The sequence below is a fragment of the Natrix helvetica genome (genome assembly GCF_964273705.1).
Source record: "Natrix helvetica genome assembly, chromosome: 3".
Taxonomy (NCBI): Eukaryota; Metazoa; Chordata; class Lepidosauria; order Squamata; family Natricidae; genus Natrix; species Natrix helvetica.
The window spans coordinates 106,227,243-106,515,600 of NC_138549.1; the positions used below are offsets into that span (position 1 = coordinate 106,227,243).

Genomic DNA, 288,358 nt, shown 5'->3' on the forward strand with positions numbered 1-288,358 from the left:
TCAATACATAAATTATGCATCAATTGACAGGCACTGTCATGATGGTGATTATACTGTAATTATATTAGAATATATTAGAATATTTATTGATACTTTTAACTTCAAATGTGTCAGCTGAATATTTTCAAAAATGCGTATATACTGAAAATGTGTCATTCAGCTTGCTTAGTGGAAATGTTAATCCTTTCCCATAAGGTTAGCCTCTTCAAAAAATGAAGTATGCCATGATATTGAATTAAATGCTTTTATTTTTGTGTTTTTTTATCTTCATCCTACTGTGCAGTAAACTGATGGACATTACGAAAATTGCATATCAATCCACGCCAAATAGTCATTTCACATGTTTCTGGAAAAGATAGCTAGTTGGCTGGAGGGAAAGTTAATGCACATCAGAACTGCAGTTATTTTCCAGTTCTTTGTATAAAAACACATTAGAGAATTAGCAATGTACGTTTTATCTTTGCTAGATCACCAATAGCCATTGAGACTCCAAAGGAGGACTGAGAGAATATATGCTCTTTATTCAGCCCTGATTCAATGAAATAAATCTCATATTTTATGCTCATATTACTTACAACAGTATTAGTAGTAGATGGCAGTTCATTGGATCCAAACCACTATACTTTATTTATTCAAATAGCAATATGGTAAGTCAGTGGTTTCTAATATGATTCATAGTAACTTATGATTTATTATAATAACAGAGATTTTATATGAATTTTGGGGTCTCTGGCAAATAAACAGCTTTTATTCCCAATAAAGGTGAAAAACTTTTCACATTCATATCATGTGACAAGTTACTTTGAAATCAACTTCTGATCTCTGATTTTGTATGTATATCAAATATATGAGATGTACTATATAGATACAAACATTATTTTGCAATGTGATTGTTTCCTTTAAATGTGATATACTTCAACCTAAGAAGAGCGCTTAATGTTATTAATAATTTACTTTTAAATAAAGTCATAGAATTTTCATGGGGGAATTTACAGGTAATAGTCTATAATTTTATTTGGAAAAGAGTTCATCTGTTCCGAGAAAAGGTAAACCATATCAAGACAAAAGGAAGTAACCTGGGATCGGAGGCAAGCTTACCATTCACTGCCTGGTATATTGTGTAGTGCAGTGGTGGGATTCAAAATGTTTTACTACTGGTTCTGTGGGTGTGCCAGCAGAAGGATACTGTAAAATCTCTATTCCCTCCCCACTTCAGGAGGTTACTGCAAAATCCTCATTCCCTCCCGATCAGCTGGGACTTAGGAGGCAGAGAATAGATGGGGGCGGGGCTAGTCAGAGGTGGTATTTACCGGTTCTCCAGACTACTCAAAATTTCTGCTACCAGTTCTCCAGAACTAGTCAGAACTGCTGAATACCACCTCTGGTGTAGTGTACCTGGTTACATCTCTCTATAGTAAACATTTTGTGAATGGGCAAGCAGCGAGATTTGCAGAAGTCTATATGATATACTTTCAAATGTTCACATGTGTTTACTCGTTGTGTGGGTATATTATTCAGGGTGTACCAAAAGTTGGTCCCTGTAAGCCAATCACAGTATATTAATTTTATTAATAATTTATTTTTCAGATAAAATATTACTGTACTTAGGGATATTCAAAAGTCATGTGTCAATCAAGTCAGGAAAAGTTTAGAAAAAATGACAACCAACTTGAACAGTGGTTAGAGTGCAGTACTGCAGGCTATTTCTGTTGATTGCCGTCTGTCTGCAATTTGGCAGTTCAAATCTCACCAGGCTCAAATTTGACTCAGCCTTCCATCCTTCTGAAGTAGGTAAAATGAGGACCCGAATTGTTGGGGGCAATAGGCTGACTCTGTAAACCGCTTAGAGAGGGCGGTATATAAGTCTAAGTGCTCTTGCTATTAATGTATGTAATAAATTATGGGGCTTGATTTTTGGTATTCCATTTTTGTATACGTACACACATGCATATCCTATACACATGCACATGTATATACCATAGATATCGGTTCTGACAGTTTTACATAGAATGATAAAGTATCAGTTCTGCAGTAATCACATCTGTTCTGCCATAGTTTGTTGTAAACTCTAATCGAAAGAGAAGCCAAGACTCTATTCAAAGCTACAATTTTAGCAACTGTAAAGGCTGTGAGGAAAAAAGTGTCATTTTGCACCTCCTCCACTTTGCAAGGGCCAAAAGATAGTAAGAGGAAGTTGTGAAGGATGATATGGTGTGAACCTCCTTCATAAATTCTTTCGGCATTTGCAAAAAACTGGAAGAGGTTTTCCCACAGGTGCCCTTGCATCACCCCCCCCCCCCATGAATCTGTGCAAATATTTGAAGAGGCTACAGAGGGCCTATGAAGCACACTGGACCAAAGCAATACCCTTCATCCTTGGCAGCAAGGTGGTTGAAACCCATTGTGAACTTGTTTTGAGCTGCTGCTCTCAAAATTTCATTGAACCAAAGCATTTCCACAGATCTGTTCTCATCTGTTTCAATTTGTCTTGCTGACTTAAAATGTTAGATATGGATTGGTTTTTATTTTATTTGATAATGTAATAAAAAAGAACCAACCCATATCTAATCTTTTTAGCTTTGTTGGATATCTTTGACAGGATGGATTTTACCCCACCAGGATGCATTTTTTCCATACAACATGAATAACAGACTTTTGTTCTTGGTACAGAACTCTGAAACTTCCCAGGAGGAATGGGGGAGAGCAAAGCACTGTAATTGTTCACAATGCCTCAAGCAGTTTATAAAACTATGCTTTGTTCTATCCCAGCTAAGAAGCTCAAGGAAGCTAGCTAAAAACAGGGCTTTAGAATGGATAGACCAAACAGATCTAGTTTATAGCAGAAGTAATCACTCTCTGTCCCTTTGGAGAGCTTGGTGCAGGAAGCAACAGGTTGTGCAAACTCTGTTTAAAGAGTACATTTCGCACATGTCTATACTCAATTGAGATCAGGGGACGGTTGAAGATCAGGTTGATTTCTTAGCTCTATCTTTGCTTGCTGCTGACTCTAAAATCATTCTGAAGCTACATAGACCACCTGAAGGCAAGTAATAAACCCTTTTAATCCATCCTCGGAATAATCAGAAATAGGTAGCCAGATAGCAATAGCACTTAGACATATATACCACTTCACAGTGCTTTCCAGCCCTTTCTAAGTGGTTTACAGAGTCAGCATATTGTCCCCAACAATCTGGGACCTCGTTTTACCGATCTCAGAAAGATGGAAGGCTGAGTCAACCTTGAGCCTGGTGAGATTTGAACTGCCAAATTGCAGGCAGGCGGCAGTCAACAGAAGTAGCCTGCAGTACTGAATTGTAACCACTGCACCACCATGGCTCTTTGTTACTCTTTGGACTTAAAATCTACATTATAAGGTGCATTGATCCTATTTCAGCAATAATCTTTCCCTGTAAGTAGCCTGTCTGTATTTATATGTATTCTAACTCCCTTGGCAAGGAGAATGAACTATACCTCCACTTTATAATGATGCAATTATTTGGAGATCTAATATCCTCCTTTTGAAGCTCATTTGATACCACGTTTTCTTATTAAATTTGCAAATATGTCCTTAAAATAGACATATGGCGTTGTTTCTAATTTAATATCTCTTAAGATCTGGAATCTTTCGGGAAACACTAAATCATAGTTTTGTTTTTAATAAAAAATTTATTTTCAAACAAACACAAACACACAAAAGATATAACATAAAAACCTTTTCAACTGCATACAGTGTGCCGATTGGTTACAAGGTCTTTCTGTGTCCTTTCCATAGTCATGACTTGAGCTTTATAAAAATTCACATATTGTCAATCAAATATCTTTGTATACATTATTATTATTATACTTCATTTGTTTGATTATCACTATTGTTTCTCCATTTCAAACAAGGTATTCTAAATATGTATCCATTTATATTATGATTTATTATATCATCTTCAATATATCCAATAATAAAGAATTTTTATATGCTATTCTAAATCATTCTATTATTTTAGCATTGATAACATTCTCTAATAATTTTCAATTCCATGTTTTTTCCATTATTAGTATCATCAATCTAATATACATGTATACAAATTGTTATAATTGTTAAACATCCATTAAGCATAGCTATTATTACATCCTTTTTATATGAAACATATTAAATTTGAAGTAAATTTATATTATGGCATTTCATTACATCATCCTGAAATCATCCAATGATTAGTAGTTTTAATGATTTAATTCTTATAAATATGAGGAACAAATACTTCCACGAGTATTTGGAAATCCTACAAAACCTTGACATTAGTCAAACATGTTAATTATTAACTAAATTAAATGGTCCGCCTTAATAAACTATGGGCTGTGACCTTCTATCACAAAACTCTTCTGTCACCCTAACCTAGAGAGAAGAGCAAAAGATTTTTGGGGGGGAAAGTTGTCCCTAGGCATCTACTAAAGTGTAGTAATACATAATTCCTTGTGTGCCTCTTCTGGGACCAGGTAAGTTACTACGATGATGTGAATTTAAGTTAAAATATGTGTTTTTGTACTTTCTTTTGTATAAGGGGGGATTTTCATTTAACTATGAAACTAACTTTTTTGTTTTGTTTTGATATCAGAAAGTAAAGATGGAGCATTTTGTAAAAAATATTAATTTCAATTTTAGTTTAAGTACTGGAGGTCTTATTCATTCTCTGCTAAAATCTTCCCTGAAATTATACAGAAAAGGTGAACACAATTTAACTCTAACTTAGCTGAACTTTATGCAATTTTTAGTTATATCAGGGTGTTCTAAGCTGTATCCAAAGGGGAGCTGTTTCAGCTTATAGAAAGTAGGTTGATCCTTACTTATTGTGTACTGGCTTGAGAGATTTTGTACAGCATGAGTTACAATACAAAAAGCTGCAACAAGAAAAACCCAAATTGACTACTTCATAGATCTATTGACAGGCATTTAAAATCAGGATGTTCTTAGCAGTAGTGAAGTTGGGTACCTTGATCTGAGGACAGCAGATCTATGATTTGAGGTACTCCTGAATTTGGAGGTTCAATAGACCAGCAGTTGCAGGCGATGGCCAGAGAGCGTTTTGCCAAGATTGGTGATGCTAATTCTATGCCTTTTTGTAGTGAAAAACTGCTATGAGAATAACTCATGCCCTCTTCACTTTACAATTAGGTTACTGAGATTCATTATACATGGGGCTGCCTGTGAAGATAACTCAGAAGCTAAAGTTGGCTCAAATATAGCATAATAAGTTTAACAGTGTAATCCCAATATGTTCATTTATGTACTGGCCACTCATCTGCTCCCAGGTCCAATTCAACATGTTGGTCATGATCTATGAAGCCCACATGGCTCAACTCCCAGGAATTGTCAGGACCTCCTTTTTCAACCACTGTTGATCCCCTCCTGAGATTTGATTTCTTCTGTATAACAGAAACATGCACAACTAAATTATAACCATAATATAGAACTTGATTTTGTCATTTCTCCACCTGTCACCCAATAGTTATTCTCCTGTACTATTGTATGCCAGGAAGAAAGACATATACAATTTGACCTTCAGTTATTTCTGTTTTTCTTGTCTGGTCTCAGGATTCTTTAATCCTATGTAAGAACACATAGATGTACAATGTTCTTACAATATAAATCTTAATGTCAAGGCTTGCTCTTGTTATGATTGCATGCTGAATGGGGAGTGTTGGGTTTAAGTAAACAAACAAACAAACAAATCTGCACCACAATTTCTAATAACTGGTCTAGTAGGGTATTTTATATGCTTGGCATCTGAAAATTTCCTCTCTAGATCTCATTGAAGTAACAGAAAACAAGCCTGAATCTTAAATTCAAACTTTAAGCAGAGAATATATTTTTTAAAGTGTAACTTGTTTTGTTACTTTAATAGCCTCTAAGCCAGAAATCATGGCAAGTAGTATTAGCTCTATCTATGTACCGGTATGTACATGTGCGTGTGAGCACACACATGTGCACATAGATAACATATGAGTGCCAGTGTGGTGTAGCAGTGAAAAGCTAAAAGTCAGAAAACTGTGAGTTCTGGTTTTGCCTTAGGCACAAAGCCAGCTGGGTGACTGTGGGCCAGCCACCATATCTCAGCCCTAGAAAGGAAGCAATGGCAAATCACTTCCAAAAACCCTGTCAAGAAGACTGCAGGGACTAGTTTAAATAGTCATCAGAAGTGAAGATTGACTTAAAAGCATTTGTAGAGAGAGACAGGGTGGGTGAAGGTCAGCTTGCTAACTTAGTCTTTGAGGAGAGATGAAGAGATTTTTCAAGTAGCATGCAAATGCCTCAATGAATCATTAACTCTGTGTAATACCAATGTCTTTTTATAACTCATCTGGGATGCTGGACTTAGCGCAAAATAAACAGAGGGCAGCCCTGATGCTTTTTTTAAACCAGCAGTCATTTAAAACTACAAATGGGGTCTCGGGTCAAAGATAAGGAAGCAAGGTTTTTTTGACCCGCTCTGTCTGCTGATCGGGAACTGTAAATGTCCACAAACCTTGTGTTATGTTGCTTAAAAAGAACACTCCAGATTCTGCTTGGATTGCACAGTTAAAAGAGTGAACTGTCTCCAACAATATATCAGGTTAGTTAACCAATGATAGATTCTAACAAGTTATTCCTTCAGTATGGAAATAGTTCAAAATGAAAAAAAATGTTTCTAATATAATCACTTCTGATTAATATGAACTATTAAAAGAATACAAATCAAGATTGTGAACACATCTAGGTCCCCAGTTTTGCCTAATCCAAATTATAATAATTTATTATAATTTTAAAATGTTAATTTAAAATTTAAATAATGAAATGGGTGATGTCTAAATTTGATAAACAAATGATTTCAGTCAAAATGGGTTTTTTTAAATTTCAGAGAGAATGAAATTAGCTATATACTACTAAGTTCTAAAAAAATATATTTAGAAATATACTCTTGCTATCACCTAATAGCACATTTCTTTGTCTACTTGAGATACGTCCTATTGAGGATTGCAGGTGTATAAAAACGTGATATAAGCACTTCAAAGACTCTATTCCTCATATCCTTTACCAAAGTGCCACTAATTGTCATTTTTATAGTGGGGGGAAATCCTGCTATATTTATTATATACAGGGAATAATTATATTCCCTATATAGTCAGTTAACTAAATGTAAATGTAATGAATAAATTAATATATTTGCATGCATCGATTTTTTTAAAAATTCTGAAGCTGCCAACTTTTTGCTCTTAGGAAGTTTCCTTCCCACCAATATGGTTTTGGTGTAAAAATTATGTAAGAGAGTAAATTTCTGAAGATACATGATCACAGCCTGAGATATTTAAGTATTTATTTTGGCTGAAATTTATTTTAACCTCAGCAGTTGAGCAAATGTGATAACCTTGTGCATCACTGAACTGGTATAGGATTCTCCATAGATTTCAGAATATGGGAAAGCAGTAAGGATTCACAAGAACATATATGTAGAGTCTTCAATGCATTGGAGAGAATGGGATAATGCATTAGCCTAATTAGTTCTACCCATCTAATAACTGAAACAAAAGAAGTTTGAAGATGATCAAATGCTTAAAGTTATGCATTGAAGTTTCATAGATTGAAGATGATCAAATTACCAGTTAAACTTCAGCACCTGTGTTGAAAATGCCTAGAAAAATATGCATTCAACAATTGAAAAGATGTGTGCAAAATACAAATACCATTGCTTTGAAGAAAATTTATCCTTGGGAAGGAGGAGACAAGATGATTTTATGACTGTAGAATAAACTATGAAAGCATGGAAGTGCATGCTATTATATAAATATTCATTGTGCTTATTTTATTTGAACTGCATATCTATCTAACCAAATCTGTCTATCTTATCAAAATTATATCAAGTATTACTTATTTTATAGAGTTCTCAACTTAAAGACAAGAAATGAGTTCTTTGGAAAAGAATTGTGTTCCTTCATCCTCCGGAATAGTAAGTTTACAATATCTTTTAAACTACATAATACAAAATCCAAAAGATATGTGCAAAAATCGTAGGTATCAGGAAAGTTTTCAAACTTCTGATTATTTATCCTCCGGAAGAATTGAATATCCCTGAACCCAGAATTTTGTGGCAGCTTAATTAGAAACACATGGTTCCTGTTTTGGTAAGAGATGAAACTTCAAAAACAAGAAGCAGGATTAGTTTTCCAAACAGAGGCTTGAAATATGATATGCTGAATTTATAAAAACAGAATGACTCCATTAATCAAGTTTTCATGTATTAAAGGGATTGCCTTTAATACACTGCTCTGCTTCTTTCCCATCCTACTGCTTTTTTTAAAAAAATTGGTGCTTACATAAGCATTTTCAAAGGACACCCACAGTCATATATCAACTACTATGGCAAATTCAGAAATATGTAAAACTAGTAAACACTCTATTAAGTATTGTACTCCTTTTTCATAGTTTTCTAGGGTCAATGGCACAATTATTAAAGCTGCTAAAGCATTTCTGGAATTAACTGGAATATCTTTAAACATAGCATTTCCCCCCTCTTTTAGGAACATCTTCAGCAGTGGCAGCAGTGCTACCCCAGTGATTTGAGCTGTCCTATCTGTCTCCAAACTGCTAATTTCCCCGTAGAAACCAACTGTGGACATTTCTTTTGTGGCAAGTTAATTGGGCTACTACTGTTTTGCTCATATATTTTATTTGCAAGACTACAGTAACATTAATATTACATGAAATTATAGAATTAAACAGTAGAGAGCATATACATTTTGCTAAACAAATGCCCATTTGTGGATGAAATGCTTGTGCAAAAGGCAGCTGATAGGGGCCAAAGTTTCCATGAAATAAATCATTATGTAACAGTTGTTGGTGATCTTGATTATCTATTGTAAAAATGCATTATACCCATCACTATTTTTATTATGAAAATAAATAAATGAAGCAGCACTTTTACTTCAGCTATTGTATAGTACCACAGACACTTTATAAAGTTTTGCAATGCTCAGGAAGTCTTGGGGACAATTAAACAGGAAATTTATACTTTTGAGACCAAGATACTGTACTTACTTAACATTTCCATTTGAGTCTTTGAGCTGGCAAAAGGCCAACAGAAACAGCTATATCAAACAGGACAAAAACAATTGGCAGTCAAAGCTTTAAGCTAATTTAATAGCAAGAATATGAATATATTGTTGCCTCAGGGTTAAGTAAATTAAAAGAAAACTACCTCCAGCCATCTGAAAAAGGCAAAAAAATAAATAAATTGGAAGTATTCCAAATCTCCTAATTTTTTTTTTATTAAAAACACTCTAGAATTTATCCACACTTCAATGTCTGCTCTGCAGGATACCACATCATGCAATTCTACAGTGTTCAAAAGATGTTCTTTTTTTCTTTAGTTAAGCAAAATTTTCCGCAAAGTTTTCCATCTTGTAGAGAGATATTTGTGGGTTTATGCTTAGTAATATTTTGAGAAATTGCATGAACATTTTTGCCAACTGAAGTCAATGTATATATGAAAAAAAAAAGAGTTGTGGTGTCTGGCAACATTAAAACATAACAGTAGCAAATTACCAAATAACTTGTAATTTTATTCTAGCAGAGTGGTGGATTTGCATCTATTTTGATACAGAAAGTAAAGTAAATATATAAAGGTTTATAAAGATTAATTTATAAAATGTGTATGGCTACTGACAAACAAATATTCTCTGCATGGCTTATAGTTCTAAGACAATTAAAATAAAATGTTTTAAAGCATTTTTAAAGCAGTTATTAAAAACAGTGAACACGCTGCATAAAAATCCCACTTGTGTTCAAGGACAGCATAGAACAGCCAGCAAAGCTTTTAAAAATTTATCCCCAAAGAGCAGTGTAGAATATAGGATTGGTGTCAAGATTTTTCATGGCAGAAATTGCTCCCCAAAAGTTTATATCAAGGTGTTAATTCTGTTTTCAAATGTGTAAATGGATTCCATTTAATTACTGGCTCACATGGAATTAAAATTTCAGTGTATTGAGCACCTCACCTACTTCTCTTGAGTTTTTATTGCCTTCTTGGATTACTCCTTGCTAGGTCATGTAATATAGAAATCACCTTTTGGTGTGAACAGCTACAAAGTTGGCTATGGTGTTTTCCCACTAAGTAACGTTTGGCTTACAAAGACATGTCTTCCTTTCCTAGGTTACTGTCTAATTGAATACTGGAAACATGGGTCCTGGCTGAGTGCAATCAACTGTCCTCTTTGCAGGCAAAAAGTAAGAATTTTCATCTTTTCTTTGAAGTTACAAAAGGGGGTAGAAAAACGCCAAGAATAACTGTCTCATATTTCAGGTTTTCATTCCTCAATATAGATATCAGCATTTCTAATTTCATGCTTGTCAGATCAAACAACTATCAATGATTAAACAGTGTACCTGCAATAGATTTTTTGATTTTTTAAAAACATGGTTGATTGCCTTCAAAGAGCCATTTTAGAGTAATGGTTAAAGTGCTGGCCTAGAATCCAGGAGACTGTGAGTTCTAGTTCCACCTTAGGTAGGAAACCCAGCTGGGTGACTTTGGGCCAGTCTCTCTCTCAGTCCAGCTCACGTCACAGGGTTGTTATTGTGAGGAAGGAGTATTTTGTAAGTTCAGTTATTGGGTTATTTGTAAAAAATAATAAAGGCAGGATAAAAATCTAATAAATAAATAAGTTTGTACTTTCTTCTTATACTCCAGGGGTCCCCAACCCCTGGCTATTGCCCAGTACCAGGCCGCAGCCTGTTGGGAATGGGCTGTACAAGCAGCGGGCAAACGGGTGAGCACACAAAACTCACTTTGTGCAAGATGTGGGCTGGCGCACTTGCCTACAAAGCTCCGTTGCACTGAACCATCCTTTCCCCCCCTCTCGCTACTGCCACCGCCGGTCTGCAAAACCGGAAAGTCTGACCACTGTTATACTCTACTGAGCTTCACCTGCTGACTGTGGAGTAAAATGCACAACAGTCTCAGCGTAAAGAAGCAAGCTTGCTAGGGAAGACCTAGACCTCAAAGGGTAAAGCATATGACACAGAAGCTCAAAATAGCAATCATGAAATGGCCTGCTCTGGGGTCCTGTTGGGATGTTGGCAGGTGGGGACCAGGATGGCCTTTTCTGCTGAGCTGCCCAGCCTTCAGAATATCATTTCCTCAGGTTAGACTAGCTTCAATCAACCCTGCTGGATTCTCATATGGCCGTGAAATCCTGATTTTGTACCCAAGTCTGGAGCATAGTCTTGGGGATGTGTGATAGAGCCAATGGTGGGATCCTCCCAGTTTAGCAACCAATTTAGTGATTGTGTGATTTGTTGCGCGCGCGCAGATAGTTTGAAGAAATCTTAACTTTCGGGTTTCTTCGGAGAAGTAACACAGCTGATTCGCATGGCAATCTGCTCTGCCGCGTGAATCAGCTGAGAAGATAACGGTAGGAAAATAGCACGGGTGGGCCCATCTGATCATCAGGGCGAACTGGTTCGCTCCCAGCTGATCGTCAGAGCTACCAGTTCGCCTGAACCGGTCCGAACCAGTAGAATTCCACCTCTGGATAGAGCCCATATCCAGGCTATGTTGATAGTTGTTTTATAATGCTTAATGGTTGCATGTTTTCATTTTTATATAATATCCATTTATCTATTTTATTATAAACCATGTAGAGTCATGTAGTGTGAAATGGGTGGCTATGTAAATCCATATAATTAATTAATTGGGTCTTTCTATCTAGCAGAAGACAAACCTACACTTTGGTTCTCAACGTGTTTTTTTCCCCCAAGGTTGTTTTTTTGTACACCTGTTCTGAAAACAAGCCTGACAAGAAAAACAAGCGAACTTTCTATGACATCAGAACTTACAACAAACGCTTCTCTGGACAACCACAGTCTGTAAGTGATAACATTTTCCACATCAAGAAAATTGATCCCATTGACTTACATTGATGAGATTCCATGAGTGAAGTTGTGGTGGCTAGTCTCCCAAGGAGAAGTTAGATTACACAAATTGTGATTATTATTATTATTATTATTATTATTATTATTATTATTATTATTATTATTATTATTATTATTATTATTATTATTATTATTATTATTATTATTATTTAAATTTGTTAGCCGCTCCCTCTCCACAAAGGGACTCAGGGCGGCGTACAATAAATAAAAACACATATTATAAAATTACACATTGTACGCATTGTACGGGGGAGGTATAAAACACAATACAATCATTATAATTTCTTTTAATGGGGCATTAAGTAGGCGATACGATGGCTGTCATGCCAAAGGAAAACAATCTTTTGGGGTGACCCCAAGTAAGAAGGGTGAAAGAGTGTTGCCTAATTAATTATTCTGCTTTGTTCCGTTTTAATCCATGGAGTTCAGCAATGGGCAAGTCCCCAGCTATAAAATTCCTTCGCCTAAAATCAGAATAATTCAAATTAATAGTAGATGCCTAACTTACCCGATCTCTGTGCTTAGTTTATAGATCATCTTTATGACATGCCACTTCTTCTCCCTGTTATGCTAAGAGGAGTCTTCACGCTAGCTGCCCTCATGTGGATCTTTCTCTTCAGAGTTGTCATCTGTTTTTTTGGAACGATCATGTGCACAACCTGCCCACTTGAAGGGATGCTTGAACCTCTCTGTAGAATCTTGCACACCGCTGATAACTTTGCTGTCATTATCTTACTTTTGATTAGCTTTATAAACATTTGCCCTCAAATGGAATCTGAAGGTGCAAACAGGACAATCTCTAGGGAACAAAACATTACCTTGGCATCGTAAGGGAGGGAACTGCATTGTCTCCGAAAAGTCAAAATTAACCAGCCATGATACATTTTAATGGATTGATAGTGGACTTAGTTTGAAAAAGTGATTAAGGGCTAATGTGCTGCATTGAATTGTAAGCAAATAATAGAGAATATATTGGCAGGATGCTCTCATGCTAATAAAGGACTTAAAACCAGTGAGGTCTCCGAGTCTTTAAACAGGCATTGCTGCTGTTTTAAGAATGCATTTTAGAGTAGAGAAGACCGGATAGTTGATATATCCCTGATTAGGATATTGACGCTGATAGTTAGGAACAGGCACAGAAATGAGGAAGCAGAAGGTACTGAGAAAATAAGGCAGTGACAATATGGGATAAAGTTTATATCTAAGACTAGATGTTAGTAGAGTAGAGTAGAGTAGAGTAGAGTAGAGTAGAGTAGAGTAGAACAGAACAGAACAGAACAAAACAATAGAATAGAGTTGAAGGGACCTTGGAGGTCTTCTAGTCCAACCCCCTGCTCAGGCAGAAAATCCTATACTGTTTCAGACAAATGATTGTCCAATCTCTTCTTAAAAACTTCCAGGGTTGGAGCATTCACAACTTCTGGAGACCAGCTGTTCCACTGATTAATTGTTCTAACTGTCAGGAAAGTTCTCCTTAGTTTTCATAAGAATCGTAGGATTGTGTGAATGCAGTATGAATAAAATAAAGAGATAGTTAATGAAAAACACTCTAAGTACACTTAACATGTAAGCAGCAGAAATATTTTATGTTAAGACTGTTGTAGAAACATTTCATAACACAAGCTTTTATACATTAGTTATGCATAAAACTATATCTAAATACAATAGGTATACATCTATGCATGTATTTATTCTTTACAATGGTCTGAGAGTTGCATTATTTCTTTTTATATCCATACTTATATCAAGATTTTTGTAAAAATTATCTCAAAAAATTACATTCAGGTAGTCTTCGACCTATGACCACAATTGAGCCCAAAATTTTGGTTGCTAAGTGAGACATTTGCTAACTGAGCTTTGCCCCCATTTATGACTTTTCTTGCTACAGTTGTTAAGTGAATCACTGCAGTTGTTAAGTTAGTAACATGATTGTTAAGTGAATCTGGCTTCCCCATTGACTTTACTTGTCAGAAGGTTACCGTAGGTCAGGGGTGTCAAACTGGCAGCCTGCTGGCCGGATGCATCATGGGCAGGCCATGGCAACCTCAGCTCCGTGCAGGGAAGAAACATCGCAAAACATCACATGACAACAGCGCAACACCACGAATTTGACACCTGTGCCATAGGTGATCACATGACGCTTGGGCACTAAATATGAGTCAGTTCCCAAGCAGCTGGATTTTGATCATGTGACCATGGGGATCCTGCAATGGTTGTAAATGTGAAAGATGGTCATAAATCACTTGTTTCAATACCGTTGTAACTTTGAATGGTCACTAAATGAACTGTTGTAAGTTGAGGACTACCTGTACTGTTCTAGAAAACCCAAGTAAGAAAGGCTATCTAAGCAGTTTTACAGAGTCAGCATATTGCCCCCAACAATCTGGCTCCTCATTTTACTGACCTCGGAAGGATGGACGGCTAAGTCAACCTTGAGCCTGGTGAGATTTGAACTGCAATATTGCAGGCAGCCAGCAGGCAGCAGAAGTAGCCTGCAGTACTGCATTCTAAACACCGTGCCACCACGGCTCTTATCCAAATATTGAATTATTATTTTGTGGTAGGAGATTGAAAAAATAATAGGTTAACAGACCGTAAACAAAAAACACATTATCTAGTTAATAATGATGAGAAACCTAAGAGATTATGAGCTGGAACAGGGGAATTTATCTGATGTTCTTCTAAACTTTTATTTTTATCTCAAAGAGCTTTGAATAATTAAGCAGATTTCAGATTAAACTGATCAGTTAAAATAACTGTTGAGATACTAGAAAAAATGTAAATAATCTTTATTAATTTTGATAAGAACAATAACTTCAATACTACAGAGCCAAACCTTGAACAAACAATGCATTTATTAAACCCAGAAATCAAGGACATTAGGAAGAAACTTAAATTCTGCCTTAACTCCATGGATAAAAAAAAATGGATAGGAAAACACAACCAGATTTTTAACATTAGATCCTCCAACATTCTGTTTCCTGACTTAGTCTACATTGAAGGACTGACAAATGAGTTTTAAGACATATTTAGAATTACACTGATAATGAATTGAAAAAATATGGTGTAAAATTTTATCTAGCAATTCTCCTTTGCAACAATTTATTCTCCAAAGTTCATTAAGAGGTATTTCTTCTTAACTCTTGGTTCTCATAATGTCACATTATGACTCTTGATTTTATTACCAAAAACAACAATAAGCAACAAGAATGAAATTTTTCTCCATTTTAGTTTTTGACATTAAATAGAAAGCCTGACCAATGAAGGTACATTTACTGTATAAATTTGACATTCTCTTTCCCAAGCTTCAGTTTATTTTATTTTCACATAAATTTACAAATTTTAAAAAGTATGCATTTTGCCTAATACACATATTTTTGCAAGCTTAACAGATTATGTAATTCTGAAAAGTGTGAAGGCTGAATGATAGCTGCAGTTCTGGTGAAGACACTGATTCAGGAAATGTAGATTTGACAAGTTTGTTTCATGATATCATCTTAATAAAATACATCTCTGTTCATATTCAATAGGCTATAAAGTATTTTTTTAATTTTTACTACAATGTTTCTCATTAATGTAAATAGCTAATCAAGAAAGTCAAAAAAATCAGTCAGACCTCTAATATGAAAGATGATTCTTCTTTATGCTGTCTATGCATTCTGCATGATGGATTTATATTTTCTTTGATCTTCTGCAAGTTTTAGAAACACTTGGTATTTCTTGTCATAAAATCTATGGAAAAAGCATAAAGCCCAACAAATATTTGACAATATTTATAATCTAAACACTAAGAAGAACGCAATAGGCCCCTTCTATGTTAAACTCAGTGAAACAAACAAGATGTACAGATCAGTACAATATTGCTGTGATACTGCTCTGATTCAGTTACCGTATTTTAATGAAACACCAAAAAATACCATTGGATTTGCTTTAGAGGGGACCTTGGTAATATGTCCGTATTTTTCCGTTTTATTCCGTTTTATTTCCTACTTCAGATTATAAAAGGGGGAGAGAAGGATTTTAGCAGCTGTTGGACTGTAGAATTGCAAAGGAATATGAAACTTGTCAATTAATTGAGGCACTACAGCAAAATTCTGCCCCCCCCCCCGCATTCTTTCCTGAAACCGTATAAAATTCTATAGCTACACTAGATAAAGTAATGTAAAAGGAGGCCGCCAGGCATTTTGCAGTAGTTAAATGACCATCACAGATAAGTTGTTTCAACTGTCATTATATTTATTTAGCAGTTTGAAGGACAATGTCTGAAGTATACCCATTGTCATTCTATAGCAAGCAAATATTTGTTTTTATTGTTACAATGTCGTACAATGTCCCTTTGTCCTTTCAAGCCATTGAGTTTGGACCCCACCATGGTCAATGTAAACACAGAGATGGAATTTGGCTCCACAATTACAATGCTATCTTGACTTTTTAAACTCCACCCTCCACTGATTGCTGATGCCCCTGATTCAAAGTGTTTGATTGTAAACCAGCAAAAGGGTCACATTCCTCTAACAAATTATTAATGTATCCAGTCTTATGAAGCACAAACATAATATGTGGGATTCATTTCAATGATTCTAATTCGTAGGCTCTTACTACTAGAGTCATACATACAGTATTTCTGTTATGGGTGATAGACCGAAGAGAGCATTAGTCAATCAAGAGACTGAACTATAGTTGAGCTACTTCAAATCTAGGTCATGAATTCTACGGCTTTACAGATCAGGTAAATACATCATCTTGTATTTGCTGGCTATTCATGCAAAGCGATGATTTCACGATCTGCAGTTATTGGGGTTAACAACCCCAAAAATCACCAGGATTGCTTTCTTGCAGGTTATCATATTTCCAGAGAGTATCTGATGTGTTTTAATAATTCTTGCTTCAAAACAGCAGCTAGTATAGTTCATATCAAATATCCATTGCATTCAGTGGGAAACTTAATCCAAATGCATTAGAGAGGCTGTGCCACTTTCTAAAAATAGAAGCGTGTGCCGGGACCAACGTGTAAACAAGAAAAGAATCTTTGGTGATTTCAAAAGCAGAGAGTATTGGTTCAAATAATCTAATCTAGGCCCATCCCTTCGTGACCTTTTATTTCCTCGTGGCTAATGACCTAGCTCCTTTTGATTTTCCAACTACAAAAGAAAATTTGTCAGAGTGTCCTGACTGGTAGGAGATTTAAAGCAACTGGAATCTGAATGCATCACAGTAATGGAATCCCCCGTGTGTCGAAAAGATGTTTCACTGTCACTTTTTCTGAGTCATCTTAAATCTAGACGCATTTCGCCAGAGTTCATTTTGTGTCCACATTCTTACCTCGTAAACAGATTAAAGTCTTCACTGAAAATAGCGAGGTAAAAATAGGAGAATTCTATGTAGACTTTATATGTAAAACTTTCAGTAAACCTGCAGAGGGCACCAACGCTCTTCTTCAGTAAGTTTCCCTTCTGCTTAATATTTGAAGAGACTTTCTTTGAGCCCAAAATAAATTCACTTAAGAAACTTCATGAAAGGAACATTCTCTCAGTGTGTTCTGCCATCTTGTTGGAGGCTGGTAACCCGCTTCAGGTTCAATCCCCTGCTTCCCATGTAAGCTGAAAGCAAGAAATATTCTGCTCTCCAAGGGAGGGTCTCATATTTTGAACCACTCATCTTTCATCCTGCCACCGCTGAATGTATAAACGCAGAGGGCCCTCAGCTCAAAAATACTGTCTTCCAATCAAAGACCACAAAAGAGATGGCAAGGATTAAGTTCTTCATTTGAAAATATGTGATATTCTTGTTGGGAATTTATGGTGTTTAGGAGTCCTAATGGGAGTCCAAATTTGTTTCTTGGGATAGCTTTTCCCCCTAGGCAAAACCAAAGAGTTTGTTGAGCCTTGGCAGGAGGGAAGGAGTATCTAGTCCAGTCTTAGAAAAACAGTAGAATCTCTTGTACTCAGGAAATTAAGCACGTTAAATAAACAGTATACCAGCAGAATAATTAGAAAATTCATGGAAAGGAAAGTGTCAGGAATTCTCTCCAGAAGAATTCTTGGTTTATTAATTCCACAGGTTACAATGAGGACAGAAGCTCCAAGCAGTTTTGTAAACAGTCTTTTAGGCATTGCAGAAGTGGAGCGGAAGCCCAGATCCCTAAAAACTTTAAAAAAGTAGACATTTTCTATTCTCCCATCCCTCTGGAAGGAAAAATGCTAGTGAATGCCATCATCCTTGCAATCGTTTTCCTGTGTATGGTGGCAGGCTTGTGCCTTATCATCCACCTCACCGAGTACAGAAGATCTGGGCCCTCTCCTCATGCTCTGCTTAATAACCTTTGCATTCACTTTACAAGCACAACTGAGACAGCCAGGATTGCGGTGTTGAACAAAGCAGTCATGCAGTACCTCACTTAATGACCACTTTAGTGACCGAGTGAGATTCTAGTTATGATCGTAAGTGGAGGACTATCTGTATGTGAGTTGATCGATTCTTTTCTAGCATCAATAGCTATCAGAAAGGACAGTGATTTGAAAAGCAGGGCTTGGCCAGCCAGTACTAAATGAAAGTGAAGAAGAGACAAATAACAAAGTTGAGTCGTCTCCTGATCTTCCATTAACTCGTGTGGGCCCTCTCTATTCCATGTCAGGGCCAGGAGCAGAACAGAGAAAGAAGGAAGATTGGAAGGGGAAGGGTGATTTGTTCACAATAGGTAAAGGTAAAAGTTCCCCATGCATATATGTGCTAGTCACTCCCAATTCTAGGGGGCGGTGCTCATCTCCGTTTCAAAGCCAAAGAGCCAGTGCTGTCCGAAGACATCTCCATGGTGATGTGGCTGGCATGACTAAACGCTGAAGGCGCACGGAACGCTGTTACCTTCCTACCAAAGGTGGCTTCTATTTTTCTACTTGCATTTTTATGTGTTTTCGAACTGCTAGGTTGGCAGAAGCTGGGACAAGTAACAGGAGCGCACTCCATTACACGGCGCTAGAGTTCGAACCGCCGAACTGCCGACTTTTCTGATCGACAAGCTCAGCATCTTAGCCACTGAGCCACCGCATCCCTGTGTTCACAATAAGCACTTTAAAAAACATTACACAGTGAGCACCATTAATTCATATGGCCCCACATGAATACAGAAATCCCAGAAATATTTTCCAGTGAAAATCGAAAATAGAGAGAGATTTGCAGCAGAGAGGGGGAATTAACTTACTTAACTATTGTCAGTCTCGAAATTCGTCTACTTGCTGCAACATAGATATTGTTAAAAGCTGGTGAAATAACCAAAGTGCAACTATTGAGAAAGAGAATCAGCTCTACTCACTCCACAAAAAGCTCTATCACCACCCCAACAAGTTAGGATGGAGAAATACACATGGGTTTCCTAGCATGAGCTTATCACCTGATATATTATTCAGAATAGCATCTACCTTGGTTTTACTATATCTTTTAAAAAGCATTTTACACATCAGGTTGCAATCTTTTGGCCACATGTTACCACGTTATATCTTAAAAATGGATATTTAAGAACAAAGGGATAAAAATTCATTTCCCAGCATAAATAGCTTTATGCAATTTTATAACTCTCTAACAAACAAAACTCACTGAAAAATCCTATTACCTTTTATCCTTGTGGTCTGGCAGCACAATCCGGCCAATTTTCTCCATTTTCTCCATAGCATCCTGTTCAAAGATCAACAGAATACAAATTTGCCTGTTTCAGTTTAACATTCTTGGTAAAAAAAAAAAGCGATAGATGTTTCAGAAATTAAACAGACCACTGACGAGCTTAGACAAGAACATGTGAAATATGGTTTTTCCCACCCTACAATGGCAAACAGACTACTCAAGTAAGCCAAATATTCTGGAACCATGAAGTAATCTGATTTTTTTTTACACTTTTAAAATCAAACAAACAAACATAGGGACTAATTTAGAATTTGAATAAAATGTGTTGCGGAAATTAAAAAATAAAGCTTCCATCCATGTGACTTTGATAATTTGGAAAATTAATATTTTTGAAATATCTTGACTTCAACCAAATTAAAATACGTTTGGCCAAATTTCACTGAAAACAGATTTGGGTTAGTTTTGATTAATTCCTTCTGCTGATTTCAGTTCAAGACTTATGGGCTAGTTTGTGGCCTGCACACATGAAGCTCTTTGTTTTTCAAGAGTTGGACTGCTACTATCTTCTGTTAGTGCCATGAATCCTTTCTCTGCCAAGTGAATGAGGTAATAGTAGTTTTCAAATATATTCTGTTGTTTTAACAAATTAATATGCAGAAAGCATTGGGAATAAATGGACTATATCTCCATCTGCTCCAACCAACAGTGACTGTCATCAATGATTATAGAAAATACAGTCCAAAACTAATTATACGGCCAGCTTCTTCATGCCTATTGGACTGTCTACTCCCATAAAATCTACTTTAGGTTCACAGACCTTCAGTGGGGCACCTGCTAGTTATGCTTTGGATGAGTTTTACATTGATGGTCAATACTACTATTTTTCCACCAGAGCACTAATTTCTTGTGGAAACAATTACCAATGGAGTTGAGGCTTTCCCCATCCTAATTATAACTTAGATGTAAGCCCAAGACTTTTCTTTTTACTAAGGCCTTTAAGGGACATTTTAATAATGAACCCATCACTTTTTCTTATTTACATATTTTCAAGTCACCCAAGTGTCATTTGGGAAGGCATCAAGTATACATTTGTAAAATGAAACAAAAAGTTATAAAAGAGACCAAAACAAGAAAAATGGTCAAGCAAAGCCTGGAAAAATTTTTGCCTTTCTGAACTGGGCCACCATAGTGATGGATGAGTGCATTGCATGCGTAAAGCTGCATTTGTGAAAGCTGCATACACACACATGCAAAACCATTCCATCTCTCTGCCCTGACCAACTGCTGCTGATGCCGCATCCGATGGTCTGCCAAGATGAAACAGTTTGGGGAACGCTGATCTAGACAAGTCCCTGGTTCTGTGGGAGCCCCAGACTTGCTCTCATAAGTAAACCCTGAGAGATTTCCATAATATTAAAAGGGATGGAGCTAATCTAATTTTGGGAGGAAGTATGTTCCTGTTGTGGCCCGCCAGCAGAGCTGGCAGCAGATTCGCATAGTGAGGAGGCTTGGGAGGAACATGGGCAAGTCCTGGAGTCTGGGGAAGACTCTGGCGAGTGCTCTACGTCGGAGGCAGAGATGGGGCTAGAGTCGTCTGAAAGTTATCAGCTGCCGTCGGAGTCAGAGATCAGTGAGGCAGATGAACAGCTGCAGCCTGTTCCCAGTGTGCGCATGGACAGAGTTGCCATACAAAGGGGACAACTAAAGAACAAGGGTTGACTTGGGAGTAAGGCCACAGGTGGCCCCTCCCATAGGGAATAAAAGGAGTGAAAGGGGAGGGGTGTTTGCAGGAGACAATTAGTTCATTCCTGCATTCTTGCCAAGTATTGCGGAGTCTGAAAGATATCAGCCTGACCACTCTCCAAGACTGATATAGGTCAGTAATTGTGATCTATCTTGAAAGACTGTAGGAGAGGAAAGACTTTGCTGGAGAGGAATTTACTGTAAATTAAATAATGGGGGTTTATTGGGACGAGGACTCCGCTTCATGCTGTTAGGTCAGGACAGTTCCATAAGGCACCACCGCAGAGAAGACACATCTCCTGGGACCCACCAAATGTAGGCCCTTAGTCGATAAAAACAGCAGCGTGCATTCTCTTCCAGATGTAGTGGAATGAGCTGATTATAACCACGGAAGAACCTCTCCCTCAGATAGCCCAGTCCCATGCCATTCGGGGCTTTAAAGATCAAAACCAACACCTTGAATTGGACCTGTCAACAAACTGGCAGCCGATGCAGCTTGCAGAGCAAGATGTGACATGTATTGTTCAATGGCCATGCCATTGCGTTTTGTACCAGCTGAAGTTTCTGAATACTTTTCAAGGGCAGACGAGTGTGCCCCAGCTTGCGTTTTACCTGACTTCCGGTCTTTTATTAGAACTCAGTATGTTTTTCATTCTATATTATATATTGAAAAGCAAGCACCTCTGAAATGATTTTGGTTACATCCATGTGACATATATACTGCATATATGAAACGGTGAAGTGTCAGTGGCTTGTCTGATGGTGTGTTATGATGGTTTTAATTAGAATGTTAGTTGGTTTCATCTTAATAGAAAATCATATCTATGGCTATAATACCCATATGGAGTTCCTACAAGATGTGTTACTGTATCACATGTCCTGCACACAATAGACACTATCCCAGAACCTTAAACAATGAAGCCATCTCAACCATTCTCTGTTTCTCTGAGCTTTGCAAGCCTATTGACATAACCGCATTTTGAGGAACTTCTGGACGGCTACCAAGAATGGAACCAATCTTACTTGGGCTCTAATTAGCTGAAGTCTAATTAAGGATAATAAATTGTTTTGCAGATACTTGGAAATAGCAAAATACAAGAACATCAGGTTAGGGCCAACAAGCCTACTCATCCTCTTTCTTTAGCACATATAGAGGGAATGTATGAAAGAAACCAATATTACAATAATTCAATTTCTACTTAGATATTCACATTCTGCTTCTCTATGCCTAGGCTGTTTGTTGTATAATTGCTTTCACAATATTATAAAGAGTGCTCAATCTGGCACGAGTATATGAGAGAACTGACTTTGCAGAAATGTTCACAAACATTTTGCTTAAAGGAGCATACAGCCCACAATTAAGTACATTAAACCACACATTTTAATTTGCTTAAGGCTCAACACGTTGTCGTCATTATTCATTCTTAAAGCAGTTATATTTTACTTGTTTAGTATACTAATTCTCTTGCTACTTCCTCAAATTGTTTGTTTTATAGCCCATGCTTCCTTCAGGAGCGTCAGACAGTGCCTGTAACACTCCTTTCTCCAAATATCTCCCACTATGATTACTGTGTACTTTGAGCTAGTGAGCTTCTATGGCTGAGGCTAGATCAAAATCAGGATCTGCCCTTTACCACTCTAAGTTAACTGATGTATTTAAATAAGTCAGAAATGAAGAAGAATTAATCAGGCCACAGTGTGACCAGAAGATTTCATTAGCTACTGTCAGTCACAAATAATTATTTTAGGGTAAGACATTTGAGAGTGAGGAAAAATCAGGAAGCTAGTAGCACCTTTTCCAATCTACGCATTTTATTGAAAGGAATATGTTTTATTAAACTGCAGCTCACTTCATCAGATACAAAGAATGCCACCTGATGCTACCATAAAATAGCAGTGCTCCCCACTTACAACATGGGGTGGAGTGGGAGTTATCTGGGCAGTTGGGCCAAGAGAGACTTGTTGGCCCAAGGCTACCAGTTAGCTTCCATGTCTAAATGGACTGGATCTGGATCTCCCTGATAGCTTTCTATCACCTTAATAACTATAGTATGTTTCATTCATGACATGCTGTCATGTCAGGGTGACATGATAGCAGTGTTTCAATATCTCAGGAATTGCCAAAAGAGGGGGTCCACCTATTCTCAAAAACACCCAAAGGCAGGACAAGAAGCAATGGATGAAGGAGAGAAGCAACCTAGAACTAAAGATATTCCCTGACATTTAGAAGAATTAATCAATGGAACAACTGATTCCAACACTGGAAATGTTTAAGAAGAGATTGATCAACCATTTGTCTAAACTGGTATAGAGTTTGTTGGTCTATAAGGGGGTTGGTCTAGAAGACCTCCAAGGTCCCTTCGTTCCACCCACCCACTCACATGTATATATGATTTACACTTCTGCAATAAATGTTAAAGTTTATTAAGAACAGGGGATAGGACTATATGATTTCCAACATTCCCTCCAATCCTTCCATTATTCTTGCTCCAAAATGGGATTTTTGTGCTGGCTTCACAAACTGTTGAATACCGAAGAGCCTGGCCAGCAGAGGGCGTTTGAAGGAAGCCCTCTGATTGGCCAAGGCGCGCACTCCAGCCGGCGGGAGAATTCAAGGGTTCCTATTGGTTTACCGGCTGACAGCTGTAAGTATAAATAGCTGTCAGCCGGCTCGCGTTTTGTTCGTTCCTGTCAGCCTGTTCTGTTAATAAACCTGTTGAACTGACAGCTGCCTCAGTCTCCTCACTACAGATCTAACACTGGCGACGAGGACGGGCGACACGGACCCTTTCGTAGTGCCGCCAATGGCTACCAACGCCGCCTTTTCGCCTTTCAGGCCAGAGGCTGAGGCTTGGGAAGCGTTTCTCGAAAGATTCGACTGCTTCCTCATAGCCCATGACCTCGTCAGCCTCTCTCAGGAGAGGAAACCCAGGTACTCCCATGTGACACCACACCTGCGCGAGCTGCACTGGCTTCCTGTGGTCTATCGAGCGCGTTTCAAGGTTTTGATTACGATCTTTAAAGCGCTCCATGGCTCAGGACCTAGTTACCTGCGGGACCGTATTCTGCCCCATACATCCCTACGACCTATTCGCTCGCACAGAGAGGGACTTCTCCAGGTGCCGTCCACTAGACAATGCCATGGGGCGGCGCCTAGGAGTAGAGCCTTCTCTGTGGCGGGCCCAGCCCTGTGGAATGACCTCCCCCCGGATATTAGGACCACTACAGACCTCCGCTCCTTCCGTGTTAAGCTCAAGACCCACCTTTTTCAAATATCTGGCCTGGCCCAACCATAACTTCGTTACGCTCCTGAGGGGTTTTTAATTCAGCAATTTTATTTAGGGGATTTTAAACTGTGTTTTAACTGTGTTTTTAGCTGTGTTTATTGTCTTTCACTTGCAGGTCTACTCTCCTCCATGCACAAATGTAATTGTCCTTGTTTTTTCGTATGTATGTGTGTCCTATGTGTATTTTATCCTTGTGATTGTACGCCGCCCCGAGTCCTTCGGGAGAGGGTTGCGGCTAATCAAATAAAATTTGATTTGATTTGATTTTGATTTGAAACGCGGCATCTTCCTTAACTATTGCGGCGCGGAGATGTTCGCCACTGCTAGGGCTCTTGCTGCCCCAGAACCAGCAAACTCGCTGCCGTGGGACGACCTGATGACTCGCCTCAAACACCACTACGAGCCCGCGCCATCCCGTTTCGCCCGGCGACAGTACTTTTGTCGGTGCATCCAGAAAGAGGGCCAAACCATTGCTCAGTACGTCGCTGCTCTCCGAGCTGAGGCGAGCCTGTGCGAGTTCAGCGACCTAGAAGACGCGCTGCTGGAGCAGTTCATTTATGGGCTCCGCAACGTAAAACTGCATCGCCGCATTCTCGCACGACCAGAATTGACTTTAAAAATTGCGGTCGATGATGCTAGAGCCTATGAAAAGGCTGACCAATCCACCCCGGATTTCAGCCACCTCAGCCAGCACCCTCATGCTGCTTATGTGCCGCCTTCTCCCTACGCAGCTTCCTCCGCCTCCTACGCGCATTCTACAGCCTCTGCTTTCCGTACAGAAGTCGATCAGACCGTCGACCGCCTCCAGTCACTCTCCACCAGAGACGGACGTCAATGCCTGAGTTGTGGCGGCTGCCACCAACGCTCTCAATGCCGGTTCCGTCAAGCCCTTTGCCACAATTGCGGCCGAAAGGGCCACCTGGCCGCCGTGTGCCGTTCCGCGCCTCCTGACAGACGACCCGCGCAACAACCTCCTCTCCCTTCCCGTAATCCAGCCCATTTACCTGGCCGTCGCCAAAATTCCCTCACCGTTGGCGACCCGGCCACGGCTTTTCCTGAATGGCTGGTGGACTCGGCCTCTTCCTCTGCGGAGGGCCGAGGTAAGCTGCATCTCCCAATAACTTTAGAGGGAGTGCCAACCTCCATGGAGGTGGACACGGGATCGGCTAGATCCATCATGTCATGGGACACATTTCACACTTTGCTACCTAAAATCCGGCGCTCTAGCCTATTGCCCCCAGACTGTCGCCTCCGTGACTATCAAGGGAACCCCATTGACTTGCTTGGCTGTGGCAATTTTAACGTTACCTATGGTTCCCGCCACGCCAGGCTGCCGCTTCTCATCGTAAAAAACCCTCTGTCCTCTCTGCTAGGCCTAGATTGGTTTAGGGCACTAGAGCTCTCAATAGCGGGGGTGCATTCCCTACTTCCCTCTCCTCTGCCCTCTTCTACTTCTCTCTCTTCTCTCCTAACTGAGTTCGCTGACGTCTTCAGCCCCTCCCTGGGTTGCTATACAGGTTCCCCCATTTCCCTAAACCTCGACCCTTCCATAGCCCCCATCCGTTTGAAGGCTCGCCGCCTGCCGCTGGCTCTTAAAGCCAAGGTAGACGCGGAGCTAGATAAGCTTCTCCGCCAAGGCATACTGGAACCCGTAGACTTCTCCCCATGGGAAACGCCAATAGTGGTGCCCCTTAAGTCCGACGGATCCGTGAGGATCTGCGCGGACTTTAAATCTACATTAAATAAAGCCCTGCAAGCGCACCCCTATCCTGTGCCCGTGGTGCAGCATGTCCTGCACTCCCTAGGCAATGGGCGCATTTTCGCCAAGCTAGACCTCGCGCAGGCATATCAACAGCTGCCCGTGGACGAGCCCACCGCGCTTGCGCAGACGATAGTTACCCACCGCGGGGCATTCAAATGCCGCAGGCTACAATTCGGAGTCAGTGTGGCCCCGGGAATTTTTCAAGGATTAATGGAGCGCCTGCTCCCTGCCATTCCCGGGGTCACCCCGTACTTCGACGACGTCTTGATCGCAGCCCCCGACGCTGCGGGGCTCGTTCAGACGCTGCGTGTTGTCCTACAGCGCTTCCGCGCTGCGGGACTCCACTTGAAGGCCGAAAAATGCCAACTGGGGGTTTCTGCCGTAACCTTCCTCGGTTACCGCATCGATGCCGCGGGCATCCACCCCGACCCAGCTAAACTTGACGCCATCCTAGCTGCCCCCCCACCCCAATCTAAAGCGGAGCTACAAGCCTTCCTGGGGCTTCTAAATTTTTATGCCTCCTTCATTCCCCACAAAGCTTCCCTGGCCGAGCCCTTTAACTGTCAGGGGAAAAAACGCCCTGTTAGAGATCAATGGACCGTGGCTGATTCCCTTCCGCATATCTTTTGAGATATTGAGAAAAGAAATACTCTTTAAGAAAATATTCTAATTAATAAACAAACTTTAATAATAAAATAAAAAAATAAATGATACAGAAATAACTAAAGGTTACATTTTGATAATGAAAGCTCCTCAGCCAAAAGTTGGCTGCCGAACAAAGAAGAGAGGAATTTGGAATGTGTAACGCGTGCGCAATAAATCACTTTCAGATAAGAACCCTTTTTTTGTTTTATGACCTGCGCAATAAAGCTTTCTTAGTTTAACTCTTGAGTGTCAATTCAGGCAGTTCAGGCCTAGCAAACTTTTTAACATCGTGACACCCCTTCTTTTGCTAGTCTGGGCTGACGTCATCAAATCATCAATTAAGGCACATCTTCTTTCGCAGATACTCGTGTTGATTTGCGGCAAGTGGTTTGTTAAGCATGTCTGCGATCTGATCATGTGTAGAAACATATTGCAATTTAACAAAACCTTGCTTAACTAATTGCTTTGTGTTTTGATAACGAATGTCAATGTGTCTGGACCTAGAACCTGTAAAATGTGACTCAGAAATATAAACAACAGATACATTATCTTCCATCACGGTGATTGGTCGAATCGGACGTGTCCAGATATCTGTGATCAAAGCATCAAACCACGTTAGAGAATTACAAGCATCTGAAACACAAGCATATTCAGCTTCAGTAGATGAACATGAAACAAAACTCTGTTTTCTCACTTGCCAGTAAACAGGACAACCATTTAGGAACATCATGTAACCAGAAGTGCTTTTGCGTGACTTCTCGTCGCTCGCCCAGTCGGCGTCGGCAAAACAAATCAGCTTTGGTTGATCAGTGTGTGTTGGTTCTAGCAATAACTTCATGTGCTTAGTGTGTTTCAGGTATTTCAACAACTTCTTAATGCATGACCAATGAAATTGTGTTGCCTTACCTACGTGTCGTGATAAAAGATTAACACTAAGTGCGATGTCAGGTCTGGTCCAACTACTAATGTATAATAGTGAACCAATGACTGAACGATAAAGTGTTTGATCCTCGAACTCAGGACTTGGTTCATGTGTTAAGTTGTGAAAATCTGTTTGCATGGGTGTCTTTGTTGTGCTAGCATCTTTCATGTTGCAATGATGTAGAATGTGGTCAATTTTCTCCTCTTGTGAAAGACTAAACCCCTTCTGTGTCTTTTCAATTTGAACACCTAAATAAGTGCTAATGTGTCCTAAAGATTTTAGTGTGAAGTATCTCTGCAAACTTTTGGCAAAAATCTCACTCATTTTCTTATTTGGACCAATATAAACAATATCATCAACATAAACAAGAATTATCTCATATGCATTGTTAGATCTTTTTGTGAACACGCATTCATCAGTTTCGGACTTAATAAAGCCCATTGAATTTAGTTTGTCAGTAAGACATAAATACCACATTAAACCTGACTGTTTCAGACCATAAAGACTTTTGTTCAGGAACCAGGTATCCCCTTCTTGCTTTCGGAATCCTGGAGGGCTTCTCACGTAGATCTCTTCATCTAGGTCTGCATGTAGATAAGCTGTGTCCACATCAAATTGAAAAACTTCTAAACCAAGAATAGTTGCAGTGGTTAAAGCAATTTTTACACTTTCAGTTCTGACTGTTGGTGAGTAAGTGTTTGTGTAGTCCTCAGGATAACGTTGAGCGAAACCCTGAGCTACCAGTCTGGCTTTGTATAAAGACTCACCATTCGGTTTCTTCTTGATTCTGTAGACCCATCGGGTGCCAATGACTTTCTTGTTTGCTGGAGGTTTTTGCAGGTGTGAATACATTAAGTTTCTTTAAACTGTCCATTTCATCCTGCATTGCATCATACCATTTGTCTTGTTCTGAATCAGGAAGCTGTTTGATTTGTGTGAATGTCTCTGGAGGAAGAGTAACGTTGCAAATCAAAGGTAATGGTGATTTTGTCAGTTGCCATGAATAACGTTGTGGAGGGATTCCTTTTGTGGCCCTCTTGGAGCGTCTAGGAACATCAGTCCAGTCTTCTTCTTCTTCATCATCATCCTCGTCCTCACGTTCGTCGCTAGCATCAGCATCCGCGGCTTGAGAAGACGGAACATCAGGTTGTGAAGAACTGGTAGAAGGAACATCTGCCTGCGAATTATCATCAGGCTGCGTGGCATCTGGAACACCATCTCTAGGAAAATAAACTTCAGGATCATTGGAATGAATCCTGGACCAGTCAATGTCTTCCTCAAAATTAGCAGATTGTGAAATGACAATCACATGTTTAGTATCAATGAATTTATACCATTTTGAATTATCATCAATACCCATAAATCTTAGTCTCTTTGGTCCTTGAGTTATAGGAGTGTTCACCATAGCATATGAACCAAAAATGTGGAGGTTCTTGAGATCAGGCTTGTAGCCATACAGCATGTAGAAAGGAGTTTGATTGATTACACTGCTCCAAGTACGGTTGACAATGTAATTTGCATATTTGATTGCTTCACCCCAGTATGCGTTACTGAGATTGGCATCTTCTAGAAGACAACGCATCATGGTTTGTAGAACCCCTTGTCTTCTTTCTACGACTCCGTTATGAGCCGGTGTATATGGAGCAGATGTCTGATGAAGAATTCCATTCTTACGCATCCAGTCCTGGAAACGCTGAGACATGAATTCTGCACCACGGTCACTCTGGATTCTGGCGATGCGAACTTGGTATTGTGTAGAAACAAACGCTGCAAAGTCTTTAAAGATCTGAAAGGTCTCAGATTTCTCTCTCATAGGATATACAAATCCATATCTAGAATGATTATCTACAATTGTTAAAAAATACTTTCTGCCACCAAGTGTTGGTGGGAAAGGACCCACTATGTCAGTGTGTACCAAATCAAAAATGCGTGTTGACAGGCGTGTAGCGTGTTTGGGAATTGCAGCCGCCTTGGATTTAGCCTTTTTGCAAACCGCACAATCCAAAAACACCTTACACCCCTTTAGATCCAAACCTTTTGCGAACTCCGGCATCTTTCTAAGAACACGGAAACTGGCATGCCCCAATCTTCTGTGCCACTTGTGAATACACCTGGAATGCAAAGGTTTACCAGTTAGTGAATTCTCAACATTAACAGTTTCATGAGGACCCTCAGGCTTGCTTTGAGCAACCTGTTTCTGTTTTCTCTGTTTGTTGGCTTTAGGAGCCTTTGGCACAGTAACGCTTTCTCTCTCTGGGACAACTCTCTCTGGGTCTGCGTTGTGCCTTTTTGGAGTTTGCATACTTGCCTGTGCTTGCCCTTTAGGCTTTGGCTTTAAGTAATAAACACCACCAATCAGCATGGTTTCAGCAACAATATCACCATCTTTAACTAAGTAACTTGCTTTTTCGAGGTGGTGAACCTGGAACTTTAAATCTCTAGACAAGTGACTTTGACTAAGCAAATTACTGGTTGCTGAAGGTATGTAATAAACATCAGGGATGTATGTATCGAGCTCTTCAATGTAAACAGTTCCTTTTCCCATAACCTTGCAAGTGTGGTTGGTGAAGGAATACAGTTCTCGATACTCGGGCTCTGGTTCGCCCATCTCTGTGAAAAGTTCCCTTCTGTGGGTAACGTGCACAGCTGCTCCACTATCTAAAGTCCACAAAAGACGTCTGTCGAACTTTGGATCAGGTTGTGGAACGTTGGTTATGGCCAGTGTCGCAAGCGGAGCTTGTGGATCACGCCTTGGACCACGACGACCTTGTCTTCTGCCTCTACCTCTGCCTCTGGAATCTGTTCCTCTGGGCTGGTACGTGGCGGGAGCTGGAACTCGTTGGGGACAATCCCGGGTGTCATGTCCCACACGGTTGCAGGTGTAGCACTTTGGCATCCTTGGAGCGTAGCCTCTTCCTCGGAAGGGACGTCTGGCTGGAGCCTTTGGTGCTGGAGGCCGTTGCAGATGTGGGGTAGCTAACCTGATAGCTTCGTCTTCCACTAAAAGTCTGCAAACGTGGTTAACTGTGCGTTGAGCAATAGGCACGTAGTTAATCTTTGCAACAGCATCTTTCCATTCATAATTCAATGAGTTAATGATGATGCTAATCATTTGGATATCATCGATTACATGGCCATTTTGTCTCAATTCATTTCTCATTCTTTTCAGTTTGGTCAAATGTCCACCAATTCGTTCACCAGGTTTCAACTTCGAACCATGGAACTCAGACATGAGCAAACATGAGGATTCAATTGAAACGGGCCTGTAGCAATCTTCCAAAATAGCCCATATTTCTTGGGCAGTTGCATCAGGTGGAAAGATACCTTGGATCTCAATTTCCATTGACATGAGTAAAGTCGTGATAGCTCTGTTTTCGAGGTTTCTTATTGCAGGCGTCCACGGTGGAGGAGGAGGATTAAAAACCATGGAATATGTGCCTTCTCTTCGAAGCAAGAGCGCAATTTCACTGACCCAGGCTTTATAATTCTCTCCTGACTCCTTTAATTTGGACTCACCAGTCAAGGGGGTGACTGTGAATACCTGCTGAGGAACAATTTGTTGCTCTGGTTGCAAAGCTGGTTGTTGAACCAGGGGATGCTGGGGTTGCATCATTGGCCTTTGCGTGGCAACATCAAATTGGCTTCCTCGAATTCGCCTTTGGCTTTGCCTTTTTCCATCTAGGGAGAATTCCACACCGCCAGGGGGTGTTGAAGACTTAACCTTTGGAGACAAAGTTTTGGCTTCTAAAGGACTCATAGCTAATTCTTTAAAACTCATCACCTTTTGCTGTAATGATTTTTCTCCGCCAGCAGATGGCAGTGCAGCTTCACTTCTTGACTGCAGCCCTCTATACATATGCGGAAGTTCAATGGGCTCAAAGGGACCACGTGACCTCGGTGACGTGTACATGTCTCTTTGTTCTAATTGACCAGTGAACTCTGTGGGGTGTGTCTTAGGCTGTTGTTTTGAAGAAGACAAGATGGCGTCCTCAGACATTTTGGGAGTGGGGGAGCTTCTTCTACTTCGCCTTATCTCCTCAAAACACACTCTCGCCTCCCTAACATATTTTTCAAAACGTTCTAATCGATCAAGATAGCTTTGCATTTCTTGCTCACCATCTGGGGGAATTTCATAAACTTTGCTTTCTGCGTGGGAGGATTTTTCCTCTGCCGGCAGTTGCCGTTTAGACTTTTGCCGTTCATTAATTGTATCTTGATAATGAGGGACATTTACTGACCTCAGTCCGTAGATCTTGCCTTCTGTAACTCCTTCCCCCATTTCTGGCTCGGCACCTGAAGAATCTTGCTCCTCTGTGTCTGAGGGAATGGATTCTTTCGATGCCCGCTTTCCATGTCCGTGTTTTTTTTTTCTTTTCTTTCTCTTCGACATTGCTAATTAGGCTTAGTCGGTTATCTTTAGATAGCATGAAGAGAAAATACAGCCATAAATTGTAGCCATCTCAGCTTGTATCATCAAAAGCCAAAACTCTGCTACCAAGTTGTCAGGGGAAAAAACGCCCTGTTAGAGATCAATGGACCGTGGCTGATTCCCTTCCGCATATCTTTTGAGATATTGAGAAAAGAAATACTCTTTAAGAAAATATTCTAATTAATAAACAAACTTTAATAATAAAATAAAAAAATAAATGATACAGAAATAACTAAAGGTTACATTTTGATAATGAAAGCTCCTCAGCCAAAAGTTGGCTGCCGAACAAAGAAGAGAGGAATTTGGAATGTGTAACGCGTGCGCAATAAATCACTTTCAGATAAGAACCCTTTTTTTGTTTTATGACCTGCGCAATAAAGCTTTCTTAGTTTAACTCTTGAGTGTCAATTCAGGCAGTTCAGGCCTAGCAAACTTTTTAACATCGTGACATTAACCGCCTTTTGGACTCCAAGGCCCCTTGGAGCTGGAGCAGCCGCGAGGCGCAAGCGCTCGCGGCTGTCAAGCACTCCCTCACTTCTCCTCCAGTCCTCGCCCAGTACGACGAGTCCCTTCCACTAACCTTAGTTTGTGACGCCTCTCCCTTTGGGGTAGGCGCCGTCCTTAGCCATTCCTTCCCTGATGGCTCAGAACGTCCCATAGCGTTTTACTCCCGCACCTTATCAAGGCCTGAGCGCAATTACAGCCAGCTTGATAAGGAGGCGCTGGCTGCCGTTGCGGGGGTAAAGCGCTTCCACCATTACCTGTATGGACGTCCCTTCTCTCTTATTACAGACCACAAGCCGCTTCTAGGCATCATTGCCGGCGATCGCCCCACCCCTTCCATCCTGTCCCCTCGCATGTTGCGATGGGTTGAATTCCTTTCTGCCTATTCCTACACCCTTGCCTATCGCCCCGGCGGTCATATAGCCCACGCAGACGCTTTGAGCCGCTGCCCCTTGCCAGTTCCCATTCTCGACCCGGCTCCTACTGTTAAGGTCTGCCTCATTGACGACCTGTCTCTCCCTATGTCCGTCTCGGACATAGCTGCGGCGTCTGCGACCGACACTGTAGTCCTCCGCGCTATGGCCGCGGTAACTCGTGGATGGACAGCTTACTCTAAGGATCCCCTCCTTCTGCCTTTTTTTCGCCGCCGCTGCAAACTGTCAGTAGTGCAGGATTGCCTCCTCTGGGGCTCCCGCGTCGTTATTCCCTCTTCCCTGCGCGCCTCTGTACTGTCTCGCCTCCATGACGGCCACCCAGGCATCGTCCGAATGAAGGCCCTGGGCCGCGGATATGTCTGGTGGCCGTCTATGGATGCTGACATCTCCTCCTATGTGCAAGGTTGCTCCGCCTGCCAGCGGGTGCAGGCTGCCCCCCCCACCGCTCCTCCCCGCGAGTGGGAGCAACCTATGGGCCCTTGGAGTCGATTGCACATCGATTTCATGGGTCCCCTCGATGGCCACTCCTTCCTGGTCGTGGTGGATGGGTGGTCAAAATGGGTTGAGCTCTTCCCCATGACCACCACCTCCGCCGCCACAATCCGCGTTCTTAACTCCCTTTTCACAACACATGGGCTGCCCGATGTTATCGTTTCCGATAACGGGCCCCAATTCACCTCGTCTGAATTCCTTTCATTCCTCACCTCCCTGGGCATCCGCCATGCCCCAATTTCACCGTATCACCCGGCCAGCAATGGCCTGGCGGAATGTGCCGTACGCTCTGCAAAGGATGCCTTTGCCCGTATGGCAGCCCTTCCCTGGCCCGAACGCATCCACACCTACCTCCGTACCCAACACACCACCCCTTGTTCCTCCACAGGAAAAGCTCCCTCTAAGCTGTTAATGGGTCGCCGCCTCAGGTCTACTTTGGACCGCCTGCATCCCCTCTGCTCTTCCCCTCCTTTTCACCCCTCCACCCCCCCCGAGGTCCTTTCTAGTGGAGGAGGAAGTTTTCGCCCGTAATTTTGCAGGGGAGCCAAAATGGGTACCCGGAAAGATCTCAGATGTAACAGGACCCTGCTCTTACAGGGTCCTCCTCTACGATGGGAGATCTTGGAGGCGCCATGTAGACCTGTTGCGGCGACGACCGGCAGAGGTTCCAGCAATTGCAGCCAGTGGACAGAAACAGCCAGGCCCTATCAACGCTGCCTGCCGGCCCAACCAAACACAAAATCCTAGCTCCGAGTCGGCGCAGATTGTTCCCGGTGCGTTTGGTTCCTTACCTGTTCTGTTGCATCCACCTCCAAGGGTTGGGCCTGTTGCGGCCGCTCCTCCGGCGCCTCGTCACAAGGGCGGAGCCGACACTCCTTCTGCCTCGGACACCATACCAACTATGCCGAGGCGTTCCCAACGCGTGCGCAGACGGCCGAGTTACTTGGACGATTACGCATGCGCAATCCGGGGGAAAGGGGTGTTGAATACCGAAGAGCCTGGCCAGCAGAGGGCGTTTGAAGGAAGCCCTCTGATTGGCCAAGGCGCGCACTCCAGCCGGCGGGAGAATTCAAGGGTTCCTATTGGTTTACCGGCTGACAGCTGTAAGTATAAATAGCTGTCAGCCGGCTCGCGTTTTGTTCGTTCCTGTCAGCCTGTTCTGTTAATAAACCTGTTGAACTGACAGCTGCCTCAGTCTCCTCACTACAGATCTAACACAAACGTTTTGGACCATCCTGGGAAACACTCCAATGGAATTTAACTACTGTAGTGGTTTCAAAAAACACTGTGAAAATTGGCTGCCAGGTTAACTATATCATTGTTAATGGCAGCTTTCAGGTAAGCGTTCTCTTTGGACGTTGAATGTTGTTATTAACATCCATGATGTCGCAAGCATTTTTCATTAGTTCCCCACAGATCCAAAAAGTCTCCAAACCCGGCAGTTTAAATACAATGCCTTAATAGTGGAGGGAAGAATACTTTTCAGAGACATTGTATTTTGCTTTGTGTACTGAAAAAGATACGATATCCTCAAAACCCAGAAGAATCATTTCTTTGTAGAATCCCATAACATCTCATATCACGTCCCAAAGAAATAACTATGCATTTGTTGCACTGCAAAGCGATCATACAGAAAGGTGTTAAGTGATTAGAAAAGTAAGGAACGTAATGGGGAAAGACCAAAACAGCTAGCAAATCCCTTCTGCAATCCATTTGTTTCTGTTTAGATCAGAAGAATCATACAAACTGAAAAATATTCTACTTAACTTAGGTACTTGTTATTGTTTTTGAGACATCTAGTATTTTCACATAAATAAATGCTTGCAGATGATTTATTTCAAAGCAGCTACTTACTCACCTAACTTCTAAAGCTGTCCTTTCCTTATTTTTTCAAAAGAAGAAAACCATCACACAGTGGATAACAACCCGGAAAGAAGCCTTATTATATTTAATATGACTTGCTGCCAAGTATGTATCTAGGAGTGTAGTTAAATTTCTGTTTTTTAGAGAACAGAAAAAAAGAAAAGAAACCAGTATCATCCTTAGGGTTTCATTATGGATTTGACCCCTAAAAACAAGCAGAACCCTGGAAAGATGAGAGAAGGACAGATGGCGATATACAGTATTTGCAGGCACACCAAGAAGGATCTAGGCAGTATTGACTGTGTCAAGGTTCAAAGTAACACTCCCAACGAAAGAAGACCCTGAGGCTTGAAGTTCCTCAAAGTTCCATTTTATTGGAGATGTCATATTGGCACATCTGGGAAAACCCGAATCTGAGAGTTCCAGTTTTCCCCACCCAAAAGGAAGTCAAAGATCTATCCCCTGCCCCCATAAGTCCATCACATGGTCCAATCAATTCACCATCCCAACTGGAGACAACCCCCACTCACTCCCATCCAGGTGCAGGCCGGATGCCCTTGACTCCCAGAGAAAGGAATGTTGTTATGGCTAATCCTCCTCCACTCCGTGCAATCTCCCCCTCCCGTTTTCCCAGGCACTAAATGTGGCAGCCCTGAAGCTCCAATGGTAAAGATGGCTTCCAGAGCTGACAGACTATTGAAGGTTTGCTGTTTTCAGGAGAGCCTGGGCTGAAGCTCTTGAAATGATTGTGAACAGGGAGGAATCTAAAGACCCACTGATGGAAGAAGACCACCACATGAGACAAAGGCCATTCTTTGGAGAGATAAAAAAGCTACCTGGAGAGAAACTATGCCAGGGAGCATAATAACCTTTTAGAGCCTAAGAATTACAATCCTTGTATTTACCCAACACTATAAACTCCATAGATAATATAAGTTTCATTAGATATAGTACAGGAAGCCTTACTACAGCAATAGAGAAATGTTTCTCAATCATCCAGGTCATAGTTGTCCCAAATGTTTGTCCCAGTACTTCAGAACTGAATCAGTGCCTTGGAAGAGAAATGAAGTCCACTTACCTTTTGGAAAAAGTACCTTTGGGAGCACAATTGAGAAACCACCCATACATTTTAACTTACTTTAAAATGTATGGGTGATTGCTTCTAACTCATAGCTGATTCCATTATTCCTTCTATTATTTGTTCCAAGAAAGTAGAAGAGGAAGAATAAATAAATACTTTCTTAGAACTGAAACTAAAGACTTTTCTTGCTTTGTTTACTGAATAAAAGGAAGAAGCATCGCCAATGAGATCTGGTATGCTGTCTTAAATCAAATTCCCAAAGATTTGCAAAATTATATACCTCTTATAATTATAGCTACAATGAGCAATCTTAAACTGTCTGCTTCTTAAAAAGGATGAGATTTTTTCCAGACACTGTTAACTAATTCTAATGACAAGGCATAACATATATAAAATTACAGAAGGCAGTGACACCCCAGTGCACTGGAGTACAACTTCCCTATGTGAAAATTATGACAACCTTTGTTATCTAAAAAGAGTAACATGCTGGGTGCAAATGTGACAGCATCCTAGGGATCTGTGGCTGGTAGCAGATTGTCAGCAGGTGAAAAGGTCTTTCCCATCATTCTTTCATAACCCATAATTATCAGGGAGAGGAAAAGGGAGAGAGATAAGTAGCATGATTGCTTAACATTTACGCTTTCCTTGTTTTTGTTTTTTTTCTGGGAAAGGACTGCACCAGATTTCCCGGGACCTGACATTACATTTTATTCATATTGATATGGTTAATGAGGGTGGATTATTGCACAGACAATTCCAGATTCTACATGCCTGGAGTTATAACACTGGTTAAGATGAAAAAATGTGATTAAGCACGATCTCAAATGGACTAGGATTTTATATGCTTTTCCAAGTAATAATCTTATTGAGAATTTGCTCCTTAGCAGGTTGTCTTATAATCTGGTTGTCACAGATAGTTCTGTTCTGCCCTTTGCATTTCACTGGATCTTAAAACATTTTCAGTCCCTACTTGCTTACTCTTATTCAAAAATAAGCATTATATAACTGTCTTCTACTATATTGTTATTTTGGTTCCAAAGTAAAATACGTTTGTTGTACCTGAGCTTTTTTTCTCATTCCATGTACTTCTCCTACAAGGTTTTATGCCACCTTTAGATTTGCTTCTGGGTTTCCCCTTTCTGTTTAAAAAATATATTTATTATTGTATTTTTGTTCTCTCTCTCTCTCTCTCTCTCTCTCTCTCTCTGTGTGTGTGTGTGTGTGTGTGTGTGTAAGGCTATCCTTGGAACTGATGGAGATGCAGAGATGCAAAGAATGTTGGTCTTACCTGAACGTGTCTTTTAAGTAGAGTAGATGGAGGGGTCATGCGAGGGTTTAACACAGCCTGATTGGTCCATTAGACTGAGAGAAAACTTCTTAACCTTTTGTCTCTCTTAATTGTTCCCAGTTTCCTTGATGTCAAAAGTCTGCATCTGAAAGCCAAAAACAAGAGGGACAAGCCCCGGGGACCACCCGGTCCTCCCCCACCCAGTCCCTGTCTTAACTAACTAGGGAGGGATGTGACCCCTCCTTCTACTATATTTAAAAGACACGTTCAGGTAAGACCAACGTTCTTTTTCCAGTAGAGTAGAGGGAGGGGTCACGCGAGGGACATACCTAAGCTATGTCCCAGGGAGGGAAGACTGGGGCCCAGGGGGAGGATCGGCCGCCACCCGCTGAAGGACCCTCTGGCCAAAGGACGCCTCAGCCGAGGCGTAGACATCTAACCACTAATGGTGAATGAAAGGGGTCGGGGAAGCCCAAGTGGCTGCCCGACAGATGTCCTCAAACGGAGCTCTAGTAGCCCAAGCCACCGTGGTAGCAGCGCTACGCATGGAGTGGGCCATAATACCAGGAGGGGGAACCTGCCCAGAGGCCCCATAACCCTCGACTATGGCCTGTCGCAGCCACCTACCAAGTGGTGGATGAAACCTTAGTCCCAAGAGACCCCGGCTGGAAAGACACAAAGAGTGCCTCCGTCTTACGAGTACCCTCTGTCCACCTCAGATAAATGCGGAGAGCGCGGCGGACATCTAACCTATGCCATAAACGCTCACGCTCATGTGAAGGATTAGGACAAAAATTAGGGAGTATGATTTCTTGGGCCCTAGGGAAATGTGTGTTCACCTTCGGGAGGAATGACAGGTTGAGGTGAAGAACCATTCTGTCCTGATGGAAAAGACAGAGGTCGTCCCGGGATGAGAGCGCTCCCAACTCCGATATGCGTCTGGCCGAAGAGATGGCCACTAAGAAGGCCACATTAAGAGTGAGTAGACGCATATGAACCTTCCGAAGGGGTTCGAACGGAGACCCTGTTAGAGCCTTAAGGACTAGGGGAAGGTCCCAGGTCGGAAATCTATGGACCGGTGGAGGCCTTAAGTTCACCGCCTCTTTGAGGAAACGCTTCACCAGGGGTGAGTGAGGGAGTGTGTGGGAACCCTCCCCCCCTAGTACAGTGGCCAGGGCAGCCACTTGGTGTCGCAGGGTATTATGCGACAAGCTGTCCTCCAAACCTTTCTGAAGGAACTCTAGGACATTCGGCACCGTGGCCCTGGAGGGATTGAGGCCGCAAACACCGACGAGGTAGAGTTATAGATCCTGGTGGTAGGCCGTCTGGATGCCTCAATGGTTGCTATGACCCCTGGGGAAAGCTTCGCCTTCCTCAGTAAGCGCCGCTCAAGTGCCAGGCGGTTAACTGGAGCCACTGAGGCTCCGGGTGGCTCAGGACCCCCTGACACAAGGCGACTTCCCCCTGAGGAATCCTCCAAGCTTGGACACTGATAGTTGGACTATGTCTGCAAACCATGTCCTTCCGGGTCAGTACGGGGTGAGCATGATGACGAGGGCCCTTTCTGCCACTATCTTCCTGATGGTCCCTGGGATGAGGGGAAGGGGAGGAAAAGCGTAAAGGAGGCCTGGCAGCCAACGGCTCCTCAGGGCATCCATGCCCTCCGCCGTGGGAGTCTGGAACTGGGAGAAGAATCTCGGCAGTTGGGAGTTGACGGGAGAGGCAAAGAGATCCACTAGGGGAGTGCCAAATCTCCGACAGATCTTCCGGAACAGTTCTGGCGCCAATTGCCACTCGCCATTGTCCAGAGTCACCCGGCTCAGCCAGTCTGCCTGGTGATTGGACACACCCGAGATGTGCTCCGCTGTTATTGAGGCCAAATATATCTCCGCCCACAAGCTCAGTGTCTGTGCCTTCCGCCAGAGGGCACGGGAGTGCGTACCCCCTTGACGGTTCACGTGTGCTTTCGTGGCGACGTTGTCCATCAGAAGTAGGACATGTTGACCTTGTAGGTGCTGGCTGAAGTGTCGAAGGGCCAGTCTCGCAGCCTTTAGTTCCAGCCAGTTTATGTTGTGGCTGAGATCTGAGGCAGTCCACCGTCTTTGGGCCATGTTGGAGCCCATCATGGCCCCCCAGCCGAAGAGGCTTGCATCCGTCGTCACAGTCACCCTGTCCGGCTCCCAAAACGAGCCCCCCTGCTGCAAGGCCGGGGACAGCCACCACCGAAGGGACAACTTCACTTCTGCTGGAAGGCGAATTGACCGCAGGGAGTTGCTCTTCCTCTTCCTCTGGGACGGGATCAGGGCCCACTGGAGAGGGCGCAGGTGGAGACGGGCCCAGGGGACTATCCCTATGCAGGACACCATCTTGCCTAAGAGCTGGGACAAGGTCAGGATGGAAACAGACCTTCTTTTTCTGACAGAGGTGACTAGCTGGCAAAGGCTGGACAGTCGGTCTGGGGACAGCTGCATTAATCCTGTCTCCGAGTTTATGACCATCCCTAAGTGGAGGATCTACGTGGATGGGGACAGGTGGCTCTTGGGGAAGTTGACAGAAAACCCCAGGGACTGGAGCCATCGGATCGTGAGGCGGAGGTCTGATGTCGCCTTGGGCAGGGAGCCTGCCTGGACTAGGACGTCATCTAGGTAGCATTGGAGTCTCACCGGCACCGAGCGCAGGTGAGCCGCCAATGCTGCCAGGACCTTCGTAAATGTTCGTGGGGCTGAGGCCAGTCCGAAGGGAAGGGCCCGGTATTGATAGTGATTTTCCCCATGGGAAAATCGCAGGTATTTGCGATGGGCCTTGAGGATGGGAATGTGAAGGTAGGCCTCTGTTAGGTCCACCGAAGCCAAGTAATCCCCCCGCCTGATGCCCAGCAGGATGGACTTTAGGGAGGACATCTTGAACCTTCTGTAGACCAGGAACTGGTTCAGACGTTTGAGGTCCAGAATCGCCCTCCAACCCCCCAAGTTCTTTGGGACCATGAATAGATTTGAGTAGTGGCCCCACCCACGTTCCGAAGCCGGGACAGCCTCCACTGCCTGAATCTCCAGGAGATGCGCCACAGCGAGATCCATGAGGCGTTGTCGCTCCAGACTCCTGGAGGGGGGGGGGACTTTTGAAGAACCTCAGGGGTTTGGCAAGAAACTCCAACCTCAATTCGTACTGGACAGTGGCCCTGACCCAAGCGTCTGTGGTGACTTTGTCCCACTGGTCCGCATACAGTGCTAGACGGCCACCAATGGGAGGGCTCGGGTTCGAGTCACTTCCCTCTGCGGAAGGGGTGGCCGCCCCCTCCGTGAAAGGCAGTTTAGACTGGGGCTGGAACCAGGAGTGGCCTGATAGGATGACCACGGAAACTGTCTGTCTTGTCAGAACGACTGATACCGCTGCTGTTGGTCATGATCAGGGGCCCTAAAGGAGGGCCTGCGATATGGGTGGTTACGGGAATCGTTCTTCTTGGTGGTGGAAGGCATCATCTTCCTTTTATCCTTATTTTCCACCAATATGGGGTCTAGGGCCACCCCGAAGAGGTTGGGGCCCGAATAGGGGGCCGCAGCCAAATTCCACTTCACTTTGTTGTCCATTTGCCAACTGCGGAGCCACAGAAGGCGACGGGAGGTACAGATGTGGCTAAGGCGCTGGAAGCGAACTTCACCACATCCAGTGTCGCGTCAGCAGAATACTGTGAGGCAGCCAGAATCTTAGTGATGTCCTGATGGAGACGGTCGTCCTGGATCGGGATCCGATCCTGGAGCTGGCGGAGCCACATCACTGTGGTACGGTTAAAGTACGAAGCTGCGGCTGCTGCTCTGACCGCCCATGCAGAAGCGTTAAAGTTTTTCCGCAGGGTCAATTCTGCCCGCTTGTCCTCCGGCTTCTTCTTGTCTGCCACATCCCCAGAAACTACCGTGGAGGAGGAGACAAGGGCCGCTATCGGTGTATCGATAGTGGGAAGCTGGAGGGCCTGAGTAAAGTTCTGTTCCAAATTATAGGCGCGACGATCATTGCTGCCAGGAGCAGAGAAGTTGGAAGGGCGGACCCACTGGTTTTTGACCAGCTCCATAAATAAAGGAGGCGCCGGAATATCCTCCTTATTGGTAGCCATGTTGGAAAACATGGCCATGTCGGGATCCCTGGGAGGCGGGACTGTAGGGTCCCCTGTCCCAATTTTTGTGGTCTTCCTAGCCTTATGAAGCAAAGGCTTGAACATAGCTGGAGGGAGCAGGCTCGAAGAAGAGGGGTCTCTGGGGGAGCAGCGTCCTCATCTTCCGAAAACCCCATGTCATTTCGGTCGTCCTCCCCTCTGGAGGAAACTTCGCTAATCAAGGAAGGGGAAGAGGCCCTGGATCGAGACCTATGGTATGAATGGGCCCTGCTATGCTGAGGAGCCCTATCTCTTTGGGCAATGCCACGGGAGATGGCTGCTGAGATAAGTTGTTTTATACTTTCTGGTAGGTGATCTAGATCAGCCTCATCATCCTGGTATTGGTCTGGGCCCTGAGGGGGCGGGCCCCTGATAGGGTGGAAGCAACTGGAGGGACCTTCCAGGGGGTCTGCTGCCTCTGCCTCCACTGCCTCAGGAGAATCCGGGATGGAAGGCGACCCTGCCGCCTAGAACTTCGGTATGACCTGGGGTGGGGGACACCGAAGGGGAAGAAGGGCTAAAACCCCTACGAGGCGGGGAAGAAGGACTTGGATTGGGTTCCATGGGGGACCTGGACCTGGATCTGGGCCTGGATGACTGGGCCTGTCTCTCAGCCCTAGCAATGGTCTTTTTCCAAGGCCCTTGAGTGTCTCAGCTCGTCTTTCTCAGTGGCCCTGGAAGGCCTATGCGCAGCTGGCCTTGGGCTGGTCAGAAGGGCCCTCCCTGTCTTCCTGGGCCAGAACAGATGCGGCTTGAGTCGATTCAGCATGCGCCGCCATTGCCCCACTCACGTGTCTGCTGATTAGGCCTCTCTGAGTTCGACGGGACTGCAGTGATCCGAGCTCCGTATGCCATCTGGCAGGGCTAGGCAACTGGGCTCTGGCTGGGCCCGCGATGTGTTGCTGAGGCCTCGGGCTCCAAATTCGCCGGCTTGATCATTGGTGTAAAGTGCTCATTGGGGCTTGTAGGCCTGGAGCACGTGGCGGCTCTCAAAATGGCCACCAGAGCCTCTCGCCCGTTCATTCTTCAGGCGGCCGCTCGCCTTTACCCTTGTGGCCCGCCCCTGAGTTTCCCAGGCCGCAAAGATTGAGATTTTAAGGCGTGCGGCCGAGGAAGGGTGCTGGCGTGGAAGGGACAGCTGGACTAGGCAGCGGAGGGGGCGGCTGGTTTTCGCGTGCTTCTCCGTGCACCGCGGAGATCGACTTACTGAGACGATCTTCAGTCCCATCGAACGAGGCGCGTTGCAGGCAGCTGAGGAAGGCTCCTGAAGCTGCAGGGGTCGCCCGGCACACCCGTCAGCCCGGGAATCAGTCCAGGGCACCCGGCCCGCGGACAGGGAGAGGAGATTGCCCCATGGGGCTCTCCCTGCCTGCAGAGGACAGGAACGAGCTGTCCATCTGGGCACAGCCACAAACGTTGAATTTAGTTTAGCCAATAGTCAAATCACAAACTACACTATCTAAATATTTCAGCAATAATTAAACCAATATTTCCATCTAGGAACCAAAAACACACAGTGCTTGGATCAGACTGAGAGGAAACTGGGAACAAATAAGAGAGACAGAAGGTTAAGAAGTTTTCTCTCAGTCTAATGGACCAATCAGGCTGTGTTAAACCCTCACGTGACCCCTCCCTCTACTCTACTGGAAAATTACAAAATACATGTAAACTATGAAGGAAGTACACATCTCTGAAAACCTAAAGTGTCTATAGATCCTTTATGAAATCCCAAAGAATAATTATGTAGAATACCAGAAATAGAAAGCTTCATTTGCTAACTATCTATATAGAAGATATTATATCCTCACTTAGGGAGAAGTTAATAGTAAGTAGAAGAAATTCTCATTTCAGCTGGTGCTCAAATAAAAATATACTCAGTTTAATTTATTGGTTTCTAATACATCACCATAATTGCCATGGAATCTTGGAGGTTTTATTAACAATAATAAAACATTAACAAATAATTCAAAAGTGTTAATTCTAATAATCCCCAACAGTGCCAAATGGTGTCTGGAAGAATTCGGTTTTTATCAACTTCCAGGAGGTCATGAGAATGAAAGTTAACCAGAGTTTAGGAGGAAACTATTTAATAAACCAGAGACCATCAATTGAAAAATGTGGTTTTCAAGCTCTTCCCCCGAGTTTCTGAAAACAGGACTACTTACCTTATTTATCGGCGTATAACACGCACAGGCGTATAACACGCACCTTCATTTTAAGAGGGAAATTTCAGGAAAAAAAATTAAATTTCAAATAAAGAACTTTGAAGCATCTTTTCCCTGAAGACTCGTGTTTAGTACATTCAGATGCTTTCTTTCCTCTTTCCCTCTTACTTGTCTATGCTTCCTTCCACCCTCCCTTCCTCCTTCCCTTCCTTCCTGCCTCCCTTCCAGTTCCCTCCTTCCTCTTTCCTCCTGCCTGCCTGCCTTCTTTCCCTCCTGCTTATCTATGCTTCCTTCCTTCCTTGCACCTCCCTCCCTTCTGCCTGCCTGCCTTCTTTCCTCTTTCCCTATCCTCCTATCCTTCCTTTCTCCCTCCCTCCTTCCCTGCCTCCCTTCCAGTTCCATCCTTCCCTCCTTCCTTCTGCCTCCTTCCTGCCTGCTTGCCTTCTTTCCTCTTTCCCTCCAGCGTGTCTGCTTTTCTTTCCTTCCTTCCACCTCCCTTCTGCCCTCCTGCTTTCTTTCCTCTTTCTCTCTTGCTTGTCTATCCTTACTCCCTCCTCCCCTCCTTCCCTTCCTTCCTGCCTCCCTTCCAGTTCCATCCTTCCCTTTCTTCTGCCTTCCTGCCTTCTTTCTTCTCTCTCCTGCTTGTCTGTTTTTCCTGTGTGTGCGCGCGCGAAAAAGAGGTGGTGGGAGAGAAATTTGAAAGGTCTTCTGCTTTTGGAACTCGGAAATACCCCCCCCCACTCCCCTTTTCCTCCAGCGAGCACGGAGCTTGAAGGAGGAAAAGGGAAAGGAAAAGCGCGAAAAGGACGTGGTGGGAGAGAAATTTGAAAGGTCTTCTGCTTGCCGTGGGCGGGCCGCATTTACATAGAGCAGGGAGGGTGTTAAAAGGCCATATTAAACTGTAAAAACATGGCTTCTTAACATTATATCGGCGTATAACACACATACATCATTTGCCCCCTATTTTTCGGGGGGGAAAGTGCGTGTTATACGCCGATAAATACGGTATATATTAGATGTAAAATTACATATCGAATAGAACAATTCCACTTGGAAAAGGCAATCTTACAAACACCCATGAGCCAACCCATACAGACAGAACTTTTAAAACTAGAATATTATATTGGATTTGAGGTTAGCATATGAACAGTTAAAACAGACAGATAGGAAAAAGAGAAAGATGGTGATGCATGAATCAACATTTGTGTGCAATAGGAGTGGGTTGATGGGAAAATCAGAGCACTAATGTTTTTTATACATGCGCAAAATGGGGGGAACGGATGACACTTTTTAGATAATAAGTCAAGTATTTCTTGCAGACACTTACCCACACATACAAAACTGATTACAAAGTAAAATGTGAGGAAAAGGTTCTTCGAAGTTATTTCTGATAAACATTTACAGGATTAACGTAACTTAATAAAAGAAATCAACTTGTTTTCAAGCAGCAGAATAAGCACCAGCTCACAAAGGCTATAGAAACTAATCTTGTATATAGTTTGTCACATTCACATTGTGACTTTTATCTTGTTTGTAGGAATATTCCATAAATTGCGCAAATACAATAAATGCTTTCTTTCACTCACTGATTCACTCACTCACATATTCCAACATGGCTTTTAAAATTATCTCTATTCCCCTTTCCTGTAAAAGTTGTGCTAAAATTCAAATATAAACATTCATGTTTGACCATAATTTGATCATGATTTCTAAAGGCAAGGCAACATGCAAGTGAATGGATTTTTCAGACAAAAATAGAGGCTCTGTATAATAAATAAAAGGATGCATTCATAGTTTCAAGTCTTTGTTATAATGTCAAAGCTGAGAAAGATGCAAACCAGTAAACAGACTAGTCAGCAATGATGATTAAAACTGCAACAGTCACTTTTCTATATATACAGAAGAAAACTAGGCCTATCAACCATGATTTTTAGATTAAAAGGAGGAAAACACATGATTTTTTAAAAAAAAGAATGAACAGCGAATGAAAGGGATGTCTGTTTATGACTTATTAAAAGTGGTAAAATGGTACAATTTCTCTAAAAAGGGTTTTCTATTATAGGAGGAAAAGAAGGATATAATGCAGGTGGACTTCATTAATGAACATAAACATTAAAGCCTCTTCTGTGTTCAGAGCTCTATTCAATGACCTTAAATTGCTCACTGAAGCTGGATAAGGAACATCCCAAGAGAGTAGTTTAAAAATACTGAAGACACCGCATACAAGGAAGTGTTTGGGGTTTGGACTACACACTGTATATACTATGAAGTGTGATGAAGCATGATAATAATTGATAGCTCAACCATCTGTTTTAAATAGAAATTAATAAAGTCCTTGGAATTAATTGATCATTTAACAACTTATTGCTTTGTTGCTAATAAAAGGAAAGAAATAGCTTAATGCCTCAAAAGCATCCTTCTCAGCTTCTTCCTTACATGAAGTAAGTTGGGCTAAACAGGTCTATCCCCAGCAGCTGTTTATGCTTACTTACTTACATATGAATAAGATCCACTATAAGGGTGAAGAAACATGAAAATCTGAAGCTTGTTCAATTTTATTTTTTGTACCCTTAGCTATATTTATTAGGCAATCTAGTGATATTACAGTGGAAGGTTCTGATTATAAATTATGTTTATATGTTGGGGATAACTTAGCATTATTTTAAATAACTGCTGTCACCGCAAAATTTTATATGGATGATTCAACATTTTGCTAAGTATTCAAAACATAAAATTAATTGGGAGATTTTTATTATTTCCTTTAATTATGTCTCAAAACTATGGTATTTGGCTACTTTGGAGGAGTTATGTTTACATTGAGGTAAGAAATGATTTTGAAAAACTGAAAAATATTTCTGATATTAAGGATTAGATTACAGAGATGTGTGAAAAGGCATATTTTATCTACTAATAGAAAAAAATAACTCATACATTTTATGTAGGATACAAATTTATGATATTTATAATGTCAGACAACCATTAATTACTATTTTCCCTTTAAGGTAAGATTTGTAAATATGTTTGATGTTATTGCTGTGTAACATATATCAACAAGAGTTTCTCTCTTTTATGTTTTTTCTGTGTTTTGTATTTGTAGTTTTACAAGTATCTTTCCTTTTTAATTTTTTTTAAAAAAATATTCCTTTCTGTGAAACTTGCAAATACATTTCTATGCTGATATATACACACACACATACGTACGTACGTATGTACATACATACATACATACATATTCTTGCAGAGGGATGAGCAAGAATAATTGCCACCCATAGTCCACTAAAATTCAGCAGCTAATACATTTAAATAAATAAATATTGAGATCACATTTTCCTTCCTTTCAAGTAAATATGATACATTAAAAATAAATAATAAATAAAATATGCAAAGATATAACAAATGATAAGCAATTTCTATTGACCATCTATTTCTTTCCTTCCAATAGATCCTCCATTAATATAATCCTTCATTTAGCACTGCAAACCCTCCCAACTCATTCCATTTCATGTTTGACACGAACATTGCATTTTGTCCAATATAAAAGCATCTGTAAAGGTATCGCTAAAAAGTTGTTTACCCTTTCCCTGGTCTCATCCTATCCCTAAGCAATGAAAAGAGGGGAAAAGATGAAAAAAAGAGGTTTATTTATTATTACTATGGGCCAGTGAGGAAATAGGCACAAGAGGAGTAAGAAATTATTTATTAAGGATCAGCTACAGAACAAAGCAGCTTTTGGAAGGCATCAAATGTGTCAACAACCAATCCAGGGACTGTCCGTTGTGTAAACAGATCTATAGATAGATGGCAGCTGGGTGAAATCAAATGGAGAAAAGAGTCAGTGTAACTGGAGGAAGAGCTTTCTGGCATTCCAGCCATGATGTTACTCATTTATTAAAGAGGCTAAACTTAGAAGCAGAATGAGCCATACTGATTGTCATTCCATCAGTCCTCAGCTGTAAAGCCTGTCTTGTATCTGTTGCTAATATTAGACTACTGCTTGTTTCACTTGTTTTACTAGGGCCTCCCCCGCAATATCCCACAATGAACAAATAATTAAGTAATTGTATTTAGTGGGCAGCTAACACTTTTGCCCAAATTAAAATGGGTCGGATGCCAGTCTGACTGCCCGGCAGTGGGAGGCTCAGCTTACGTGGGCCATGAAAGAAGCCCAAGAGCTTAATTCTCTTTTCAGCTCCCAAGCTTTGTTGGCACAAGGCACAATGTTTCATGTGTGTTGATCTCTGACTCAGCGAAACCCAGCTTTGCACAGTGAAAGGGACAGGTGTCCTTGAACTGGACTGTGACTCAGAACTGGGAAGGGTTCAACAGCATATGGCAAGGGATTATATTAAAATGTGGGCATTTTAATCTGTGAAGAAGCAAGAATGGAAAACCACCATGGCACCGTTCTATCCATAGTCATGCACTGTTGTATAAAATTCCCATTGTATTATTTCATAGCTACTAGAATTCCATAAATATGTTCAATGCGGATAAATCTATTCAGAAAGGTTACTGATTGACCAACGATGGCAATGTGAAACTCACACTACCATTTACAAGATATAAAAGTATGTCAAATTTCTAGTTATGTTGTTATCTCCCCCCCAAAAAAAGAACCCCTGTAATAACCAACTGTGGTGGAAGGGAGAGAAGGGAGATCTACATATTTTCTAGTTGATCATTTTATTCAATTACAAGTGATGCATTTAATATTATAAATAGTTTGTTCCTACTATCAGAGCTGGCTGGGTAAGTGAAGAATTTAGGATTATAATGACATCTCCTTTGAGCTGAGTCCCATTCATTGTGAATTCATGGGAAGTTTTCTTGCAACAATACTAAGCAGGTTCAAGCTCCTTTAGTATTTTATTTAAGTACCGGTATTTTATTTTGTAAGTATTTTAGATAACCCAATAATGGCTAGGTGTTTTCAGTCTTTTTCTCCCCTTTTCCCTTGCTTATGGCTCCTTAATAAAATCAGGGAAGATTTCCATTAAGGAATTAATATACAATATATGCTCATTACTGCACATACTGTTCCAAGATGGAACTCTCAATAGCATACAAATCTTTAAGGAGCATTTTCAAGTCATACCAGCTAGCATGGTTCATATCAAATTATGTGAGAATCTTTTGGAATGCCAACTTTATATCTCTGGAGGTTCTGTGTTTAAAATCTTCTGCACCCCATAAGATATTTTTCTTTTTATATTGTGAAACTGTGCTCTTAGTGTTGTACTGCTTTATCCTATTTTCTTCTTCAGAAATTATAAACAGATATACATATGTCACCCACATGCTTTTTTTAAATGGCTTTATAACTGTGAGATGCAAATTATCTCAAACTTGGTAGTAAATTTTTTGTGACTTTTTTTTTAAAAAACCAATTCACTGTATACGATCAAAATAATAACAATATTAGTATTTGTATTTGATTTTCAGTGAATTTCACTTTTTAAACTGTTTATGAAGGAAATTCCATGCAATAAAAAGTCAAAGAAGGAAACTATCACATCATATGTAAGTGAAGTATGTAAATGTAGCAGCAATCATGATAATGTTGGATTAAAAACTTCTCCAGATTATATCTTTCTACCTTTAAAAATTAGCAATTCTTCTTAGAACACCACTTTATTCAGTGGATGAACCGATAACCAAGAATACCTTTTTCATACAAATATTCTTCACCTAGCAACTATCAATATTAAAATATTAATGAAACAATAACTTTATGACCAACCCTCACATTTACGACCTTTGCAGCTCTGTAAAGGAAAAGAAAGCTGAAGTAAGCACAGTTGCAGTTTCACTTAGTGACTGTTTCACTTAACAACCAAGTTGCTGGATCCAATTGCAATAGATGAATGAGGACTCATTGTACATGGGAAAAACGCCAGCAGCTGGGAATACCAAACCATAGAAATCTACTGTAATGCAGAATACGCAGAATTGTTCATGTAGGAATTTTATGACATGCAAAATTATCTTTTATAAGCTGTAGCTATCCAGTTCTACTTGCCTATGTATAACTTCCTTATCAAACTTTGTATTCATTGGTTTAGTAGCCTGAGTATTAAAATCCTTTCCACAATGCACCAAAATATCAATTGTTGTTGTTGTTAGTTGCGAAGTCGTGTCCGACCCATCGCCACCCCATGGAGTTCCTCCAGGCCTTCCTGTCCTCTACCATCCTCTGGACTCCATTTAAGCTCACACCTACTGCCTCGGTGACTCCATCCAGCCACCTCATTCTCTGTCGTCCCCTTTTTTTTGCCTCCAATCTTTCCCAGCATTAGGCTCTTCTCCAGTGAATCCTTCCTTCTCATTAGGTGGCCAAAGTATTTGAGTTTCATCTTCAAGATCTGGCCTTCTAAACAACAGTCAGGGTTGATCTCCTCTAGGACTGACCGGTTTGATTGTCTTGCAGTCCAAGGGACTCGCAGGAGTCTTCTCCAGCACCATAGTTCAAAGGCCTCAATTCTTTGGCATTCAGAATATCTGTTCCATCCTTTCAAAAGCAACTCTTCTTGAACAACTGATGTATATCTTCAAAGGCTACAATAATACTTTCTTCTGTTATCACAGAAAATAATAACTTCCCTCCAGAGATACAACAGAGTTGCTACAATGACTTGATTTGTTTTGTATGTTAGAGATCTTCTCAATGTAGTAGAAAAATCTCCCAAATTCTACAGACAGAATTGTGAAGCATATGCTTCCTAACAACATGTATTAGCTCCTTCTCTTTCTCTCTTTTTGAAGAAGATAATACGAACAGGTTGGACATACAATACTAGCCGTATGTGTTTAATCATGTGTAGTTGGGAGAAAAATAATTTCCCACTGAGCTACATGTATTATCCTGTTCCTTTATGTGCTGAATAAATGTTGAAAAGTTTGCTAATTATTTAAAATATATTATTTCTAAGTAACTTAGATTTGGGGATTTCAGTATTTGTAAAAGAAAATAAAAATGTTCCTTCTCCACTAATGTTAAAAACAAAAGCACCTCTCCCACCTATATTTCACAACCTGCCTTGAGACCAAATAAAGCAGGTGATCAGCAGCCCAAGTGTATCAACAATACACTTAGAACAATTTGAAACAAGATATAACATCAGTGGTGAAATTCTATTTTTCCCCCTACCGGTTCTCTGGGGGTGGCTTGGTGGGGGTGGGGTGTCATGTGACTGAGTGAGCGTGGCCAATTTTACATCACTCATGGCAACCCACCAAGCCACGCCCACCAAGTCAAGCCCACAGAACCAAGAGAAAAGTTCGGCCGGCCAAGTTTTCTAGCGTTCAACCTGGCTGTTTCTTGCCTCTTTCTCCTCCTACAAGATTCTGTTCAAAGATAATACACTAATTTCATTGTTCAAAGATAGATGAGGGTTAGCAATAGAGAAAAGAAGACAGCAAAGAGATGAGGCGTTCCACTCAAATACTGGATAGATGCTTGGTTCTGAAAGCTACTGAATTCTAAATTTTATGAGAAGCCACGACCAAAAGTGCAGAATGAAAGTGTACCCCAGCTATTTTTTGCAACATTCATGGCATACATTTTGCTTTCATCGGCTTCAAATTAAAACATTTCTTCACCATCTGGTGACCGGGTGCTTAAAGAAAAATCAGTTATTTACTTTATCATCTACAGCTACAGCATTGTTTACATATTAGAAGGTTTTCACAATTCCTTCCATATGTTCATTTACTCTCTCATAAAAATGCTTTCCATTTAGCCCGTTTACAGGAATATACTCTGCTCTGTCAAATATTTAAGCACGAACCACAGTATAGCTCTTCTGAATATCCAGCTGGGATTTTATCACGTGAACCATTTCACAGCCCCTCCCTCATTTTATTACCATAAAAACCCATGAGCATACTGTTAGGTTTCCTAACTTTGTGCCCAACGAAACAGTCTAACCATTCATCAAAATTCTGGCTGGAGAATTCTGGGAGTTGAAGTCCACAGGTCTTAAGTTGTCAAGGTTGGACACCCCTGCTAAAGGATATGCTGTTCTGCTAAATTTGTACCATTATTATAGCTCACCCCATGTACATTTACATGACTGAATAGGTATAGATGGGAGAAGTGATCTTTTTATTTAATTTATATACATTCATTCATGTACATTCATTCATACCTTCATTAATATAGTCCTTATTCAATTTAATACTTTTAACCACTTAAGTATATGTATATTTTTAGGAAGATATATTCTTCAGAAATCAATACTATCTGAATCCCCAAACATATTCCTTTGCGAACATACTATTTTATACATAGATGATGTTAACTAGCTCGGAAAGGAAACACACATTAGAAAAGAACATTGAACTACCATCATTTTATTTTAAAAAGGCATGAAGCAAGACTATATGATGAGCAAACATTGAACAAAATGTTTCCCCCCTAATTACTTGCATAGGGATTATTCTTTATACTCGGGATGGCGAACCTATGGCACGTGTGGCACAGGTGGTACGTGGAGCCATTTGTCGGGACACGCGAGGCATTGCCCTATCAGCTGGCCAGCATGCATGCGCGCGCTGGCCAGCTGACTTCAGCCTTCTTTTGAGGCCATTTTTCACCCTCCCCAGGCTCCAGAGCTTTTATAGGAGCCTAGGGAGAACAAAAACAGCCCCCCCACCCCTCCGAGGCTTCAGGAGCTTCCCTGAAGCCTCTGAAGCGCAAAAAACCTGACCCTACGGGCAAACCAGAAGTTCAGGAACGGACTTCCGGTTTGCTCGTGGGGCCGTTTTTAGCCCTACGGAGCCTTCAGGGGCATCCCGGAGGCTTCCCTGAAGACTCTGGAGAGCAAAAAAAAAACCCCTATGAGCAAACCAGAAGTCACTTCTGGTTTGTTCGTAGGGCTGTTTTTCATCCTCTGGAGCCTTCAGGGAAGCCTCCTGAAGGTCCCTGAAGGCTCAGGAGGACTAAAAATTGCCCTACAGACAAATCGGAAGTGACTTTCAGTTTGCTCATAGGGTTGTTTTTTGCCCTCCAGAACCTTCAGAGAAGTTTCCAGAAGGCACCTGAAGGCTCCAGAGGGCTAAAAATGGCCCCATGAGCAAACCAGAAGTCAGTTCCCAAACTTCCGGTTTGTCCGAAGGACCGTTTTTTTGCGCTCCGGAGGCTTCAGGGCCACCAGGGGGACAGGGGAGGCTGTTTTCGCCCTCCTCAGTCTCCTATAAAGCCTCTGGAGCCTGAGGAGGATGAAAAAAGCATGCCAAAAAATTGGAGGGAGCACTGGTCATGTGCGCATTATGGGTGTGGCACGCCTGCGTACAACCCTCTGCGCTCCTCCCGCTTTTGACACGCAAGCCAAAAAAGGATCGCCATCACTGCTTTATACTATTTATGTTCTTTGTATTTTTTGTCATGGATTGCACCAGTGAGACTAAAACCAATTTTGTTGTATACATGACGTACAATGACAATAAAGGCTATACTATAACAAAGCAGGAAATAATCCAAGAATTCTAAGACCTGTGTTGATGATAATAGCATATGACTAGCCAAGGTATGCTGAGAAAAATAATAATAAACATCTTTCCACTGTGATCTCCACCTTTTTATGAAGTCAGGTAAAATGATGAGAAAAATCAAACAAAGTGGTTCTCTAAGTTCTGGCCTAACAATGTGGCTAGCATGAGTATTAACAGCCAGCGTGACAAACAAATTAAACAAACTATTAGAACTATCTTTTGGTGTCTTGTAAAAAAAATGCAATTTTCTCAATGAATTCATAATGAATTGAGCATCTGATGCTGCATCTCCCATAAATATAAGCCAAAAATGGTTTTATATTCAGCCCATCCATTCAGACAATTCAAAGCTTTCTGCATCTATTGTGGAAACTGATGGAAAAGTAAATGGCATCTTCCCTTGAGAAGGTAATGCCCTGGTAATGGTATGCTGTTTAGTTCTGAATGCTATTATTTTGTTCTTTGTCATTCAGTTTACTATATTGAGTAATTTGCAAACCACATAAAACTGTTTTATTGACTGGCGTATAAGCCTAAGAAACCAACACACCTCTAACATTCCAGTAGTTACAGACTTGAACTCAGTCATTTGAAACAATAAAATGTATGCAACATTCTCAGAGACAATTATTTTTCCAAGATAGGCATTCCTCAAACCTATCCAGGCAATACATTATGGCTTATAGGGGTTTTTTTAGAGAAGATTACAAATAGGGAGCTTGTCTCTTCTATTTGTGTAACCTTTGTCTCCGAATTCCTACTTGCTTTTTACAGACTTTTGTATTTCTTGTCTCTATTACACACCGCAGAAGATTATGGGAAATCATCTGAGGTAAAAGATTGTACGCATTGCCTTTATTTCTCAATTTTTTTAAAAAAAATTTGAGACAGGGAAAATGTCCTGGATTACAGTAATTGTAACCATATCAAACTTGCTTTTAATGCTGAGATCTTCACTTCAACACACTTTTTGTGGGCACATAGAAGCATTTCAGAATATTGGATGCATCTAGGCTAGAAAAAGGAGAACATTTACAATTGAAAGCTGACCAAGTTAGGGCAGTAGAAATTGTGTGAACGTGCAGCATGAAGGATTTTGAATACTGGGAAGATATGACAGGTCTCTCACAAATGCATGCCGTCAGTGGAGTCTGACATTCTGTCCCTTGCAGCCTCATTTAACTTGGTATCAAGTTCCTTAACCCTCAACAGTGAGGAAGAATTCACTACACCTAGCATATATCCAAGGTACTTTACAACTGGTAGTGATTACTACAATTGTTTGTGTGTTTGCCAGGTCTCTTTCTTTACATTATATTTCTGCTATGAAGTTATCTGATTTAAGCATATTATTTTAATGCGGAACCCTTTGTCCAGCACAGCAAATAATAATAGAAATTGTCTTCCCTGTCCATATCATTTAATTCATATTTTGAAAGTAAAGTAAATACAAACTGCAGATATCCTCTGATACAAATGATTAATAATTATTTTATTAACTGTCTTATTACATTTACTGAAGTATCATTACAGAACAAATGAGAAACTACCTCCTCAAAGATTACTGCGTCCTCTTTCAATAAAACCTGCTATTCTACTCCAATATAATTGTGCTAAAGCTGTTTTCAAAAACTCAGGACTAGAGATCTCTATTGCCATTCAAGTAGATAAGTATCTATCTAAAAGTTTACAAGATGGGAACTAATGGTATTACCATATAGTTATAAAAATAGCATCAAAGAAAAAAAGTTATTCATATGTCATTAGCAGAGGCCCTAACTCAGTGTTTCTCAACCTTGACCACTTTGAAATGAGTGAACTTTACTTCACAAAATTCCCTAACTAGCTAATACTGGTGGAGAATTCTGGGAGTTGAAGTCAACATCCCTTAAAGTTACCAGGGTTGAGAAACACTGCCCTGGGTGAATATAATAATCCTATGACAAGAAGTCATTCAAAATTCTATTTGATCCTGGCATGAGCATTCAACCCTATGCTACATAATTGTTGTCATTTTATGTTCAAATGCTTGGGCATTCTTTCATTCAGTGTGGTTAAAGAGTTTTCCGGGGGAAAAAGATGTATAATAAAAGATTAGGAAGACAATTAAACAGTGGAACAAAAGAAACCTTTAATGGTACCTTTCTATAAAGGTGTTACCATCATGTTACCACCAGTATTCAAGAGAGAGAATCGCAGGGTGTCTGAGAGTCCAGCAATGGTGGGGATATTTTATGCTGGCCTTATGCTTTGGCCGCTGATCATGTTCACTGTTGTTTTCTACGTGGTTTCTAATTATGTACAGTATCTGTTTCTATATTGGTTTGTAGCTTTTTAATTGGATTGTTGTTTTTAACTGTTGTCAGCTTCTTGGAGTCACTTGGGAGATTAGACAGGTAGCTATAAAAATTGAATGAATGGTTTCAGGGAGACCATAGCAATATTATATTATTAGACAACCATGTCCTCTAGGGTCATTGTTACAGACATACCAGATTCCTTTTCAAATTCCTCAATGCTTTCAATGGCAGAGCTTCTAACATACTGGAAAATTTCATAAAAATTCAGGGAGATATTCAGAGATGTCTCTACCTTGAAAGTAGAAGTCCTTTGCTGAATTGTATAGCACTGTCAAATATCAGCTATTGATCACAGGAAATGTTTTATGACATCTTGCATTGTGTCATAAATGCTTTATGATGATTTTATATCATAAAATGTTATAATTTAATAAACATTTTTATTATTAAATTTAAATGACAAATTTGATAAGATTTATAAAATTTGCCAAATTTCAATTCCACAGGAGTCATGAGTTCAAGATTTTGGATGCATTCTGTAATTGAGCTCATTTGAGATACCTTGTTCAAAAGATTTTGTGCTATGATGTACCATTTCAGCCAGTTAAAGGTTACAGTTTTAGTAGTATATATAGCTTGCTCTTATACCATGCCTATAGCTTTCCAGTTTAGCCACTGTCAGAACAGATTGTATAAAGGTCTCTGGTCTAATCCAGAGTGTGCTTGTTATGTTTCATATTAATGTATTTATTTTCATGGTACCGGTTCTATTGCCAAGTTACTGTGAGCAGGCACTAATCAAAAAGAAGAAATTTCAGTTGGTATATCATTAACAGCATATATACAGATGCGCGCACGCACACACACACACACACAGAATCTGCTTACACTAGTTTCACTTTAGATTTGTATTTTGTATGTAAAACAGTGAAAACTTTGTACATTTGAAATATTTTAAACTTCTGAGAACCGAATATAAATTTCTGATTTTACAGATGTCTCTGTCATATTGCATAAAAATACAGATCATTTGCCTGGGCTAATTTTCATGGCTATAATATGGAACTATATTAGGTAGATAAGAGGTCCCCAACCTTTCCAGCTTGATGGACCGGCGGGGGCGGGGGGGAGGTATCCCTCACCTGCCACTTGCGTGGCCCAGTTCCAAATGGGCACAGCCCAGTAGTGGGCCACAGGCCGGGGGACCCCTGAGGTAGATGGCATCCTATATCATGGAATAAAATACCTGGATAATTTATGCTACGTGTTATTAAAACTACTATTTGGGAATACATTAGTAATAGCTTACATTGGTACCAGGTTGCTCCACAACTAAGCACTCATTCTCAAAAATTCTAAAATACAGTCGAAAGCAGCTGTGTATGTTCTATTTCAGCCTCTCCATATTTTTTTCTCAGCTAGCAGTGGCAGGTGTCACTTGATTTATTACATATGATAGTCTGATTCCTAAAGCTAAAGCAAGACATTAAAAGTCAATGGGGGCCTCTGATGCTTTTATTGCTGTCACGTTGTGGAACTTATTGTGAGAAATCCTAGGCTTTAATCACTGAAACCAAGTTTATTTTTCCACTTGAAAGGGTGCGTGTTAATACAATATTTATATTAAACTTCCAGTGAGATCTAGATGCTAAATGGGGTGATAGGTAGATTAGCATCTAGGGTAATTTTTAGAACTCATAGAAAACATAAAAAAAACATTTCTTGTGTTAGTAGAAGGCAAACTCCTCTTGATTTTCTTTGTGATACTTTTTAACAGGTTTTTTTTTTGTATTATCTTGCTTATTCCTAATAAAGACATTACTCAACTATGTATTTCAATTCCATGTAATTTTTGCAGATTTGCATATGTAGAGGATGACTGGCAGTGAAAACTACTACTTTTATACTCTTTTACAGGAAATGAAATTAAGGAATGTCATTCCTATTGAGATACATTTTTCTGACTCTATCAAGTTGTCACTGTTTGAGGTGCCTATGTCATATCTTCACATTTTGCAAAGAAAAGAGATGATTAGGAACAGAATAAAAATCCCCATGTAATGCTACATCAAAATTTCAGTGTGTAAGAATTTCTGAATTGGAGATATGTATTTCAAGCCATTTAATTCTAATCTGCGTTCTTTTTTCATATCTTTCTCTGTTTGACTACATAGCACATACTACTAGTCTGAAGTAAATATCAAGAAAATGAAGAAAAAGAATATATTCATTCTGTATTTCAGGGATGAAATGCTTCTAAATGGCATGAATAAATAAATAATATGAATAATTAGAACTTATAATTTATATAATTATGTAATAATGATAATTGACAAAGCCAGTTTGGTCTAGAAATCAAGACACTGTGAGTTCTAGTCCTGCTATGAAAGCTGACTGGGTGACTTTCGGTCAGTCACTCATTCTCAGCCCAATTTACCTCACAGGGTTATTGTTGTGGGGAAAATAGGATGAGGAAGGTGTGTTGGGTATGTTCAATGCCTTGAGTTAATTTTAAAAATAATAAAGGTGGAATACAAATAAATAAAATAATGTATTATAATATTTTATGTTTCCCCAATATCTGAGAAACATCCCTTATTTATATAATGCAAGTCTGATTTCAGATAATGAAGGAATAATCTACAGATGTCAAAATTTTCATCTGTAATAAATTAATACATACTAAAAATAAAAATGTACGTTTTTACTCATATAAACATTTTTTTTTATAATGAAAGTTATATTACATTTTTCCTACGTCGATTTTAAACAACGGTGATAGTTTTTGAAATGAGTTCTTATACATATTTTTTTGAACAGGAATTGTTATAGCATATTAAACTAATTGAAGTGGATATAAATTTTTTATGTTATGTTTTTAGAAAGGACAGGGTTGCTATATAAAGTTCACAAAGAAAGAAAAAAAGACAATATACCACAGCATGTGCATAAATAGCAAATGTAGACCATATAGCCAACCACCAAAGAATTGCTATGAATAATGAAGAAGAAATTATTTTTGGCAATGCAGTCTAGGAGGCAAGCCCTTTCATGGAGCACGGAAAGAACTTTTCTGCACATTCAATTTTTGGGTGGAATAAAATAACTTCCTTTCTTACACATATTGCAGTGTTTACTTCTTTGTTTCCGTTCCCTCTCAGCGCCATGAACAGAAAGCTGCACAGTTTAATACAAACAGCTTGATATTTCCAATGTCAAATTAGCTGCATTGTCTGCTTTGGCCTACTTAATCTGGATGTCCAATTTATGGCTGGGGCTGCTAAAACTAGATCATGAGATCATAGAATAATTTTGAAATATGATTTTTTAAATAATGTAAGCATTTCTTAATGAGCAAACAGTAGTACAGTGAAGGTAGAAACGGATCCATTGGGACAACAGAAAATCTATGGACATTATAGAATAAGTACTGACAGAAACAAACTTGGTTTTCCATTCTTACTGGGGCCATTAAAATTATCCTAATGCTTTAAAGTCACATTTAAACTTTTTGTTTAGAAACAGGCTTATGCAGAGGGAACCAAAATTATCCGATGTATTTGTGACAAAGGGTAATGTTAACAGTGAAGATTACCAGATAAGCAATGTTCTCATAAATTCACTGATCTTCTTGATATCCAATTAATACTAAATAAAGATCATTAAGTTCCTACTATCCAACATATTTCAGCTGACTCCTGACAATGTGCCCAAGAAAAGGAGAAACAGCCAGTGGAAGTAGTAACGTCTAAAATTGATAGATTTACTAACTTTCTGACTTCAATGAGCCACAATTACAGGCAAGAGCTAATGTTACCACTTTGGTGTGGCTATTATTCTAATTAATACTTATGTTACATTGCCAAAGAAGTGTGTAAACCATACTGTGAGCTTCATCTATCCACCACAGGCTCTGGTCATTTACAACAATGAACATTTAACATTCAACATAAGTGTTGTACCTTATGATTCTTGATGAATGTATCTTGCCTTTTTATGTACACTGAGAGCATATGCACCAAAGACAAATTCCTTCTGTCTCCAATCATACTTGGTCAATAAAAATTTCTATTCTATTCTATTATCAGCTGCTACCATCTCATATAATCTTCTAAGTGAGCTTGTGCAGATTACGTTTTAAATTCAGATACAACATGAATAGATATGGGAATAATTTTAATCTTTTGTCCAGTAAATGCAATCCTGCTATTTAATAGAGTTTAAATACAGTTTAAATTAAGAGCATTTCTATATGGGACCAATTCCATTCCCTAATTATTCCAAGCTGTTTTGAAGCCAACTATGAGCATCCTGACACTTGCTGACTTAGCTTAACCTAATTATTCAGATCACCATGAACCTGTCAGCACATTACACCAACCAACAGAAGAGCACAAAGTAAGTTATCATATAGCTTCTGCCACAACAAGATTAAAATCCCATAACTAGCGGGGGAATTAAAACCATCAATATCATCCAATCCTCTACCCACATTTTCAGAAGAGGTGCATATTTACGTTGAGCTGAAAGGGGTTCATCCACAAGTCCTGGCAAAATGAATACAAAACAAACCAGTATAGTCATTTTTGATCTGGTTTCAATAAGCCCTTATTGAACTAGAAATATAGTCAATTCATTCTGAGTATCCATTGCAGGGAGGGAAAACATATACTGTATGACTGCCATTACTTATTTGTGTGTGTTTTACCTGGGGATGCAACTATGGTACTCTAGCACAATCACTAGCATTTTGGCATCACTGCAATTAGCAGTGGATTCTGCTTCAATTCAACCCCAGAAGTGACTGCCATTTATGTGAATAGACAGTTGGGGGGTTATTTCTGGACTGGCATGAAGCTGATATATGGACTTGCCCGCAGTTATTCCTCCCTTGCAAATTTCACATCTCCCTGTGCAGAAATTACTTGTTTAAAACATGGTCACAATTTAAAGATTAACTGGAAAAATCAACATAGGATATTTTAAAGTGCAGTTCAAATATCATTCCACAAGTGGAGCTGCTACAATATTAAGAGTAAAATTATCCACATCATTGAAAATACAGGGGGAAACAAGTAATGGTGACTTTCTTATATACATTACACTCAAAGTAGGAATATTATTCTGTTTCTTATGTTGCCACTTCAAGGCAATTAATCTTCCTGTTCCCCATGGCTAAATGCCTGATCACATTATAAAAGAGAACAGATATCATTTACCAGCAATGTTCAGCTCATCTTTCCTTTCCCCCTTCCCTTGTAACCTAATCTATGAGAAGTTAGCAGAAAGATTGTAAGTTATTTTCTGCCGATGAATGAAAATTGCTTGGACAAGTATTTTTTTAAAGAAATGTATTATCCTTCGGAAAATTGCAGTACCCTATAGGTATTTTGTGGAGATTAGAATGGTTTTGTGAGATAGAATTGTTATAACACTGGAAAAGCAAATTAAAGATCTCAAATATGCTTAATAGATTGATCACTGATTCAACTTAAATGCAATTAAACCAGTTTTGAATAAACCTACCCAAAATTAGGGAGTAAAATATGAAAATGGTGAAACCCAATTCTCAGATTAGCTTTTATTTTCTATAACAAATGTAGGAAAAAAGGGAGAAAATTGGTCAGAATTTAGATAATTTAGGTCTCATACTGAAATCATAGAGGTCTCTTGCTATTTTAGCCAGCTAATAGCAAAAGTGAATTTAATTCTTCCCAGTATCTTTTTATTGTTATATGCAACTTCTGTAATAATTTTTCAACATATCCTCAGCCATTGCTTTCTCATAGGAAATATTTATGAGTCTGGTAGAAGCAAACTGGCAGATTTGTCATTCAGGGAAAGGATCTGTAGGTTAATTGAAATGCTTTATCTGAATCTGTTTATCATGCTTGCGATGCTGAAAGAGTCTTTTCGGGCAGTATTTCAACTGTAACACTTACAAGTAGCTAGTTGCAACATGGTTTTTTCTATTATGGGAAATAACCACTTTCATTATATCACTTCCAATAGGGATGGGTAAGATCTTATTTTATTTTCTTTAAAGGATTGATCAAACATTGCAATTTCTTCAGAAGGAATGAATAAGTTTGGGAGAAAATGCAACTGCCAAATTTATCAATCTTCACCAGAGAACCAACTACCTACAACAGAAGCTTTGGGTTCCCCCAAGGCTACCTTATGAATTCAAAACACTGAAATAGATCCACTCAAAAATCATGTGGAAACTAGCAAAGTTTTTATACTGTTTCAATACTGTTTGTTTTACCGATCCGTTTAGTGTGAGATAGTCTTCCGTAAAGGATATTACCTGCCCAATCTTAGAACCCTCATTTGTAATAAAGAACAGAAACATTCAAGGCAGCAAATGCCTTCATGAAGTTAAGCTTGCTGAAGAATGTCTTAGAGGTTCAGACTGTTTGCATCAAATCCTCAGATGAAATAACTCTCATGTCCTTTGAAAAAAAGTCATTTATAAAAAACCTTAGGCATATCAGACGGCAAGTACAGTGACTACATGTGTCTCCTTACAGAACACTCTGATCTCCCACACTGGCATAGTAAGAGTTCAAATCCCAGATGGGGAATTATTGCAGCGGATTGAGTTTCCAACTCCCAAGCACATGCCTTGAAGTTTTTCTTCAACTTGGCTGGAAGGAAGGGCGGCCATGCTTTTCAATTTGCCTGCAATGCAGCACACATAATTAAGGAAGACATGCTCTGGGAAAAGGAGATGGTAAATTTGGAGGAGCTATAAAAGGTTATCTTGCCCTACCTCTTAGGCTTTCGTAATTACATACTTTTTCTAGCTATTCAAAAAATGGCCTTAATTGTAACAGATTAGAAAGGAATTACATCTGCCTAGAGAATCTGGTCTGCATGCAAAATATGCAGGTGTTGAATAGCTTAAAAACAAGGACCACTGTCTTCCCAGTATGCTTCAAGGAAATTAAACAAAGCCAACCTAATTACTTTAATGTAAATAACCTTTGTACACACATACCCATCACTCTTTCAAAGTAAGCAGTGTTATAGAGATCATAAGAAATAAAGTGCCAAAGAAATAAGAGGTATGAGAGAAGAAAAATGTAAATCTTGTTTACACAAAACCAATTTTCATGCAAACCATCCTTGTTTCCAGCACATCCATATACTGCTTCATATTCTGCCACTTGAAATTCAGACTGTTCATCTTGGTCTTTTATGAGAATTTTACCAATTCCTCTTCATCTTGACTCATTCTTCTTTCATGCATTTAACTTAGGTTTTTTTTTATTTACACTTTACTATCTTAATATAAACTTCCTTGAGTCATGTAAAGTAGGTATGTTTTTTCATATACACATATAAACCAACAAATACTGCGATTAAATCTTCATTAGTTCTTCCTTTAAGATCTTAAGAGAGTTTATTCCTATTGATCACTGATTTTTGTATTCAGTTCACATGCATTGAGGACACATTCACCCTTCAAAACAACCTTCTTTTAAATACCCATTTTATCTGCACTGAACTCACATGCTTCTCCTGATATACATAAGCCTTTATTTTGACCAAAGTGGTCAGAGGTATGCCGTTATAGAAAACTCTGTTTCTTTCAACAAATATTCTCCATTTCACCATCATTAGTGAACATTGTACCAAGGCACACAAACTGATGGAATTTGCTCTACCTTTTCACCACTTACATATAAGTGGTGAACTGTTTATTCAATTGTATGTGTTAAACAGCTATTATAGTCTTGTTTGATCTGATTTTTAGACCCAGATTCCTCATTGCATCGTATAACCTCTCCTACATGGGAAGCAAATAATTTGGGTTCTCAAGGGATAACACAAACTCAGCTATATAAAAAGCACCAAGATCATGGGGAAATGATGGTACTGTTGTATATTGCACTTGATTCACTTAACAACTGTGTCAAGAAAAGTTGTAAACTGGGGCAAAGCTTACTTAACAAATGTTTCATTTAGCAACAGAAATTTTGGGCTCAATTGTGACCATACATTGAGGACTACCTGTACTATGCCCAGTTCTGGTTATCATTATACAAAAAAAGCTGATGAGATCCTAGAAAAGAGGGAAGAGAAAAGAAACAAAGATGATGAGGGTCTGGAAACTAAATTACATGGTGAATGGTTGAGGGAAATAGTTATGTTTAGCATAACTAAGAAAAGGTTTAGGGGAGACCTGATAGCTGTCTTTCAATACTTGAAAGGGAAGGGGAGGTTGATGCATTCTCCATAGCATTTGAAGGCAGGTCAAGAAGCAATGGGTGTACACTATTCAGAGGAGATCCAACCTGGACAGAAGGGGGAACTTCCTGATAGTGAGAATGATTGCTTCCCTCCTAGAGTTGTGGGTATTCCATTGCTGGAGGTTTTCAAGGAAACTTTGGACAACCTATTTTCCAGGCTGGTATAAGGACTGCTGCCATGGAGTGGGGTTGAACTGGAAGACCTCCAAGATTCCTTCCAGCCCTATGATTCTAACTCCATATGCAATCACTAATCAACACTTCTCTAATGCCACTAGTATTTCAAATATATTTATTCATAAATACATTGAGCAACTGACGGGACATCCCACACCCTCATCTTACCTCCCTGCTCCCTACTTTATTTCACTCACTAAATATTCCATTTATTCTCGTATATAATTTACTTGTGAGTAAATCTATGCCACACTTATCACATCTAGCAAACAAACCTCAGCTCCATAGTTAGGCAAAATGTCCAGTAATTAAAGCCTATTCACTTTCTCATGTACTTCCTTAAAATAAGCAAATGTGCAATAAAACTTTCTTTCTCACATTTGTACATTTCTCAATGATTTCCTGAGCAGGAAAAAAAAAACAGTTGTTGTGCACAGCCCCTGCCTAACATAAAAATGCAGTGCGGTTCACAAATTCTGCTTATTGTCACCTCTTGTACCCTTCAGTAAGAAACTCTGCCAAACACTTTTCCAGACACACTTAACAAGCTAATCTCCTTTCAAATAAGAGAACAATAACAGCATTCTTCCTAACATCAGGGACAGATGTGCTCTTCCCACACATGCTAAAAATGTCACACAGCCACTTCATAGGAAAGCCACGTCCATATTTTGACATTTCCCATTATATGTTCTACACCTGCAGATGTATCATTTTTCAACATTCTCACAGCATTTATGACTTCCTATTCAACATTTTTTCCCTTGGACTCTTAACATTAATAGCATTTGTTTCAGTTTTATTCTTTGACATATCACAGTACAAATTCTTTGACATATCATAGCATTTGAGCTTCATTCCCTTTAGTTTTATCCCAAACCATTTCAACATTTTTATGTTTAATTACATTCACATTCTAGAGGCTCTTCTTTTAGTTCTCTTCATCCACTTCCAGAACATTTTTTTTTATTTCTTTCAATATTGTTCTGCGCTTTCACTATCTCTTCTAATCTTAACTATTCACTGGGGGGGCGACTGTGCTCAAAATATTAAAATATATCCTTTGTGTATATTTTCATGTAATTACTGACATTTTAATTTAACTACAATGATTAATATACATCTTAATAATAGCTATATGTATATCTCCATCTCCAAATAATTTATAGTATCTATAGATAGGATAACTGAATGGTTTTAATTGCAAAACCTCATTTCCAATATTATTATTGGAATTAAGGACAGCTCTTGCCATTGCTGAAGCTAACAATAGTATTTTGTACCTAAAGTTTCCTAAAATGAATACAGGTATCCTTCCTTTTGTGACCACAACTGGAACCAGCAACTTGGTCATTACAAGCAAAGTGGTCACTAAGTGAAACCGCAGCTATACTTACAATCTTAATTCAGCTTTCCTTTACTTTAAAGACATGCAAAAGTCACAAACCTGGGCATTGGTCACATCGCTGCCATAATAGCACATATGTATTTCCTGCAGTAAGCATGCAATGTGTAAATCTGCTTTCAGTAGGTTCAGTACAAGATTATTATGTTACTTCAGGAATGTATGTCAGGGCATAATTTGAAGTCTTTACTCAAATTTAAAGTTATGACTTAGGAAGAAAATTTCTGCTGAGTCTTCCTTCATGTGAATTTCACATGTGGAAACTTTTCTCTCTTCCCGCTTGCAAATACACGTCCCTCTCCTCTACCCCAGATGTCTACATTCAGATTACAGGCTGCTTAAAATCAGATGTACAATTTTGGTTGAAAATTCAACTGAACATCTTCAGCACTTTTGAAGATGTTTCACTTCAACAATGAGACTATTTTTAAAATAAATGTGTAGGATTAGAATGTGTATGTATAACTATGCTCTAACTATTCAGATGCCACATTTAAGTGATGATGTTAATTGCCAAAATCTAAAGACTTTGCTTTAAAACTAGAGAATGTCAAAAAACCCAAACTAAAAATAAGTTAATTAAACTAATATAAACTAGAATCTGGACTGTTGGGCTAGCATTTCAACTTGCATAGTACTTAGTATGCAGCTGTATACTATTGTCATTGTTAAATTAAACAATAATGAACTAACATAAAATAACATATGATAAACTACAATGGGTGATGGCAATATCTATATTCCATTACCACCTATAAAAATGCATTTCCTAAACTATTTTGGCATTTCTCAACATTATTCCAGCATTTCTAAAAGATTTTCTTGATTGCTCAATGCATCACTATACAGTATAAATAAATAATCATACTCCGTGGCTCTTAGAAATGATAAATAATAGTAAAATATTGTAACTCTCAAACTGAACTAATAGAAAAAATAAGCAAGCCTGATTTTAACTCCAAAAAATAAGCACCCTTTCAATTCTATCCAAATAGAACATAATGTGCCATTTCCATGACACTTCTTTAACTATAAACTTGAAAACCTAATTACATAACACATTCATGAGAAAGTGGCATCAAAAACACTAAACTTTCTGGGTCATGTCTTATAAATTACTGCAGCTATTCTGTAAGTGCCAAGATGACACAATTATTGTTAAGGTGGGCACTAAAATTGTGTACTGCAGAGGAATGGGACTTTCCTAGATATAAAGGTACACAGTGGTTTAGCATTATATTCCCAAGTAATGAACCTCAGATTCTTGAATAAATTTGATACTTCCATCTAGCTAATTTAGCAAAGAACGGGGGACATGGTACCAGGTTTCATTTATCAGTTTGGGGGTGGGGGGTGGGGGGGTTTATAGATAGTATAAACCTTTGCATGGTGGACAATTCCTATCTGCTTTTGATGAGGAATTACAGGGATAAAATACCTATTGAACTGGTTATAATAATGCACCCTACTGGATAGGATAGGATAGGATAGGATGAGAGGGGAGAAGAAAACGGGAAAAGGGGATAATGAGGGAGAAGGGTAACAGATGTCAATTTCTATCATATGTCAAGTAAACAATAACCACGCATGAGGCTAATAAATTTAGCCTGCCTGTGAGAACATTATGTTAGCATAATATTAAATCTGCAAATCATAGACTATTCCCATCATTCCCCCAGGACAGTTGTTCCAGCCAAGAAATTAATACATACATTGTTCGCTCTATAACATCTCACAAAAAAAACCCCTAATAAGCCAGTTGTATCATACACAAAAATTTAAATGCAGGTCCAATTAAAATTATTTGACTGATATTAGAACCAGCCAAGTGTCCATTTACACCCTAGGGTCCTGTAGATCCATGCTACATGTTAGCATTATTACATGTGCAGAAAAAAATGCATATATATATATATATATGTGCTATTCTTGTCTGCGTATACAGTGATATTAAAAATGTTAGGTTGCCTTGCACCTTGTAAGGACAGACATAATCCCACAGAGGTATTATTCAACCTCTCTCACTCCTAGTTCTCTTTCTTCTTAAGACTTAGTTGAGATATAAAAGGTGGATTGCTCCTATCCCCACCATTTTGATGAAGACTGGAAGAACCTCAAGGGCATTGGCATCCCATAATTACTGTACTTTTGGCATGTCCCACTTTCTTGGGCCAGTCAAGCATTCTAGATATTGGGATTGAAATCATTCCACAGAGGGAAGTACAAGAGGACTGCTGCAAGAGATGCTTTTTTGGTTTCTGATGATAAATTACTAAAATTAGCATTATTATGTATTTGCTATGTCTTATAGTCACTGGGCTTTCTCCCAATTGGTCTTTCTTAATATCTCTTCTGTCACACTCAAAATGCAACCAGAATTCATGAGTATCCATGTACAGTTAGTCCTCAACTTACAACCACTTGTTTACCAACTATTACAAGTACAACAGCACTGAAACAGCACCACGCGTGTGAAGGGATCACGCTCTGGAAAAGCCGAACTTCTGGGTTCTGGTGCGCATGCGCACCCAGAAATCAGCCGGCTGGTGCGCATGCGCACACCAGTTTTCGGCAATGCCATGCACATGAAGGACAGCTTATTATCCAGAAACCCGGAAGACAAACAGGCAAGGCTGCATGTGCCAGGCGACATGGCTTCATGTGCCAATTTGGTTCACCTTCACTCTAGAATGAAGGTTTCTTGAGCCTTGCTTGCGTTTTCAGGTTGAGGTTAGAACCGAAGAAGGATTACACATAGAAGAGGCAAAATTTGAGGGGGGAAAAGGATTTATATTTTCTCTGGGGAAAGAAAAAGGGAAAGAAAAAAAGACGAAATCAGTGGCAAGGCTATATAGGGAAGGAAGCACAGGACTTCCTTAATGTTAATCTAACTTGAGACAAAAGATTTTTGTCCACAAAGATGGGATTAAAGTAAACTTGTTGGGCAAGTCTAGGCAAGGTTTTCTTTCCATCCGACCCCCCTCTCCTGGCACTCTCTATATATCTAGACACCTGGATATAATAGATTGGATGGATCTGGGTTTTGTTTATGTGCAGCAAAGTCTTGGGTGAATGGCTGAGGTAATGTGAAAGTTTTGCAATGTCCTGCCTAAGTAATTGTTTCCCCAGGCTAACACAGAGGATACTATACCATTGGTTGTGAAAATCATTTTTACTGAACATGCCGTACAGGTATTCCCCAACGTATGACACAACTGAGTCCAAAATTTCTGGTGCTAAGTGAGACATTAGTTAAGTGAATTTTGCCCCATTTTACAACCTTTCTCGCCACATTCGTTAAATAATCACTGCAGTTGGTAAATTAGTTACACAGTTGTTAGGTGAATCCGGCTTCCCCATTGACTTTGCTTGTCAGAGGGTTGCAAAAGGGGATCATCAGCTTTAACTGACATAAATATGAGTCAAGCGTCTGAATTTTGATCATATGACCACGGAGGCGCTGCAGTGGTCATGTGAAAAAAGTCAAGTTGCTTTTTTCAGTGCCGTTTTAACTTCGAACGGTTATTAAATGAAATGTTAAAAGTCAAGGACTGCCTGTATTCTTACTCTTCTTCATGGTATGCAAAAGAATATCTTCATTTTCCTCTTTGTTCTGAAGATAACAAACACAACTTCCAAACTCAAATCAAAAACTCCCTTCCATAAAAAATAGCTTTTTATAAAATTCAAGATGATCTTTCTTAACTCTGTTCTAAATTCTTTTGGCAACGGATGAAATAAGACAATTAGAACATCTTAAACTAGTTCTCCCTGCTAGTGTGAACTTTCAGAACTTCATCTCTTCCTTCTGCCCAGTTAGCAATTCCCTGATTAAAGGAATCGAAAATAAAATGTATCAAGAGCCATTTAGAAAATGCATTAACAGCAAGCCAACAAAATGATTCATTAGCTTTACCTTTTCAATACTATGTTTACACAAGATGATTACACCAACTAATTAGTATTTCTTCCTAGTATAAGATATTTTTTTACATTTTTATAATGAGATGAATGAAGGCGGTCTACACTAATTTAATTGAGTCAAGTTAATTTAGTTTCTAAATGTGATCTATACAGTTATTAGCATAAAGTATTTATATCTTCATTCCCCTTAAAGGTGTACAACCAAGCAAAAATAAATCAGTAGAAATGGCTAGACAAAAACAATTGTTTACATTGGGAAAATATGGATGAAATTTATATGTCTTGATTATTCTGAAATTCTGGTTTGGATTTCTGCAACTACTAGACTCTGGGGGAGACAATGTGCGCTTCACATTACAATGGAAAACAATTACTAGGCTTGTATTGCCCAGGTAACTAGGTTCAAATAAATCTTAGTTTGTTAACTATATTTGGCTGGGTTTGCAAAGATGCTAAGACATAAAACTGGTTTTCCAAGTGTGTGCCTGTCTCTACATACTGGATTCTTCTTCTTCTTCAGAAGTTCAAAGTTGCTTGCTTCATTTTATCGCTGAGCCGAGACACACAGCTCAGCAATGTGTATCAATTTCCATAGTTGAGGATGATCAAACTTAGTCTCCCAACCCTTCCCTTATCCTAAAAATACATAAGAAACCACAGACATCAAAGAGACTCTGCATATCTTCCTGGGTGCCCACCAGAATCCCATCCCCTCTTTAAATGTGTTAAAAACTTTATCAAAATACTAGCTTCCAGAATTATCTTTATATTCAAGAAAATCCTTTGATTCCACAAAGGTCCTGTGGGTGTGATAAGAAAAATAGAGTAAGGAACTACAGTACATCCCAGTGCATTGTTGTAAAAGTGATCATTTTCTAAAAAGAAAAAAAAAATAAACCAGAAAGATAAAGAAAGGTTAATATTGATGGAGGGGCTAGAATAACTCACCTTGCCATCACTTTGCCTTCTGATGTTCTGGTGTTTTGCGACTAGCAATGGTTCACCATAGCAACCACATTGTACATGGAGAAGAGCATCATAGCAGGGCTGTTTAGCCACATCTAAAGCAAGGTTTTCCCAATAGGTAAAGGAATGATTCCACTATGCATTGAAATGCCTCAGCAATCTAGCGCAAATAGTTTACAACCAAAGGCAGTCCTCAGATTATGACTGGACTGGAATTTCCATTGCCAAGTTACGTGGTCATAGAGTGGGATGTCACATGACTGTATCGCTTAACGACAGTAAACCTGGCAGTCCCATTTACCATTGTAGTCCCTGGAAGGGTGGAGGGGTGGCGGTGGTTATGCGGGAATGTTTAGAGCCGAGGGAGTTCACTGTTCCTCAGATACCCGGGTGTGAGTCCCTTGGTGTGAACTGGGGCCCAGGGAGGCAGTGGGGCTTGCTGATTGTATACTTGGCTCCTCGCTATGCATCAGCAGCCCTGCCCGAGCTCCTCGAGCTAATCTCTGCGACGGCAGTTGAGACTCCCAGACTCTTGGTCATGGAGGACTTCAACTTGCCGTCAATGGGAACGGCTTCCGAGGCGGCTCGGGAGTTCATGGCTTCCATGACGGCCATGGACCTGACCCAATTAGTGCAGGGCCCCACGCACGAAGGGGGCCACACACTGGACCTCATTTTTGTATCTGAACAGTGGACGAGTGATCTGGGAATAGGGGATTTAGTCATCACGCCCCTGTCATGGTCAGACCACTCATCCCTCCGGCTGGACTTCCCTGGCGCTATCCCCCACCGCGAGGAGGCGGAACCAGACTCTATAAACTGGTACCGCCCCAGGCACCTGATGGAATCTGATAGATTCCAGACGGAGCTTGGGCCAATTCCTGTAGCCTTGTCCCGCTCCCGCTCCGAGGACCTAGTGACCGCCTGGAATAGGGCGACGACTGGGGCCTTGGACCGGGTTGCGCCTTTGCGACCTCTCCTGCGGCATCGACCCACCCGGGCCCCTTGGTTTAATGAGGAGCTTAGGGTGATGAAGCGCCAGAGGAGACGTCTAGAGAGCAGGTGGAGGTCCTCACGCTCCGAATCTGACCGAACACAGGTAAGAGCCTATTTGCGGACTTACCTTGTGGCAATAAGAGCGGCCAAACGTAGACATTGTGCTGCTCTTATTGCGTCCGCGGATAACCGCCCTGCCGCCCTGTTTAGGGTGACCCGCTCCCTTCTATCGCAGAGGGTGCGGGAGACACCCTTACAGGGTAGAGCAGAGGAGTTTGGGGAATATCTTCAGGACAAAATCGATCAGATCCGGAGCGGGTGGACCTCCGTCAGTGGACCAGACGAGCCGCCAACAGCGAGTCTTGAGAGACCACTCTGGGAGGAGTTTGACTCTGTTGCCCCCGAGGATTTGGACAGGTTGCGTGGACGGCTGCGACCCACCACTTGTTTAACGGACCCGTGCCCCTCTTGGCTGGTACTGGCAGCCTGGGAGGTGACACGAGGCTGGCTCCTGGGCCTGGTGAGCGCATCATTGGGTGAGGGATACTTACCAACCGCCTTGAAAGAGGCGGTGGTGAGACCCTTGCTCAAGAGGCCTTCACTCGACCCAATGGAGCTAGCTAACTATCGTCCAGTCTCCAACCTTCCCTTCGTGGCGAAGGTTGTTGAGAATGTGGTGGCGCAGCAGCTCCCACGACACCTAGACGAATCCGATTATCTAGACCCACGCCAGTCCGGCTTCCGACCCGGGCACAGCACCGAGACAGCCTTGGTCGCGTTGGTCGATGATCTCTGGAGGGCCAGAGATAGGGGTTGCTCCTCTATCCTGGTCCTATTAGACCTCTCGGCGGCTTTTGATACCATCGACCATTGTATCCTATTGCGCCGGTTGGAGGGGATGGGAGTCGGAGGCACCGTTTTGCGGTGGTTCGGCTCCTACCTCTCTGACCGGAAGCAATGTGTGTTGACAGGGGGACAGAGGTCGTCCCTGAGGCCACTCACTTGTGGGGTGCCACAGGGGTCGGTCCTCTCGCCTCTCCTGTTCAACGCATATGTGAAGCCGCTGGGTGAGATCATCCGTGGTTTTGGGGTTGAATACCACTTCTACGCTGATGATACTCAGCTGTATATTTCAACCCCAAACCACCCCAACGAGGCTGTCGAAGTGATGTCCCGGTGTTTGGAGGCCGTCGGGGTCTGGATGGGGGACAACAGACTCAAACTCAACCCCTCCAAGACCGAGTGGCTGTGGTTGCCGGCACCTCGGTTCAGCCAGCTGACTCCATCGCTGGCCATAGGGGGCGAACAGTTGTCCCCTGTGGAGCGGGCGCGCAATTTGGGTGTCCTCCTTGATGCCCGGCTGTCAATGGAGGACCATGTGGCAGCCGTGGCAAGGGGGGCATTCCACCAGGTTCGCCTGGTGCGCCAATTGCGCCCCCTACTGGACCGGAGTGCCTTGCGCACGGTCACTCATGCGCTGGTGACGTCTCGCCTGGACTACTGCAATGCCCTCTACATGGGGCTTCCCTTGGGACGCATCCGGAGACTGCAGCTAGTTCAGAACGCAGCCGCGCGGGTTATTATGGGAAGTACTCGCTACTCCCACGTAACACCTCTCCTGCGCGAGCTGCACTGGCTACCTGTAGCCTTTCGGGTGCGTTTCAAGGTATTGATCACCATCTTTAAAGCGCTCCATGGCAGAGGACCTAGTTATCTGCAGGATCGCATCCTACCACACACGTCCCTGCGACCTATCCGCTCACACAGGGAGGGGCTCCTCCTGGTGCCGTCTGCTAGGCAATGCCAGCGGGCGACACCTAGGAGTAGATCCTTCTCTGTGATGGGCCCAACCCTCTGGAATGACCTCCCCCCAGACATTCGAACTGCCACCGACCTCCGCTCCTTCCGGCAAAAGTTAAAGACTCACCTATTTCGATCAGCTGGCCTGGCACTTTCTTAGTTTTATCTCCCGGGATTTATTATTTTAATTGGGTTTTAAGGGTTTTATAGGTTTTTTAACGTATTATATTTATTATTCGATTACAGTCTCATAACCTCCTTCACCAGTATTAATTTAATTGTTTATGTATGTATTTTATAATGTATTTTAGTGACTGTACACCGCCCCGAGTCCTCTCCGGGAGAGGGGGCGGTCTATAAGTGTGAATAATAAAATAAAAAATAAAAAATAAATAACTGTGTGGGTCATTAGGTGGCAAGAAGCAGGAATACCAGGCAGGCAGGAACACGGATGTATGTGCAGGTGCTGCAGGGGAGTGGAGGAGATACCATGGTAGGGCACTATGGAGCATTGGTTGGTTGACATGGGCTGGAGGTACACCGTGGTGAGCACCACAGGTGGGCAAGAGCCACATGGGGCACTAGAGAATGCGGACATGCCAATGGGGCTATGGGCACAAGGATGTGCCAATGGTGGGGCTGTGGGCCAGAGGGATGTGCCATGTGTTATGGAGTGTTGGCAGGCATACAGCTGCTATGTAGTACAAGATCTCATATTCCATAATGGGGTTCCCCAGAAGAAAGGAATTTAGGGGAGCAACTTGCAATCTTCTTTGCCAGCTTTCCCATTGTCTTCACTAGCAGGAAGCCAGAAGGGAAGGTCGTGAATGGTGATCACATGACTTTGGGATGCTTCAACTCTCATAAGTGGTAACTGGTTGCGAAGTGCCCAAATAATGATCCCGTGACATGGGGGGGGGGGGAGATGTGTCCCTGGAACCTCAGGGACAGATTGTAAATAACAGTAATTCCATGCCATCATAACTTTGAACAGTCACTAAACAAGTGGTTGTAATCCAAGGACTACCTATATGTAGTCAAAAATTAGAAAGTGAATATACGCAGGGAAAATGTGCTATATTTACATTTACATGGAAGTCCCAATACAGATAGTCCTTGACTTACAACCAAGTATTTCGTGACTGTTCCAAGTTACAACAGCACTGAAAAAAGGGACCTATGGCCATTTTTCACACTTACAACCATTGTGGTAAGAGATGTTGAGAAATGTGCAAAACTCACTTAACAAGTGTCTTGCTTAGCAAAATAAATGTTTGGTTCTATCATAGTCATAAGTTGAAGACCACCTGTACTGGATAAATTTCAGGGAATGTCATTTTCTGGAAAAGCTGGAAACATCCACAGAAGAGCAGCAGTTGTTCATTTAACAGCTGTCAGAGAAACTCTGCATTTACAACCTATTGTATGCACAGCTCATAAACTGAAATTTAAAGTATGATCTGTTTGCTTGCTTATATATACAAGCCAAATTGCCACTGTCACTGAGTATCCTTTCACAGGAGAAAACTATTATTAACTATTTTAAATTATAATAATAGCTTAACAGAAGAGGTTCACAATGAGGAAAAGATCTATTATTGCAGGACTGATACACTAGCTAGGAAGGATGTTGCCAAGCCATAATTATCTTATTAATACAGGATTGTCATTTAATGTAATTTTGCACTTCAGCTATTTTACACTTTCTAAAAAAAAATATAGGAGCAATATTTCCTATTCGCTGTAGGTAGGTCTTTGCTACTTTAATTAGCAAAGGCCAGTCCAAGTGTAATTGCAAAGAAAGCTATCATTAGCTTCCATAAGGCAATTGCTCTGATTAATATACAGTAGACAAACAAACTGTATGACTTTTATAAACCCATAAAAATCATGGCCTTGAGTGTAAACTCTGTCAAAAATAGTTATGGTGAGTGATAAAACTAGGAGATTGCCAAATAAAGAGTCCCATCCCCTCCCCATATATATTTCCATTTAAATGCTATGCATTTGACTCATATGACCTAACTACATTTTGACTTGTATGACCCAACTGCATTGTTAAAGTAAATAAATTTCTGCTATGAGTTATTAAAATATTCACCTCTGTGTTCAATAGGACTTCTTCCTAAGTTAGTGAGGGTCAGACCATTGTCAAAGCAGAAGTGTGGTGGTATTCATGAAGCAAATGCAATAGATATGGGAAATTGTTCTTAATATACAATGTTCTACAAACAAAATCCCTTTTTGTCAGAAGAATAATCCAGAGGAAAAACAATTTAGGAGTCTACCACAGAGAATAAGCACAGAGTATAAGCACAAACTGATTATTAATCATTAAAACACTAAAACAACTATAAATCTCCAGGAAATAGATTTTTTTTTCAAAAAAAATCCACTGAAGGACTTAGCCTAGTTATTTTCCATTAGTCTTTATACTGAGGAACAGAATCTTTTGCACTACCTCTATAAATATGCTGAACTCAACAAAAAGAATACATTTACTCGCTTCAGTGGTATCAGAATTCTTTGTACTATCATGCCTGGTTGTTACTATTGCCACTTCTGTTTCAACAGCAAATTTAATTGATTTCCCTTTTTGATTGTGACCAACCCAACATAATTTAGTACACTGCATGTTCACTCAGTGATATGTGTCAACACTTCATAAATTAGAATGTCTACTAATTTCCCAGTGCAGAATTCACTATTTGCTAATGATGCCTCAAAACTCTAGCATTAAAAGTAAATTTAATTCCAATTCCATGCTGAATTTCTCTGTCTTGAATGACTAGGCCATATTATACAGCACTTGTGTGCTCCGTGTCCTTACTTAACCTTAACCAACCAACCAACCCATAAACAGAAAATTTGGCTAAGAACACTGGCTTTTGCAATGATCAAAACCTGCATTTTCTCCCCTTCTAAATTATAACGTGCCTGGGGTAGAACAGAGCAAAACAGAGTTCAAGTTGTTGTATTCAACATGAACCTTCTGTGATTACATACCTGTAGGGAAGCAAAGTCTTTAGAAGCACAGACTCCAAGAATAGCAGCACCCATTAGCACAGATTCCACTTCTTGGGCTAGAACAACAGGCATGCCTAGGCAAAGACAACAGATCAGTTAAAGGACCTGAGGTAGGAAGCATGTAAGAAACACCTCTCCCTGAAGTATTAAAACAGTTGCTTCTTTTTAAAGGCTGATATGGCTTTTTGGTATGATCTTCTTGGTGTCCCCTAAGCATTAAATGCAAGCCAAATTCAAGGTGGAATCAGTCAAGGGCAGCATTAAGAAACCTGTAGTGATAAATACTATCTCAGGATGCATAGATTAAATTAGTAGGTTTTTCGTGGTTAAAAAATATTTTGACAAAATACAATTGTTTAAACTTGTGGAGGAACTAAGTTATAAATTGACTTTATAGCTGCCATGCTTTAAATGTATTTTTTAAATTTACTTGGTGCTTATGTTTCACATCATTGTAAGTGCCTTCAAACAATGAATGAATTCATCTTGCCTTCTGAACAATATGAAACGTAGGCTTTTAAATGGTCTATGAAATTATCTATTGGTAGCCCGTATAATTGGCTAATGGGTACTTGAATTTAACAGTAATATATTCAGTATTTCCCTGTCTTTTCCTGGAAGAATAGGGGATTGATAAAGGAATGTTAACTATTTTATCAGATAGATTTTAATGAGGGCAAGAAAACCAAGAGCATTTTAGTCAGATGAACTCTGACATCCTTTGTCAATCACAGTTCCTACAATCAGGAAAAATTCCTAAGCTGCAGAAAGGCCTCTTTGTCCATGTTCTGCTTGGCTGTTAGATACAGTCAAAGGACCCCAGTTTAAAATTTAATCAGAATTATCTATTAATAGATCTTTAATTTGAGACATCAGAAAGGAGTTCTTGGTTCCAAAGCTATTTGTATTAGATAAGGAAAAAGGTACGCTTGATAAAATCACATTGGACAAATAGAAAAGACTGCTGTGGCAACAGCCTCTTGTGCATATCTAGCCCAGGTCAAGACCTTATCATTTGGTTCACTTTTTCTGCTTTCAAGAAATGTAATTACTTAATGCTGATTTTGATCTCAATTCCTGGTTTGATGTTGGAAGAGATGCAAATCTAAAAGCAAATACCCAGAGCCCAAGCTTTAGACTTGATCTAAACCATATTGGTTCCTCTGAAGAAAAAAAGGGCCCATATGGTTCATGGTTTGCTTTTAATCCCAACCTTTTAGAACTGTAGAAATACATTTTCCACAGGTGAAATATGTATTCCTTCTAACCACAAGATATATCCAAAAATACTCATGCGTAAAGACAAGTTAGGTGAATTAGGATCTCCTCTAATAGACAGGTAATTCGCTATAAATGCGATTGACATTTTGACCAGAAAAATGAATCTCCTGACATCTTCTTCCAATTTAAAATGTGCCAATATTATGTATCTTTAGTATTTGAGAAATGGCAAATACTAGCACACCACGGGATATTATGAATGAAATGCAACTCCTTGCCTACTTTGAATCAAAAGACATATTAAATCCTACAATACATGGTTTACGTGGTTGAGTTACTTGAAAAATTAAAATTATTCATCTACTTTCAACCAGTAATTGAGAAATAATCAATCAGAAAATACAACTGTTATTTCTGGACAGCATCAGAAATATTATTTCACAATACTATGAACCATTTCAATTAGTGTATTTACTTATTTTTATATAGGAACATTGGAATTTGTTTTTGATTTGAATCAGACTAATTCATCAATTTCAGCACAATTTATAATTATTGCCATGCCTCTCAGAACAATGTAAAAGGATAAATCCTTATAAAATGTAGGCTTTACTATTGTATTTTGGCTCTTCTCAGGTTTTTTGAGAGTCGAATGCCCCTTTTTTCACTGAAAATCTTTGATCCATCCTACTTGCATCTAGCTGTGGTTCAGCTTAATGATTTTAACTTTTCCAATGAAACACTGAGATACTATTAATATTAACCAGGAAAGGTAAAATGTATAATGGCAGAATCCCAATCTACAGGCACTCCTTGACATGATCACAATTGAGCCCCAAATTTCCGTTGCTAAGTAAGACAGTTCTTAAGCGAGCTTTGCTCCATTTTATGACCATTCTTGCTGCAGTTGTTAAATGAGTCACTGCAGTTGTCAAGTTAATTACAGGGTTGTTAAATGAATCTGGCTTCCCCATTGACTTTGCTTGTCAGACGGTCATAAAAGATGATCACATGATTCCGGGACACTGCAACCATCATAAATATATGTCAGTTGCCAAGCATCTAAATTCTGATCACATCACCATCGGGATGCTGTAACAGTCGTAACTGCGAAAAACTTATGTCGCTTTTTTCAATGCCATTGTAACTTCGAACAGTCACCAAACAAATGGTTATAAATCAAGGGTCTATCTGTATTGGAAAGATTAAGATATTACTTGTTTGCTGATTATTGTTATGAACGTGTCATAATATTCACCCTGCAATTTCTTCAGCCAAGGAACAGGAATGCTAGACTCAGTTTAGTGCTCTTTTCTTTCGCTGTATTCTGAAACTTACCAACGATGTCTGCATGCATTTGGACAAAGAGAGGGTTCTTGCTCAGACCACCACACATAAAGAGAGTGTTGATACGATGCCCTGCAACTTGCATTGTTTCTACAATATGTCTGGTTCCCAACTTAAATGCAACAGAACACAAAGAAATATCAATCAACAAAAAGTGCTACAGGTAAAATGGTTCTTCGAAAAGTTGAAAAGCCATTGTTATTTCCACTGATGAGAAGGAAGAGTTTTTTAAAAGCTCAGATCAACAGTGACTATAATGTTGCATTTCTAAGTTTTCTGCTTTTGACATTGAATTGTCCATCTACGCCTTCAGATTAATCGTAAGACAGACATTGGCTTATAAGAAAAACATACACAGAAGTATATCCTCTTCCCCATTCACGAATAGTTGAAGAAATGCAGGAATTAACATTGTTAAACATAACAGAAATCATATTTTATCCCTGTTTTATAACCATGTTAATATGTTTTTGTTTAGAGATCAATTTAGTTATAATAGCTCAGATCAAGAGCACTTTTTTCAACTCTAACCTTTGACTTACCTTCTGAAAAAGTAAAATAAAATTAAAACAATAGAAATAAACATTCAAATGGGTTTACAGGAATTCTGTTTGCATTTCCAGCTCATGCAGAGAAACCCTTTGAACATTAACTGTGTATTTAAAATTGGTTTTTGGATTTCAACCGAAAGAAAATAAAAAACCTCAAAAGTAATATTACTGCCAAATCTACCCTTTGCCAAACACATAATGCTAAAGAATTCCCTTAGCATTTAACACTGAACATCTTCTGAAGCATGGCCAAAATTCATTGTAAGATTTACAATGTACTGCAAATGCTTGTACAGACTTCGCCAGGATATTTAAGAAAAGCAGAGTTAAGCTTCAATTGTTTATTTCATCCTGATTAAGTTTCACGGGAATTTTGATTTAAGATAGGCATTTCTGGCAAACTCTTAACATTAGGAAGGGCATCTAATGAAAGACACGATACAATTAATGACACACAATATGTTAATTACTATATTAGATGTGGATGATGGGAAATGTAATCCAACTCTTCTGGAGATCATCAGACTGAGGCAAACTATCCTATATCCATTACTTTCATTACTAAAGGACAGGTATTCACTTATAAAAATTGTGTCTTGCTTTGAGATTGTGAGTATTTCATTCTTAACTACTGCAATTTTACCACTTGAGAGCACTGTGGACATTTTTCAGAATTCCTACAACCCATATTTATCTAGATATCTGAAACATTAATTGAAGTTAATATTTATAATATCTACACACACACACAAATAACATTTTCCCCATCTCAAACCTAGTTATTCTGTTTTCCTTCTCTACAGCATGACACCACTAAAATTATCTTTAATTATCCACTAAATTTTCCTGGAAAAGGTGACAGCAAAGTTTAAGGGGAAACTAACTCATTTTTTAAGTTAACATCAATATAATTAATATAGATTCATTATCTTATACATTACTACAGGTAGTCCTCGATTTACAATTACAATTGAGCCCAACATTTCTGTTGTTAAGTGAGACATTTGTAAGTGACTTCATAAACTTTGCCACAGTTGTTAAGTGAATCACTACAGTTGTTGAATTAGTTACACAGCTGCTAAGTGAATCTGGCTTCTACATTGGCTTTGCTTGTCATAAGGTCTCAATAGGGGATCACATGGCTCCAGGACACTGCAACTGTCATAAATATGAGTTAGTTGCCAAGCATCTGAATTTTGATCACATGATTATGGGAATGCTACAATGGTTGTAAATGTGAAAAACAGTCATAAGCAACTTTTTTTCAGTCCTGTAACTGAACAAATTGTTGTAAGTTGAGGGCTACCTGTATAAGGAAAACTATGCAGACTAAGAGATATGCAAATGTCACTTTCCTGCAAAATCCCTTGCTGGAAAGAAAACAGATGAGCTTTTAGAGTAAGTGTTATTTAATACATGTGAACAACATGTGGCCTGAGGTTGTATACAGTTGTAAGTTAATATAGTGTGACTGTAATATTTTGATTGGTATAAAATAATGACTAATTTCCAAAATGCCCTTAATCATTAAAACTAATATTTTCTGAATTTTACAGAAAATAGCAGGCCCTGATCCATCGATTTTGTTTGTTGTTTTACAGTAACTGCTCCAGGACTAAGTACCAGATCAGTATATCAGTGAGTAATAACCTCCCCCACACCCATTATTGTGTGTTACCTCTGCAGTACCTCTGTAAAAATAACATAGGAGGGACCAGCGATTTTAATTTCAAAGCACAATAGAATCTAGCATAAAGAAACACTTGAATAATAATAGATGGATTTCCCAGGATACCCAACTGAGAAATTTTCACCTCATTAGCATAAAATAATGCCACAGTGCTTGTTTGGCAAAGAAGTATTGTAGTCTTTCACAAGATAATATTAGTAGTTCTCATTTTCTGAAAAATGATTTGCACGTTTTGTTTAAATCAAAAAGATTGGCATGAAAGTATACCACTGTTGTACTATCAAAGAACAGTAATAATAAGATTAGCAAATATACATTCTAACTATATAAAAATTAATCCTGTTTGTGTCCAGGGAAGTGTTAAAACTGGGCAAATGGATTTCAAGAAATTCCTCTTTTGCTAAACAGAGTAATATTGTGGAACTCTAGCAAAGAACAGAAGCTATTTGCCTATGATAAACAAAAGCTCCATAGTAGATTTTATAGAGATCTGTATCTATAGGTTGTATCAATTATAAATGTCCACATATGAGGAAGATGAAGCAAATGACGTCACATGGTGTTATGACTAATGACAATTACAAAATTCATGATGTATGTCATGTTGTGACTTGGAATAGACTATATAAGAGCAACAGTGGAAAGCACTACATTATATTGTTGAGACAGGAATTTTGGGAAGAGAGAACATTATTTAGAAGGTGGAACATTACATACGTTTAAGATTGTGATCTCAGGACTTGCTTATTTGTTTATTTATTTGATTTGATTTCTATAGCCGCCCATCTCAGCAAACGACTCTGGATGGCTTGCAATTCAAAACATATATTACAATTAACATTTTAAAACAATAAAATAGTAAAAATAATCAGTAAAATAGTAAAAACATTAAAATGTCTAATTCAAAGTGCATACATAAGCAAGATATCTGGCCTTTAACAACATAGCCAGGAGGTGGCACATGTAGTACCCCAGGCTTGGGATCTTTAAAGCTTTATGGAAGGCTAACAGGGTTGGCCTCTCCGAAGAGAGGATGTTTCACAGAGCAGAAAAAGCTTGTCTTCTACTGCCTGTCAGCTGATGTTTTTTGACTGACGAGATATGTCCAACTGATCTCTGGAGAGGAGGAGGAGGAGCTTCCGGCGATGGCGGTCGCCTCTTGAGCTCCCAAGAACGCCATGGAGCTCCCGACCGGGTAAGGGATTGCTGCCGGCCCTCATGTCATCGGAGGGTCGAGAGTTGGACAGCTCGACCACCCTGGCTTGCTTTGAGCTCGTTTTGGCCCACCAGGGTGGTCGGGGGAGATCGGAAGGAAAGGAGGAAGGAAGGCTGTAAGTGGCCGTGGAGAAAGCTGGGAAGCAATGGCGGCGGCGCGCAGCGCGGCACGGCAATAGGATTGCGCTGGCGGCGAAAAAGGTACCGGTAAGAAGAACGAGGACCCAGGGGGGAGAACAAGGCTGGGAGGCAGTCGGGAGAGGCAGATGGAGACGGCTGCGGCGGCGGGACGAGTGGAAAGAGTGGCGCCGCCGCCAGAGACTCCTTGTGGTTTTCTGCCGTATCCTGGCTGCTCCCATGCCCCCGGGCCCTGCCGGCGCCAGCAGAGGACGCCGGATGTTTATTACGAACTTGGAGAATTTTGGAGAACTTTATCCTAAACCGTGGAGAACTTTGGAGCGCCGGGTGGGGGGCCAAGGTGGAGTGTGCCCACCGGGCGTTCTGGATGGGAACCAGGAGTGAGGGCGAAGGTACAAGACAACGGTTGGGGGTGGCCTGGAACATCGGAGGCCACTGGAGGCCCTGTTTCAGGGCCATGGACAGGCCTGAATGGTTACCTAGGCCTAGAACAACTGGGCCAAGAACGCCCCCCCCCCAATTAAGGAACCCACACTCATCTGGAACCACCTTGGACTGTCTCCCACCTTTTTGTCATCTCTGCCATCTTTCACCACCTGGGATATTCGATCATTTCCCCCCCCCCATCCAAGTACTAACTGGACATTGAAGCGTCCTACTTCTTATTGAGACTCTATCCACCGTCTACTAACTTTTCATCACCAGCACCCTGACCCCACTGGGTTTTTAACAATCTATTCGAGGTCAGACATGCTCCGCCTGCGGGAGGCCCCTCTCTCGCAGGCCTGGCCCTTGTCTCTCTCAAGGGCCTGCTTTGATGACGGGTTTGTGAACCCCGTGAGGTGGAAGAAACGGAAGCTGAGGGGATTTTTATCTAAATGTTTTGCATTGTTATTAGGGGGTTCCAGGGAGGGGGGTGGGTTAACCAGGCCGAGAGGGGAGCCAGTGCCAGACGAACAGGTGAGTCCAGGAGGGAAGTGAGCGGGCGGGGGGTGAGAGGGAACAAGTTATTCCAATAGAGGGTTGTTTTATTACAACGGTCGCGGGGAGGGGGGGATGCGAGGACAAGAGAAGATCACAAGGTCGGTTGGGAGACCGTGGCTGCTGGCTACACCCGGTCGTTTGTACCAACCCCTGCAGTCTAGGTGGCCAGGAACTACAGAGCCAGGGCCTGCGGCTGATGCTTTGCAATGCAAGGTCCGTGACCAATAAGGCCCCCCTCATCAATGAGTTGATCTCTGAGGGGGAGCTGGACCTTGCAGGGATAACAGAGACCTGGTTGGGCCACGAGGGTGGTTTACCCCTCGTGGAAATGTGCCCACCGGGTTTCCATGCATTCCATCAGCCTCGGGCCCTGGGTAAGGGTGGTGGGGTGGCGGTAGTTATAGGGGATTGTCTAGAGCCGAGGGAGTTCACTGTTCCTCAGATACCCGGGTGTGAGTCCCTAGGTGTGAAATGGGGCCCAGGGAGGCAGTGGGGTCTGCTGATTGTATACTTGGCTCCTCGCTATACATCAGCGGCCCTACCCGAGCTCCTCGAGCTGATCTCAGAGACGGCGGTTGAGATCCCCAAGATTTTGGTTATGGGGGATTTCAACCTGTCGTCGACGGGAGCGGCATCTGAGGTGGCTCGGGAGTTCATGGCTTCCATGACAGCCATGGACCTGACCCAATTAATTCAGGGCCCCACACACGAAGGTGGCCACACACTGGACCTTGTTTTTGTATCTGAGCAGTGGACGAGTGATCTGGGAATAGGGGATTTAGTTGTTACTCCCCTGTCATGGTCAGATCACTCATGTCTCCGGCTGGACTTCCCTGGCGCTACCCCCCACCGCGAGGAGGCGGAGCCAGACTGTCCAAGCTGGTACTGCCCCAAGCACCTGATGGAACCGGATAGGTTCCAGACGGAGCTTGGGCCACTACCTGTAGCCCTGACCCGCGCTCGGTCGGAGGACCTAGTGGCCGCCTGGAATAGGGCGGCGGCTGGGGCCTTGGACCGGGTCACGCCTTTGCGACCTCTTCTACGGCAGCGACCCACCCGAGCTCCTTGGTATACTGAGGAGTTGAGGGTGATGAAGCGCCATAGGAGATGTCTAGAGAGCAGGTGGAGGTCCTCACGCTCCGAATCTGATCGAACACAGGTAAGAGCCTATTTACGGACCTACCTTGTGGCATTGAGAGCGGCCAAACGTAGACACTGTGCCGCTCTTATTGCGTCCGCTGATAACCGCCCTGCCGCCCTGTTTAGGGTGACCCGCTCCCTCTTATCGCAGGGGACGCGGGGGGCACCCTTGCAGGGCAGAGCAGAGGAGTTTGGGGAATATCTGCAGGACAAAGTCGCTCAGATCTGGAGCGGATGGGCCCCCTCCAGTGGACCGGACGAGCCGTCAACAGTGAGTCTTATGAGACCATTCTGGGAGGAGTTTGACTCTGTTGCCCCCGAGGATTTGCGTGGGTTGCGTGGACGGCTGCGACCCACCACATGTTCAATGGACCCGTGTCCCTCCTGGCTGGTACTGGCAACCTGAGAGGTGACACGAGGCTGGCTTCTGGGCCTGGTGAACGCCTCATTGGGCAAGGGATCCTTATCAACTGCCTTGAAAGAGGCGGTGGTGAGGCCCTTGCTCAAGAGGCCTTCACTTGACCCAACGGAGCTAGCTAATTATCGTCCAGTCTCCAACCTTCCCTTTCTAGCGAAGGTTGTTGAGAATGTGGTGGCACAGCAATTTCCGCGACACCTTGACGAATCCGATTATCTAGACCCACGCCAGTCCGGCTTCCGACCCGGGCACAGCACGGAGACAGCCTTGGTCGCGTTGGTTGATGATCTCTGGAGGGCCAGAGATAGAGGTTGTTCCTCTATCCTGGTCCTATTAGACCTCTCAGCGGCTTTTGATACCATCGACCATGGTATCCTATTGCGCCGGCTGGAGGGGATGGGAGTCGGAGGCACCGTTTTGCGGTGGTTCGGCTCCTACGTCTCCGACCGGACGCAATGTTTGTTGACAGGGGGGCAGAGGTCGACCCTGAGGCCACTCAGTTGTGGGGTGCCACAGGGGTCGGTCCTCTCGCCTCTCCTGTTCAACGCATATGTGAAGCCACTGGGGGAGATCATCCGTGGTTTTGGGGTTGAGTAGCATCTATACGCTGATGATACCCAGCTGTACATTTCAACCCCAAACCACCCCAACGAGGCTGTCGAAGTGATGTCCCGGTGTTTGGAAGCTGTCGGGGTCTGGATGGGGGACAACAGACTCAAACTCAACCCCTCCAAGACTGAGTGGCTGTGGCTACCAGCATCTCGGTTCAGCCAGCTGACTCCATCGCTGGCCATAGGGGGCGAACAATTGCCCCCTGTGGAACGGGTGTTGGGCGTCCTCCTAGATGCCCGGCTGTCGATGGACGACCATGTGGCAGCCGTGGCAAGGGGGGCGTTCCACCAGGTTCGCCTGGTGCGCCAATTGTGCCCCTTACTGGACCGGGATGCCCTACGCACGGTCACTCATACACTGGTGACGTCTCGCCTGGACTACTGTAATGCTCTCTACATGGGGCTTCCCTTGGGACGTGCCCGAAGACTGCAGCTAGTCCAGAACGCAGTCGCGCGGGCTGTCATGGGGAGTACTAGGTACTCCCACGTAACACCTCTCCTGCGCGAGCTGCACTGGCTGCCTGTGGTTTTTCGGGTGCGTTTCAAGGTTTTGATCACCATCTTTAAAGCACTCCATGGCACAGGACCTAGCTACTTGCGGGATCGCATCCTCCCACAAACATCCCTGCGGCCAATTCGCTCTCACAGGGAGGGGCTTCTCCTGGTGCCGTCCACTAGGCAATGCCAACGGGCCGCGCCAAGGAGTAGGGCCTTCTCTGTGATGGGCCCAACCCTCTGGAATGATCTCCCCCCCCCCGACATTAGAAACACCACCGACTTCCGCTCCTTCCGACAAAAATTGAAGACTCACCTGTTCCGATTGGCTGGCCTGGCACAATCATAACTGTTACCTCCTGACAGACATATTTCTTAACTGGTATTTTAGGGGAATTGTTTTTTAAATTTAATTTTATGGGATATTTTTTAGGGGTTTTTAAAACTATATACTTTACTCAGCCGTACAGTTCTTTTTAACCTTCTTTTTAACCTCCTCCATATCTATCTACCTATTTAACAATTTTAAATGTTCAATTATTTAGTTATTTATATGATGTATTTCTTGTATGGACTGTACACCGCCCCGAGTCCCTTTCGGGAGAGGGGGCGGTCTATAAGCGCTCAGTAAATAAATAAATAAATAAATAAATAAATAAAATAAATGATCTAATTGGATAGGTAGAAACTCTTGGAAGAAGGCGATCTCTAAGGTTCCTAGCCATGAAGGGCTTTACAGGTAATCACCAGCACCCTGAATTGCATCTAGAAATGGTAATCAGCTCATCACGCAGGAATCGTATTCCATGTGCCGTATATTACGTGCCTGTTATGACACACATGGCTGCATTCAGCACCAACTGAAGTTTCTGAATGGTCTTCAAGGACAGCCCAATGGAGAGTATGATACAGTAATCTAATCTGGTGGTTAAAATGTTGTGAGTTAGTGTGAGCAGGGCCTCCCGGTCCAGGTATGGGCACAATTGGCACACACCCCCAAAATGTGAAAAGAATCTCCTAGATACAACTGCCGCCTGCTCTTTGAGCAGGAGTCATAAGTCCAGAAAGCCCACCCAGACTGTGCACCAGGTCTGTTTGGGGCAATGCCACTCCATCCAAAACCAAAGATGGAAATCCTTGTATCTGGAGGATCCAAATATCCACAGCCACTCCGTCTTGCTAGAGTTGAGTCAGAGTCCATTTCATCCCATCCAATCCCCATTTAAGATATTCATGGCATTATTCAACGGGGCTTTTTTTTTTTTAAACAAACTTTATTTTGAACTGGGTCCAAATTAGTGTAGTTCGATTTTCCAGCAAAAAGCCACTAGCCAGAAATCTATAGTCTATCTAATCCTTGCCATGCACCATATCCTGGAATGTCTTTTTTTAAAAAAGTTATTTAGAAATATTATGTATAACGAATATTAGGAAAGTATTGGGAGATCACAGGATCAGCTATCACTCTACTCCACAAGGAAAAGGAAACTCTAATTAATTACTACCTACTAATAGTATGTGCCTTCACCATTCCCTTCGCTCTTGCCATTTGTTGAATGGGAAAATAAAATGGCCCCTGAAATTACCTCAGCTATAAAAACTGAACTACTCATATGTAACAATATCTTGAAAAGTACCGCAAGTGTCTTTTTATCTCCTAAATTCTTGGCCTGAGGTAGAAAAACCTGCTTTTCAGATGTACAAGAAGGCTGTCTCCTACAAATTCAAGTACAATATTTCAATCAATAGTACCAGTAGTCCACACCACTGTTTGTGACATAACCAAATCATCATTGCACTTCATATCTCTCAAATCAAATGAAATTTTCCCTGTTGAACAGGACAGTTTATACGGGATTAACCACAAAGAAGACAGATTGGAGAGGAGACAACATAAATACAAATGTAAGCTCATTTCAAATTTCTTTTCTTTTTGTAGTTCCCTCTTTAAAAAATTCAGTTGTCACATATTGATGCCACCATTTGCAGCCACAACAAAAAGAACAAAAGCCACAACACAAGAAAAAAGCCCTCAATGCTATTGTATTGTTAATATTAAGCCTTAGATAAATTGTTTCAGTTTCTCTACTTGCAAACAGTCATAAGAATTTCAACAGTCATTTGCTGGAAAAAAAAATTATAACCCCCAAGAAAAGAAAGGTTCCCTCAAATCTTAGGGAAAATGTACTCAACTTACCGCAATGGCTTGAACTGTAGCTAGATAAATAAGAGCAAGATCATCAAGACTTTGAGACAGTGTCAATCCCACTACCTGAAGGGAACAAGAACATTTTTGTACTTACTAATTTCTTTTTCAAGAAAAGATTCTAATAAATTGTATCACAAAAGTAATTATGGATTTCATTATCACATGGTCTGGTATAACCTCTAGCTTGAATTGCTTGGATTGGATAAATTTAAGAATACAGGTCCTTAAAAATGCATTTGTCTTGAGGATTTATTGTTACTTCCAAGTTGGGAAAATAATGCTTCCGAATGCCAGTTGTGAGGGGCCAACACAGATACCGGGTAAATATACTTGCCTTTTTTGTGAATGGGGAACTGAAAACTGAGACAGATATAAATTTAATGTGTTTTGAAGGAAATCAGTTAGCATCTCTCCTTGCTTATTTTTGTTGCAAGTTTCAGTTTAACTTCAAGCACTATGCATTTTCACATGAAACCAATATAAACATAAATCAAAGTCAGCAGTTATCCCAAAAACAAAAGAGTTATTGTCATCTAAAAAGCATGCCATCTTTAGGTTTTAATATGTGGACCATGAGATTGAATTCAGTGACTAACAAGTAACTTGATAAATATCACTTTTTTGCTATGCTTTGAGTACTGGAGAGTAAGTACAACAAAAATATTTGAAAATTCATGTACTCTACCTTTACCTTTACCATACGTCTCTTCAAATATGGGCCCTTATGGGCCACAAATACAGCATTCAACTTTGATGTAGAAAATATTTTTTTGTGGAAAGTAGAACATAGAATAAAATAGACCAGCAGGGCTGGAAGGGACCTTGGAGTCTTCTAGCCCAACCCCCTGCTTGAGAAAAAGACCATATACCATTCTAGAAAAAGTGGTTGTCCAATCTCCAGAAGCTAGGCATTTGTGAAAGGGTAATGCTTGTAAATGGAAATGCTTGAGTACAGAGAGAAACTGGCAGATGAGGTTTGAATCCATATATTAGTAAGAAATACAGTGGTTCAACAGTTTTATACTGAAATTCATGTTTTTTAACAGGAGAAAATTCTCTCTCTTTGTCTAAATCTTCATATGCTCAATAAAGTTTTTCCAATGTTTCACATAGACTTACTATATATACTTCCCATGCTATGTAGTCTCACAAAACAGCTTCTTGTCTCTGTAGACATATCATATTCTTCTATGACTTTAACTGCATTTTTGCTGTTATATTCAGTAGCAATTATACTTTGGAATTTGCTGCTTATCAAACCCCTGCAAACTTTAGGTAATTCTATAAAATCGTATAATACTGCAAAATTAAATAATAGCAACAAAAGTTTTATATGTATACGTAAAAACATATATTAATGATAATAGAATTACACATAACTTTTGTTTTGTTTTGCTTTTTCATCTTTTTCAGTTTGGATGTCAACAATCATTTGGGGAAGACCATTCTGTAGAATTTTCAAATAAAAATGCTAAAAATATTAAAATAAAAATGCTAATTTCATGGTCTTATTTTATACGATTATTTTGTATTCACCCTTTTACAACAACTGGTTGTTTCTTACCATGCCCTTTAGAGTCAAATCTGCAAGGGGAGATCGGTTGCCATGGAAATCTGGCCAAACATGTAAATCAACAGTGAGCAAACCCACAGGCAAAGATTTCTTAATCAGATCCAGGTGACCATTCAAGTATGTATATATACTTTGAGCTCTGCAAGAAAAACAAATGAAAAAATGGGGGAGTGAACCGAGCTGGGGGAGAAAGGTTATTCTCTGAACATATTGCATGATTTGGACTCCTAATAAGAGATACACAAATTAGGAAAGCCTTGCAATATGAAACTGTAAAGGAATGAGGAAAGAGAATAAGTTGTAAGTCGAGGACTACCTGTACTTGATCTATAGGGTTTATACAGAGGTCTGAAGCAGAATTAGGAAGTAGAATTCTGGTAATACCATACCAGCAAGAAAATAAAACTGCACTATAATGCTAAACATAGTTTGCTATCACCAAGTCTTGTTCAGAATTAGATTCTCAAATTGCAAAAGGTTAACTGAGTCTTAATGACATTTTATATTGATATATATTCAGTAACTATCCTATTAGAAGTTTAAAGACTGCTATCTTTGGATCCTGAGCTTGTCTTCTGGGGTATTGGCTATTCCTGCCAGCTTAGTGTCATCTGCAAACTTGATGAGATGAGTTCCCCTTCTATTTCCTCATCTAAGTCATTTATGACGATATTGAAGAGTACTGGGCCTAAGACAGAACCTTGTGATACTCCACTGCTTCCTTCCTTCCATGTAGATTGTAGTATCATTAAGGACTACTCCTTGAGTACAGTTTGTCAGCCAGTTACAAATCCATCTGGTGATGCTGTCTATATCACATTTCTTTAACATACCAAGAAGTAGGTTGTGGCCTACTTTGTCGAATGCCTTGCTAAAATTTAAGTATATTATGTACACAGCATTTTGCTGGTCTACTTATTTAGTCCCTTTGTCAAAGAGTGAAATAAGATTGGTTTGGCATGATCTGTTTTTAACAAACCCATGCTGGCTTTTAGTTATAACTTCATTTATTTCTAGAGGTTCGCAGATCTGTTTTTTGATGAATTTTCCCACTATTTCCCCAGGCATTAATGTTAGGCTGATTGGTCGGTAGTTTCCTAGCTCTGGTTTTTCCCCCCATTTTTTGAAGATGGGAACCACTTTCTTTCATAAAGGAAGAAGTGTACTTTGCGACATCACACAAGAACAAGTGATTTATATGTGAAATCACATCTAAATATATGTTATTTATATACACAACTTTAACAGAGAGATTAAATGGTGAAATATTCATGCCAGTCGGGATATTTAGCAGGCACAATGCAAATTCCACAGCCTCATCTACTGAAGGCTTGGAGACTATCCAGATAATGTGCATTGGGTTTAATTTCATTAATTTCAAGTGGAACTTAAGTGTGCTTAACTTTCTCCAGTATGCACTCAGAGGCTGAAAGCCAAAGAAAGCAAAACATGCCAAATCTCACTGAAATCAACTGGAACAGCCATCTAGCTTGTAATGCCTGCACTGACATGCCAATGGAACCTGCTCTTGCCACTTTATACATGTCTAAAAATCTTTTGAGCAGCTTTTTAATTTTTATGATTGGTTTTACCTTCTATATCAAAGTATTGAAGACTTTCCATCTGCAGAGAGATTAGCCAAAATAGCATCTCCATCTAATTATAACTGATTAATCAATGTCTCAGTTCTGGAGGTCTAAATAGTGATATTCATTTAGCCCCAGCAAGTCTATTCAGCCATGCACTAACGAGTTCCCTGTGGGAATTTGGCATGTGTTTACTACTCTGACTTCTGACCTGCTTGCAGCTGTATATTTATATTCTACATTTAAGCATTCAGCTGCATGTTGTTTCAATTAGGTATTACCATGTGTTTGCTATTGGATGGTATCATTCAAAATGAAGTACACTTGGAACACATTAAAATAGCTAATTTACTTCATTATTCATATACTTTAAAGTTTTTTTTAAAAAAAAACATTATTGTATAATATTAATGTGATGTCTTGTATATGGGGGGAGGAGGGAGAGTCACCGTTTGAAAGTTCTTAACATACTTTCATAGAATTATTTCATTTTCATTTTTGCTGTGTTGCCCAACATAATTGTTCAATGAAAGAGGACAAGAAGAAAGATAACGAAAAGCAGGCTGCAGTGACGTAGCACAAGATTTTAAACAGAGAACATGGGGCAATTCAAATATATTTCACAAGAAGTTATGTCATGCAATTGTAATAGTTCACAAATTCATCTAGAATACACATTAAGTAAGTATTCCAAAAATAAACTTTTTCTGGATGAAGGTATTTATTTATTTCAGCCTTTATTATTTTTAGAAACAACTCAAGGCAAGAGCAAACATATCCAACACCTATTTGCCCTATTTTCTTTCCAATAACAACCCTGAGTGGGTTGAGCTGAGAGAGAGGGACTGGCCCAAAGTTACCCAGCTGGCTTCATGGCTAAAGCGGGACTTAAACTCACAGTCTTTTGCTTGCTAGCCTAGTGCCTTAATCAGTACACCAAACTGGCTCTTTAGTCAGTTGTTTGAATTTGAGTGAGATTGTAAAATGGTTTTGGAAATGTTTCTCAGGTCAAAACAATCCTATGAGTTAGCTGCAGGCAAATACATCTTTGTGAGGGAGATGGGTTATTTCTAAATTTGATAAATAAATAAATTTATAGATTAAACTGAATAAAGCTATGAACCAGTGATTAAATATTCTGTAACATCAATTGGCAAAGCAAATACACCCATAGAAATATAAATAATATTTTTAAAGACTTCTTCTATGTTACTGGTCTTCAAAAGATATATTAAAGAAAATTAGCAAAAAATGTAAATTCTTTGGGGGACATGTGCTCAAACAATGAAATCTCATTTGCTGCAAATAAGTGCGCAATTTGCAAATAATTGTGTAAGACTGCTTTTATTTGATCAGTTATTGTGCTAATGTAGCTATTAATTATTTAAATTGCATTAATTTTAAATGTTTTCATTACTTCATTTGTACAATTTTGGCCATCGGGGAAAAAATGGAAAAAGAACTACAGAACAAAAGGGAACGTAGAGAGAAGAATACAAGAATGGTTTCCAATTATGATTATATTGGGGGGGAGAAGAAACATCTATTATGGTAAATGAAAACAGAAGATATGGTATGACCCTCTGAAATGATTATTTGTTTGTGTCTCTCTCTTTTTTATTTAATATTACGAAAATAAAGAAACAAGGATGGTGTGTGGCCATAAGAATTGGTTGTCCGTATAGTTCAGGGGTGTCAAACTCACTGCGTGACGGCAGAAGCGTCAAGTGCTGGCCCCACCCCAGCCCAGTGTAGCGAGGGGGGGGGAAGTCCCAATACGTCATGTGACGAGGCTGTGACAACGCAAGTTTGACAACCCTGATATAGCTTGTCTCAACAAAGTTCTTATTCTGATCTTCTTTTATTCCAGTACTATTTTATCTGGGGATTGCCTGGACTTGTTGAGGCCTGGTGCTTCAGGTGCTTTATTCAAATCTCCTGTATTTATCTATATGATTCCCTCTATTTAACCCAATTACTTGATGTTCAGAACATATAAACAAATGTCTGTGATATTTATATCCCTCCACTGATTTTACAAAGACTCCAAGCATTTACAACAAAATAAACATAAAATCCTTAAAGGGGTAAAATCAATGAAACATCACCTCACTATCATCTTTATTAAGTGGCCAATCACATTTGCATTGTCTTCTTCCCAGGTCTGAGAGAATGTAACTGGTTCAAGGTCACCCAGCTGCCTTTGCGCCTAAGGTGGGACTAGAACTCAGAGTTTCCCACTTTTTAGCTTGGGGCCTTAACCACTATATCAAATTGGCTCTCATAGTGTATAGTATAAAATGAGTGTCCTTACGTAACGTAACATTGTGAAAATCTTTTAATCAGAACTCATCTCTGTCCAGCTTTACAAAATCACATTTTAATTAAGAATAAACTGAATTTTCTGGTATTATAGGGGAGGATTAATTTATTTTCAGTGTGTTAGAACAGAGATCCTGACGTCAAAACTGAAAATTGAAGAGATAACAATCTTCAAACCTAAATATTCTCTCTAACTCATATTTTTAAAAGTCCCCTACTCTGTTACATTAAATTCCCCTCCCTAAAAACCTGCATAATGGTTAACATGCCGGTATGAGGTAATATTTCTTTTCCTTCCTTATTTCCACTTGGTCTTCTCTCTAGAGCAGTAGCCTTTGCACTTGGGTGGAAATAATTTTATTTGGAGCACATATTTAACTGAATTGATCTAATTCATATTTCCAAAACTGCTACATAGATTGGACTTTAAAAAATATTTCAAGTTTTCAGTTCAAAACTTAAATACATATCCTGAATGCATATAAGCACACCACACATATCTGCTAGTTGAGGGGATACACGGAACAAATTATTTGTTACACAATAGGAAAGTGTGTGTGTTTGATTTATAAAAAAATTGAAATTGTTAAGATATAACAAAAAAGTTATTGTGAGAGACTGAAGAATCATTGGTGAGTGGGTTAAAATTAGAGGATCTGTATGGAACGGTTCAAACGTATGCCAAATGCTTTTGTATGATTATTAAGGGGCTTTCACTGAGTTCTTCCTCTCAGAAACTTCCTTTTCTGTGAGATAAACAATATTAATACCAGAGTCTATCCCTTCTGATTAGTGCTGAGCACCATTTAGTAGCAAAGAATCAAAGATTCTATTTAATTGTTTGAGAAGGAGGGACTAGGTGACATTACTCACATGAATTTTTAAGCCTCAAACAATTAACTTACCATTACTTATATTATTATAAAAGCTTTGTAACCGTTTCGTTATAAGGTTAATCGTACCAAGAATGGCACCATTATTAAAAGATGAGATTTTGGAAGGAATTTCGCAAAGATAAATGCGTATCTAAGCACTGAAATTAAGCATGTGAAAATTAGGCTGAACTGTTGTCCAGGCAGTCACAAAAAAATATTTTACAATCCTGCCATGACTAGAAAAAAAATCAACTTCTGTTGATGACAGTATCTTAGAAACAAACATGTGACTCATTCCTCAGGTGTATTAAAAATGTATGCTAAAGTAAGGAGGGTAAAGAAGTTTGGACAGACATGTAAATATGAGACACAGCTCAACCCACATCCCAAATGAAGTTGGAAGACTCTGGCTAACTGGTTTTTCTGTATAACAGCCAAAAAGAAATTTCTAAACAGAATAATAAATGAAGAAGAAATAAGGTTTATGAACTGACCTGGCTTCAGATTTTGTTTGTAGTTCTGGGAAAGCAGCATGTCCTTGGACAATATGCTCTATCTTAAGAAAAGAAAAGAAAATGAATTTTTTTTTTGATTGAAGGTAGTTTTATATTTTTTGAAATATGATTACCTGGGTGACAGATTTGTTTCAGCAACTATGCACTCTGCCAATATGCAGAAAAAAACAAACCCTGAATTGTAACTTGTCATTTTATTAATAAAGTAAGGCCTTATTACAATTAACCCTTACATTGACTTTTCATGCAGGGTAATTCAAACTAGAGCGATTACTGCTGTAATTATGAAATGTGACTCTTCAACAGAATGACTTTTGATTTGTTCCCAATATACTGTTTACAAGTCCCTTAACATTAATTGTCCATATGTATGTGCATTTTATGTCTGCATACCTGAAATATGCAGCAAATTATTATTTCTATACTATAACGTCTGTTGAACTATATGAGTCTGGAATACGCTACAGTAGGTATATACAGAATTGTGCAGACAGTCTAAAACATAAAAATAAATTTAATCTTAAACTATAACATGATGATGTAAGTACTAATTTCTATTCAGTCCTGCAGCTCAGGAAACTTAGGCCAGTCATTTTTTCTTAGTCCAATCCACTAACAATTTGTTCTGAGGATAAACTGATGGATGAATCCAAGATTTATTATTTTGGTATCTTACAATAGTTGTTTCACACAGTTTAAATGGGAACTTCAGGAGGCATACCCCTACATTCTCTAGGCCCGTGATGGCAAACCTATGGCATGTGTGCCACAGGTGGCATGCGGAGCCATTTCTTAGGGCATATGTGGCGTTGCCCTGTTAGCTCCAGCATGCATGTGTGTGCTTGCCAGCTGACTTTGGCCTTCTTTTTCGGCTGTTTTTTGCCTTCCGAAGGCTTTCCTGAAGCCTCTGGGGGGTGAAAAACAACCCAACACACAAACCGGAAGTTCGGGAACTGACTTCCGGTTTGCGCGTTGGGCCGTTTTTCCTGAAAGCTCCAGAGGGCGAAAAACGGCCCTAAGGGCAACCCGGAAGCATTAGCACTTGAAACGAATATCTCTGTGAATAAAGTTAAATCTAATTCCTTAAATCCCAAGTCACTCAATATTAGTTCATAGCAGTGACGTGCAGTCAGGTGAGGCAAGTGAGGCACAGCCGCACCTCTCATCATGAAAAAAAAACCATACGAGAGCTTGCTGTGAGGTTTTAGCGCGCTCAGCCTCTCAGGCGACAGCTGAGGCGAGACTGAGCTAGCTGCTGATGACTCTGTTTAACTGTTAAAAAAAGCCTCAAAAAAGCGCCCTCTACTGTGAGGCAGGACTTTTTGAGGCTTTTTTAACAGTTAAGCAGAATCAGCAGCAGCTAGCTCAGCCTCGCCTCAGAGGATGAGCTCGCTAAAGCCTCACAGCAAACTAAAGTCTCACAGCAAGCTCTCGTATGTTTTTTTTTCTTTTCACTCTCCTCTCCCATTAGCCCCAAAAGCCGCTTCTTGACAAAGAAGCCTAAGCAAAGGAGGGCTGGGCGGAGGAAGAGGGAACTTTCCCATCGAATGACTCACTGCCCTAGACTCGAGGCAACCCTCTCTGCAGTCCCTCTAGTCTGGCCAGACGAGAGGGACTGCAGAGAGGGTCTCCGCAGTCTAGAGCAGCGAGTCATTCGATGGGAAAGTTGCCTCTTGGAAGGAATGACCCGGCTTGGCTCCCGCTTCGTCTCTCCTGCCTTGTCTCTCCTGCCTCTTCGCTTCTCCGTTCAGACGTTGGGCGGCAGATCGAAAGCGGGAGCCAAGCCGGGTTATTCCTTCCAAGAGGCAACTTTCCCATTGAATGACTCGCTGTCCTAGACTCGAGGAGACCCTCTCTGCAGTCCCTCTCATCTGGCCGGGATGCCAGCGAGAGTGTTGGACTGGAGGAAGGAGAGATACACTCTCTCTCTCTCTCAAATGGCAAATCCGAGCAACCGCTGCTGGGAGCCCATCACACACGTTCAGACGGGGGGGGGCTTTCTGAAGGCGTGCAAGAAAGTCCCCCCCCATTGCCCGAATGTATGTGAAGGGCTCCCAGCAGCAGCTACTCGGATTTGCCATTTGTGTGTGTGTGTGTGAGAGAGAGAGAGAGAGAAGCTTTCTGAAGGCGTGCAAGAAAGCCCCCCCCCCATTGCCCAAATGTATGTGACGGGCTCCCAGCAGCAGCTACTCGGATTTGCCATTTGTGTGTGTGTGTGTGTGTGTGTGTGTGTGTGTGTGTGTGTGAGAGAGAGAGAGAGAGAGAGAGAGAGAGAGAGAATCCTGTCACATACGTTCGGGCAATGGGGGGGGGCTTTCTTGCATGCCTTCAGAAAGCTTCTGAGGGCATGCAAGAAAGCCCCCCCCCATTGCCCAAATGTATGTGACGGGCTCCCAGCAGCAGCTACTCGGATTTGCCATTTGTGTGTGTGTGTGTGTGTGTGAGAGAGAGAGAGAGAGAGAGAGGAGAGAGAGAGAGAGAGAGAGAGAGAGAGAGAGAGAGAGAGAGAGAGAGAGAGAGAGAGAGAGGGAGAGAATCCCGTCACATACGTTCGGGCAATGGGGGGGGCTTTCTTGCACGCCTTCAGAAAGCTTCTGAAGGCATGCAAGAAAGCCCCCCCCATTGCCCGAATGTATGTGACGGGCTCCCAACAGCGGCTGCTTGGATTTGCCATTTGTGTGTGTGTGTGAGAGAGAGAGAGAGAGAGAGTGTATCCCTCCTTCCTTCGCTGGCGAGAGTGTTGGGCTGAAGGAAGGAGGGATTCACTCTCTCTCTCTCTCTGTCTCTCTCTCTCTCTCTCTCAGCAGGCGAAAGAACTAAAGCACTTTCTTTCGCCCGCCTGAGCTCGCAGCAGAGCTCAGGCGGGCGAAAGAAAGTGCTTTAGTCTGTGGGGTGTCGGTGGAGAGGAAAGAATGCCTGAGCTCTGCCACGGGCGAAAGAAAGGGCTTTCCCCTTGCGAGCTTTCCCCCATGGCCCCGTGGTCCGGGCCAAGCTGCAAATGATCAATTGGCGGCTGCGGCTCAGATAGGGCGCTTCTTGGTTGGCTGGAAGGTGAAGGGAAAAGAAGTATTTTGCCATGCTGGGAAACGTCATGGCAAAAGAAGCAGCTGGTGAGGTTGCTGGGAGAAAGCCCAGGAGGAAAGGTACGTGCGCAGAGGAGAGGAGAGGAATCTAAGGCGAAAACAGCACGTGGCTCTCCCCGACGAGCTTCCTCGCCCCTCGCTGCTTTTTTCCAGTTGCTGCGTTTTGTTGGAAATCCCCTCCCCCATAAATCTGATTGTGATGACATTGGTGCCTCACCAGCCATAAATCTCACCGCACGTCACTGGTTCATAGGTATGATCCAATATTAGTTCTAGGTTTGATCCAGATCCAAACTTCAACTTTGCTAATGAATGTATTCATTTACTTGAAAAATGTATGTGCTTCTTTCAGCAACACATGAAAGACAGTATACAAAAATAAGGTAATAAATATGTGTCTATATTAAGAAGATACAATAGGAGAGTAGTTTCTTTTTTCTTTCTTTTGCAAATATAATTCAATCCAGAACTGAAATGTATTTCATGGCAACATGAATAAGGCAAATTTACAGTACTTCCTATGGCACATGAGGGATAAATAGAGGTATCACCCTCTCTCCCATGATTTAGAGAAACTTACTATGGATCTGCTGTAGATAGTAAAATTATTTCAAAGTTTGAGCTGTCACGTAAGTTTATAATTCTAACCATTATTATTCAATAATTCTAACCAATAATTATAATATAATATAATATAATATAATATAATATAATATAATATAATATAATATAATATAATATAATATAATATAATATAATATAATAATATAATATAATATAATATAATATAATATAATATAATATAATATAATATAATATAATATAATATAATAATATAATAGTATATAATATAATATAATATAATATAATATAATATAATATAATATAATATAATATAATTAATATAATATAATATAATATAATAGTATATAATATAATATAATAATATATAATATAATAATATATAATATAATATAATAATATATAATAATATAATATACGCATGTTTTCATTTAAGAAATGTGAAGATAATGATATAGCTTAAATATAACTAAAAAAGGTAAATGGAACTAAAAATTAGACCTACCAGTTTCCCTGTTACACTTTGGCCTCCTTCATTTAGCCACAAACCTGGCACCATTGCTGAACAGTAGGGTCCCCAAACACCAGGGACAAATATAGGGGACTTGCTAACCTGAAAAGAAAATTTAAATCTAGTTATGCTAGCTATGCAAAGGTTTAAGCATTACCAAGTTACAGGTTTATGGGTAGAAGCTTGGAAAAGTATGTGAACCATACAGACAATTTCTTGCCTCAAGCAAAGGTGCCAAAGGGAAACTAGTGGCAAAGAAAGAGAAGATAGAAGCAAGACAGAAATTTAAGAAATTGCTCTAAAATGTACTGTCAGAGATTTGGGAGATTTCAGTGTTGATAGCAAATGCATGTATGGCAGCATCATGGCCATATTTACAAAATACACAGCTCAATTTGATCAACTGTTGAGATAATCAGGCAATTTGAAAATAAAGAAATTTATCTTTAAGAAGACGAATTCCATGTACCCAATCATACTTGGCCACTAAAGAATATTCCTATTCCCCTTCTTTCCTATATAGGAAAAGAAAGCAAGGATTTTGGAGTTGTCTATCAACCATGATCAACCATCAAGGAATATTAATCTAATTAAACTAAAATCTACTGCATTTATATTTGAGATTAGGATTACTTCTAAATTTGCACACATATGTATGCACCATCATGTGTACACTTTATGGAAATTTCTTACCTCATTTTCTCTCTGCCAATACAACAATAAAGTTTTCCCATTTTTCTCAAAGAACCTTGTTCTCCTGTGTCCGCCCCCCCCCTCTCTGTGTGTGATGTTCTGATACTACCCCAAGGATAAAGTACTAATGGAAACAAGAAGGTATAAACCAAATAAGCTATATTTCAATTTTTTACAGGTTACTTGAAGCCCAATTGTTAATGAGACAACTGCAAATCCTCTTTTACAATTATTCAAAAAATGAATAAATAAAAGCACATCATGATAACTGGCCACCTTATTTTAGAATTGTGCCAAAATTATTGGACACTTGCAGTTGTTTTTAATCTCGCTCTGGAAAAATACAATTTGCAACACTTCCAGAATACGTGACCTGAAGGTACAGGAAAACATTCCTTTCTACTCTCTAGAACTCTGAACATAAACACAAATGCAAAAACTTCCAAAATGTATTTTTCTGAACAACTGCAGGAAGGTCTAAATATTTTATGACCTAACTCATTATTTGCCATATTCCATAAATGATTGGTTCATTGTTCCCAAAGCTACCTGAGTCTTTGCCAATCCTCAAAGGGAAAGTCAAATTAAAAGACTATAATTGGTTCTGCTGGGAAACCATCAGATTTTGAATATCTGCAGCCCAGCTTGGTATTTTAAAGAATACCCACAATAATTTACCAGGGTATTTCTGTCACTAGCTGATCTCCACTTACCTACCCACTCAGAAGTTCGTATCATCTTACTCCTGAAATACCATTTGAATGCATTCCAAAAAACTATCAACAAATCTGCAGAGCAATTAAGATTTGCACATTAGTACATCTTGAGCATAGACAATGGGTGTGGAGCTTTTCCTCTGTACAAGGATTTTCTTTCCTTCTGCCAGAAACTCTACTGGGATCTTTTAAAAATCCTGGAATTTGGCAGAGGGCCACTTCTTCTTTCCAATAGATTTCTCCGGGGTTTTACATGCAAATATATTCTGCAGATTTACTATTCTCACAATTAGTAATGGCTTCCATAGAAGGGATGTCCAAACAGAAAGGGATGAATAGCTATTAAATATTAGGGCTGTGCACGTTTCAAATTTTACGAATGTAAAAGTAAAAAACAGCAAAAAAAGATACCACAGATTGAGCCACATGCAAATGCATGAAATCTGCACCTATGACAATTCTTTAAAGCAGAATCTTTTCCCAAAGTTGTAAATCCAAATCTGCCAGGTGAATGAATGCTGAAATACTAAACCAGGCCATATCTAATTTACAACATGTAGACTGAGGAACTGATGCACAATGACATATTTTGTGGCCTGTTTGGGTGCATTTGAGCTCCTCTTTCCATTTTATTTTCAATAATTCCATTTTTTGACGTACATTATTTTGAGTTAAATACTGAACCAGGTTGATTATTAATACAAATTTAATTTTAACAATCACACATGTAAGTATTATAGCATTTTAAAATGTCTTGGGCTGGCAGGATCTTGAAAGTGCTTTTGTTGAGTATGATAACTTTGTAAATTAATGTAGCAAAAAAAACAACAACCCAGTATTTGAACATATTTCCACATCCTTAAATGTTTTAAATGTATCTACATTGTATTTATATTCTAATTTTATTCAATATTTTGTCATCTCGTTCAATATGGCAAAGTCACTTTCAATGCAATCCATTTTTTAAAAAAACATACAATGAAATTGGTGGGAACCATGTGAGATTTCCTGACAGCTAACTCAGGGACAGGCACAAAGCTCTATTTTACTTTACATATTTATAGCCTATCCACTATTCTGAAGACCTTGCAATAAAATATATACCATAAAAAAGAAATGTGAAGCAATAAAACCAAGTCAATAAGCAATAATGTAACTAAAACATATTATTTAAAATAAACAATCATAAATACAACAAGAGGCATTATTAAACAAAAAGCATTGTATGGCTGTGACTAAGCTTTGAATGTGAGAATGAAGTTCTTCCTCTAGTATTGAAAGATAGATATCAGTACTATCCAGAAAAGGCATCCCAAAGTAGGTGGCCACAATAGATAACACGCCTCTGACGTGATTAGTCACTTAAAAGATGTTTTCCCCCTGTAAATCTTAATATTTGAGTAAGTTTACATTGAGAAAGATTCATGCTCAAGTTTCATGGTTTTGAACAATAAAGCACTCTGCCATTCTGAGATTTTTTTAAGTATGGTTGGTAGATAGTGCATAGGCAGACAATGTGTTTCTTTCAGATGTTATGTTAAATCTAAAAAGAGCTCTGGGTAATAACCTCACTGCTGAATTGTACAACGGATGCAATTTCTGAGTCATATTTAAAGACATATTGCATTAATCCAATGCAGAACATCAGAGCATCAGTCAAAGCAAGCCATTGCTGTTCAAGAAGGATCACAGCAAAGCATAACCAGAAACACACTGGCCAAATGAACTCCAGATTACTGATGTCACTTGGGTCTTGGGTGATACAGAAGAAACATGGAGTACATCTGTGTACCTGTTCCTTCAATTGGGAAGCGTTTTATACAGACTCACAGCTAATGAATTCTGAGACCTGTAAGTGGCCCCAGAGTCAGGACATCATAGCAGATGGAATCAAAGTGGTCAAGACATCCAGAAAGGTCAACTAGAAGAACGCTCTATGACTTTTCTTGAAAACAGGCCATTTGCCAGCATGGTCAAGAGTACTTGAGTGATAAAACCAAGCCTGAAGCTCAACTGAAATAGGGAGAGATGATTGGCATTTTCCAAGAACGTATAAAAATAGAATGAGTCTATCACCCCTTTCTGCTAAATCTTAATAGCCAAATGAACAAGACGGAAACAGGCTGAACATATGCAAACTTTTGAAAACACCTGAAACTGAAACTGAACTTAAAAGCATAAACCAGCCAATTCCCTGTATCTCCTCAAAAAAAGTTCTATCAAATTCTGCACTGATTCAACATGTTTTATCACCGACACCACGGCAATCTTCCAGCTCTTGCCTCATATTTTCTTTTCTGTATTAGAAAATCCTATTCTGTCAGGCTTTAAGAAGCTCTTATATTTAAATTGCTGGTATTAGTTAACTGGTAATTAAACATAATTTTGGATTCTTAAAATATGTGAATTAAACATAGTTTTACACTTTAGGCCTTCAAGTTAAAAAATGTTATCTTATTAAAAAATAAAGGGACATTTAAAAACTGGACAGAAATATGATACATAATTGTTCTATTGACCGAATTTTCATCCTCAAAAAGTAATCTCTGTGTTAATTACGCTTCTCAGTTGTAAGCATTTTCTTTGTTGTAGTTTCTTCGCTGTTGTTTTTCTTTTGCCTGCAACATGTGCCTTCAATCGAGCTCTTTCTTCCACAGATATTCTTTACAAGTTATAATGTTTTTTTTAAAAAAAGATTTGAATTCTGACATTCATATTTTTCAGTTTTATGTCCCACAATTAGAATGTAGTTGGGGGGGGGGGGTTGTTATAATTTTGACAATTTGAAGCACCAAAGGAAACTCTTTGAAATGTATGATGAATTCTCACCCAACAAAATAATCAACTGTAGTTTTTAAAATAAAGTCCGGCAAAGAAAGGCCTTCCTTCAAAGAAAAGTCATAACACTGAGAACAAGTAGAAGTGGAGGGGAGGCCTCGCAGCCACAAGTATTTCTAAAAACTCTTCAGATGTAAAAGGAAGGATAATGTGCTCGAAGGAAGACAGACATTAGTTTCTGATTTCAATCCCAACTACACATCAAATGCAAACTTGTTTGTAATGGAAGTACAAATATCTGTCTCATTTGAGCTGAGTAGTTTGAGCAACTTACAAGATAAAGTCTTCTTCAGGCCAAACTGAATGTCTGTAGCTTGGACCTGGATAATAATAGTAATAATAATAATAATAATAATAATAATAATAATAATAATAATAATAATAATAATAATAATAATAATAATAATAATAATAATAATAATAATAAATAATTTATTAGATTTCTAGACCGCCCTCTCTCCCTGAAGGGACTCGGGGCGGTGTACAGGTATAAATTTAAAAAACCCTACAAACAATAATATACATAGCTAAAATTAGATTAAACAGCCCCTGTACGAATTTATAAAAATTAAAAACTTAGACCATAAAACCAATCATAAAAATTTAAAAATGAAACTGAAGTGGGAAAGGTGGAATTAGGCCAGGCCGGCTAGCTGAAACAGGTGGGTTTTAAGTTTCTGACGGAAGGAGCGGAGGTCCGTAGTCATTCTAATGTCAGGGGGAAGGTCATTCCAGAGGGTCGGGCCCATCACAGAGAAGGCCCTTCCCCTAGGTGTCGCCCGCTGGCACAGCCTAGTGGATGGCACCCGGAGGAGTCCCTCTCTGTGTGAGCGAATCGGCCGAAGGGATGTATGGGGCAGGATATGATCCCGCAAATAACTAGGTCCTGTTATGGTTTAAAATCTTGGGTTTTCTTTTTAACTTCCCAGTCTATCTGACAGCTCTGGAACAGCCTAGTGGTCTCCCACTCTAAGCACCAGTGAAGTCCAATCCTGCCCAGCTTTTCAGGTAAGTGCTGTCATTTGCTATAAATCAGGTCGGTAAAAGCTAAAAGAAATCAACTTCATTGACAATAATGTATGCTTATGTACCTAGAAGGTGCGTTTGAGAAACAGCATTGTACATTTTTTAAATTTTTCTATTTTTTATGCACTTATACACTGCCTCAAACTTAGAGGCAACTTGTCCATGCGGTACATGAGACCGATCATTTGCAATATGTAGGGAGAGGTATTATAAATTTGTGAGTTCAGAGAATACAGTGATAAAATAATAGATCAATACAAAATTTTGGGAAATATAGGATTTTTGTAAGGAAAAAAGGAGCAAGTATACAAATAGTCTATTTCACATATGGCAGAAAAGACCACTTATTTTTTCCCCATGTATTTCATCTTTACTATTGATACTATTATAATCTGCAATACTGATACTATGCTATTGATCTTTTTGTATCTTATTTCAGTGTAGGGAACACGAGAGTACACAGAATAAATTCAAGAAAGTGGGTTCATTTCACTTGCAGGAGTTTTATTAGGATAATTGTATTATCTACCATGTTTCCCTGAAAATATGACATGTCCTGATAAGGCCAGGCCTGATTTTTGGGGTGGGTGTAAATATACGCCCTCCCCTCCCAAAATAGCCATTTAATTTTGGGCTAATTAGGAATCGGGCAAATTAGATTAATATGGAACATCTTTCTTACCAAGGAAGACCTTAAACAATGGCTCTGTCAACTAGCTTCGGGACTCAATGATTGAGTGGATGCTAGAAGGCTATATGATGGAGGCACTCTTTGTATGCTTTGTCATTATTTTGCCTTCTACCTCTTTTAATATTTTAAGTTGTGGTTTTCTAATGGTTTTTATGTATCTTATTTTATTATATATACTTCCCAGAGTTACTACATGAGATGGCAGCTATACAAATGTGATAAATAAATAGAGTGTGTTTATAAATTTTATAAATCAAAGAAATAATAAAGTTCACAAAGAATATAAGCAATTATTGAAGTGTGGCTTATTTCATGTTCTCTTTTACAATAAAAATATATAATTGAACTGGTGTATGTAGGGGATGCATGCCTTTCAGAGGTATAAGATAAAAATCTAAAAACCTCTCCATCCCTTCTGACTATTATTTTGACCGGAATGACAGCATCCTCAAACATCTGAAGAAAAACAATGTATATTGGGGGGTTGTCTGTTCTTCATTTGTAATCCATTTTAAACCACTGAATTAACCAGGGACATATTTCTCCCTTGGTTTGGAATATTTCAACTGTTATGAAGGTTCAATGCTTATAGTATGATTGGGAAAAGAAAAAAGAGCCATGTGGGAGGACTTAACCTCAATCTACTCCCTCCAAGATTTATACTAATATGTTAGATATGTAAACATTATAGAGCAATCAGAAACAAATGAAATGATGAATCTAGTTTAACCGTATTCAGCTGTGATGCAACTGCCAGAAGGCACAGTTTGTTATGAATAAATCATTTGGATGAGATACAGTCCTCAATTCAACCTTGGTGTGCCCAACCAAAATTCAGTGTCAACTCTTGAGGAGGAGTAAATTGCAAAAGTACTTGAAAACATTGAAAAATGTAAATGATTTCACTTTATAAATGTATAAGTGTATATTTTAAAAAATGACAGTACCAAGAAAGTACTTTCAAGCTGTATCAAGTGATCTTCCCTAGATTATCACAGCTTTATAAAATCAAACAAGTTTAAATTTAGACATATACAAGCAAGCATGGTCTTCTTTTTCTTTCTAAGAAACGCAAATCATATTTGTGCACAGATAACAAATCACTTTCCAAATAAGATGAAAGCATTGCTGTAGATTATAATCTATGAAAAACAGGACAGGCAGGAAGAAGAGGAGTTTCTGAGAAGAAAGGACTGTCTGAAAGTGGAAGAATATACAGAGAATAAAAGGCCAAACATAATTTCCCAAAAGCTTTTTGAAACAAACCATCCCTTGCATTTATGAAAGTGTGCACCTCCCATTTAATTCTGATTTGTAGGTCTCTCATACTGCCAGTGGCGGATTAAGGCTCATTGGTGCCCTAAGCACTAACAATTCTTGGTGCCCCCCTCCTTTGTACATACTGTACGAATCTTCATTGGGTTTTTCTTTCTTTCTCAACTTTGTTGTGCCCCCTTGGGCCTGGTGCCCTAAGCATGTCCTTAGTCTGCTTAATGGTTAATACACCACTGCATAATGCCATATTTGGGGGTGGAGGGGGATTTTCAAATGATTCTTGCCATGTAAAGTTGTGTAGTTTAATATTATATGCATTAATTATGTTATTGTATCATTCCCCACATCAAATGGAATTGGCACTGATACAAAGGGGCATCTTCAGTTGACATGTTCATTGGAAACTATTTCACTAATGCTGTCGGTATTTTAAAAAAATCTGTATTTATAAAAATAATTTATATTTGTTGAAAACTCCTAACTTGTCATTTAAAAAAAAAAGGAGTCCTTGCAGATTTTACTGCGCTAGTTGTTGCCAACTGTAGGGGGTGGTGCTCATCTTTGTTTCAAGGCCAATGAGCCAGTGCTGTCGCAAGACATTTTTATGGTTATGTGGCCAGCTTGAAATCACACAGCATAGTTAACCTTCCCACTGAAGTGGTACCTATTTAGCTACTCGTATTTGCATGCTTTTGAGCTGTTAGCAGGAGCTGGGGTGAGGATGGGTGCTCACCTATCACATGCCACTCGGGCCAACCAAACTTATCATTAATAACACTAACTTAATAGTTCACGTCAATCTGTCTTTCATGATAGAAAACAGCATTATAATTATAAGGCAAAATATTGTACTGAATCTGAAAAAAAAAAAAAAAAGCTTTTTTCCAGTGCAATCCATAATTGAACTGTTAACTTGAACTGAACTGATATGCAGTTATCCATAATAGTTTTCAATAGCAAACATTATTGTGTTTTCAATAGTTTTCAATAGCAAACACTACTAATAGTTATAAAAATCATTCTGGGATGAACTTTCAATGGGACATCATTATTACTAATGAAAATAGGTTCAAATATATTTAAATGTATCTTTGGAAGAATGAATAAAGTCTCTACTTACCATTCTTATTGCAATAATATATAAATAAAAGCACTTCATAAATATTATTTTGCTAGCATGTGAAACTAAGAATAGTGTATGACAGTTTGCATACTTTAGTTTGTTGCATCTCATTTTTGTTACTGGAATATAGACTGATCTTTTCCAATCTGTTGGCCATTGTGCTGGTCTCCAGATCTGCTGAAATAGCATGCCTAGAGACTTTATTAGTGCTTCTTATTCCCATTAAAAAGCATGTGCTGATTTGAAATGTTTTACCTGGTCACTAATTAATATAAATCCAAGAGAAAATTTACTTATGTGTGCACATAAAAACAGAAGCAGCACCACAGAAATAATAATGAGCTGTTAAATATTTTACAAATTGTTTAAGGATTTGATACAAACCCTTTAAGTTCTTTTGGTGTGAGACATCACCTCCACATTGTAGATTTCCAGTTTTTACTTTTCTGTTTATACCTTTGAGTAATTGGACAAGTATTCCAAACAACTATGCTAAAAAGTGTTGCAAATTACACCTAGGTATTCGCTCTTTCCAAAATCATACCCATCAAGATTTTCATAAAACATTAAATTCATACTTAATCGGGCCATAGAGAGTCAAGATTCAGAATTACCCAGATAAGCTAAAATACTGTCAAAACCAACAAAATAACATTTAACAACTGCTTTTCATAACTTTGTGCCATTGGTACATTTGGTAAAACTTATTTACTGATCTCTAGATGCAGATTTCACTTCTCCAAAACATAAAAAAAAAATCCAATGGTGGGCCTTATGGGAAGGCCTTGGAGATTTCACGCCAGGTGGATAGCCATTCATGAAATCCATTTAAAATGCTTGCTCAATTAAGTTGTGAGTATTTCTAACAACAATACTGTCCAGTTCATTTCCTGTTTCTTAAGAGCAGGGTTATTACCATATATGAATTTATATCAAATGTTTCACAGAAGACAAGATCTCTAAATTTTCTTTAATGTTTTGGAGGTTGGCAATTTTGAATAACATTTTTGCTTTGTATTTTAAAGCCCGCAGTTTATTTTTTTTAAAAATCATTTCAGTTAATGGCACTGTCTGGATACAGACTAACCTTTGCCCCTCTAATATTTACTATGTCGCCTGCAATGCAATAGAAGCAGAGAGCTTTGATAAATTAACACAAAGGACTGTCTGGGTATGTTTCTACAGGCAGTCTTGTACTGAGCACTGAAATGGCTTTTTGTACTCCAAAGTAATGCACTATTTACAACAGACATTACTGTACATACAAGCGACGTTATACTATTCAGAAATTCCACCATGCATATTAGTAAAATTTCTGTAGTTGTTATATTAAGATATTTTAAAAAACAAGGTATTCCTTTGTAGAGTACAATTACTCTAGCAACCTAATGTGTTTATTGTTAATACCTTATCTTCATATATATACATATATATATATATATATATATATATATATATATATATACATACATACATACATACATACATACATACATACATACATACACATACACATACACACACACACACACACACACACACACACACACACACATATATATATATATATATATATATATCTTTGTAAGATTTCAATTTCACTGCATGGGTGTAAAGAAAAGGCAGAAGTAGCAGTGGGAAAATATAGGAAAGTTGCAAATAGGGGATTGCGGATTATGCCTGGATTCCTGTTTCATGAACAAGGCAAGTACATGTATATCAAGTCCCATCTGGCAGCTCCCAGTTAGTAATGAAACAAAACAGTACAACTAAGAGATAGCTATGTGTTTGACTACTTCTATGTTATGTAAAAATATAAAGGTAGTCATCCATTTACAACCATAATTGGGACCAGAATTTCTATTGCTAAGCAAAATGGTTGTTAAGTGAAATGTGCCTAATTTTACTTCTTTTTTTACCATGGTGTTCAGTGTTACAATTGTTAAATTAATCACACAGTTGTTTAGTGAATCCACTTAACCTCCCCCCTCCATTGATTTTGCTTGTCGGGAGCCAGTGGGGAGGTTGCAAATAGCAATAGCAGTAGCACTTAGACTTATATACTGCTTGACAGTGTTTTACAGCCCTCTCTAAGCAGTTTACAGTGTCAGCATATTGCCACCCCACAATCTCATTTTACCGACCTCAGAAGGATGGAAGGCTGAGTCAAACTTGAGCCTGGTGAGACTCGAACTGACGAACTGTTGGCAACTGGCAATCAGCAGAAGTAGACTGCAGTACTACACTCTAACTACAGTGTCACCATGGCTCTTATGGTGATCACATGACCCTGGGATGCTGCAATCATCCAAAATACATGCCAGTTATCAAATGCCCAAAATTTGATCATATACTGTATTTTAAGAACACTTTATCTCCCCCACACACAAAAAGTGAGTGGAAATGTCTGTGCGTCTTATAGAGCAAATGTTGCCGAAGCCCCACCCACCTGCCGGACTCCACCCTTCACCCTTCACCCTCTGCCTCCCAGCAATTTTTCTTCTTGCAGCAAATAGCCTGGTCAGCTTCAGCACAGCCTGATTTATCACAAGCAGCTGATTCACAGTTTTATTGACCTCCCGAGGATTGCCACTGACTATTGCTGCCTCCGTGTGCCTCATTTTCGGCCTCTGCATGTCCTGTTTTCAGCCTCCATGCTTCCCGTTTTCGGCCTCCGTGCATCCTGTTTTCCATGTATCCTGTTCAGCAGTGATCCCCAACAACAACAACAACTCCCTGCCTGGAACGGGCCAAAAACGGGATGCGGGAGGCCGAAAGTGGGGCGCACGGAGGCGGCCATAGGCAGCAGCGATCCCCACAGCCTGGAACACCTGATCATTGGTGTTATGGGAGGACAATCCAACCACCAATCAGCTACTCGTGCTAAATCAGGCTATGCTGAAGCTGACCAAGCTGTTTGCTGTTTGCTGCAAGGAAGAAATATATACTAAAATACACTATAGGACACACCTAGCTTTTGGGGAGGAAAACAAGAAAAAAAATCTGGGAGGCAGAGGCAGATTTTTTTTTCTTGTTTTCCTCCCCAAAAGCTAGGTGTGTCTTATAGTTCTCAGTGTCTTATGGTCTGAAAAATACGGTAACCATGTGATAGTTACAGTAACAACTGTGACAGTTGTTAGAGCAATGAATGTTGTGAGTCACTTTTTTCAGTGCCGTTGTAACTTCAAGCAGTCACTAAATGAATGGTTGTAAGTTGAGGATTATCTGTACTGCTTTCCTCCTGAGGGGAATCATACAAAGCACAAATGAACTGGATTTGCTACAAAAGGCATTTTTATAACTACTTCATTTGCATATACAGTACTTAATACAAGATATACTTTGTATATCTAATGCATATTTAATCCTCCATGAGGATTTTCTTTTTAAATGTATTATTCATGAGAAAAATCTGTGTTAACTTTCCATATCTGGGAAGACACACAAACACACATACACACACCAGGTTTTTTTTAACAGAAAACAAAATACCTCAGCTAAATATCAAACTAATTTATTTCTACACTGGCAATATGATAATATTCATGTATATTTTATATTAAACAAATAACTACAGGATAGATTACAAAATGCTCTGTCACATCTGAACGTTCATCTATTACTTTAGACAGAATACTGAGAAAAACCGGGATTTGAATAACTGTAGTTTCATGGTTCTGCATTATTTTCATGAGTTTTTTGGGGAGGGGTTGTTTTCATTTTCAAGGCAGCATTTCTCACTTCATCCACCATCCTCTGTGCTAATGTAGTGGGGGACAACACATTGCTGCTTTTGTGAATTACTGGGTTATGGCCAATTGACTGAAAAATGCTTTGCTCCAGGCATTTGACTCCATACTCTTGGAGATCACACATTTAAACTGCCTAACATAAAAGCTAGTGAATAATACAACGTGAGTAATACAACATAAAAATCTACCATGCAGATTTTGAGTGGGTCCTGGGGAAAACTGCCCACAATACGATCAAATTCAGCAGCATGTTGTGATGTGTTTCCTTTCTATGCGGACATTTTCCAGCACAGCCAAGAACTTCGGCGCAATAATGATTTGAGAAGCCTGATGCTTTTGCAATGTGGCATGTTCTGCCATCAAATTGCAGCCAACATATACTAAAACCACTCGCTGGTCTGGCTCCTACTGAGATTACAGAAATCAGCCTGTAGGAACACTTTGAGCCAGCATGCCTCTGCGGTCTCCACCCCAGGATGTTCTGGAAAGACACGTACTGTGCAAGCTCTAGGGCTGAAAACGTGCTCCAGACTCTATTTGTGTAAACAAAGCTGGCAGCTTGGGTGGATATTGTGGAGCAAAAAGAGCACTGTGTGAGTCGCTGGGAAATCAACCAAGTCAGAATATGCACAATTGCTTGGAGTTTGTTTTTTAAAAAGATATAAACAAAACTAGGCAAAGGACATCCCTTTGAACTAAACTGAGAACCTTGGGGATATTTATAATACACAGATTCACCCAAGCAATCCCTCGGTTCTTATATCCTGTTGATCTTTAAGAGGACCTTTTAACAGTCCAAAAGATAAAATCAAAGAAAATTAAGTTACTGCAAGATTTTCAGGCCAAAAGTCATCAGCTCCAAACTGAAAACACAGACTTAATTCAGAAACAGGGTGGAGTGCCTGCACAAATTGCATGATTTAACAATTGTCCTTTTCTGTCTGTGTCAGCATGAACTTTGTAAATGCATGCTTAGAAGAAAACATAAGTAGGAAATACAAATAAACAATATGGAAATTAGGAGAAAATGAAAGCTATGTATATGGTTCTAAGAAAAATAAATTTAACTCCATATAACCATCCTTGATTCCTTGAACACAGTATTAGTTGAATATTAATTTTTTTTAAAAAAAAAGCAGTGTTTGAACTGGATTGGAAGATTGGAAGGTTTTCTGCTTCTTTTTCATGCGAAAGTACCCTTTGCAGGGGGCTGCGGTGGCTCGCATGGTAAGATGCTGAGCCTGCGCTCCGCTGAGGCTGGCAGCTCAATGGCTCGATTCCCATAAGCAAATAAACCATGTAGGGACAGGAAAGGAGCCTCCCCCGATTGCCTACCAGCATTCAAGCATCCCGCAGGTAAAATAGTACCGCCCCCAAAAATTCCTTTCAGAGGCAGCCAGCCACTTCGGTGATCCTTGGCTAACACGTGCCATATGCTAATAATAATAATAATAATAACCCTATTGCAACATCACAAAATAATTCTATGGCATAAGGGAGTTTTGCAAAGTAAAAATAGAGCACGTATTTTGAGGTTCTAACCCCATCCCTCCAGGGAACATATTAGGTCAGATTTTGCCCTCCAAAATCAGACAGAAGTCTCTGAATTTAGAGAGAAATCCAATGTCACAATGTTCTCTCCAACCTCAGCATAAGAAGCCATCTTTTTTCAATGTTAGGAAAGTACAGTAAGTAAGAATAATTCATACCAGTCCTTCATCACATCCTATAGCTCAGTGATGGCTAACCTTTTTCACTTCGGGTGCCAAAAGAACACACGCCCGCACTATTGTGTGCGCTCGTGTGCTCACTCCCATAATTTAATGCCCCCTGGCACTGTGCCTCCTGCACATGCATGCGTGACCGCCCCCTGGTGCCCTGCGTATGCAAGTACAGTTTTCTTGGAGCCTGGGGAAGGGAAAAACAGCCTCCCCCAACCCCCCAGAGGCCCTCCAGAGGCCAGAAATGGCACATTTTCAGACTTCTGGTGGGCCCGGTAGGTCCACTTTTCACCCTCTTCAGGCTCCAGAGGCTTTCTAGGAGCCTGGGGAGGGTGAAAACGGCCTCCCTCGCCCCTCTGAAGGCCCTTTGGGGGCCCAGAAACAGCTCATCTTCCGGTGGGCCCAGTAAGTCCGTTTTTTGTCCCCACCCCCACCCCAGGCTCCAGCGGCTTTCTAGGAGCCTGGGGAGAGTGAAAACGGCCTCCCCCTCCCCCCTGGAGGCCTGAAACGACCCATTTTCTGACTTCCGGTGGTTCCGGTATGTCTGTTTTTCACCCTCCCCAGGCTCCAGAGGCTTTCTAGGACCCTGGGAAGGGCAAAAAATGGCCCAACAAGGAAACTGGAAGTTAAGGGAAGCCTCCGGAGGGCGAAAAACCACCAAAAATCAGCTGGCCAGTGCGCACATAAGCAGAAATGGCTCTGAGTGCCACCTGTGGCAGGTGGGCCATAGGTTCGCCATCACAGCTATAGCTAATAAAAATTTAACAACCAGGGTCAGTTAAATATACAAATGTTAAATGGAAGAAAGAATAGGAGGGGAGAGCGGGAAGCAAGTCTCTTTATGCTTTCAGAATGACAGAGAGTAATTTTGGTCTCCACAAACAGAGCAATCCAGATGGGATCTTTGTTTAGCAATCTTAAATTTCCCTAATCAAATTGGGAATGCCTTACATCAATGCATTAAAAAAAAAACACCAGAAGATTAATTTTAAGAACTTTCATTGATTAAAAGCCTAATGACTGGGATAAGATGAAAACCTTCCTTTATTTAATTTGCAGAGGGCTTTTTGACTAGTTGGTAGAGTACCTGATTTAACAAGATTTGTTTTTTCTTTTTTTCAAAAAAAAAACAACTAGTGCACATATTACAATTTTATAAGCACATAAACTTACCAAAGTCCTCCTATTTATCAGATTAAGAGTTCCGATCTCCCCCCCCCCCCCTATTCTTACATGGCACTTCCCATCTACATTTGTAGGAAAATATGGGAACCCATCAAATTATCTTGAATGCTTTCTTGTTAAGATTCTTTGAAAGCAGCCCATTACTTGACCATTGCACTTTCACCCTGTTTTATGTTGGCTGAATTTCTCCTGACAGTTGACTTTTTCGCTTGCCAGAACCACAACAAAGGAAAGCCTTGAATTTCCATTCAGGCCAATCCCCCCACCACTCTATTTCATTCTCTGCTCTGATCATCTCACAAAGATATTATTGTTGCTGGCTGGTTGAGGCTCAGTGCACCTGAAGTAGATCAAAGCCACTGTTCCATGCCAACTTGACCACACAGGTCTCTCTCTCCTACTGCATTAAATTAAACCTGATGATTCATCTCTATTGCCCTCGGGGTCCCTGGATACAAAGGAGAAATGTATAGAAAGACTTTTTAACAAAAACATGGAGGATAATAAACTTACATTTTTATAGACCTAATTAAAAAAAGGCACAGTTAATTTCAACCAACTGCAGCTGCATATATATCTCATTAAAAAGACATATACAATTGCTCTATGTTGTTGGCCCAGTATAAATAGGTACAGATAAAAGGGTCCTTCAACCAAAAGCCTTTCAAATATTCACTCCAATACAAAATTGCAATGCTTGTTATAATAAAGTAAGGTGGAAGAAACTTACATTTTAAGGATGAAACATATTTACAGTGCAATCCCAAAAGCGTGTTCGGTTGTCTCCTATTCAGGTTGTTGTGTACAACATTATGACCTCAGATATGAATTACTTTAATAGGAATTCCGATCATAACAATGTTCCAGTTATGATTGGGGGTAAATAACTAGTATCTATGGACACCAGTGAGCCTCCTGGAATCTACTAGGATTTCCATTAAACTCACTGTCCCACTTGATTTCTTTGAATCATTGTTAATAACAATAAATTAACAGGAACTTGACATACAGAAAAGGCATCCATTTTGAACCTCACATTTATTTACACCAGGGGTGTCAAAACTTTTTACAAGGAGGGCCAGATATGGTGAGGTGAAAATGTGTGGGGCCGATCATTCAGCCTGACATTCTTTGAACCATTAACATTAATGTGCGGTGAAGGAAAAAACACCGGGCGGTGAGGATGAGTGACAGGCTGACCCGGCAGGGAGAAGAGGCTGCGGGCCACTCAAAATTTGAAAACGGGCCACGATTGGCCCACGGGCCGGACTTTGGGCATGCCTGGTTTACACCAATACTTTCCCAAAGGTCCCACTGAAATTATTAAATTATCCTAAGACGATTATCTAATAAATGAACGCTGTCTGGCTGCCAGGTTGTAAATTGTGAATCTTTTTTGACAATACAGGTAGTCCTCAACTTACAATAATTTGTTTACTGTCTGTTCAAAGTTACAATGATGCTGAAAAACAGTGACTTACATTTGACATTATGATGATTGCAGCATCCCCGTGGTCACGTGATCAGAATTCAGATGTTTGTCAACTGACCCATATTTATGACGGTTGCAGTGTCCCAGGGTCATGTGAGCATCCTTTGCCACCTTCCGATAAGCAAAGTCAATGGGGAAGCCAGATTCACTTAACAACCGGGTTACTAATTTAACAACTGCAGTGGTTCATTTAATAACTGTGGCAAGAAAGGTCAGAAAATGACGCAAAATTCATTTAATAAACATCTCACTTAGCAAAAAAAAATTGAGATTCAATTGTGGTCATAAGAAAAGGACTATCTGTATTTTGTGAATGCACCCATGCATTCAGAATTCCAACCCTGCACAAGTCCCCAAAATATTGTATCATCACTATTGTTTAGCCAAAAGCTTTACTCTGGCTATTTCTTTTCATGGGCAAAAACTCAAATACATATACATTCTTCATATTATTTTCTAACAATGTTGTAATTCATAGATGTATGATCAGACTAATCAGTTTAAAGTCAGCCAGTTCATTTTATAGGCCTTCTTAACTAATAAAAATGAAAGTATTAATTTACATAAATTTATATTATAAATTAATATATTTACTACAATTTTTCCTATATCCTTCATCCATCTTTTTTTAAAAAAACTGCATGAGTGACAAATGCCCTTTTATTTGGTTTACTTCTGTACATTATTTACATTTCTGATTACCTACTTTCTATTGATAGCCAGACATATATTACATACATTTATTATATACTAGCTGTACCCGGCCACGCGTTGCTGTGGCCCAGTTTGGTTAAATGGAAAAGAAAGAAAAGAGAAAGCGCAAGTCCCCCAGCAGAGGCGGCGCCCGCATGGAAGTGCTTCAAGGGCCGCCACGGAGGATGCTCCCACAGGCCCCGGCCTGGCTGAGCTGAGGAAGAGAGGAGGAGGTGGCCGCTGCCCCCAACCCAGCTTCCCTCAGCGGTGGCGGCGAGAGGAGGTGGCCGGCGTCCCCCAAGGAGCAGGAGGAGGAGGAAGGAGCCGCCCTTGGCGACATGGACGCGAGGCAGTCCCCGCTGGCCATGGCCCCATCCAGAGACACCATCGCCGCTGCAGTCGCCACCTCACGGGGCACCCAGTGGCTGCCCCAGCCCCACTGAGCCTCAGGCTGACACCACCGCCGCCCCGTCAGAGCCGCTTTGGTGAGGCCGTAGCTGGCTCCCTGTGAGGGGGGTGGAGAACGCACACAGCGGCCGGGCTGAGACGACGCTCTGCTTCCACCTCCTCTGGAGCTCCACTGGACTGGGTGGGGGGAGGCCGGCTTAAGGGTGGGAGGAGACGGCCGAGGGATGGGGCAGGCGTCGCCCCGCCACAGACAGCAAAGGCGTGGCGGGAGGGGAGAGTGGGGAGGGGGAGGCCAAAAGGCTTCAGCTCCCCTTGGTGGAAATGGCGAAGCTCGTTGGAGGAGGGGCAGAAAGGGGAAAAGGTGCAGCCGCAGCCCAGCCACACATATAAAGGGACCGTCGGGACAAAGCTGGAGAGAGGCCGAACTGTTCTGAATATACTATACTCAAGAAATGAACACCATGGTATAGCGTGTATTGCTTTTATGTCCAGCAGATGGCGCTGGTTTTCAAAAAAGCATGTTTTTACAAAAAACATGTTTTTACCTGTCAAAGGTGTGACATCTATATAATATACATATATAAAAACATGCTTGTAGTCGAATGCAAAATTTCAAAGCAATCGGTGAAGAACTTTCGGAGATTTGAGATTTTGAACAAACAACATTACATTTTTATTTATATAGATAACTGAAAATTGTTCTTTAGGCCTTGTTCTTTGAAATTGTGTGATTGGAATGTGGAGACCAAAGGACCGATTAATTTAGCCAGATATATTTTTGAATCTATATTGATAATTGGGATCTTTGTGTTTATTAAGGCACTTTACTTTAAAATATTGGAAAAACGCTGAAAATATTGCAAAACAGCAGCAGCCTCCTCCTGCACCTCAAAAATAATAAGACCAAGTGCTTATTTTGGGGTCAAACAATAAGACCCTGTCTTATTTTTGGGGAAACACGGTAGTTATCAGTAATTTTATGTTTTAATTGTTGAATTTTTAATTATTAGTTTTTATGACTGTCTCTTTTATTGTGTGACACCTGGAATCATAAATTTGTGAGATAGATAGCTATGTAACTATGATGTATAAACTAATTAATTAATTAATTACCCATAATGACTATTCTGACAATGCAATTAATTCTACTGGCCCACTTGGAACAACAATAGCAATTGTTACACAATGCTAATTATCCATTATATATAACATGTGCCGATGAAAACTTCATTCTTTTTTTTTCTACCAAACAACTTTCTTTAAGAGAAATTCATTATGATGATTATGTGCTACCAAGGAAATGTTTGGTGCTGTATACAGGTAGTCCTTGACTTACGACCACAACTAAACCCAAAATTTATGTTGCTAAGTAAGAAATGTGTTAAGTGAGTTTTGCCCCATTTTACGACTTTTCTTGCTAAAGCTGTTAAATGAATCACTGGGGTTGTTAAATTAGTAACATATTTTTATGTGAACCTGGTTTCCACATTGACTTTGCTTGTCAGAAGGTCGTAAAAGGGGATCACATGATCTCAGGACATTGCAATGGCCATAAGTATGAAACAGTTGCCAAGCATCTGAATTTTGATCACATGATCACAAAATGACCTGTTGTAAGTCGAGGACTACTTGTACTTAGAAGACTCAAGCCTCAAATCAAAACTTCAATGCTATCAACTCTCCTGTTTACTATCTTCATGAGTTTGAGATAGGACCCTAAGAAAGGAAAGATGAAAAAGGGATAAAACAACAAAATGATTCCAGACGGATTTATTTGGCCTAGATTTATTCCAAACTAAGTTCAAAAGAGTTCGAAAGAATTTCTCAACAGCACAAAACTATCTAGGGCACATGTAGACTCAAATTCTCCTTTGCTAGGAACTATAATTCATGCAAAAGCTCATATATCTAAATAGCTGGATCAAAATCATTTTCTTTACAATTGAATAATAAGGTACTAGACCAGTGCTAGGTTCCGGATCCTGTTCCAACCAATACGTCACCCACATGGACGTGCGCGGCACGTGCATGCAGCATATGCATGCGTCGTACCTGCCTGCGATGCCTCCGCAAGGCTCCAGCTGCTTGGTGGAGCATTGCACAGGCGCTGTACGCGCCATGCATGAGTGCGGAAGAGCCAAATGCTTAAAGGACAGGTAAGGAGCTTGGGCGGGTGGGTGGGCCCTCCAGAGCATCGTACCGGAACGGTACCCAGTGCTCCGGGCAGGCTCCGGTACGCCCATACTGGGATGTACCGCCTGCAACCCACCACTGTACTAGACTATTGTTGCAAGTAATACCTTATTATAGCTTTTTTCTTGCATGCAAGCATACACACACACACATATATATATATGTGACTACAAATACCAGTTTACAAAATTCTAATTTATACCACGTATATAATTTATATAAAGATAACAAAATGTTTCCACTATAATTAGTAGAGAATGTGTATACCTAACCATTTTTGCTTCATATATATCAATTTTATTAAATTTCATCCAATGATTCAGTTAACATAAATAATTTCTAAATGAACAAAAAATGATAGAAAGGCTAGTCACAAAAATTGATTGATTTTAGGCTTAACAAGATTAATTTTAAAAAGAGACACTCTGAGCTGTAATTAAAACTCCAGGGAAAAGCTTTTGCACTAATTCACTGAGAAAAATTATGGAAGCAAAAATGGCTTATCCTGCCTCTTTTGGAGCCATAATCTGTCTCAAAATTTTATAGATCATTAGAGCTCTCAAAGAAAGAAAGATTTATATTGATTAAGTAAGGAGGTGAGAGAGATGAAAGTCTAAAGACACTGAATATTCCATTATAGAGTAGCATCATCAACCCTCATCAAGGGTTACTCAGGGTCCAAGTCACAGATATAATTTCATTATACCCAGTTAAAGTCAGAGTAGAATAATTTTTAACACTGCTTTTATATTATATGCCCTTTCCATAGTACTGATTGCCTACTATTATTATGGCTGCTTCTTTATGGAAAATTCGTGATGATATATAAACCTGTGAAGGTTAACAATAGCTTCAAAATCCTCACAATTCAAAGCAGAGTACAACAGAAATTAAAAGGTGTTAAAAGGTTCGTTTTTCATCAGCTAAATGTATACAGTTGGTAATTTACTACCATGAACTTACTGCCATGTGGCATGATGATGTCCCACATATTACAGCCAGCCGGGAAGTAATTGGCTGATTTTCACAAGGCAAGTTATGTCCTTTCACGTTGGCTCCAATCATACCTGGTATAAAAATAAAGAAGAAACAAAACTGGCCTTTCAGGCAAAACAAAACTTTTAAGTGATATTTGTTGAGAAACCTGCCAAATTTTAAATAGAGGCTGTATCTCTATTTTCTTGTCCTTGTAAAATATAGCCAAAAGTCTGCTCAACAATAGGATGAAGCCATAGGATAAGAACATGTAGAATTAAATAAGATTTATGGTTGGACATACCCCAGGTCTATAGGAGATAAAAGTTTCAAATGTGGTGGTAGAAAGTGTGTGTATTTTTAAAAATTTTTATTTACAAACATGTAAAATACACATACACAAAACTTAGACGTACACCACATTTACACAATACAATACGAAGAGGAGCTTCCTGTTCTTTCTAATAGCAATTGCCAATTGATACTGCTCACCTTATATTATTTCCCCTTCTATTATATTTCATTTGTATTTTACCATTCTTAGCCCTCTTATCTTACTCCTCTGTCTGCTATATTAGCTGATTACCTTTAGTAAGTTTAAACCACTTTGATACATATATATGTGTTAATTCTCTTTAACTTCTATTTTTGGGCTTTGTTGTCTTCCTTCATTGATCCTTGTTTCTTTCCTCCATCCACCTATACCATTTATCCCGTATCTGGTAGTATTCTGTTTCTTTTTTTCCCTGGATTTCTTTTGTTAATTTGTACATTTCAGCACAGTACATAACCTTTCTTATTATTTCATCTTCGCTTGGAATTAATTTGTTTTTCCATTTCTGGGCAAAGGCAATCCTTGCTGCCGTAATTATATATATTAAATACTGAATTTCTTTTTTATATTTCACAGTCAATATTCCTAATAAAAAAAACCTTCAGGTTTCCATTCTATTTTAACACCTGTTATTACCTCTAGCCACTTTTTGATCCTTTTCCAAAAAATTTTAGCCTCCTCACAGGTCCACCATAAGTGGTAGTAGGTTCCATGTACTGATTCACATTTCCAGCATTTTGGGAAGGTATTTGTTGAGATTTTAGCTAACCTTGTTGGTGCCAGGTACCATCTGTAAAACATTTTGTACTGATTTTCCTTGCATGCAACTGATAGTGTCATTTTTAAGTTTGTTCCCCAAATTTTTTCCCATTTATCCAATTCAGTATTATAACCCCCCCCCCCCAAAAGAAAGTGTGTGTATTAGTATGTCTGCAGGATTTCAAAATAAAAAATGATGAGGCAATATACCTGTGTTTCCCTGAAAATAAGACAGGATCTTATATTAACTTTTGCTCCAAAAGACAAATGAGGGCTTATTTTCCAGTTAGATCTTATTTTCGGGGAAATATGGTACTCAATGCATCCACCTGGCTGATGATCTCAACTGGGGCTTACTTTGGGTATAGGGCTTATATTGCGAACATCCTGAAAAATCATGCTAGGGCTTATTTTCCAGTTGGGTCTTATTTTCGGGAAAACACAGTAATAGTAGTAGTAGTAGTAGTAGTAGTAGTAGTAGTAGTAGTAGTACTGAATTCTTGCTTGCCACTTGACTCCCTTCTAATTTGCATATGCAACCACACTATCAAGCTAAATCATTGGGTGTTTTTGAATTCAGAAAATAAGAAAGTAGACGAAGGGATCTTATTCTTCCTTCATGAAACCAGGACTTTCCCAGTAAAATTACTGAGAGTCCAAAGGAAAATAACTGTTTATATAAGGTATAGCAGTATTACAAAATATGCTATAATAAAGACGTAGAGAGGTCTGCTGGCTTATAGTATAGTTAATAAGGCTGCAAGATAGGAACCAGTTGTTCCTGTGATAAAAACAATTGCTATTTTAATGTACATCAGGTGCCTTCCAAAGGCATCAAAGGAACAGCCAAGAGAAGAAGCCTGGCACTTAAACCCTGGAGCATAGACCTACATATTGAATGTGATTTGGGTGTCCTGAAGTGGGCAGATTTCTATGTGAATATGCCTTCACTCTTGTCTGCAATGAACAGACTAATCCTGCTGAGTCAAGTCTATGAACATTCTGCCAAGTACGCTGATTCCTGAATAAAGGATTAAATGTCCGGAGAGCTCAGATTTACAGCTGTGCTTGTATGAAATCTAACGGATAGCTTTAAAAGGATATTCTATATTATCAAAAGCATTTATAAGCTCCTTTTGCACCCTCTATTTCAATTGCTTCCAGAATACTTAAAAAAAAACACAGGCAATTCTTGGAAGATGTTCTTATCTGTCTCTATCAACCATCAGGTTTTTATGGAATTTCTAGAATCAGAGGCAATATGCTCCAGTGCAAACCAACTGCTGTGTTCACGGTTTGTTAATGAGTTAGTCCTCCTAGCTGGTCACTGTTTGAAGAAAAATGCTGAATTGAATACGTCATTCCCTGCTGAACAGACCCTTCGTTTATTCTTACTGATTCTGAATTTCAATTTAAGACATGACTACTTCATTTAACTGTAAATAATATCTAAACATTCACTAACGCTTTGATGCTAAACCTTATATTGTTTACTTCTTTAGTTTTTATGTGAACTGACTATGAAAACTGCTAGCAGAAACAAGATGAATTTTTTTCTAAACACAGTCTCCACTTCTGAAGGTAATACTATCAACAAAATATAGTTATAATCTTTTTGAATAATCAGACTATGGTTATTAAAAATTCAACTTGCAATCCTAGGGAATTTTCTTTGGATAAATTCTAAATAAATAAAATTGGAGGTTGCTCTCAATAGACATACTTAAGGTTTCTCCATACGTCCTACCAAGAGGTGGACAGTACATAAACAACAACTAAACCCTTACGTTGGTTTCTACTGTTTTTATTACACCTAAGTTATATCTGCATTCGGTCTAAAAACTTCAAGAAACAGTATAGATTCTAAGAAACTCTACATATAGCTCTACTTTAATTTCAATATTTAATTTAAACCAAAATGCAAATGACTATGAAACTGTATTAAAATAAGTATTGATCTTTTATTAATTTTTTTCAGTAACTAAGAAGTAATCAAGTCTCAGTGCTGAATTTTGAAAAGGAAAATATCAATAAGATGCTTTTTGTGAATAAGCATGGCATCTTTCACTTCTAAAATAAACACATGCATCTACATTAAATCTCTCTGTTTTTAATATCAAAACATTTTCAAAATGGAATCCTGTTGGATTTTAAGTGAAATGTTTATTAAAATATTCACTGGGTCTTTAGAGACAGATTATTTTTTGAGGTTACTGTGGGCAATTATTTTCATCTCTTGATATTCAAAACTTAAGTTCATGTATGACATGTTAAATCAAGCTGCATCCTTTACTATATGTTGACTTCTATTCCAGTTTCTTTATCAACTAGTTTGTATTTATGTATATAAACCTCACACAAATTTGTTTGTACAAAAGGAAATCTATCCTTTACTGAAACCACATATATTAGGAATGAAGCTTTTTATTGATCCTTCAAATAATATTCATTTATAATGAAGACATTCTTTATCTTCCGTCTAAGCAAATAATCATTCTGCAGATTTGGAATTTCTATTTGAAATTTCCATAGTTTTGTATATTTGTATTTCATAAAGTACAGTGGGACACTGATTTTTAGTAGTAAACGTTTGACAGGCATTCTTAACAATAACCTAAAGAGACGTCAGCTGTACTCCTAATCATTAGAGAATGAAGCACTAGCACATATTCAACTGAGATAAAACAGAAATGCAAATGCAAAACAGAATTCTTGACTATCAAAATGCAAGCAGACTTCTTATATGCAGCAGTTCAGGCTGAAAAGAGTGTGTAATTGCACAAAGAGCCTGTTATACAATGTGTCTTTCTTTAAAAAGGAAAACTAACCAGATTTCAGGTCCTGAAATCAATTCTGTACCAATATTGTACACATCTGGGTAGTAAAAATAGTAGGCAGTTGTATATAGAAATAATTTGCTGAATCTATAAAGCAGCTACCACTCCTTTCCAATCAAAGTAATAGTAGAAAATAAGATAAGAAAAACATTTCATTTTTCAAAAATCTACTTGCCCAATGAGAAAACACAGTTGTCCAAGGTTTCTAGCACATTAAATAAATCACTAAACAATTAAATCTCGCTATCCTCTTTCTTGCTTTGTAATTAATTCCCACAGTAATTTCCACAGTGACAAAACAAATGGATAGAAAATAAGGAAAAAATAGTTTTTTAAAACTATCTATCTACTGGTAGGTGAATAAAGAGGCAGGAAGGGGGCTATAGATCCACAAAGAATTCTCTCACATTTTCCTTTCAGTTTTGCATTGTTTATAAACATGAGAAACAGTATTTTAAAGCATTTCTTTCTAATGTATGCCTGGAAATTGAACAATTGATCCACTTAAAAGACAGCACCAAATTGACTAAAGAAAGAAGGAACTGTGTTTATCCTTCGGAAGTCTAGAATTCATTTGACTTTATCAACAAATAAGAATGAAAAACTCTCCCTGTTTTCCAAACTTCTTTCCAGAGAGAGCTAAACCTGACAGTGGTCATCCTGAAAAGTAGAATTAAGTATTTTTCAAAGGAAATGTCTAAAGATATATATCAGCTGAATTACCTGCTACTTATTCTCTGTCCAATTAACTTGACATAGTGAAGTATTATTTTTTCAAAGCAGATAAAAAATTTCATTTGACCATCAAATGAACAACATGATATGGAATAAATTATTAGACATGAAATATTAAGAATCTGTACTTTAAACATGAATATCTATAATATGTGAAAACAGACATCTGCTAGTACAACAGGATTTTAACTGTAGGCCAAATCTGCTTCATATGCCAGATCAGATCTGGAGTCATGTGAATCAACAGAAGGAGGAAAAAAAACCATCAGGTTGTATTTGTACTGGATGCAAGCTGAAGAATGTACTGAAATTAAAGTTTATGAGGCAAAAGACACAATGGTACAATCTGTTTTTACCCCCGTTATTTCAGTAACACATGTATGTTCTGACAAAGAAAACATTTGCACTGCAGAAAGAATTCACTTTCAATATATTGTAATCGAATAGAAGATAAAAATTTGAACACTCTATTGAAGCATTGAGACTGCTCTGAAGAACTATCACATACTCAAAATATTCTCCCTTTTTTCCTCAATCTGTTAACTATATTATTTAGCACAGCTTATCAATAGTTTTATGTCTTCTTCTGCATATTTTTTTGTACACTGCTCAGAACAGAAGGTGCCATATAATTAAGAGATTCAAGGTATTCTTTCTGATTATTGTTTTTATGTAGTATATTGTTTTATTGGATGTCACTGGACATAGGCTGCCTACAGTCTTTCATGATATCATGATTTCATGATATCCTTGCCCAAAAATTGATGAAATGAAATCAACAAATATTTTCTTAATGTTTTTTTAATGCCTTCCTGGCCATCTGTCTTATTTAATAGATTTTTTTTTCATGGTTATCTCTAACCTGCAGGAATCAATCTGGGTTGGTCATCAGGACCAGAGGTTTTGTCTTCTGAGCTTTTGGACTCATGCTGGAGCCCATCTTCAAGGAACTTCTCTCTGGCTAGAAGACAAAATCTCCGACCCAGATCAGATCCTGTAACATTATCCTGGGACACATATATTTGCTTTCATTTGTGAGAGGTAACCTATCCCCTTCCACAAATGGACCTGAGGTGGTTTACAATAAAAAACAACAACCAATAAAATTAGCAATCTGTCTGTCTCATCTCCCTAAACTAAAATAATCCTAGAATCTTCAACATTCACTCTGTAGAATCGACATGTTTTCTAGATTTAGAATAGAATAGAATAACAGAGTTGGAAGGGACCTTGGAGGTCTTCTAGTTCAACCCCCTGCTTATGAAGGAAACCTATACCACTTCAGACAAACATCTTCTTAAAAACTTCCAATGTTGGAGCATTCACAACTTCTGGAGGCAAGTTGTTCCACTGATTGATTGTTCTGTCAGGAAATTTCTCCTTAGTTCTAGGTTGCTTCTCTCCTTGATTAGTTTCCACCCATTGTTTCTTGTCCTACCCTCAGGTGCTTTGGAGAATAGCTTGACTCTCTCTTCTTTGTGGCAACCCTGAGATATTGGAACACTGCTATCATGTTTCCCCTAGTCCTTCTTTTCATTCAACTAGACATACCCAGTTCCTGCAACCGTTCTTCATGTGTTTTAGTCTCCAGTCCCCTAATCATCTTTGTTGCTCTTCTCTGCACTCTTTCTAGAGTCTATAATTTTTTATAGGCCAAGAGGTTAATGGCATTCCTTATCTCAAAAGCTAAGATATTCTAAAAGGCTGAGGGGACCACTCAGAAGGAACACTGATTGATTGCCCATCTCCCTCATTTTCGGTAGTGATCCTCAGCATGCCATCCTTCAGAGATCACAGAGGACCAGCTGAATTTGGGCAGAAAAGATAGTTCAGCAGTACCATATAAAGACAATAGTTAACCTTCTGACTTTGAAGCAATCTGTAATCAGTGCAGTGGACCTCAGCACAGGTATAATGCTGCTAACAAATGGTGCCATACGTTGGAGCTTCTCAGATTTCTTCAGAGATACTGTAGCTCTATGTAGAATTGGCTGCAACATTTAAGTTAGTTGATCTAACTTAAAATGCAGAGAGATCCTATTCTATGATTCAGCCTTTACACTCAAGCATCTACATGACAAAACCAACAAACATATAGAATACCTAATCCTCCAGCATGTGCATCAATAAGAGAGGCAGCTACAGCAATCCCCTTAGACAGACCAAGATCTTCTGCAGCTTCTGTTGTTAATCCATTTCCAACTGGAGTTCCTGGAGGGAGAACTTCATTTCCTAAGCAGAAACAAGGGGGAAACAAAAATCAAAGCATTATAATGCTGAAACAAATCATAGTTCTCTATGTCCCTACATTGAGATAACTTCTTTTTTATTTAGCAGATGTAATACTGCAGTTTATTTTAAAACATACATACATAAGATATTAATCAGGTTAAACGAACCAGGCCAAAGGAACAAGAAGTCTAGGTCAGTATTTCTCAAAGCCACTATATGTTGAAATATAATACAATAAATATAATATAATGTAATGTAATATAATGTAATATAATATAATAAATATCATATAATACATATAGTAAATACATATTAAAATCTCAGCAAGCAATGGTGAAAAACAATAGTGACAGCAAAAACATCTAATCTGATTTTTAATACAATAAATGTTGATAAATGTCACCCTATAAACCAATACTCTCTAGAGGTCCTCTATAACTTTTACAAGTAGAAAGGGGTCCTAAAAGAAAAAAAAAGTTTAAGAAAGTTTTTAAAAAGTTAATTTTGCAATTTTTTTTAAATAAATGGATAGCCCACTGGCAAACATCATATTCAAGTTCTCTCAAATATTAATACATGAGGGGGGGAAAGTCCCAGCTTTTTATTTTTGCGTTTACTTTTTCAAATCATAAAACATGGAAATTTATGTAAAGTACAGCATATTCCCCTATCCTGAAGGGGTCCTGAACCTCTGGCATTTTAGAAAAAGATGTGAATTGACTTTTATGATCATATTGTCTTGAAAGATCTGAGAGAGCAAGAAAAAAGAATATACCCATCCAAATAATTTTGCTAAATATATGGAGGCTTTTCTACCCACACGCTACACAGTCAGCAAACAAGGAGTGGGAATCATATTCTCTTCATTGAACGCCTCATTTCAAGAGAAGATGGAACCAGCCCAAGCAATGCTAACATCCACAAAAGTTTGAAATTACCTTGGGTTTACTAGAAAAAAAAAAGTACCTTAAAGTCTGTACAATAGGCAGAATAAGTTTGTCTTCAGGACAAAACAGAACAAACCCACTATAAATGTACTAAAAGCAGACTTCTAATTTGGCTGATTTAATATTTTAGGAGTGGCTCTTCAACACAGATACCTAAAAGTAATCTTAACTTGGATATATATATTAAATTGAGGGTTCTCGTTCAGTTGTTTGAGACAGAAACTTTCTTTCAGTGAAATCTTTACTTATGCCATCTCTTTTTCATGTCTGACATCTCATTTTTTGAAAAGGCTTCTTTCACCCTGTGAAGTGAAAAGCAAGTTTACCAAAGGAAAAAGCTGTCTGAACTGTTTCCTTTTCCTTTATTCTTGCCTAAACTCTGGCTGAGGAATTTGCTTGGCTTGTGTTTTGCTTAAAGAAAACGTAGGTGCTATAATGACCTCCCACCTTCCCAAGCAGTTGCCAAAGTAACCAATTATTTACCAGCAAATCTCTGGTTAAACCTGAGCAACTAAATCATAGGGTCCCAAGCTATCTTAATACTTAATAACATGACACCCTTCAATATTCACTTGACTTTAAAAACAACAAAACAAAAATCCAGCAAAGGGGTCCAGTTGATTCAACCATGAGGTGTCCACTTATTCAAGCTATGCTTTTAATTTGTTGTGCAGAACTAGCGCCATTTATGTGGAACTAAAACTGGCTCCATCCCAAAAGAATCTGAAGAGGAGAATAGCTCACTTGTTAAGTTAAAAGTGGTGTCTAGAAAAAAAAACTTAGTGTGTTTGTCTTAGTGTAAACCTCACTGATTTTGAGTAACCCTTCCCAGTGAAAATATATAGTAATGGAGCACCATCAAAGTCTTACACTTGGTTTTAATTTATTATGGTTGGATCTGAGTTATGTAGAGATGGGCAGTCAAGGACCAGTGCCATCCTCAATGCCCAGTTTGCAGTTCCTTATGTTATCTTTACCAAAGTATGGTGACAAAATAATTGTCAGGCTTGGAAGCCATATTTTACAGTGGGCCTCAAGGAACTCTGACAATAATAGAATTTGGGGGCATAATTTTGCTAGCTTTAGAGGTCTTTTTTGAGAATTAAGGTAAGGCCTCTGATGGACAACTGATATCACAAGCAACATTCTACAAGTATCAAAAAGGGGTGATAAATAAAAGTATTTTTCCCCTAGTTTTTCCCTTAAGCACTTTTTTTAGATCAGCCAAGCGTTGATACACTAGTTGCAACAAGAATTAGCTGACCAGTTAGTTGCCTGAGCTTGACTTTGTGGGCTGAGAAAGAGTGATTGACCCCAAAAACCCTGCCAGCTTTCATGCCTAAAGCAGGATTAGAAATCACAGTCTCCTGGTTTATAGCCTGGTGACTTAATCACCAGACCAAATTGGCTCTCGAATAGGAAATAAATAAAAGTAGAGCATGGAATAAAAAACAAAGTACATTTAAATCTACCATATTTTTCAGAGTATAAGGTGAGTATAACACACCTTTTCCCTCAAAAAAGAGGTTGAAAATCTGGGTGCGTCTTATACATTGAATACAGCAATTTTTTGCCTCCCAAAAACCCGCTCCCTTCACCAAAATGGCTGTGCATAGCCTTTAGGAGGCTTCCAGAGTGCTCCTGGGGGCTGGGGAGGGCAGACGTAAGCAAAAAAACAGGCTGTTTTCTGCTCAATTTTGCACCCCCAACCCCCAGGAGCACTCTATAAGGCTCCTAAAGGCTATGCATGCCCTTTTTAAAAGAAAAAAATGGGCTCGGTTTTGCAAAAAACGGGCTGTTTTTTGCTCGTTTTTGGGAGGCCCACCCACCTACCAGGAGCATTCTACAAACCTCCTAAAGGCTATTCATGCCTTTTTTGGAAAAAAAAAAACATGCCCTGTTTTTGCAAAAAACAGGGCCCGTTTTTGGGTGGTCTGCAGAATGCAAAAACTTTTTTTTTTAATTTGTCTCTTCAAAATCTTGGTGCATCTTTATACTCCGAAAAATATGGCAGCTTATACCAATGCCATTCATCATGTTTCTCCATACCTCCCTAGGGGCATTCCCCAAAAGTCAACACTTCTGAGTAAGGAGATGTCCATCATGATCTCCTGATACAAGCTCCACCCTCAACATACATGTGTGATGTTGCAACACAACTACAAAAGGGGAGACAATGTGCTTCACAAGCGAGGACACACGTTTCATCTTTTCTACTTTCCCCCTTGTTTCTATAATTCTATGCATCAATATAGATATCATTTTGTTCTATACACTTCTCAACTCTTTCTTTTTGAGAAATTTAACTCCATAAGTTTTTCAGTCTCAATTATTTCAGTATTTCTGTATGCATTTGCTCTGCAATTTGTCCTAATTCATTCTGTCTATATGACTAAACTATTTCTTGCAAGCGAATTAGAAAAATCACATTCTAAGAATGGATTCGCTTTGTTTTATCAAAACTTAGCTATATAATTTTACTTCTTTAAAAAAAACATGAAAACAAGTGGGAAATTGAGCAGGCAGCCTCTGGGGAACACTGACCTGAGATTTCTTAGATGATTTTCCTTTCTAAGCAAATGAGCAAATGATCATATTCTATAGCATGGTGTAAATCTCTTAAATACTGCAAGGGAATGTGAATTCAAGCCACAGCTATGTGTCTTGATCCTAGGCTTCAAACAATGAAGTAATCAAGGCAATACAATTATCTGTCAGCTAGATAAATAAATCTATTGCTCCAGCTCATTTAACAAGGAAAGATAGGGAACCCATTAAACACTTGAACTGCAAGATGATTCAGTGCAGAATGATGTGTTTCTAGATAGACCTTGATTGTTGAAGGCACAAATATCTCTCAGTGGCACAAAGTCCTTTATAAAAAGCGTGCTTTGGTAAAACAACTAATCCATGCTGTAGTAATCTTATGACTGGATTATCTCAATGTGTTATTCAAGGGGCTGCTCCTACAGATGTTCCAGAAACTTTAGTTAATATAAATAAGGCAGTAAGAATACTGATTCTATCCAGCCAATGTGATTATATTACTCCAGAATTATGGCATCTATACCAAGACACAGATCACTTTTGGTCTCATTTCAAAATCCTACTTTTATTAGTAAATTTACTTATGGATTAAGTCTACAGTATCTAAAGGAATAGCTCTTTCCACATATTTTTACCTTACCCTTAAATCAATTCCTGAGGCTCTGTTATTGGTGCCGTAATATAAAATATGAAAAGCTAACCAGAAACATAAGGCTGGTGGCCTTGCAACTCTGAAAACCTTCACAGAGAACATGTGTGACATCTAGTTTGTTATGTTTTTTTAATATCAAGGACCTACTTGATATTAAAGACCAAAGTCCAGGCTTTTTATTGTGTAAAAAATTAATATTTATGTTTTTTAATTTACTTCCTTTCTGTTGCTTTATTGCTGATACATTATGGATGTTCTGTGCTTATTTTTTTGCCACAGTAAATACAAGATGTTCTCCCCATTACAAATACTTAGAACAAAACAAGAGAACATATTGTACATATGTTGCTTTCATATTAGCCATATTGTCACTCTTTATTTATTCAGTTACCATGGATAATTGTAATGCTGGTAATTATCAGATGACTGTGTGTGTGGTTTTTTTGTATTGTGCTCCAATTTTCTTTTATGAAGACTTATTCTTTTATGAAGTCAAAGTATTTTTGTTATTTTTGCTGAACACACACGAACGTATTTCACCATCTTGACCATAACAGGCACACAAAATACTATTGAGGGTTTGTTCTGAATTTATTGATGTGTTAAGATCTACCTATTTTGTTACTTGTCAATCATAGCTAGTGGAATAATAATGAAATCTCCTAATTGCTGCATAGCAACTTAATAATGTTGATCAGTGGATTCTACTTTCTGTAGAGAGAAAGACAGTAAAAACTTTAGTTAGGGTTTCCATGGTCAATGACTTTAGAAGCCACATCTAAGACATCGTATATCATATTGTGTCAGAATTATATATGGTTTACTCAGGGTTATATAAATTTAAGGGTGTCACTATTTTTTTAAGCCAGAAGTACTGGTTCACAGTTCAACCCTGGTCCACTTAGCAATGTTGATATTAATCTTTAAAGTCCTAACATCAATTCAAACCTGATATTTATTTTGTGTGATTGTTAGAAGTGACAATAGTTTAAAATGCCAATTTCTCAGAGAAGATTTGTGCCTTGTGTATTTTTAATTGTTAGAACTGTAATTAAAAAAATTAGCCCAGCAGAGGTTATGTACCCTTGGAAATAAAGATAGTAAATACCAGTCACTTTGCCTGGGCTGCATGTCAGTTTCCAATATTTATTTCTATCTACCTACCTGTTGAGCTATCTGGGACACTGAGTATCCAAGCAACATTCTGGTGGGCAGAGTAAGGCACCCAAATATGGGTAAATAAATAGCTTCACAATCACAAGAAGGAGCCTTGGTGTCAAAGCATCAAGGCAGGAGTGGGCACATTCATAAGTCTTGGAAAGGCTGTTCCTTCCTACAAATGGATATTAGAAGACAGTATCTAATTAATACAGAGCTTTAGTAGAACATGCAACTAGCTGATTTAAGTCTAGAGAAGAGCAACTACCGGCTTTCATCCAAAACCATAAGAGAAATGAAGTTCCTAATAAAGATCTTGCTACAATACATACAAGAATATGGAATATAGAATGCAAATCCTTCTCTCCTAATTATTTAGGTCACTGTCATCACTGTGTATTCCTTCAAACAATTCAGGTGTTCAGGTATGATCTTAGTGACATGAAACCAGGGGCCATGTTTTAAATTTATTATTATTATTTATTTATTATTAGCGTTTATATACCGCCCCCTCTCCCGAAAGGGACTCGGGGCGGTGTACAGTCCGTATTAAAATACAACAGATTAAAACGTAGAAATAACTATATAAATACATGTATAAGAGGAGGGTAAAATATGCCAAACTGTACAGCTAATAAATAAATCAATACAAAAGTTTAAAATATCAAGTTAAATTTAAAACAATATCCCTCTAAAAACCAGTAAGAATGTGTATGCCAGGAGGTAGACGTTAAAATTATGCCAAACCAGCCAGTCGGAACAGGTGTGTCTTCAGTTTCTGTCGCAAGGAGCGGAGGTCAGTAGTGGTTCTAATATCGGGGGGGAGGTCATTCCAGAGGGTTGGGCCCATCACAGAGAAGGCCCTACTCCTTGGTGTCGCCCGTTGGCATTGCCTCGTGGACGGCACCAGGAGAAGGCCCTCCCTGTGAGAGCGGATTGGCCGCAGGGATGTATGTGGGAGGATGCGATCCCGCAGGTAACTAGGCCCTATGCCATGGAGCGCTTTAAAGATGGTGATCAGAACCTTGAAACGCACCCGAAAGACCACAGGTAGCCAGTGCAGCTCGCGCAGGAGAGGTGTTACGTGGGAGTACCTAGTACTCCCCATGACTACCCGCGCGGCTGCGTTCTGGACTAGCTGCAGTCTTCGGGCGCGTCCCAAGGGAAGCCCCATGTAGAGAGCGTTACAGTAGTCCAGGCGAGACGTCACCAGTGCATGAGTGACTGTGCGTAGGGCATCATGGTCCAGAAGGGGGCGCAATTGGCGCACCAGGCGAACCTGGTGGAACGCCCCCCTTGCCACGGCTGCCACATGATCATCCATTGACAGCCGGGCGTCTAGGAGGACGCCCAAATTGCGTGCCCGTTCCACAGGGGGCAATTGTTCACCCCCTATGGCCAGTGATGGAATCAACTGGCTGAACCGAGGCGCCGGTAGCCACAGCCACTCAGTCTTGGAGGGGTTGAGTTTGAGTCTGTTGTCCCCCCATCCAGACCCCAACGGCTTCCAAATACCGGGACATCACTTCGACAGCCTCGTTGGGGTGGCTTGGGGTTGAGATGTACAACTGCGTACAGATGGTACTCAACCCCAAAACCACGGATGATCTCACCCAGCGGCTTCACGTATGCGTTGAACAGAAGGGGCGAGAGGACCGACCCCTGCGGCACCCCACAAGAGAGTGGCCTCGGGGTTGACCTCTGCCCCCCAGTCAACACATATTGCATCCGGCCGGAGAGGTAGGAGCCGAACCACCGTAATACGGTGCCTCCGACTCCCATCCCCTCCAGCCGGCGCAGTAGGATACCATGGTCGATGGTATCAAAAGCCGCCGAGAGGTCTAATAGGACCAGGATAGAGGAGCAACCTCTATCTCTGGCCCTCCAGAGATCATCCACCAACGCGACCAAGGCTGTCTCGGTGCTGTGCCCGGGTCGGAAGCCGGACTGGCGTGGGTCTAGATATACGGATTCGTCGAGGTGACGTGGAAATTGCTGCGCCACCACATTCTCAACAACCTTCGCTAAAAAGGGGAGGTTGGAGACTGGACGATAATTAGCTAGCTCCGTTGGGTCAAGTGAAGGCCTCTTGAGCAGGGGCCTCACCACCGCCTCTTTCAAGGCAGTCGGTAAGGAACCCTCGCTCAATGAGGCGTTCACCAGGCCCAGAAGCCAGCCTCGCGTCACCTCCCAGGATGCCAGTATCAACCAGGAGGGGCACGGGTCCATTGAACATGTGGTGGGTCGCAGCCGTCCACGCAACCCGTCTAAATCCTCGGGGGCAACAGAGTCAAACTCCTCCCAGAGTGGGCTCACAAGACTCACTGATGTCGGCTCGTCCGGTCCACTGAGGGGGGCCCATCCGCTCCGGATCTGAGCGACTTTGTCTTGCAGATATTCCCCAAACTCCTCTGCTCTTCCCTGCAAGGGTGCCTCCCGCGTCTCCTGCGACAGGAGAGAGCAGGTCACCCTAAACAGGGCGGCAGGGTGGTTATCCGCAGACGCAATGAGAGCGGCACAATGTCTACGTTTGGCCGCTCTCAATGCCACAAGGTAGGTCCGTAAATAGGCTCTTACCTGTGTTCGGTCAGATTCAGAGCGTGAGGACCTCCACCTGCTCTCTAGACGTCTCCTATGGCGCTTCATCACCCTAAGCTCCTCGGTATACCAGGGAGCCCGGGTGGGTCGTTGCCGTAGGAGAGGTCGCAGAGGTGCAACCCGGTCCAAGGCCCCCGCCGTCGCCCTATTCCAGGCGTCGACTAGGTCCTCCGACCGAGCGCGGGTCAGGGCTACAGGTAAAGGCCCAAGCTCCGTCTGGAACCTGTCCGGTTCCATCAAGTGCTTGGGGCGGTACCAGCTTGAACAAACTGGCTCCGCCTCCTCGCGGTGGAGGGTAGCGCCAGGGAAGTCCAGCCGGAGACATGAGTGATCTGACCATGACAGGGGCGTAATCTCTAAATCCCCTATTCCCAGATCACTCGTCCACTGCTCAGATACAAAGATAAGGTCCAGTGTGTGGCCGCCTTCGTGTGTGGGGCCCTGAATTAGTTGGGTCAGGCCCATGGCTGTCATGGAAGCCATGAACTCCCGAGCCACCTCGGACGCTGCTCCCGTCGACGGCAGGTTGAAATCCCCCATAACCAGAAGTTTGGGTATCTCAATCGCCGTCTCCGAGACCAGCTCGAGGAGCTCGGGCAGGGCCGCTGACTTATAGCGAGGAGCCAAGTATACAATCAGCAGACCCCACTGCCTCCCTGGGCCCCATTTCATACCCAGCGACTCACACCCGGGTATCTGAGGAACAGTGAACTCCCTCGGCTCCAGACAATCCCGTATAACTACCGCCACCCCACCACCCTTACCCAGGGCCCGAGGCTGATGGAATGCACGGAAACCCGGTGGGCACATTTCCACGAGGGGTAAACCCCCCTCGTGACCCAACCAGGTCTCCGTTATCCCTGCAAGGTCCAGCTCCCCCTCCGAGATCAGCTCATTAATGAGGGGGGCCTTGTTGGTCACGGACCTTGCATTGCAGAGCATCAGCCTCAGGCCCTGGCTCTGTAGTTCCCGACCACCTAGGCTGCGGGGGTTGGTACAAACGACCGGGCGTAGCCAGCAGCCACGGTCTCCCAACCGACCTTGCGATCTTTTCTTGTCCTCGCATCCCCCCCTCCCCGCGACCGTTGTAATAAAACAACCCTCTACTGGAATAACTTGTTAAAGACTCTTAAGCTGAGCATCCATTGTACCAGAATCCATATCAACTTATTAGTTCTGTCCCTAAGATCTCTACCTAGAAGATGTCTTTCACCAGACATCTAGATATTTATTCCCCAGGATAAAAACATTCTACCAAAGCATATAATTCCCCTGCCATCACATGTCCTTGTAGGAGATCTACCCCTCTCACTTGGAATCTAGGTGGGGTTGGAATTCCTGAAATAAACTTTTTAAAAAATGTTTTTAATTGATGTTTCCAAATCTACGTAGTTTTGGGGTATGTGGTAGCCAACACTGGAGTAACCAACAGTAATGAAAAGATTTTTATTTTAAGAAAAGTAACAATCCAAAAATGTTAAGAAATATGTAGCTGCTCATGGTGAGATCTGCTTAAAAAGCTAGCCATCAAAAGAAAAAAGAGAGAGAAAATTGAAACATGAAAACCAGAACCTTCTGTGTTGATTATAATGTACCTTCCTTCCTTCTTATACTTTGGTGAATCAGGGAGGTATTCGTATGAGACATTTCTAAATATTATTATGTTTCCCAGGATGTCGTAAAGAACCTTTCAATGTAAATAATGGCTCTTGCATATTTCTGTCAAGTTTACCTTTCTACTACTCTATATTTATCAAGAAGTCAGTTAAGGCTGAAGCCTAATATCAGCTGTTTGTAGATGCAAGGTAATATCTACATTTCATCCATGCCATGTCCTCTTTGTGTGAGGGAAGAAAAAAGATTGACTTGCCAGATTTCATCCACCTCCAGCATTTCTTCTTAACCCTGATTTTATTTATATATTAATTTACCTCTGTTTTTCAAAAACTCTGTACTGCATTTATTTTTATTCTTCTGTCTCTATGTGGTCTTATCCAAATAAACAGCAACACCAGAGACCTTGTCTGATCTTGAAAAAAATTAAACTGGTGCACTTTGTTGGGAGATTATAAGAAAACCCAGGGCGAAAGGTTAGAGAGAGAATTTGGAAATATACCAGAAGAAGGCAGTGGCAAAACACTTACTGTTTCCAACAGAATTACATGAATATGCTATCTAATTACCAAGAATTGAACTTGATTCAAGGGGGTGTTTACCAATTAGTTTCTACAGTTTTAATCATAATCTGTTTGAGTTATATTTCTGAACAGAAATACAGGGATCCTCAACTTATGACCACTATTGGAAACAGAACTTCTGTTGCTAAGGAAGACAGTTGTTAAGTTAGTTGCACTCAACTTTATAAGCTCTTTTGCTGTGGTCATTAAACTAATCACATCATCGTTAAGCAATTCTGGCTTTTCCTATTGAAAGTTGCTTATTGGAAGCCAGCCAGAGAGGGGATCAACTTATTTTGCAACGCACCAGAGAGCAGGACAAGAAACAATGGATGGAAAGTAATTAAGAAGAGAAGCAACCTGGAATTAAGGACAGTGAGAACAATCAACCAGTGGAACAGCTTGCCTTCAGATGTTGTAGGTGCTTTGTCATTGGAGATTTTAAAGAAATGACTGGACCGCCACCTGTCTGAAATGGTATAGGGTGTCCTGCTTGAGCAGGAGATTGATTAGAAGATCTCAAAAGACCCTTCCAGCTCTATTCTGATTGAGATAGAAAATTAGAAATAATGACCGGGTGACCCCTGTCACTGAAACCTTCATAAATACATGCTAGCCAAACTACTGGATGTTGATCATATAACCATGGAGAGGCTGTAACAATCGTAAGTATGAGGACTGGTTGTAAGTAACTTTTTTCAGCACAACTGTAATTTCAAACAGTCGTTAAACAAATGGCTATTCAGTCCAGGACTATCTGTATATATAAATCTGATACATAAAAAGCAAAGCATGGACGATCAACCAGTGTCAACAGAGCTTTTGGTGAGGCAGGAGGGGCTTCACTTAATGTCTTCTGAATAGGTTTGGTTGGCTTTGCAAAATGGAGGTTTCTCATTCTGAGGTAAATATAGTTAACCACTGAAGCTCCTGAGGTAATAGTACTTTAATTTCAATTGTACAGTAGTGTACGTTTTACGGTTGAGCAGTTCCACAAATGTCTGAATTCAACTGAACTTTCCAACACAAAAGGAAATTATTGAGTGGTGATGTTGGATGATGCCAAGTGAAAATAAAACATAGAAACTACGCATGAATAGAAATCCAGCATATCTTAGTTATTCAGGAAAAACTAAGCCATACAGTTTGACATCCAATGGTTATTCAAGCAGGCCACTACACAAGCTTTTAAAATTTTATCTGCTCCCTGCTGCATTATTACTGAGCCCCAGAAAGCCTCTCTGAATGATTTGTGTTCCATCTAGAAAGAAGGTAATGAATCACAAGGGGAGAGAATCACCCATTGAACTCTGCACCCATAGGGAATACCAAAATGCTGTACTGGGACAACTGGAGAAAAAGACAGCTTGAATCTATTTTGCTCTTGCATCCAACAACTTGTTCTCAAATTCTCTGAAGTATACATAAAGACATGAATTACTTGTATGTTGTGCCCATTTTGTATGCATCCAACTACACAAATCTTTGGAATCAAATTGTAGTAGAAAAAAAATCTGCCACAACATTCCATATTATGTAGTAAGATAAAATGAACCAGCAAAATACAAAAATCAGAGTTAGCAATAAAAATTAATGGAATCTACTGCTCACATTTGTTTATTCGTTTACAATTTAAATGTAGAAGATTTCTCTTCAAAATACTTAATTATCATTTCCACATCGTACAACTGTTGCTTATTACATGCCATATCCTAGTTTTATTATCTCAAACTATCAATTATATAAAGGAATTTCTTATTTGCACATATAGGTTTAGTAACTTAAAATGGAAAGCACTTTCCTTGTCCTTGAAATGAACAATATAAATATTGTATTCAAACTGTAGCTTGAGCGTCATAAATTATTTAAGCTTTAAAAAAAATTATCCTCCACAGGGCAAGTTGGCCATTAGGGTGCTCAAATTTCTGCTAAAACATATAAGTAGTATCCTTTTAGCGTGGAAAGAAATAATTGCCAAAAGGTAATTGCTATTAGGATTGCAGTTAGGCAGAGGAGGGAAAAATCGAAAGACCAATATTTAAGAGCATCTATAAAATTGCAAAAAAAAAGGGGGGGGGAGGGGTCAAAAACCTCAAGGCTATCACATGAAGAATTTGGGTTTTTTTTGATCCAGCACTGAAGCTTTCAGTTGCTTTCTATTGGGGGTTATTAGAGCTGTTCAAAATCAAATTCTTCCCCAATTGGCAAGATCATTGACATAGCATTAAACTTTTCAATAAGGAATACCTATGACTATTTCTTTTTAAAAAGGGAAAAACAATAAAAGACATTGAATCATTTTATATTTTAATAATGTTTTAAACTTCCTTTACATATAATAAATAGATTATAAATTGTAATTGGATGCATGAGCTTAGGTATGATTTTATATTTTGTCAATGACTGGAATCATTAGTTGAAGAAGGATTCAACACAGCAACTCAATATGTCTTTAAATGTTCTAAACCCAGTCTGACAAAGATTTGTCAAAGGAAAAAATATATTTAAAAGCTCATATTTGGGCTAAACTTTCGTTCAAAAGTCTTCCATGATTCAATGGTTTCAATATAACCTCTAAGGAAAGATCTCCAAATATCTTCTCTTCCACTATTATGAATGCTCCTTTAACTCTGATACTGAATAAATCCAAAATTCACAAAACTGTTGGCTTGAATCTTGGAAACAATTCAAAGATCATGTTAATAAGATGCCGAGTTATTCAGAGAATGCTGGTGTGCCATGAAATACAGTTTAAGAAACACAGTATTAGATGACATCAGAGAACACAGCCAAAACCTTATGTTCTCCTATGAAAGTAACCTGGAGCATTTGGACTAGAGGACCTCCAAGGTCCCTTCCAACTCTGCTATTGTACTGTATTGTATTTAAGGAATCCCCGTTTAACAGCCATTGTTTGTACTTTCAACAGACAGGGATTTTTTTCCTCCACTTTTGAAAATGGAAAAATAGGTGAAGCAGAATAATAGAGTTGGAAGGGACCTTGGAGGTCTTCTAGTCCATCCCCTGCCAAGGCAGGAAACTGTATACCATTTCAGACAAATGGTTTTCCAATCTCTTCTTTAAAACCTCCAGTATTGGAGCATCTGCAACCTCTGGAGGCAAGTCATTTCACTGATTAATTATTCGAACTGTCAAGAAATTTCTCCCTAATTCCAGGTTGCTTCTCTCCAGGATTAGTTTCTATCCATTGCTTCTTGTCCTGCTGTCAGGTGCCTTGAGAATAGGTTGACTCCTCTTCTTTGTGGCAGCCGATCAAATATTGAAAGACTGCTATCATGTCACCCCTAGCCCTTCTTTTCATTAAACTAGACATGCCAAATTCCTACAACCATGCTTTCATATGTTTCAGCCTCCAGTCCCAAAACTGTAGATTTTAAGTGAACAAACTCAGGAAACAGATTCTAATTTATATTCCAAAGAGAGGGCGGCCTGACAAAGTGGACTCAACACACAGATCAAGATTCCTTGTGAACAATTTGGACAGAAGTACTTTCTTATGAATAAATCTATCACAATGCCTTTCCAAACGACTTTAAGACCTATCTGCAATTTCTAAAGCAGGAAATATACAATACAATTCTCTTTACTTTTAGGGCAAAGTCTGCTAAAGCATGCAAATTTCCTCTTCTCTGACAAAGACTTTACTATATGATGTTACTCTTTATTAGTGGTACAATAAATGAAGAACAGCCTATACAAAAAATTTAATGTAATGTAAATAAAAAAGTAGCATACAAAAGTTATTGAATACAAGAAACCTTCGTACATTTATTACCGATATCTTCTGATTTCCATTTATTTTAGAAAATTACACTACAGCTGAAAAATAAAATCTAAATGATTAACTATGAAGGGTATTTTAAAATAAGTATTTTTTTTAAATGTATGCTAATGTTCCCATTCATGTCATGGCTGTTTAGCATAGCAATTAAAAGCCCATTAAGTGAACAAGGAAAATTGATTACAATTAGTCGGGAAAAATTTCGCCAAATGAGCATTACAGTCTTAAATGGAAATCCATTTTAAGTACTGTGCAGTTAATGAGATTAACGCTGTCATTAAACTTTGGCTCAAATTGGTAAAATAATTATACTTGAGTTCACAAAGCATGTTAAATTATATCAGCTTAATCACATTTTTAAAATCCAGATTTTTTTTTACTAGAAACAGCAGGAGGTATACCAATCCAAATCAAATACCCTTCTGTACTATGTAGAGTGAGCAATCTGTGATTCACATAATTGTTTTGGAGAGCAGTACAGAAGGGTGCATGATGACAAAATGACAAAGTAGATTGTGTGTCTTTGTTACTTAGCCTTTATGCACATGGTTCTAGTCTTTTTTCTTTCTTTTTTGGATTTTGTATACGCTTCTGTGCCTGCGCGAGCACGAGCACGAGCACGAGCGAATCGGTAGTAAACCGGTTAGCAACCCACCACTGATAATACCTAACACTTGACCGGAACTTGGCTGTAAATTAGAATCATAATATAGGGTCATGTTTAATGAATGCCAAGAAAAATATCAATTTAGCATGGTTGTATTCTGATTTTCCCTTGAAAATGGTGTACATAGTAACTAGAAATTCCTTGATTTATCTTTTGACTGACCGAGAGAAAAAACTGGATTAAGATATCAACCATGAGCAACATCCCATAGGGTGGAGTTTTTCGATGTTTACTGCTCCCTTGACTCTCCTCTGTAGGCATCTCTGTCAACTACCATTTTAAGACTTGAATAGCTTCCTTAAATCTCAGTACTTGAAGATTTTACTCACAGTTAGAATTTGTTTGCTGAAAAAAAGAGGAACAGACCAAATATTCCAATCTCTCAGTGGCAAGCTTAACCATTTTGATAGAACTTGCTGTTCAGTCACAGTTAGTTATCTGTTGTAGGTGCAGAATTGACAATTTGTGACCTTGTAACACACACCAATGGGCCTTCGCTGTGGTAGTCCCTGCCTGAAACTCACAAAACCTTGATAATAAAGTGTCCATTTGACCTCTGTTTTCGTTTATTTTACCATGAATAAATATTGGATGCTTTGTTTTGTTTTTCCCCACCATGTTTAAATGAATCTTGGTTAACATTGCTTCATTACAGAGACAGTATAATGTAGCAGTTAAGGTACCAAAGTAGGGAGACCTTGGTTTCGTTCTGCCCTGAACTACAAAAACTTACATCATGTCCTTGGGTCACTTCCTTTCTCTCTGGCCAACCTCATAGGGTTCTTGTGGTGGTGAAAATAGGAGTGAGCTATGTATATTCATACTTCCTTGAGAAAATTTAATGCTTCTAAAATAGATTTACTTTTTAGAGATGTACTTGCAGTACATCACTAAAGACATTAAGCCAGAATAAGTCTTATTACACATGTTAACCCTCTCCCTTTTCTTAATCCAAGCATAACTTATGAGTTACATCTACATCAGTTCTTGGGAAAACAAAAGCTAAAAAGAGGAAACAAAAAGTTTAACCAGATTCTAGTTAGGTACACAGATTTTGTAACGTAAGTATCCATTGTCATAATTTAGACAGAAAGATTCCAGCAATTTTCCACCACAAAATGTAGAATACAGTATACAATGTTACAACCGAAACTGTTTAGGGATACAACTCTTTTCTCAAATAAAGTTCCCAAAGTACATAATTATAATAGTAAGCATAGCTTTCCATTACATTTGAATTGACTCTTATCTAGCCTTAATATTTCTTACTGAATCCAACAGTTTAAAAGAATTCAATACTGTACATTACCGATTTTTGAATATTTATTTGCCATCAGATCTTCTAATCCAATTGATTTCCAAAAACTATCATCCCAGCCAGTTTCTGAGGAGAATGTCCATTTACATACAAGTGTACACAAAGATCTGTTGAGAAAAAGATACAACTTAATTACAAAATATGATATGGTATTATAATATCACGATATTCTTATTATCAAAATTGATAATCTAGACCCAATTATTAAACAATTATTTCTATGGATCATGTTAGTCAAAAAATAAAACAAAACCAGCCTCACATTATTGTGATTCAAACTCTGCCTTTTCATACATGCATATATCGTTATACACATAATAAATTATATATAAATATAACAACAATGCTGTAATCCTAACTCTAAATTTGCCATTTTCCAACAAAGGATTTTTAAATTATTTATAATTATTAAACTAAAATACATGAAGATGCCCGATTCCATTTACTTAGGTTTTTTAATCAATAAAATGTTTCTTGTCCACTACAGATATTACTTAACCTAACAGAACTAGCATTCACTGCATTATTACCAGTTATCTGCAGCAGGAATTTGTATATCTTTAAGATCAACAGCATTTCATGACGCTTTGGCTCTGCATCTTATTTTTTCCATTCACATGAGCATCTAAAGACACCCCCTTTAAATGTCTCAAAAATGAGCTTTGTTTAAAGCCCCACTTTATTCTACAAACAATAATAATTCAGAATATCAGGAGATTTTTGACAACACTATCCTAATTTTTGATAGTCTGATAGCAAATTTCACTATATTGATTCCTGGTATGGAATGAGAATTGTAACAGCCATGCCTGTACTAATAGCTTTCGAGCATAAAAGACAAGTGAAATTAATTTAAAAAAAAAAACCTTATAAAAAGGACAGAATGAGGGGACCCCACATTTCAGTCTTGAGCTAAAAACGTCCTTCTTTATCAGAAAGCACAGAACACTAATCAGTACTATGGCACCATGGCTAACATAAATTAGCATCAGATTTAGTGTCTTAAAAACTTGAAAACAATAGGAATAACAATCCTTGTGAGTTAAAGATCATACTGTCAGAAAAACTGGAGCATTAGCATACTTAAAGGTCACAGAATTTAATTGCAATAATTAATGTTATTGTGTTTCATCTTTACAATGAAGTAAAAAAATTGATGGTAGATTATGTCCATAAACTACAGATGATGTCTAATACCAATTTATAATGCCTTGGTAAGGCCATACTTGGAATACTGCATTCAGTTTTGGTTGCAAAGATGTAAAAAAGATGTGGAGACTCTAGAATAGACTGCAGAGAAGAGCAGAGAAAAGATGATTAGGGACTGGAGGCTAAAACATATGAAGAACGGTTGCAGGAACTGCGTATGTCTAGTTTAATGAAAAGGAAGACTAGGGGAGACATGATAGCAGTGTTCCAATATCTCAGAGATTGCCACAAAGAAGAGGGAGTCAAAATATTCTCCAAAGCACCTGAGGGTAGAACAAGAAGCAATGGGTGGAAACTAATCAAGGAGAGAAGCAATTTAGAACTGAGGAGAAACTTCCTGACAGTTAGAACAATTAATCAGTGGAACAGCTTGCCTCCAGAAGTTGTGAAAGACCCAACACTGGAAGTCTTTAAGAAGATGTTGGATAGCCATCTGTCTAGAACAGTATAGGGTTTCCTGCTTAGGCAGGGGGGTGGACAAGAAGACCTCCAAGGTCCCTTCCAACTCTGCTATTGTATTGTACTGTATGCTGCCCATTACCCCAATTTAAAACAACTTTTTTTAAATACTTGTCTTTCTCCAGCTTGCCATTGGAGCTTCATCATATATATTGTCATTCTAAGTATTCTAAGAATACTTAGAAATTAGGTGCTTATAGAAGTATCAGCTAGTGGTTCCCACATGGTACAAAACTATCCACCTTAGTTGGTAACAAATGAAAAAAAACACAGTAGACAGGAGTGAGAACTTTTTCATTGTGCTATACTTTAAAACAACCAATTTTTTACAAAAAGAGTTTTTCAAAGAATTTGTTCAAATTGTGAAGTAGCACTTCTGAAACCGAGAACGTTACAAAGTGTGATAGTGGTGACCAAGGATGGTCACAGGATCTACCAAATTTCTAGGGAGGAGTTGCTCTGACTCTCTTCCTCCCACTCAAACTCTTTTGGTTTTTGTCCTCTGGAATGCAGCCCCTCCCTCCTGAGAATCCAGACTACATTCCACCATAGGTTCACTCAATGGTGCTTCTTCTTGGCCCTTTCCCCAAACATTACTGGCTATTATGCTATACCAGTGATGGTTAACCTTTTCGGCACTGAGTGCTAAAACTGGAGAGTGCATGCGCCGGAGTGCCAGAACCCGGAAGAGAGCAGCTGGCCAGTGCGCATGCATGCAGCGGCCAGATGCTCTTCCAGATTCCGGCACGCGCATGCACGCTGGCCAGCTGCTCTTTTCTGGGTTCCAGCACGCGCATGCGCACCAGCCAGCTGCTCTCTCCTGGGTTCTGGCACGTGCATGCTGGAACCCTGAAGACTGCCAGAACCCAGAAGAGAGCAGTTGACGGATGTGCATGTGCACCGGACCAGCTGGCCAGTGCATGCGTGCAATGGAACCCGGAAGAGCAGCTGGCGACAGTGCATGTGTCCACAGAGAGGGCTCTGTGTGCCACCTCTGGCACAGGTGCCATAGATTCGCCATCACAGTGCTATACTGTGAAGCTATGTAATCTTTAGCTACAGTAACGTCATAAACATTTCACACAAAAAGAACTTTAATCATAATAGGATTGGGCTTATTATGGTCACCAAACCTCAGGAGCACTCAAACAAGAGAAAGGTATGTTAAAAACAAGGAGCACTATCCATTGCAGGAGCAAATTTGAGCCAGATATATGGCTGCCTAGGTAAAACCAAATCCCCTGGATAGAGAGAAGGGACACAATCACATTTTGGACTCGGTTATCCCTATTCCACTGTATCACTCTTTGAAAGCTGCCCTTTTAGAACGAAGTAAGAAAATGGGGGAAGGAATTAGGCTGGAGGGAACTGAACCAGCCAAGGAAAGGCTCCAAAAATTAAGTTGAGCTGAAGGGAAAGGTACCAAAAATTATCAGTAAACATCACAAAACATCACATTTTGTCAGCTAAACTTCAAAACAGTAGTTTGAGAGATATAAATCTTCTATTGCCTTTTAGTAAGAAAATATTGTTCATATACCAACATAAACAATTTATGTTGCTCTTGTTATTTAGATTTATATCCCTTTTATCCAGGAGACAATTCAGGGGAACTCTGTCTTTGTTTTCTTCCAGGTTCTTCCAAGCAGAAGGAGTTTCCATCGTTCAGAGTGGATAAATCTGATTTTCCGCAGATGGAATCTAACATATATCTCACAATACCACATTGGCACTAACTGTCAAAGTGGCTTTAATATATACTCAACTTGAAATTGCTTCAAATGAAGAACACACTCATTTCAAACAATATCAATTTTGTAACTTTTACAGCAAGCAAAGTCAATGGGGGGAAGCCAGATTTGATTAACAACAATGTGATTCATTTAACAACGGCAGTGATTCTTTTAACAATCATGGCAAAAAAAGCTTGTAAAATCAGGTGTGGCTCACTTAACAACCGCCTTGATTAGCAATGGAAATCCTGATCCTAAATGTGGTTATAAGTCAAGGATAACATTATGTGTATTACACTATAAACTAATATTCAAATTATATTATACCATAAATTCAGATGTTGTATGTGATTTATCATAAAAAACACATGTCTTACACACTGATAATTTCTGTAAAATGGAAGTTGCCTTACAAAAGCTGGAGAAGTACAAAATCATTAAATTAACAGCATTCCCTTCTACATATTAATATACAAAATGCAAATCATGCTCCAGCTTGAACAATTTTCAAGCTCCTCTGATTTAAAGATTAACTCTGAGTAAATATAACTTTGACTTACTCCATTTTTAAAAACAACAGACCGAATTGTCTTTATTATTTACATCTACAAAAGCTTCAGCCTTCATATGGAAGTCTGTAGCAGAGTTTACAAAAGAAACCTCAATAGTCTGTACTCAAAACAAAATGTGTATGTTTTATGAGTTATGTACAACACAGAATGGTCTGGTTTGGGTCTAGCATGAATCAAAAGAAGGTCATTTTGAGTGGAACTGATTCAAACATTCTGTGCTGCTTTGGGTGATGTGATTAGAGGTTGTCTTAGCTCTTGTAATTGCAATGATATAGTTTGGATTTTCCTTCCTTGGCCAGCAAAACAGGAAAAATGGGTCATGTCCTGGGTAAAACTGCCTTAGGTAGAGTAGGGTCAACAAGAAATGGACCAAAGCAGTAGGGGCTTTTTAGAAACACATGACAAAAAAGGGTGCGATACTGGATCTTACGATTTCCCCCTCATATCATGCCACTGACTGCTTACCTTGAAGATAAACCACACTTTTTTTTTCTAATAAAGACTCCTTTAGTAAAGTTCAATTTCATGTCTGTGAGTTTAACTATATACATGCCCTTCAAAACGGATGGAACATAAATACACAAAGTCACTAGTGCAATATTGGTTTGGTCCTGCTGATTTTGTGAGGGCACATTTGAGGATTCTGGTGATCTTAAGATTCAGGGTAGCCTTTATGACTGCAATGGATCTTCTCCGGTAACATTGCACTGCAAACTAGGGCATACAAAACCTTTGCCAGACCAATTCTCGAATACAGCTTGTCTGTCTGGAATCCACACTGTATATCGGACATCAATACAACTGAGCGAGTCCAAAGGTATTTCACGAGAAGAGTCCTCCACTCCTCTGCTCACAATAGAATACTTTATGTCACCAGGCTTGAAACTTTTGGCTTGGACAACCTACAACTACGCCGCCTAAGGTCTGACCTAAGCGCAGTACACAAAATTGTCTGTTACAATATCCTACCTGTCAATGACTATTTCAGCTTCAACTGCAATAATACACGGGCGAACAACTAATACAAACTCATGGTAAACCGCTCCAAACTTGACTGCAGAAAATATGACTTCAGCAACAGAGTGGTCAATGCCTGGAATGCACCACCTGACTCTGTTGTTACATCCTCAAACCCCCTAACTTTAACCTTAAACTGTCTACCAGGGACCTCACCCTATTCCTAAAAGGTCTGTAAGGGGGCATGTATTAAGCGCATCAGCGTGCCTACCATCCCTGTCCTACTGTCCCCACTTATTCGTACTCATTTCCTGTGTTCATGTCCATGTTTATAACTATACTTGTTATCTCGAACATGCTTGACAAACTAACTAAATAAATAAATCTTTAAAAGAACTTTGAAAGGTCTGTTTATCAGCAAAAAAAAAATAGGTAGGCAGTACATACTCCGATTCACCAAGCATAAAAATTGTCGTCAACCCCCCCCCTCAAATTCTTTGGTTTGCTTGTATCGGTCTTCCCAGGTAAACCAGACATGAAACAGGACTAGATGACTAATTCTAGTTCGTTGTAAGGCTACATTAACACAATCCTGCAAGTCTGAAGGTATACACTTCCCACAGTCACTTTTAACTGTGTGATCCATTAGGGCAGGTCTTTCCTAATTTTCTTTCTCTGATTATTAAGTCACTGGGGGCTTCTGACTCTCCTGTCTGATTGTTTCGTGGGCAACATCTCTTCCCCTCTTTCCCTAAGGTCATTCATACATTTAATTAGAGACTGACTACTTGAACATTGACTGTTTTGGAGTTAGTTTTAAGTGCAGTTGAAATCAGTGGTGAGTTACGGCCGGTACGCCCCAGTACAGGCGCCTGCTGGGAGCACCAGATACCGTTCTGGTACGGTGCTCCGACGGGCCCGCCCGCCTGCCCATTGTCCTTACTTGTATTTGACCCAATGGGGCCATTTGCGAATGCGCATGAAGCGTACAGCGCCTGCGCCGTGCTCCACCGAACAGCTGGACCATTGCGGGTGGTGGGTACGCATGTGCAGGCAGTGCACGTGTACAGCCCTGTCGCAGTGTACTGGTTGCGACGGGATCCGGAACCCACCACTGGTTGAAATAAATAAAAAAAGAATAATTCTGAATAGTTTCCTCATTGCCTTCTATGAATTAAATTGAGCCTTTTTTATTTATGGGGATATCAGAACACATTGATAATAAAAGAGAATGCAAATGATGGCAATCAGACAGGAAAATATATTTTTCCCATATGGCATAGCTCCTTCCTTCCTCCCTCCCTCTCTCCCTCCCTCCCTCCCTTCATCTCCTTCTTTTAATGTTCTTATTCTACCAGAAAGAAATTGAAACTTTTTCTTGCAAGGCGACCAGAAAGAGAAACAAAAGCGATTAAAAAGTAATTTTAAAAAACATAAAGTAAATCTGCAGAAAAATCTTTAAATACAAAGCTGGAAACAGATGCCCCATGTTTCTGTCTGCAAAATAGTTTTAAATATATACAACTTAGATTGATAAAAGGTTTCCTTTAAAAAATGTTTTAAAGAAACCCCATTTGTATTGATGGACAGATTGGAATTAATTTTCTGCCAGAATATCCTCCTGCCTCAGGGGTGGTCCTTGATTTGAAAGGGATGTGGGAGAGTTTAAGAGTTATGATGATTTCAAAAAGTGAACAATTATGGGGACTACAGAAGTCAGAAAGACAATGAAAAAATTATGACAATAAAAATACTAATGGAAGCATTTTAAGAATCAGGAGATAGTAGCCACAATATTAACAATTTCAGTAATAATGTTTGCTTAGACTATGTCTAAAAGATGTCATTGAAAAAAATGTAAGATGTAAAAATTTTATCTGACAAATTTGAGATGGTATCGAAAGTGGATTTACTACTGACAAAAGAAATATTTAGAAGAGGATGTTTCACTGAATCTACGAAAGAATTTATCTACCTGAGAATTTAAAATTTAAAAGAGAAATACAAATGACAAACGAAGAGAGTGGATATTTTTTTCATATTGGATTTACAAGAGAGGCTTATAAAAAGCCTTTAAAAACTGTGTGATGGAACAAATGAGAAATGAAAATAAATCAAATCCTATAACAATATTTGAACAAAGTAAGTATTGTTAGAAGTTAAAGGAATATAAAGTTGGCTTATTTAAACAAGGTTAAAATAAAATAAGTTGTTAATTCTGGCTATTCTTCATGGACATTTTGCTGATCCTAGGACTGAAAGAGTATGTTTTAAGGATTTGCTTATATATGAGAGATAAGATGTGAGATGGAGAGATAAATGTTTGTAACTTTAGAGTGTGAAGAATGACTAAATTTGTTGTGATGAACATTGGAAATCACTTCATGTATTTCTTTTCTCTTTATTATATTCTTTTCTCTTTTTTCTTTCTTTTAGCATGTACATTTTATTCTTTCTCTCTATTCTTTTTTCTTTCTGTAGGTATTAAGTCCCCCCTCCAGGACCACGATGGTTCAGCCATTTAAAACACTGAGCTGATAGCTCAGGTTCAAGAGCTGAGCACTACGCAACAGGATGAGTTCCCGTTATTCGCCTCCTAATCTAGCAGTTTAAAAACAGGCAATGCAAATAAATAGGTACCACTTCGGTGGGAAGCTAACAGCATTCCATGCACCACAGCATATAATCATGCTGGCCACATGACCATGGAAATGTCTTCAGCCAATGCTGGGTCCCTCAGCTAAGAAATGGAGATGAGCTTTTAAACTTCTAGAGTAGGGCATGACTGGTCAGGTGAAACCTTTATCTTTAAGTACCTCCAAGTTTAGTATTTTGAGAAATATTCATACATTTATTTCATCATATTATTTTAAACAAAGTTCCAGAATACTGATTATATTTCTTTCTCAGGGAATTTTTTCTGCAGGATCTCCAGCAACTTGTAATTTTAATTTTCCACATTTATAAACTTATTTTTTGGATATACTTTCTACGTTCAGTCACTGGCAAGAACAAGGACCTTTAGAATTTATCTGCTCTTTGGTTTTAACTTGAAAGTAATCAGTTCATCCTGGCAAGTATTTCGATCACTTTAAGTGCAGGAGATTAATTAATACCTACACTTCATGCTATTATATATATTTATAGAGAGAGATAGAAAAAGACAAAGAGAAAACATATATTATAGTCAATATTTTTGATAAGAATTATATATTAATAATGGAACAAGAGAATTTTTTTACTGCACTTTCATATTTTTTATGTCCAAAACAAAATATTTTGAGTTCTGGTTCAATGAAACACAGACTACTTAAATACTTAACCAGCCAACTTGTAAATGTCCCATTATGCTGTCATCTGTACCAGCACTGGAGTGCTAATATACTTAATACTAAACCGAACATGTATAATGTCTTTGATTTATTTGTTTCATTGGGTTTTCTTTATCTAGTTTTAAGACTTATGTGGAGAACAAATCATATTTTCATCATTTGGTCTTAAGCCTAAGTTTTTAATTTTTATAAATTCGTACAGGGGTCTAAAGTTTAATCCGATTTTAATTATATTTAATTATATTTATTATTGTTTGTATGGTTTTAATTTGGTACCTGTACACCGCCCCGAGTCCCTCCGGGGAGAGGGGGCGGTCTAGAAATCAAATCAAATAAATAAATAAATAATAAATATGCATTAGAAATATTGAAAACCCAAAAGGGTTCTCAAATTTTTGAGTAATATGATATATACTAAGCCCAATTTCAAGCAAACCTAAACTGCTCTGTTAGACATGGACATTTTCTCTCTCTTATTAGCATGCATCCACGTTAATTTCTCTGAAAGTAGGTTCATACTGGTTCTGGACTTTTTGCTAATGTTTTGTTAGCAGCTACAGATTCACAGGGCAGGGATTTAGTGAACATACACAAGCAACTTCTATGTCAGCCCTAACCCAAATCTGAAGCTTCTTCCGTTTTCCCCCCAAGTTAAAGTTCATGATCTTGCCCCCACACCCACAAGTCCATCACATGATCCAATATTCCACTGCCAGGCTGACAGTTCCACCCATCCAGTTCCGGTCAGGTGGAGAGGTACCAAGACAAAGGATGACCTTGGCAGTCTAGAAAGGAATTTTAGTGTGGCTACTAATATTCTACTCCATACAATCCCCCCTCCCATTTCCGCACCGTCCAGTGCGATCCCACAGGGTTGGCCTCCTCAGGGTGCCGTCGGCCAAACAGTGTCGGCTAGCGACCCCCAGGCCTTCTCCGTTGGACCGCCTTCCCTCTGGAATGAGCTGCCCCTGGATTTTTGCATAATCCCTGACCTCCGGTCCCTCCGACGCGCTCTAAAACATTGACTTTTCCAGCAAGCCGGCCTGGCCTGTTCATTTTATCTAATTTTTAAAATGTTATTGTTATATTAATTGGGTTTGTTTTTGGGATACTTATCTAATTTCCTTTTAACTTTTGTGATGTGTTTTTTAATGTTGTACGCCGCTCTGAGTCCTTTGGGAGAAGGGCGGCATATAAATCCAATAAATCCAAATCCAATCCAATCCACTATAGAAACAGCATAGTAGCATAGAAGTGTGGCAGGCCAAAGATCCAAAAGGAACCTGGCTGCAGGCCTGACCATTCTATTTGCAAACTAACAAAGGAAACAAAAAATATCACTGTACAGCGAGAATGTGATACAGGTAATATTACTAAGTTAAATTATTAGTACAATTATTACTAACATTAATAGCATGAGGGAGGAAAATAATTTTAATGAGGAAATTGAAACCCTCAGGATATATTATTTAACTTCAGAACCTTAAAATTCAAAACAGCTTCCCTTTTTAAAAAAAATGCACGGCAAGGTGATTCATTTCTAGCAGGAGTCAAAGTGGTTAAGTTCTGGGCCAAATAATTTGAAAAATAATGAGGTAAAAACCTGATCTCAGAGAGTTTAAAGGAATGCAGACTACCCGAGGGGGGGAAAGGCACAGCAGTTAAATTTGCTTTTTTCTGCCACCTTTCCAAAGTTCATGTCTAGAATGAAGCTGAACAGCTCTTTTTGAGCTATGGCATTCAGACTTCATGAAAACAGAACACCAGACTTGCATTTCAGTTTAAAAAAAAAGAATTTATCTGACAGTAAATTTTCAGACACAGCTCTCAAAAGTAACAAGATGGATAATGTGAGATACCAACATGTTATATTAACCAACTAATATATGAAAAATACTGACCCACAGCAGTTTCTTTAGGTAAGAAGGCATTTCTATTCAGGGAATTTCAAGGTCTTTCTATATGGGGAATTGGTAAAGGGAGCTTAGTCGCTGAATTAAATTATCCCACTTAGCATTTATCATACATAACAAAGAGGTTTTCGTTTGTTTCAATAACAGCCATGTTGAAGAGGGCAACATTTTACATTGGCTAGGAGTAATTGCTTTTGGCATTTGAAAGAATTATTCATAGGCCGTTCTGCAGAATCTATAAATGGTAGAATTCCTTTTCATGCTGATCATTTCAAGCCAAAGAAAATGCAGAACCTGTATTCCAGAGCAATTTATGTGGGAGACTTTAGAATTCTGCTTTCAGTATAAATTACTTCAGACTGAGGAGTGAAGGGGGCGGGGGGGGGGGAGAGAGAAAACACATCAAAACAAAATCAAAGTATTCATTCCTAAAGTCTCTCTCAACAATTTCATCAAGTATAAATTTCAATTAACGAAAGAATCAGGTGTAGCATTTTGATAAAATTTAATGCATAGTTATTTAGATCATGGGAACAGTTTTCAAATATTTTGAATGGAGCTGCCTCAATCATTGCAATTCACTTGACCGGCTGAAGCTAAAATTAACTGAATAACAGAGTTGGAAGGGACCTTGGAGGTCTTCTAGTTCAACCCCCTGCTCAAGTAGGAAACCCTATGCCATTTCAAACAAATGGTTGTCCAATCTCTTCTTAAAACCCCCGAGGGTTGGATCACCTGCAGTCCCTGGAGGCAAGTGGGAGCATTGATTTTGCCTATCCCCTAATCTAGATTATAAATGTGTAAGGATTTGCTTATATGGTAAATTCTATGCCTATTTATCTAGAATAAAATTGCCATTAACTTACTGGGACTGCTCTATTGCTTTAATGGCATTAGATTTCATAATGCCCCAGAGCTGAAATTAATCATTTTATTAAGTAATGCTGATGATATACTGTTATGATGTGAATGCAATCTGACAATGTTTGGATTAATGTGACACTAATCTTGGGGTTGTTTAATCATAATGCATTCAGTAAATTTCAATTGCTGAACTTGTACAAGGTTGTATATCAAATCAAAGAAAGCATATTATGATTAAACACCAAAAGATAATCACAATCTCTATAAGCACCTTCAGTTAGAATGACTGCTTTGACAATAAAATGTCCTTATTGTTTAGAATGGTTTGTCATTAAAATCTTTAGGATGGCTACTGATAATGTTAGGTTCCATATACATAGGCTTTCATCTCACTCTCAAAAAATAAAGGTGACAAAGAAGGCCAATAAATGTCAGCAAATTAAAAGGTCTGTCATCTATAAAATGATAGGATAAATAATAATAATAATCTGACCTTAGAATCTGCATTTAATAGCAGGCCCTATGCTGACAGTAATAAACACAAATGTAATCTTCTATTTATTCTCCATTGCTTTTATCCTTCTGTACTACTTTTACCAGAACCTATCTCTCGGTTTTAAAGATTAATACATGAGTCTTTAGGAAATGGAGAAGAGAATGCCGGTTATTCTGTTGAATAAGGACTTGGCATCTTTTACTCACTAATAAAAATAGTGAGAAGCCAAGCCACACAGGGTAAAATCACAGCCTCACAGCCAACAACACACACATTCAATTCCTGACTTCATTTTCCTGAAATAGAAAAGTACATACATTTCTCAAATTTCGTACCAAGCCTTCACATACCCCTAGAAGAGCAGGAAATGCAGAGTGCCAATGCTATGCTCAAGGCTGGGGAAGTTAGTCATAGAAAATGAGAAAAAGTGAATTCTTTCATAACACTATATTTCATGTTTTCAAACTAAAATTTACAAGCACTATTCCCTCCCGGTATCATTGAAGGGTCTTTGTTTAATAGTCTAACTTAAGGTGACTTTACTTTATAAAATTAAAGACACTGTGCTTTGGATCAGTGAAACTCCTTCAATTCGGCATGACTTCATGGTTGGCTCAGAGTTCTTTGTGACTGTGGCAGCCAGCCAGCCAGCCTACCCATTACAATTTCTGCCTCCATCTCCTCTTTTCAGTGGTGAACTAGTTCATTTGGTTTTCTAAAGTGAAAAGAATGTATGTTTATCAATCAAGAAGTAATGCACTTTTTTTAAAAAAAAAGCAAATTTATAAATTGTTTCAGATTGCAGGTATTAGTCCTTAAGGACACACAATCCAGATGCTTTGACTGAGATAGAACACTGAGGTGCTACTTCAGCTGATTATATAGGAATTAAACACTGCAAAGGGAAAAAATGGAACAGAACAAATCAGAAAATAATGTAGAAAGTATCTCAAAATCTTCCTGCTTTATATATGCTGCAAAACACTCCACCACAATGGTGATTTATAGCTTTATTCCAGGTTTTCCAAACTTTGGTCACTTTAAAACAAGTGGACTTCAACTCCCAGAATTCCCCAGCCTGCCTGCTGAACTCTGGGAGTTGAAGCCCATATATCTTAAAGCAGCTAAGGTTGAGAAACCCTGAATTAATGGTATGATTCTTTGCAAGTGGCAGTAAAATAATAATAATAATAATAATAATAATAATAATAATAATAATAATAATAATAATAATAAATTTTATTTGATTAGCCGCAACCCTCTCCCGAAGGACTCGGGGCGGCGTACAATCAGAAGGATAAAATACACATAGGACACACATACATACGAAAAAAGGACAATTTCATTTGTGCGTGGAGGAGAGTAGACTTGTAAGTGAAAGACAATAAACACAGCTAAAAACACAATTAAAACACAGTTTAAAATCCCCTTAAATAAAATTGCTAAATTAAAAACCCCTCAGGAGCGTAACGAAGTCATGGTTGAGCCAGGCCAGATATTTGAAAAAGGTGGGTCTTGAGCTTAACACGGAAGGAGCGGAGGTCAGTAGTGGTCCTAATATCCGGGGGGAGGTCATTCCACAGGGCTGGGCCCGCCACAGAGAAGGCTCTGCTCCTAGGCGCCGCCCCATGGCATTGTCTAGTGGACGGCACCTGGAGAAGTCCCTCTCTGTGCGAGCGAATAGGTCGTAGGGATGTGTGGGGCAGAATACGATCCCGCAGGTAACTAGGTCCTGAGCCATGGAGCGCTTTAAAGATCGTAATCAAGACCTTGAAACGCACTCGATAGACCACAGGAAGCCAGTGCAGCTCGCGCAGGTGTGGTGTCACATGGGAGTACCTGGTGCTCCCCATAATCACCCGCGCGGCCGCATTTTGGACCAACTGTAGTCTCCGAATGCATTTCAAGGGAAGCCCCATGTAGAGAGCGTTACAATAGTCCAGGCGAGACGTCACCAGCGCATGGGTGACTGTGCGTAGGGCGTCCCGGTCCAATAGGGGGCGCAATTGGCGCACCAGGCGAACCTGATGGAACGCCCCCCTGGCCACGGCTGTCACATGTTCATCCATGGACAGCCTGGCATCCAGGAGGACGCCCAAATTGCGCGCCCGCTCCACGGGGGCGAGTTGAATGCCCCCAATGGCCAGAGATGGAATTATCTGGTTGAACCGGGGAGCCGGAACCCACAGCCACTCCGTCTTGGAAGGGTTGAGCCTGAGTCGGTTGTCATCCATCCAGACCCGTACGGCTTCCACACACCGGGACATCACTTCGACGGCCTCGTTGGGGTGGTTCGGGGTGGAAATGTACAGCTGAGTATCATCAGCGTACAGGTGGTATCCCACCCCAAAACCACGGATGATCTCACCCAGCGGCTTCATGTATGTGTTGAACAGGAGTGGCGAGAGGACCGACCCCTGCGGCACCCCACAGATAAGGGGGCTTAGGGTCGACCTCTGCTCTCCTGCCAACACACGTTGCGTCCTGCCGGAGAGGTAGGAGCCGAACCACCGCAAGACGGTGCCCCGGATCCCCAACCCCTCCAGTCGGTGCAACAGGATACCATGGTCGATGGTATCAAAAGCCGCCGAGAGGTCTAATAGGACCAGGATAGAGGAACAGCCCCTATCTCTGGCCCTCCAGAGATCATCTACCAACGCGACCAAGGCCGTCTCTGTGCTGTGCCCAGGGCGAAAGCCGGACTGGCGCGGGTCTAGATAATCATTCTCCTCCAGATGTCGTGGAAACTGAGAAGCCACCACACTCTCCACAACCTTCGCCAAAAAGGGAAGGTTGGAGACAGGACGATAATTGACCAGCTCCATAGGGTCCAGGGAAGGCTTCTTGAGCAAGGGTCTCACCACCGCCTCTTTCAAGGTGGCCGGGAGAGACCCCTCACCCAACGAAGCGTTCACTAGGTCCAGGAGCCAGTCGCGTGTAACCTCCCAGGATGCCAGTACAAGCCAGGAGGGACACGGGTCCAACAAACATGTGGTAGGTCGCAGTCGCCCACGCAATCTGTCCAAATCCTCGATGACAACCAAGTCAAACTCCTCCCAAAAAGGTTTCTCAAGACTCGCCACTGGCGTCTCGACTGGGCCACTGAAGGGGACCCAATCCTTCCGGATTTGAGCGACTTTATCCTGCAGATATTTCCCAAACTCCTCTGCCCTGCCCTGTAAAGGGGCCTCCCGTGGCCTCTGAAACAGAAGAGAGCGGGACACCCGAAACAGGGCGGCAGGGCGGTTCTCTGCGGATGCAATGAGAGCGGCACAATATTGACGTTTGGCCGTTCTCAATGCCACTAGGTACGTCCTTAAATGGGCTCGTACCTGTGCTCGGTCAAGTTCAGATCGGGAGGATCTCCAACGACTCTCTAGGCATCTCTTGCGGCGCTTCATCACCCTTAGCTCCTCGGTAAACCAAGGGGCCAGGGTGGATCGTTGCCGCCGGAGAGGCCGCAAAGGCGCCACCCGGTTCAAGGCCCCGGTAGTCGCATTATTCCACGCGGCCACCAGGTCCTCTACCCGAGGGCGGGTCAGGGCTGCAGGAGGTGGCCCAAGCTCCGTCTGGAACCTGTCTGGTTCCATCAAGCGCCTGGGGCGGAACCATCTAGTGCTCTCCGGTTCCGCCTCCCCGTAGCGAGGAGTAGGACCAGGGAAGTCAAGACGGAGGAGTGAGTGATCTGACCATGACAGAGGAGTGATGGTTAAATTCACTCCTCCCAGATCACTCAACCACTGGCGAGAGACAAAAACAAGGTCCAAGGTGTGACCTCCCTCGTGTGTCGGGCCCTGAATCATTTGAGTCAGGTCCATGGCTATCGTGGAAGCCATGAACTCCCGAGCCCCCTCTGATGCTTCTCCCACCGACGGCAGGTTAAAATCCCCCATCACTAAAAGTTTGGGGGTCTCAACCGCCACCGATGAGATCAGCTCGAGGAGCTCAGGCAGGGTCACTGATGTATGGCGGGGAGCCAGGTATACTATCAGCAAACCCATCTGCCTCCTAGGGCCCCATTTCACAACAAGGGATTCACATCCGGACGTCTGTAGCACAGTGGACTCCCTCGGCTCTAAATCCTCCCGGATAATCACTGCTACCCCACCGCCCCTTCCCCGGGCCCGGGGCTGGTGAAATGCTTGGTAACCTGGTGGGCACATTTCCACGAGGGGTAACCCTCCCTCGTGGCCCAACCAGGTTTCCGTTATTCCCGCGAGGTCCGGCTCCCCCTCCAAAATCAGATCGTGAATGAGGGGGGCCTTATTGACAACGGACCTCGCATTGCATAACAAAATAAAATGGTACATTTAAGTTTTATAGGAAAAAAATGAGTACCTGTTTTACAGTTTGTACGTAAGATTCAGAAGCTTAATCTTAAAAAGTAAAGGTTCCCCTCACACATATGTGCTAGTCATTCCTGACTCTAGGGGGTGGTGCTCATCTCCATTTCAAAGCTGAAGAGTCAGCCTATCTGAAGACATCTCTGTGGTCATGTGACCGGCATGACTAAATGCCGAAGATGCCCACAATGCTGTTACCTTCCCACCAAAGGTGGTTCCTATTTTTCTACTTGCATTTTTACTGCTTTTGAACTGCTACGTTGGCAGAAGCTGGGACAAGTAACAGGCTCACTCCTTTACGCAGTGCTATGGATTCCAACCTCAGAACTGCCAAACTTTCTGATAGACAAACTCAGAGTGTTAGCCACTGAGCCATCGTGTCCCTCATTTTAAGATGTTTTCATCTTAAAACATCTTTTTAATTCAAAATGACATTTCTTTTGTTATATACTTCAGAGTCTTACCACTTTGTGAAAAGCTGTTGAGTTTGGGATGGGGTACAACTCTAGGCATGGTTTAAAGGCTTTACTATGTCTATCGACACTGACCAAGAGTCACAGAACAGGAGCTAATCAGGATCTTCATAAAACTTGAGCAGTTTAGTCAAAGGGGAACACAATAGCTGCTGCTTATCACACATATCAAAAAAATGCTCCAATGGCATTGTGAAATCTAGAAAAATTGCAGGCCAACACCTTCTACTGAGGCAGATATGTGTCAGTGACAACTTGTGGAAGAAAGGTTATACCTGGTCACAAGAGCATCGTATCCCTATGAAATAGGGTATAGTTCATTCAAACTCAGGGTGCAAATTTCATCGGGATATCATGCTGACAGTATGACAGTAAAAATGTTAACAAATAAAGGAGTGAAGTAAGGAGATAGCTACAGTTTCAAAAAGTTTGCCCAGCATCTCAGTTACTAAAAGCAAATTCCATACGAATCTGATGTTCTTGAAGGGAAAATGTTCAAAAGCCTTTTCCCAAACTGCATTGATATGAGGAAGAAATTTGTTGCTATTTGAGGGGGGGCGGGGAAGCAAGTTTCTTTGATTACAAAGAGAAAAGTTCCAAATATAGGAGGGGAAAAAATTAAATGAAAGCAACAAGGGAGCCAAAATTCAACCAGGGGCCAATATGGGTCCGTCCAGGGACCAGAGGTTTTGTTTTCTGAGACTCATGTTCTAGCAAAGAGAAGTTCCCTGAAGATCAGCTCCAGCATGATTCCAAAAGCTCGGAAGACAAAACCTCTGGCCCCGGTGACCATCCCAGATTGGTTCCTGCAACATTATCCAGGAACACATATATTCACCTTCATTCGTGAAATAATCTCAACCAATTTATAGAACAGCTGCTTGTCAAGCAGGTTTGCATGCCATGCCTAGAAATTTGAGCCACTGTGTTCAAAGAAAGGTCCTAAAAACATCCTCTCCAAACTATCAATCTGAAGACCGCCAGTTCCAGGTGAAGAATTGTGTCACTGCCAGCTGAGACAAAACTTAGCCATTTGGACAAATGGAAAAGAAAAAGTTTCTAAGGTAGATGAAAAGAGCGAATTTGATGTACTCAGTGTAGATGAAAAGAGGAAACAAATGAATGGAGTTCTTGCTCAATACAGCATCGCTTAGAATCCATCAAGGTGTTGCAATGCTGAGATGAACCAATACCAGAAAATCATTGCATGACATGCACCAGTCCCATTTGATGATACTAAGTTGCAAACCATACAATAAATTGGACCCACCCTGCTTATTCCAGATTAATCCTGGGGTGAAATTGCCAGTAAGTTCGTGCATCATGGTAGTGGTGATTGGTGGGGGGGGGGGGGGGTGTTGGGTTGTGGATTTTTAATACTGTAAGCTGCCTGAAGTCACCATGCATGAGTTGGGCAACTACATAAATTTATTAAATAAATAAACAAATTCTATTTTTTTGCAACCAGAAATAAAAAAAACTTACAGTGTCTTAAAGGAAGCTATCCAGAGATGGTATTCAGCAGTTTCTGACTAGTTCTGGAGAACTGGTAGTAGAAATTTTGAGTAGTTTGGAGAACCGGTAAATGCCACCTCTGACTGGCCCTGCCCCCATCTATTCTCTATTCTCCCGATCAGTCCCAGCTGATCGGGAGGGAATGGGGCCACGCCCACCAAGCCACACCCACCAAGCCACACCCACAGAACCGGTAGTAAAAAAAATTGAATCCCACCACTGAAGCTATCATTTCATTTTAAACACCTTTGTCTCCACCACAGAACAACATCAAAGTATCACAAGCGGGGGAGAGCATAAACTGTGTGTAAATTCTTACCATTGAATCTGACTACTCATTTGCCAGCCGATTAAAAAGATTAATTGGGCAGGGCAGCAGGGGCCACACAGTGACACTGTCCCTGGGAAACAGAGGGAAAGAAGGCAGTTGCTTAGCCCTCTCTGCTGTATAATGCAGCCTAAGTCTTCCTCTTTCAAAAATCAGTTTACATAAAAGTTAATTATCTCAGCATCTCCTTTTACAATTCCTGCTTTATTTTACTCCTCTCCCCTCAACACACCTAAAGGTTACATAAACAGTATAAAAATACAGAAGATCAGAAATACGTTCTTTCCCCAAAACTCCTAAGAAGAATCCAGCTGGAGACAGAATAGGGTTGAATTACAGAATATAACAATGTCCAGGCCTGGATCTTCCAAGAAGGTGGGCAGAAATTCTTCAAAGGGGGAACATTTGAAAATTGGATTGCATGCAAGGCCTTGCTTGCTTTAGTCCTGGAAAAGTGGTCTTATGAGAGATGTGAACCTCAAACTTATGGCTACTATTAAATCTAAATTAAAGAATTTTCAATATCTACTGCTCAGGTTAGCCTTTAGGTTACATTCCCAATTTATTGATACTAGATTTATGACATGATTTTAATAAAAGCTGGCAATATTAATGCTCAGGTTTACAATGACTGCCTATCATAGCAAAAGCAAATTTACTGAAGTTACTTCATTCCAGATTATGTTTCTCTTATTTCCGTAATATAAAAGATACAGAGCAAAATATCAACTTTTACAATTTAATATATGTACATATATCTTAAACTATAAATGCTAGAATCTTGCTCTTAAAAATACATGTGTTTTATTTCAAGAATTAAGAGCTTGTAAACTCTCAAAAGAAAAAAAAACATTCATTTGGCTTTCTCAAACCCTTGTCTGTTCTCCCTCTAGTTCCAACAGGGGGTGTAAAATCTGGATTTCTTTTTACTTAAATTGGAAAGAGATGTTTTATCCCCTGTGAAATATAAAGCCCTGGCTGTTGTCTCCAAGAAACTGGTACTGAATTGGTCAAATTCCAGATATGTGAATGTGGAATTAGGGAACCAATAGCAACAATTAATTAAGAACTGAAAATGCTCACAGGAACTATTTTGTTCAGGAATGCACAACAGCAAGATAGATTCAAGATCTAATTTAAATTGTATGCAGGTGTATGTACACTGCATAAAGTCAAAATAAATAAAAGAAAAAGTTGGCTCAAGAAAAGAGATGAGAAAAAAAATGCCATAATATTTTGCATACCTTGCTGTAGCACCTGTTGCTTTCCATGATAAGAAATCCGGAAGATCAAAGAAGTGCCCTGCTTTTTCCCAGCAAGACTCTCGCAAATTCTGATAATTTTTTGTTGGAGATAAAAAGAATAATTTTAGCTCATATAATTTAAAAACAAATTTAAATCATATGCAGTAGCTAAGACAACACCGGTGTCCCCCCCATCCAATTTTAAGTTTCAGCATTCTGTATAGAATGATAAACTTCTATATATAGAGAATTATTTGAGTTTTATTCATGTTTTGTCCTCCAACAAAAGGTATTAACAAGCAAAGCCATAGTCTACTCAAGGATATTTTATATACTACATTTGCAACCTCCGAAAATTCATTACTAAACCTCTGCAGCATGTATTACCATTATCTCTACGTTTATATCATGGATATATTTGTCTGTCCTTTCTATGTACTCTGAGAACCCTGCATCCTGTTCCCAAAGGAACTGGATGTCAAAATATATTTCAAGTCATAACTCTATGAATAATAAGCAGGAAAAGAATACCAACTTAATAATGAGTGCAGCTGTCTCTGGCATCTCCCAGTGATGTCTCTAAAGCAGGGGTCTCCAACCTTGGCAACTTTACAACTTGTGGACTTCAAGTCCCAGAATTCCTCAGCCAGAGCATGCAGTCCACAAGTTGTAAAGTTGTCAAGGTTGGAGACCTCTGCTCTAAAGGGCATTTAAGTAGCGAGGCTGAGTAACCTAGGATAGGAACAAATATCTTTGGGAATACTAAGACACTTACGTTATCTTTAAGATAAAATAACAACAGGGCATCTTACCACCACTAAAAACTACTGGACGGTCCAATGTTGCAAATTCCCTGCATTTGTGTAGCAGCATGAGTAGCAGAACCAGGGGCGGAGTCAAAAGAGGAATAAACCTCTATGTAGCCACAGATGGCCAAGTCAACGACTACTTCAGCTTCAACCACAATAATACAAGGATAAACAAGCAATACAAACTCAAGATAAACCGCTCCGAACTTGATTGCAGAAAATACGACTTCAGCAACAGAGTGGTCAACGCCTGGAATGCTCTACACCACTCCACTGTTACATCCTCAAACCCGCACAGCTTCAACTTTAAACTGTCTACCGTGGACTTCGCCTCATTTCTAAGAAGTCCATAAAGGGGAGGTGTATAAGCACACCAACGTGCGTACCGTCCCTGTCCTACTGTCGCCATTTACTGGTATTCATTTCCTTTGTTCATGTTCCTACTTATACCTGCTATCCTGTACATGTTTGACAAACAAACAAACAAACAAACAAGTCTAACCCCTCTTGAATTCAATTGAATCTTATCTAATGCCAAGATAGTGCTAACAGTTAGTTGAGCAGATTCTTATGCAAAGGCATGATTAGTAATAAACTAGTTTAATTAGAAAGTCACAATTACTCTATTATTCTGTTGCGCCTGTCACTACTCAACTCACAGAAAACTTTTCAACAGAATTCAAGAGGGATTGGATTTGGTTCCTTTGTGGCTACACAGAGACTCTAGGCTGATTCCTCTTTTGACTCCGCCCCTAGGTTCTGCCACTCCTATAATTTGTTTCAGAAAGAGAGAACTCAATGGTTCAGTTTTCTATATTTAGCCCCACACATAATATCTGCCCTATGATATTTTCCATATCTTGTGATTTGAATAAAAGTTTAATGCTGCTGAATTTAATACTTTATTTCATGTAGCATCATGGCACTACCACTGTAATTACATGGGCATTTAGAGCCAGTTTAGTTTAGTAGTTAAGGCGCCAACCACAAGACCATGAATTCTAATCCCACTTTAGTCATGAAAGCCAGCTGACTTGGGATCACTCATTGTCTCTTAGCCCAACCCATCTCACAGGTTGTTTTTGTTATGGGGAAAACAGGAGGAGGAGGTAGCATTTGATATGCTCAGCACTTTGAATTTTTTATAAACATAATAAAAGTGGGATAAAAATAAATGAATAAATAAATAAATGTAGGTATCATTATCTAACTAGAATTCTTTAGATCCAATAATTAAACAAATCAATAAGAAAAGGAACGATTTTGTTGAATTTATTTTGTACAATGACAATAAAGGATAGATAGATTGATTGATATTGATATTAATATCATACACACACATACACTCAGCCAGCCAGCCAGCCATATTCTGGATAGAAATGAAATAAGAATTTCCAGGCAAGAGTATTAAAAATCCTGTAAAGAGTTTATTCTTGTTTACTTTTATGGAAGCCAGGACTAAGATGACCAAAGAGTGGTTTCGTGTCAATAGGGTCAAACGTCTAATGTAAAAGGAAAAATAAGTGGACACTATTGCATCTTTCCAAAAGCCACAATAAAAAGATTTGAAAATGAGTCCCTTGAAACACATCCAAATGATTCATTTTAGTCACCAAAATGATTTGTCACCACTGGTTAGATCGGAAAAACACACCAGTTTTTGCTATATCTTTCCACACTAACAATAGGTTTTACATAAACCAACCTGATCACAAGAGTTATTCTATTACAGTGATGGCGAACCTATGGCACGCGAACCAGGGCATGCGCGCGCTGGCCAGCTGAGTTCACCTTTTTAAAAGCCATTTTTCGCCCTCCCCAGGCTCCAGAGGCTTTATAGGAGCCTGGGGAGGGCGAAAAGAGCCTCCCCCGCCCTCCCAGAGGGCCTCCGGAGGCTTCAGGGACCGTCGGGAGGCTTCCCTGAAGCCTTCGGAACGCTTAAAACAACCCCCTGAGCAAACCAGAAGTGACTTCCGGTTTGCTCGGAGGGTCGTTTTAAGCGTTCCGAAAGCTTCAGGGACCGTCCGGAGGCTTCCCTGACGCCTTCGGAGCGCTTAAAACGACTCTCCGAGTAAACCGGAAGTCACTTCCGCTTTGCTCAGAGGGTGGTTTTAAGCGTTCCGAAGGCGTCAGGGACCATCCGGAGGCTTCCCTGACGCCTTCGGAGCGCTTAAAATGACTCTCCGAGTAAACCGGAAGTCACTTCCGCTTTGCTCAGAGGGTGGTTTTAAGCGTTCCGAAGGCGTCAGGGACCATCCGGAGGCTTCCCTGACGCCTTCGGTGCGCTTAAAACCACCCTCCGAGCAAACCGGAAGTGACTTCCGGTTTGCTCGGAGGGTGGTTTTAAGCATTCTGAAAGCTTCAGGGACCATCCGGAGGCTTCCCTGACGCCTTCGGAGCGCTTAAAACAACCCTCCCAGCAACCCGGAAGTCACTTCCGGTTTGCTCGGAGGATCCTTTTGAGTGCTCCGAAGGCTTCAGGGAAGCCTCCCGACGGTCCCGGAAGCCTCCGGAGGGCCTCGGGGGGGGGAGGCTCTTTTCGCCCTCCCCAGGCTCCTATAAAGCCTGGGGAGGGCGAAAAAAGCATGTAAAAATGGGGGGGTTGCGCGTTGTGCGCGCATGCGCACTGGGGGGTTGCGCATTGCATTATGGGTGCGGCACACCCGCACACGACCCCCCCTGCGCTCCCCCCACTTGTGGCACACGAGCCAAAAAAGGTTCGCCATCGCTGTTCTATTACTTCCAATACTCCACACAATTAACAAATATATTGAAACTACCCTAATGCAGTTTTCAGTAGAGCAAGTCCTTTTCTGTAGCTTCAGATTTATTTGTTATTCACTGGAACCTAAGTATAGTTGACCTCCTTTTCCCAAATATCTCTTTCTTCATGGAAATCACCATTTAGACTTTTTTTTTTTAAAAAAGAAATGGCTATTTTGAAAGCACTAGTCAATTCCAAGTAGTTAATCAGCTGCAAATGCAATCATAATAACTTACTCTCCTGTTCTATCTACTCAGCAGATGACAGTACTTTGACCAACTTCTTACTACAAAGTGACAAGCCAAATCACTTACATGTTTTCCAAGAAATACAACTGAGACCACAGAATACAAGGACCCACAACTTTAACAGCAGGCACTGACTTAATACTCAGCAGCTACAGAGCATTTCATCATCTATGTTAAAAATAACACTTTTGCTGATGTAGCTTTTTTTAAATGATTTTGACTTTAGCATCCTAATGCTAATCCCTTTTTAATTAAGAAATAAACCTTTTTTTAAAAATGAAATGAATCATTCTTGTTTTTTGGAATATTTAAGAAACATAATAGGTGTTGGACAATTGAAAAATTTAATCTGTTCTTTCCAGTCCCAGAAATTTCATATTTATTTCTGTATAATTATTCATATTCTGCCTCCACTACTGATTTGAGGGGGCTCACAACTTCATAAAATCAATTATTTCAATGGAAAGATACATTCCAAATTACTTAACACTTTATGCTTTATAATAATTGTTTTAGCTGCCTTTCTGACTCTTCAAGGGAAGCAAGCTATCGCAAAATGAGAGGACTGTGATTGCAAATTCTTAAGAACTATGAGTCTATTATATATATAAAGATGGAAGATACACCAATGGAGAAAGATGGTATAGCTTGCAGAAATGACTAAATTGACTTGTTTGACCAAGGACGGAACAAAGACAGGAAATTTCCGGACTTTTTGCTGAAAATGGACAAAAATGAATTGGTGATGTTAGAATTTACTAATTAAAAAGGGCTACTTTTGGGAAGAAGCACGCTATGTAATTTGGGAGGGAAGAGATGGTAACTATCATGGGTATATAAGTACTGCAAAGATGGGCAGTCGCTTCTTTAGATATCTTTCTTTTCCTTCTGTTATCTTTTCCTTTTATTTTCCATATCTCTTTTTTCTACTTTTTATTTATGTAGTTTTTTAATCTTACATAAAACCTGCTTCTAACAATATATAAAAAGGGAAGCCTATTTTGAGATCCCTGTTCCACTAAGATCTCAGGCTGGAGACTACTGGCAGCTTGTCCTCTTGGCCAGCCCATCCTGGATGAGCAGATTCTATGCAAAGCAGGAAGCATACATAAGTGTGCATGCACATACTCACTCATTAAAGCCCATTAAGACATAGTAACTCTGAACTCACATGACCCCTGTAAAACAGGTTGTCCTCAACTTGCAATCACAACTGAGTCCAAAATTTCCACTGATAAGTAAGACAGTTGTTAAGTGAGTTTTCCCCATTTTACGATTTTTACGAGTGAATCTGGCTTCCCCGTCAACTTTGTCTGTCAGAAAGTCACAAAAGGTGATCCCATGATCCCGGCACACTACAACTTTCATAAATACATGCCAGTTGGAAGACATGACTTGACAGAGATTGGAACTCAAAACCAGAAATATTCCTATTAGGAAGTATCAAAGAGGATTTAAGCAAAGGGTTAATATATTTAACACTACATATCTTAACAGCTGCAAGAATTGTTTATGCCCAGCAATGGAAGAGTGGAAGCATACCTAAAGAAAGAGAAATAACAAAGAAAATACTTAATTGTGCAGAATGTGATAGACTGACACTAGAACTGAAGAACAAAGGAGAGACAGAGTGCTATGAGATTTGGGATAGATTTTATCAGTGGTTGGATTTAAGGAAGGGAAGTCGGATCAAATAAGCACAAGAATGCATAGATTGAAATAAGAGGCAATATAGGTAATACATTATGTAACTGTAATTGTAATCGTAACCATGTAGAAGAGGTTAAGTATGTATATATGGTTAGTAAGTAGTAACGGGTATTGAATACACAAGAGATCTATGTTATACTCTGTATGGCAGAGAGATCCCCAAGACGGTTTCACCATGTGCAACGTTTTTTTTTCCCTTTTAACAAAAGTTTTTCAAAAAAAAAACATGCCAGTTGCCAAGCATCCAAATTTTAATCTCTTAACCATTGGGATGCTGCAAGTCATAAGTGTAAAAAGCGACGCTAAGTCTTTTTTTTCAGTGCTGTTGTAACTTTGACCAGTCACTAAACAAATGGTTCTAAGTCAAGGACTATCTGTGGTGACCATAAAAAATAATTTCCCTTACCTAAGTGTTTAATCATGGCATTCCTCCCTCTTTAGCCTTCCATCTGCCACATAGTAATCCAAACATTTGGAAAAAGAATCGAAACCTGGATCTCCTATCAAAAGCATGCTGAATCTGAAAGCAAATTCAAGCAACTATAACTCCAGTATGACTTATTTCAGATTATAGTGGTTGTTTTTCAAGGAACCTTCTTTTTATTCCTTACCCTCTCAAAAAAAAAAACAAACCCTGATTTATCAACATGGGGATAGGATCAGGACAATTAAGTGAATATTCCTTAATTGGCAGCAGTTGGCATGTAGAATTACAGCTGAAGGAAGATTTGATGATTATATAATTCTGCTCTCCAGAAGGAAGAATTTGTTCAGCACAAATCAAATCACATTCTTAACAGAGAATGTGGGTGAAAGTGGGAGTTGAGGAAAGTAATTGGAAGTGGGCAAAACAGCATTATTCCAAAAATAATTGCCAGGCACAAGGGCTGCAGGATAAAGCCAGATTGGAAAGAGGGAGAAAAAAATAACATCAACCTGTTTATTTAGCACATACAAAAATAGATTTTAAACTATTATCAACCTACTCCCAGAGCACAAATAGGGAAAAAGAAAAGTGAAAGGCTTCAAACATTGGTTTACCACACCTGGCTATTCAGATATGAATATGGAATATATCACAAATATTGTGATAATTTCTGATGCATCCCCAGGAAAGAAAAATCACACATACTGAACAGTTCAAGGTCAGCCCAAACCATTTAGTTCCCCCCCAAAATAGAACAGCACATAATGCTCTTCTCTCAAATCCAAAGCTAGTAGTTATTTTGGTATTTGAAGCAAAAAAAACCCTCAACCCTCACAAGTACTTCTTCCCTTCTGCGATTAAAAATACCATAACACTTATAATAATTTATTATTTAATTTATTATATTAAATAATAATTTACAGTCCCCTTTATAGTACTTAAGATAAGCTGCCAGAGGCAACTGCTTCTGTCTACTTAATGAAAAAGGGAAAAGGGAAGCATAAAAAGCCACGCATAAAAGGAAGAAGATAGCAGAAATATATCAGGCATTTCAAAGAAGATGAAGAAAGAAGCAATGTGAGATGAAAAAGAATTATTGCATGTAATTGCCATTTGATTATTAATTGTCAAGCTATTATACTCTGACCTTTTACCCTGTGGAAAAAGCATGGGAAGGAAGATCTCTTTCCTTTCATGTAATAAATGAAGTGCGAATGAAGCTTTTAAAATCAATTTAGAAACATATCTAGTCTAATTAGTAATTCAATCTCTCTAATCTAAACGATCAGAATTATTTAGTCCAGACTGAAGGTGCCTAAAAATTATCCAGCATGTTACAGGGTAAATTGCACCACCATTATAGAAAGAAAATGTAACAAATACTTTTTGGTATAATGCGGTTCAACAGCCAAAGATTAAACATAATAACAAGCAATAAATAGAACTCAAATTCAAGGGCATACAGAAAGAAAGATGCAAAACATTTACCAATGAAATAGCTCAGGATAGTCTTCAATATGATTTTTCTAACAGAAAGCTTACTGAACGCTTCTGGTTTTGCATAAAAGTCACAGCAGAAACCCTGGTTTTCTAACTTGGTTCACCCGAATTCTAAGATAGGTAGGGGCAGAGGTAGGAACAATAGACAATCGAAACTTCCAGATTTTAATTTTATATGGTCCAAGAAACTAGAGAGAACAAGATTGCTTAATTCTTAGTGTGAGGAAACAGAGTCTATTTATCCAATGAATTACATGAATCAATGAGTGGTTTGGAGTTGTTGGGATTATCTTATTTTTGCATGTTTATTTAAGGCTTATACATTCTTTGTATTAAAAAGAATGTGAGAGCACACAATGTACTTTATTTTCAAACAAACTATGTCAAATTCTGTGAGAGTAGGGCAGCTATATGAATCTGTTTAATAAACAAATAAAAGATAGACATTGAGCTAGCTAACAAGACTCATGAAGTACCATGGAAATCAACAATTAATTATAGATTAGTTTTTCCACAATTAAAGGAAAGAAACAAACTATGTACAGAGAGATATTGTTAGTTTATTTATTAAATTCTTAGTAGGAATACAATCTGATCCTGTAGCTTATAATACTAAGGAAAGCTATCCCTATGAATTACAGAACCTTAGTTGTGGCTTTCTACTACCAATAATGGAAACCAAATCCCTGCCATCTGATTTTTTTTCTTTTGTTCTAAATTTGAAGCATGGTAAGCATTTTTAAAATTAAGTCATGCGTAATCCAGGCTGTGATTCAGCAATTGTTGGCACCATTCCCTTTCTTCTTTCACTATGGTGCTAAGTGACAATACATCTTTTCTGGTAACAAAAGGATGAGATAAACTGATTTTTCTCAGCAAATCAGGATTAAGAGATACAGGTAATCCTCAATTTATGACCACAATTAAACCCAAAAGATCTGGTGCTAAACAAGCCAGTTGTTAAATTAATTTTGCCTTATTTTACAACCTTTCGTGCTACAGTTGTTAAGTGAATCACTGCAGTTGTTAACTTAGTAACACAGTTGTAACGTGAATCTGGCTTCCACATTGACTTTGCTTGTCAGAAGGTTGCAAAAGGGGATCACATGACCCCGGGACCTACAAGCATCCAAATTTTGATCTTGTGACCATGGGGATGCTGCAACAGTCATAAGTGTGAAAAACATAAATCACTCTTTTAGGTGCTATTGCAACTTTGGTCACTAAATAAATGGTTGTAGGTTGAGGACTAGCTGAAAAGATAAATATTCACAAAAAAGTGTGAAGGGGTATACTCACTTCTGTGATATACTGTATATTGGATATTATTCTATATCCATAACATTGAACTTGGCAAGCCACAGACTTGTATTTTCACACTCATTTATTTTCTATGAGGCTTCAATTTTCTCCTTGAGGCTACTAGCCTAAACAGTGAACTTCATCTCTTTACTGTTTCTAGTTACCATTAAGTAGCAGGTATAGAAACCCAAAACTTTTTTCTAAACCACTTATAAATTATTCAAATACCACTGAGTGTGGAGCAGTTTAAGTGAATATTCATATATCATAACAGGATTTTCAAGCAATGCTAATTAACCCCTATTAATATGAATTTTTAATTCTTAGCTTCTGCCAGTTAACTCTTTTGACCTTCAGCAGCTCCAACTAACCCCATTGTACGTTAAGAATCAGGAAAAGAGACTTCAGATCTTAGAAACTGGCAGGGAGCAATCTACACTGGCCTTCATTAACAGACAGAAAACATCACTGAGACTAAATATGGAAGCCTGACTAGTGGGACCTATAAAACAATTCAAATGGTAGGAGGTTTTTTTTCCTTTTCATTTGATAGTTGATATTAAAAAGTTCTGTACCTCAACCTGTACCTCAAAAAACATAAATTAATAAAGATATTAGAGCAGGGGGGTCAAACCTGACTGCACTGCGGGCCGTATCGTGACATATCAGGATTTTTTTTTACCTTTGCAGAACCGGGATGGCCATGGCCTGCGTGGGCCGTATCCAGCCTGCAGACTGCCAGTTTGACTGTGGATTAAATCATGACTGTACGTGCAAACTGACTTCGTATTGTTGAAGGACTGTTTCATACAGGTGAAACAAGTCAAGTTAAATGGAAATGACCATTGGCTTACCTGAAGGGTCCTTTTCTGTACACCGCGGGAGAGTCCAAGCAATGGGTTAATTCAGTCTGCTTGCCCTTAGGACTGAGGAACTATTTTTCCTTAAGCCACACCTCCTCCTGGTGTGCTCAATCCCCCAGAATTCTTAGAAGGAGTCAGTTCGTGCGGACGGAGCGAAGCGTCCAAGATGATGTACTGTTGACACGAGGAACCCAAATCCCGGCCTTGAGAGCCAGGGTGGGTTGGACTCTCCCGCGGTGTACAGAAAAGGACCCTTCAGGTAAGCCAATGGTCATTTTCCTGTACACCGCTTGGAGAGTCCAAGCAATGGGACATACCAAAGTTATTGTCCATCTGGGCGGGCAGAAGAAAGCTCCCGGGATTCGGTCTCTGACACAACCGCCTGGAGCACACGCCTGCCGAAGGACGCCTCAGCCGAGGCGAAAATGTCCAATTTATAGTGTCGCACAAATGGAGGAGAGGACCACGTAGCGGCCCTGCAGATGTCCAGGATCGAGGCCTGGGTGGCCCAGGCCGCTGAGGTAGCAGCACTTCGTGTGGAGTGTGCAGTGATGCCGTGCGGAACGGCCTTGGATTGACTTTCATAGGCAGTCGCAATGCAAGCACGAAGCCACCTGCCAATTGTGGAGGAAGTGACCTTCTTCCCTAGGGAACCGTGCTGGAAGGAGAGGAAAAGAGCCTCTGACTTCCTGAATTCCGCAGTACGAGCGATGTAGACCTTCAGGGCCCTCCTGACATCAAGATTGTGCCAGGATCGCTCTCTGGGATGCGACGGATGAGGACAAAAATTTGGCAACACAATGTCTTGCGCTCTATGGAACCATGAGTTTACTTTGGGGGTAAAGGTCGGGTCCAGCCTCAAATGACCCTGTCAGGGTGGATGACGCACAGATCCTGGCGAACAGAAAGAGCCGCCAGCTCCGAAATCCAGCGAGCTGACGTGATGGCAATCAAGAAGGCCGTCTTCAGCGTCAGGAATCGAAGAGAAGTAGTGCGTAACGGCTCGAATGGAGGGCCAGAGAGGGCCCGCAGGACCACGGACAGCTGCCAAGTAGGGTAGCGATGAACGGTGGGAGGGCGAAGGTTAGAGGCGCCCTTGAGGAAAAGACGCACCTTCGGGATTTTGCTGAGAGGCAAAAGGTGGTCGCCCGACCAGACAGTAGACAAAGCCGCCACTTGGCGTCGAAGGGTGTTCGGGGCCAGGCCCTTGTTGAGTCCCGCTTGAAGGAAGTCAAGCACTCTGGGAACAGGCGCGGTCGTCGGCTCGATGAGCAGCTCCTCACACCACTTGGCGAAGGCGGCCCAGGACGCATCATAAATCCTAGTGGTTGAAGGGCGTCTCGCCGCCTGAATGGTGTTCACTACCTCCTCCGACAGGCCTTGGCCTTTTAGTTGGTCCCCCTCAAGTGCCAGACGGCCAACTGGAGCCACTGGGGCTCTGGGTGAATCACGGCCCCCTGGCTGAGGGAGATCTGGTCCGGAGGAATGCGCCACGGAGGAGACACCGACAGGTGGACAAGGTCGGCGAACCACAACCTGCGGGGCCAATGCGGGGCCACGAGAAGGACCTCTGCTCCCTCTGCGATGACTTTGGAGATGAATTGAGGAAGGAGAGGCAGGGGAGGGAAGGCATACAGTAGCTCGCGGGGCCACTTGCAACGCAGTGCGTCTGTCCCCTCCGCCCCCGGGGTGAAGAACCGGGAGTAGAAGCGGTCGAGCTGCTTGTTGTCCCTGGACGCAAACAGGTCTACAGCCGGAGTCCCGAATCTGTCGGACATCTGGTGGAACAGGCGAGGGTCCAGTTTCCACTCCGCAGGATCTATGGTCGTCCTGCTCAGCCAGTCTGCCTGTGTGTTGTCCACTCCGGAGATATGGTCGGAGCGAAGGGATTCCAGATGGCGCTCCGCCCAGCGGCCCAGGGACTCCGCCTCTCTCATCAGTGCTCTGGATCTGGTGCCGCCCTGGCGGTTGATGTGGGCCTTGGTGGCCACATTGTCCGTCATCAGAAGCACATGTTGACGATGGATGGACCGGCTGAAATGGCGCAGGGCCAGGCGAGCAGCTCTCAGTTCCAGCAGGTTGATGCTGTAGCTGGTTTCCACTTGGGACCACTTGCCCTGAACAACCAGGGACCCCATGTGGGCTCCCCAGCCGGAGAGGCTGGCGTCTGTGGTGATGATCAACCTCTCGGGCTCCTTGAACAGGTGGCCCTTGAGGATGGCCGGAGACACCCACCAGCGGAGAGACCTCTTTACGTCCGGCGTAACTCGAATCGGCCTGGTAGAGTTGCTCCTGGATGCCCTCTGGTGCGGCAGCAGCAGCCACTGAAGAGCCCTGGAATGCAGGCGGGCCCACGGCACTATGGAAATGCAGGAGATCATTTTTCCCAGCAGCTGCGACAGAAGGACCACTGGAGCCTGCCTCAAGCTCAACACCTTGTGGGTCATGGACCTTAGACCGGCCAACCTGTCTCGGGAGAGGAAAACCCTGCACAAGTTGGTATCTATCACCGCCCCCAGGTGTACAAGTCTGTTTGTTGGAGTGAGATGGCTCTTTTCTATGTTTAGAGTGAAGCCGTGATTTCTGAGGGATCTCATAGTGGTTTGGAGATCCCGTAGGGCCTGTTGCCTGGACGACGACTGGATAAGTATGTCGTCCAGGTAGCACTGGAGCCTTATGGGCCTGCGTCGTAGCTGGGCCGCCACTACCGCCAGCACTTTGGTAAACGTCCGAGGAGCGGACGAGAGGCCGAATGGAAGAGCTTTGTACTGGAAGTGGCGACCCGCATAATAGAAGCGCAGGAACTTCCTGTGCTGAGGACGGATGGGGATGTGGAGGTATGCCTCTTTGAGATCTATAGAAGTAAGTAGATCTCCTTGTCGGATCCCCGCCAGAATAGTCTGCAGGGACTGCATCTTGAACCTCCGGTAGGCGATATGCCTGTTGAGGTTTTTGAGGTCCAAGATGGCTCTCCATCCCCCCGAGTTCTTTGGCACCAGGAAGAGGATGGAGTAAAACCCCCTCCCCTCTTCGCCCTGGGGAACTGGTTCCACGGCCCTGATGTCTAGGAGATGACTGACTTCCTGGTCCATACGCTCCCTCTTTTGGGGGCAGGATGGGACAGGGCACCGGATGAAGGTCCGGGGGGGGAGGGACAGGAACTCCAGAGATAGGCCTTCCCTGACTGTCTGCAGAACCCAAGCATCCTCGGTGTTCTGGGCCCAATGGGAGGCAAACAGCTGGAGGCGAACCCCGATGGGCGCCAAGCCCGGGCAGTCACTTTGACTTACGGAACGGCCTGTTGGAGGCCCCACCGCGGTTATACTTGCGGAAGCCGAACTGCTGCCTGCCTCTGTCCCGAAAGGGCGCCCTGTCCTGGGATCTGTCGCCCTGCTGGCCGAAGGACCTATTGGAGGGAGAGAAGGAAGAGGCAGAGGTAGAAGGCTCGGAGGCACGAAAGGACTGCCTCCTAGAATAGGGAGCGGCCTTACGTTCCTGCTTTTTGTTTAGAGAAGGTAGGATCTTCCTCTTGTCCTTGGACTCGATGAGGAGAGGATCCAGGGACTCGCCAAATAATTTGGACCCCTTAAAGGGGGCGGAAGCCAGTTTCCACTTGTTTTTCTGGTCCGCTTGCCAATGTCGGAGCCAGATCAGCCGACGAGAAGTTATATTAGAGCCGAGCGCCCTGGAGGCAAATTTTGTGGCATTAAGGGATGCATCAGCGGCATACTGGGAGGCCGCGATTATTTTTGACACGTCCTGGTGGAGACGGACGTCTCCCGCCGGGAGCTTGGTTAGGAGCTCGCGCAGCCAGATCACAGAGGCCCTATTAAAAAAGGAGGCGGATGAAGAGGCCCTGATGGCCCAGGCAGCCGCCAGGTGGGTTTTGTGGCACGCCTTTTCCGCCTTCTTGTCCTCCGCCTTAAGACCTTCCAGGAGGTCGGCCGGTAGGGAGGAGTTGGAGGTGAGCGCAGCGATGGGCGGGTCGACAGTGGGCAGGGCCAGAAGGTCCTCCAGCACTGGCTCCATAGTATAAAGCTTCCTATCTACCCCACTGGGAGAGGACTGTGTGGCTGGCTGAGCCCACTGGCGCTGGATTAGGTCGAGAAACAGCCCCGGGACCGGAACCAGCTCTTGCTGGGGCGCTGGGACATCAAACATGACCGCATTGGGATTAGCCGGAGTGGCATCTGCCGCCGGCGCGGTCGGTTTGGGCTTGATCCCCACCCTGGTGGCAGCCTTGACCTTGTGAAGGACAGATTTGAAAAGGCTGGGCTTGAACAGACCCGCAAAGGCGGGCGCTTCAGGGGGGAGGTCCTCGTCGTCCGAGAGACCTAGCACCTCCGGGTCAGGGTCCTCAATGGCAGAGGCCTCGCTGACCACCGAGGATTCCAGGGAAGGATGGCGAGCACGCTTGCTTGGAGGGGGAGCTGCCTGATCGGGTTTGGGGCCCTTAGGGGCCACTGCAGTGGGACTTTTAAATTTCATCGCCTCCGTGATGCCCTTGGCAATGGCACGGGCCATTAGTTCCTGCATGCGGGGCGATAACTCCTCAGAGTCAGAATCAGGATCCAAACCCTCCTCTGGGGGGGTGAAGCCTCACCCTGCATATCGTCTATGCTAGCATCCCCAGGGGGAGGGGCCTGCTCACAGGCCCAAGAGGGCGCCGGGGAAGCCGGCTCTGCAAATGACCTATTTGGGGATAGGTCCTGGGACTCCACCTCCTCGGCGAGGACCATCTGGAGATCTTCCCGGGAGGGAGGGATTCCTGAGAGGGACTGCTCCCTGTCTGCCTGGCGTCTGGCCTTCTCAAATTGCTTGTCAAGGGCCCGCTGGCGCCTTTCAGCATCCTTGGCCTCAGCCACAGAAGGGGTCCTGGAACGCTGTTTCCCAGAGCTACCCCCACCACTCTTGCCCGCACCCCCACTCCCCGATGAGGAGGAACCCTTGCTAGGGGCCTGCGAGAGGCTCGGCCTAGTATCTTGGGAATCGGGGGGACTGGGCAGATCCATAGTCAATGACCACACAAGATGGAGCAAGGCTATGATAAGGCAGAAGGATAGAGATAGACTGGTTGCTGCAATGGGAAACAAAACGAAAAGATTCGTTAAAATTGCCATCTGCACAGTAATTGAATCAATACGTAAGAAATCATCCCATGCTTAATACCAGTCGGAGGCCCAGGGGTAGGATTGGAGCCTGCACCGAGGTGCAAGGCTCCGCAGGAGAAGCAGGGAGGAGAATGACTATCAAAAAGCTTTGGCCTGCGCTTACTTAAGGCCTCCTCCCTGAGCCGGTATGATGACCGTTGGAATGGCACAGGAACCAGCGCCGCTCGCAAAAATAGACAAAAAAACGAAGGTGGCGATCCTAGCCCGAGAAACCCTTGCTAGGCCCTGCCACCTCCAGCGGCCTCCTGATAACGAGGCTGATGCAAAATGGCGGCCATGGCTGGGCGCGCTATTTTCGCGCCTAAAATGGCCGCCGCAACAGCGTGGGGCTAAGGGAGAGCGAGGAGCGAACGCGCCTCGAATGGCGACGATCGCCCACTCCTCCCTGCGGCCGAGGTCTTCTAGCAGGCCGGGAACGAAAAATACTTCGTCTAAAACAACAAACGGGGGGCCTGGGAACGTAGGGACCTCGCCGCTGCAGCCGCGCCGTTTTAAACGACAAGCGGCAGGCCTCCGAAGCCGTCCCATGAGGATCGGCTGAGGGGCACCCCCCACCACCTTCCAGCTTACCTCCTGGCCTTCAAATGCAATTTCTACTGGAGAGAGTCGCAGAATTGAAGAGAGAAACGTCTCACAAGGTTGGGGAATATTAGGAAATAGAATTTAAACGCAAATAGAGAGTCCAAGCCAAAAAAAGGATTAATTTAGCTCAGAGCTCTAACTAATTACGTCCAAACGGGCTGACTGAGGAAGAATTCTGGGGGATTGAGCACACCAGGAGGAGGTGTGGCTTAAGGAAAAATAGTTCCTCAGTCCTAAGGGCAAGCAGACTGAATTAACCCATTGCTTGGACTCTCCAAGCGGTGTACAGGAAAATATTAGGGCTTACAAGTAGTCCAAAACTTGTCTGCTGTTACAGTCATGTATGGTAAACCCACTGACAACCCAATTTTCTGACCTTTTTTGCATCAGTCATTACATGGATCATAATGGTTGTTAAGTGAATTGGTGGGTTTTCAACTAATCCAGGGGTGTCCAAACTTGGCAACTTTTAAGACTTGTGGACTTCAACTCCCAGAATTCCCCAGCCAGCTGGCTGGGGAATTCTGGGAGTTGAAGTCCACAAGTCTTAAAGTTGCCAAGTTTGGACACCCCTGAGCTAATCCATTATTCACTCTGATGAAAGTAAATGTCAGGTTTTTGCAAAACATTATAAATTGCAGTCATGTGACTGCGGGATGCTGCAAACTTCTGTAAATATGGACTGGTTGCTCAGCGCCCAAAATACAGTCAGTGCTAACGTATTGGTTCCCTTATGAATGCCTGCAGCTGTGTCAAATTGGTCAGTTTAATTTAAGTATTGTGAACAGTTGCAGTGTAAGCTCTGCCCCTTTTGTACATGCATTATGATATCACGCTCACATTCGAAAGAGGTTGAGCTCACAGCATTAGGATGCAATGATATTTTGTCATTTTCATACAAGCAGCAAGAAACTGCGGATACCCATTAATATTGTTATTGAATATAATACCGGGCATGTGGCACCTAGGTCCCATCACCATAATATGCACTTCTATAATGTACTAAATTTTGTGTTTTGCCACTTGGCAGGAAGGAATAACTACAAAATCCTTATACATCCAAACAAGATAGCAGAATCATTGGGAAAAGGGAGAAAAGTACATTTCTTTATGTTGCTTCTGCGGTACAATTTACTTCTTAGAAGACCAAACAACCAACAGAGTGATTAAAAATTCCAATTACAGTATGAATTCTGAAGTGGATGAGACATTAGTCCTATCATTCTTGATATAAAATATATAGAAGCTAGTGAATATTAATTAACACTTTTATTTTTAGCTATGTATTTTTCTGTCATTATCAAATAGTTTAGGTTTGATCTCAGTCTTCCAAAGATGAATATACAACATGCCAGGTCTTCTAACTGAAAAAATATTAAATATTTTAATCCAATTTTAAAAAATAACCATCTTAAGAATCATAACTATATTTAGAAGCAGCCAACATAAAAAGCAGGAACCGTTAGAAAATTATTGCAATTTCCTGTTTTAATGTTGTTGTTACTGATAGATATACTTCTATATTTTATTATCTCTTGAGATTTGAAGCAGCCTTTCCCAACCTGCTTTCCGCAGAAGGCTAAGGAAAAGACCAGGTTAGAAACGATGATTGACTAAGTCAGCTGGAGATATTGGCTGGAGCATTAGCAAGAAGCAGATTGAGAACGGTTGATATACAGATTAGAAGATTCAATCTTTCTTGACAAAAATGGCAAAGCCTATTAAATTCTTGAACTCACTTCTTTCATCCATAGCAATTTAGGTGGCTGCATTTCAACTGACATCACTCCACCAACAAAGGACAGCAAATTATGTTGTGTCTCATTGATGCGTTTTACTTGATTAGCTGCACGATGGTCCATCCACATGATGATGTTTCTTTTGTGTTCTCCTTATAAAACAAAAACCAAATCAGTCATTGTTTCCATTAAAATATTTAGTACACACATTCTTCTCTCCAGATACTATCCATAGCAAAGATATGCTTTTTTCATTAGAAACAGGCACCGTACCTATAATTACAATATGTTTAAACAGATCACAAAAATAGTCACATGTGACTGCTGTAACTGGGCCCAACTACAATTAAGAAAATTCAAAGTTGACAGGTGATCCACCCCTTTTTCTGATTATACAAAAGAAATGTACAGATTCTGCCTTCCTTCTGACTGCATTAGCAGTTATAAAAGCTATAATTAAACAGAAAATAGATGTAAAATGGCATCTAAACCAACACAGCCATGTTCCAGTACTTCTTATGATTTGTTACTATTTGTTGATTGGCAGCCTTTAGCATATCACTTCAAAGTTAGAATCCCCATCTGAGCTCAAAAATCTTTTGGAAGACATTCCTTGGGTTGGTTTTTGTTTTGTTTGTTATTTTGTGTATATGTGTGTGTGTGGCTTTCTCCATCTTGATGTCTTTACTGATGTCATTGTTCTTCTAACAGCTTTCTAAAATACTTTGTTAAAAGACCTTTCCTGGGATTTCTGTGTTTCTTGGCTTCAGGTTCTCTTCTCTTCCTGATAATTTTCATGGTTTTTCTAACATCCAGCTTGATTTCTCTTGGTTTTTTTCTTTAAACCTGGCAATTTGTCCCACATTCCTCATTAACAATTTCTTTAAGTTCCTGTGCCTTTGTAGCAATTCAGGGCTTCAAAGTGATTCTTTTTGTTTTCCTTAAAAATTGCTCTGTTTCAAAGTTGGTGATAATACAAACACATTATTTAAAGCTTCCGAGTCAGAATCAGACTCTGAATCATGGCTTATAACAAAAATGGTGGGAATATGATCAATATAGTGAAAAAGTTTTTAAAAATCAATGGATTTGTTTACTTTTTCACATGTCTGTAGTTGGGAGGCAGGATTCGTAGAATTATTTTTAAAGGAGATAAAAATGAAGGTACTGTCAAAAAATGTCTCGAATCACCCAAATAAGACTGTTTCCTCTGCCTTCTTACTGCAGCCCTCATTCTATAAAGAAATGTTTACCTCCCTCTGACTGAGCCAAATCCCCTCTTTGCATTCACACTTTCACTTTCTAGTTCACTTAACTTTTTACTTTAGATAAAACTTGATAGCAAATCTCCTTCCATAAAAATATATGAAAATCCTATACACTTAAATACAAATATTTTAATTACATCTATCTGAAAAGTGGATAATTCACTATCAGCCCAATTTATAATTGGATTTATACTGGCTATATTATTATTGCCCAGATTTTATTTTTAAATTATCATTTTATTATTGCAAATTTAGTCATTATTTGAAGATTTTACCTTCAGAGTTGACTGCCAAAGGATGAAAATGGCTATCCAAAACAACAAGGGAGCAGGTAGCATCAAAGCCAAGCCCTCGAATCTGGGAAATATTTATTCCTTGTGTAATTTTCTGTGAAAGAAAAAAAAATTAAATACATAGCTCAGTTTTCTATTCATTGAGGCACACAAAACAGCTAACAAAGTATAAAGCTGAAGTTCAAATAAAACTCCTTCGAATCTGAACATACACAGCACTATACATAGAGAGTATAAACCCTGACACTACATGATTTTCTAAATTACTAATAACAATAACTGTATCAGTTTGGATTGTTGATCATTAATCATTGTTGACTAATTCATTCTTCTTTAAATCCACAGAAAGCTAGAATCCAAGACCACAAAATAGGTGTATTTTCCTTTATATCTAACTGATTATATATTATAATGGAGATACATGAGCTTGCATATATTGGTATATTGGTCAATAATAGGAACAAAACTATTAATCAAATGGTCTATGTAACTTCCGGAAGGGATACGGTGGCTCAGTGGCTAAGACGCTGAGTTTGTCAATCAGAAAGGTCGGCAGTTTGGTGGTTCGAATCCCTAGTGCCGCCTAACGGAGTGATCTACTTGTGCCAGCTTCTGCCAACCTAGCAGTTCAAAAGCATGTAAAAAATGCAAGTAGAAAAATAGGAACCACCTTTGGTGAAAGGTAACAGCGCTCCGTGCGCCTTCGGTGTTTAGTCATGCTGGTCACATGACCACGGAAATGTCTTTGGACAGTGCTGGTTCTTTGGCTTTGAAATGGAGATGAGCACCGCCCCCTAGAGTCAGGAACAACTAGCACATATGTGCAAGGGGAACCTTTACCTTTACCTTTATATGTAACTTCCAGTGTAACAGGTTGGTTATTGTGATTGTCAAAAATCCACTTCCAGAAAAATTAAACTGAAGGAAGAACTTCCACAATGTTTTCTTACTAAAAGGCTCATTGTTTTGATGAGAGCTCATCCAAAAGTGTTCTCACAATGATTTTCCCAACTGTTTCACTGTGAGATCTGAGGAGAGATCTGTTAATATAAATTGTTATGGATGTAGTGTTCATTTACCTGATGGAATTGAACTGATCTGAAAACAACAACAAATTTAGAACCCTGTTTAAGAAACATTCATCTAATCTGAGTGACAATAGGTGTTCAAAGTATCAAATACTTTTCTGATACAGAGAATCCCAGAGTGGGCCTTGAGGGAAATATTCAAAAGCCCTTACAGAAGCAAACTTGGCAGACCTATTTCTTAAGGTTTGGTAATATCAGAAGAGACTCATTAGGATATAAGGAGGAGGAATGGAACAACAAGAGACTTGCACGACTGATATCAGCCCTTTAAGGTTCTCCAGATGAGGAAACAACTCTACAAGAAAACTAATGGTCCATCAGTGTCCTTTGGTTACACTTAAAATGTATCCAACTACATTTTAAAAGGTTCCAGTTCTCTGAAAGCCATAATATTAGGCCCAAAGAATTGAAGGAGAACGGGTGAAGGAAATCGGCAACTGTCTCACTGTGTCAATTGTGAGGATCAAGAAGCCATTCCCCCCCCCCCCCCCAAATAAAAGACAAATAGAAAAACAAATATTAGTGCCAGTGAAAATATTCTTTTCAATAATGTCAGTTAGAATCACTCTTGCCTTTTATACACTTTGTAAATCAGATTACTAGAGTGTCATAGCAATATATTTAATCTTAAATAGGAAAAGAGAGGGAATATGTGACGAAGAGAAGCTCTCTACTCTTATTTCATTATTCACATAACAATTGTTCTGGCCTCAACCCTCTTAGGACACTCACTCAATAGCATGGCTCATGAATGTTTAAAAAGACTGATCAATAACAAGAGAACAATGAACTGTCCATCCACAAATTATCAAGTATCTCATGCATATTTAAAAAGTCAACCTCAGAACATCGGCTGGTTTGAGTCCACATCTTTTTCAGACGTCTAAAACACCTGTGTCCCCAATGTCCATTACTACTTCAGCCCATAGTATCCATATTAAAGAAAAGGAGCCAGAACAGAATAATAACCTTTTATTTTGCATTTGTTATTTAATTTTCAGGTTACTTTTCCATTACAATGTGTATACACAAGATACAAACATATGAATGCTTCTTAATCATCTTGAGAAAAAATTATGCATGCTGTTATCTGATCATGTGCTCAGACATATAGAATCACTTTAAAAACTTAAATAAGAATTTGATATTTTTTCTGCCTTATTGGATGAAAAAAATATAAATTCAAGGTATAAATTTTGCCATAGAAATCCAACATATTTCAAAACTGCCATGAGTTAGCAAAAGATTAAACCTCTCCATTCGCCCCACCTTGCAAATTAATTAATGAATAAATTGCACAATAAAGGATATCCAAACCAATAACATCTATGCTGTTTTTAATAGAAATTTTTTATGTATATTGAAAGGAAATTAAAACCCTGCCAGCAACATAAGAGATAAGACATTGAAAGTGAGAAAAAGAATGCAGCTATAATTGACGAAAGACATATTTTGTCAGAAGCTTCTGTCAGTCTTTAAAGCACGGCTATCATGCAGACAAACATAAACAAAAAAGACAAAATTTTGTGAACTCAACCGTGAAGAGATGCCACATTGCATTTTCAAAGTCAGCCAACTTCTTCCAGATAATTAGATATGATTCCTCAAAGCATGTACCATACAACAGTCATTCATTCACATTATGTCCCTACCTTTGTGACGATACAACAAGCTGCCCAGATGTCATCAGAGGATTGTTCATAATAGTCGGGTTGTGGTGCCCAAATTTGAATTGGATGGTCTGCATAAGCCACTACTGTGCCAAACTGGTCCACCAAAGCCGCACGGACACTTGATGTGCCAACATCAATTCCAACATAGTAATTTACTGGTCCCGGGTTCTCGCTTTGCATTTTGAGCAGGCTTCTGGAAAACAGGGAAATAAAAATTGGATTTGTAAAAGATACCTGCACAGCTGTATAGCAAATTCTTAACGTTAAGTGTACAATTTGAAATTGGTAAAAAGTTTGGTAATGTTTCCTAGAACATTTATTTAGTTAACCAGTCATTTAGTTAAAAAAATCTGTACCACCCAGACCATTCTGGATAGTATATACCCATGATGGCGAACCTATGACACGTATGCCAGAGATGGCACATAGAGCCCTCTCTGTGGACATGTACGCCGTCACCAACTGCTCTTCCGGGTTCCATCACGCGCATGCTCGCCGGCCAGCTGCTCTCTACTGGGTTCTGGAATGAACATGTGTGCTGGCCAGCTGGTCTTCTCGCAAAGACAAGAATATCAGCTGGGCCCCACACGTATGCACACCGGCCAGCTGCTCTCTTCTGGGTTCTGGCACGCATGCGCTCCAGTTTCGGCACATGATGCCAAAAAGGTCAACCATCACTGGTATATACTGTAATAATATAACTCAATATAAAAGCAACATATTAAACATCTCAATTAATACAATTAAAACCCATTTAGAGTAAAATAAGCAGTGCCCTCCCCAAAGCTTAGACACCAAAATGTTGCGGTTCTGTCACCATATCTGGATGCTGTGTGAACCTGGATGCGAAGGAACCAACTCTAGCTCAATTCTACCAAGACCAAATGGTTGTGTTTATTAGGGCTCCCTAGACCTGGCAATTGTCCTTTTTTGTGTGTGTGCGGATGGGACCACACTTCCCCTCTCAACAGTGATATACAATCTTGGGTCTTTTGAATTCTCAGCTCCTGCTCAAAGAGTAGATGGCACTACTGACAATGAGGCCTTCACATTCTTTCTTCTCTAAAGTCCCTCAAAGATCCAGTTCAAGACTATTAAAGTACCTCCAGCTTGATTTGGGGTTGCGATGTAAACATGAGTATAATCAGCATACTGGTGATACTTCACACCAGATCAAAGAATGATCTCTCCCATTAGTTTCGTGCAGACATTAAATAACATTTGGACCAAGTTCTGTGAATCACAGTATTAGAATAACCTTTGAATTGAATCTTTTATCTCACTACCGTTACTACTATTACTATTAATACTACTACTACTACTACTACTACTGACTAGAGCTTGCCCACTCTGGGACTAAACTAATGATAAACTAAACTAGGAACTAAACTAATGATGAAAGTACATCTAAATCATGTAAGAGAAACACTATTTTGGAAGATTTTGAACAATACTTATGGGTCTAATAAGACCAAGAGGGATACACTCCCCACATCCAAGTCCTGATGAAGGTAATTCCCTAGAGAAATCAATGTCTTTTTTATCCCACATCGGGACTGAATCTCAAATTAAAATAATTAATTACAAAGAATTTACTTCTTCTGTTGTTCCTGGTTGCCATCACTTTCTCAACAATCTTTACCACAAAGAAAACGTTGGAGACACTGAGAGTTAATACAATTGAATTGCGAGATGGTCTCTACAACAGAGAGTCCACTGCTTCTTTCCCAATAATAACCTTCTCCCAGAGATGTTCATCAATTTCCAAATCCCACTACTAGCACATCCCAGTGGCTACTTGAATAAGCTAGGTAAGTGTTGCACAGATGACAATGCACTTATAACAGGGAACATCCTCAGTTTCACAAGGTCAAAATAATTCCAGATAACATTACTAATCATTGTCCTATTCACTTTGCCTAACTTTGCCCAACTGGTGTCAAGAATTTCACATAATGTGAAACATACCACACATAACCCGGGACTTATTATGAACAACTTTATTACCTTTATTACCATATGGAAAAGAAATAAGGGGCACACTCACATTTAAAGTCACACACTGCCTAGGACCATGATGGCGAACCTGTGGCACGCGTAGCCATTTATCAGGGCACATGAGGATTCAGACTTCTTTTGAGGCCATTTTTCGCCCTCTGGAGGCTTCCTTGAAGCCTCCAGAGCACGAACAACCAGCCCTATGGGCAAACCGGAAGTTTGCGAATGTACGAGCAAACCAGAAGTCACTTCTGGGTTGCTCGTAGAGTCGATTTTTGTCCTCCGGAGCCTTCAGGAAGCCTCCTGAAGGCCCTTGAAGGCTCAGAGGGCTAAAACCGGCCCTATGAGCAAACCGGAAATCTGTTCCTGAACTTCTGGTTTGCCCATGGGGATGGTTTTTCAAGCTCCAGAGGCGTCAGGGAAGCTCCTGAAACCTCCGGAGGGCCTCCGGGACGGCGGGGAAGGCTGTTTTCGCCCTCCCCAGGCTGCTATAAAGCCTCTGGAGCCTGGGGAGGGCGAAAAAAGCACGCCAAAAATGGGGGGGGGAGTGCTGGTCGTACGCATAGCATTAGGGGTGTGGCACACAGCGCACGACCCCCCTGCGCGCCCCCTTTTGGCACACGAGGCACAAAAGGTTCACCATCACTAGCCTAGGACATGTGAACTTTGGCCACAGTATACCCTCAGCCAGAAATGTGTCCATTCTTCAATACTAAAGATAATTCTTCTGTAGTACATTGACATGTTTGTAAATGTGATCATAACACATTTTAAACATCCCTGAAATTATTGCACTGCTAGAAACCTACTTGAGCCTGTTTGTTCACCAAGCAAGTCATTATCAGTTTAACAAACAACCGTTAGCAAGAGGACTATTTTGCAATATAGTTACAATACAGACAAATGTAAAATGTAAATATTTACCACTTTTTGACTACTAATTATTAGTTATAGTCAAAACATTGCTGGTATAACAAGCAATCCTACAACGATGAAACGTGACACTTTGTGTTTTAGCTACTTGTTAATAAAAGCTTGTGACTATGAAAATTAAAAGAAAATTATCTATAGAGAATTTTTGTTAACTCTTCCAGAAATTATTTTTAACAAGCTCAAAATTAAGTCAAACCTCTGCAGTAGAATTTCTCAGCCCAATATTGCATTTATTTTTAAATTCTCCTCTTTACTGTTAAAACAGTTTTTAAAGGTTTCTTTACAAATCCTAGAAGTAGAAAGCTTTACAAACAACTCTTAGCGATCAAAGAGTCATAGTCCATAATAAATATTCATACAGTCCAGCAACAGTAATCTGCAGAGATATTACTCAACCTGTATATATAGCAAAGCACATACTTCCTGCTTTCTCCTTGAATAAATTTTCCAATTTTCTGGCACCAAACCCTGATGACAGAAGCAGAAAATAAATATTCTTTGGAAGTCTGTTAAGTTGTTTAAATCCAGAGCATTGTTTAAAGTGAAGAGAAGCAAACTAGCCAGGGAACAAAAGAAAGAAGTTTTTAAAAAGTTTGATTGCTGAATTGACCATGAGATCAATTGGTAATAAAGGGTCTTTCACATTCTCCAAGGACAATTATTAGGATATATTTTCTTAATATTTTTCCTGTCCACTGACTAGCATGTCAAAATCTTCTCAGATCTTGAATATGTCCTCTAAGGTATTTACTCTTCCTTCATTTACTCCCAAATTTACAAATCTCATAATATTTTCTAACCATTCACCCAAACAGAAGATGACCTAGAATGGAGTCTTGCAGTATGCTGCTAATTACCACCTTCCAGCTTGTGGGCGCAAGTGTTCAACCACCACTGTATCCAATTAATGGGAACACAGTCCAGCCCACATTTTATCTTCTCTATAAATGTAAGAAACACTGTCATATTTTGCTGAAATTTAGGTACACTATGTCCATTACATTATCACAGTCAATTAAACTCTCTGCTCTTCAAAAAAAGAAAATAAGTTCAGTTTGACAATTACCTGCTTCTGGCAATGCAATAATGGCTGCCATGTAGCATATTCCTTTCTAAATACAGGTAGTCCTTGACTTCCAACAGTTCATTTAGTGGCCATTTGAAGTTACAACATCACTGAACAAAAGTGACTTATAACCATTTTTCACACTTACGACCATTGTAACATCCCCAAGGCCACGTGATTTACATTCGGATGCTTGACAACAGACTCACCTTTATGACAGTTGTGACCTTCTGACAAGCAAACTCAATGAGGGAACCAGATTCACGAAACCATTGTGTTACTAATTTAACAGCTGCAGTGATTCACTTAACAGATGTGGCAAGAAAAGTCGTAAAAGGCAAAACTCACTTAACAAACTTCTCAGTTGCCAGCATAAATTTTGGGCTCAATTGTGGTCATAAGTTGGTGACTACCTGTAGTCACAAATCAGTAGCCTAATAAACCGAATCATAGTTTTTGTAATGGTGTATTCACAGGTGAGCAGTATTCAGAGAGTAGGCAGACCAGGTGGGAAAACATTTGTAGATACCTGCACATTCCTCAATTGCATAGAAAACACACAACCAGCCCATTGGTTCAACATGGAGACATTGGAAAGGAACTGATGTCCTAATGAACGCATAAAATAAACTGGCTTCTTAAAAAGAAAGCAATCTAGTTGTAGACATTTTCTGTAATAAAATTTCTTTCCCCTGTAATAAATCCTGTTAAAGATGATTCAGAGAGAATGATGCTTTTGATAAACTTACTGCCATGAATCTAACACTCATATCAACAACGATTATAAGGCCATGTTTTATCATGTTCTTGACTGAAGCCATGGCAGTGGCTTGACTAAAGCCCTCTGGGAAGATCACTGACTGCTGAACAAGTCATCAATGCTACAGTTCAACACTGAACTGCAGCACTAAATTATTGGTGTACAGATCAATAATTGGTTAATGTCAGCAACTGGGTCAAGGTTTGAAACTAGCTATGGCTATTCTTTCCCATCCAACCATGTTTCTCGTTACGAGAGATTGTTACCAGACAAATATGGAGGATCCCCAAATAAATTTGTTATTTTTATCCTTTAATGTGTAGGCTATACATTTAAGTGAGGATAACTGAAATTTCCACGCATTCCGCATGTGTGAGATTTATCCTTGGACTCTTGATTTATAAGCTGTCAAATGGACAATTACTCTAGTAGACAATAATAATCCTGTGATGGACAGCTATGCCAATTTTACGCAGATGCTCAAGGATGCTTTTAAAAGCATGCCAGAAAGCTAGAGCTAATTATGAAATTAGCAAATTGTAGTCAAGGTAAACGTAGTAGGCAGTCACATATAAGCAGTCTTTCAACTCTATATGAAGGGTATACTGAAATATACTGAACTCTATATGAAGGGAAGACTGAAATTAATTAGCTTTAATTATTCAATTTAAAGACTTATCAACTGAATTGCAAGAGGAGCACGTTTATCAGGGCCTACCAGATATATTAGAGGATTTGCTCCTCTAAATTAGATTTGCTCATTTATGAATATAGATGGTAAACTAGAAGAATTGAAATACACTGGGGGAATGAAAAAGAAAAGAAATAGCCTTCTTACAACCACTTCTTTGTTCCTAGGCTTTTTAGTCTTCTGGAATTCAGTCTATACAAATTGACCCTACTTTTCAGCTACAGAAGCAAACTAGAAGTTGAGATTCCTCCTCTTACCACTTGCTACTATCCCCTCTTCAATGAACAGGAAGTGCACTCCTTTGGTTCTACTTTTCAGCTGACATAGTAACAAACCCCAATTGCTGTTCTTCACTAGTTGAAACTAAACTCCTTTTCCACAACAGCCTAACTTTCTTTCTGGTGATACCAGCTACTTGCTTGGGTGCTTCCCTGAGGAAAATGCTCATTGTTCCCTATAGATCTGTGATGGCGAACCTATGGCAATCGTGCCACAAGTAGCACGCGGAGCCATTTGTCAGGGCACTGCCCCCCTGCGCTCCCCCCACTTGTGGCACGTGAGCCAAAAAAGGCCAGCTGAGTTCACCTTTTTAAAAGCTATTTTTCGCCTTCCCCAGGCTCCAGAGGCTTTATAGGAGCCTGGGGAGGGCGAAAAGAGCCTCCCCCCCCCCGGAGGCTTCAGGGACGGTCCGAGGCTTCCCTGATGCCTCCGGACCGCTTAAAACCACCCTCCGAGCAACCCGGAAGTTACTTCCGGTTTGCTCGGAGGGTGGTTTTAAGCGCTCCGAAGGCTTCAGGGACCGCCCGAGGCTTCCCTGATGCCTTCGGAGCGCTTAAAACGACCCTCCGAGCAACCCGGAAGTCACTTCCGGTTTGCTCGGAGGGTGGTTTTAAGCACTCCGAAGGCTTCAGGGAAGCCTCTGGACAGTCCCTGAAGCCTCTGGAGGGCCTCCGGGGGAGGCTCTTTTCACCCTCCCCAGGCTCCTATAAAGCCCCTGGAGCATGGGGAGGGCAGAAAAACCATGTAAAAATGGGGGGGGTCGCGCGTTTTGCGCGCATGCGCACTGGGGGGGTCGCACGTTGCATTATGGGTGTGGCACACCCACACTCGACCCCCCTGTGCTCCCCCCACTTGTGGCACGTGAGCCAAAAAAGGTTCGCCATCACTGCTATAGATGTTTCCTTCCTTAAAACTCTAGCTCAGCTGAAATTTCCTTTAGTCTACAATGGTTTCTTAAGCTGTCCCATTTTTTTTTCTTGTGACTGGAGTGTACAATTCTGCACTCAAAAGAAATGGAGAATGGTTTAGAATATCGTTTTCCAGAAATTTCTACTCTTCTGCAATTCCCCTTAACCTCAATACTTCTCTACTTGCTGAGGTGGTCTCTCCTAAAATCAAGTGTGATTGTGTTCTAATTTTAATTTCTGCAATATCTTGATTCTGAAGATGATGCAGTCCCCTCCTCCCAAGTTTCGGGCTGCTTTTAACCTCCTTTCCCTATTGAATTAGGAATAGTTCTGCAGTTGGTAACCTTATCTTCAGCTTTTTGAAGCAAGTAGCAAAATCTATGAGAAAATGATGAAGCCATTGGACCAGAAATGAGCCAACTGCATTTCACCAATTGTGTTCTGTGAACATAACCAGTGAAATTAGATTTTGGTTCTGAGTTGTCTTGCAAACATATAAACCTGACTATATAAAACATGCTTGACTAGGGGAATCCCGCAAGTGACCAACCTACCTAAGTTCCTTCCTTCCTTCCTCCCTCCCTCCCTCCCAAAGAGCAGGTGTAGTTTAATGCTGAAAGGGCCAGCAGTGTGCAGCAGCTGCCAAAAAAGCCAACACAGTTCTAGGCAGAATAAATAGAGGGATAGAATCAATATCACGTGAAGTGTTAATACCACTTTATAATGCCTTGGTAAGGCCACACTTGGAATACTGCATTCAGTTTTGGTCTCCACCATGTAGAAAAGATGTGGAGACTCTGGAGAGAGTGCAGAGAAGAGCAACAAAGATGATTAGGGGACTGGAGACTAAAACATATGAAGAACGGTTGTAGGAACTGGGTATGTTTAGTTTAAGAGAAAGAAGGACTAGGGGAGACATGATAGCAGTGTTCCAATATCTCAGGGGTTGCCACAAAGAAGAGGGAGTCAAACTATTTTCCAAGGCACCTGAGGGTAGAACAAGAAGCAATGGGTGGAAACTAATCAAGGAGAGAAGCAACTTAGAACGAAGGAGAAACTTCCTGACAGTTAGAACAATTAATCAGTGGAACAGCTTGCCTCCAGAAGTTGTGAATGCCCCAACACTGGAAGTCTTTAAGAAGATGTTGGATAGCCATTTGTCTGAAACGGTATAGGGTTTCCTACCTAGGCAGGGGGTTGGACTAGAAGACCTCCAAGGTCCCTTCCAACTCTACTATTGTATTATTGTATTATTGTATTATTGTATAAGGGTGAACCAGACTTGGGAAAAACCCAAATCAACTTGATTCTTAGCCTTGGAGAGCCATTGTGTGGTTTTGGGCTGTCCCACTCAGTGCAACTTAGGGGTTAGAGGATAGTGTGTTTTGGAGGCAAAACTGGAACTACTTTTGAGCTCCTGCAGGAAAGCCAAGAAAGCAATCTAACAAATGAAGCAAAGAAAATGCCCCTGACAAGGACTTTCATTTCAGCCATCGGTCTGGTTATTATTATTATTTTTCCAGAAAGCCGCGAGGGACTTCGCTCTCTCCTTAATTAACCCTGAGACGGTTCGCTTTACCCATTACTGTATTTTCTCACCTGTTTCCCAGGCTGGGTCATCAGGTGTCCAATTAAAAGCGATTATTTCTGGCATGCAAAGGCTCTGCTCTCACTCTACGAGCAGAGGGGGAGGGGGAGAATTTCTACCATACTTCCCACCCCCCACCCCCCCAGGGCATACAGGCGAGGGAAGCCGAGCCAAAGAAAACCACCCGGGTCGCAGGCGGAGGAAGGAGGATCGCAGGATCAGCCCTTCCCCAGCCCAAGAGCGGAGAGGAGGGGGGGCTGGGGAACCTGGCGTATTTTTGTCCTCTGCGGAAAGGCCAGGCAATGCACCGCAAGGGGAGGGATTCCTGCAAACAGGACGCTCTTCTGCTACACAACCTCACTATTATTTGCGTTGGAAAGCGAAAGCTTACTTACTTGCCCGAAAGTGAAACACGATCGCAAGCAAGCAAGCAAGCAAGCAAGCAAGCAAGCCAGCCGTGGTCAAAAGCAACGGGTACCACGCGCTTGAGCTCCGGACAGGGCAATTTCCGGCTTTCTCTGTCGGGAGCCGCCGTGACCGGGGGGGAAAAAAAGCCCCACGCCTTTTCTTCCCTTGGCAGGAGGGCATTTGTCAATGCCTTTTCTGATTGGTCTCTTGACCGACAGCCCCCCCCCCTCCTGCCCCACCACTTGCCTCGCGCTGAAATGCGATGGTGAGGGGGGGGGGCGGAGAATAAGGCGCCCCTTTCCCGAAAATGCTATTTTTTTCCTGGCCGCCGCGGTTTTCCCCAACCCCCGTTTCATAATTCTTTGCAAAATGAAGACTAGAATAACGGAGTTAAAAGGCAATTGGGGGGGGGGGGTTCTAATCCAACCCCTTAAGGGGCCCAAGCAGAAGACCCGATACCATTCTGGACAAATGGCTGTCTTAAAAATCTCCTGTGTTGGAGATGCTAGAAGAGGAGGTAATTAAGTAATAAAACTTAAGATCTGCCTCCCGCTGTGTGTCTCTTTTTAAGCAAAAGTTTTAATCGCTTATCTTTTCCTTGGCTTGCCAAGATCTGTCTTTTTTCCCTCTTAACATATCAAGGAAGAGGGCTGAAGGATCTATGGTCTCCCCTTAAGAGTCCTCTGAGCCAAGTAACACTGAACGTATTTTAATTTAGGGAGATGGGTAAAATAAGCCTACAAATAAACGATTGCATTTTTATCTAAACAAGTATTCCATTGAAAAAAAATTAACGGTAACTAGGTTCACAACAATAACAAATTATTATTATTATTATTATTATTATTATTATTATTATTATTATTATTATTATTATTATTATTATTATTATTATTATTGCATCAACAGAATTGTATCACAGCGGCCAGTTGTTTCGCCGGATTTGGCATTAATTACTAGTCGGGCCCCACCCAGGGGCCTAGGACGTCGTAACGTATTTTCGTAAAATGTGTGCGGATCCAAGCAGTGCGGCCTTTTGCATTTGACTGATGGTGATTTTGTCAATTTTTAACTGTTTTAAATGTAATTCCAGTGCTTTTGGAATAGCACCCAGTGTGCCGATTACCACTGGAATTACTGTTGAAAGAAATGTCCTTCTGGGTTCAGCTCCAAGTGGGGAAAAAGACACTGGAGACATGGAGGCTGCTTGGAAAGATGGTTTAATGGTGGTCAGGACCACATGGCCCGAGCCCTGAACAGAAAAGGCGATCACATGCTTCAATGTTGGTGGAGAAGAAGAGAAGGGAAGAGAAGGGGTGAAGAAGGGCTTGCAGGGATTTTTATAACCTGTTCAGTCCCACCTATCTGTTTCCTGTTCCTGTGTAAGAAATGTATTCTGATTGGTTGCCAGACTCACATGGGCCCATGCAGGGGCAACCCTCTAGGCTGTTTTGAATTCAGGTTTGATTGAGTTCAGCTGCCATGTGGTCACTTGAATAAAGGCTTATATTATCCTGCCTTATCCCATCACTCTGGAGTTAAGAGGAGAACTCTTTATTATGTAAAGTGGACTAGCTTGGCCTTCTTAATGGCCCATTGACAAAGCGGGGAAGCTGCAGGAATTTACTCTGTGTTTAAAATGTGTTTCTCCCTTTTTCACATCCAGGAAAATATAATATTCTGCCTTATCAATATTTCCTAGGATATTTCATTTTTCTGGGAGAGGGGTAGGTGATAACTTCCTACTGTTGGGAGAAATGTCCTTCTGGGTTCGGCTCCAAGTGGGGAAAAAGACACTGGAGACATGGAGGCTGCTTGGAAAGATGGTTTAATGGTGGACAGGACCACATGGCTTGAGCCCTGAACAGAAAAGGTGATCACATGCTTCAATGTTGGTGGAGAAGAAGAGAAGGGAAGAGAAGAGAAGGGAAGAAAAGGACTGAAGAAGGGCTTGCAGGGATTTTTATAATCTGTTCTGCCCCACCTATCTGTTTCCTGTTCCTGTGTAAGAAATGTATTCTGATTGGTTGCCAGACTCACATGGGCCCATGCAAGGGCAACCCTCTAGGCTGCTGAGTTTTGAATCCAGGTTTGATTGAGTTTAGATGCCATGTGGTCAGTTGAGTAAAAGGCAATATTATCCTGCCTTCATTGCCATCCCCCCTGGAGCTGAAGGGGAGAACTCTTTATTATGTAAAGTGGACTAGCTTGGCCTTCTTAATGGCCCATTGACAAAGTGGGGATGGGCAGGAAGCTGCAGGAATTTACTCTGTGTTTAAAATGTGTTTCTCCCTTTTTCACATCCAGGAAAATAGAATATTCTGCCTTATCAATATTTCCTAGGATATTTCATTTTTCTGGGAGAGGGCTGGGTGATAACTTCCTACAATCCCTCCTTTTTTTTTTCAAAACATGTGAGTGGAACGCACATGTTTTTGACAAAGGATAAAATTGGTCAGATCAGGGAAACTTAATTTTTCTGATGGAAAGGCATTGAAAGAGACAGCAGAAGGATCACTTCAGTGGCTCCCAGAGAGCTTTCAACCATGAAGGTCTTAGCAACCAGGGCACAATTTCTGGAAAGAAATTTACAATATCCAATTTACCATGCCAATTATTTTCAGGTGTTTGATATCACTTTCTGTGAGCTTCCAGACTACAAGCAAGCAGAAGTCCCAAAAAAAACTTCACAGCCATTGAAGGATTCTTCCTTTTAAAGAAGTACAGGCTGCCCATTTCCAAGGGATTTCTTTAACTTGCCCTGGCTCCTATTTTAGTGAGGCCAAATTGAGTTTAGCTAGTGTGCAATACAAGCTATTTAGTTTTTTTTTTTAAAGTTACACACAATGAGCCCAGGGACTCCTATCAGAGACCACCAGTGCAACATGTCCTGCTTTACTGGGCAACTGGGCAGCAGCATTTTTTTTTTTTGAGTCACAGGGTTTGAGTTTTGAAGATCCTTTCTGCTACTCTTCAAGTGGGGGAATTGCCTGAGGGGAACTTCCCTTCCCCCATGGGATTAAAAGGGAGATATCACTGCTTAGGCTTTTGTGCAAAGGCAAAAATCAACCTAGGAAAAACTTTGTGGAGTTGGGTCAAGGAGATAGTTTCAATCTAATTCTGAATGGAGCCCCCCTCTCTCTCCCTCTCTCTCTCTTTTGTGTGTGTGTGTGTGTGTGTGTGTGGCTGCTTCTACAATACAGAAAATACAGACATTTTGGACAAAATTTCCCTCCCACCAGCCAGGAATCTAAGGTGTTCAGATCTTGCTGTGCCAGCCACTCTCAAATACAATTCTTACATGAGTACATTAAACTGATTACAATATAAATGAGGCAAGGAAGAAAGCATAATAAATTTCTGTGAATGAAACAGAGAAAGAAAACTTTATCAAATTCCACCCTCCCCATAATCTTTTCAGCTGTCTTCTGGGAATTGAAAAGAGTCTTTTGGTCTTTACTTCTTCATCTCCTTCAGGGTTCTTTCATGTCTGCTGGATGGTACTAGGCTTGGCTTGCTGGTAAGAGTGGTCAGTCAGTCTTGGTAGTCTGTCCCAGGCTTGGCTAAGTTTTTTTTTTCCTCATGTCAAGTTTTATCAGCACGCAATCACCAGCAGCAAATTGAGAGTTATGGTTTGAGCTAGCAGTCCTTTGTTTCTGAGGTTAAAAAAAAGAGGAGAGGCCAAGAATACAGTTCTTTACAGTCATATCTTTAGTCTCATGTTGTGGAATATCACCCATTCTGTCCAAGTGTGGAAATCCAAACATTATTTCAGGAGGTAGACGATGTAAATTTCATGGAACATGACATTCCCACTGCCTGTATGATTGAAACACTTTTTGCAGTAAGATGAGTAAATTTCCAAGAGGGACAACAACTTGTGTTGCAAACAAACAAACAAGCAAATAAAATATCATAGGGTAGAGCACCTTGACTCATAAACGTTTAAAAATGCACTCAGGTGTAAAAGAGGGAGGGAAGAAAAACAGCTTTTTTAAAAATTGCAATTAAAAAAAGGTACTTTGAGTCAACACTCCAAAATATCAAATTCCATTCAGATGGAAGCAAATTCTCATTAAGTATGTTAAAACATTTACAAATGTAAGCAAAATATCTCAAAATCATTTCTTTTTATAGGTTTAATTAAGCATTTTAAACCTCAAAAAATTCCAGAAGAAAAAAAATCAAAATTGTATTCAGAGCAAAAAAAAATGTAACTGCATAATTTTTATATGCAGATAAAAGATCACAATAGTGAAAGGTAAGCGGAGCAGATCACCCATTTACTCCAAATTTCTCAGAAGAGAGGGGGGGGGAAGTGGTTAAAGTGAGGAGAAAAAATTTCAGCCTTTAATGACCCAAAAGGAAGGAGGGAAAGAAGGAGGGGGGGGGGAATGCCCAGAGGCATTCACAGGTATCACTGGGGCGTTTCATACACACACTCATGGTAAAAATGAGCAGACACTCATTCTCCCCGCCTTTCCTACTTCCCTCCAAAGAATGACCCAGAAGGAAGATTGGGGGGGGGGGGGAATTCACACAGGCAATCACGTGGATCTCTGGATCCATTCACTTATCACTCCCTGGGGCATGAGGGACACATACTCACATTCATACTGCAATCAGACCTTCATGCTTGCTCATGCCAAACAATCATAGGTATTTCAGGAAGCTTTTTTTTTTCACAAGAAAGGGAATCAAACTACATTCATACCAACTTTACCATCAACATACTCACATTTGCACTGCAATCATTAATTTCACATACAAAAATCCCATTTCATTCTTTCTTCATGCAAGGCAGTTATTACAATTACTTCAGGGAGCTGTACATAAGCCAATGAGCTCCATTTTCTATTATTAAAGGATCTCAACTTCCCTCCAGGTCTGGAAATGATCACGCACTAGATTGTTAATGCCTGTCTCTGCCCTGGGGTGTTCGTTTCTAATTTGGACCTGCCAGCAGATGCTGGCTAATTTTTAAAGATCCAAATTCTATCTTGATATCCCAGCACGCGCTGGCATTTTTAAATATCCAAGATGTATGGAGACTTTCATTAACACATCATTTGCATCTGGGTGGGGCACTTGATTCATCTGATGGTGGCCAGAAAATCAGCAAATTTGTTGACAAAATCTAAATCAAAACTGCCTTCTAGAGGCCAGGTTTTTACTTTAGGACTAATAAGAGTAGGTTGGTCAGAAAAATGTGCAGAGGGTTTTTACTCAGGATGAAGGCAAACCTTTAGTAGGAATTTCCTTCATTTCATACATGCACACACAAGGCAACACTCTCCTCCTCCCCCCAAAAGGAAAAAAAATCTATACTCACCTGAAGAGTACAATCTTCTAGGGCTGAAAAACATGAGAACAAGGTTCCCTCCCCCACAGAAAAGGCATTGTTGGAGGATTAGAGGTAAGGGAGGGGGGGGGAGATAGCTTGCAGGCAGAGTTTGAAAAAAAATAAAACCATCAGTTACTCAGCAGATAAACAGATAAACATGGGGATATCACAGATGAGAAATGGGGTCTGGATTCACATGCTTCAGGAAAGAAATGAACAGGTAAAATCATTTAAGCACACAATAAATGCAAGGATGAAACTTTTCTTGCAAACATTTCCTGGGTTGTTACTTTAAGGTATAGGCAAGGAAGGAAGGAAGAAAAAAATATCTTTACTCTGTCTCTGCTGGCCAAAACAGATGCAAAGCAAAGATTCCCTCCACCTTCTCTCAGTTTTGTGGGCCCAGCAAACTGAGCGAAGGCAATTTCTGCCAGCTTACTCTTTTCTTTCTTTGAACACTTTAAAATTCTTGTCTTTTTTTGGGGGGGGGGATTGGAGACATTTTATAGTTACAATTACCTCGAGGGCACACAAAGACTTAGACATAAGAAGGGGTGAAGAAGGGCTTGCAGGGATTTTTATAACCTGTTCAGTCCCACCTATCTGTTTCCTGTTCCTGTGTAAGAAATGTATTCTGATTGGTTGCCAGACTCACATGGGCCCATGCAGGGGCAACCCTCTAGGCTGTTTTGAATTCAGGTTTGATTGAGTTCAGCTGCCATGTGGTCACTTGAATAAAGGCTTATATTATCCTGCCTTATCCCATCACTCTGGAGTTAAGAGGAGAACTCTTTATTATGTAAAGTGGACTAGCTTGGCCTTCTTAATGGCCCATTGACAAAGCGGGGAAGCTGCAGGAATTTACTCTGTGTTTAAAATGTGTTTCTCCCTTTTTCACATCCAGGAAAATATAATATTCTGCCTTATCAATATTTCCTAGGATATTTCATTTTTCTGGGAGAGGGCTAGGTGATAACTTCCTACATTACCACTGCTGGTTTGTGCCATAATCGTTGAATTTCAATTTTTAAGTCCTGGTATTTTGCTATTTTTTCATATTCCTTCTCGGCGACCCTGCTATCACCTGGTATTGCGATGTCTATGATTGTAACCTTATTTTTCTCAACCAGTGTGATGTCTGGTGTATTATGCGCCAGTATTTTATCCGTTTGTATGCGAAAATCCCACAAGATCTTGACCATCTGACCCTCGACGACTTTTTCAGGCTTATGTTCCCACCAGTTTGTTGCTGTTTTAATGTTATAATTTTTGCACAAATTCCAGTGGATCATTTGTGCCACTGAATTGTGCCGCATTATTATTATTATTATTATTATTATTATTATTATTATTATTATTATTATTATTATTATTATTATTGCATCAACAGAATTGTATCACAGCGGCCAGTTGTTTCGCCGGATTTGGCATTAATTACTAGTCGGGCCCCACCCAGGGGCCTAGGACGTCGTAACGTATTTTCGTAATATGTGTGCGGATCCAAGCAGTGCGGCCTTTTGCATTTGACTGATGGTGATTTTGTCAATTTTTAACTGTTTTAAATGTAATTCCATTATATTATTATTATTATTATTATTATTATTATTATTATTATTATTATTATTGTTGTTGTTATTATTATTATTATTATTATTATTATTATTATTCTTTATTATACTTTATTATACTTTATTATACTTTATTCATTAAACATGAAACTCATCCAACTGAACATTCAAAAATGCATTACAAATACCAGTGACTGGTGCTAATGGTTGATACGGTTTGCTGCCAGCGTCCTAGGTATCAACCAAGTACCTTCTTAAAATATAAGATGTTCCTCCGCTCGTTTTATTGCAGGAAGCTGCAATTTGTGTTGTTGTTGTTAATTGTCAGTGTACAACATATGTACAATGAGATTGAGTGCATTAATCTAGGTTTTAGAAGTGTTGAAAAAAATTGTCTGGGTGCTCAATTTTATTCTGACTAGGTTCATAAAACACACTAGCTATGGCATGGTTTCCTTGTTTGTGGACTCAGTGAATATCTGTGAATCTAGAAATTATGCTACTCTTTAGCCATGTCTATGAAACAAACAAAATATTAAAAAGTTATGATATTTATGTAGTTACCTACCTAGCACATCTAAATTATATTAAAGCAACCAAGATATATTTACAATCCCCAAGGCATGTCACAACGTTTGAGCACCCTTAATGTTTAGAAATTGAAAGTTGAAAAATTTGACACGCCCTAAAATTATTTATAAACTCTGGTATGCGTGTGAACCCGGCTAATTATGGTTCATTTTTAAAAGTAAGCCATGTGCAGGATCACAAATACTTGGCCATACAATTATGACTAACAGTAGCAACTCAGAACCAGCCACTAAGTTAGCATAGTTATAATTCACTGGGTTCATATATCATGGTAATGCATTTCATGTTAAGATTTTCCCGATGGAGAATTCTGGAAACCATCAGGCCTGCACACCCATTTGTGTTATTTTGTTTGCTCCCTATGAAGACATTTAACAGTAACAGAGTTGGAAGGGACCTTGGAGGTCATCTAGTCCACCCCCCTGCTCACACAGGAGACCAGTACTAGGGATTTGAACCGCCGAACTGCCATCATCCAACTTAGAGCTATGGATGTTTGTTTGTTTGTTTTCTGTCTCAAAATATTGGTTTTCAGAGTGGCTTTGAAGACAATTTCAAAAAAGGGTAATTGGTTGACATGTAGTCTTGAGGGAAAGGGTTTCAACCACTCCTGGTTGAAATATCTACATTTCATTTTCCTAAGTTCTTAAGTGGACTTGAAGCATAATCAATTAAAAAGTGATTTGGAAAATATCTCAATGCTCAAATATTACAGGTAGTCAACTTACAATAATTTGTTTAGGGACCATTTGAACTTACAATGGCACTGAATAAAATGACTTATGACCATTTTTTCACACTTACGACCATTGTAGCATTCCCATGATCAAATGATAAAAATTTGCGACCTTCTGACAAGCAACAGGGATGCCAGATTCACTTAGCAACCATGTTGCTAACTTTAACAACTGCAGTGATTCACTTAGCAGTGGTAAGAAAGGACATAAAAATGGGGCAAAACTCACTTGACAGCTGCCTTGCATAGCAATAGAAATTTTGGCCTCATTGTGGTCATAGGTTGAGGTCTACCTGTACTCAGTGCTATTTAGCACAAAGACATTTTAGCACCTTTGTGTATGTAACTGCTCAATAGATCAATGGCTCATTGCAATGAGCAATTTTATTGTTATAGAAAAAACAACAACAAACACATTTATTATTTGAATCACTAATTATGAGGACTTGCACAAAGTACATGTCCTTCTTAGTGTGAATTCTGAACTTAGAGACTTATAAAATCAATACGTTTTCTGTGCTGAATAGCATATAGGGTCAGCTGGCTTATATACTTTCCGATCGGTGTTTTAACTTTTCTAAGTGGTCTTCCTAGGAAGATTAGCACAGTTACATCCACACTCTGCTACTAAAATTTTGAACTGTGAATGAAAGTTCCTTGTTTTCCTGCTTTAAAAGTGAAAAAGAATGCCAACAATAAATGTAGGATAAATCAATATTGCTCCAATTTGGCCGGCTGCCTATTTGACCACTAATCTCATCTAATTTAGTGGGTCTAAATAAGAGGTGGCATCTTTGAAATATTCTCCCTTACTAAGTTAGACCCCATGTGACACTTACTGGAGGAAAATTTATTTGCATAAATCTGTCCTAAAAGGTTCACTTAATCATACTGCTTCACTAGCAGCTGTAGCTTTTGAAGGCCAGAGACCTGACATGTTGAAGAATGGAGAGAGTCCATAAATATGATGTTTCTTATTAACTATTGCAGCACAAAATACAATTTACAATCAGAATTGAGACGTTGTATAAGTCTAGGAGCTTTGAAAAGTATTTCCATACTGTGAATGTGTATGTGCCAAGCTGGCTCTGATCTATGCCAATCCTATCAAAATGTTTTCAGACAATTGCTTATATTATTGTTTTATATTTACTTTGCGGAACACAGTCACATAATAGGCAGTGGCAAGTTTGCCATATATCTCTTGAAATCTTTTTTTCTTTTTTCAGGTTAAACATTAACTTTGTTTTTCTCCTTGAAAGGTTCCTCCAGTTCAGTTGTGATCTATCACAGATCAGCCTGGCTACCAAAGCATTACCACATAAGTCATCAATTACTTGTGAACTCCTGCTACAAAACAATTTATCTTAGTTGCTGTGGCATTTTTGTGAACATTTTTTTTTCATTAAAGTTCTTCGCTATATCCCTTCTTTGTCTTCCGCATAGACATCATCTCCTCAAGGAACAATAAAAATTGGATTTGTTTGACCTGTAGTAAAGGGCTCATACAGGGAAGAAGATTTAATTGCTCTGCTTGGTCGGTCTTCCAGACAGCTTTTATGCAATAATTCAGGCATCCACATCGTTGTGTTTGTCTAAGGAGGGATGCCTGCATAGTAGGAGTTACCATTCACTACACACCGCCTCAACTCCTCTGGGAAATCACTTGCTGTGAGATAGCATTAATTAAAAGGTTGCATCATTGCCATGTCTTGATTTCTAATGACCTGTTCTCTTCTTTTTCGTGTCAACGTTTATAGTACAATTAATCCTACAAGAACATCAATAGCGATCCAAATCTTCATGGCTTAATTCACAGACAAAACTTTGTACACAAGAGCTAAGCTTTAAATAGTATGACATTTGAATGTTGCCCTGGATCTGAGCAGACATAATCCTTTGGCTTCCCTTCCTTCTCTTTGCTTCCCATTTCTCCTGTCCTAGATTTCTTCGGTTTACCTCTAATAATAATAATAATAATAATAATAATAAATATTTATTTCTTAGCCGCACCCTCTCCCGAAGGACTCGGGGCGGCGTACAATGAAACATATGAAATAAATATGGACAAAACAAACATATAACAGAGACATATACCGAGACACACACAAGGAGGAGGTCGGCTGATAAATAAAACAATTAAAATACAGTCTTTAAAAACCCCTAGATAATTAAATTAAATATAATTAAAATACCCAGTAAAAGCCCGTCAGGCTTTTACTCTAAAGTATTCCCAGTTCACCTTCTTGCTTCTAAAATCCACCACCTCTGCCTATAGTTGCCCTGGCAGTTCAAGCCATATTTTCTTGTAACACACTTGCATGTTTCAAACTTGCCCCACATATTTTTATATTGTCAAAAAAGAGAGAAAAGATGGAACAATGAGTATAAACCAATAATAAATCTTAATGTTTGCTCTTTCAGCCAACTGGAACTTCTATCAACTTCTCTCCAAACAGACTGTTTTCAAAACATTGTCATCTTTGTGCTTGTGAACGTCTGCTTCATAGGATGTCTCCTTCATTTGAAATCAAATATGCATTGGGGGTATGCACATCTGTATTTTATTTCCCCCCTCCCCCATGTGTCATACACATTTTATTTTACAATGGTAAGAGATTTACATTAACTGGGATGCCATTCACTATAATCAACAGTGTCACAGCACACCTAATTTCATATCTCTGCTTCTGTCACTTGCAATACTGCATGCTAAAAGGGGGCAGAGAATTATATATTGGATACTAGACTAGGAATAGAAGCTAGAGGTCATTATCATGCAGAAGAGACTTTATAACTTTTTTTGACTGCAGAACTATGTAAGCATAATTAGAAGCAGGTAATATTGAGATGGGCTGATGGGGTTTTTCACAGCATGTTACAGAAACTCGCACAAGATGGCTGTACCAGAAAACTTCCCTGTACACAGAATAACTGCCATCCAGAAAACAACTATTTTACCTGGCTTGCTCAGATTTCTCTTTTCCTCCAGAATGCTGTCAACATTTCTAGGGAATGCTAAAAACATCCTTGTCATTAAGGATACAGCTAGAGAAAAAATGGGAAATCTCCAGCCTCTCGTTCTAATGCAGCCCACAGACTTCAAGCAAGGCATTGAATTAAGTGGAAGTAGAGAAGGTTTCAGTAATGAAGATTATCAAAAGGGCTGGAGCACCTTCCCTATGAGGAAATATTGCAACATTTCCAGCTTTTTAGTCTAGAACAGAAGCAAATGAGAAGAAGAGTTACTGAGATGTGCAAAAATATGCACTGACTGGATGAAGTGGACAAGGAGAAATTGTTTCCCCTTCCAAAAAAAACCTACAACCAGAAATCAATGAAATTGAACCCTGGAAGAATCAGGATGGGCAAAAAGATGATGATGATGATGATGATGATGATGATGATGATGATGATGATGATGATGATGATATACTTCATTCATTAAACATGAAACTCAGTCAACTGAACATTCAAAAATGCATCACAAATACCATTGACTGGTGCTAATGGTTAATAGAGATGTGGTGCTGGTTATCAGCTTGGCTGCTCACTGGATGGGTTTCCTCGTGCAGGGCTATAATAGCTAGACCAGGGTCCAATCCAACAGAACTACTTACATTTTTTGTTCCTCCCCCAAATTCCCTCCTTTCAGATGCAACCAAAGTCACATTAACCAGTAACTAGGAGAATGACTAAGGGAAATTTCCTCTAAATTTTCATTGTTAAGTTATCCCACTGATTAATTGTTGTGTTAGGAAATTTCTCCTTAGTTCTAGGTTGGATCTCTCCTTGATTAGTTTCCATCCATTGCTTCTTATCATGCCTTCAGGTGCTCTTCTTTGTGGCAGCCCCTTAGATATTGGAACACTGCTATCATGTCAACCCCTAATTCTTTTTTTCATTAAATTAGACATACCCAATCCCTGCAATGGTTCTTCTTATGTTTTAGCCTCCAGTCCCCTAATCATCTTTGTTGCTCTTCTCTGTACTCTTTCTAGAGTCACCACATCTTTTTTTATATTGTGGTGACCAAAACTGAATTCAGTACTCCAAGTGTGGTCCTACCAAGACATTATAAAATGGTATTAACACTTCACATGATCTTGATTTTGTTCCTCTGTTAATGCAACCTAGAACAGCAGCACACTGTTGGCTGATGTTTAAGTGATTGTCTACTAGGACTCCAAAATCCCTCTTGAGGTTACTACTATTGAGCCACGTATCACCTATTCTGTACCTGTGCATTTGGTTTTTCTTGCTTAAATATAGAACCTTACTTTTCTCTCCACTGAATTTTATTTTGTTAGATAGGGCCCAGTGTTCAAATCTGTCAAGATCCTTTTGTATCATGAGCTTATCTTCTGAAGTTTTGGCTATTCCTGCCAGTTTGATTTTGTCTGCAAATTTGATGAGTTCCCCTTGTATCTCCTCCTCTAAATCACTGATGAAGATATTGAAAAGTACTTATCTAAGATAGAGCCTTGGAATATCCCACTGTATACTTCCCTCCTTTGTAGATGCAGTTCCATTAAGGACTACACTTTGAGTGTGCTTGGCCAGCCAGTTATGAATCCATTTGGTGAGTGATGTATCTTACCAAGTAGTAGATTGTACTTTACTTTATCAAACACCTTACTGAAGTCCAAGTAAATTATATTCACAGAATTTCGCTGATCCACTAATTTTGTCATTTTGTCAAAGAATGCAAGGTTTGTCTGGCATGATCGTTTTTTGATAAATCCATGTTGGCTTTTAGTTATGACTTTGTTTGCCTCTAGGTGTTTGCAGATTCATTGCTTGATTATCTTTTCCAGAATCTTTCCAGGTATCAATAATAGGCTGATAGGTCTGTAGTTTCCTGGATCCATTGTTCCTTTTTTTAAAAAAAAGATAACTGTATGGACTTTATCATAAGGAAAGGAAAGGAAAAGAAAGGAAAGGAAAGGGCTTACAATGCATAATCTTCATTATGACATTTTAAAATGTTTTCTTCAAAATCTATCATTTTACACCTTAGCCTCCTTGATACACAAACCGGTGGATAATTTTATGTAGACTCAAGACTGGTCGTTTACAAAGAGATCAGTAGATGATGGAAAGCAAGATGAAACAAAGAGAAAATTTTAGAAATTGCAGCTGTATCACAATTCCCCAGCTGCCATTACAATCAAAGTGAGTTCTATGGTTCAGAGAGCAGAAAAACTAAATCCAGAATACTGGCTCTTTCATCTGAATATCTCCCTATAAACATACCCACCCACCACTTAAAACTGAAGTAATTCAAGAGATTTATCTTGAAGTAATGCAGTATCTGTGCATTATCTTTGAGTCTTGACTGGTTCTCAAGTTTGCTTTCAAAGCCAAGAATTTGAAAGGGGGCGGGGATGAAAGGGATATACAGTATAAATACATTCCTTTGATAACATATTTGTCAGTAGTCATCAGTACATCTTTGTTTTTATTGTTTTTAAACCATGGCCAGTTCTATAAGCAAGGCCTAGGGCGAAGGGATAATGGTAGAGACTTTCTTCATTTGAACTCAACTCCCAGTGACTATATAGATGTACCAATAGAAGATAATGTATATAGGATTGAACTGTGGAGTATATAGACATATCCATCTAGTTTTCTTGCCAATAGTATGGAAGTAAGTTGCTTTATACTATATCAACTGTCCAGTTTAGCCTACAATCCTAGATTTCTTGTTTTGTTTTGAAATATATTTTTATTATTTTTACATTTAAAACAATACAGTACTGCGGAGTCGAAGTGAACCATACATTCACATTATACACAATTAGTCTCAACCATTAACTATTAGCCTACTTAGTGCATTATCTATCCTTCTGTCCAATCACAATATATACAGTTTCCTAGATTTCTTGATGGCATCTTACTCAAGTGGTAACTTGACTTGACCTGACTAGGTCCTCTAAGGTTTTTTTTTCTCAGCTGAGGTTGGCTAGCTGTTGCTACCCACCCTTCATAATAATTTCTATAAAAATTTTACTATTTGATGCAGTCGAGACTTTTGTTGTCCATAAAATCATTATCTATCCATCCATCCATCCATCCAGCTACAGTAGGTACCTTATTCATTATCTGAATTATAAAAAGCAACATATTTTTAGAAAACTTTATTCTGATCATTAGCTAGCTTAGAAGTGCCAGAAAGTAGCATCAAGATCCCGATTTAATATTTAAATTTTGAACTATCTGTAATGGGCTTTCAAAATATACCAATCCAATATTGCATATACTGCAGGGCTATGCTATATTTTGAGGCTAAATAAAAGCATTCCAAAAGACTTCTTTACTTGCTCCAAGAAATTTCTGTACTTGTTAAGTATTCTAGAAACCAGCCTAAACTTTTTGAAAAAACCAACCAACCATCCATCCAGGTTTGGAAAGGATGGGAAAGTTGAAGCCATCATTCAAATGAAAACTTTGTAAAATTCCTATCAAAAATTGAATGTGCAATGTGTTCAAAAGCTAGAAGTTTCTGTTGCTAACAATATTCAAGAAATAACCCAAAAACCTCTCTGAGTGCAAACCTTTCACACCCGTTAAAAGTGTCCAAAGATCAGCTAGCTCCTCTAGGAGACATACAAATCCATTCAAGACATTATTAAGAGTAGTTGTAAGTGGTAGGTACTTAGAAAAAGAGCACAAAAGAATGAATGAATCCAGCCATGAGAGAAAAGAAAGAGAAACAGCTGTGTTAAATATTCAACACTGGCTTTAAAAAGAAAGAAATCTGTTTTGCTGCCAAGTTGTCCTTCCCACCTCAGAAAGCATTTGGGGTTGAAGGAAGTATAAACACATCTTACCATTATATATAATTAACATCTGAGTCTAGTTGGTATCCAGATGCTAGAATTGGTTGAACTTGATATGCTACCAACGGGGGGGGGGGGTGTTGGTGGGGAGAGGGGTTTACAAGGGGTCTTTTCAAATGATTCCTTTTGTTATTCAGCATGCTCCTTAAAAAGTTCACGTGGGGAAAAGTGTATCTTTCCATATGGATCATGTCAACTCTATATTTTTTCAAAGGGCACTTCATTCATAGACTTTGTTAGGAACTGCAGGACTGTGAAAGGGAGAATAAGACAGAATGGATTTGCGCTATTCTCACACCAAATTTCTCATTTGCAGGATAAAATCTTTCCTACAGCAAGAAATTAAGGAGTAGGGCTGGATCAGGTCAGGATTCTGTTCCCACAATAAGCAACCCCCAATTTCTGGAAAACCTATCAGCAAGACATAGTGTGGTATTGTTTTTCTTTTCATTGATTCCACAGTAACAGTTGGTATTAAGAAGCCGATTGCTCCAATGCCAGAAGAAATATTGGACAATTATGAAAACCCACCATTGATAATCCCCACTTATGAATGGGACTCCTCTCCTTTTTTCCCAAAAGCATCCATACTGATAGTCGTCAATAAGGAGTAAATTCTATTTTAACTGTTTGGAGAAATGCTTCCTTTGATCAGTCTTGCTTGTCCCACCACTAAACTTCAAGAATGCAGGACTGCCGGATACTTCTGCTCATTGCCGGCTGCCAGCAGTTTGGCAGTTCGATCCTGCCCGGGCTGACTCAGCCTTCCATCCTTCCGAGATGGGTAAAATGAGGACCCAGATTGTTGGGGGCGATATGCTGACTCTGTAAACCACTTAGAGAGGGATTTAAAAGCACTGTGAAACAGCATATAAACACTATTGCTCTTATAATTTTTTTTCCTGCAAAAGGTTCTCAACTCTTGATCTTCTGATTATTTTTTCTGTTCTTTTCAGCTTAATATTGTGCTTTTTGAGCTAGGATTAGATTTTGCACATCATATTCCAAGCATGATTGCACCCCAGATTTATTATAAAGATACAGCGAGTTTGACGATGTAATTTTCTATTCATTGATTAGGGTTCAGTCTTTTGAGTATCCTGTGAAGCAGAACATGTGGTCACTCATTGTAGTGATGAGTAAGCATTCATGGGCACATTCAGCACTTTTGCATGGATGGCTTCTCATTTATCCCTTGCTTGCAGAGCATTTCTGGAGAAACGGGGAAAGGCTCCATAACAGAACATACATACTGAGCGACATCACAGAGGTGTGGGTGATAAGCAAATGTTAATTCTTATTTTTTCCATTAGGACAACAACATCCCTTCCCAAGGCCATAGCTGAGATGCAATAACCATTTTTTTAACCCTCCAAAATTAGGAGTCGGTCGGGGGGGATCAATATCTCCAATTGGGGAGTACAATGACTTCCTATTCTGATTCGTTTTTATGGAACTTCTTTGTGAAGATGTATCTTCTCAAACAAAATTCAGCATCTTAGCCATTGAGCCACCGCACCAGGGGTGGGTTCCTGCCAGATCTACAAATCCACAAATCTACAGTGCCGTTTTGAACTGATTCCAGCTCCCTCCCCCCGCCCGTCCGCACATCATCAAGATGAAGAGCGAGAGGAGGAATTCTGGGAGTTGACAGTAACTTGACAGCTTTAAGATTTGCACACTTCAATGCCAGAGTTCCTGAGCCAACATGACTGGAGGAGAAATTCTGGGAGTTGAAGTCCACAAGTCTTAAAGCTGTCAAGTTTGAACACCCCTGGGTTTTTTTTTAAAGGGTTAGAGGTGCAAGGGTCTTGTAACTTGACAGCTTTAAGACCTGCGTGATTCAAATGCCAGAGTTTCTGAGCCAACATTTTGGTTGCTAAGCAAGAGGGTTCTTAAGTGAGTTTCACCACATTTTGCAAATTGGCTACGCCCACCCAGTCACATGGCTGGCAAGCCACTCCCACCCGGTCACATGGCCAGCAAGCCACTCCCACAAAGCAGGCCACACCTACAGAAGAGGTTCTAAAAATTTTGAAACCCACCACTGTACCGCACCTTATAATCTGCTATTGTACATAATAGATCTTTTGACAGATTCTCCTGATGTGAGATTGTAACCATTTTCAATAACACATTTAATAGATGCACGATATGTACAGTAGACATCATCAAAGGAGTACCAGAGGAAAACATAGGAAAAGTGAGGTATATTTTCTTGAGGCTGTTTATTAGGCCCACATTAGTCACGGTGGAATTTGATTCCTTGCAGTTGAATTTTGATCAGATGGATGCGCTTTTCGTAGTGCACAGTCATAGTGACATTCTACAAAGTCCTGTCAAATACAAGGATGATATTTTGGCAAGCAGTTTTAAATGCTCTTTTATAACCTATCCTCTGAAATAACAGAGAAAATGACATATAAGGATCAGTGAACATTAGCTTTCCAACACCATATCCCTTATTTACTTTTTGTCATGCAACCTTAGAGACACAGTAGAAGAATTGAGGGAAAAATAAGTATATACTGCGTATCTATGTGCATACAGAGGAATTTTATTTTTTTTTCACCTGTAAAATAGAGATATTCACAGTTCCTACAATCAAACTCATGAAGGTTTGATCCAATGTATTGTATATTTCAGTTTTGTTCAGAAAACCATTAAAACAATATATAGAAAGTAATGTGAACAGTTAAAAAAAATCCTAGAAGTAGCAGTTCATAAATTGCTTGGAGAGAGAGATAAATCCAACTACACGCTAGTCAAACTAAATCCCACAACTAAGCAAGTTGCTCAAGCTTCACTGAAAGTGTTTTACAGCAGTCATAAATCTTTTAAAAAGAATTCTTATGATTCCCAAAGAACTCTACAATCTGTAGGGGACGCAGTTTTGAAATTTTTGTGCTGCTTGACTGCGATTTCAAGCCGTGCCTTTCCATCATGCCATGTCAAAAATGAACACTCATGCCGAACAGTTTATGTCAATTGAGACATCTGCTGCTTATTTGGGTGGCAGATTGGCAAGCCTTTAATATTGTCATATTGATCCAAGAAGACAATAAACAGCCAAGTGACCATGGAAACCACAGTTTATTCTGTTGCTTTATTCCTTAGTATGGGTGTAAATCTGGCAAACACAGACACGTTGGCAATACTAGAGGACAAAGTCTTCTGCTTCTCTAAAGATCAGAAGAAGGCCCGATGAATACAATACTGTTTTCTCCCAAAACATTATCCTTATATTGCCTTTCTTGGTCTCTTTACTCTTCCAGAAGTAAAAAAAAAAAAAAGAGTTCTAGTTTATTGGTTTTCCATCCTTCTGGAGGGTTTGCTGAAGGTGCAAAGAAGGGAAGAGTGAAATCAAGGAGATCCAAATGTGAAGATCTGCAAGAGTTACTCCCAAGGGAAGGGGAATGCTGCAACATGGAATATATTTGGACTTTGTGTGCATAGCACATGCTGTCAGTTCCCCCCCCCCCATTTTTTTCCTTGCATGCATTGGCAGCTTTGTCCCATATTCCTTGACAGAAGCTCAATGTAGTGATATTAAGAAAATCCTAGATATTTTGAGTAACTTCCTGGATTCATATTCCATACTCTAGAAAGGGAGGATGATCTTGCTCAGTATTGTGCATGAAGATTGGCAGGAACTCTGTTTCTGATTCAAGTCTTACTCATTCAAAGTAGAAGAACCAGGGATTCAACCTTGGACTTTCTGCATGGAAAGTAGGGGATCTACTACTTAGCTACACCCTTTTTCTCTGTCTTGCAAACACTGTTGAGTATTGTATAGTCTATAGCAGGGATGTCAAACTTGTGGCATCACGGTGGTGTCACATGACGTATCAGGACTTTTCCCCCCTTCGCTAAACCGGGCAGCGGCAGGGCCAGCATGTGACACTCGTGGGCCGCGAGTTTGAACCCTCTGGTCTATAAGGAATATCATTTTTAGTGGGGGGGGGGGGATAGAGGGACAAGTTGGTAGGTTAACGTGGAGCCCAGTATAATGGCTAGAAGCTTGAAGAGTGAAAATTCAAGGAAACGTAGATCTTAAATCAATGTTTGATATAACTCTTGAATTGATGACAAACAATAAATGAGGCTTAACTAAATGTCAATGTTCCGACTGTCAAACCCAACCAAAACAGGCACGGTTGAGACCATTCAATCTCTGAATGCAAAACTTTATTGAGTACATCATTTTGGCACTGACAAGGGCAAAACTTGATCTAGCTAATTCCCACGCAAATTCACATAATTAAAGTATAGGATTCTCACTCTCCCTATTGGTGCAGGTCACATTGTCCAATTGAATGTCTTTGTATTGTTATGAGAAAGCAATATGTCTTTGGTTTTGGCAAACACCTGCCGAAGCGTCCTTGGCTCTCATGCCTTGTCTGGAGCCTACATTCCACCTCACCCTTCCCTCCCCCCACCGCCCCGGTTTCATTGGCAAGCTAAGAAGTGATAATGGTTGCAACAGCAAAAGCACATGTTGAACTTGACACTAAGATTATATAGAGATGTTCCCTTTCAGTCAAAAGGCAGCTCAAGGAATTGCTAGCCATGATCGCCATTTTGGAGGGAAAATAAATGTAAAACATCAAGAAATACAATCCTTGATTCTCATTACCTAACTAATGCTAATCAGTGTGCCTTGCTGCTTATTCCTAGGCTCTGCCTTCTAGGTAATACATACGAATTTGGATACTTTTCAAAGCACTACACTAATTTCTGAGCAACACATGCCAAACTGCCTCAAGCAGTACCTATTAAATGAAGTTTGGCTTCTATTTGTTACTGCCCAATCAACTGCACCAAAACCTTTAATTACTGAGATGTTATGGTATTTTTAAACTCTGGAGTCGCTTCATATCAGAGAATATATTTTTAACCAAACCTTTCTTTTCCATATTGCAAATGTGCAACATGTCAGCAATTGCTGGGAGCATCCAGAAATGGTAAAAACACTTGAAAATCAGGCCCAGGCCTTTTGTCTTAAAGAGCCAAAATAGCAACTACACTACCTATTTTGCTTCTTATCTTTTAGAACAGGAATGGCAAACCTTTTTCGCCTCGGGTGCCAAAAGCACACACACGCTTGCGTGCCCATCCCCATAACTTAATACACCTCCCACACCGTGCCACCTATGCATGCACACGTGACCCGCCATGGTGCCCCGCGCATGCGTGCATTGTTTCTTGAAGCCTGGGGCGGGCGAAAACGGTCTCCCCCACCGCTCAGTGGTTCTCCGGAGGCTGGAAACGGCCCAGTTTCCGACTTCTGGTGGGCCCAATAGTTCTGGTTTTTGCCCTCCCCAGGCTCCAGAGGCTTTCTATGAGCCTGGGGAGGGTGAAAACGGCCTCCCCTGCCCCCCCAGACCCCTCTGGAGGCCGGAGATGGCTCATTTTTTGACTTCCGGTGGGCCGAATAGGTCCATTTTTTGCCCTCCCCAGGCTCTAGAGGCTTTCTAGAAACCTGAGGAGGGCAAAAAATGAACCAACACGCAAACTGGATGTTAGATTGGGTAATGGAAAGGCACACAAGGCTAAAGGCAACAACAGCTCTTTATTGTAACAGAACAAGTACGTACAATCCAGCGAAGGTTCAGTCTGACAGCAGCCCTTTTATAGGGAGCTGTCAGACCCTTCGATCAGTGAGATTAAACCTCTGTTCCCGCCGGAACAGAGGACCTTGGTGGAAACCATTATAACTGTATCTAGTATCTAACACCCCTCCCCTCTTAGATGGAATCATCCTACTGGTAGTCACGCAGGTAGACGGGCCTTTTGGTAGCTCTGCCAGGCCTGCGCAGTTCAGTCAGAGGGTGTTCTTCGTACAGGTCAGACGGACCTGTTTGCTCTGCAGCTCCACTTGGTGGAAGCTCCTGGAACCTTTCACAGGCCGCGGCTGAAGCTTCTAGAGCCGGTTCACTCAGGCTTGAGCTGCCTGTGGAAGGAGTGACTTCTTGCTCCCGTGCAGGAGTTACCTCTGGCTGCCTAAGAGTGGAGTTGGAGAGGCAGCCACAGAGTTGGTCAATGTGCCTTCTCCAATTCCGACCGTCCTTGAGCTCTACGAGATAAGAGCGAGGTCCGGTGATGCCTATCACTGTGGCTGGAATCCACAGAGTTCCCCCGGCGTAGTTGTGGCCGTATACTGAATCCCCTACGCTAAATTCTGAATTTTGCTTTTGGAGTCTGGAGGTGATGCGGCAGAATAGTTTGGATGTAGCCGGGACCTTAGCCGGCGACCCATGAGAAGCTCAGAGGGGCTTCTCCCTGTAGTGGCACTTGCCATTGTTAGGAATGTAAGCTAACAGTTGGGTCAGCAATATATAAACCATGATGGTAGTACAGTTTCTTTCAGTACTGCTGTAATGTGATTGGTTGCTGTTACCTCAAGCAGCCATAAGAGGAAGCCAGAATGACTGTTAGCTCTCTGTTTGTTAGATGCTGATCGGTGAATACTGCTTGTTAGACGTATCATGAGTTACAGTGAGTTTTGTTACTGTTAGCGACTTTGTGTGCTGAACTGATTATATGATACTGGACTGTGTTCGATGGATAACTGACTGACTGAACCGTGTGTAAATTGAACTCGGAATACCTCTATTTTCCACAAAAGTAAAACCCTATTTAAACTGCAGTGTCTCTGTATGCTGGTGTGTGTGTTCTCCAGCACCAGTCTCATTACGCTTCTCTGCGCACTCGCCCTAACGCAGAGCTTACCTAACACTGGTTATGGGCTCAGAGTGTACCAGATGTAGCTAAAAGAGAGTTGGTGTCGATACACAATACCGTTTGCAGGCAGCTGTTTAGTTTGTGATTGTACTATCACGGAGAAGATGGCACACGCCCCATCAGCAAGTCTATCACTAATAACCCGGTTGGATGGAACAAACTATGTTTCCTGGTCTATGAAATGCAGTCTATTCCTGCTTAGTGAGGAATTATGGGATGCTGTACAGAATCCACCGGATGTAACTTCTTGGGATCCAGGTAACGAGGATGATGCCAAGAAGATAGCAGAGTTTCAACGATGCAACGAACGAGCATTGGTGACTGACCAACAATTAGTTCCTATTTGTGGGGAAAATTCTGCAGCAAGATGTTGGGAGAATTTGAAGAAGATTTATGTACGTGACACTGTAGGTGCACATATACATCTTACCCGCAAACTGTGCCCTCTTCTGAAAGGTGGAGATATGTTAGCTCATTTAAACTTTATGAAAGGAGTCTTCCAGGAGCTACATTAAAAAGAACTTATTTTCTCAGAGTTACATCATGTCTACATCATTCTGTCATCACTGGATGAGAGTTATGATGATTTTGTATCTTACCTTGAGGTCCTAACCTGAAATGAACTAACATTGACATAACTGCACACGTGTTGGAAGTGTCAAGAAGGATGGAAAGAGAACAATTGAGAGAGAAACCACCACAACATGAGGAGTCACCTTCAACTGCCTGTACTGTTAGAAAATGTTTTTCTTGTGGGGCTAAGGGACATATAGCTAGATTCTGTAAAAATGCAAAGCAACAGAATACTAGAAAAGCTAAGAAAAATGCTAATGTCTACTTAGCTATGTCTACTTTGACTATCTCTAGCAATGCACAAATAAACCATCATTCATGGGTTGTTGATAGTGGAGCAACCCAGTGCATTACTAGAAATAGAAACTGTTTTGTAAAACTGTATGGCAGCTAGCAACATGTATCTTTGGCAAATGGATGGAAGGTGAAAGCATCTGGTGAAGATATGGCTTATTGTTCATTTGTAAATGAGCATTTATCCATGTTGTATGTACCTAAACTGAAATTTAATTTATTATCAGTAAGGGCTCTAGTTAATATTGGCTATGTAGTAACCTTTAGGGGAGATAACTGTATCATTGAAAAGGAAAGTAATAGGGTTACCGCCAAATTAACAAATGGTTTATATATTATATCTGATGCCCATACAGCTAACTCAGTGTATGATAATGTGAAACCACATGATGAATGCATACATTTACTACATAGGTGTATGGGGCACATTAATTTCAAGATGCTGCAACAAACTGTTAAATTGTCAGAAGGAGTAAAGTTAAAACCTTTCAATAAATACTTAAATTGTAATGTGTGTAGTCAGAAGAAAAGCAAGGTTACTCCAGCAAACAGACGGAATGATTTTAAAACAAAGGAACTTCTGGAAGTTGTTTTGGCTGATCTAATTGAACCTATGAAACCCAGTTTGGGAGGTGCCTGTTATGTTTTGAGTATCAAGATACGGTTTCTGTTATTTACTGAAAAACAAAACAGAAACGTTCCATCATTTCTTTAATTGGCTAAGATTTGCTGAAAGAAAAATGAAATCTAAGGTGATTACTGTTGTAACCGATAACGGAACTGAGTTTACTAACTGTAAATTTCAAACAATGTTGAGATCAGCTGGTATTGAGCATAAACGTTCTGCTCCATATAGGCCACAACATAACTCGTTTATAGAACGAAGGGGGCAAACATTACAAGCCATGACTCGAACCATGTTAGTTGATTCAGGATTGCCTGAAACACTGTGGGGTGAAGCTATGATGTGTAGTAACCATGTTTTGAATAATGTGGTGAATACAACAACTGGTGAATTGCCATTCACTTGTTGGCATGGCAGAAAACCTGATTTAAGCTATCTTCACACATTTGGATCTCCTGCATGGGTGCATATTCTCTCACAAGCAAAACTGAAGGGACAACATAGAGCTAGACAGTTATTTTCCGTAGGTTACGAGGCCAACCATAGATCATTTAGGTTTTAGGGAAAATGTAGCGATCACTGGCCTGGATTGAAGCTAGGCCCAAGTACAAGATAAGTTTCGTTCTTCTATAAGTTTCTATTCCTGAACATTTACAAGATTTCCTGTAAATCATATGACCATGAACAAGCTATGTGTAGTATCATGTTTCTGTATATGTGGCAGTAGTTATCTATGCTTATGCTTGACTCTCTGACCAATAGAATGTTACTTCTTTGTGTAAGCTTGCTAATAAAAGAGGTCGGACGGAGCAATCCATGCGCACCCACCTCGAGGACTTCATGGTGTCGAGTCGTTCTTGAGCCAGGTGCCCCCGTGCTGAGGCACGCACCCTCGCGAGGGTCCCCGGAGAAGCAAGCCTCCCCCCGGTCCTTGCAGGTGTCAAGGACCCCAACACCAGTGAAACCTCACAGGAAAAGGCACTACTAAAGTATATTGTAGCGCTAGTGCTCGATTTATTGAATCCGTTGGGTGGGATAAATTGGAATATAACAATGATGTAGTCATTGACACCCAGGTATTCCCTAGTGATGAAATAGAAAAACCAGCTATAGCAATTAAAGAGGAAGTCCAGAGTCAGGAGGAGTTAGAAGAACGGGAGCAGATGCAACAGGAGAGTCCACTAGTGAGCCCTGAATTGCCTAGACGTTCAACCCGTATAACACAACCACCTGACAGATATCAAGCTAGTATAGCGTGTCAAATAGATAAAGTTCCTGCTACGTATCATGAACTATCCACGTATCCGAAGGAGGAGCAGATAGTTTGGAAAACAGCAATGAACAGGGAACTGAAATCCTTACAAGAGTTGGAGGTATATGAAAATGTAAGATTACCCCCAGGTAAACATGCCATAGGATGTAAATGGATTTACAAGATTAAAACAAGTGTAGATGGACTGTTACCCATAAAGCCAGATTAGTAGCACAAGGTTTTGATCAGTCAGCCAATGACTATGATGAGGTGTTTGCACCTAGTTTAAGAGCTACAACATTACGTGCATCATTAGTTTGGGCAGCTAAGCATGGATATGTAGTGAATCATTTAAATGTCGAGACGGCATATCTCCATGCACCATTGCAACATGCTATATATTTAAAGAAATCTTCAGGGTTAAACACTGATAGCAACACTGATTGCTGGAAGTTAAAAAGAGTCTTTATGGTTTAAAGCAATCAGGCTATGAATGGAATCAATGCAGAGTGAAGGAATTAGCAAAGATAGGTTTTAAAGCTGGAATGGCTGATCCTTGTTTATTTAAGAAAGAAAGTGATGGTATGATTTCATTGTTGCTATTGTTCACTGATGACATAGCATTAATTACTAAAACTGAGCAAAAGGCTATTGAGATTATTACATTATTACATTACATTATTAAAAACACGGTTTAAAATAAAACACCTTGGTGAAATTAAGCAATATCTTGGTTTGAAGATAGATAAAACTAGGGGAGGATATAAAATATCACAGACTGAGAAGATCAACCAGCGACTCAGGACTTTTAAAATGGAACTGTGTAAACCGGCTAAAACTCCGATGGGTCAAGAATTTAGCCATGATGATATAAAAAGCCCTGTATTTGATAAAGGTATTTATCAATCCCTAATTAGTAGCTTATCTTATTTTAGCAATTGGTCAAGGCCAGATATAGCATATAGTGTTAATCAATTAGCCAGGTTTAATGCTGAACCTACTGAAAGGCACTGGCAAGCTGTTAAATGTGTATTGAGATATCTTAAACAGACAATACACTATGCCTTATATTTAGAGCCTAAGGATGAACTGAGATTAACTGCATACGCTGATGCACGTTTTGCTACAGACGTGTCTACACCTAAATCCACATCAGGTATCGCGATATTCTTAGGAAAAGTGTTAATTGGGTGGTGGTCTATTCGTCAGAAACATTTAAGTTTATCAACAATGGAGGGTGAATTTTCATGTTTGTCTTTGTTATGTACGGATTTGGTTTGTTACAAGCAACTCCTACTGGATATGGGGATTGATGTACGGGAACCTATTGTTGTATATGAAGACAACCAAGCAGCAATTCAGATGGCATCCGACCTTTCTGTAAAGACAAGGACAAAGCATACTGACCTAAGATATTTAAATGTACGGCAAAGTGTTAGTAGTAACATGATTACACTAGAGTATTGTATGTCTGAAGAGAACATAGCAGATCATTTTACCAAAGCTCAAGGTACTGTAAAACATAAACATTGTTGTGAGGAATACGGACTCAGACTGTAAAGTTATATATATTGCTTACCCAAAGGGGAGAATGTAAGGAATGTAAGCTAACAGTTGAGTCAGCAATATATAAACCATGATTGTAGTACTGTTTCTTTAAGTACTGCTGTAATGTGATTGGTTGCTGTTACCTCAAGCAGCCATAAGAGGGAGCCAGAACGACTGTTAAATGCTGATCGGTGAATAGTGCTTGTTAGACGTATCGTGAGTTACAGTGAGTTTTGCTGTTGTTAGCAACTTTGTAGGCTGAACTGATTATATGATACTAGACTGTGTTCGATGGATAACTGACTGACTGAACTGTGTGTAAATTGAACTCTGAATACCTCTATTTTCCACGAAAGTAAAACCCTATTTAAACTGCAGTGTCTCTGTATGCTGGTTTGTGTGTTCTCCAACACCACCCTCATTATGCTTCTCTGCACACTCGCTCTCCTAATGGGGAGCCTTACCTAACAGGCTTGATATGTTGAATTAAGAGATAATGGTCAACCCGTGTTTGTCAATCTCCCAGGCCCATCCTAGAGAGGACCTCTTTTGCAGATCTCACCATTCTCTCCGCCAGACCATTGGAGGCCAGATGGAATGGCGCAACCAGGGCATGCCTGACTCCCTGTGCTGCTATGTAGGTCTCAAATTGCATGGCCATGAATTGGGGCCCGTTGTCAGAGACCAGGACATCGGGCAGGCCGTGTGTGGAGAAAAGTCTCCGTAGTACCTTGATGATTGCTTCTGCCATAGTGGAGGTCATCAGGACTACCTCTAACCATTTCGAGTAGGCGTCCACAACTACGAGAAATGTCTGGCCATGAACTGGGCCAGCAAAGTCAATGTGCACCCTAGACCATGGTGCTTGAGGTCGCTCCCACTCCTTAGAGGGCGCCTCTGGGGGAGCTGGTCTGGACTTGTGGCACGGTGTGCAGGTAGCCACCCATTCTTCGATCTCCCTGTTCATGTTAGGCCACCACACGTAACTCCTGGCCAAAGACTTCATCCTGACAATTCCAGGATGCCCTACGTGTAAAGCCTCTAATACTGCAATGTGCAGTTTGGGTGGAACAACGACCTGGTCCCCCCACAACAAACAGCCATTAATAACAGACAATTCAACTCTCTTACAATAGTACATTTTGAATTCAGGTCCAACAGGTCCCTTGGGCCACCCCCTCCACACCCAGTTCAAAATTTGTTAGATGGTGGAGTCTTTTGCAGAGTGGCGGGCAATGTCACTAGACGAGACAGGAGCAGTCTCTAAGCAGTCAATTAGAACAACTGTTAAATGTGTATTGAGATATCTTAAACAGACAATACACTGTAAGAAGTTCTGGCAGCGGGCAGCGACTCAAAGCGTCGGCATGCCCCAAAGTGGAGCCTGGTCAGTGGACGAGACGATAGGTGTAAGCCGCTAGGAAGATAGTCCATCTGGTCATCCGTGGTGATAATGACACAGGAGTAAGTCGGTCCCCAGCCAGCAAGCCCAGTAGCGGTTTGTGGTCCGTAATTATTTCGAAATCAAGGCCATAGAGGTATTCATGGAACCTTTTTACTCCAGCTACTGCAGCCAAAACCTCACGGTCCAGCTGGCTGTAGTTCCGCTCAGCTGAGGACAAGGTCCTGGAGTAATAGGCTATGGGAGCCTCGGTTCCATTGGGCATGCGGTGGCTGAGGATAGCTCCGACGCCAAACAGGGAAGCGTCACAGGTTTGCACCAGTGGTAGAGTCTGACTGTACTGCTCTGCCCCAGGACCACTTCGCGTTCTTTGCCAGGAGACAGTGTAAGGGCTCAGCAACAATGGCTTTCTGTTTAAGAAAGACGCTGTAGAAATTAAGGAGCCCGAGGAATGCCTGCAGCTCGGTTTGATTGTGAGGTGTAGGGGCATCCTGGATTGCTTTAATTTTTTTCGTGGTCAGGTGAATCCCAGAGCCGTCGATTAGGTACCCTAAAAATGCAATCCTTGGCATGTTAATTTGGCATTTTTCTTTTTTGAGATGGAGGCCTTTGTCTCTAATTCTGGTCAAAACGGTTTGTGAATGTTTGAAAAGTTGCGCCTCATTTGCAGCTGATATCAAGATGTCATCAAAATAGGGGATGACTCCTGGAATCCCCTGCAAAAGCTGTGGACGCTTTGGAACAGTCCAGGAGCGATACTAACTCCAAATTGCAGGTGGTGACATTTGAATACACCCCTGTGCATCACAATGGTTTGGGTCTCTGCCGTAGCCCCATCTACAGGCAATTGTTGGTATGTGTGCCATGTCCAATTTAGCGAATACTTTGCCGGGGCCTAAAGAATGTAATAAATGCTGTACAATGGGTACAGAGTAAGCGCTTTTTGTAACACTTTATTGATTGTGCATTTGTAGTCCGTGCACATGCGGACAGACCCGTCAGATTTGACAGGTGTCATTATAGGGGTCTCCCAGCATGTGTGATCAACCAGCTCTAGGATTTCCTGGCCTACGAGCTTGTCAATTTCCAGATCAATTTTGGAACAGACAGCAAAAGGTACTCTCCTGGGCTTTAGCCTTATGGGGGCTATGTTGGGATCCAAATTAAAAGAGATTGGAGTCCCCACATACTTACCCAGACTGGTGCTGAAGACGTCCTCGAACTCCTTAAAAATGGCTTCAGGGCTCGTCTTTCAAGACGTTGATACTGGTCACTTCTAGGCCCAGGGCTTCAAACCAGTCAAGCCTCAGGAGGCTCTGCAGGTCACCGCTGACCACCATCACTGGGAGCTGGCCGCTGTAGTTTTTGAATTGCACCCAGAAAGTGCCCTGGCCCACGATGGGAGCCCGGTTCCCCTGGTAATCGCGAAGGCGGATGTCAGGGGTGGGAAGATGCTGCTTCTTCAGGCTAGGAATAGCCTGCTTGAGTGTAGACTACGGCATGATGGTCAGTGATGACAATACAATACAATAGCAGAGTTAGAAGGGACCTTGGAGGTCTTCTAGTCCAACCCCCTGACTAGGCAGGAAACCCTATACCGTTTCAGACAAATGGCTATCCAACATCTTCTTGACCCCGTGTCGATCTCCATCTCGCATGGAGAGCCCTCGATGAGGACTGTGACCTTCAGCTTTTTTGGCCGCCTTGTGCAGACTTGGCCCATTGAGGTGTGGTAAGTGACTCTGGTGTCGCCCTCTGAGCGCCATGGTGGCTTCTGTCATTCCCCTTGGTTGGGCCTCTTCTGGCGGTTTGGTCGGCTTCTTGGCTGCCAGATCATTGTGGGGAGCTCGCTTTAGCAAACCTTGGTGATGTGCCCCTTTCGCTCGCAAGGCTGGCAGGTAGCGTCGCGGAAATGGCAACCCGATTTGGCATGGTCTCCTCCGCAGCTAGCGCAAGGTGGGAACCGCGATTTGAATTTGCCCGCCAGCTTGGCGCAGCTACTGCGCATGCGGCAGCTGTCATCTTTGTCTTCTGAGCTCTCGGCCTCTGCAGCCTCATGATGTACGCGTGCACTTTTTCACGCGTCTTGCAGAGTGCTTTGGCATTGCACCGTACTCGTTGATTGATTCGCCCTCCTTCTGGTTGTAAATGTTAAATTCGTGCTGGCAGACGTGCTTAGACGGCTTGAGAGCGTAGTGTGTCCTCAGCGTCTGTTGAAGCACTGACCAAGTGACCGATTGTAGTGGCATTGGTTCAGAGAGGTCTTTGGCAGTTTCGAACACTTCTCGTCCAGAGTAACCGAGGAACATTTTCTTCTTGCGGCCTTCAGAAAGGCCCATGAGGTCGTTGGCTTCAAGGAAGCAGTCGAACCTCAGCATATACGATTCCCAGTGTTTGGTGACTGGGTCATACGGAGTCGGTGGGCGGGTGCATGGCCATTTTGTGTTCTGAGGGCGTTTTGAGTTTGCCTCTCAAAAATGGCTGCTCAAAGCTGCGCTGAGATCCGGCCTGGATTTACTTGCTGGATTGCTATGCTCTTTTTGGTTCGCCTAGTTGCCTTCCAATCCCACCTTCGTTGCCAGTGTTAGATCAGGTAAAGGAGAGGCACACAAGGCTAAAGGCAACAACAGCTCTTTATTGTAACAGAACAAGTATGTACAATCCAGCGAAGGTTGAGTCTGACAGCAGCCCTTTTAGAGGGAGCTGTCAGACCCTTCGCCCAATGAGATTAAACCTCTGTTCCCGCCGGAACAGAGGATCTTGGTGGAAACCATTATAACTGTATCTAGTATCTAACACTGGAAGCTCGGGAATGGACTTACGGTTTGCCCGTTGGGCCGTCTTTCTCCCTCCGGAGGGCAAAAACCAGCCAAAACTCAAGGCTAAAAATCAGCTGGCCAGTTCACGTATGCACGCTGGAGCTGACAGGGCCATGCCTCGTGTGCCCTCAGAAATGGCTCGTGCCATAGGTTCGCCATCACGGTTCTAGAAGAGCTAGAGCTGTGTCTTTCAACCTTGTTTCAACTCCAGCATGCTGGCAGGGGAATTCTAGGAATTGAAGTCCACAGATTTTAAAATTGGCAAGGTTGAAAAACACCAAACTGGAGGCTAGCTCCTTTGTTCTTGTAAAAAATAAAAGCTAGAATTCTGAGTATTACAGCTTGCAAGTGCCCCAGAGGTGAGTTGCCAATTTTTTTACTACTGGTTCGGGTGCACTCATGCGTGCCTTAGACACTTCTGTGCATGCATAGAACCATCAGGGTGGATGCGGGGAGCCTCCCGCTGCCACTACTACCAGTTTGTTCGATCCAGGCCGAACCGGGAGCCATCCCCCTCTGAAATGCCCCATAATGCCAAGTGTTCTAATGACTCACAGTACGAAATTTTTTCCTGTAGGGAATGTTGCTGGTATCAATAAGCTAATTAAACAATTCTGTCTCTTGCTCTGGGTTAATATTTTTTCTAAGGGCCACCCAAAGACGTTCGGAGCTATTGTTCAGATACTTCAGGAAAGCTTTTACATTGAATTAAATGTTTGATTTCACTTACAGTGTGAGATCATATGTATATTGGAAAGCTGTATCTTTCGCCTAGAAATATCTGGCAATATCTTACTTTATGCAAAGATGTCCGTTTCACACAAGTTACATGTTTTATTGATCAAGGGTACAGACTGTGCTCCAGCCCCTTGCTTCTGCAAGAGCAATCATAAATAATATTCTTGTCAAAACAAGTCCAGAGATACTGTCATCATGAGAAATTACAAGTTTCCTTGATATGAACTCTAATATCTGATTTGGAAATCACATATGTAGTTCAGTGAGGAGGTATGCAAAAGACTGGAGCGAAAGGAGGGAAGTAAGCCATAAAGTAGGGAAGTAATAGGATTATTTAGTACTGATTTTAGGTCAGATTCAGATGCTAAACCCTAAATGAAGTGTTACTCTTCATAGAGTACAGCATATACATTATTTATTATTTTGATTTTTAAAGCCAGCCAAATTCATCAGAAATTCTGAGTACTTATTGTCGCAGTTGTTAAATGAAACAATGTAGTTGTTAAGTAAACCATGCGGTCGTTAAGTGAATCTGGCTTCTCCCATTGACTTTGCTTGTCAGAAGGCAGATGGGAAGGTTACAAATGGTGATGACATAAGCAGAGTTAAAGTATAGCAAGACCAGGGATCTTCAGTTCTCTGGGAGGGCAGATATTAAGATAAGTAAAACTCTAAATTCCACTTCTATCTCATTCCTTGAAAGATGAAATCAAAAATTATACAGTGAAGTAAATACAATATTAAGGCTGCCCGAATCAATGATAATTTTGACGTTGTACTTTCCTATCCCTTATCAAAAGAATTTGAATAATACATTATATAGTGACCGTAATGAATTCCTTTATCATTTGAGATGAAAATAATCTATTCTGGGTTTTTTGGAATACCCTAGCCTAGAATATTTAAATGATGCTTATTTGATGATTGCCGTATTACAGCCATGCGTAAATATCTGAAGTTTCTCACGGGAATGCCGAGTAAGGAAATGTTTTGGAGAAGGAAATAAAATAGCAGTCCTGTAAAATAATGCTGTAGGCAAAGGGATAAACAGCAAGAGAAATTTTCTGCCCTAAGTTCCCTTTAACAGTTGCTCAATCCATTTAAATTCTCACCACCAAAATCAGCCCCAACAGGAAATTCATGCAATACATGTAAATAATCCCTCGGCTTGGAACAGTATTGCACAAACAGCGTGCTTGTCCTCTACAATTGAATCAGCTTGTGGCAATATTAAAGAAGGTACATTTAGGAGCTTCCCAGCTTTCTTGAGCATTCACAATGCATGTTAAAATTAGAATATTTCGGAATTGTTTTTAGGTTTCCTGATCTTTTGACAGTTTAGGGCTTGTCTCAAAATGGCAACCAATCACAGGCTGGCCAACAGCTGAATATTCTGCTTCCTGAGCTTCTGTGGAACTGACTTAATATCCTTCATCAGCCCTCCCCAAATAATTTACAGTTATCTGGGGTGGTGGCAAGGGAAGACTCATTGTCAAATGTGTAAACAGTTGCATTGGAAAGCCTCACACATATTCTGAGTGTATACGTATATGCTGATCGTGGTGAGAAGCTAGAATCAAAACGCCAATGGTGGACTATGGAGATAACTTGGCATCTGAAAGCCCACTCTCTGAATAGTTGTGGCAAGAGATTACTAATCTTGGAGGTTGAGAAGGAAGATCATTTCCAGAAAATGTATACACAACTGTATTCAGAAACTGAACGTTCCCTAAACAAGATGTTAAATTTCTAGAGAAGTCGTGGAAGCGAAAGAAAGAAAATTGGCATGGAAACCAGGCATGGCTGAACTTCCAAAAGGAACACTAATGATGCTGGTGCATTTTAAAGCAAACCCACTTTTTCTTCAGAAGGGCTCGGAAAACCTTTTGGTCCTACGCAGAGAGAAAGAAAAACTCTGACAGAATTGCCATCTTGCAGCACAGCAGGCAGTCGTATTTTCAGCACCTGGTATTCAGTTAGATTGCAAAGCCGTTTTTTTGAGATCTACAATCTGCAAACCTGTTGATATATTGTGTAGATTATATTCTAAGGGATATTTTTTTTATACATCAGCTCGCGTTGTCAAGATATATTCAACACAGAACATAGATAACCGATAAAAGTATGTATTTGTCATTGGCAGTTTATGAGAAAGACAAGGCGACTCAAAAGTATCAAACAGGGTTATATTTATATAGTATTATTTCTAATTATTCCACATTGGATTTTGATTTTTAAATTTACTAGTAGAGCAAGAATTAGCAATTTTCTTGAATACTTAGAATTTCATGGAAGTCCTACATTTTGAACTGTATAATATTTATCGCTTAAAACTTTAACCCAGCTTCTTAGGCTTGTTGTTATATCAGCAAGCACAGCACTCAACCATTACTGACAGCAGGTTATCCAACTGTTCCTAGACAGTCTGTGAAAAACCATCATCTCCTCTTTGGCTTCTGCTCTGCTGACATCTGTTGCAGAAAGGGAGTTCACCACACCCTTGTGTCAGCATGCAAACACTCAAATCCCAGGAGAAAGATTATTAAAGGGAGGGACCGAAAGCCTTTTAAATTCCTAGGCATTTTTTTTCCTCATTTTTTTTTTTTTAGTCTGAAGGTCAACAACAAAAACAAAAGCCACACTGCAGCCCAGAGAATGTAATATACTTCAGCCCTGGGGATAAAGAAATTTCTTCCTGGAAAACCAGTTTGTCTTTCAGCTCAGGTCACGGATGATGTCTCGCTGCAAAGTGCATGTTTTACATGCAAGAAGCCCCTTTAATATTTAATATTCTAACTTTAAATATTTCAAGATCAGGCTGGAAGAGAAGCTCTGTCAGTCAGACTTGACAGCAGTGTTCAAAATAGATTAAAGGTAGATATCTTGTTTCTGGAGGATCACATGGCAGCCCTCAAAGCAATTCTAACCAATTTTGCTGAAAGCTCAGTGGTCTGATTTCTATCATGCCCAGGCTGCAAACACAAGAAAACAGTAGAGTACAGCTCAACTTGCAACCATACATTTAATGACTATTTGAAATTACAGGTAATCCTCGGCTTACGACCAGAATTGAGCCCAAAATTTCTGTCTCTAAATGGGACATTTGCTAAGTGAATTTTGCCCCATTTTTACGACATCCCTTGCCACATTTGTTAAGTGAACCACTGCAGTTGTTAATTTAGTAAGAGGGATGTTGAGTGAATCTGGCTTTTCCCCTTGACTTTGCTTATCAGAAGCTCTTAAAAGGGGACCACCAGAAGGACACTGTAGCCATCATAAATATGAGTCACTTGCCAAGCACCTGGATTTTGATCACACGACCACGGGGATGCCACAATGCTCTTAGGTGCGAAAAGCGGTCTTAAGTCACTTTTTTCAGTGCCGTTGTAACTTTGAACGGTCACTAAATGAATTGTTGCAAGTCAAGGACTACCTGTACAAAGGCATTGAAAAAGTGACTTATAAGCAGCCCTCACGCTTGTGAACATTGCAGCACTCCAACAGTCAAGTGATCAAAATTCGAACGCGTGGCAACTGGCACAAGGATTACAGCATCCCAGAGCCATGTGATTGCCATTTGGAGTCTTCCTAGACACCTCCTGGCAAGCACTGTCAATAAAGCCAGATTTGCTTAATAACCAGATGATTGATTTAACAACCGCAGTGACTGGCTTAAGAACCATGGCCCCCCAAAAAAGCTCATAAAAATCAGCCATGACTCACTTAACAACCACCCTACTTAGCAATGAAAATTCTTGCCTGAATTGTGATTGTAAATCAAGGATTGCCTGTATACCCAAGGAGTAGGCGACATACATTCTTAGAAACAAGGATACATCTAAAACGGTGCATCAAAACCTAGAAAGAAATAGAAAATCCCAGGCCATTTAGTTGTGGCCCTAAAGAAATGCTAAGTATGGAACTGGTCCCTAAATGGTTGCCTACCTCTGTCCGTTTCAGTATGAGGCAGCTCCAGGGGTGGGATTCAATTTTTTTTACTACCGGTTCTGTGGCCGTGGCATGGCTTGGTGGGCGTGGCAGGGAAAGGATACTGCAAAATCCCCATTTCCTCCCCACTCCTGGGGGGAAAGATATTGCAAAATCCCCATTTCCACCCCGCTCCAGGGCAAGGATACTGTAAAATTCACATTCCCTCCGCACCCCACTAACCTGCTTTCCAGCTCCATTTTCCTGAGAAGGGCAACAGAAGAAGATCCCAGCCGATCCCAGCTGGGACACAGATCAACTGGGACTCGAGAGGCGGCGAATAGATGGGGGGCGGAGTCAGCCAGAGGTGGTATTTGCCGGTTCTCTGAACTACTCAAAATTTCTGCTACCGGTCAGAACTGGCTGAATACCACACCTAGGCTGCAGCTCCGTATACGTTTTCATATATAACCATTTCATAATTGCAGTTTTACTATACGAATGCTAGAACCAACATGTGAATTCTAAGATGTCCTACAAGTGGGGAAAGGAGCAGAATCACACTATGCTTCATCACCAACTCTGTTACAAAATAGCAACAACGACAAGGAAAGTCACACATGCAGTGTCCAACAAGAATCCAAAAAGTATGTAAGTAAAACTCTTACCCTTTAGCAGTGTAACTAATTGTGATCTCCTGCCCTACACATTTATACATGAGCACCATGGAGCTGCAAAAATCCTGATATTGGGGAAAGACTAACCAACCAGTTTGGTTCTTTCTAAAATTTTAGCCAATGTATTCACCGGAGATCTCTAAGCTAAGATCTCAATCAGGCCCAGGTTTCCCTATCCAATTTTTCTCCTACCTTTCAAGCCTGTTTCCTGCTGTTTGTCAAATGAATCATGTAAGCTTGCCAAATAGCTGTTGTGAAAATGCCTTTGCATTGCACACACTGTTGATGTTCAGCATTAGTGAATAGCTGGAATAATGCTGCTCCCTCCCTTGCTCATTGCATGGAGGAAGAAAACAGACAGGTACCACCTTTTTCAGCCTGGAAATCCCATGGCCAAAGCCCTGCCTCTTAAAATTATGCAGCCTGTAAAACTTGTTCTCCTGGACAGACAATGTGGTGGGACCATTCAGGAGTATTAATAGCAGTAGCAAATCACTTAATTTTGTAAAAATGAGAGGGTTTTAAATCGTCTTATTTAAACTATTTAACAACTACAAACTCTTAACAAACACAGACAGACAAGATAGGTAGGTAGGTAAGTAGCAGAGGTGGGTTCCTGCCAGTTCTAACCTCTTCTATAGAAGAGGTTCCACAAATCTACAGTGCCATTTAGAACAGGTTCCAGCTCCCTCCCCCGCCCGTCCGCACATCATCAAGATGAAGAGCGAGAGGAGGAATTCTGGGAGTTGAAGTCCACAAGTCTTAAAGCTGTCAAGTTTGAACATCCCTGTTTTTTTTTTTCTAAAGGGTTAGGGGTGCAAGGGTCTTGTAACTTGACAGCTTTAAGATTTGCGTGCTTCAAATGCCGGAGTTTCTGAGCCAACATTTTGGTTGCTAAGCAAGAGTGTTGTTAAGTGAGTTTCACCACATTTTATAAGTTGGCCACACCCACCCAGTCACATGGCCGGCAAGCCACTCCCACCCAGCCACATGGCTAGCAAGCCACTCCCACCCAGTCACATGCCCGGCAAGCCACTCCCACCCAGCCACATGGCTAGCAAGCCACTCCCACCCAGTCACATGGCTGGCAAGCCACTCCCACAAAGCAGGCCACACCTACAGAAGAGGTTCTAAAAAAAATTGAAACCCACCACTGGTAAATAGGTAGGTAGGTATTTTCTGATTATATACAGTACGTGCTTGTATTATGCATATATATATATCCATACTGTTATATCCTGGCAGATGACGTCAGGGATTTCCCCCTGACAGCCGGCATCTGCGCTAGCAACAGCCAGGTCACGTCTGATTGGCTAAGACGCGACCTGGCTGAAAGCGGGGAAAATCCGGTGTGCGGATTGGCTGGCTAGTCTGACAGCTTCACATAAATAGCTGTCAGACTAGCCCAGCGCGCTTCTCTCCTGTAAATGCTGTTTTGCTGTTCGTTTGAATAAAGACTATTGAATCGCCTCACGGTCTCCGCTATCGTCTGTGCCAACTTAACACTGGCGACGAAGGTGGGATCCAGCCACCGCTGACCCACCGCACGTTACCACCTCGGCTCAACGGGACCGGACAATTCTTTTCGTTCCTGCCTGACCATCCAGCAATTCTGAGGAGACCATGTCTGCGATGCCAACGTTCGTGCCTTTCGGCTGTGATGGCGAGACCTGGGAAGCGTTCCTGGACCGCTTCGAGTGCTACCTGATTGCCAACGGCAGACGCGCTGTGCCAGACAACGAAAAATGTAGTTTTTTCCTGAGCTGCTGTGGCACGCCAATGTTCAGCGCCGCTTGCTCCCTCGCAGCTCCACAACCAGTACACTCACTGGACTGGGCCACTCTGACTGAACGCCTGCAGCGCCACTATGCCCCGACCCCGTCCTGGGTCGCGAGGCATTATGCCTTCAGGCGCTGTGTTCAGAAGCCGGAGGAATCTGTGAGCCAGTTCCTCCAGGCGCTCCGCACAGTGGCAATGAGGTGCGAGTTCGCAGATCTGGACCGCAACCTCACTGAACAATTTGTCAACGGCGTGAAAGACTTGCGCCTTCCCCGACGGCTTCTGTCCCAAGCGGACATCACACTCACCGGGGCCATTGAACAAGCGAGGGCGGCTGAACTCTTGGATGAGTCAATGGCGGAGATGTTCAACCTTCCGCCTCCGCCCGGCCGCACTTGTTTAGTGGACGAGCTGGTCCCTCTACCGGCCGGCTATCCAGAAGAGGGAGCAGTGGCCCGCATCGGCCAGTCGGCCCAAAGACGCGCCCCTCAGCGAGCCCGAGAAGCCACGACTGCCTGCCTAGGTTGCGGAGGCAACCACGACCGCTCAGGTTGCCCCTTTAAGGCTGCCGTGTGTCGCCGCTGCCTTAAGAAGGGGCACCTGGCTCAGGTCTGCAGAGCGCAATTGCCGCTGACACATCGCCAAGACGAACCATCGAGTGCTGCAGCTGCCGCCCCGAGACAAGCAGCCCGACCCGGGAGACAGCAGCAGTCATCTCGCAGAGGCTGCTACGCCGTGGACGCCGACCAGAACGCCAGCCCTGCGGAGTCGGCCTTCCAGACTGGTGCAGGTGCGGAGCGCATCAAGGCGTCGCTCCTAATTGAAGGCTCCCCCTGCACCATGGAAGTGGACTCTGGGTCATCCCGGTCACTCCTCTCGTGGGCAGAGTTCTCTCGCCTCTGCCCAGGCATCCCCAAGACTAAGCTCTCCTCCCCAGACGCAACCCTTCGGGACTACCAGGGGACTTTGATTCCTACCCTGGGTTGTCACCTGGTGCGGGTGGAGTATGGGGACTTTGCGGGGTGCCTCCCCCTTTTGGTTGTTGAAAAACCTTTGCCGGCCCTCCTGGGCCTCGACTGGTTCCCGGCACTAGGCTTGTCAGTGCACGGGGTACGTCAAGTAGTGGCCACGCCTCCTGACGTGGCCGACGTGCTGACACGTTTCGCTGATGTCTTTGATGGGCAGCTGGGGGCATACAAGGGAACACCCATCTCCCTCAATCTCGATCCCCAGGTTGCCCCCATTAGGCTGAAGGCCCGTAGGGTGCCTTTCGCCTTGAGGGCCAAGGTTGATGCTGAGCTGGATAAGCTCATCGCGCAGGGAGTATTGGAGCTGGTGGATTACTCCAAGTGGGAGACCCCTTTGGTCATCCCGGTCAAGGCGGATGGTTCTGTCCGTCTCTGCGCGGACTTTAAATCCACCATTAACCTTGCCCTCCAGGCAAACCCCTATCCAGTTCCGGTAGTGCAGCGCTTGCTCCACTCTTTAGGACAAGGCTGCATCTTTGCGAAACTGGATATGGCGCAGGCCTACCAGCAGCTCCTGGTGGATGACGAGGCGGCGGCTGCCCAGACCATCGTCACCCACCGTGGAGCCTTCCGTTGCCGCCACTTACAATTCGGCGTTTCCGTAGCCCCAGGGATCTTCCAGAGCCTTATGGAGCGTTTGCTCCATGGGCTCCCAGGCGTGGTTCCGTATTTCGATGACGTTCTGATCGCTGCTAGCAGCCGATCGAGCCTCATCGAAATACTTGAGAAGGTCCTCGAACGTTTCAGGGGCGCGGGCTTAAAATTAAAACGCAGCAAATGTTCGTTTGCTGTGCTGCGGGTGGATTTCCTGGGCTTCACCATTGATGCCCAGGGAATTCACCCCACCCCCTCTAAAGTAGCAGCCATCAGGAACGCCCCCACGCCTGCCTCCAAAACGGAGCTGCAGGCGTTCCTTGGCTTGCTAAATTTCTAAGCGCCATTTTTACCCCATAAGGCGTCACTAGCCGAGCCGCTGCATCGGTTACTCGACCGATCGGCAGCCTGGCGCTGGGGCAGCCGCGAAGCGCATGCGTTCGCGGCTGTCAAAGACATGCTGACGTCAGAGGCAGTCCTCGTTCAATATACGGACAAGCTGCCTTTGACTCTTGCCTGTGACGCCTCCCCCGTGGGTTTGGGGGCGGTCCTGAGCCATGTGCTGCCCAATGGCTCGGAGGCCCCCATTGCCTTTTATTCCCGGACACTGACTTCTGCGGAACGCAATTACAGCCAGATTGACAAGGAGGCTCTGGCTGCAGTGTCAGGGATTAAGAGGTTCCACGATTACCTCTATGGCCGGCAATTTACCTTGTTCACCGACCATAAGCCACTCCTTGGGCTTTTGGCGGGAAACAAGCCGACCCCTCCCATTCTTTCCCCTCGCATGACCAGGTGGACAGAGTTCCTAGCTGCATACAGCTACACTCTGCTCTACTGTCCGGGCAAGCACATAGGGCACGCCGATGCCCTAAGCCGCTGCCCCCTTCCCACTGCTGACCCTCCGATGGTGCCGTGCCTGTCGGTTCTGGCCATAGCAGATTTGATTTTGCCACTCTCATCCGGAGATGTGGCTGCTAAATCCAGGGCTGACCCTGGCCTGTCCCAGGTCATGCTTTGGGTCCAGAGGGGCTGGCCTGAAGGGCACCTTCGCCCTTTCAAGGCCAGGCAGCTGGAGCTGTCACTCCACAGTGGGTGCCTCCTGTGGGGTGACAGGGTGGTCATTCCACCCAGCCTACGTCACCAGGTGCTGTCTCGCCTTCATGAGGGCCACCCAGGCATAGTGCACATGAAAGGCCTGGCGCGCAGCTATGTGTGGTGGCCCCGCATGGACGATGAGATAGCAGCTTGGGTGGCTGGCTGCTCCACCTGCCAACGTTTCCGACCGGCGCCCCCGGCTGCCGCTCCGCGGGAATGGGAAATGCCCCGTGGGCCTTGGTCCCGTTTGCACGTGGATTTTGCGGGCCCGTTCAGAGGCCAGGTCTTCATGGTAGTGGTGGACGCTTATTCGCGCTGGGTGGAACTCATCCTCATGAGGTCCACCACAGCCGAGGCCACGGTCAGAGAACTGACTAGGCTGTTCGCCACCCATGGTTTGCCGGACGTCATCGTCTCTGACAACGGGCCTCAATTCGCGTCCACCACCTTCCAGCTGTTCCTGGCCTCCCAGGGCATCCGCCATACCCCAGTCGCCCCTTACCATCCTGCTAGTAATGGCCGGGTGGAACGGGCGGTTCGCTCGGCCAAGGAGGCGTTGGGCAGGATGGAAGGGGCGGACTGGCAATCAAGGGTGGCTGCTTACCTGTTGGTACAGCATGCCACTCCTTGCCCCCTATCCGGAAGGTCCCCAGCTGAGCTGCTGATGGGCCGGCGCCTGCGGACCACCTTGGATAGGCTGCACCCGCTCTATTCCAAGGAGCAGCCTGGCAACCTGGGGGCCCCCTCTCGAGATTTCGCGGTGGGGGATTTGGTATGGGCACAGGCATTTTCAGGGGCTGTTAGGTGGGTGCCTGCCACCGTCACCTCCATAACCGGCCCCTGTTCTTACAGGGTCCAGCTGCATGATGGGACCAAATGGCGGCGCCACCTGGATCAATTGAGGCGCCGCCAGCCGCCCAACATCAACGACGTCCCCGCAGAGTCGACCGTCATCGTGACTCCGCCAGCGCCCAATGCCGCATCTTTACCTGGTGCCCTTTCACCAAGTCCTGTCGGCCCGGTCCAGCTGCCCGGGGCCACTCCGGTTATGGACGCCGCCTTCCGGCCGTCCTTGGTTGAGGATGCTCCGCCCGTTTGGCGAACTCCTCCTGGTTTCCCTCTGGCCTTCCCCAAGTCAGGCCAGGCCTACCCGGTTATTCCCATCTCAAGCCCGCCTTCGGCCGCACCCCCTCGGCCCTGCCTACCTGTTCCTTGTAGTCCTCCTCCTAAGGTATGCCCCCAAGATGGCGCCCGGAGCTCCACTCCCTCGCGGGAGGAGCTACTACGGACACCTCCTTCGCCTCCGGCGTCTTCTGTTGAACTGAGGCGTTCTGGGTGGGTCCGGCGCCGCCCAGCCTATTTGCGTGAGTACGTCTGTGCATCGTCCGCACATGCGCACTCACTGGGGGGGAAGGGGTGTTATATCCTGGCAGATGACGTCAGGGATTTCCCCCTGACAGCCGGCATCTGCGCTAGCAACAGCCAGGTCGCGTCTGATTGGCTAAGACGCGACCTGGCTGAAAGCGGGGAAAATCCGGTGTGCGGATTGGCCGGCTAGTCTGACAGCTTCACATAAATAGCTGTCAGACTAGCCCAGCGCGCTTCTCTCCTGTAAATGCTGTTTTGCTGTTCGTTTGAATAAAGACTATTGAATCGCCTCACGGTCTCCGCTATCGTCTGTGCCAACTTAACACATACAAATACTGTTTATAGGTAGTCCTCCCTTACCAACCTCAATTGGGCAGGCAACTCCATTGCTAAGCAACACAATTACAAAGGGAGACATCATGTGATAGCGCCCAACTTACATTCAATTCCAGCTGCATTCATTAAGTGAATCAAGCAGCCATCAAGTGAGATATCACTGACCATGAATTGTGACTTCCTGCCATTGACTTTGTGTTGTGGCCTGCCAGCAGCCAGCAAAGCTGGCAGCAGATTTGGACAGTGAGGAGGTTGGGGAGGAACATGGGCCAGTCTTGGAGACTGGGGAAGGCTCTGATGAGGGCTCTGTGTAGGAGGCAGACAAAGGGCCAGAGACATATGCCAGTTATCAGCTGCTTTCAGAGCCAGACATCAGTCAGGCAGACGAACAGCTGGAGCCTGTTTCCAGATGTGCATGCACAGAGTTGCCAGATGAAGGGAACAACTAAAGAACAGGGTCAACTTGGGAGTAAGGCCACAAGTGGACAATGAATGGCCCTCCCAGAGGAAATAAAATAGGAGTGAAAGGGGAGTGGACTTTGCAGGAGACAATTAGTTTGCTTAATTGGTTTGTGACTCTCCGAGACTCCTTGCCAAGTTTGGCAGCTATCGGCCTGTCAGCTCTCCAAGCCAGATAAGGTCTGTGACTGTGAAACCTCCCTGGAAAGACTTTGCTGGATGTGAATGAGTAGAATTCACAGTAAATTAATAAAAGGAGTTTTTGTCGGGACAAGGAGTTTGCTTCATGCTCTTGGGAAGCCTAGGTCAGAACGCATCGCTTGTCAACTGTGAAGGTTGCAAATAGTGATCCCACGACTGTTGCACCAGGGTCTCATACCTGAGTTATGTGACCACAGCGGTGCTAGGACAGGTCATGAAGGTCCGGTCGTAACTTTCCTTTTTCAGTGCCGTTGTAATTTTGAAAAGTCACTCAATGAGCAGTTTGTAAGCAAGAACCCCCTGTAGACACCTGCCCATACACATATATTCATTGTCTACAGTCAGTCTTCGACTTATCATTGGCATTTAATGATAATTTGAAATTATAAGAGATTTTAAAAAGGCTACTTATGATCGATTCTTGAAGTTATGATTGATGTCCCTCCTCTGTGGTCACATAATTGCAAGCAGATCACATTCATGACTGGTTGCTGTGACCTACACTTATGTGACAGCAATTTGTGACCTTTTTTTTTTTTCCAGTTTCCAGGGCTTTTGGCCGGTTTCTACCAAAAAAAGCCCACTTGGAGGAATTGATTTGCTTAATGACTAATGGTGACTCACTTGAGAACTATAGTAAAAACAGTCACAAAGTTGAGCACATTCAAGTGACACCTTGACTTACAACCAAATTCTTGGCTCCATTGCGGTCATACGTCAAGGACTACTTAGGTATGCAGTAGATTTATTTTATTTCCTTGCCACAATCAGATTTATTTATTTATTTATATCCCACCTTTATTATTTTTTACAAATAACTTAAGGCAGTGAAGGTATCCGACACACATTCCTCCTCCTATTTTCCCCATAACAACAACCCTGTGAGGTGGATTGGGCTCTGAGAGAGAGAGACTGGCCTAAAGTCACCCAGCTGGCTTTCATGGCTAAGGCAGGACCAAGGGTGGGATTCAGCTGGTTCAGACTGGTTCGGGTGAACCAGATGTTAATTTTAATCTGGTTCACCGAACCGATAGTTCTGATGACTGGCTGGCTCCAACCCACCCCGATCCTGCCCCTCCCAGGAGTCTCCATGTAGCCTATTTTGGATGCTAGGTAAGTGCAGGGCCCGTGGGAGGGCGAAAAACGGGCCTACCGGAAGTCCGGAAACAGGCTCGTTTCCAGCTTCCGGAGGGCCTCTGGAGCCCAGGGGAGGTCACTTTCGCTCTCCTGGAGGCTCGAGGAAAGCCTCCGGAGTCTGAGGAGGGTGAAAACATGCCCCCCCCCCCCTCACCATGGTGCAGGAAGCAGACTAAGCCATGCCCCCATAGCCACGCCCACCCAGCAACAGGGCAGAAAACCAGTTGCTAAAAATTTTTAATCCTACCCCTGGCGCAGGACTGGAACTCAGAGTTTCTTGCTTCAAATCTTCCTGGGAAGTGAAAAGAGACGAATGACAAACCCGTGAGATTCAATGTCATAACAGCAGGTAGATTGGCAAATCATCATTAAAATGTTATCGGTTGGGTCTGTTTGGGTAAAACACTATCAGGCTGTAAATTCACCTCCGGAGGCAAAGCATGTGCTTGCTGGTATATGCCAGGGAGGTTTCTGGGAATTAAGCTCTGCTCCAAAACTATTCCAGTTATTCCTATGACTCAGCTGCTGAATATCTTTTTGTGGTCACATGGTGGAGTGCTGAATCAGCCCTGGAATCAAGCAGCCCTGGAGATAGGAAAGAGATACCTCATTAGAGAAGAAAGCCACTTTCTCTTATTCTTGCATTAAAATAATCTCTTGTTTAAGATTGGGGGGATTTTTAGGGGAAGAAAATTGTCTACAGGTAAGAAAGTAGCTAAGCCATTATCACTTGGATTCAAGACGCTAATTTCCAGAAGAAAAATCGACTTTATGGGTAGTCCTCAACTTATGACCACAATTGAGCCAAAAATTTATGTTGCTAAGTGAGAAATTTGTTAAGTGAATTTTGCCCGATTTTACAACTTTTCTCACCATGTTTGTTAAGCGAATCACTCCAATTGTTAAATTAGTAACACGGTTGTTAAGCAAACAGGGTTGGACTAGAAGACCTCCAAGGTCGCTTCCAACTCTGTTATTCTTATTCTATTCTTAAGGGCCTTAAAGATTTTATGAGGATGAAAGCCAGCATCGGATTATTGTATATGCACTTGTGCCTTGAAAATACAGGTAGTCCTCGACTTACAACTATTCACTTAGTGACTATTTGAAGTTACGACGTCACTGAAAAAAGTGACAATCATTTTTCACACTTGTGACCATTGCAGCATCCCCATGGTCACATGATTTACATTCGGATGCTGGACAACTGACTCACATTTATGATGGTTGCAGCAGTGTCCCAGGGTCACACGATCCCCTATTTACGACCTTTTGACAAGCAAAGGCAGTGGGGAAGCCAGATTCACTCAACAACCGTGTTACTAATTTAATAATTGCAGTGATTCACTTAACAAGCATGGCGAGAAAAGTCGTAAAATGGGGCAAAATTCACTTAAGATTTTCTGTGATTCACTCAACAATCACAAAATGGGGCAACACTCACTTAACAAATGTCTCACTTAGCGACAGAAATTTAGGGCTCAACTGTGATCGTAAGTCGAGGACTACCTGCATAGGCTAGTGTTTCTCCGACTTGGCCATTTTAAGATGCATGGACTTCAACTGCCAGAATTCTCCAGCTATCACTCAGGATAACAAGTCCTGACACCTTGACAGTACCTGTAGGAAACTGTCCTGGAAACAAGTGGGCACCGAGTCCTGGTAAGTGTTACAGATTAAAACCAGAACTTTGAATTCTATTCATAAACCAATTGCAAGTCAATGCAATATACCCAGTATTAGTTCTAAATGGTTATAAAGGCTCCCAGCCACCAGCAGATCCATTGTTGCATTTCCAGGCTATCTTCCAATATCTAATATGTTCAGGGGTGGGCTTCAAAAATTTTAGCAACGGGTTCTCTGCCCAACTGGTGTGTGGGTGGGGCCATGGTGGGCGTGGTCTAGTTGGCTTCCTGCACTACGGCAGGACATTTTTGCTCTCCCTGGGCTCCGGAGGTTTTCTTGGGGCCTCGGGGAGGGCAAAAACAGACTCCCCGGGTCTCCAGAGGCCCTCCAGAAGTCAGGAAACAGGACTGTTTCTGGAATTTCAGAACTTCCGGGAGACCTGTTTTTCACTCTCCCTGGGCTCCGGAAACCCTCCGGAGGCCCATTCCTGGCCTTCCGGAACTTCCGGGAGGCGCATTTTTTGCCTTCCCTGAGCCTCTGCATGAGCCCTGTACTTACCTGGCATCCCAAACGGGCCATGTGGAGATTCCTGGGAGGGAAAGGGTGGGCGGGGCCAGCCTGGGGTGGGATTTGTGGATTCGCCGATCTGGGCAGATCCTTAGCTAGAGGATCGTCCGAACCCGTGCAAACCTGCAACAGCTCACCCCTGAATATGTTCCAATATCTCAGCGGTTGCCACAAAGAAGAGGGAGTCAAGCTATTCTCCAAAGCAGGACAAGAAGCAATGGATGGAAACTAATCAAGGAGAGAAGCAACCTAGAACTGAGAAAATTTTTTCCTGACAGTTAGAATAATGAATCGATGGAAAAACTTCCCTCCAGAAATTGTGAAAATGCTCCAACACTGGAATTTTTTAAGAAGAGGTTGAACAGCCATTTGTCAGAAATGAAATATGGTTTCCTGCCTGAGCAGGGGGTTGGACTAGAAGACCTCCAAGGTCACTTCCAACTATTCTATTCTACCTTATTCTTATTGTGCTCTCGCTTTCAGCACTGAAGAGAGTTCATTAGCTCAGTGAAGATGGGATAGAAATCATTTTTAGGACCACTTCTGCGCGTTCAGACAACTGGTGACTGGGCTTTATCAGTTAAACCTGGTTAATATCTTCTAAATGGCAACCTGAGAAAATTCCGAAACTGAAGATCTGTTGTAACCCTGTTGTAGTCTTCTGATATTCATTTCTCAGGAGATTGCGAAAGAGAGAAGCCTGCGTTGAAACCCAGCCCTGCACTGAAATGCAGTGCCATTTAAGAAGAGAACGCATATTAGGACCAACTGTGCCAACTGTGTTGCATTCTTGCATCTAAATGAGCTTATTCTAAACCAGTGTTTCTGAACTTTGGCAGCTTTGATATGTATGAACTTCAACTCCCAAAATTCCTCAGCCAGCATGCTGGGGCACTCTGGGAGCTGAAGTTCACATGTCTGAAAGTTGCTAAGGTTGGTCAAGTGCTCTAAACCATACCAATCTGTTTCTGTCCCAAAGGTGCTTTTTCAGGAGGCAACGGGACTTCCTTGCTTTTTTTCTTTTGAAAAAGAAAAGAAAAAGAAAAGAAAAAACAAGTGTTGGAAGAAACGTCCTTCTGGGTTCAGTTCCAAGTGGGGAAAAAGACACCAGAAACATGGAGGCTGCTTGGAAAGATGGTTTAATGGTGGACAGGTTGACAAAGAAGAGGGAGTCAAACTATTCTCCAAGGCACCTGAGGGTAGAACAAGAAGCAATGGGTGGAAACTAATCAAGGAGAGAAGCAACTTAGAACTGAGGAGAAATTTCCTGACAGTTAGAACAACTAAACAGTGGAACAGCTTGCCTCCAGAAGTTGTGAATGCCCCAACACTGGAAGTCTTTAAGAAGATGTTGGATAGCCATTTGTCTGGAACGGTATATGGTTTCCTGCCTAGGCAGGGGGTTGGACTAGAAGACCTCCAAGGTCCCTTCCAACTCTGCTATTGTATTGTATTGTATTGTACTGTACTGTACTGTACTGTACTGTATTGTATTATTATTGTAGGATCACATGGCTTGAGCTCCTGAACAGAACAGGGGGATCACATGCTTCCAGATGTTGCGTGAAGAAGAAAAGAGAAAGAAGGGGCTTGCTGATTGTTCCCGGGTTTTTTATACTCTCTGTTCGGCCCCACCTCTCTGTTTCCTCACAACCAATCAGAAATGTATTCTGATTGGTTGTCAGACTCGGGTGTGTGTGTGTGTCTTAGCTAACTTTGTAAGTTGTGTGCCTTTTTGAGTCCCAAGCTTGGTTGAGTTCCCAGATGCCATGTGGTGAGTTTCTGTAGAAGGTTAATCCTACCCTTGTTATGTAGAGTAGAGTAGTCCAGGCTTTTTTCAATGGCCCATTAACAAAAGTGAGGGCTATTAAGAGTGAGTCTGTTTCCTGCCTAAAACATGTTTCTCCATTTCTTATCTAGGGAAATATTCTGCCTTTTCAATAATTCCCAGGATATTTCATTTTTCTAGGAGAGCGGTGGTGCTAACTTCCTACACAAGAAAGTCCAGTTGCCTCCTGAAAAAGCACCTTTGGTACATCCATGACCTAGATGACTGAGAATCTCTTCTTCTTGTGCCATATCTGTTGGTGATCATCTTGGCGATCCCGATAATCTCTACAGACTTTTAATCTGTTTCTGGTTATCATGTGTAAACTTCACTTCATCATTCATCATGCACATTATATCCTACCATTTCTGAAGAAATTACAGCTAGCCCTTGACTTACAAACAGTTCATTTGGTGACTTTTCAAAGTTACGTCATTGGAAAAAAGCATCCCCAAGATCACGTGATCAAAATTGGCAACCGGCTCATATTTATGACGGTCGCAATGTCCCTGGGTCATGTGATCACCTTTTGCGACCTTCTGACAAGCAAAGTCAATGGGGAAACCAGATTCACTTAACTCTGCTACTAACTTAACTGCAAGTGATTCACTTAACAACTGTGTCAAGAAAGATCATACAATGGGTCAAAATCACTTAACAAATGTCTCACTTAGCAACAGAAATTGTGGGCTCAATTATGGTTTTAAGTTGTACATGTATGGCTTGATCAACAAATAAGGGTTAAATATCCTCATTTAATGTTAGGTGAAAATGGCATTAATTTTGTTTAAAACTGCTGAGTAACACAGGATGGAGATTTGCCATATGTTAGTAAAACATTAATTACATAGATTCTGCTCTTTATGCAATTACAAAATTATTATTTCTGAATTCAAATGACAGTAATTAACAAAGCAGCCAGAATATTTTTGGGTTAGCTATGCTAAAACTGGCTGTAGAAGGCGGGGAGGGGGGGAGGCTAATATCTAAACTCTCTTATTTTTTTAAGATTGCATATAAATACAATAAAAAAATAATGGCATTTATTTCAAATGCTCTGGCATATTAAGACAAACCACAAGGCACTGGAAAAATTGCGATGTGTGAAACTGCCTGGGAAAATTAGGGGATTTCCATCCCTTCCTGCTGGGGGAAAAAAAGTAACATAGCTTTAGAGGAGGGGAAAATGAAAAGCAAAGTATTTCAAACTCCCTTAAAGTGGCGGTCTCTCATTATGAAGGCCATTGACAAACGTGGTAAGAAAAGCGGCGCTCTTATGGAAATGTTAACCGTGCTTTCATTTTAAATAAAACAGTTAATGAATGCAGATCGGTTACTGCAAGGAATTATAAGAAGAAAACTCCGGGGTGGGAAAACAAAACAGTTAGGGGGAGGCGTTCAGCCTGGATGTAAACACGAGTCGACAAGCGTGACAAAATGCAGAAATGGACGGAAGAGGGACACGCATACTCTGTTTGGAGGCTGGATCCTGGGTTAGGTGTCTTTCCCGCCTCGCCCGGCTCAGGGACGGATCCCGGTAGTTGCCCAGGGTCGTTTCGCCTCCTATTCCCTTCTCTCCCAGACCAGCACGGCGGCGCTGGAGTTCCCATCTGCGGCTGCTATATTAGGTCACCCGCAGGCAATCCGAGGAAGCCACGAAAGGCGCTCAATTGTTAGACTTGGATTGGCGAGTTATTTCTCATTTAGTTGGTCTTTCCGGCGGTGCTGACTGAGTAGGACTGGAATCCGCTTGGCCCTGGAAAGTATAAACGGCTGGCCTTCAGAATATCGGAGTTGGAAGGGACCTTGGAGGGCATTCACTCCAATCCCTGCTCAAGTAGGAAAGCCCAGACTGGGCATCTGTGGCAACTTTTACAACCTGTGGACGGACGGACGGACGGACGGACGGACAGACAGATGATAGATAGATAGATAGATGATAGATAGATAGATAGATAGATAGATAGATAGATAGATGATAGATAGATGAATAGATAGATGATAGATAGATAGATAGATAGACGATAGATAGATAGATGATAGATAGATAGATAGATAGATGATAGATAGATGATAGATAGGATAAATACGGTAGATAGATGATAGATAGATAGATGATAGATAGATAGATAGATAGATAGATAGATAGATAGATAGATAGATAGATAGGATAAATACGGTAGATAGATGATAGATAGATGGTAGGTAGGTAGGTAGGTAGGTAGGTAGATAGATAGATAGATAGATAGATAGATAGATAGATAGATAGATGATAGATAGATACGGAAGATAAATGTGGTAGATAATAGATAGATAGATGATAGATAGATAGATGATAGATAGATAGATGGATAGATAGATAGATGATAGATTGATACGGAAGATAAATACGGTAGATAGATAGATGATAGATTGATTGATTGATAGATAGATAGATTGATTGATTGATTGATTGATGATGATAGATAGATAGATGATAGATGGATAGATAGATGAGAAAGAAGATTTCTTTTTTAATTTTAGAGGAAAATCCTTCCAGGGAGGTCATAGCTCAGGTTTTCTCAGATGGACTTGAGAAACCATCATTTAGCTAGATCAATCTTCTCATTAACTCAGGGCTGTCCAATCTTGGCAACTTTTAAGACTTGGGGACTTCAACTCCCAGAATTCTTCAGCCAGCACTGCAACAGCACAGTAACATCTTCCTCTCTATTGCTCAGAAGTGAAGCCAAGAATCAATCTATATCTATCTATCTATCTATCTATCTATCTATCTATCTATCTATCTATCTATCTATCTATCTATCTATCATTATCTATCTATCTATCTATCTATCTATCTATCTATCTATCTATCTATCTACAATCTGTCTGTTCGTCTGTCCATCCGTCCACAGGTTGTAAAAGTTGCCACAGATGCCCAGTCTGGGCTTTCCTACTTTTGTGTGTGTTTTGTCTGTTTGTGTTTATTCAAAAATAAAAATAAAAATCTTTACCAAAAAAAAGAATCAGATAAAGTTTTTGAATTAGAACCGAGAGAGTCAGACCCACCCACTCTGTTGTGTTAATGACAATCTGTTCTAAATTATCCCAGGATGCTCTGGAATTTGGACTTTGTCTGAATCTAGAGCACGGCCCTACTTGAGAATATCAGTAAAACACTAGCATGGAATATATCCAAGTGGATCACTTCAAGCCAGGGTCGTTCCAATTCGAGTTTAGAAGAACAATTTTTGCAGCTGTTGAAAACTTTTTGGAGCTTGATTCTGTGTTATGACTTTTCTTTTGGCAGGGAAATGTGAATTGCATAAAGCAAGACTTGTGTGTCAATCACTGGACAAATATATGTAACTCTCATTTTTCAATGTGTACATCTCACCTGATCTTTCTTTCACTCCTAGCAAGTATGAAAGAATGTCCTAATTAGAAAATAGCTTTTAATTTGCAGGAAGAAAAGCAATTGCACTTCACAAAGTTGATTTCTTACAAGTGTATCAGGGGTGGGTTCCTGCCAGTTCTAACCTCTCCTATAGAAAAGGTTCAACAAATCTACTGTGCCATTTAGAACCGGTTCCAGCTCCCTCCCCCCGCCCATCCACTCCAAGCTTGCCCCGCCCGCCACTCACTGATTGGCTGGCTCACCAATCGGTCCGCCCGTCTCTAAGAGTCCTATCTAAACCTTAAAGTCTTAAAGCTATCAAGTTTGAACATTCCTGAGGTTTTTTTCCTAAAGGGTTAGAAGTGGAAGGGTCTTGTAATTTGACAGCTTTAAGACTTGCACACTTTAATGCCAGAGTTCCTGAGCCAACATGACTGGAGGAGGAATTCTGGGAGTTGAAGTCCACAAGTCTTAAAGCTGTCAAGTTTGAACACCCCTGGGGGTTTTTTTCTAAAGGGTTAGGAGTGCAAGGGTCTTGTAACTTGACAGCTTTAAGACTTAGGACTTTGGAGGAAGCGGAGACTTAGGGGTTTTTTAGCTAAATGTTTTTTAAAAATCTGTAGGGGTTCTGGGGTTGGGGGTGGGTGGGTCAGGTCAGGAGTGATGACAGAGCCAGGCCACTAGGTGTGGTCGCGAGCGGAAGGAGTGGAAGGGAGGAGGAGGGGGAGGATATCGTTCCAATACAGGGCTCTTTGATTCCAACGGTCGTAGGGAGGGGCAGATACGAGGACAGATCAAGAACTCGCAGTCGGTTGGGAGACCGTGGGTGTTGGTCACACCCGGTCGCTTGTACCAACCCCCGCGTTCTAGGTGGTCAGGAACTGCAGACCCAGGGCCTGAGGCTGTTGTTATGCAATGCGAGGTCCGTTGTTAATAAGGCCCCCCTCATTTACGATCTAATTCTTGAGGGGGAGCCGGACCTCGCAGGAATAACGGAGACCTGGTTGGGCCACGAGGGAGGTTTACCCCTCGTGGAAATGTGCCCACCAGGGTACCGAGCATTTCACCAGCCCTGGGCCCAGGGAAGGGGCGGTGGGGTAGCAGCGATTATTCGGGAGGATTTAGAGCCGAGGGAGTCCACTGTGCCACAGACGTCCGGGTGCGAGTCCCTTGTCATGAAATGGGGCCCTGGGAGACAGCTGGGCCTGCTGATAGTATACCTGGCTCCTCGCTATACATCAGCGGCCCTGCCTGAACTCCTCGAGCTGATCGCATCGGTGGCGGTTGAGACCCCCAAACTTTTAGTGATGGGGGATTTTAACCTGCCATCGGTGGAAGAAGCTTCCGAGGGGGTTCGGGAGTTCATGGCTTCCATGACAGCCATGGACCTGACTCAATTGATTCAGGGCCCGACACACGAGGGAGGCCACACCTTGGACCTTGTTTTTGTCTCTGGCCAGGGGTTGAGTGATCTGGGAGGAGGGAATTTAACCATCACTCCCCTGTCATGGTCAGATCACTCACTCCTCCGACTTGACTTCCCTGGTGCTACCCCCCGCTGCGGGGAGGCGGAACTGGAAAACACTAGATGGTTCCGTCCCAGGCACCTGATGGAACCAGATAGGTTCCAGATGGAGCTTGGGCCACCTCCTGCAGCCCTGACCCGCCCCCGGGTAAAGGACCTGGTGGTCGCGTGGAATAATGCGACCACCGGGGCCTTGAACCGGGTGGCGCCTTTGCGGCCTCTCCGGCGGCAACGATCCACCCTGGCTCCTTGGTTTACCGAGGAGCTAAGGGTGATGAAGCGCCGCAAGAGATGCCTAGAGAGTCGTTGGAGATCCTCCCGTTCCGAATTTGACCGAACACAGGTACGAACCCATTTAAGGACGTACCTTGTGGCATTGAGAGCGGCCAAACGTCAATATTGTGCCGCTCTCATTGCATCCGCAGAGAACCGCCCTGCCGCCCTGTTTCGAGTGTCCCGCTCCCTCCTGTTTCAGAGGCCGCGGGAGGCCCCTTTACAGGGTAGGGCAGAGGAATTTGGGAAATATCTGGAGGATAAAATCGCTCAAATCTGGAAGGATTGGGTCCCTTTCAGTGGTCTAGTGGAGACGTCCGCGGCGAGTCTTGAGAGACCAGTCTGGGAGGAGTTTGACTTGGTTGCCATCGAGGATTTGGACAGAATGCGTGGACGACTGCGACCTACCACATGTTTACTGGACCCGTGCCCCTCCTGGCTTGTACTGGCATCCTGGGAGGTTACACGTGACTGGCTCCTGGGCCTAGTGAACGCTTCATTGGGTGAGGGGTCTCTTCCGGCCGCCTTGAAAGAGGCGGTGGTGAGACCCTTGCTCAAGAAGCCTTCCCTGGACCCTACGAAGCTGGCCAATTATCGTCCTGTCTCCAACCTTCCCTTCTTGGCGAAGGTTGTAGAGAGTGTGGTGGCTTATCAGTTTCCACGACATCTGGAGGAAAATGATTATCTAGACCCGCGCCAGTCCGGCTTTCGCCCCGGGCACAGCACGGAGACGGCCTTGGTCGCGTTGGTGGATGATCTCTGGAGGGCCAGAGATAGGGGTTGTTCCTCTATCCTGGTCCTGTTAGATCTCTCGGTGGCTTTTGATACCATCGACCATGGTATCCTGTTGCACCGACTGGAGGGGTTGGGGGTTCGGGGCACCGTTTTGCGGTGGTTCAGCTCCTACCTTTCCGGCCGGACGCAACGTGTGTTGGCAGGGGAGCAGAGGTCGACCCTAAGCCCCCTTACTTGTGGGGTGCCACAGGGGTCAGTCCTCTCGCCACTCCTGTTCAACACATATATGAAGCCGCTGGGTGAGATCATTCGTGGTTTCGGGGTGGGATATCATCTGTACACTGATGATACTCAGCTCTACATTTCCACCCCGAACCACCCCAACGAGGCCGTCGAAGTGATGTCCCGATGTGTGGAAGCCGTACGGGTCTGGATGGATGACAACCGACTCAAGCTCAACCCCTCCAAGACGGAGTGGCTGTGGGTTCCGGCCCCCCGGTTCAACCAGTTAATTCCATCTCTGGCCATCGGGGGCATACAACTGGCCCCCGTGGAGCGGGCGCGCAATTTGGGCGTCCTCCTGGATGCCCGGCTGTCCATGGATGACCATGTGACAGCCGTGGCAAGGGGGGCGTTCCACCAGGTTCACCTGGTGCGCCAATTGCGCCCCCTATTGGACCGGGATGCCTTACGCACAGTCACTCATGCGCTGGTGACGTCTCGCCTCGACTACTGCAACACTCTCTACATGGGGCTTCCCTTGAAATGCACTCGGAGACTACAGTTGGTCCAGAATGCGGCCGCGCAGGTGATTATGGGGAGTACAAGGTACTCCCATGTGACACCTCTCCTGCGCGAGCTGCACTGGCTTCCTGTGGTCAATCGGGTGCGTTTCAAGGTTTTGATAACGATCTTCAAAGCGCTCCATGGCACAGGACCTAGCTACTTGCGGGATCGTATCCTGCCCCATACATCCCTGCGACCAATTCGCTCGCAGAGAGGGACTTCTCCAGGTGCCGTCCACCAGACAGTGTCGGGGGGCGGTGCCTAGGAGCAGAGCCTTCTCTGTGGCGGGCCCAGCCCTGTGGAATGACCTCCCCCCCGGATATTAGGACTACCTCTGACCTCCGCTCCTTCAGAACAAAGCTCAAGACCCACCTTTTCCAAATAGCTGGCCTGGCTCAACCATAGTTTGATCATATCGCTCCTGACGGGTTTTTAATTTTGTAATTTTACTTAGGGGATTTTGAATGCAATTTTAATTTTTCTCCATTTATTTGTCTACCTCCTCCACGTATACGTCTATATTTATGTGTATGTATTGTCTATATTTGTATTTTACGTGTTTTTATTGTACGCTGCCCCGAGTCCTTCTGGAGAGGGTGCGGCTAACAAATAAAATATTATTATTATTATTATTATTATTATTATTATTATTATTATTATTATTATTATTATTATTATTATTATTATTATTATTATTATTATTATTACTTGCGTGCTTCAAATGCCAGAGTTTCTGAGCCAACATTTTGGTTGCTAAGCAAGAGCATTGTTAAGTGAGTTTCACCACATTTTACAAGTTGGTCACGCCCACCCAGTCACATGACTTCCAACCTACTCCCACTCAGTCACAGGGCTGGGAAGCCACTCCCACCCGGTCACATGCTGGCAAGCCACTCCCACAAAGCAGGCCTACAGAAGAGGTTCTAAAAATTTTGAAACCCACCACTGAAGTGTATGTTAACTTTCCTGTCATACACAAACACACTTTTCCATAATTCACAACAATCTTATTGGGGTATATTTGGGTGAGAGACAGTGAGGGACCACAGATTGTACAAAATTAGGGGCATGATTTTTATTTTTAATCACTATACACATAAACAAATTCAAATTCTTGTGCATGATCTGCTTCAATTCTTGCTCATTTTTTAAACTTTCTCAGTATCAAATATCTAAATCAAAATGCAAAATATAAAAATTCAGCGAATAGCATTGAATTAGTTCAGTAATTTTCATTGAACTAAGAAACATGATTTTCTTGGCTAGATTCATAGTAGATCTTATCAATGCCTTTTAACCCTCAACAACTAATTAGAACACTTTTATATTGTTCATAATGCTCCTCGTTTAGTTTAATGCTAAGACGTAGAAGAGAAACTGGAGAATGTAAAGAGAATAAAAATGGCTAAGTTGCCTCTTTTCTAGAAGTTGAAAAAAAGAAAATCAAATGGTCTTTGGGGAAGGTCTTCTAAAATTTTGGTTCAGTAGTAAAATTTTCAGAGTAATTTCATATTCCCCTACTATCTTTTTGTAGAAAGAATGAACAAATATGCTCAGACCTAATCATATTTAAGTATATTGCATATGTTTCCTTCGTACTAAATATTAAGGTAAGGTTGTACATGTATAGAAATGTATACATAGAAGTATTTTTAAAAATAAAGGCAGAAAACTTTGAACTATATTTTTACAGATCTAATACTGCTGTGTGCTACATCAACTAGCTAATATTCCAAGGTACTTAACAATTCAACTTTTGGCAAGGTTTTCTTTTTAAGACGGGAGACTGACCCAAACAAGACTAATGAAATCCTGGAAAAGAAACAAGTCCCTGTTTTGTGAGCGTGGCCTTTAGATCCCTCCTATTGCCTAAACAAGCTTAGTAAACTGGAACCGTGTGGGCATTTGAACACTGGGACACTGAAATCCAGTGCTGCATTTACTGCTTGATTTGACAGCTTCCTGTTTTTGTTAATTTAAGATTTACTGTAGAGTGTTGTCACTTTTAGCAGTCCTGAAAGTGATTTAAGATTCCCATTGTTGTACAGTATATTCAGGCAATCCGGCACTTGGAAAATAAAAGGTCATCCTGATAAACAGGTGATGTTGTGACCTGGTTGCCTCCTTTGCTGTGGATCTAGTACTCCGTGATCAAAGTATCCACTTGTCCTTTGATATATTTGTATTGAAAGCCACATTAGTGCAATACAAAAAGCTCATTTGGGAGTTGGCTGCAGATTTTCTCTGTTCTCTCTAACATCAAATCAAGCACTCTGCTGGCATACAGAAATGGGGAAAAGCTGTTGCTAGGCGTATTGGCAGTGTTTGGGTCCAGCCGATAAACTTTGCTTCAACTTTGACATTTCACTTTTCATTGGTGACTCATGGATGGCTACAATGCTCCCACGATTCAAGAACTGCAGGAAGCAAGCTTCCAAGTCAGAAAATAAAGCTCAGCAAGATTTTTTTCCCCCTGACACATGAAGGGAGAGCAGCAGTGGTGGGTTCTGGATCCCATTGCAACCAATATGGTTGCAACGGGGCCCAGCATCCACCACATGAACGCATGCAGCGCGCGCAAGTATCCCTACCTCATGAAACACCTCCGTGATGCTCCAGCTGCTTGGCGGAGCATCGCGCAGGAACTGTGCGCTCTGTGCGCGGAAGCACCAAAGAGCTCAAATACAGGTAAGGAGCTTGGGTGGGTGGGCCCTCCGGAGCACGGTACCGGAACGGTACCCGGTGCTCCGGGCAAGGACTGGTACACCCGTACCGCGGTGTACCGCCTACAACCCACCACTGGGGAGCAGGATCCAGAATTACCTGGCATGGCATTACATGAACATTAAAAGGAGATAGCACAAAAACAACCCATCTGGACTGATGACACAGGCATAGTCCAGGTCACCCTTTATTCATTGCAAGATATGCAAGCTGAAGCATGGGGCATCCTTTCGGAAGATTCTGAAATATAACTCCCAGCCTCCTTCACCATTATCTCCAATGGCTAGAGCTGTGGGGGGTTAAAGGCTAAGGGACCTGAAAATTATTTCCATCAGAACTTAGTGATTGCATGACATGCTTAATTGGATCCTGGATAGAATCGTACTTCATGAGAATAGCCATGGCCAATCAGCTTTGGAGTCAGGGTTTATTTTAACCCCAAAGGTTTAGGGTTACTTTGGGTAGAACTAACCTCTCACCCACCCTTCTCTACCTTAGTACAAAGACAATTGCTATAGCAGTTCCCCACTCCAAGAAAAAAACAAAAAAACAATGCTTCTCTAGGAATATCCTCTTTCTGGTCATTCCACCTGCTTCCTTATCAGCATCCAGAAGTGAAAAGAGGCAGGTGAAGATCCTCAAATTCTAGCACTTGATGGCTCCAAGCATGATTGAGCCATCACTAAATAATGGAACGAAGGGACAGTCTTGCCAGTGTTGTGAAAATAATAATTGCCCAATATCTTTTTCTTTCCCATCCATTGTCCAAATTAACCAGACAACTGGGAAATGCTCAGTGTTTACTTTGCAACTGCAAATCATAAATACTTGATCAAATGTTTATGTCCATGTGAATTTATCCATGCAGTATGGCTGTAGTAGTATTATTTAACCTTATTATTGCCTTTACTCCCCCTCTTATTGGTAAAAATATTATTCGTTTCTTTGCATGTACCCTGAGAGCTTCTGCACTGGAGACAAATTCCTTTTGTGTTTAATCATATTTGGCCAAGTAATGTATTTAATTCAACTAGCCGATAATTCGGCGTTGCCTGGGTATTTATTTATGGAGGGGAAATATTTGGACTAAATGTAATTTCTAATGTTGGATTTTCCGCCTTACCAGAGAGAGCCCCCTTATGGAGTACCGTGAAGCTGTTATCATGGCAGCTCCACTGCGCTGCACAGTAGAAGCATTTTACAGCAGTACAGTAGAAGTCATTTTAAGGCACAACAGGCTGACTATTAACAGAACACACACACCGGGGGTGTGTGTTATATATATCTTGTCTCATTAGCAAACAAGCTGAGTGAAGGACCCCTTATTTAAAGTTGCCTAAACTCTTAATGCCAAAGAATATGCAAGTACAGTGACACCATGATTTCCATGATCAATTCAGAGTATCGTGAGAAATAACTGTTTTCACTATTGGTCTTCACTTTCAAGGCTACCTTTAATTGTGCTTTGGTTTTACATTTTCCAGAATTTATTTAAATAATCTCCAATATTGCAGTGGCTGTGTTTTTTCGGAAAAATGGCACATGTCATGCCTGGCACATGTCTGGTTGCCTGCCATGGGTTTAAAGCAGGGGTGGGTTCCTGCCAGTTCTAACCTCTTCTATAGAAGAGGTTCGACAGTGCCGTTTAGAACCGGTTCCAGCTCCCTCCCTCCGCCCGTCCGCACATCATCAAGATGAAGAGCGAGAGGAGGAATTCTGGGACTTGAAGTCCACAAGTCTTAAAGCTGTCAAGTTTGAACACCCCTGGGGTTATTTTTTTCTAAAGGGTTAGGGGTGCAAGGGTCTTGTAACTTGACAGCTTTAAGACTTGCGTGCTTCAAATGCCAGAGTTTCTGAGCCAACATTTTGGTTGCTAAGCAAGAGTGTTGTTAAGTGAGTTTCACCACATTTTACAAGTTGGCCATGCCCACCCAGTCACATGGCTGGCAAGCCACTCCCACCCGGTCACGTGGCTGGCAAGCCACTCCCACAAAGCAGGCCACACTACAGAAGAGATTCTAAAAAAATTTGAAACCCACCACTGGTTTAAAGTGATGAATATTTACCCTAAAATGGCAGAAGACTTAGTTAGCTATGCCACACAAACACATTATCTATAAATTTTCTAAACAGCTAATATACACGTGAAATAAAACAAAAGTAAGAGCTTTCCCCCCATGCTAAATATCTTGTTTCACATGAATCTGTGTTGTGTTCAATTGTGTTTTTTTAACGAACCATAATTGGCTGTACATGCCTTTTTTCTCAGATATAATGTTTAACCCCCTGTGCCATGCCATGATGTTCATTTTTAAAGGTTTTTCTCATCCACATGGCCCATCTAAGTCAAACAAACAAACAAACTTTCTTTGAAGTCGGTAGAAACTTGCTTTCCCCCTGAAATCTAATGGCACATGGCGAAAAGGAGGCTCTACATCGAAATCATATAGAAGGAAATTTTTCCTCTCTGTTTGTTGTGGTCCTCACCTACAACAATCTGCAAGAATGACTTTATAAAACATTTTTTAAAAGGATATTAAGTTGCATTCGATGTATTTAATTCTGTGGTGAGCTAGATAAACAGAACAATGCCGTTTAGATCCTGGCCTATGACAGCTGTTTGGAAGGAAGCCCAGAACAGCTGAGGAACAGAAAGATAAGGAGGAGACTTTACAGTACAGGAGACAGAAAGTTTCTGAAGGAGGAGAATCCCTATCAAAGCACAAGGGGAAAAGGAAAAAAAAACACCTCTTGGCAGAAATGAGGCAACACATTAAGCTAATATTGGATTGGCTCAGTTTGTTGTGTGAATCAAGCAATCAGGCTGCCTCAGGCTTTTGGGGTTACGTAAACCATGGGAAAGCATGCTGTAGAAACACAGCCTCTGAAAAGGGTTCATTTTGCTTTGAGGAGGGATACATAATCTTTAATCCAACCCTATGGTAAATTAAGGTTTCTTAGTTGAAGAACAGAGACTGGGAAGGATTTCAAACCATCTGAGCATTCTCTGAAGTAGGGAGGGGGGGTTGTTTTGAAAGGCAAGCAAATTTGAATGTAGGTTGGGGTTATAAACAGAGAGATCAAATGGAACACTAGCTAGTCACATCACATTAAGCCCAAACCACAATGGTTGGGTTCACACTAAACTAAAAACAAATAAGTTAAATTACAGCTTGGTGCAATTGGTGAACCTAGGGAGAGTCTAAAGCAGTGGTTCCCAACCTTTTTTTTTTTTTTGGCCATGGCCCACCTAAGCATCTTTAAAATCCTGATCACACACCCCTCACCCCCACATATAATTCTTACTTTACTCAAAAAGTAAACTCTGCTCATGACGAGGAAGCCTAAAAGGGCACTAACTTGGTTTAAACAAGGTTCAAATAGCCTCCATTAAAAATCAAATTGCCCCTCTGTGGGGCGCACATTGGGAACCATTGGTCTAGAGAGAAAACACATTACAGAACTTGCTTGGATTAAATCAGTCATTCAAAGACCCTTACCATATTGTCTCTTTAACATTGCTTGTACATAAACGTTAATTTACTAAATGCTGGTATATCTCCAGTAATTATCATCAAGGAAACCAAAGTTGCTGTCATCTGAATCATTTCACTAGTCAGATGAATGAGTTTACCACTACATGTAGTCCTCACTTGATAAGTGCCTTGTTTAGTGACAATTCAAAATTATGATAGTGCTGAAAAAGTTACAACTTCTCCTTGCACTTATGACTTTTGCAGGATTCTTGCAATCATGCGACTAAGATTCATGTGCCTTACAGCTTGGATGTGTTTGATAGCCTTGGGTTTCAGTTTTTCCCCCCATATCTATTTTCTCAATGCCATGGAGAACTATATAAATATTTACTGTTGGCTTTTTCTTTTACGTGTAGAGGTAGTACATCTAACCTATAAATATATATGCTTTTACCTTTCCAACTCTATAAATATGCTTTTACCTTTCCAACTCTATAAAATCCTTTTTCAAGATTCAATGCTAAGAAGTATGAGGCTATAATGTATTTATCAGAGGTCTTATTATACTAGCAGGTTTTTTCTTCAATTGCCTTTTGCAGTGATTCCCAACATAAACTTGAAACAAATGATTAGGCTGTAGGTGGGAGAAGTAGGCATACTGATACCTTAGCATTTGTTTATGTGGTCTTCAGGAGCCAAATCAGATTCAGCGGCACTACATGGAGAAATCCACAATCTTATACTCATCCTGATCTTCCAGTAAGAGTAAAACTTAATATTTTCTAGATTGTCTAGTCAAACTAGATAGGAATAAGAAGTTCGTAACATATCTCAAAGTAAGTTCTAGAACTATTTAAACAGTGAAATTGGAAGGTATGTCATTCTTCCCTCTGTATTTGACTGAATGTTGGCAGGTTTAGAATTGACTACATAATTAAAAATTGAAAAGCAGTTGCAAAATTGTTCCAAGGATGTGTCTCGATGAATCATCAACTCCTACTTAGAGATATATTTTTGTGTAAGAATGGCTTTCTCTAAGTATTAATTGGCTATAGGAAATTTAGGCCTTTAGGGATAGAGAAATAGGCCTGAATTTTCTGAAGATGACCTATTTGAGTTCACTATGTTTACCTTTGCAAGACTTGGTGTTATCAGGAATACCACACCAATCTGGGCTAAGAAGTTTAGAAGACATGGAGGTTCATATACAGCTGCCTAAAAAAGTGTATTTGGAGAAGCTTCTCTTGTGGTACTTCTCTTGATAACTGATAACAATCAAAATAACAATCTAATTTCAGTGGCTGGATCAGAGGTGGTATTCAGAAGGTTCTGACCAGTTCTGGGTAATCTTAATGGAAATTTTGAGTAGTTCAGAGAACCGGTAAATACCACCTCTGACTGGCCCTGCCACCATCTATTCTCTGCCTCCCGAGTCCCAGCTGATGGGGAGGGAATGGAGATTTTACAGAATCCTTCCCCTGCCATGCCTACTAAGCCACACCCACCAAGTCCACCAAGCCACGCCCATAGAATTGGTAGTAAAAAAAATTGAATCCCACCATTGGGCTGGATGCTTTCTCTATTAGGCCCAAACAAATCACAAAAAGTTGGGCATACTTTTGAACTCTTTTTCAAGCAAATGTTTTTTTTTAATTGTTAAAAAAATAAATGGAATCTACTTTTTGCATTCTATCTCAGAACCATGCCCAACTAAATCTGTAGGAAGGATCCCACAAATTATGTTTCATTATTTAAAGTAATTTATGTGTTTTGATTATTTGCAGGTAGTCCTTGACTTGCAACCATTTGTTTAGTGTTCTTTCAAAGTTGCAGCAGCACTGAAAATTGTGACTTATGATTGATTTTCACACTTATGACCATTGCAGCATCCCATGATCATGTGATCAAAATGTTGGCTTCGGACAGGTAAAGTCAATTTTGTAAGCCAGATTCACGTAACAATTGCACAATTCATTTAACAACTGCAATGAATTGCTTAATTGTGGCAAAAAACGTCCCTAATAAATATATCACCAGCTATGTCTTTTAGATTCGCTCCCTCCTCATATAGATATAATAGCTTTGAATGATCTCATTGACTTGATAATCAAAAGCAGTGAGGGATCAATCTCTTGGCTAGATATTTCTAAAAGATCTTTTCTCCAAGGTAAAAGAAAACAAAATACACATGCAAGAAATCTTAGAAAGTACATTTTGCAAAGAATGTTTATCTAGCAGTGATTAAAGAGTTTCTTACTTAAAGGGAAAAGGAAATTTACTGTAAAGAAGCTTAATTTTGGAGGCTGCAGCTTATAACCTGGAAGCACTGTTTGTTTCTATGTTGGGTGGCAACACTTGGCGTTGACTTTGAACTTTCAACAGGTATTATTAAGGTGTCCTATAAATAGAAGACATATAGTGTAGAAATTTATGGAGGAAAAAAAAGGGACAGGGGCCAAGAGAAAAGAAGGCTTTTTGCTATAAATCAATGCTATAAAGGAAAAAGAAAAATGACATTTTGCCCCTCCGTTTATTATAAAATGACAATATAAATCCACCACCAAGTCATCATGACTTCAAAAAAGTACAAATAAAATCCCACACTGTGTCTTAAAACAGCCACTGCTTCCAAATCTGTAGGTGGAATAAAATTAACATTTGAAAACAGAAGAATGTAGAAACACACTTCAGTTTCTGAGTACAAATTATACAGCTCTTGTTTTGTTTTTTTCCCTATGGAGGACAATGTGGAAAAAACAGTTACCACTGCAACAGTACCCCAGTGGAAGCTGAGGGGGTCAGAGGAGTTAAGAAAGGGCTCCCTTTTTCAAAATTCACACTGGCATATTTTTCTGCTTGCTTGTTTTTAAACAAATACAAATTATCTCAGTATGGAGGGGCTTCAGCTCTTTGTCGCTATACAGGTAGTCCTCAAATTATGACCACAATTGGGCAATACAATTTTTTTTTTGCTGAGTGCGAAATTTGTTGAGTTTTACCCCATTTTGCAACTTTTCTTGCCACATTTGTTAAGTGAATCACTGCAGTTGTTAAATTGGTAACTCGGCTATTAAGTGAATCTGGTTTCCCCATTGACTTTGCTTGTCAGAAGGTCGCAAAAGATGATCATATGACCTGGGGTCATCGCAACCATCATAAATGTGAGTGAGTAGTAGTCAAGCATCCGAATGTCAATCAACCAACCATGGGGATGCTGCAACAATCATAGGTGTGAAAAACGGTGGTAAGGACCTTTTGCTCAGTGCCGTTGTAACTTTGAATGGCCACTAAGTGAGCTATTGTAAGTCGAGGGCTCCCTGTACCAAGTTCTGATCAGGAACTGTAGTTTTTGTGAAGCACAAGGCTGTGACCGTTGGCCCTGTTCCCAATTATTCCTCAACCCCTCTGCTTCTTGAAAATGTAGGGACAAGGTCTGAAGGGAGTGGTGGGCCTTTGTTTCAATTTCAAGTAAACATTAGAAGATCTCCTTTTCAAGATAACAGAGAGGAATTTATATAGGGACTTTGCAAGCTGGCCCATCAACACTACGCTGTGTTTGTTTCACAGATTTGGAAATCCTGTTGGAATTTATTGTTCTTGCTCACACTGAGGTATGCTCACCTGGGGAAGGAACACCTGCAATGCTTTAGACTTCAAGCCCTGCCCGACTTCAGCAATCTGAACTTTCTGCATTTCAAGAAACAAAGGTGCGACACCGATTTCTCCACCCCTCCGAAGAATATCGTGTTCAGCTTTTACTAAACAAAAACATCCTGGAATACAGGGTCCTACTCACTAGACGTATGTTTGGTTTGTTAAATTATGGGTTCAATTGATTCTCAGGCTCTTTGACCACCTCATCTATATGGCCTACAGGTAGGCCTCAACTGATATCAAGCCCAGAATTATAATCATGAAGTAACCATGCCTGATTTTATGACCTTTTTTGCGACGGTTGTTAAGTGAATGCCGCAGTCATAAAACAACACCATGGTCATAAAGTGAACACTACAGTCATTCAGCGAACCCCTTGTTCACAAAGATTTACACACTGGTTGTTATCGAAAAATATAAATCCCCATCATGTGACCATGGGATATAAAAAAGGAGGTGGCGGGCATTTTGAATCTAGGTCACAAATAGTTTGAGGAAGGTCTGTTGTAACGTCAAATGGTCACTAAGTGATTGATCATACGCAATGTTCCCTCTAAATTTTTTTCAGTGTGAGCAGAAAAGTATAGTGTTTGAGCAGCACATTTTCATGCCTGAGCAGCACCTGAATTTTTTTCACAGGTGTCACCTAAGACAGCAACGAAATCAGTATTATTTGAAACCCAAAGTTATGTTTCTTCAAGGTACCCTCTTAATTAAAAGTGTTATATAGTATCACTTAACAACGCTCCTGCTTAGCAACCAAAATGTTGGGTCAGAAACTCTGGCATTTGAAGCACGCAAGTCTTAAAGCTGTCAAGTTACAAGATCCTTGCATCCCTAACCCTTTAGGGGAAAAAAACCCAAGGGGTATTCAAACCTGACAGCTTGAAGACTTGTGGACTTCAACTCTCAGAATTCCTCCACCAGTCATGTTGGCTCAGGAACTCTGGCATTGAAGCATGCAAGTCTTAAAGCTGTCAAGTTGCAAGATCCTTGCATCCCTAACCCTTTAGAAAAAAAAACGCAGGGGTCTTCAAACCTGACAGCTTGAAGACTTGTGGACTTCAACTCCCAGAATTCCTCCTCCAGTCATGTTGCGGCGACGTCATCTGCGTGGATCTGCTCCATCTTCAGTTTTTTTCACAGGGGGCAGGGCTGCTGCTGAAGATGCCAATGAGCCCCTGCCGCCACCAGAATAACAGCTGCCTCCTCCTCCTCCTCCTCCTCCTCCTCCTCCTCCTCCTCCTCCTCCTCCTCCTCCTCCTCCTCCAACAGCACCACCACATTTGCTGCCCAGTGCTGCGGCTGAGGTGAAGCCGCCAAAGCTCCCGCTGGCGCCCCCACCTGTGACAGCGGCGGCGGCGCGTCCCCCTCCACTCGGAGCATCTGAGCTGGGCACCGCGTTACCCCTGCTGCCTTCTCCTCCTCCGCCGTGCTTTTGAGAAGCCATGAGGCCTTTTCCCCCTGCTCCCGCCCCCTCCGCTGCCTTCCTACTGGCTCCCGCAGCCTCATGGTTCCTCAAAAGCACAGCAGAGGAGGAGGGGGCAGGGGTAACGCGGGGCCCAGCTCACGTGCTCTGAACGGAGGGGGAGGCGCCGCTGCCATGGGCGGGGGCGCCGGTGGGAGCTTTGGCGGCTTCACCTCGGCCGCAGCGTTGGGCAGCAAATGTGGTGCTGTTAGAGGAGGAGGAGGCGACAGCAGATATTCCGGTAGCGGCAGGGGCTTTGGGGGTTTAGTTTAGCCGCAGCGCCGGGCGCAAGCAGATAGGATTGGCCGCCCACAAAGGACCTCCCCGGGCTTGCTTTGCTGAACTCAGTTGCCCCGCGCTCATCAAAACAAGTCCGGGGAGGTCCTTTGAGGGCGGCCAGTTCTAGCCGTCTGCAAAGGACCTCCCCAGCCTCCGGCGCCTGTGACAGTAGAAATCACTGCGCGGCAGTTGGAAACTGCTGCGTGGTGTTTTCTTGCCACGTGCGCGGCCGCGCAGCCGCGCACCTTAGAGGGAACAGTGATCATAAGTCAAGAACTATCTGTAAAACAATACAGATAGTCTCCAACTTACAACAGTTCATTTAATGACCCTTTGAAGTTACAACAGCACTGAAAAAAGTGACTTATGACCATTTATCACACTTATGACTATTGCAGCATCCCTGTGGTCCCATGATCAAAATTTGGACGCATGAGCAACTGGATTTATATGACAGTTGCAGTGTCTCCGGGTGTGTCATGTGATCCGCTTTTGCGACCTTCTGACAAGCCAAGTCACTGGGGAAGCCAGATTCGCTTAACAACCGTATTACTAACTTAACAACTGTGGTGATTCACTTAACAACCATGGGAAGAAAGGTTGCAAAGTGGAACAAAAAAGTCACTTAACCAATGCCTCCCTTAGCAACAGAAATGTTGAGATCAATTATGGTTGTAACTCGAGGACTATCCGTAAAAACAGCATCACAAGTGCCTCAATGAAAATTGGGTGGTACATATATTCAAATGAGCGATTTATATTAACATTTATCCAAGGAAACTAACTTTCTCACACCATCAACATCACAACAACAATATTGTAATAACAAAAGTATGTTAGAACCTTTCTCTAGGATCAGTGAAGGCCCATTTATTAATTGCTTTGAGATTTCCATCAGACCTGCGCATTGATTTTGCAGGCTTCCTGGGCACCTCGAATTTCCCTTTTATAATAAAAGCAAGGAGAAAGGAAGAGGCAGGTTATAGCAGGAAAAGAATTGGCTTACTGTTTATACTATGAAGCATTATAAAATAATAAGGAGTTGGCTACATTTCGGAATACCTGGAAAAGTTATTGAAGCCACACCTGGATGAAGTTTTCAATAAGGCTTTCTCCTTACCCAGAATGTAACATCTCTCCCATTGATGGAACATGTAACAAAGTCAGGATAGCATATTTTCAGGAACAGGCAGGCTATTCTGTAAAAGGCTAAAGAGGGCTTTTTTTTTTCAAGTGTAGAACTCAGATCAATTTATGCATCTGAATATCCTGTAAAAGAAATTGGTTGATTTCGTGTAATGAAACTCCTAGAATCTGTGACATAGCTATGTAGCAAAGCAGCCTGTATCTTCAGGAGGTGAAGAAAGGGATTAGATTAGAAACCCATTTACCTGCTCAGAAGATGAATGAATGAGTGAATGAATAAATAAAAAAACACTGAAAGGAGGAAAGATCAAAGAAGTAGAAAATAAAGGAATGTATAAATGGATCACTTCTTTGTCTTTATTTCCTCTTTTACCACTTTGGGTGTCTTGAAATGCTAATAGGGCTTGAACTATAATAGAAACACTTGGGGAGATATGAATGTATATAATATGCAATAAATCTCTTTTTTTTTTACTTTAAAGATTTAAATCCTATAGTAAATACTACTATTATTCAGGCCCTATTGAATTATACTTCTGAGTAGATGTGTAAAATAACAAAAGTTGTTTTAAATAGTTTTTTCCCCCAATTTCAGGAAGTGAGATTCTTAAAGAGTTTAATCAAAAACAATACTTCATCATTCAGTTTTAAACTCTGAGAATGCAAGCTGAGAATACGGTCCTGAAACTAATGCAAACTTTAAAAGATAAAGTGAAACATGAAATAGAAAAAAAGTTAAAAATAAAATGTTAATTAAAATATTATGAGAGAGGGAGGGAGGCGGAGAGAGTGAGAGTGAGAGAGACAGAGACAGAGAGTATTGCTTTAAGTCATTGCATCTTGTATTAAGAGCCATTCTCTTTTTTACTTTTGCAAAGCCTCCCCAAGGATATTATGACATGTATATCTGTGCCACAGGAAAAGCTCAAACTAATCAACTAGGTGTGCCAAATTGTCTTTTTGGCAGAGTGGCTTGAAAAGATTTTTGAAAAATGCCAATCTTTCATTTTATCTACTGAGTCAGCATGGCTCTGGACAACTAAATTGGACAGCCTGAGAGCACAAGCAGGCTGAAGAATAGGAGATTGTGTCTTCCTTTACACTGCCATTAAAAACAGTTGTCGTTTGTGTTATAGTATTGGGTTGGGCTGTAGCCCAATTATTAGCTTATGTTTTAAAAAATATTGTAAGACTGTTCTAAAGGCCAATTTCCATTGTAAGTGGTTTGAGAAGACATGGATTCTTATAGTGACTTTTCTTGTGGTAAGGCATCAGATGTGCTATTTCTTTCTCCTAATCTGTTAAGAACAAATAGAACTTTCAGATGGAGACCCTTATGCATTGTTGATTCATTCACTCATTCCTCACTCATTCATTCATATGTATGTACACTCATTCATTTGTTTGTTCATTTGTTCGTTCATTCATTCCAATCGTATCCCAGCCATCTCACCTAAGAAACTGTTAGAAACTATCCTGGCTTTCCTGCCATTCCAGAAAATTCACACAAGATCAATCACTAGATCAGTTAAAGTCACCATGGATAAAGTTGCATGATCTTGATCAATGTAAACTTTGACTCAGTGCTGTGGGGGACTTAGCATTTTGTAGAAATTGATATTTTTGGGAACCCAAAGAACCAAAGCCACAGAAAAGCAGCTACTTAAACGTAGCCTATGTTCGGATGTCAAGCTAAACTGAAATTATTCAGATATGTGTCTGAATGGTCAAACAATTGGTAACTCCAAATCTCAACCAACAAATGCTCTGTCTTACACATTGGCAAAAAAAAAACAAAAAACCAGAACACCAAATACAAGCTAGGTGGATATGACCTCATAGACGACCCCCACTCTGTCAAGGACCTTGGAGTACTCATATCAAATGATCTAAGCCCCAGAGTTCACTGTAACAGTATTGCCGAAAGAGTTGTTACCTCATCTTGTGAAGCTTTTTCTCCGGTAATATTGTGCTGCAAACTAGAACATACAAAACCTTTGCTAAACCAATTCTTGAATACAGCTCATCTGTCTGGAATCTGCACTGTATATCAGACATTAGCACAATTGAGCGAGTCCAGAGTTATTTCACAAAAAGAGTCTTACTCCTCTGCTCGCAACAGAATACCTTATGCCCCCAGGCTTGACATTTTGGGCTTGGACAATCTAGAACTATGCCGCTTACGGTCTGACCTAAGCGTAGTACACAAAATTATCTGCTACAACGTCCTACCTGTCAATGACTACTTTAGCTTCAACCACAATAATACATGAAAAGAACCAATCTGGTTCTTCTCCCCTTCCTGTGATGTCAGCCTTTTCTGATTCTCCAAGAGGTCTATTTATGGCCACGTCCCTCAAATGTTGCCAACCACTGGCTTAATAGGACATTCAGACTGGTGCACAGGGCTTCCAAGTCTGACTTGGACAAAAAAAAAAACTTAACTGGCCCAGACTTCATTTAGAGCTCCCTTAGGCTGAGAGCCTCTTTGCTGTCAGAAGGAGCAAAAAAATAAAATAAAAATAAAACAACAGAATCCCAAAAGAGTTTTCTTGTGTGAAGGCAAAATGCTGAAGAATTCAGAATGTAATGCCTGACATATGTGTGCAAAATCCCCTGCATGCGGAAGGAATCCCTGATTTGCCTGAATAGTCTGTTCTCTTCAACCAATCTCTGAGTCCTTCTACACACAAAGTGATATGAGAGCTGGACAGTAGAATAGAATAGAATAGAATAGAATAGAATAGAATAGAATAGAATAGAATAGAATTCTTTATTGGCCAAGTGTGATTGGACACACAGGGAATTTGCCTTTGGTGCATATGCTCTCAGTGTACATAAAAGAAAAGATACATTTGTCAAAATCATAAGGTACAACACTTAATGATAGCCATAGGCAGAGGTAGTATTCTGCCAGTTCACACTGGTTCAGGTGAATTGGTAGTGCCGGTGGTGTGAAGCTCCGCCCACCCACCCAGGTATCATCACGTGCCCCCGCTACCAAACCTGTAGTGAAGATAAGAGGATACCATTACTGGTCATAGGGTACAAATAAACAATCAAATCATATTAGGAAATAATCAATTTAAATCGTGAGATACAAGCAACCAAGTTACAGTCATACATTCATAAGTGGGAGGAGATGGGTGATCGGAATGATGAGAAGATTAATAGTAATCGTAATGCAGACTTAGTAAATAGTTTGACAGTGTTGAGGGAATAATTTGTTTATCAGGATGATGGTGTTTGGGAAAAAAACTGTTCTTGTGCCTAGTTGTTCTGGTGTGCAGTGCTCAATAATGTTGTTTTGAGGGTAGGAGTTGAAACAGTTTATGTCCAGGATGTGAGGGATCTGTAAATATTTTTACCACCTTCTTTTTGACTCGTGCAAAGTGGGCAAATTAATTCGGAATTAATGTAGCCAGTTCCTGCAGACTCCACATTTTATATATATATAAACACACACACACACACACACACACACACACACACACACACACAGAGGGAAGGGAGGATTCATCCACTTTTTATGAGTCCTTTTAAACCAGATTGCCTTGTGTTATAGTATGCCCCATAAATGACATAGGTTCACTTAAACTTTGATCTCTGCATAGCAGAGTGCTTTTACAATCCTGAAAAATACCGAGAAACGTTCTCAGTTTTGCAAAGAATTTGACACTGGTTTGTTTCCCAGTTATCACCTTGGAAATCAGCACTGATAGTGAAAGCTTCCTCCCTTGCCAAAAGGCAAAATCGCTGGCTTCTTGAATTAGAACTCACATGAAGTTTGTTATTTTGATCATTGTTTCGGCAGCGCGACTGTCTCCTTTCAGGATGTGATGGAGAAGGAGACTTTGGATTCTTTGCACAAAGTTTGCGTCTCGGCAGCAAGGCCACACAATTAATATCCAGCATCTGCACAGTTAGTAACCCTCTGTTTTATCAGGCTGGATCTTCTGCTGTAGGTTCAGGAATTACTCCTTGCTTTTGTCTCAGGTTGTGCTTCCCCCCCCCCCCCCCACTTGCATTGTGTTTCTCAAACACTGTGAGCGAGAATAAGGAAGGAAAATCTCGGTCCTAGAAAACAGAGAGCAGGGAGAGTGGGAGGGAGGGATAGTAAACAAACTATAATTTCAACTTCAGAATAAGAATGGTGAGAAAGTTTGTCTTGGCAGCCTTTACCTGGCAGCAAAACAGATAATCTGTTTGCTTGTTAGTCTAGAAAACTATTTTATGCCTGATGGGACAATAGGGGCATTTTCATTGCCATCTTCCAAAACAGAACCAGCTGCCAGGTTCCTGCCTCCCTTTCTGTATTAGAGCAGGAGTGGGAATCTCCCAGTGGATTGAAAACCACACCAGAGCTGTGATGTGTTGAGGGCTGTACTCAAAAGGGATGAAGGCCAGACACCTTGGAGAGAAGATAGTCAAGGATTTTAAGGGGGGAAGAGAGTGCAAGGGCTTATTCCAACCCTTTACCATACAAACTGTTGAGCCTCACCCAATTTGAGAACCAAAAAACTGATCCTAGTATGTCACATAGCCAGATTTTCTGTGCCTTGGTTTTATAGGCCTCCACCTTCTCATAACTACTAATAGATACTAATAAATCATATTCTAGACACATGAGTATTCTGGCCAAAATGGCCTCTATATACATAGAGGATAGATAGACCCTTTCTCCTTTAAGAATCAGATAAATGGGATCATTCTCAAGTAAAATGGCTGAATTAACTTCAGTTTCTAGTTCTCTAGTAGAGAGGAATCAGAAAGGGGTTAGTTGCTTGTCGAAATAAAACAGACACAGTTAACTGTCAGAAAGTTCACTTTTTGAGGAGACTTACAGCTATTAGTTATTGTTTATAGATACTGTCACTGGAGGTTCCCCTCTCAGTTAGAATTCCAGGATTTGTTTTTTAACAAATAAGTTCCACAGCCTGAAAAAGATTGAAACTCCCTGATTTAGAGGAAGACATGTTCCTAGGACTTCATAACACGGTTATATCTTTTCTCTTGGAGGCAGCTAAAGGTAGAGGTAAAGGTTCCCCTCATCTCCATTTCAAAGCTGAAGAGCCAGCGCTGTCCAAAGACGTCTCTATGGTCTTGTGGCCAGCATGACTAAACACTGAAGGTGAGTGGAACACTGTTACCTTTCCACCAAAGGTATTTTTCTACTTAAATTTTTACATGCTTTCGTACTGCTAGTTTGGCAGAAGCTGGGACAAGTCATGGGAGCTCACTCCATTGTGCGGCACTAGGGATTCAAACCACTGAATTGCCAACCTTTTGATCGACAAGCTCAGCGTCTTAGTCACTGAGCTACCGCGTCCCCTTGGAGGCAGCTACATGATGACAAATTAGGTTTTCTAAAGTGAAATTTGGTGGAAATGAATTTCTAAGGAGGAACACTCAAATGGACCATCCAGATGTTTTTCAGATAATTCCTGTAGTAGCTGTTTAATATAAGGCTCGTCTTAGGAGATTTTTCATACGGAGGATGCTCTACCTATGTCGCATCATGTGCTTGTACTCTAATCAGGGTAGGGGAGAATTGAATAGGTCACATAAAGTCCCCATATCCCAATACATTTTATGTTACTGACAACGTTTCAGGTGGATACATCTTTCTAGTCCTTTTAAATGGGGATTGCAAGCAATTACTACCATTCTCACACTGTCCTGTTGGGCAGGTATGCTACTGGATGAAGCCCACCTTCAGCCCTCCTTCCCACACACATGCAAACTTCTTAAGAGGGACTAAATTGAATTTTACTTTACTTTGTGGAATAAATGGATGCCTCTCTTTTGAAATGTTCCAGGTTCAGCCTTTGCTATCTCTGGCTAGAGGGCCTGTTTAACATCTTGGAGTTAGTACTTGTTGGTGTAGACTAGAAGTTGGCACATAGAAATAGAACTAGTGTTCCTCGGGCATTGATTCACCCCACAAAATACATCTCTCCGATTTAAAGAGATCCTACAATCATCTATTTTCTTCTTGCAACAAAAAGGTCATTTTCGGCAGCAGCTTTAATATGCGTCATTTTGACTTTTTGAGATACCCAGGTAGTAGACAATATATTTGGAGCCTGGATTGGATTTGAATGAATAGATGGGAGTAACAGATTTCTGAAAATGGATTACAGGAGGACAGAAGGTAGTGGACACTGAATCGGAGCTCGGACCTTGCAGACCATGGACAGCTCCAAGGGCAGAAGACATTACCTTGATATCTGGATTTGTGAGATAACACTTTGCTTTCTACTCCTGCAATTTACTCCTCTCAACACCTCTCTTCCAAATCAGATTGCCTTAACCTTTTCTCTTTTGGTAGAAGACAGAGTTCAGGAGAAGAGTATATTTTTGCCTACTGTAGCATCATGACTATTGCTTCCGAATTTCCGGGTAGGGCTGAGAAGGAATTCATTGCAAAGGAAGGAACTGACAATTAGCAATGAAAATATTTGACTTCATGGGCCAATGATTTGAGACATGCTCAGGAAGCTTCATATTTATTTCCACACTTGAGAAGATCTGCTGCATCCATCAGTGTCTCCTTCACCCAGTTCTAGTTTTTCTAATATCCTGTTGCTACGTCATTCTCTGCTTTAAAAGTAGTGGCCGATCTTCACCATCTAGCATCTTATAACAAATATAAGAGTTACATTGCATATTCGGCCACATTTTGCTACACAATTAGAGCATACAGGTATCTAAGAATGAATTACTTCATACACTCTTAACTGTCCTTAATTGTAATGTGCAAAATCATGATCTGTTATGTAGATGAGGCAAAAATAAATATGAACACCTGAAAAGGCATTTTCCCTCCCCCATCCCTTTAAATTGGAAGTATTTTTATATTCCCAATTTTTTTAATCATTTGATCATATTCATTGCAGATATTATCTGTTACTACCATATTGTTGCAAACTGTGTCCAAGTGTTATAAAAGTGTGCCTGTACAAATGTAGTGTTTAGTATCATTCTAAAACTCTTGATGAAGCATAATTGCCCCAATCTCTTCTTACAAAAAGCAGCCCTTTGTAAGATCTAATAAAATCACATTTAAAAAATTGTGCACAAGGTGTATGTTACACATGCCCAAACAGGCAGGAATCTATTTTGATTGTGACGGGGGTAAATTTGATAAATAAAAGAGTCCTCCGGCCCCTCAAAGATTATGTAACACAACTGCCTTCCCAACCACCCTAAGAATATTGAGGTTTTCATCTAGTAATAGTGTTGTATTTGAGTATTTAACAGGAAAAGGTTTTGCTGAAGAAAAAAAAAATAACAGTGAAGAAGAGAGATAGAAGAAAGATGTAGACCAGTATTTCTCAACCTAGGACAACTTGAAGATGTATGAACTTCAACTCCCAGAATTCTCCACCAGCATGGCTGGCTGGAGAATTCTGGGGGTTGAAGTCCACACATCTTCAAGTGGCCAAGGTTGAGAAATACTGATATAGACTATTGTCAGAAGGTGAGTTTCTTATCTCTTTACATTGGCTTTATTTGGGGGAAAACATTAGCTACGTGAACCCCTTGACAGAGTTGATCTTAGCTTTCAATCATTGGCACCACTGGATGAATCTGATTGAAGCTAGAACCTAGCAACACCAGACAGGTCCATGCTGAACTACTCCAAAGAATTATGCCTATTCTGCTACTTTATATGAAGTTTAGACCAGATCTGAGTAAAAAGAAAAAAGGAAACAAGCAAAACCTAATTTGCTATTTTGAAGACAGCACCCTTAATAATCTGAATTGGAAAATAAATCAGTATAAATCACAATATAAAATAATCATAAAAAGATTATCTGAAGGATGCAAAGAAGTTGCTTGGCTCTCTAAAATCTATCACCAACTTTCTTTCTTCAGCCAAGAATGAAACTTGTCCTGTCGGATGCCAACCAGGCTGTAACTTGTTTTGCTGCAGATGTTACTATGCAACAAAGCTGTTTTTACTTATTTGCTTCCCTTGGGCTGTTTCACAACCCTTGGTAACATATGCTGCTCTTTCTCTTCCCCACCCCCAATCTAAACATCTGATTTGTAGTTTTGAGCTTGAGATCTTTCTTTTTTTTTTTTTTGCACACTGCAAACATAGCACACATAACTTTCCAGTATGTTGTGTGCACATTCTGTAGGAGATTAGCCCAGCCCACCCTTCTTATTAAGATTCTTTAAGGGCAGCAGATGTACATTTCCACCTAAATACATATTAAAAACAGTAAGTGTAGAAGGAAGAGTATTGGTCTTTGTTAATGACAGACTTGTGAGGCCAGCCTTGCAAACAGTTGTCTGGATTCTCAGTCTAAGACCAAGGGCTCATCTATCATAAACACTACTTTTAAACTAATAATTCCAAGAGATGGACCGTTTAATAAAATTAATAATCCCAAGAGATTAGTCACAACATATTTTGATTCAAATGTAACAACAGAGTCTATTAAGACCAGATAAGATTGAATTTCTGCCAACCTAGCAGTTCGAAAGCATGTAAAAATCCAAGTAGAAAAATATTGACCATCTTTGGTGGGTAACAGCCTTCCGTGCACCTTTGGCCAAGGGCCACATGACCACCGAGACATCTTCAAACACTGCTGGCTCTTCGGCTTTGAAACAGAGATGAGCACCACCCCCTAGAGTTGGGAACGACTAGCACATGTGTGCGAGGAGAACCTTTACCTTTGCTTATATAACGGATATTGATTTCCACTTTCATGGTTCTCTGCCTTATTATCCCCATAAGCTCCTGAATCAGCAGCCCCAGACGTTGCCCTGATCAGCTCCTGAGTGGGTTACTGTAATCTGCTCTACATGGGGCTGCCCTTGAATGATATTCATAAACTTCAGCTAGTGCAAAATGCGGTAGCATGGGCAGTTATGTGCGATTCTAGAATGTTACATGTTACCCCTCAGCTCATAAGCTGCATTCATTGTCAATTTGTTTCTGGGTCCAATTAGGGTGTTAATTTTGTTTGTTAAAGCCCCTTGTGGCATGGGGCCAGGTTATTTGAGGTACTACCTTCCTGATTACATCTGTCCATCCCATCCAGTAGAAGAGGTATGTTGCGGATTCCACCTATTAAAGAATTATACCTGGCTAGACCACTTCTGCCATGTCACCTGCCGTGTGGAATGTCATTGCCCCCAAAGTGAGAATGTCATTGCCCCCAAGGCCCCTCCTTGCCACCTTCTGGAAATTATTCAAAATGTAGCTTTGTCAACAGGCTTGGCATTCAAGGCAATGGAGAATTGTTGAGATTGCTAGATTGTTTATAACATTGAAGATGCTCCCTTTTAGACATCTTTAACAATATTGATGCTTTTTATTGTAGAATGTGGTTTTTATATTGGATACCACCTGAGTCTCATTTGTGAGATGGATGGCTTCATAAATGTAAGGAATAAAATAAAAAATAAAACACCCTGAAATGTCAACTTCACTTGTCATGACACCAAAATATTTTACACATTCTCAACACAAAAAGCAACATTGCTGAACTGCATTTTACTATGCAGGTACAATTTTAATTATATCTATATTCTACTACATGAAAAAATGGGTTTTCATGTTAAGGAAGATTTCAGTTAGACCTCAATGAAAAATTATTATGTAATGGTGAAAGCTGTTTAACAATGAAATAGATTGCTTTAGAAGGTGGTGGACTATACAGATTGGAAGGCCTTCTATTAGGAATGCTGTAAAATGGATTGTTACGTTGGGCAGGGCATTAGACTCGATGACCTCCAAGGTGACTTTTAATTCTCACATTGTATAATTCTATGTAGCGTCCCAATCTACAATTGGAGGCCTCTCCTAATTCAGAATCAACTGAGTTCATAAGGATAGGATATTAGAGGTCATGGCTCCAATTTGGCAGAGATAGGGATGTCATTGTTTCCCCCTTATTTGTAGCTGGGAACAGTTTTTGATTTTCGACTATATGCCATTAAGTTGTTTTTAAATCCTAGAGACCAGGTTGATTTTCCCCACGATGACCTAGCCCTAAATTGATCTCTCAGGTCTTGTAATAGTGTGCTGATTGTCATTGTAGCTGAGTCAATCCACCTTGTTGCTGCTTCTCCTCTGGATTGATTTGTTCAATGATCCATTGATTCATTTTCTTGGTTGTCCACAGTATTCTCAGCGGTCTTCTCCAATACCAAAGTTCAAAGGTGTCACTACTCATCCTATGCTGCTTCTTCAAAGTCTGCTTCAATAGAGTGTCTCAAGGAATGCCCCGTCTTGCACAATTTTGATATCTGCAGGCATTGACACATCATGGCATTTGCGCATCTTTTCCAAGACCTTCATGTCTATTCTACCATGTACTCATCTGCAATTTATTTCTGAAGTGGTCCTTTCTTTATTGTTTGATGATTGATCCGAAAAGGCAGAAGCTATCCATCACTTCAATAACATAACTGCCAAATTTAAGAGCAATTGTCATACTTGTTGTCATTTTTTAAAAATTTAATTTCAGTCCCATTTGTCCACTTCGCTTTTTGACTTTGAATATAAGGGCTTGCAGATTCTTTACATTTTTGGCTAGCAGGGTAGTATCAGCAGAGCGCAGATTATTAATATTTCTTCCTCCTATTTTAAAACCACATTCATCTATTTCTAGTCCTACTGTCCGTAATATATATTCAGCATGTATGTCATATAGATAAGAGTTTAGAGCACTGCCCTTTGCCAACCTGGAGCCAATCTGTTTCATCATGCCACATATTGCGGCTTCCTGGCCTGTATATACATTTCTCATGAGAATAGTGAGATGTTGTGGGATTCCCATTTTTCTGGAAAGTTACACCATACTTCTTTTTCTGAAATGTTGCCAGAAATCCTGGAATATACTATACTTTGCAGTCATCCTACTGCCTCATTTGTATCCTTAGAAAAAAGATACTGGTATTTTAAATGTTATTATTTGGCTGTTTCCTGCAGCCCTGATTGAAATATTATACAAAGATCTATGCCTATACTTACACATATATTTACCATCTATTGCTGTATTTGCAACTTATCCCATACAAAACGTTTGAAAAATACTGAAAACTATGCATAATAGATAAATAAGAAATTAACTCAATCTTTATTCACTTGAACTGCAATCTTGGCAGATTGCTTAATCTTACTAACCCAAGCCAGACTTCAGCACATTTCAGATAAGTATGTGAAAAGATTCATTTTTTCCCTTTCTGACTTTTGATAGTCTTGATAATGTGGGGGGGGGAAACCCTGATGTTAACTTTTTTTTAAAAAAAATTATGTAATTGTATTTATGTATAATTAGTTGGGAATACCATTTCCAGTATCTGTTAGGCAGAAGGTGAATCCATAAGCTAAATAAATAAATGTATAGGAAAGATTGAGGGCAAAAGAAGAAGAGGACAACAGAGAATGAGGTGGCTGAATAGAGTCATTGAAGCAGTAGACGTGAGCTTAAATGGACTCTGGAGGATGGTAGAGGACAGGAAGGCTTGGAGGAAAGTTGTCCATGGGGTCATGATGGGTTGGACATGACTTCGCAACTAACAAACAAAGGACTCAGGAGTCGTAATTGAATTATCTGTCTCTTTGGCTCAGTTGGTGGAAGAACAGGCTACTTAGAACAATTACTGGCAAATCTTCTGTTCTCCTCCCACCCTGTTTCAAGGTTATGGCTTTATTGGCAACTCTGCCATGCTGACATAGGGGAAGAATGCAACACAGGTGTCTGCAGGTTTTCTTTGTTCTTTTACCCCCTCCTTCTTGTTCTTTCCTTTAATCCTTCAAAAGGATAAGGAAGATAAAGCATTTTGTAATATTAAAAAGGATCTCAATGTATTAAGAATGAAGTGTACTTTCACAGTCAAACAAGAGAAGCTTGCTTCCTGGAACACTCAGTCCAGGGCTCCTCCAATACAGGTAGTCCTCAGCTGGAACCCAAAAGTTTTGTTGCTAAGCAAAGCAGTTGTTCAGAGAGTTTTGCTCCCTTTTATAAGTCCTTTCTTGTTGTCAAGTGAAACCAGTTGTTTTATTCGTAGCATTGGTTGTTAAGTGAATCTGGTTTCCCCAGTGAATTTGCTTGTCAGAAGGTCGCAAAAGGTGATCACATGACCCCGGGACCCTGCAACCATCATAAATACATGCCAGGTGCCAAGCACCTGAATTTTGATCAGAGGACCAGGGGGATGCTGCAGTGGTGGTAAGTGTAAAAAAACCCAACCATAAGCTACTTTTTCCGGTGCTGTTGTAACTTTGAACAGTCACTAAACAAATGGTTGTAAGTCAAGGACTACCTGTCCCTGTCTTACCAATATCCATTTGGGTAAGTTCCATATCAAATGAAAAAAAATGCACATTTTTTTAATGCTCCAAAGATACTTAGATGGCCATCTCAGGCAAGATACACCTGAGCCTTTGGTCCAAAATAGGATGGTAGACCTTACCTTCAGTATTTTAAGGTAACTTTTCAGTCAGACACTTACTGTATTGCATTTGTTTCTCTTTTTGGTGTCTGATATCATCAATGATTTGTAAGACACTGTGGAAATAACTGTTGCTGTATTCTGATGCTTCTCAATTTCTACCAAACACGAGATTAAGTGAGAAACGCCCAATGCCTACTGTATTTCCCTTCCCATCTGTATCTGGTTGCTTCCTAATGATGAATTTTGAAGGATAAGAAATATGGAAGTTAGCAACCCGGAAGAAAAGAGAGTTAAAGGAATGAAAGCAGGAAAAAAGACGGGTTAACCAATATGTTGAGAAGCTTTACTCAAGTATAGAAATTGATGTTGCCCTTAGACTAATTTCAAATCTTAGTTAAGACCCTTGGTAAAGACTACCTATCACTGCATGTAGTCCATAGGTGGGTAACTATGGCAACTTTATGACCTGCGGACTTCAACTCTCAGAATTTCTGAGCCAGAATGGCTGGCTGAGGAATTCTGAGATTTGACGTTCACAGGTCATATAGTTGATTTAGTTGCCCACGCATGTTGTTGACTATGGCTTGGAGAAAAGAAGAAGAAAAAAAGGCAGGGGGAAAAGAATTAAAGAATGAATGGCCCCACCCACTTTTCCTGTGGCCCTACCCAGGACTCCTTTCAGTTCCATCTCCCTTGCAGCTCTCAACGTATTCCCCCTGAGGGAATGCAGTCCTCAACAGAGTGTGGAAGTTGAACTTGGTACAAGCAAGTTTTTCCATTCCATTCATATTCTGAGATGCCTGTTTTGAACGTCTGCTGTTACAAATGAAAAGGGGTAGCTTGTTCCTGAAAAGTAAAACAAAACAACACAAATGAGAAGGCTTGAAAATGTTGTTCAAACAAGTTTTCAGTTTTCAGCCAAACCCTTTGTCCGTACATAGTTTGGGGCATTCCCCCACTCCATTCCCATCCCCCCCCACCTCAGTATCCACCCATGTCTGTCTGGAACTTGAGAGGTACGTGGCTGGCACAATGTAAAAATGTTTGCAACAGGGCTAGGTTACTAATTGTTAAGTCTGGAAAGCAAAGCTAGGGCTGTCCAACACACAGGTGTGCTCTCTCTCTCTCTCTCCCTCCCCCTCCTTCCCTCCCTCCCCCCTCTCTCTCTCCCTCCCCCTCCCTCCCTCCCTCCCTCCCTCCCTTTCTCCCTCCCTCCCTCCCTCTTATATATACAAATGATTAATCACACTACAAAGACATTTTAAATGTGAAGAATCTAGCTAAATTAATATGATTTGCTTCTTTTCAAAGCAAATATCCTCTCCTTAATTCCAGAAGGATTGAGGCTGCAAATATCCCAGCATATCCATCTCCCCTTCTGCTATTTTGATAGCATTTGTCCCAGTCCAACAACATTCTAGTCAACAGTGTGGCAAAAGGGAAAACAGGAAAATAAAATCCTTTGAAATCTTTGGTCTACTGGATATAATGAGACAGCACTCTGTCTTATATCCAGTTACATACACAATTGAACTGGATTCTGTTCAATGTCCATGAATAATGATATGTTTGTTTTAAAAAAATCATTTCCCCTCTCAAAGAATTATCAAGTTGAAGGGAAGTCCAAACTCATTCTTAGGATCCACCAGAGCAGCTCTGTCCACTGTTGCTAATTTTTGTCACAGGGATGAAAAAAGACAAGCCCAAGCAAATATTCAGGGTGATAACTGTTAAAGGGTAGGATATTGCCACACCCATTCCATTGTTCCACCTTCATTTATTTTTTGAATATTTGTCCTTCATCTTGTCAATATCTTTTAAATATGGTTCCTAAAGAGCAAAAATACACAAAAGAATGTATTCTTTCTATGATACTATAATGTAACTAGAAGCAGTTGCTCTGATCAGCCCTATCGTTTCCCACTGACCATTTTGAAATTAAATTTCATCTCCTTTTAAGCAACAAAAATGGCTTGTCTCCCAAGCAATGAGTATTATGTTGAAAATGTGTAAAGAATCCTCCACTTAAGAACAGAGAGGTATAACATGATATAGGAAACGAGCAAGCTGAGAGGGAAGGAGGAGTTAAATGTGTCATCAGTTTAGAGTGCTTCAATTTCCACAATCGTCTCCCTATGAATTCTGTTAGCCCTTATCTAGCACCAATTTAGTTTTGAGCATTAGTTGACTAGGTTCTTCTGTATAGATAGCTATAATAAATTATCCTGTGCTTTGAACTCCACAAATGTTCTCAGTTATTTGCAGCTGACACACGATAAACTATTAAACTTACCCAAAGTTTCAACTGAGCAAGTGACACAATTCAAATTAATTCTGGAAATAATAAAATTGGATGCTGTAACATGAGTCAGAGATGCACTCAGGCTATGACATATTTGCCACATATCCATGGGGACTCTATTGTAGCAAGGAATCGGTGTCATCTCTGTTGATTCTGAGATCCAGAAAGTCAGTTTTCCATTCCAGTTTGTTGATAGGATAGACTCATAATGAATCTACTTGGTCAGAAATCCGTAATGGATTGTGAATACTACAACTCATCTGAAATGTGGAATATCACCAGCAGATATGGAGAATGGCTTCAATTTGATCACAATTCCTGTTATAGTTTAGAGCACAGGAAACAAAACCTCTTGGGTTGTACCAAGTTCTTGTGTTATATTCTTGAATTTCAAAATTTATCTTACTCTGCCAGAAGCTCCTGATAGGAAATAATTTTTGGCTTCACATAATGTTTCTGCAGGCAGGCCACAGATCTCAAAGTGAAGGCATCGTGCCCTCTCTTAAACTTAGGCACCTTCACCCAGTATTGGTTTTTGTTGATAAATGTACCAAGAGTCCATATCTGGTCCTCAACTTGTCAAGTATTCACACTCAAGTAGCAAAATGGCAGCCAGATTTTTCATATGGCGTAAATCCAGAAGTCCATCCCTACCCTGTCATATATTTTAAAAATGGCTTTAAGAACACTGAGGAAGCAAACTGTTTAGCATTCTTTCTCACATTAAGGCCTGATAATAATAAAAGCAGCCCATACTTCAAATACTCTTGTTGTGTGCCTCTCCTCTACTGTATTTTTTCTAGAGGTGTGGCCATTCCTTTTTCTTCCCACCCTCTGTCACCAGCAGAGCTTTGGAAGGCTGTCAGTAAATCTTCCACACCCCAGAAAAAAAAGCCGCCCCAAATATTATCCCTTCTGGTGAAGTGAGCTCATGGTAATTTTTCCATTCAGCCCAGCATTTCTGGACTGTTTACCAAAACTCTTTCTAATGGTTATTTTAAGCTCCTCATTCATTTTCTTTTTTTATCAGTGTTAGTTTCATTTCCTTTAGAAATCCAGCGTACCTAGTTCTTAAAAAGGCAAATAGTTTGATAGGTTGGTCTGCGTGAACTTGGATTTCGGAAAGATTGTTCAGTGAGAAATGCTGTTCATAGTTTTCACCTTTTCCCAATAGAGGCAAGTATCAATGGCTGTGAATTGGGATTTCATAAAGCTTTGAGTCTGGAAAAAATATTTGTTTTATGGGTAGGAAACTTCATATGAACCTGACCTACTTGATGTTTTTATTGCCATGCAGCTTTCTCAGGTTTTTGATGGTAATCTCGATCTACTATATACATTTGTAGAAGCATCAAAATTGCAAGTGGAAGAATCCACTTAATTCATCAATGTAAGGTGAATGATTAAAAAACTGTCTATTTAGAAATGAATATGGGATGTAAAAGTGACTCAAGCCTTTTTTCTACATGTCATCACCTTCAGGGATTATAAAAGTGATGCTTGGGGGAAAGATCTCTGTTACAGCTCATTGTAGAATAATTTGTCTGTTTCAACATTTTATGTCCATCTGATGCAGAAAAGCACTTTTTATATTCCTTTCAAAAAATATGCATCCTGCATCTATTTCAAATATGCTAACATATTTTATAATTTTTAAATTTAATTTTACCGTGTTTGATATGGGTTTAAGTATCAAGGCTATATTATCTTGGAAACTCTGGGGAATAGCATTAAATGTTTTAAACAACCACAAGTGTAAACTCAGATAAAAGTTAGTGCCATACCTATTAAGCAATCATCCATCACTTCTGTAAGAGGCCATACTATACGGTAGTATTTTAAAAAGCCAGTTCTTGCTTCTGAATGAAACTTTCCCCCAAATGCTCCCATGTTTATGGCAAGTCCCAGAGCTAAGCGCTCTCTCTCTCTCACATACACATACCCCCCTCCCGCAGCCTCTGGCTGCGAGTAATCCAGCAAAACACAGTTAGCACAATGGCTTCAAGGCAAGAAGTCCAGCAGGGCAAAGGAACAAGTCAAGGAGTCCAACAAAGGAACAACTCAAGGAATCCCCGTGAGACACAGGAACAAGGCAATGAGTCCAGGAAGCAAAGGAACAAGGCAATTATAAGACAAAAAAGTCCAGCAAACTCCAGCCATCGACACCTCAAACTCCACAAATTCAGCAATTTTCCCCAACAAATGCCCCTCCCCACAGTGTCTCCTTAAATCTCAGTCCCCAGATGTGTCTTGTGAAGATGGGCGGGGTACTATCTCTCAGCCTGTGCTGTTCCCGCCTCCTCTCCACTCTCTCTGCTCAGGGATCAGGAGGGGGTAGTCCTTGCTCTTTGCCTGAGCTTTGTTGCTCCTCATCTCCACTGCCTGTTCTCTCTTTCCCCCTCTCAGCTGTCCTGTCCCCATTCTTCCCTGCTGGCAAGCCATCCCAAGCCCAGGGGACCCGGGGCTGCGTCATCCTGCGTTCCTCCGAAGCCAATGACCTCAGTCAGCCCCAGCTCTGGCTCATCCTCCTCTATGGACTCAGTCACCGAAGGGTCCATGACAGGCTTATGGGCACATCAGTTGCATGGAAACCTTACATTAGAACCCGCTGCTAAAACTGGCTGCCTTAAAATTTTGGAAATTGGTTGAACCCTGGGGCACTGGGGAAGGTTGCACTAATGATACCTTTAGAAGGACTATAGATCCAATGCAATAAGTGTAGTAAAAATAGTTAATTGGAAAATAGGAGGATAAAAAAAGGAGGAAAATGCTAACAATGAAAATTCTTGAACTGCAGGCTTTGCTCTGCAAAAAGAAAAAGAAAAAAGACATCCCATCTGACAGAATGATATCAACTGCCCATTGATATATTAGCCCAGTTGTTACTATTAGGTATCTCATTCTCGTGCATTGGCACAAGGGCAACTTTTCATATAAAACTCCGAACATGCCTTAAGCCCTAGCCTCAGCAGCAGCAACATCTCCTTTTTCAGAACATACTGTACTCTGCTCTGTGTGACCACAACAGGGAACAGAGCCATCACACTGAGCTGGAACTGCTGCGTATTGAAAGCCAAGTTGGGCTGCACGTGTCTGGGGAAACAGACATGGATTCTGGATGAAGAGCCAGGACCATAACATGATCTTGGAGAGTGTTTTAATTCAAGCAAGGCAACAGGGCAGGCTTTGCAAACTCACAACATTTGACACGGCCAGGTTCCTACTTGTTTCCCAGATTATTCCCACGCAAAATCCCAGGAAGCTCTTGTGTAAATATACAATATTTAATGACTTTGCAAAGTCATTACAAGCAAGGCAGTTTCCAAAAGCCATCTAGTGTCCACCTCTCTGTTGATGCCTGTCAGCCAAGTAACCAGGGTGTCATGTGACTGTATCAGAATATTCAGAGGATAAGAGGTGATGAAGCAAAGAGCAGCTGACCATAAAGATTGCAACATGGGTATTGCTCGAAACAAAATCTGAATTCGAAACTCTTTGCAATTCCAGAGAAGGGCTTAGTTTTCAAAGGCCTGTCATTCTTAATTTCTCAGATTGCAAAGGAATGATTACCTAACCAGTTAAAAAATTCTAAAATCCAAACGAAATAGAAACCATTATAAGGCTTTCCAGCAATCTCAAACAACAACAATGGCTACCCTTTTGTTTATCCCTGGATCAGTATTGCCCCGACATCTACAAAATTTGGATCCAGTTGAAGCTATCTTAGAGGACCTTCTGTATGATGGCTCCAAAGCATAATGAGCCATGATTAATCCATCAGAAGCCCTGAATTATCATGGTGTTCTAGAGCGCACCAAATTAGCCTAAGGACTAGCCAAGATTTTATAATGGGAAAGAGAGTGTAACTCAGGCCAGTATTGTAATATCCAAAGGTACACAACAAAATTATACACTTCTAATTCAAAGCTGTCCCATATTGGTTGTATTTATGGACACAAGAAAAAATGTTAGTTCTGTCAAATTAATGAAATGAGAGTTTAACGGAGGATGAATTTAGCCTCGAATCCAACTAGATTGAAAAGAAACAAAAGCCAAGTACTAAGCTTGGCTGCATTAATAAAAACACCTCTTAGCCACTGCAATTTATTACATTCACAAAAAACCATTGTTATACACAACACTCCCCTAGCCTCAGGAGCTTATGCCAACAGCATATACACACCGGTGTGGCACCTGCCTTTTGTTAGAAAGAGAGGGGAGTGACTGAGCTAGTAGGATTATCCACATAAAATTATATGGGTCCAAAAGTTCAGGCAAAATAATTTTATGAAAGTGAGGAACACGTTAGATCCACATATTATCTATGATGGCATCTATCTACTGTATATACTTAGCACTTAGCACTTAGACTTATATACCGCTTAACAGTGCTTCACAGCCTCTCTAAGCAGTTACTCCAGAGGTGGTATTCAGCCAGTTCTGACAGGTTCTGGAGAACTGGTAGCAGAAATTTTGAGTTGTTCGGAGAACCGGCAAATAGGCTGGCCATGCCTCCACTGCCTCCCAGCCTCATCTGTTGCCCTTAGCAGGAGAACCGAGGTAGAAAGCAGTTAGTGGGGTGGGGAGGGAATGGGGATTTTGCAGGATCCTTCCCTTGTCACGCCCACCAAGCCATGCCCACCAAGCCACGCTCACGAAGCCACACCATGCCCATCAAGCCACGCCCACAGAACCAGTGTTAAAAAAAATTGAATCCCACCATTGGATTATTCTCTTGACATGTGATTACTGAAAAGACAAATGCTAATACTTTTATGATGTTTTCTTTTGGGTAAGAACAGAACTGTAACCTTAATCAGTTTCATAAGAGCGGTGGGGTGTAGTGTAAAACATTGCAGTATATTTCAATTAAGATGCAGTATCACCTTATCCCCCCCCCTCCGCACACAAATGCTATAATTATCACAAGAAAAATATGGAACATCTGCCATCCTGAGAAACTGTATTCACGATGGTCGCAAAAAAAGCCTATAGTAATTTTTGGTTGCATTCATAGAAAAATAGCTTTCAGATCATGGAGACTTCCATTCTTCACGTTTTAAGAAAGTTTCAAATAAATTGAATGGGTTTCAGAAAGTAGTGGTGTAAATGATCAATGGGCTAAAAAAAAAAGACTCCGGTGAATGATCTGCCTTCATAGGAAGAGGGGTAGATAACATGCTTTTATAGGCTTTTGTATGGCTGATGGATGAAAGGAGATTGTCACCTGTTCTCTGACATCATGGAACATTGGTTACCTGGGATGAAATTTAGTAAGGCAGATTTCAGCTGAATATTAAGAAATTATCCTCACAAGAGGAGGCGAGAGGTGGCTATAGCTTTGTCACTAGAAGTACTCTAGACCTAGAGGTTCAACTGACTAGCCTGTAGGTCTGCTTCCAGCTCTTACGACTTTATGCACCTTTCCTCTACCAAGTCTTGCTTCTCCTTTGATTATGCATGCCTTGCTATATTAGTTTTTGTTTTGCTATCTCCTAATAGCATCAAATATTTATTCCATCCCCCCTCCCCCATTGCAAATCACACAACATAGTTTTTCACTACCAGTCACTATCTGCTTTTTCAACAGTGTTCTCTTGAGTCATGCTTTATCTCGCACTGCAGGTCCAAGCTTGACATCAGTGTCCTCATTTTCCCCACAGCATCATCTCTTAGCAGCAGGATTGCACCTCACATCCTGGACATAAATTGTTTCAACTCCTACCCTCAAAACAACGTTATAGAGCACTGCACACCAAGACAACTAGACACAAGAACAGTTTTTTCCCCCCAAATGCCATCACTCTTTTAAACAAATAATTCCCTCACCACTGTCAAACTAATGCAAACTAAGGCTGCATTACTATTACTATTAGTCTTCTCATTGTTCCTATCACCCATCTTCTCCCACTTATGACTGTAGGACTGTAACTTTGTTGCTTGTACAATTTATATTGATATTGATCATTTCCTGATTGCTTATTTGTACCCTAGGACTATCATTAAGTATTGTACCTTATTCTTGACAAATGTATGTTGTCTTTTTATGTACACTGGGAGCATATGCACCAAAGACAAATTCCTTGTGTTTCCAATCACACTTGGCCAATAAAGAATTCTACCTACGTTCTTTCTTTCTTTCTTTCTTTCTTTCTTTCTTTCTTTCTTTCTTTCTTTCTTTCTTTCTTTCTTTCTATCTATCTATCTATCTATCATCTATCTATCATCTATCTATCTATCTATCTATCTATCTATCTATCTATCTATCTATCTATCATCTATCTATCTATCTATCTATCTATTCCATCAAGTTCAGAAGAAGAACGACTAAGACCTACAAACCATGGCCAGGCCTGGTTTAGGGAATCATTTAAAATCTATTTCCCAATTATCTTATTATCAGTTATCCTCTGTTGCTGCCCAACTACTCCAAGACTTGTTTCCATTGGCAAGGAAGCTGAACTGCTTTTTCATCAATTTTGTTCCTACTGTCTTCCGGTCCAACTGAGAGCACAGACCATACACCTTTGTTCTTGACAATGGAGGCCCAGAACGTTCAGGTAATTCCGGCTGCTATTATTATGGGTTTGACTGTAAATAAAGATTTGTTAAGTTGATCCGGAGCCATTACTGGAATCCTGGTGAAAAATGTATCATCCAGAGTGTCAACAGTTTCTCCTAGTACAGTGGTCGGCAAGCCGCGGCTCGCGAGCCACAAGCGGCTCTTTACACATTTTAATGCGGCTCTTCTGTGTGCCGGATTATTATCCTCCCTAATCATTGTGGATCAAAAAGAAAAAAGGGAAAGGGGTGCTTGTTTTGAAGCGCCCGCTCCCCTCCCTCCTCTCGGGCACTTCAAAACAAGCGCCCCTTTCCCTTTTTTCTTTTCGATCCACAATGATTAGGGAGGATCCTGAAGTCGGGCGGGGACGAGAAGCGAGGAGGCAGAAAAAGAAACGGAGGCTAAGGAACTTCCCCCCGCCCCCTCCCAGCAAAAATCTAACCGGGAACCGCGGCGTGATCGGCTAATTTGCTACAGCCCGCCCGGCTCCCCGGTTAGATTTTTGCTGGGAGGGGGCGGGGGGGGGGGAAGCTCCTTGGCCTCTGTCTCTTTTTCTCCCTCCTCGCTTCTTGGGGCTCCACCAATGGGGGAGTTTTAAGAGGTAACAATTGGCTGTTTTAAGACTGGTGGACTTCAATTCTCAGAATTCTGGGAGTTGAAGTCCACCAGTCTTAAGAGCCAATTTTGCAGATCCCTGGGCTAATATGATTGATGCCCTTGGTGGACTTCAATTCTGAGAGTTCTGGGAGCTGAAGTCCACAAGTCTTCAAGCTGTCAGGTTTGAAGACCCTGGGTTTTTTTTCTCTAAAGGGTTGGGGGTGCGAGGGTCTTGCAACTTGACAGCTTTAAGACTTGCATGCTTCAATGCCAGAGTTCCTGAGCCAACATGACTGGAGGAGGAATTCTGGGAGTTGAAGTCCACAAGTCTTAAGGCTGTCAGGTTTGAAGACCCCTGGGGTTTTTTTCTAAAGGGTTAGGGGTGCAAGGGTCTTGCAACTTGACAGCTTTAAGACTTGCATGCTTCAAATGCCAGAGTTTATTGAAACTAAAAACAGTGTACCATCCTATGTATTTTCGGTTTTAAAAATGTGGCTCTCAAAATAAATTTCAATCGTGGTTTTGGCGAGATTTGGCTCAGTTGAAAAAAAAGGTTGCCCACCACTGTCCTAGTAGAACAATACTGTAGATCAGTGATGGCTTGCCTTTTTGCCATCGCGTGCCAAAAGTGGGTGGAGCACAGGGGGTTGTGTGCATGCATGACCACATCCATAATTCTATGTGCCCTCTTCCCTTGCAAACCTCCCCCCCCCACCGTGCTCCCCCCCTACTTTTGGCACACGATGGCACAGTGGACCCATGGCTCCTAGAAAGGGTCTGGAGCTGGGGGAGAGAGAAAATGGCCTTCCCCATTTTCCCCGAGACCCCTCCCCCCAGACGCCAAAAACAGCCTGTTTCTCAACTTCTGGTGAGCTCAGAAGGCCCGAAAACCAGCTGGCCGGTGCGCGCATGCACGCTGGAGCTGAGCTTGCATGCCTACTGATATGGCTCCGTGTGCCACCTGTGGCACATGTGCCATAGGTTTGCCATCACAGCTGTAGGTCTTCTTACCAAAATGTCTATCTCAAAGGTGGCCTTCAAAAGTTTTACCAATCACTGAAATATTTTCTAGATTCTTGAATACTTTAAAAAATGCTCCTTACATTGCACTGTGGAAAATTAAGCAACATTGATTCATGTTGGTAAATCTAAGTTGCGTCAATCTTTGAGAACTGACACTAATTAACATACTGAATTATGTTCATGATCCATGATGCAATTCTTAGATAAACACTTCATAATGTTATAGGATTACAGAATTAGAAGGAAACAAATGAGATTTTGTGCTTTGCAAAAGCAATGCTCCATCAAATTTGCCATTTTATTTTCCTAATATGACACATGTTGATATGATAAAATGTTACGGCAACGCTGATCATTTGGTTACAATTCTCCTTACAGTAGTTAGTTCTCCTGCATTATACTTCTTCTTGGGCTTTAACTTAATTATATACCAGAAAAGAACATAGGGAACAGAAATCAAATTATACTAAGGCTGTTGTCCCATATCTATTTCCCAAAGAGTAAATTCCATTGAATTAAATTGATTTACTTCTGAGCACACAACTATTGGCTTGAATGACAACCTGTAGTTTTCTTTCTAATTAAAGAAAAAGAATAGTGACCCCCCTGCTCGGTCTATTTTGCCTGCCTAAACAGAAATATCTCAGTAACCTCTTAAAATATAATTGATAAACACATAGAAATTATTCCTGTTTGAACTTCAAAATCAGTTATCAAAATCCCATGCAAACCAGATGTTTTATGCCTTAACGATAGAAATGCATCTATTTGCCACAAAGAGCAGCCAAGAATTTGGCAAACTTCCATGGCATTTACTTAAAGGTGATAATACTTTTTTTAAAAAAAAGCACTTGAAGCAAAATTTGTATTAAACACTGATGAACTTATGTGGATTTATTATCAAATGCTTTTAGACTGTCTGTACCCTGGAGCGTTTTTAAAAATTATTTCTAGAAATTAAGGAAGAATCATATATCACTTGGATACATCAAATATCATGACAGGTTCTCTCTCTCTCCTCGCCCTCCCACTCTTTTCCAATCATGCTATTTTCTGTTGGGGAGGTGTGGTGACAACTAGATTCACTTCAACAACACCCACAAATTGACAAGCATCCCAGCAAACCTAACTTTAGAAGTTTATTACAAATCTACAACATTGCTTAACATATTCACTTTGGTCACTAGGGATTTTATAGCTGAAAAAGGGGAAGAGATGGAATCAGCTAGTGTAGATTCATTTGTTCATCCTACTCTTCTTGGAATATTTAAAGATAACAAAAAACATATTGCAGATTTTTATGGCGTTTGAAATGGCTTAGTATAAGCTACCCTGGTATATATATATATTTTCCTTTGAGATCAACAGTTTCTTTTTGTAAAACCCAAATACAGTTTCATTCTGAAGTTTATTGTGGATTTTTTTTGTCCAAATCAAGCTATTTGGGTGTGATTTTTTTAGTCTCAAAAAGGGTTAAGTTACTAAAACATATACTGGCTTAATTCATATCAAAGAGTTCTGGATAGCAAAGACAATGACACGCAAATTATAAAATGTGTGTTGTTACGTCACAGCGTAATTTTGCCCTATTGTACATGCATTTTCATGTCACACCCAAGTGCATAAGAGGCTTATATCATGGTATAACAGCATATATTTTGCCATGTTAACAAAAGCATGGCTTGCTGTGGAATATAAGAGGCAGAACTTATATCATGGTATTATAACATATACTGTACTTTGTCATTTTAACAAAACCATGGCTTGCTGTGGACAGCCTGACTGACACATATCTATTGTGATTTGCCTGGTTTTAGCTGAGCATAATATGCAAGATTTTCCATTTGACTTAACTTTATATATCATAGGCCCTAATTATTTAGTCTGCAAGTCATAGTTTAAAATTCTACTCAGCATTATATCTACAATTGGTCCAAATTCATCAAATTAAATCCAATTCCAAAATCAAATTCATTAAACTAAAGAGTTTGTAAAGCATAGCTCATCTCTTTCATCTCTTAGGATTTTGATTTTCCACAATAAGAACCTACCACAAATCTTCTATGGCGCTAATATAAATTTCTTCTTTAGGAGACAGCAAAACTGAAGTCTAGAAATAAGACTACTAAAAATTTTAAAATAAAGGGAGGAATTTACAAACGGTCCAACTTCAATATGGCCATGGACTTATACCAACATCTGCTTTGCCAATTTTGTTGTGTTAGTGGCATAATGGGAAGAATCTGAAGATAAAGAAAAAGACTCCAGGTACTAAGGACATTCAAGCAATAAAAGGAACATGCATATTTATTAATATTATTAATACTCCATTTACATAAACTTATATAGTCACATATTGAAAGCTCCATGCCATTGAGCAATATTTCTTACATGTGATATGAAGATGTAATACTGATAAATGTTAAGACAGTTCAGGTTAGAACTGCATATTATGTTCAAAGCAATACATAAATGAATATAACCCGAATGACAAAGACCCAGTCAATGGATGAATTCTACCTAGCATGAGAATCTGTTCTTCAAACTAGTTTATTTTTTTTCTGCAAATAAAGTAAGATAGATGCATCAGAGAATAGTCTACCATCCAGTGTGTTACTATCGTGCATTGGAGGGAAAGACATGGATATCAACTACATTGACATGAACTAGATGGAATAGGTGAATAAGCTACTGTCATGAAGCAATCCTATCAGCAATAATAATGGTAAATCTGAAGATAAAATAAGTCGTGGTGGAACAGTGGTTAGAGTGCAGTATTTTGGCTAAATTCTGCCCACAGTCTGGAGTTCAATTCTGACCAGCTCAAGGTTGACTCAGCCTTCCATCCTTCTGATGTCGGTAAAATGAGGACTCAGATGGTTGACTCAGCCTTCCATCCTTCTGATGTCAGTAAAATGAGGACTCAGATGGTTGGGGGCAATATGCAGACTCTGTAAACCACTTAGAGAGGGCTGTAAAAGCACTACGAAGCGATATATAAGTGTAAGTGCCGCTATTGCTATTGCTAACTCAAAAGGAAATTAATGACTTTCTCATTTGAAATTTACATTTGTGCTGGCAGCAAAATGTGTCTGGAAATGTATGCTTTTTGCATGTACAAAATAAAAATACAGTTCTGGTGTCCTTCATTTAGCTAATTAAGAAGACAGGTTTTTGATAAAAGGCCACCAGATTGTTCATTACCTTTTATACAGAGGTGGTATTCAGCAGGTTCTGATCAGTTCTGGTGAACCGGTGGCAGAAATTTTGAGTAGTTTGGAGAACCAGTAAATACCACCTCTGATTGGCCCCACCCTCATCTATTCTCTGCCTCCGGATCCCTGCTGATTGGGAGGAAATGGGGATTTTGCCGTAACCTTCCCCTGCCAGGCCCACCAAGCCAATGCAAGCCTACCAAGCCACACCCACAGAACAGGTAGTAAAGAATTTTGAATCCCACCACTGCCTTTATGTTTGTTTGATTCCAACTCCATGGAGAATATCTATGGATCTCTAGAAGTCAAAAACAACTTGATGACACATAATCATTCAATTGATTCAAACTATCCTCAGTCAGTACCCTTGATTGACAGAAGTTCTGAAGCCCAAAAGTAAAATAAATCCTATTCAGACGTTTGCAATCCTATTATGTGCAACTGAGCAATGCAAAGTTGAAAAAAGAAAATGTTCCTTAAGAAGTGGTTATAGTTTTCAGGTTGCTCAAAATTTCCCTTTCCAACTTTGCAAAATAATATTCTCCAGCTAGAATAGGGTCAAAGAAATGGCTTGCAATCAGTCTGCAATCTGAAGCTAGGGTAAATAAAGAATTGAAAATTTGATTAAAGCTAGTTAGAGCTAAAATGGCACATTGGGATAAATCAAACAGTTTTTCTCTGGTAAATTGATGCCAAGAGCAGAGGTCTTGCTGTTTGTTTTCACTGTTTGCTTACTTCAGAACATTTTTCTCCATTTCTAAATAAAGTGTATTATAATGACAATGTCCCTATCTTGCTTTCACATCCAAAGAAAAGTACAATTTTATATTCCATCTGGGCTGGAGGAATGTTTGCATTAGTTAAGTTGAACAGAGACAAATCACAGCCTATCCCCTTTATAACTGTTCTGTTTTGTTATTACTTCTGTATAAAATTACATTGCTACTTTCGATGATTTTAACTTCCTGTTGCCTTTGATGCTGATAATAGACAGTATATACGATGTGCTTTCTTTTGTATTATTCTTTTGTATGAGATGGAGGACAAAAGGAATGAGCTTTGTTGACACCACAAGATTTTTCAAACTTCCCTACATTGAAATTGTTTATAAAAAAAAGTTTTCGCCATACAGCCTAACTGATCAATTGAAGAGTGAATGTTATAATAGAGAGATGGGCGAAAGGAACCAATATAAAATATATATGTGCTTGGCCAAAACAACATATCTTTGACATTTCATTATATGACCTTGTTTGGTTTGAATCTAAATTGTTAACAATTCTTTTTTATTGTATAAATTTTGACAGATTAAACAAGTATTACACAAGAATGAAGATGTAAAAGCAAAGCAGAATATAAGCAATTACTTTTTTAAAAAAATAAGTAGAAACATCATGAAAAAAAGATTTTGCAATGCCTTTCCCCCTTCCCTTCATTTAGTTCCTCCACTGCTAATCACTAGATAAATATTTGTTCTATATGGTGAAGATTCAACATTAGATGTTAAGGCTAGTATCTGTTTAAATCATCTATTCTACTGCTTTTGACTGGTCTCTTAACTCTTTTCCTAAAAACCATATTCCAGAAGTCTGAATCTAAAGCTAAATGATGCTCAACAGTTGCCCACAGCATGGTATTGTTTAACTTGGAGAACATAATATTGCAAAAATAAATATTATTGCAAAAATAAAAAGATGGGGCCTAGTTTTAGTTCCTTTTATACAATATTCATCTGAAATAAAACTATTTTCTACCACCTTCCTTGGTAAAGTATCATTTAACTAGGATAGGAGAATGTTATATAGGAAGCAGATTCTGTAAGTTTTATTTTTCTAATCATCTTCTTCCCCATTGCTTTTTACTTCACCATAAACATTGGAATTAGAAACAGAAGTCTAGGACAGGATTCTTATATAGACCATCCCCTAAAAGACCATTAATTAGCTTAGAGAAATGTTCTGTTCTGCAGTTTGCAACGCTAAACTGTTTATCGTATTTTTCTTTAAAATCTCTATGAAGAACAATCAGGCAATCAATAAAAAAAGAAGCATGTGCAATTTGAAGGGCACATTAATATATTATTCATTACTAATCAGTTTCCAGCATAATGCTAAATGTGTTTATTCACAAGGAACTGTGATTTGCATTCAAGCGTGCACAGCAATGCCCCCGTGCTAAATTGGAGCTAATCTTTTTCTAATCTGTCCTTTAGACCAGATGCAGAATTCATAACCGCCCTGCCGCCCTGTTTCGGGTGACCCGTTCCCTCTTGTTTGAGAGACCACGGGAAGCCCCAC

At 41.0% G+C, this 288,358-nt stretch overlaps 1 protein-coding gene, 1 long non-coding RNA gene and 1 pseudogene across 8 annotated transcripts; 2 read left to right on the forward strand and 1 right to left on the reverse strand.

The window, feature by feature from the left end:
• The first annotated feature begins 7,922 nt into the window (after positions 1-7,922).
• On the forward strand, positions 7,923-12,835 carry LOC309389807 (E3 ubiquitin-protein ligase RNF170-like; annotated as a pseudogene). The gene is made up of 5 exons (XR_014176860.1): positions 7,923-7,970; positions 8,542-8,650; positions 10,173-10,246; positions 11,731-11,887; positions 12,479-12,835. The product of XR_014176860.1 is annotated as an E3 ubiquitin-protein ligase RNF170-like (transcript).
• Positions 12,836-13,211: 376 nt separating this feature from the next.
• Positions 13,212-242,058, reverse strand: FGGY (FGGY carbohydrate kinase domain containing). Of its 6 annotated transcripts, XM_081946309.1 has the most exons (17): positions 192,778-192,910; positions 184,139-184,352; positions 181,381-181,492; positions 179,838-179,989; positions 162,723-162,811; positions 143,276-143,391; positions 127,290-127,418; positions 120,510-120,613; positions 99,735-99,842; positions 95,544-95,605; positions 90,258-90,405; positions 88,682-88,756; positions 79,234-79,354; positions 76,654-76,748; positions 19,560-19,621; positions 15,570-15,685; positions 13,212-14,157 (listed from the first exon to the last, which is right to left on the reverse strand). In XM_081946309.1, exons 2-16 carry the CDS (start codon positions 184,337-184,339, stop codon positions 15,604-15,606), a joined length of 1,656 nt encoding a protein of 551 aa, XP_081802435.1. In that variant the 5' UTR covers positions 184,340-184,352; positions 192,778-192,910; the 3' UTR covers positions 13,212-14,157; positions 15,570-15,603. The 6 variants fall into 6 exon arrangements, with proteins under 6 accessions (XP_081802435.1, XP_081802437.1, XP_081802436.1 ...); XM_081946311.1 differs by lacking the exons at positions 13,212-14,157; positions 192,778-192,910 and adding an exon at positions 241,962-242,058 and having other exon boundaries at positions 14,726-15,685; XM_081946310.1 differs by lacking the exons at positions 13,212-14,157; positions 192,778-192,910 and adding an exon at positions 228,663-228,760 and having other exon boundaries at positions 14,726-15,685.
• Positions 200,659-208,651, forward strand: LOC309388561. The gene is made up of 4 exons (XR_014174807.1): positions 200,659-200,787; positions 203,454-203,576; positions 205,550-205,611; positions 208,188-208,651. It is a non-coding gene; the product is annotated as an uncharacterized lncRNA (long non-coding RNA).
• Positions 242,059-288,358: the final 46,300 nt, after the last annotated feature.

What these genes read in the sequence shown, in the direction of transcription:
- FGGY (XM_081946309.1), bottom strand. Translation starts at nt 184,339, where the DNA reads ATGCAAAGCGAGAACCCGGGACCAGTAAATTACTATGTTGGAATTGAT. An exon ending in TGCACATGCTGGAGGATTAG is followed by an intron (nt 120,614 to 127,289) that starts GTATTCTATATG and finishes TTTTTATACCAG; the next exon opens with GTATGATTGGAGCCAACGTG. An exon ending in CTACAGTTCAAGCCATTGCG is followed by an intron (nt 79,355 to 88,681) that starts GTAAGTTGAGTA and finishes GTTGCATTTAAG; the next exon opens with TTGGGAACCAGACATATTGT.